Source organism: Pan paniscus, chromosome 6, assembly GCF_029289425.2.
Source record: "Pan paniscus chromosome 6, NHGRI_mPanPan1-v2.0_pri, whole genome shotgun sequence".
Classification (NCBI taxonomy): domain Eukaryota; kingdom Metazoa; phylum Chordata; class Mammalia; order Primates; family Hominidae; genus Pan; species Pan paniscus.
The window spans coordinates 112,296,651-112,585,008 of NC_073255.2; the positions used below are offsets into that span (position 1 = coordinate 112,296,651).

The 288,358-nt window shown below is 36.6% G+C and overlaps 3 protein-coding genes, 1 long non-coding RNA gene, 2 other non-coding genes and 2 pseudogenes across 17 annotated transcripts; 6 read left to right on the forward strand and 2 right to left on the reverse strand.

Moving 5' to 3' along the window:
• Nucleotides 1-36,224: 36,224 nt before the first annotated feature.
• On the forward strand, nt 36,225-36,330 carry LOC112440532 (U6 spliceosomal RNA). The gene has a single exon (XR_003028571.1). It is a non-coding gene; the product is annotated as a U6 spliceosomal RNA (small nuclear RNA).
• A 14,197-nt stretch (nt 36,331-50,527) lies between these two features.
• On the forward strand, nt 50,528-128,847 carry CASD1 (CAS1 domain containing 1). 4 transcript variants are annotated; one of them, XR_008625906.2, is made up of 20 exons: nt 50,528-51,200; nt 58,656-58,752; nt 59,299-59,419; nt 68,237-68,281; nt 69,263-69,325; nt 74,292-74,336; nt 74,766-74,889; nt 76,390-76,604; nt 78,554-78,976; nt 80,056-80,145; nt 85,482-85,601; nt 86,616-86,772; nt 88,172-88,251; nt 90,612-90,713; nt 92,416-92,556; nt 93,425-93,502; nt 95,575-95,667; nt 125,908-126,000; nt 128,452-128,535; nt 128,658-128,847. XR_008625906.2 is itself a non-coding variant. In XM_034964467.3 (18 exons), exons 1-18 carry the CDS (start codon nt 50,660-50,662, stop codon nt 111,634-111,636), a joined length of 2,583 nt encoding a protein of 860 aa, XP_034820358.1. In that variant the 5' UTR covers nt 50,528-50,659; the 3' UTR covers nt 111,637-117,930. The 4 variants fall into 4 exon arrangements, 3 of the variants coding, with proteins under 3 accessions (XP_034820358.1, XP_034820357.1, XP_034820360.1); XM_034964467.3 differs by lacking the exons at nt 125,908-126,000; nt 128,452-128,535; nt 128,658-128,847 and adding an exon at nt 111,589-117,930; XM_034964466.3 differs by lacking the exons at nt 125,908-126,000; nt 128,452-128,535; nt 128,658-128,847 and adding an exon at nt 96,584-98,109 and having other exon boundaries at nt 50,532-51,200.
• On the reverse strand, nt 126,311-197,337 carry SGCE (sarcoglycan epsilon). 8 transcript variants are annotated; one of them, XM_034964470.3, is made up of 13 exons: nt 197,064-197,258; nt 180,383-180,490; nt 170,744-170,866; nt 169,234-169,391; nt 164,363-164,435; nt 159,791-159,989; nt 144,356-144,518; nt 141,726-141,937; nt 140,777-140,803; nt 139,856-140,044; nt 129,767-129,810; nt 128,856-128,890; nt 126,311-126,599 (listed from the first exon to the last, which is right to left on the reverse strand). In XM_034964470.3, exons 1-13 carry the CDS (start codon nt 197,170-197,172, stop codon nt 126,549-126,551), a joined length of 1,491 nt encoding a protein of 496 aa, XP_034820361.1. In that variant the 5' UTR covers nt 197,173-197,258; the 3' UTR covers nt 126,311-126,548. The 8 variants fall into 8 exon arrangements, with proteins under 8 accessions (XP_034820361.1, XP_034820366.1, XP_034820363.1 ...); XM_034964475.3 differs by lacking the exon at nt 180,383-180,490 and having other exon boundaries at nt 197,064-197,276; XM_034964472.3 differs by lacking the exon at nt 140,777-140,803 and having other exon boundaries at nt 197,064-197,244.
• Nucleotides 197,338-197,383: 46 nt separating this feature from the next.
• Nucleotides 197,384-210,752, forward strand: PEG10 (paternally expressed 10). Of its 2 annotated transcripts, none has more exon segments than NM_001302494.1 (2): nt 197,384-197,655; nt 204,385-210,752. In NM_001302494.1, coding segments are annotated over 1 exon segment (2,229 nt in total). In that variant the 5' UTR covers nt 197,384-197,655; nt 204,385-204,505; the 3' UTR covers nt 206,734-210,752.
• On the forward strand, nt 198,884-202,212 carry LOC129398178 (uncharacterized). The gene is made up of 2 exons (XR_008625907.1): nt 198,884-200,065; nt 202,087-202,212. It is a non-coding gene; the product is annotated as an uncharacterized LOC129398178 (long non-coding RNA).
• A 23,363-nt stretch (nt 210,753-234,115) lies between the features above and the next one.
• Nucleotides 234,116-237,775, reverse strand: LOC100973821 (small ribosomal subunit protein eS1-like; annotated as a pseudogene).
• Nucleotides 237,776-253,540: 15,765 nt separating this feature from the next.
• On the forward strand, nt 253,541-253,643 carry LOC112440652 (U6 spliceosomal RNA). The gene has a single exon (XR_003028661.1). It is a non-coding gene; the product is annotated as a U6 spliceosomal RNA (small nuclear RNA).
• Nucleotides 253,644-279,770: 26,127 nt separating this feature from the next.
• Nucleotides 279,771-280,572, forward strand: LOC100993306 (ATP synthase F(0) complex subunit B1, mitochondrial-like; annotated as a pseudogene).
• The last annotated feature ends 7,786 nt before the right edge of the window (nt 280,573-288,358 follow it).

The following is a 288,358-nucleotide window of genomic DNA, read 5'->3' on the forward strand; positions in this document are numbered from 1 at the left end:
TTTACCTTTTATACCATATTTTTACAGTACCTTTCCTATGTTTAGATACATAAACTCTTAGCTTTGTGTTACAATTGCCTACAGTATTCAGTACAGTAACATACTGTACATGTTTGTAGCCTGGGAGCGATAGGCTATACCATCTAGCCTGGGTGTGTAGTAGGCTATACCATCCAGATTTGTGTAAGTACACTCTATGATGTTCACACAACAATGAAATTATCTAATGAAGCATTTCTCAGAATGTATCTTTAGGCCAGGTGCAGTAACTCACACCTGTAATCATAGCACTTCGGGAGGCTGAGGCAGACAGGTCACCTGAGGTCAGGAGTTCGAGACCAGCCTTGAACCTGGGAGGCAGAGGCTGCGATGAGCCAAGATTGCCCCACTATACTCCAGCCTGGGTGACAGATCAAGATTCCATCTCAACGCAAGCAAACAAAAAAATAAATACAAAAAAGAGAGAGGCTAGAAAGGACCCTGAGCTGTCAAATTGAAAGTGGAGGTATCCATGTGAACATGTTTGTTTTTATATGTTTATAAAGCAATGTGTATAGATCCATATATGTGTATATATATATGTTTATATACACTTATTTTGTTATTTTAAATATTTTAACTTTTTACTTTAGGTTCAGGGGTACATGTGCGGGTTTGCTATATAGGTAAACTTGTGACTCAGGGGTTTGGTGTACAGATTATTTTATCACGCAGGTATAAGCATGGTGCCTGACACTTTTTCTTTTTCTGAGCCTCTCCCTCCACCCACCCTCCACCCTCAAGTAGGCCCCAATGTCTGTTGTGCCCCTCTTTCTTTCCAACACATATATGTTTTATTCACTGAAAGAGTCTAGAAGCAATGACACTCTTTAAGAACTAACAATGAATATAAGTGAGTGCCTAGATTTTAGTTTCAAAATTTCATCTTCCACTGAAAGGAATTCAAGATTTTTGGGGAAATAGCTGATTCTAGGACGGGAGCAAGAAAAGCACAAAATGAGTCTGAAACATCTTGTTGTACCGCAAAGTAAGACAGTACTAAAAGAATAACCGGAGCCAGCTCTGAAGGAACTCATGCTGGCTACATCTTGAAAATTTGAGTATTAAAAAAATAATAATAATTGATCACAACCCAATGAATAAAATAGAAATCCTTGAGTTGATATAGACATACATACATACATACATACATACATACAGGATAAAGAAAAGCTCTTTCTTGGTAGAATTCTGTTAATAAAAGCCAAAAGAAAGAGAAATATAAAATTATCATATAGCAAACATCATAATAGTAATTGATGCAGACGGGAGCTGTCAATTGATGCCAAGTTTTCTTGATAGAAGTTTGAAGAAGAACAATATATTGGTATAATCTAGTATCTTTCTCCAAAATCTTCAACACTTACAAAGGGAAAATGGTGACTTTATAATGGAGAAATTTTGCAGAAACCAACATGATTAAGATCAGCATTATCAGTCACGGGACTGGTCAACATTATGTACCTCCAGATGGGTGCACTGAGAAGAACACAGCATCATATCTGTGGTATTTCCACCAAGTCAGCTAGGTCTAAGTCTGGACATAAAGAAACATCAATTGGACACAGAAAAGGGACATTCTACAAAACAGAAGACCTGTCCTTTAAAATTCTCAAGTTTATAACAAACAAAGACTGAGGAATTTCTCCAGACTGAAGGAAATTAAAGTCACAAAACTAAATACATCTGAACCTGGACAAGTAATGAAAAAAACACATGCACATACACACACTTTTGGAACATCTGATAAAATTTGAATGCATCTGTAGATTGGATTGTAATGATGCCTAATACCAGTTTTTGCTTTGGATTACTATATTGTCATTATGTAGAAGCGTGACTTTATTCTGGGGAAATACACATTTAAATATTTAGTTGTGATGGAGCATCATGTCCTTAATTTGCTCTTAAATTATTTAGAAAAGAATAACAATAGTTAAGGACAGAGAGTACAAATGTTAACAATTGGGGAATCTGGATAAAGAGGATATGGCAGTTCTTTTTTTTTTTTTTTTTTTTTTTTTTGGCTGGAGTGCAGTGTTGAGATCATAGCTTACTGCAGCCTCAGACTCCTGGGCTCAAGTGATCCTCCCCAGGAGGTGAGATTACAGGTGCACACCACCATACCAGCCAAATTATTTGTATTTTGTTGCAAAGACAAGGTCTCTCTCTGTTGACCAGGCTGGTCTCAAACTCCTGTCCTCAAGCAATCCACCTCACGCCCCACCGCCTGGCCCCTCTCCGTTCCTCCAAGTCTCAGCCTCCCAAAGTACTGGGATTACACGCGTGAGCCATTGCACCCAGCCTGGCAATTCTTTATACTGTTCTTACAACTCTTTTGTACTTGGAAATTATTACAAAATATTTTTTAAGTAGAAAAAATTCTAAAAGCCACAAGTGAAAGAGAAAAAAATTACTCACAAAGGAAGAAAAATCAGATTGATATTAGGCTTCTCATCAACAATATACGAAGATAATGAATTCACATTATCAGAATGTTAAAAGAATAAAACTTTAAAAATATAAATCTATATGCAGGCAAGTTTGCCCCAAAAAGTGAAATTAAGAGACTTTCATACATAGAACTCAGAAATTTTACCATCCTTTGGTGATCTTCGAAATAATTGCTAATAGCAACATACCAAACCAAAAAAGTGGACTAGAAGGAATTAATGGTATGCAATAATCAATAGACATCTTGTAAATCTTCATTGTCTTATCCATGTAAGTACTAATTGTTTTTTAAATTTGCCTTTAATGGTGACTGGAGCTACAATCCCAGATGATAAAAAAAATAGATTTAATGAGATGGGAGTTGGGGAGTTCAGGTGAGTAACAAAGACAAGAAAGAAGGACAAAACAAGCCTAGTTCTTTTTTCTTTTTGGAGGGGGAAGAAGAAGATAAAGATACTCTTTACTTAAAAAGTGTGCGTGCTAAAAACATGAAGATAACAGAGGAAAAAAGCATCAAAAGATAATTTTCAAAGTTAAAAGCATGACTGTCATGAAAATATAGAAAGAACACGTTAAATATTTATAAAATGGCTTGTTTTATTTTTGGTAAGCATTTTAAAATGTTAGAATAGGGCCAGGCATGGTGTCTCACACCTGTAATCCCAGCACTTTGGGAGGCTGAGGCGAGGGGATCACTTGAGCCCAGCAGTTCGATACCAGCCTCAGCAACAATGTGAGACATGGCCCCCCCACCCACCACATATCTATAAAAATAAATAAATAAATAAATGTTTAAAAACAAAAATGTTAGAATAAAATTGCTAGGTTAGACAATATTAAGAAAAATTATCCAAAATGTGGAATTAAAGCAGCTACCTTTCGATATTATAAAGGGGCACAGACCTAATCAAGGGTTACTTAAGGCAGATTCTGCAAATGTTTTCTGTAGAGAACTAGAGAATATGTAAATATTTTTGGCATTGCAAGCTACAGGTTCTTAGCACAAAATCAGCCAAAGGTAATACATGAACTAATAGGCTGGCTAGGTTTGGCCCATAGCAAGCCAGATTTGCCCTGCAGGCTATAGTTATCAACCCCTGATTTACAGAAATGTACTCTTTCGACTCACTGCTTATCATTGATTAAGGGTCCAGATTTAATGAATTTACATATTAACTTTTATATTTTTTCCAGTGGAGGTGTAAATCATTTCTTTTGGTAGAAAACAGCTTCAAAGGTTGTGGTTTGTTACCCTGTAGACTATTAGACAGTTTTATTTTTAAATTTTCTTTGAACATGTTATTAAATGACAGAAATATGTAGCTTCCCAAATGTTGTTTGAAGTTGTCTTAATATTTTACTAGTTCTCTCATTAATAAATGAGTTGAATAAAATGTTTGTCATATAAACATTTTTTATGAGAGTCATTAATTTTACCTTTTTGAAAATTACACTTTAACAATACAAAATGTACTCTAGGAAAAAACAAAACAAAACAGTTATGAGTAGGATTATCATTCTTAATGGACAAAAATCTACAAATTAATATGTAACTTCGTAGTGTCTAAGCTATTGTCAAATAGCAAACAGCAAATTTAAACATGGGCATATTTCTCTAGATCACTAAGTAATCTGCTTTCCTTAGTCACCCCCAGTATGACATGAAAGGATATGCTTTATTCCCTGTGCCTTATTTCCCAGTTTTGGGATAATTTTTTTTTTTTTTTTTTTGAGACGGAGTCTCTGTCTGTCGCCCAGGCTGGAATGCAGTGGCGTGATCTCAGCTCACTGCAAGCTCCACCTCTGGGATCTCGCCATTCTCCTGCCTCAGCCTCCCGAGTAGCTGGGACTACAGGGGCCCACTACCACGCCTGGCTAATTTTTTGTATTTTTAGTAGAGACGGGGTTTCACCATGTTAGCCAGGATGGTCTCAATCTCCTGACTTCGTGATCCACCTGCCTCGGCCTCCCAAAGTGCTGGGATCACAGGCGTGAGCCACCACACCCAGTCTTGGGAGAAAATTTTAACAAGAGAAAACAATGAGGAAAATCTTTATTTTATGCAACATAAAAAAGGACATGAGAAAAAGAAATAAGAATTATAATAAATTTAAAATTCAGGATGAGAAGGTAGAAATAATTCTAAACGTAGCAGTAATTATGACAAATATGAATGGGTGAAATTCCCAAAATAGATTTAAGCTAATCAGTCTCTGTTAACAAACTATTGAGTGTTGTTAACATGATATACAAATTAAAACAACACAGGCAGGTTTTAAAAGAGTAGGAAAAAAACATACCAGGCAAATTTTTTTTTTTGACGGTACAAGGTGGGTAGCTTAGTTGTTATATGACATGTAGTACTGGTTCCTAAATCTGTCTGTGAATCAGAATTATCTGAATTGCTTGTAAAGACTCCTGGGTCTGACTCCAGACCTACTGAATAGGAATTTCTAAAGAAGTGATGTCCAGGAATCTCTCATTTTAGCTAGCTCCACAAGTGGCTCTTGTTCAGCCCTCTAGGCCTTAGTCTGTGGACCTCAATTTGAAAATCACTAATAAAGACAGGACTGGAAGCTGGGTATCTCCTTCCTGCTTCTGCCACCAATGCTATATGATCTTTTCAACCTATAAAGTTTCTCCATTCTGAAATGTCCAATGACAATAATAATTACAGAAGCTCCTCCTTACCAAACACATGGAGATAATCTAGGAACAAACTAGGTTATACCATAGTGTTGTGTTTTGAGCTTTCTGGGAGAGGCATACTGTAAATATAAGGGCTTATGAATGCAACTACTTCTATCTGGGGATTTTTTTTTTTCAATCTAAGATGAACTTGGTGATACTAATTGGTCACATAACACACATATAAACAATACAATTGCTAAATGCAGTGAGGCCCCAAACTAAGAAGTTAAAGGCAAGGCCAAACACCAGCTAGATAGAACTGGTGGGGTTTTTTCCCCTTGTTTTCCTTTTTTTAAAAATACTTAAAAATACAAACCCTTGTGTCCCAGGCTAACCTCCTTTTATTATTTTCCTTCCAGCTTTTATTTTAGATTCAAGGGGTACATGTGCAAATTTGTTATATAATTTGTAAATTATGTGTCACAGGGCTTTGGTATACAGATTATTTTGTCACCCAAGTAACAAGCATAGTACCTACTAGGTAGTTTTTTGATCCTCACCCTCCTCCCATCCTCCACACTCAAGTAGGCCCTGGTATTTATCTTTCCCTTCTTTATGTCTACATGTACTTAGTGTATAAGTGAGAATGTGCAATATTTAGTTTCTGTAAATTAGTTCAGTCACTATGAAAAGTTGTTTGGAGATTTCTCAGAGAACTCACAACAGAACTACCATTCAACCCAGCAATCTTATTACTGGATATATAGCGAAAGGAATATAAATTATTCTACCATAAAGACATATGCACATGTATGATCATCACAGCACTATTCACAAGAAAAAAGACATGGAATCCACCTAGATGCCATCAACAGTGGACTGGATAAAGAAAATATGGTACATATAGACCACAGAATACTATGCAGCCATAAAAAAGAATTAAGTCATGTCCGGTTCAGCAACATGGATACAGCTGCAGTACATACCAGGCAAACTTTAATAAAAAGAAGGCTCATGTCAGACCAAAAAAAAAAAGAATTCAAGGAAAAAGTAAATAAGAGATGAAAAGAAATATTTCATTCATATAAAAGTCATAAAATATTAAGCACCAATCAATATAACATTTATGAGAAAAAGAATTATAACTCCTAAAAGAAACTAATAACTTCACAGGTATAGTAGGAATCTTTAAGATGCCTGTCTCAGAAAGCAACAGATAAAGCATATTCAAAAATAAGTAAGTAGGCTGGGCGTGGTGGCTCACACCTGTAATCCCAGCACTCTGGGAGGCCGAGGCGGGCAGATCACGAGGTCAGGAGATCGTGACCATCCTGGCTAACACGATGAAACCCTGTCTCTACTAAAAGTACAAAAAATTAGCCGGGCGTGGTGGCAGGCGCCTGTAGTCCCAGCTGCTTAGGAGGCTGAGGCAGGAGAATGGCGTGAACCCGGTAGGCGGAGCTTGCAGTGAGCTGAGATTGCGCCACTGCACTCAGGCCTGGGTGACAGAGCAAGACTCCATCTCAAAAAAAAAAAAAAATTAAGTATAGACAATGTCTGAATAACATAATTTAACCCATTTATTTGCTAACATATATAATATACATATATACATATGCATCAGTGAGTATATTCATGTATGTTTACATATATATGAATACATACACTCTGAGAATAATTTTCTTCTAATATAAATGAGAAACTTACAGTGAATAACCATGTGCTGCTCACAAAGGAAGTTTCAACAAATTAGCAACAGAAAGCCCTGACATTTTGCACACCATGTTCACTGCCCACAATACAATGAAATTACATGTATACCACTAAGAGATAGCCAAAAAGTAAAAACATACGAAATAATAATAAATGAAAGGTTTAATTTTTATTTTCAAAACTATCTTTATATGGTAGTGCATTCTATAATTAATGACTTATTAAAGCTGATGAACTATATGCCCAAATAACTTATCCAAAATTCCAAAATCCAGAAAACTCTTGAAGTTTCAAGAAATTTTTAACTCATTTGACAGCAAAATATAACCTAATCTGAAACTATTTAGTAGCTACAGTTGATCTTAATTCACAAGATGTCATATAAAGCCTTTATTTATTCTATACAGTGTGGATATTCATGTTTGTGACAAAAAAAAATGTGTTTAAGCAAGCAGTGCTGCCCCAGGTGCCTGTGGAAGAAGTTGCATAATAAATCCACATCTGTGATATGAATTTATGTTACTATTCTAAAATACAAAAATTTTTGAACTCTAAAATATACATCAGACTTCAAGTGGTTTGGGTAAGAGATTCTAGGCCAGTTTAGCATTTCTTCTATATTTCAAACCTAAGAAAATCAAGTAATGAGGACAGCTTTTTAGCTCCAATATTTGTTTTCTACCTCCTAAAACTTCCCAATCAAACACTTTTTTCTGTGGCAGGACACCAATTTTGTGGCTATTAAAATATGCAAACTAAAACTATTTCATTTTTACTTCCTTTCCTTCATGCAGAGAATGATGGAATGCAAATATTTTCCCTTGCCTCGAGGCAGGGTTCAGATATTAAGAAAAAGAACTAATATTTTGATTGTTAATGATTCAGCCTCTATGGGTAATGAGCCATCAAGGTTTATTGTGAAAAGAACAGGAGAACTGAATTTGAGGAAAGAGACAGTGCCTGTGTTGGAAATCTGAATAGAGAGGAATGGATTTTCCTCGCCTCTCCCATGCTTAGCTAAAAGGTAGCTAAGAAGAGGTGAATAAAGGAAAGAGGGTACCAGAAGGAGCCCCTGGAGCTCATGAGCCCAAACAAGGTAGAAGAGGGCCTGCTGCCTGGAAAGAAACAAATGGATGGACCTAATTAAGGGCTACTGCCAAGAACACTACACAGTGCCCAGGTATTAAATGGAAGATGAGTAAGCAGGAGTCTTCACTTGTATGAGAATGTCACTATCCCAGTTGAACCTCTCATTAACAACAAGAAGGACTTAATTAGAATGCAGTGCTTCATCTATTGATTTTGGGCAGGGATGATGCCTCCTGGGTTATATGATTTTACCAAGTCCTGTCTGAATACCTTATGGAGAAACCCCCATTCTAATTATGACACTTCAGAAACTCCTTCAAGCCCAAGATAAGAGAGATAAAATCCTGGGTATCTAGTGCAGTAGCAGTGATGGGAAAATCACTCTGCATTTTCTCCACAGGGGAAGGGGTACAGAATTGCACCTAATTTTATTTTGTAAGTGGCCTAGGAAACTGTCCTGCATCTGAAAGATTTGCAAATATATAATTGTTTGTGCTTCTAGCTATTCCACTCCCTCTTTATTGATATTCATTATCAGAAATGTGGACAGTTTTAGTCACTATATCAATCTATAAACTTTGAAATAAAGAGTAAAATAAGGAATAGTGTTAAAAATGATTGCAGTGTATGCAACAGTTTTAATGCAAAAATAGACTTTGTATAAGCACTACTAAAACAAACAACAAGAAAATCCGGAGCAATCTCTGTAATTTTGTGGACCTGTTTCCTGTGTTGACTGAATCTACATTTTAAGCCCAGAGAAGGAAGCAGACTCTTGTCTTTCGCACTTTCACGGATCATCATTTCACCTGTTCTGTCAACCTAAATTCCATCCTCATCTGAATGTATATATGGTATGAATTATAGTCATTTTCAAAAAAGTAAAAACTTGACTCTCATACAAATATATGATGAACACATGTCAAAGATGTTATTTAACTCTTTAATTGATCGAGAGACCTATTGCAATGGGTTCAAAAGAGACCTCATAGAAGACAAATTTATGAATCTGAAATATTGAAATGAATTTGCAAAACTGAGTTTTCCACAGGAGAAAAGGTGTTTCCCCTCATAGAATTTATTTGCATGTCTATAGACAAGAATTATTTGCATTGCTACCTGTTTCAAGTTAACTTTACCGTATACGGAGTAGTAAAATAGCTTAGCTAAAGACAAAATCGCATATCCCTGCATGTTCAATAACCCCCAAAGGCTCTAGCATTGCATTGAATTTATATAGAGTAATCTCATTTGTGCATTCCAAAGTCTTAAATTTTCCCTTACAAACAACATTTTTATATAATCTTTACATTGTCATAGCTACTTCTGCAATTCTATAAGTCAGGCCGAAGCTTCTTTCTTAAAGGAAATGTTCATTTTTCATGCAGATTATAATAAAATGTTAAGCCTCTTGATAATTGTTAAAGTATCAATGATAGTGAATAGGCAAAAATTATTTCCTGTTCTGATATGTAATAGCTATACTTACAGTTTGCAAAACCTTAGACAAGGGTAAGAAAGAGAAAAATAATTAGTCAATTTTTACTTTTGTTGTGACAGGGTCTCACTCTGTCACCCAGGCTTGAGTATAGCGGTGTGATCTCAGCTCACTGCAACCTCTGCCTCCCCGGCTCAAGTGATCCTCCCACCTCATCCTCCTGAATAGCTGGAATCACAGGCACACACTGGCTAATTTTTTGTATTTCTGGTAGACATGAGGTTTCACCTTGTTGTCCAGGCTGGTCTCAAACTCCTGAGCTAGAGCAATCCACCTGTCCCGGCCTCCCAAAATCCTGGGACTACAGATGTGAGCCACTGTGCCCAGCCAATCATTACTTTTAAAATAATGTTTAGCAGAAGCAGCATCTTGATAGTCATCAACAGCAATATCAATAAATATTTTATGTGCTATAATATTTTTGGTTAGAAGTAAGATTAATAAAATAATTCAATTCTCAATAAAGGTCTTATTTAGATAAAATGTAGCAAGTAATTTAACTGTATTAGAGACTTTTTAAAAAGAACTGGGCCACTCAAATTGTCATTCCTTAATTTTTTTTTACATTCTAAGATAAAAATATAATAAACTAAATGCCAATAGTAGCTGATATATTAACAATGGAGCACAATATTAGTACAATAAAATTTTTTCTTTAATACATTACACATCACATATGTTGAGGTCCTTTCTATGCTGCACAAAGAAATCCAGCCTGCATTTACAATTTTAAATTATTATATTCTTGTGTAAATTTTATAGTTGATTTATAACTTGGGATTTATTTGATGTCAAGCCTTTTGGTCACAAATGAAACTCTAAATTGAAGCACCATAGAAGCATCTGATTAAAAAAATTACTCACTGCTTTGACGGAATTATATTGCCAAAGTATATTGCAGCAAAAAGTAGAGATTTTCTTGTATGTTTTTCCAAATAATTGGGAAAACTCTGCTTGCAGCTATTTCAGAAATGCTCATATCAGAGCAGTTCTTGCCCAAGTTAACTATAAAATGCATGAAACAATAGTTTGACAACATTCAAGAGCACTTCCAGCAGACAGGACTTGAGAAGCAGCAGTCCAGGAGAGAAGGAAAACACACTGAAGTGAGCTTCTGCCCTGTATTTCCCTTCAAGACATCTGCAAATTTGCACCTGAGAGAAACAGAGATTAAAAAGAAAGACAAACCTGGCTTACAACACTCTCACTGGGCTGAAGAAACAGAGTTTGGGGGTGAGGGCATGTAATAGAGTTAAAATTTGGGGAAGAAAACACATAAAAGTAAGCGTGAAATTCTGTATGCAATTTCCTTGCAAGGGGTGGCCATCCCCAAAACTGCATATACACAAAGCAAGACTCCTAAACATCTAGCAGAAAGTACCAGTATGCCAAAGAGCTAAGCAAAGATTTTAGCAGTATGGTAGTACCAAGGGCATATAGATTATAATTCAGGGCTCACAAAAGTAGAGGGGACCCAGGAAACACCCCCATGATTTCACATGAGACCATAAAAAGGTTATACCTTAGAAGTAAAAAATAAGGAATAAAGGCAAATTAAAACTAGACCAGTTCCATCACAGTATAGAATTCACTCTTGGAATCCACTCTTGACTAGATAAAAGTGACCTGTTATATCTCTATCTACTTGCCAAAATGAAATTAAATTATCTTTGGGGAAAGATATTGTCATCTAAGGCCTGTATAATTTCTCATACAGAATCTCTAGTATTCCATCAAATATTGTTAGGCAAGATAAGAAATTGGAACATATAACAAAAAACTAGGAAAGATTTGACAATGAAATGGAAGTAAAGATGACCCAAATAGTGGAGCTATCATTAGAGACCTCAAAATAACATTATGGCCAGGTGTTGCAGCTCATGCCTGTAATCCCAGTGCTTTGGGAGACTGAGGCAAAAGGATTGCTTGAGCCCAGGAGTTTGAGACTGGCCTGGGCAACATAGTGAGACTTTGTTTCTACAAACAATAATAAACTAATAATAATGTTTAATATGTTCATGAAAATTGAGAAAAGAATGGAGAATTCATAAGAAAAGAGGAATCTACTAAATAAAATAAAGTGGAAATTGTAGAAGTTGAAAAGATAACTGAAATAAGAATCCAATACTTGGATTTAAAAGCAGATAAGGCAAATAATAAAAACATACATCTACATAAAGACATGTACGCAAATGTTGATAACAGCATTATTCAAAATAGCCCAAAACTGGTAGTAATCCAAATGCCCATCAGCTGATGAATGGATGAACACATGAGGTATAGGCACACAATAAAATACTATTCAGCAACAAAAAAGAGTAGACTGCTCATGTATTCAACAACATAGATGAACCTCAAAAAAATGTTAAGTGAAAGAAGACCAACACAAATGGCTATATAGTGTACCATTCTATTAACAGAAAATTTCTAGAAAAGGTAAACTTATACACACAGAAGTAGATCCACAGTTGCCTAGGGCTATGGGTGGGAGTGGAAATTAACAACAAATGGGCACAAATAAATTTTAGGGGGTGATGGAAATGTTCTAAAACAGAATTGAGGTAATTTTACACAAATACACAAATTTAACCAAAATTTATCGCATTGTACACTTATATTTGGTTAATTTATGCTATGTAAAATTATAAATTATATCTCAATATACGTTTTTTAACTTTAGCTGACTCCTAAATGATGCACTTGCCAGACAAAATCGAGATAAAGATTCTTAACAATTAACTGTGATTTTAGCTGCCACACAAGAGACAGCGTTTGATGCTTGAGTCCACCCGAGTTTAATATCTGAAAAAAAAATCAGAACTTTTGGAAGACTATAACAGAATGCACAATATAACCCTGACAGTGCCCAGGGTATAGAAATTACTGAATATATTTTTAAAACAGGAAGTATTACTTTTCTCGACAGAAAAGATAGAATATTGTTATACTAATGTTGGTAAATATATACACCAACCCTGGATGATACAGAAGTTGGAATTAGTAGGCAAAGATTTTAAAGCAGCTGTTATAACTATGGTCAGTGAAATAAGGAAAAATACGTTAGCAATAAATAAAATAATAGGAAATCTCAGCAAAGAGAAAGAAAATATGAAATATTTTGAAATATTTATTAAAATAAGCTAACGAATTCTAAAACTAAAAAATAAAATGTCTGAAATTGTAAAAAGAATCATTATATAGGTTTAGCAGCAAAATAGAGATGACAGAGCAACTAGTCAGTGAACTTGATAATACAATAGAAATAGTCCAATCTGAAGAATAGACAAAAAAATTAAAAAGATTGGAAGAAAATGAGCAGAGCCTCAGAGAACTCTAAGACAATATCAAAAGACGTAACATATGTATAATTGGAATCACAGAATGACAGGAAAGAATGTGGCAAAAAAATATTTGAAAAATTAGCCAAATTTTTCCAAAATTGGGTAAAAGGCATAAATATAAAGCTTGAAAAAGCTCGGTGACCCTCAAACATGATAAATGAAGAAGCTATGTGTAAATACATTGTAGTCTTAACTGCTGAAAACCAGAGAAAAAGAGAACTCTTGAAAGAAGCCAGAAAAAGAATAACATAATTACATAAGGTTCAAATGATCCCAGATTTTGCATCTGACACTGTGTAGGCCATAATTCCATAAATAAATATCTTCAAAGTTCTGGAAAAAAAGTGTCAACTCAGAATTTCATATGCAGCAAATATATCCTATTGGACTGAAAGTGAAATACTATAATACAATTTTCAAATAAAAGAAAACTAGGAAAATGTGTCTTCTAGCAAATCTGCTGAAATCCTAAATAAAATTCTTCAAACTGAAGAGAAATTATACCAGCTGAAAACTCAGATCATCAGGAAGGAATGAAGATGCTTGGAAATATAATATCTGGGTAAATATAAAAAACTATTTACTACTTAATCTCTTTAAAATATATCTAGGTATTTAGGTCAAAAACTATAAAACTTATTGAGGATTTATAGTGTATGTGGATGTAATCATACATGATAATTGTGCTATATATAATGCACAATACATCATGATATATGATCATATCATTATATCACATAAAGGATAGGTGGGGGGATATTAAGCCTATATGATAGTAAAGTTTCCACATTTTGTGTAGGCTAAATGTACCTATTTACTCTAAATTAGGTACCCTATTAACTCTAAATTAAGAGTAAAAAGTTATACACATTAACCCCCAGAGCAACCACTTTACCTGGGATTATAATCTCCTAAAAAGCAAGACCTTTGCTTTATTCACTTTTCATTCTGAATCACTAACCACAGAGTAGCAAGTCTAGTGAAACTGAATAGAAATAATGAAACAATATTTGTTTAGGTGTTTTGAATCAACTTTTTAAACCTGGAATTGCTCACAATCGAAGCATAATTCTATTCATAGCACAATGTTTAGCATATAGAAAAGACATGATAAATGCAATCATGATAAGTAGTAGTGTTCTTAATGATGTCTTTGGAACACAATAATGTCATGAGTCATACTTTCTGAATCTTCAAAGGATAATCAATTTATATTTAAATATAATCAACTTATGTATAAGAGCATGTGTTTCGAGTGCCCAAACTTGGGCTTGAGTTTCAGTGATTACCTACATGACTTCTCAATTTATTTACATGTAAAGTGAGATGATGATTTTAAAAGCTTACTTTACAGACCTGTTTAGAAAATTAAATGAAATTTCATGTAAGTTGTTTAACATAGCACTTGGTACAAAGGAAGTGTTCAATTAATATTGGTTGCACTTATTGAAGGAAGCTTTAGGATTGATGATACTCAATACAAACTCTTTAAAAATGTGTAATCCATAGCTAATCATATGTAAATCAACTCTGTACTAGTCAGAATATCTGATTAATCAGAATTTTCATTCCCAAACTTTGGGAGATCACTGTGTCATTTAACTCCACCATGTATGAAAGCCTCCACATTTTCAAACCATTACAAATAAAAAACAAGAATGGTGCTACTATCGTATCAGATGAAATAACAGCAACATGGGTCAACAATTTCTTAGAAAACCCCATGGGACCTGATGTCCTTTGGAATTCAGAATGTCTTGGATCTAAGTAAGTTGTGAATTATCTCATGTAACAACCCCAAGGGGTATGGCAGTAGCTCTTAATGAAACACATTAATACTTCTACCATCCTACATATGAATATTCATGCAAAGTGGGATAAGTGAAGTTTATAAGTTGTCACAGATCAGTTCCAGTCAGATCTTGCCACTGAATGAGTTTGCTACAAGATGAACCAATTTTTTTCAGCTTTTCAATTTCAGAATTGCACATAAGGGATTGCAGACTTAAGAAAACAAACACTTATATTGCATTAATCATGAGCCAGGCATGTTCTAAATGCTTTACATATCAACATATTGATCCACAGCAAGCCTATCAGGTAGACATTATGATTATCCCCATGTTACAAATGAGAAAACTGAGGCACAAAAAGGTTAAGTAATTTACCCACAGTTGCATACTGAATAAGGTGTATAAAGAATGAGGATTCTGTTCTGGAGCTTATTCCTTAATCATCTTGCTATGTTGGTTCTTTGAAATCTAATTTATGTCCTAATTATCTGTAAAGTAATGTATTTAAAGGTCATCTTAAATAACAATTTCTAAATTCAGCAGGATATCAGTCAGCATCTGGCCCAAGGGACCCTTGAGACTGTAGAAAAATTTTCCTGCTCTGCAGGCACCCTTGCACTGTGAACAGAAATAGAAAATCTTACTCAAGTACCAATATGTACAATATTCACCAATATGTACCAATACCACATTTGTTTTTCTCTGTCATACTGGCAGTGAAAGAAATAGCAGGGGTGAGAAATTGGTGGGGGAGGCAAGCAGAATGGAAAATAACATGTGAAAAGCAATAGAATCCCAAGTGGGTAGCTTTGCTCATTCCCATGTGTTCATTTTTACTTTTGGAAGAACAGGGTGGCAGGTTGTCTGGGCTTGACTAGAAGTCACATTGCATTGAGTCTCCTGGACCTCCTCTTGAGGAATTACATAAAAGTCACATTAGAATGCTGGTTATTGATTTAGAACATTTCTCACCTCTGATTCACTGAATGATTTGAATACAACTTGAAAAGCTTTACCAGAGTTTTCTGTATCTTAAATTCAACTACAAACATACAATGGCTTCTCTGATGTCTCTGTAGTGACTATAACAAATCATCATCTCTTCTTTGAAAACCAAGTGATCAGCACTTTCCAAATGTAATTTCTGTGTAGGTATATAGTAACCATATTCCATTCCCATATCTACTGTTTAGCTGATTGGCTTTACAATATAGGACATTACAGTTAAAGATACATTTTTTAAAATTAGATGTTTTCACTGCTAATCAGAGACACAAAGTATTTATTGTGTCCTGTATCCCAGATATAGTCAAATCTAGACTATGCCTAAAAAGTTGAACATCATTTTAATTATATATCTATATTCCTGTTGGAAAACAATCTGCCTTATTTTATACTCTTGTTTTAGTATTCTCATTTCATGCCCTGGGCCCCCAGGTAATCACAACCTTAGCTGTTACATTTGAAAGACAAGTTATGTGAGATTAGATTTGATTCTGCTTGGTGAAAATGTTAGTTCACTGTAATATTGTATTTATGGTATCCAGAGATACATACATACAGAAGGTAAAGAAGTCTAAGAATCAGAGGGTACAAGAAACTGCTAATTATAAAACAATGTAAAACTAAGTTAGATGGATCCATCTTAAAAGATCTGGAAAACAAATGAGAATATAACAATAAGTGAACCACCTCCAGATCCCGGCTTGGCATACCATCAAGAAGTATTTTTAAAAATTGCTTAAGATCAAATGGACAAAAGTGGAAAAGGACAAAACTATATAGATGAAACTTTCAAATAACTCAGTAGCCCCTATTATCTCTCTCCCCAAGGGCAGAAGAGCCATTACTGCCACTATGGGAGAGTGAAATATTCTCCTCATTGCAGAATTGAACCAATCTCCCTCTTGTATAGGTGATCACAGCAAGGGTAAGTACACTAAGTGAATCAGGGAAAGAGATTGCCGGCAGGAATGTCTGCAGACAAGGCGTGAAAGAGCTCTTTTCTGGGTTTTATCAGGGCAATCACATTAAGGTAAGAGAAACTTTCAATCAACCAGGAAGAAAAGGTTATTATCCCAGAAGTCCTCTTTTTCACCTGGTACAATTCAACATTATGTGGTAAGAAGGAAACTAGCACTTGAATACCACAGTGGGCTAGGCACCTTGATGGGTATGTTGTTTGTGAACTCATTTGACGTTATAATAAGTTCTGTGATTGGATATCTGCTCTCATTATACTGACGAGACTAAAGCAAAGACTCCAGGTAACTCATCCACCATCACTCTACTAGTAAGCAAGAAGATAGAATTCAAATACAGATCTGTGTAACTTCATATGCTCTTCCCACTGCTCCTGGGAAACTTTTGCCTTCCAGATTCCCTCCTTCTTTTCTTTCTTCTCAAAAATACAGACTCATTCACCTCTCTCTAATAAGAATCAGGAATTCTCCAATCTAGGACATCCTTGCTGCCCCTCAAAAAGAGACTTCTCTTCAATCGAATATTTTCCCTTGAACATCTTCAGGAAATGCCACCTACAAAGACACTTTGGAATGGCAAAGAGCAGAGTCAGGACAAAAAGACAAAACTCTTTAAAGATGTGATTTTCTGAAATGGAGGGAATGGACATTGTTTTTATTTGTAATATAAATGAATCTTGGTAGTTTGGGTTTAGATCCATTCTAGATGACCCCTCAAAGTGGGACCTGTGGACCCAGGGGTCAATCATGGCCAAGAATGCCTAGACTATAGACTCTGCAGAGGATGCTGCTACACAAGGGTCTGTGGATGCATCTGGGGATGGGGGATGTGGAAGTGGACATTGAGCAATCCCCAAACCCTTTCCTTTACTTTCTTCATTGACCTTTGTCACATACCACACTTTACTGGAAATGTAAGGAAAAACAAAATTAGTGTGGGGCAAGAAATTTGAAACTATATATTAAATATGACTTTCCCAACAGTCCAGAGGTCAACCAGCTACAAGCCACAACAGAGCTTAATTTCACGTATGTTCCAATGTAGTTTGCACAATTCAAGGTATCACCTTTGCAGTTACTAAAGCATGCGAGGGTCTGGAATCCAAGGATAAGTGCATGGACAGTGTTTACGCATATTTCATCCAGTTGGTAATGAGGGATGATGAAGTACTCTCATTACCGAATACTTCAGAGACCAGAAATTTTTCAGACCTTCAGATCTAGCATCTCTTCTGCTCCTCACGCAGATGACCCTTTCTGCCTTCTTTAACAGTAAATAACAGTCAATACATTTTTTTCATAAATTCTGTATGACTCAATTTTGTTAAGCTCTCAGCTTTTTGAGAATACGTGTGACTTCTATGTGCTGCCTAAATACACGTTTTTTAAATTGTGCTTGTTATCTTAATTTATACCTCATTTTATAAAGGACACCTGGCAAGAGCAAAAGTCAATAGTAAACTTCTCCTGTACTCAGTACATAAAGGATTACAGTTTTCCCTAAGGCTGGGAGATGATGGAAGATGGACCTTTAACGGTTAAACTTAGCACACAGTACTGATGAAAGGAGATATAAAAGCGAGAGGTGAAGCTCTCAGGCCAATGAAATTGACTGCATCCTGAGATGGCATTAACTGTTAAAGAATGTTTACTGAACCTGTTTATTTTGTTGTGATTTTATGTTCATCAAGTAAGCTTCAGGTCATAATTGACATTTCATGTTCACTTATCTACACAGACAGAATGGACTGTTCATAGACTATAGTTCTCTGGTTAGTGGAACACTTCTATTTCCCATTAAAAATTAATGAATTGGCACTCAATTTTAGACATCAGCCTTGTGAGTTTGGTTTCCATGAATCTGTCACTGAGAAATGCATCCATTCTCATGAGTCGACAAAAACTTTAGGGCTTCAAGCCTAGACAAGCTCAGGGCCATATCTTTTGATAAATTCACCAAAGTAAAGCCCCCATGCATGGTTCTGCGGGGTATTTAGAGAGCCAGCTGCTGCCACCTCTCACTGACAGAGTCTGTCTTTGCATTCCTGCTTCTGAGCAATGGTGTTAACTATAGCAGCCCATTAATTGTTGGCATCCTACTCAGCCTTATGCACAGGAACCTATAACAAAAAGAACATATTCTTTACCTCTAATTGGGGAGGAAAATGCACTTTTGTTGTTTTCCCAGCCCACCTTGTGTCAGTTGTCACTTTTAGTGGGAAAAACTAAATTAAAGATGGGAAAGTCAGTAATCACGACCCTCCCTGAGCTACCAAGCACACCAAGCTAATACATAAAATAAAACACTTTAAAAAATACTCCAGACTTACAGACTTTTTCCAATTTATGATACATGTTGACTTTTGCTAGTTTTGATAAAGAAATACAAGATTATTTTCTTGTGCAATTTCCCTTGGTCTTGAACATCTGAAAGCAGACAGATTTACAAATCCATCATCAAGGTAGGATACTGTAAATACATTTTATTCATGTTTACTCATGTTATCTAGAGAAATGTTTGCTTTTCCTACTGTTTCTAGGAAAAAGTGAGAGCTCTGCTTTACAGGACTACCACAAACAATAGTAATATAATTTCATAACAACCAACATAAAGAAGCACTTCTCTATCATTTTACAGATTATTTTGAATTCAATTAACTGATATTAATATTTCTTAAGTCCCTAATATGCACCTAGATCACCCCTCAAAGTGGTGATTGATGTTATAATAAGTTCTGTGATTGGATATCTTCTTCTCTCATTATACTGATGAGACTAAAGCAAATAATCCAGGTAACTCATCCACCATCACTCTACTAGTAAGCAAGAAGATGAAATTCAAATACAGATCTGCGTAACTTCATATGCTTGGGGGGAGGAATCCCGAAGTTTGTATTCATGAAAATGTTACATTTGAAGTAGGTTTTATGTGTTTATTTGAAATTATGTTGAAACAGAGACAGGTGGGGGTCTTCATTGGTTGTCTTATTGCTATCACAAAAATCCAGCTTATTTTCTAGAAAAATGAAATAAGATTCATAAGCCTCAGTTCTAACTATATGGTGGGCAAAAGAGAATTAAAATTTAACTCAAACATCTCAGCCACAGAAGTCTTTTGTGGTCCTAGTGGTTGTTAATAACCCTTGAAACTTATTAATCGAAGGACGGTATGCTTCCGTTGCTAGAAACTATGCAGCTTCACCATAAAGCCACCCTATTAAATTCATCAATAAAATCTTGGAGGAGGCTGAGGCAGGAAGATCGCATTGGGCCAGGAGTGGAGTTCATCCCACACACTGAATTTAGATGGCTTAGATATATTTTCTTTCTTTCTTTTTTTCTCTTTCTTTCTTTCTTTCTTTCTTTTTCTTTCTTCCTTTTTTCTTTCTTCCTTTTTTCTTTCTTTCTTTCTTTCTTTCTTTTTCTTTCTTCCTTTTTTCTTTCTTTCTTTCTCTCTCTGTCTCTTTCTTTCTTTCCTTTTCTCTTTCTTTCTTTCTTTCCTTTTCTTTCGTTCTTTCTTTCTGTCTTTCTCTCTTTCTTTTGGACAAGATCTCACTCTGTCACCCAAGCTGGAGTGCAGTATAGATCATGGCTCACTGCAGCTTCAGACTCCTGAATTTATGTGATCCTCCCACCTCAGCCTCCCAAAGTGCTGGGATTACAGGCATGAGCCACCATGCCCAGCCTATATTTTTTCATTGGCATCTTTGTTACCTTCTTTCTTTGGTGTAGCATTTTTAATCTCCCTTCTGGATCTCATCTCAACTTCTGTTTATCTAGTGTCTTTCTTTTTTTTTAATTTTATTATTATTATACTTTAAGTTTTAGGGTACATGTGCACAACGTGCAGGTTTGTTACATATGTATACATGTGCCATGTTGGTGTGCTGCACCCATTAACTCGTCATTTAGCATTAGGTATATCTCCTAATGCTATCCCTCCCCCCTCTCCCCACCCCACAACAGACCCCAGCGTGTGATGTTCCCCTTCCTGTGTCCATGTGTTCTCACTGTTCAATTCCCACCTATGAGTGAGAACATGCGGTGTTTGGTTTTTTGACCTTGTGATAGTTTGCTGAGAATGATGGTTTCCAGTTTCATCCATGTCCCTACAAAGGACATGAACTCATCATTTTTTATGGCTGCATAGTATTCCATGGTGTATATGTGCCACATTTTCTTAATCCAGTCTATCATTGTTGGACATTTAGGTTGGTTCCAAGTCTTTGCTATTGTGAATAGTGCCACTATAAACATACATGTGCATGTGTCTTTATAGCAGCATGATTTATAATCCTTTGGGTATATACCCAGTAATGGGATGGCTTATCCAGCGTCTTTCATAAAGTCTCTCAATAACTCCAAACTGAACTGTCTTCTCTAGTCTCTGTACTTTCTTGTCTAGTCTCTGTGACTTAATATACAGTAGACACCTGTCATTAGCCATTCTACTTCTTCATTGCACTCTAACCTCCTTTTAGGAAGTAATATCCCCTCTATGTGTATGATCAGAGTTGGAGATCACATTGGGGGTGTCTGCCTTGCGAAGTTCCCATCTCTAAGTACAGTCAGGAGGTGGCCACATGACCTAACCTTAGCCCATTGAATGCTCCTGTCCCATGCAGTGAATATGAGCAAGTGAGGCAAGAATAAAATGAATGGTTGACAGTCACATACAATGACGTCAACATAACAGCAGAATCAACATAACAGCAGGCTGTTCCCACCATGCTATGGTAGCTCTATTTCAGCTTCTCTGCTCTATCCATTATCCACCCGAGTTCATTTTTATTTTATCTTATTTTTTTCTTGAGGCAGGGTCTCAGTCTGTTGCCCAGGCTGGAGTGCAGTGGCATGATCATGGCTTACTGTGGCCTCGATCTGCCAGGCTCAGGTGATCCTCCCACCTCAGCCTCCTGAGTAATGGGGACCACAGACACGCACCACCACGCCTGGCTAATTTCTGTACTTTTTTTGTAGAGACTGGGTTTTGTCATGTTGCCCAGGCTAGTCTCAGCTCCCTGGTACAGCTCCCTGGTATCCTCCATATTTGCAAGCCTGGCCCCCTACCTAGCCTGCAACATATTTTCAGAGTGCCTGTTATCTTTCAAATAACCTCAACTTTTGCTTAATTTAGTCAATGGACTTCTGTTGCTTGCAACTAATATTCCTTACTAATATGCTATATAAATCAGCACTTGCTTATGTCTTTTCCCTAATTTTTGTATTTAATTTTTATCTCATCAATAGAATTTTAAGTTACATACTTAATATTTAGTAAATACTGACAATCTTAAGGTAATAGAAAACATAAACTGAAGAGGGATTTAAAAATAAGTTATACCGAAATCAATTAATTCAGTTAATGAGAATATTTTCTTATTTGTCTTTATGCAGATAACCATATTTTGTTATTTCAAAGGAAAATGTTAGTAGAGAAATCTGTTACCCTGTTCTTTTTCATGATGATGAGCCTGGGATGCTTCCAAATATAGTTTGTTCTTGTAGCTAACACCTGACAACTAACTTGCTCTAGTCAGTAAAGCTGTGCCTTGAAGAAAAAGGAAAGAAAAAAGAAAAAAAAGGTTATAAATGAAGAAACAGACACTATACCTAAAATAATTTGCCACAGTTCACAGAGTTGGCAGTGGAATCATGACTAGAACAAGGATTACCCGTTCTGCTGTTTATTGCTCTTTCTACCAGAACAAGCTTCCTTCTTGTTCATTAAGTGATTTTTTGAAAACATTAAGACTAAACTATGAATCATATTCTCAGATAATATTCAAAGAGAATATAATATGCATTCAAACAAGGAGTCCTAAGAGCAGTTACAGAGCACTCTAACAAAACAATAGAACTGCATCCGTCATTTTAGGACATCATCTTGCGCAGCTAATGGAACACAGGAAATAATTCCCAAGAATGTGCCAAAGAAAGTAATTTCCCATAAGAACCCAAGGAAATATACTGCTATAGTGATGACTGCAATAACTGACATAAAATTCATAAGCCTTCATTTATCATAAGCTTTATAGAGTTATTTCCATACTGAACAGAAATTTTTTCTGTTTCTTCCATGAGACAGCTGCAATACTTATGTTCCAAGACTAACTAAAAGGTATCATGTTGGATTCAGAGTGACTATTTGCATAAGTGTAGCAGATAGAAGTTTAAGGGTTGTGCTGAGAGGTGGGTAATTCATATTAAAGAAGCCAGAAACTTTGCTGCAAGAAAGCTAAGCACATGTCCCTTACAGGCTGCACATTCTTTAACATGTTTTATGGAAGAATGGTACTCTAATGAGAGACAATGGGCTTACTGCTCCTGGCAGAGACTTTTATCTCTGGAGTTTAAAGACTACTATCTCTTTAAGTCCAAGAGGAAAGGTGTCCTGTTCTGGGTTTTAAATCAGAAATATCAAAGAGCAGAACTTTTAGCCACCATGCCTTCATTATTTTCTATACATTTTCTATGTGCTACCACATTAATTGTTTCTATACATTTTCTATATGCTAGCAAATTAATACCTTTCTCTTGGCATGATTAACATGAACTATTTATAACAACACTTGGGTCTGTTATTTCAATCTTTTAAGCAAATAATATCATCCAGACCCTAGGTATTAATTATAACTACTTAAGTATGTACACATGTTTGATGAACAAGAATTTAATCCTTAAGTATGGAGAGCTAAGTGAGATGAAAATTGGAATAGTATAAATGAATTTTTTGTAACTGTCTAGGTATAATAGTAGCAATGAGGGCATAAGGAAACAAATGTGAGATGTCTTAGTATTTTCTTGCCCCTGAGACCAGAATTATTTGGCATTGTATGAATGTATGATCCATTAAATAAAATTAAGTTAACAAATCCAGAGTCTTCTACAAGAATACTAGGGCCAAGAAAATGCTTAAAATTTTTTTTGAGGAAAGCAAAATAGCAATCAAAATATTCTACCACGGCACATAGGGTCTGGACCTTTGCCCATTTTGCTGGAGGTATCTTCTGTCATCGCCCGCCTCACCTCACAAACACTGGCTGTTTTTCTTAGCCGTAACCTTCGGGTGTTTTACACTTTTTTTTTTCTTTTCTTTCTTTTTTTTTTTTTTTTTTTTTTTGACAGAGTCTCTTTCTGTCGCCCAGGCTGGAGTGCAGTGGCATAATCTCGGCTCACTGCAACTTCCGCTTCCTGGGTTCATGCTATTCTCCTGCCTCAGTCTCCCGAGTAGCTGGGATTACAGGCACGTGCCACCACGCTAAGCTAATTTTTGTGTTTTTAGTAGAGGTGGGGTTTTGCCATGATGGCTAGACTGGTCTTGAACTCCTGACCTCAAGTGATAAGCCCGCCTCAGCCTCCCAAAGCGCTGGGATTACAGGTTTGAGCCACGCGGCCCGGCCTACGTGTTTCACGCTTTTGCTCCAGAGTTTGGAATGAGTGGCTGTTTCTTATCATGGAAGCTCTCAACTCAAACAGGCCCTCCTGACAACCAGAGCAAATGTAGCCTCCTACTACTCCCTTCTTCATAGTTACTTTCTACTCATTATTCTGCTTCATAGCATTACCACCAAACAAAATCATCCCCCTTATTTGTAGTTTATTTATAGTTGGATCTCTATGGAGGAACAAACATGAAACAGTTTTATTTTTTTCCAATCACTGCCTTTAGCCTTGCACTGTGCAATTTTCCTTTCCTGCCTCTTAACAATAACTCAGGCTGCTCTCAAAGCTGTTGGGTCACTTTCTGTTATTAAAAATCCACTCGAGTTCATTTTTATTTTATTTTATTTTTTTCTTGAGACAGGGTCTCAGTCTATTGCCCAGGCTGGAGTGCAGTGGCATGATCATGGCTTACTGTAGCCTCGACCTGCCAGGCTCAGGTGATCCTCCCACCTCAGCCTCCTGAGTAATGGGGACCACAGACACGCACCACCATGCCTGGCTAATTTCTGTACTTTTTTTGTAGAGACTGGGTTTTGTCATGTTGCCCAGGCTAGTCTGAGACTCCTGGGCTCAACTGATCTGCCTGCCTTGGCCTCCCAAAGTGCTGGAATTACAGGCTAGTTCATCTTTAAAGCTGAACTAGTTTTATTCTCTTTCTCAGATGTTTCTTCCTAATATCCCTCATTACATCTCTTCCCCATTCCTTCCAATACTACAGCTTCTGGAAAATAGAGACAATTATGAAAATTAGCTGAGGTCTATGTACGTGGCTGCCTTTTGGTGGTTCTCTCTTGGTTATTGAGGCTTCTCTGGCTAAGACTACCCGGCCTTTGATATTTTCTTGCAGTAAGCCTCCAGCTGCTGGTCCTTCAGAGGACCCCGAGAGATTCCTGACACAGACAATCCCACTCCGGCTTGCTTCTTCTAATCCTTCAACAGTGGTTGCCCTGATGGTACCCACAAAGCACTTGATGTCAAGATCCTCACCAAGTGAGATACCAGGAAAGATCAGACTAACGCTTCTGTAATAAGCTGGTGACCAAACTGAAACTAGAATCAGCATGGTGGTGGTGATGGTGGCTTTTCCTTTCCCTTTCTTTCCTTCTCCTCTCTCCTCTTTAATTCTCATCAGTTCTCTCCTCCTTCTCCCCTTTCTTGTCCTCTCTCTCTCTCCCTCTCTTCCTTCCATCCCATCATCCCTTGTTCCTCTCTCTTTTCCTCTCTCCCCTCCTTTTTTCTTTCTTCCTCCTTCTTTTCTTCCTTTAAACATAGATCCAAAAAAGTGTACCCCATATTCACATATAGGGTAAACAGAGGAGATTATATTAATTTAAGCTGAAATTTTGAAATGTTGTGATGCCAGAACAGCAGATTAACCAGTTTAGAATAGACCTTTGATATAAAACTGAGCTTCAAAAAATACTTTAAGCTGAGCAAACAGTAATATTGCTATAAAGAATCTGGCATTGTTTATATATTTTATATGAAAAGAATGCATGGTCACATAATTGTCTTTTCACCAAAACTTTTTAGAAGAGGATAATATTTCCTCAATCCCTTCTTCTACTTTCTTTTCAAACTCAGAATATTTTCCTACCAAATTCACGCTAGGAAAAGAGACAGATATGGAGCAATGTCTCCCTTGGTTCACTTTAGGATTTTCCTAAATTTCCGTCTGAAATTTTTCTATGGATCCATGAATAATTAATTCCTGATCAAGTGCATCAAAAAAAGATGGTATATTCTGAGTCAATTCTGAAAGGGAAAACAAGGAACTTAATCAAGGGCTCCAAGTCAGATCCAGCACACTATTTTCACTTAGATTGCGTGATTATTTGAGATGGCCTTAAAAGGGGGGCGCTAATAATAATGGATAATAATATTGGATGGCAATCCCTGAAAGAGAAGATTTTTCTTTTTTCTCAGGTATAAACATTTTATTATATACTTTTTGACATTATAATTAAATATGTAATTATTATTATCATTTTTCTGAAGCTCATACATTTAAACATCTTCTCTAAATATAACCAATAATTCAGAAAATCATCTACCTACTTCAAAAGCTCAGGCTAACTTTACCACCTAAAAATGCACTAATAAAAAAAGGCACAAATACTTTCATTGCAGCACTATTCACAATAGCAAAGACATGGAAAAAATGCACTAATAATTTTTACCAGAGACTGATTTAAAATGTCACCTATTTCTTTCTCAGACCTTGTGTTTCTCTTTTCTTTAATAACCAAGCTTTTAAAGTTAGAACTATACTTAGTTTGCTCCTCACATCTTGTCATTCTAATCAATGCAATCTTACTTCCTCTGCCACTTTTTTTTTTTGGTATAAGTTTATATGGTATAAATGCAATTTTTTTACATGCATAGATTGTGAGTGGTGAAGTCAGTGCTTTTGGGGTCTCCATCACTGGAATAACGTATATTGTACCCATTGAATAATTTCTCTTCATCCACACCCTCCGCCGCTATCATTCAATCCACTGCCACGTTTTTCTGATACCACTCTCATGAATGTCATCATTGTCCTCCCGGTTAACAAATCCAATGGTTTGTTCTAGTTCTTATCTAACTTGACCTCTTTCAGGCATAAAATAATGCTGAATCCTCATCCTTTGTACATCTTATCCCCTTTTTCCCCTTACAATTTCACATTCCTGATTTTGCTATAAATTTCTCTGATTTTTTTTTTTTTTTTTTTTTGAGATGGAGTTTTGCTGTCTCACCCAGACTGGAGTGCAGTGGTGCAGTCTAGGCTCACTTCAGCCTCTGCTGCCTGGGTTTAAGCGATTCTCCTGCCTCAGCCTCCCAAGTAGCTGAGACTACAGGCACATGCCACCACACCGAGCTAATTTTTGTATTTTTAGTAGAGATGGGGTTTCACCATTTTAGCCAGTCTGGTCCCTGACCTCAGGTGATCCGCCAACCTCGGCCTCCCAAAGTGCTGGGATTACAGGCATGAGCCACTGCATCTGGTCTAATTTCTCCAGTTTTTAAAATGAGTTATTAACTTCTGATATTCTCAGCCCCCTCCTCTTCTGTATTCCCTTCTCTACTCCTCTCCTATGATTCCTTCTGCTTTTCTCTCATCTTTTTCTTATGTTATCCTCTTTATGGGAAGACTTATCTTTAGCCATACTTTTAACTTATGGCCATGATACCCAAATTTATCATTTTTAGCCCAAACCTAGGCTTCTCACCTGAATAACCAATTCTAGATAGCATCTAGATAGCATCTAGGAGACAACATCCACTTGCTGTTGCCCAAGACGAAAATATCTGAGAAAAATCTGAGTCATCTCTTTCTCTTCTTTGTTCTCCATTTTCAATGATCACCAAGTTCTATCAGTCCATGTCTTAAGTATGTTTCAAAATTTCTTCTTTCCATAGTCATGACCGTTGGCCTAGGTTGAGCAATGGGCTAGCTTTGAAACTCTCTCGGTGATCTTTTTGATGTTTATCTTATATAAACCTTCCTGAAAAACCCATCTATTACCCATGCCGCCTTCTAAGATGCAGATCTTATCAGATTACTTCCCTTCTCAACATTGCTCAGTAGCTTTCCATTAGCTACAGAATAAAATTTAAAATTCTTTTGTATGGCTTAGAAGACCCTTTAATTACCTGTCCATTTTTATCTCTTGTAATCCTTATCTTTACTACTCGTGACATCTTATACTTCAGAAATTTTAATATTTTCTAGTTTCTGAATCTCAAGCATAAGATACAGTTTCACATTTGTTTCTGCCTTTGTTTGTGCATGTTGCATTGCCTCTTTTCTTCTAATTTGCCTGACAAACACCTACAAATCCTCCAAGTGTCCTCTCAAGATCTGTCTCCTCTGTGATGTCATCCTCAACTTCCTTAAGTAGGTTTTCTTTCCCTAAAATGCCATTACACCTACTCTATTATAGCAATTTTTCTCTTTATATTGGTTTTTCTGGCTCCCACTTCTTGAGAATTGCAACAATTTCTTTCATTTTTTATTGTTTTTATTTTTAATTTTTATGGGTACATGGTGCATATATTTATGGGGTACATGAGATATTTTGACGCAAGCATACAATGTGTGATAATTGCATCAAGGTAAATGGGGTATCCATCACCTTAAGCATTTATAATTTCTTTGTATTATGTACATTTTAATTATACTCCTTTAGTTATTTTAAAATGTACAATAAATTATTGTTGACCATAATCACTCTGTTGTGCATACTAGCTCTTATTCATTCTATCTAACTCTACTTTTGTACCCATTAACCATCCCCAGGTCCCCACCATCACCACCACCCAACTACCCTTCCCAGCCTCTGGTAATCATCATTCTACTTTCTATCTCCATGAGTTCAGTTGTTTTAATTTTTAGCTCCCACAGATGGATGAGAACATAAGAAGTTGGTCTTTCTGTTCCTGGTTTATTTCACTTAACATGTCCTCCTGTTCCATTCATGTTATTCCAAATGACAGGATTTAATTATTTTTAATGGCTGAATATTACTCCATTGTGTATATGTACTACCTTTTCTTTATTCAGTCATCTTTTTTTCTTTTTGAGATGGAGTTTCGCTCTTGTTGCCCAGGCTGGAGTGCAATGGCGCAATCTTGGCTTACTGCAACCTCGGCCTCCCGGGTTCAAGTGATTCTCCTGCCTCAGCCTCCCAAGCAGCAGGGATTACAGGTGCCTGCCACCATGCCTGGTTAATTTTTCTTTTTGTATTTTTAGTAGAGACAGAGTTTCACCATGTTGGCCAGGCTGGTCTCAAACTCCTGACCTCAGGTTGCCCGCCTGCCTCAGCCTCCTAAATTGTTGGGGTTACAGGCATGAACCACCACGCCCGGCCTCATTCATCTCTTGATGGACACTTAGGTTGCTTCCAAATCTTGGCTATTGTGAATAGTATTGCAAAAAAACATGGGATATCTCAAAAAACATGGAGATAACTCTTCCATATACTGATTTCCTTTCTTTTGGGGATATGCTAGCAGTGGGATTACTGGATCATATTTTTAGTTTTTTTGAGGAAACTCCATACTGTTCTCCTTAGTGGCTATACTAATTTGCATTCCCACCAACAGTATACAAGGATTCCCTTTTCTCCACATCCTTGCCAGCATTTGTTATTTTCTGTCTTTTTGGATAAAAGCCATTTTAACTGGGGTATGATGATATCTCATTGTAGTTTTGATTTGCATTTATTTGATGATCAGTGACGTTGAGCATCTTTTCATATACCTGTTTGCCATTTGTATATCTTCTTTTTTGTTTGTTTGTTTTTGAGACGGAGTCTCTCTCTGTCACCCAGGCTCGAGTGCAGTGGCGTGATCTCGGCTCACTGGAAGCTCCGCCTCCCAGGTTCGCGCCATTCTCCTGCCTCAGCCTCCCGAGTAGCTGGGACTACAGGCGTCCACCACCACGCCCGGCTAACTTTTTTTTGTATTTTTAGTAGAGTCAGGGTTTCGCCATGTTAGCCAGGATGGCCTCGATCTCCTGACCTGGTGATCCACCCGCCTCCGCCTCCCAAAGTGCTGGGATTACAGGCGTGAGCCACCACACCCGGCCTGCCATTTGTATATCTTCTTTTGAGAAATATCTATTCAGTTTTTTGCCCGTTTTTAACTTAGTTTATTAGATGTTTTTCTATTGAGTTGTTTGAGCTCCTTATATATTCTGGTTACTAATTTCTTGCCAGATGGATAGTGTGCAAACATTCTGTCCCACAAAGTGGGTTGTCTCTTCACTTCATTGATTACTTTGCTGTGCAAGAGCTTTTTAGTGACCTCATTTGTCCATTGTTGCTTGAGTTGCCTGTGCTTTTGGGGAACTCAAGAAATCTTTGCCCAAACCAAATTCCCAGAGAGTTTCTCCAATGTTTTCCTTTAATAGTTTTATAGCATGAGGTCTTAGATTTAAGTGTTTAATCCATTTTGATTTGATGCTTGTATATGGTATAGTTTCATATGATATAGGGGTCGAGTTTCATTCTTCTGCATGTGGATATCCAGTTTTCTCAGCACAATTTATTGAAGAGACTGTCCTTTCCCCAATGTATGCTCTTGGCAACTTTGTCAAGAATGGGTTTGCTGTAGATGTAAGGAATTATTTCTGGGTTTGCTCTTCTGTGCCATTGGTCTGTGGGTCTGTTTTTAGCCAGTACACTGTTGTTTTGGTTACAATAGCTCAGTAGCATAATTTGAAGTCAGGTGATGTGATTCCTCCAATTTTGTTCTTTTTGCTCAAGATGGCTTTGGCTGTTCTGGGTTGTGGTTCCATATAAATTTTAGGATTATTTTTTCTATTTCTTTGAAAAATGCCATTGATATTTTGATAGAGATTGCATTGAATTTGTAGATTGCTTTGGATAGCATGGACATTATAACAATATTGATTCTTCCAATTCATGAATATGGAATATCTTTTCATTTTTTCATGTCCTCTTCAATTTCTTGCACCGATGTTTTATAGTTTTCATTGGAGAGATCTTTCTCTTCTTCAGTTAATTTTATTCGTAGGTATTTTATTTTATTTGTAGGTATTGTAAATGGTGTTAATCTCTTGATTTATTTATCAGATTGTTTGCTTTTGGCATATAAAAATGCTATGTTTTTTGTTGTTGTTGTTTTTTAGATAAAGTCTAGCTCTGTCACCCAGACTGGAGTGCAGTGGTGCAATCTCAGCTCACTGCAACCTCCACCTCCCAGCTTCAAGCGATTCTCCTTCCTCAGCCTCACCAGTAGCTGAGATTACAGGTGCGTGCCACCACACCTGGCTAATTTTTTGTATTTTTAGTAGAGACAGGGTTTCACCATGTTGACCAGGCTGGTCTTGAACTCCTGTCCTCAGGTGATCTGCCCACCTCGGCCTCCCAAAGTGCCAGGATTACAGGCACAAGCCACCGCGCCTGGCCCTTATTTTTGTATTTTTAGTAGAGACGGGGTTTCACCATGTTGGCCAGGCTGGTCTTGAACTTCTGACCTCAGGTGATCCACCCACCTTGGCCTCCCAAAGCACTGGGATTACAGGCATGAGCCACCACACCTGGCCAACTACTGATTTTTGTATGTTGATTTTGTATCCTGCAACTTTACTGAATTTATCAGTTCTAATAGTTTTTTGTAAAGTCTTTTGATTTTTCCAAATATAAGATCATTATCATCTGCAAACAAGGATAATTTGACTTTTTCCATTTTATCTAGGACTTCAATACAATGTTGAATAAAAGGGAACTCTTTTTCAATGTCATAGAACTTGAGTTAACAAAATGATTACTTTTAAAAATGTTTTATTCCGCTTCCAATTATTGTCCCCAACATTATAAGTCATTATCCTAGCTCCCATGAAGCAATCCACCAAACAAGTAGGCAATTGCCACACTTGTAATGAATGACCTTTGAATCCTATTTCCTAATCATTTATTACATCCAAGAAACCATGAATTTGTGTAGTTTTTTCCCCTAAGGTAGTTTTCAAATGTGTCTTACTGCTTTCCCATCATCAAGCCAGTTGAGGTTATTGTAGGGAAAGAATTGTGCTTCAATGTAAAAAAAGTATGTATTATTTAGATCATAAACTTCCAGGCATCTGATTCTTGTCCTTCATTGTGCTTGAGCTATTTACAACTCTGTATATTGTAGATAACTGATAGCAATGTACAATAATTATTGTCTATGAAGTGTAAATTCTCTCTGGTGAAGAGTCAACTGGCTTGCCTCCTTTCCCACCTGTCCCCATGAAGCCAGTCTTACCTTCATTAGCACATTTATTTAAATATTCTTGATTTATAATTTTTAAAAATTCCTCCTTGACATCGTTGTAACACCTCACCTGTTTCCTCTTGAGTTAAACAAATCTTTAACATGTTTATTTTTATATTAATATAAAAGTTGTGATTTTATCTTTCATGAAAAATTTATTTTAACATATTAAAAAATGATTTACTGTCACTTCTAAACATTCAAGATCATCAGTAATATGGCCCCTTTGGCCATCCTACTGCTCATGTAAACTCTTTGATACTAAAACAGCCTATATCAGGCCAAGAAACATGAAAAAATCCTCGACATCACTAATTATCAGAGAAATGCAAATGAAAACCACTGTGTGATACCACCTTACTCCTGCAAGAATGGTCATAATCAAACAATAAAAAATAATAGATGTGGGCATCTATTATTTATTATTATTATTTTTTTGAGATGGAGTCTCGCTCTGTTGCCAGGCTGGAGTGCAGTGGCACTATCTCGGCTCACTGCAACCTCCGCTGAAAAGGGAACACTTTTATACTGTTGATGGGAATGTAAACTAGTACAACCACTATGGAAAACAGTGTGGAGATTCCTTAAAGAACTAAAAGTAAATCTACCATTGGATCCAGCAATCCCACTTTTGGGTATCTACCCGAAGGAAAAGAAGTCACTGTATGAAAAAGATACTTGCACATGCATGTTTATAGCAGCACAATTCATAATTGCAAAAATATGAAGCCAGCCCAAATGCCCATTAATCAATAAGTAGATAAAGAAAATGTGGTATATATATATACCATGGAATACTACTCAGCCATGAAAAGGAACAAAATCATGGCATTTGTAGCAATCTGGATGAAATTCTAAGTGAAAAAAAACAGGAAAGGAAAACCAAACGTTGTATGTTCTCACTCATAAGTGAGAGCTAAGCTGTGAGGATGCAAAGGCATAAAAATGATTTAATGGACTTTGGGGACTCAGGGGAAAGAGTGGGAGGGAGGTGAGGGATAAAAGACTACACATTGCATACAGTGTACATTACGTCGGTGTTGGGTGTACCAAAATCTCAGAAGTCATCACTAAAGGACTTATTCATGTAACTAAACACCACCTGTTCCCCAAAAGCCTATTTAAATAAATAAATAAATAAGCCTAAATCATCATTCTCTAAGTATACCATGGGAGTTTTTGTTTCTTTTTTCTGGCTCTTAGCTAACTCTTGATGTCTTGTCTAACTCTTGTCCCCAGCCAGACCTGGGGACAAGTGGGTACATCAGACGATTGATTTCATAGTCAAAAAAGCATCTCATATATATCTAAGTCTGATTGTACATAGTCAACAAGTTGTTCTTCATTCATAAGAGTCATATTTGTGGGGTGGGCGTGGTGGCTCACACCTGTAATCCCAGCACTTTGGGAGGCTGAGGTGGATGGATCACCTGAGTTCAGGAGTTCAATACCAGCCTGGCCAATATGGTGAAAGCCGTCTCTACTAAAAAAAAAAAAAAATATATATATATATATATACAAAAATTAGTTAGGTGTGCTGGCGGGTGCCTGTAATCCTAGCTACTCAGGAGGCTGAGGCAGGAAAATTGCTTGAACCCAGGAGGCGGAGGTTGCAGCAAGCTGAGATCAAGCCATTGCACTCCAGCCTGGGCAACAAGAGCGAAACTCTGTCTCAAAAAAAAAAAAAAAGTAGTATTTGGGTAGTATTTGGGAATCTGGTTTTATGATGTGATCATGTAGTGACCTCTCTCAGGATATAAAGGGGATCAGTTTCTGTTGGGTGAGAGAGAATAAAAAAACTGGTTTGTTAGCCCTCTTTTTATTTACTTGTCTGTTTGACTATTTGTGAGCTCAACTCAATCAGGAAAACATTATATGCTCACTAAAAGTAAAATGTCCCTTTGAGATCTGCACTAGTGATTTTTATGGTTCTGTGTTTACTGTTGACTCATGATTGAGGCTGTAGAACTGAAACTTCAAGTTCTCAGTCTCAGTAAGTCTATCTGTAATTGTGAAAAACCTTTACCTTTCATTGCGTGAGTTTGACATTTTTCCACCTCATGTATGTAAATAAATTAAATTATAAAGTCTCTCAAATTTAAATAGCTTCTCTCTAATTGGTTCATAGAGAAAAATAAGCACTTATATAACTGGCATTCACAAATTTCTCAGGAAATAAATTGTTCTTTTAAAACTAGGCTTAAAAATTATTATGGAAATCTCAAGATCAGAAGCAGGTTTGTATGAAAACATGAGTTCATATTATAAAGGTGAATCTTTTGAGTCATATATTTTATGTCAAAAAAATAAAATAAAGGTGAATCTTTTACAGATTAGGCTTGTTTGATAACTTTTGGTTTGAAAACAGCTATATGACTCTTCCCTAATTTTACTGAGGGGGTTGAACTGGTTTTCTATTGCCACATAACAATATTGCCACATAACAATATTGCCACAAATTTCTCAACCTTACACCAAAAACATTGATAAACTTACAGTTTCTGTTGATCAATCAAAGCTCAGTCTGCTACAGCAAGGGAGAATACCACCTTGAGAGATCCTAGTAATATCTCAAAATGGGAACGTAAGAGGAGGATATTTATAAGGCTTAGGGATCTAGGCTTCAGTTGTTTAGGTCAGGTTTATCAAGACAAGAAACTAACTGAACTGGAGGACAGTTCATGACTTACAGTTTAGGATTAGGAGACCCAGAAAGGCCAACTTCTTGACATAAGCCTTAATAAGTAATTTTTCTTTTTCTTTTCTTTTTTTTTTTGAGACAAAGTCTTGCTCTGTTGCCCAGGCCGGAGTACAGTAGTATGATCTCGGCTCACTGCACCCTCCACCTCCTGGTTCAAGAAGTAATTTTCCTGCCTCAGCCTCCCAAGTAGCTGAGATTCCAGGCACCTGCCACCACACCTGGCTAATTTTTTTTTTTTTTTGAGTTGGAGCTTTGTTCTTGTGGCCCAGGGTAGAGTGCAATGGTGAGATTTTAGCTCACTGCAACCTCTGCCTCCTGAGTTCAAGTAATTCTCCTGCCTCAGCCTCCTGAGCAGCTGGGATTACAGGCACCTGCCACCACGCCTGGCGACTTTTTTTTTGTTGTTTGCTTTGTTTTGTTGTTTTTTGTTTTTAGTAGAGACAGGGTTTCACCATGTTGGCCAGGCTGGTCTCAAACTCCTGACCTCAGGTGATCCACCCACCTTGGCCTCCTAAAGTGCTGGATCAGGTGTGAGCCAACATGCCCAGCCTTATTTTTGTATTTGTAGTAGAGGCAGGCTTTTGCCACGTTGGCCAGGCTGGTATCGAACTCCTGGCCTCAAGTGATCCGCTCACCTCAGCCTCCCAAAGTGCTGGGATTGCAGGCATTAGCCACCATGCTTGGCCCGTCAGTAATTTTTTTAATAAGCTGCCCATTTGGCCAGATAAGCAATCTATTATCCTGATAGAAGAACTGCTTGGCCAGATGAACAAACTATATAGACAAGTTGCTTTTCAGGAATTTCCTGAAGCAAGTAGTAAAGTTATATACTGGTTTATAGCTTTATATTTCTGGGCAAGAATTTCTTAAACAATAAGTAAGTCAAATTAACGTGGGGGAGTCTCCGTTCTAAGTCCCCACATTAAGCTATGTGAATACAAATGGTCTAAATTCTTAAATTAGAATACGGTAAGTTGTAGTTTGTCAACATAACTAAGATCCTTATTTAACTTTAAAACCTGAGTCTATTCTTAGATCAAGTTATTTAATAGATAACTTGGACACCTAGATAATTTTTAAGGGAAATAGAATACTAAAATTTGGTCACCCTACATATTTTGAATATATACACTTTTTTTCTTATAGTGGATATATCTGTTGTTCATGTTAATGACTGTGTTTACCTTACTAATGATTGGGTTTACTCTGATTTAAAGGAGTGAGAAATGGATGTGGGTGACTCTAGGAGGTGATTTCATTAGTTTTGTTAATTTGCTAAACTGTGTATAATAGATACTTCTACATCCCCTTCTAGTTTTCTCTGTGAAATAGAAATCAGCTACTTTGACTGAAAGTTAGAATTTATACAAATAATCAAAGACTATACTAAAGCAATAGTAGCAGAAAATTGTGACTATGAATGCAAGGTAATGGAAATATTTTCTGTCTTAAACTAAAAGGTTTGGTTCTTCTAGAATGCGAAAACGAATTGTGTAAAACAAATCTTGAATAGATGTAGAAAGTTGTAAGTAGAAAACAATTTATTTGCCTCACTGCAAATAATGAGTTGAAAAAGAAACAATAAAATATACTCAAATGTTGGCAACGTTCCCTCAATTTTGACGAGTTTATTTGTAAGATTGTTTTGTTTTTTAAATAGGACAGGCCAGGAGACGGAGGCTGCAGCCAACCATAAGCATGCCACTGCACTCCAGCCTGGGTGACAAAACAAGACCCTGTCTCAAAAAAATACAACAGAAATAGGGCAGGGTGTTCAGTTAGGCAGCACGTACACTAACATTGGAATGATACAAGAAGGTTAGCATGGCCTCTGCACAAGGATGACACACAAAATCATGATGTGTTCCATTAAAAAAAAACAGAGCAAGGAGCTAATAAATCCTTTCCTGCTAACTACTATATTAATGTAAAACTAGAATTTGGTTTTCTATGTACTAAAATAACAGTGTATCTCAAATTGTTTGGTCTGCTCTTAACAAAGGGTAGTAAAAGTTTATGCCTTTACATTCTATCTGGCCTGACAACATAGCAGAAATTCCATATCCCATCAAAACAGTTTTCTGTGTTTTATGGTCATATTTTCAAGCCCTTGATTTTTAAGCAGCAAAAACTTAAAGTTCTTCATTTGCTGAAAAGCTAAGACTCCTTTCTTTTGTGTCATCATATTCTCGTTATTTAAAATATTGTATTGTCATTTTGATCAACAGATATTGAATTTATTGTTTCTCAGGCACATCTGACCCTATGTTAATAGGTGATCTAAAGTACTCCAATAACTCTTGGTTTTGCTTTCCCACAATCACATCCTAGATTCGGAAAAATAAAAATTAGAGGATTTTCTTCACACATAAAACTATCTTTGAAATTTCCCATAAGACCCCTAGAAAATCATGAAGCTTTTTTCTTTTGTTTTACAAAAGTAGAGATGTACCAAATAATTGTTTTCTTGACTTTTTTTCTTAGTTCAACACTATTGTAAGAATTGATCAAAAGAGTAGTCAAATTAAAGGATACATTTTATTTTTAAAAATTTTTATTATACTTTATGTTCTGAGGTACATGTGCAGAACGTGCAGTTTTGTTACATAGGTATACACGTGCCCTGGTGGTTTGCTGCACCCATCAACACATCACCTACATTAGGTATTTCTCCTAATGTTACCCCTCCCCTAGCCCCCCACCACGCCGATGGGCCCCAGTGTGTGATGTTCCCCTCCCTATGTCCATGTGTTCTCGTTGTTCAACTTCCACTCATGAGTGAGAACATGCAGTGTTTGGTTTTCTGTTCTTGTGATAGTTTGCTGAGAATGATGGTTTCCAGCTTCGTCCATGTGCCTGCAAAGGACATGGACTCATCTAAAGGATAAATTTTATAAACAAAATATTACTCACACATTTATTTCTGAGACTGTACACATTACAGAATAAATTGGAAGGCCCTGGATATTTGTCTGTGCTCTCACTGTTCATAGTATTATTTTACTTATAAGAAAAACACTGATCAAATTCTTATTAAAAAATTATGTATTGCGGCTGGGTGCGGTGGTTCACGACTGTAATCCCAGCACTTTGGAAGGCTGAGGCGGCCGGATCACCAGAGGTCAGGAATTTGAGACCAGCCTGGCCAACATGGTGAAACCCCTTCCCTACTAAAAATACAAAATTAGCCAGGCGTGGTGGTGCATGTCTGTAATCCCAGCTACTCGGGAGGCTGAGGCAGTAGAATCACTTGAACCCAGGAGGTGGAGGTTGCAGTGAGCCAAGATCATGCCATTGCACTCCAGCCTGGGCAAAAAGAGTGAAACTTGGTCTCACAAAAAGAAAAATAATAATAATGTATTGCACCTCAACAGAGAATTTTACTGTCTTCAATTTTGACCTCATCATACAAAGCCCATCCTGGAGTCACATTTGAGAATAAATTGAGATGGGAGAGTTCTTCGGACCCCTTCTCAGGTGACATGGGTGTGGCTCATTTACTTAGCCACCACACAAACCCCACGCAGGAGTGGGAGCATGCAGGCAAGCGGGTGCCGGGGCCTGGGCGAGTGTTTTTGGGCTCCAGCCCCATGATAGCATCTAGGGATGTGTTACAATTAATGATCTTTTAGCAGTTGCCATCCATGGACAGCTAAGTGTTAACCAGCTCAGTGGAGAGTTGTGGCAACAGCTTTTTATAACCTGCTCTCTTGGTACCTGGGGTCCTTGTCCCGGCATCCAGGAAGACAGGTCACACAGACTTGAATGATGGTGAATGCAGAGGTTTTATTGATTGATGGAGGTGGCTCTCAGTGGGATAGGGAGCTGGAAAGGGGATGGAGTGGGAAGACAATCTTCCCTTGAGTTTGGCCACCCCCAGCCAAACTCCTCTCTGACCGTCCAGCTGCCTCTTTGATATTCAGATGCTTCTTTTCTTCTCTCCTTCTCTGCTGTGCTGCTCTGCTCCTCTGCCAGAGGAGTTTGGGGTTTTTATGGGTACACAGGATGGGGGCATGGCAGGCCAGGGTGGTTTGGAAAAAGCAATGTTCGGGCAGGAAAACAGCAATAACTATTCTCATTTAGGGTGGCAGTTTCCAGGTGGAGCCTTTGCCAGGGAACCGCCATCTTCTACTCAGTATTTCCCTGCCTCCTGTCCATATCAAAATGACATTTAATCAAATATGGAAAGCTCATCATTAAGGAGCAAGATGTGAAAACAATGACTACAAATTTCACTTCCCACTCCCACTTGAAAAAAAAAAATCAACCTGGTTTATGGTTAAAGCCTCACAAGTGATGAGCAGTATCACTTACTAGCCAGCCAGGGACCTCAAGAGTATTTGGAGACTTCAAGTCGAAAGAAATTCACCAGAATCTATTAGAAATGACAGTGTAATCTTGGTGGATAGAATTTTGGGGGCTTGGTTTTGTAGTCTTGGGATAGAAGAAAAAAATAACAGGCTTTTAAAGAATTGAATCCTATATTCCCTAGTGAAATTACCTGACAGAATTTAATTATTTGGCCTCTGTAGTTGCTCAATACTGAATGTTCAAGGAAGTATATACAGTTAGTTAATACCTCTTGCTATGTGAACTATGTGAACTATCATGACAAAATATGGAACTAGCTTTATATGTGAGTGATCAAGAATAATCTCCAGAGGTTATTTATGATCACAAAAAGAGGCTGTTAAATAAAAGTATTTAAAACTTGGAAATAAGGCAAAAAGGTAGCTTGGCAAAAAGGAGGAAACTTCAATGTCATAGCGTTTTTTTTTTTTTTTTTTTAAACAGGCTTAACCAAGGATTATTTAATTATCTAAGGGAATGTATCTGAATTTGACTTGGCTATTTTCTGTTAATTAAATATCTGGTCTCTGACACATGTGTTTACTTTTAGATATAGCCAGGAGGAGAACAGATTTAACAGGGACTGCTTGTGCATTTACCAGTGACAATGAAGTTTGAAGGAGGAAAGAATTTTTTATTGAGCATCACCTAGATGTCAAGAACTATACATTACTCATTGAGTCACAAAAACAACTTTGAGTGAAAAGTGTGATTATCTTCATTTTATAGAAGGTTGAAGTTCAACAGGTAAAATGATTTGCCACATTATTTAGCTAGTAAATGGTAGAGCCAAATGTCAAATCCCAAATGTTCTTCTTTCAAAACCTACACTCTTTTAACCATATTATTCTACCCCCGTAGTAAAACCTTTTTTCTAACGATCACAAAGTTATACCTGCCACTTCTCCAAACTGAAAATGATATCTAAATGTCAACAAAAAATATACTAGTTAGAAAATACAAAATTTCATGATGGGAAATGTAAGTATATGTTCTGTGTGCATAGAGTAAAAGATCTATGAGTCATCTGCTACAACCCACTAAGTGTTTAGTTGAAAATTGCTCTTTATCATCTAGCTAGATAGCAATTAGAAGTGTGAGAGACAAAGTATCCCTTAAGAAAAATTGGCTAAAGAATAAATCATTTAAAGTGCTTTACAGACATTACCTAATACATTTTCATACATCCCTGTGAGCTACACAGCCATACACAAAAAGCAATCCTAATTTGTTTACAGGCATTCAAAGGTGATGCAATGTAAAGTGGAAGGCCAAGATGCTGCTAACAGCATTACACTTACCTTAGGCCTACGGCAGTGTTGGTCATTTCAGCTGAACACCACTAAGTTAATTAACCTCTATTTTTTTTCTTAACCTGCTTAGTGAAAATGTCAGTACCATTTGGGCCATGAGGCTTTGCAACCAGGCAGGTCATTTAGTTTTTTTCTCCACTTCCAACTGCCCCTCTTTGACCTGATCAATGATTAACACCCTTTATTTTAGAAACAATAGGAGATATTCATATTTATCATCCCAAAGGGACCCCTTCCATGCCTTTGAAAAACCAGTGAACTGAATTTTAGCTAATTTAAACTAACTATTCTACAGAAAGGAAGATTGGTCTTAGTTTTTTAGAAAGACCCAAGACAAAATTCAATTGTTACACTACCATTCCATCCCCACTCACTCAATTTTTTGAAAACTCATTGGTGAAAACTGTTGATTTCATTTGAAAAAAAATGCAACTTGGGAATGGAGTTGGAGATGTACTTTTTGTATTTCTGTCCCGGGAAAAAAAGTATTAAGAGTGGTGGGGTAGGGCAGAGTTTCATATATGAAAATTTAATATGTATTATATTTTCTGGGTTTTAACTTTTAAACATACTATATAATGTAAATAAGAATTAACTGAAGAAATATTCTGATAATCATTCCTAAGGTTGTTCCTACTGCAGTCTTTCCCTGTTAGTAAGTAGTCTCTGAAGCCATTGTTTAAGCCAGAAAAAGAAATCACCTTTGATTCTCCCTCTCTCTAATCCATCACATGCAATCCATCAGCAAGTTATGTCAATTTTACTTCTAAAATCCAATCTGTCCACTTTTCCCTCATTTCCTCTGCTTCCACCTTTGCCCAAGCTATTAAAACAAATGAAGCCACCAAGGTAAGGAGTGAAGAGTTTTCTCAGAAGTACAAATATTTGGTAAACACTACAATTGGTAGCAGAAGGAAACGAGATAGAAGACAAGCTAAAAAGGTGGGAAAAACAGAACATATTTGTTATAGGAAGAGAATTTAAACAGAAAGAACCAGAGACCTAAGGTTGAATCTCAAGTGCTTCCAATCTGAAGACAAATAGGACATGTGTGAATTTGGGGTGAATTTGGGATGTGTTAATTATATTGAAGACTACTATACCATGTATAAAACTTTTACTTTATACAACTTCCAAATGATTTTGGAGAAGATTTCTGTATCATTTTTTTCACTGTGAAAACTTCCAGAATGAAAAAACTACAAACAAAATAATTGAGTAATACTTTAGGATTTCTTTATGTTTATTCTCTTGTATCAGTTTTTAAGTAACTGAATAAATACAAATTGGATATTTGGGTTTTATTTTTGTTTTATTTTGGTAGGGGATACTCAACTTGATTGAAGGATCTAAAGGCTGATGTTCAAATTCATTGTGCCAAAAATAAGTCTTTTTCAAAAAATCCAAATAGGAAAAGAAGGAGTTATCTCTCTTTTCTGATGATATGATTCTATACCTAGAAAACCCTAATGATTCTACCAAAAAAACTCCTGAACCTGAGAAATGACTTCATTAAAGTTTCAGGATACAAAATCAATGCACAAAAAATCAGTAGCATTTCTATATACCAATAACATTCAAACTGAGAACCAAATTAAGAACACAATTCCATTTGCAGTAGCCACAAAAAGAATAAAATACGTAGGAATACATCTAACCAAGGAGGTGAAAGAACTCTACAATGAGAACTACAAAACATTGCTGAAAGAAATAATAGATAGTACAAACAAATGGAAAAACATTTCATGCTCATGATTGGAAGAATGAATATTGCTAAAATGTCCATACTGCCCAAAGCAATCATTGGATTCAATGCAATTCCTATCAAATTACCAATATCATTCTTCACAGAATTAGAAAAAACTATTCTAAAATTCATATGAAACAAACAAACAAAAAAAAAGCCTGAATAGCCAAAGCAATTCTAAGCAAAAAGAACAAAGCCAGAGGCATCTCATTACCCAACTTCAAGCTATACCACAAGGCCGTAATAAGCAAAACAGCATGATACTGGTACAAAACCAGACACCTAGGCAAATAAAATAGAATAGAGAAGCCAGAAATAAAGCTGCACATGTACAACCTATTGATCTTCGAAAAAGTCAATGAAAATAAACTATAGGGAAGGAACACCGTATTCAATAAATGTTGCTGGGGAAACTTGCTAACCATATGCAGAAGAATTAAACTCAAACCCTACTTCTCACCATATACAAAAATTAGCTCAAGATGGATTGAAGACTTAAATGTAAGTCCTCAGCCTATAGAAATCCTAGAAGAAAACCTAGAAAATACTCTCCTGGACATTGACCTAGGCAGATAATTTATGACTAAGTCCTTAAAAGCAAACGCAACAAAAACCAAAATTAAGTGGTACCTAATTAAAGAGCTTCTGCACAGCAAAAGAAAGTAGCAACAGAGTAAACAAGCAACCTACAGAATGGGAGAAAATATTTGCAAACTATGCATCTGACAAAGGACTAACATCAAGAATCTATAAGGAACTTAAACAAATAAACAAGAAAAAAAAACCCACTAAAGAGTGGGCAAAGAACATAAATAGACATTTCTCAAAAGACATAAAAGCAGCCAACAAACCTATAAAATATGCTCAACATTACTAATTATCAGAGAAATGCAAATCAAAACCACAATGAGATATCATCTCACACCAGTCAAAATGGCTACTACTAAAAAGTAAAAAAATAACAGATACTGGTGAGGTTGCAGAGAAAAGGGAACATGCAAGTACTGTTAGTGGGATTGTAAATTAGTCCAGCCCCCGTGGAAAGCAGTTTTGAGATTTCTCAAAGAACTAAAAATAGGATTATCATTCAACTCACCGATTCCATTACTGGGTATACACCCAAAGGAAAGTAAATCATTCTACCAAAAAGACACCTGCACTCACATATTTATCACAGCACTATTCAAAGACATGGAATCAACATAGATGCCCATCAATGGTGGATGAATAATGAAAATGTGATACATATATACCATGAAATACTACACAGCCATGAGAAAGAACAAAATCATGTCCTTTGCAACAACATGGGTGCAACTAGAGGCCAATATACTAAATGAAACAGAAAACCAAATACTACATGTTCTCACTTATAAGTGGGAGCTAAACAGTGGGTATACATGGACATTATGATGGGAACAACAGACACTGGGGACTCCAAAAGCCAGGTGAAGGATGGAAAAACTACCCATTGGTTACTATGTTTACTATTTGGGTGATGAGTTCAATCAAAGCCCAAACCTCAGCATCATGCAATATGTCTACGTAACAAAACTGAACATATACCTGCTGAATTTAAAACATTTTTAAATAAAATAATAATTTTTTAATTAAAAATGTCTTTTTTAGTCTTCCAGAGGAAATTGTTCTCTCATCTAGGCAAACAAAAATTTAGCTTGGAAAATATTTCTTTACCTCATAATCTTAAAAATTTTTAAATGAAAAGTGTCTAAATTTCCTCCAATATTCTTCATTAAATTATCTTTAAACTGTATTTAAGAAATATCATGCCAGGTGCTGTGGCTCACTCGGGTAATCCCAGCACTTTGGGAGGCTGAGGCAGGAGGGTCGTTTGAGCCCAGGAGTTCAAGACCAGAGTGGGCAATATGATGAAACCCTGTCACTACAAAAAATACAAAAATTAGCTGGGCATGGTGTCTTGTGCCTGTGATCCCAGCTAGTGGGGATGCTGAGGTGGGCGGATCACTTGAGCCCAGGAGTTCGAGGCTGCAGTGAGCTGTGATCACATCACTGCATTCCAGCCTGTGCAACAGAGCAAGATTGTCTCAAAAAAAAAAAAAAGAAATATTAATATTTACTAAATTCAAGGCAGTGATTCCCAACCTTTTTTGGCATCAGAAACCAATTTCGTGGAAGACAATTTTTCCATGGACCGGATGGGCAGGGTGGATGGTTTCTGGATGAAAATATTTCACCTCAGATCACCAGGTATTAGTTAGATTCTCATAAGAAACACGCAACCTAGATCTTTCCCATGCACAGTTCACAATAGGATTCGTGCTCCTATGAGAATCTGATGCCTCCACTGATATGACAGGAGGCGGAGCTCAGGTGGTAATGCTCCTTCAGGAGCTGTTCACCTCCTGCTGTGCAGCCTCGTTCCTAACAGCTCACAGACTGGTACCGGTCCATGGCCCAAGGGGTGGGACACTCGTATTAAAAGATAATTTTTAAAAGAAAATATTATGACTTTCAAACAGATATAAAGTGAACATGTGTCAAAACTTTTATTTATTTAGCTCATTAATTATATTAGGGAACCAGTAAGATGTAACAACTGGTTTAAAGAAAAATTCAAAGAACCACACATATATAGGTCAGCAGAAATTGTGAAATAAATTTGCTTAATAGATGTAAAACTTGAAATCTGTTCAATATCCAGAGGGCAATAGTCAACTGACTGTCAAATGAGAGACAATTTGCATTTCTATGGACAAGAATCATTTGCATTACTACAAGCATTAGATAATATAGTATAATTATGTATGGTAGTTATTTTATAGCAATGTAAAATAAAGGCAAGATACACAAACCCCCATAGAATCAGATAATCTGGACAATGCCTAATTTTCCACTGATGACAACCATATTTTTTTCTCAATTTCTAAGTTTTTCACATGTTTTCCCTACATATAACAAGGACTAAGTCCCTGTGCCCCAGTGTATAAGTCTGGAGGGAGGGGGATGAGGAAAAAGGAAAATAAATGCAATAACTGAATAGTTTATAAGGTTCAGTGGGATATATGCCAAAAGATAGAACTGATAATTTCCCAATTACACACAATATGCACAAGTAATGAAGATATCTGTTCTGATCGGATGGTGCCTGTGTTGAAGGCATACTTAAGCATATATAGAAACAAAATGCTATGAGAAATGAAAAAAGGAAAAGATTTATATTCCCATAAGGAGGTATGGCACAAGTTCATGGAAAAAGCAAAATGTAGCAGGTCTTTAAAAGAGAAAGATTTTAAATAAGTAGAATATAAGATGTGGGTGGGAGGAAAATATTTCAACTTAAGGGAATAGTAAGAGAAAAGCCACATATATAATGTTCCTGGCTTGTAGTTTAGCATGGTTTGATGAAATCAGAGCTAAGAGAGAAAGGGAGATTTAGGCCAAATCACGGACAATCTTAAACATGTTGACAGGTTTGTTATTCATTTTGTTCCAATAAAGAACCACCAAAGATTTTGAGCAGGTGCATGACAAGATCAAATATAAGTCTTAGACAAAAAAATTCTAGCAGCAATTGGAAAAAAAGAGATTGAAAAGTGAGAAACCAGAGGCAAGGAATCCAGTAGAGCCTGTTGCAATGGTCAGGATAGAGCCTAAACCAGAGCATTCTGGAGAGGAAAAGAAAAGCTTTGGGGAAGGCAGAGTGAATAGGATATGTTGATTCATTAGATAAGGCATTCCAATTTTTGTGACTGTGTGTTCACAGTCGTTAAAAATTGGAGCATGCACTCCTCCAACTTTTGCATATTTAGTTATAAATTATATACTGCTCTACTAATGTACTAATACAATACATGTAATTTGAAACATTCATACATGCTCACAAACTTTTTTTTGCTCTCAAAGAGCAAAGATTTAATTCACGTTTTGGGTGCTTAGTTTCTAACTGTTTTGCTAATGTTGATGGCTTTGTATCAGTAGTAATTCTCAAAGTACTGTACATTTACAGCAAGGTCCATAAATTCTTATTTCAAACAGTTTTGGAAATTTTACTTTTTTCTGATATCTTACAGATTTAAGTGGCCATGATATATATCATACATATGATATATATATATACACATACATACATACTTTTTTTTAACCATATAATGTAACTAATAAAGAGTTGAGTTTTTTGGTTTTTGTTTTTTTTTCTGAGACAGGGTCACACTCTGTCACCCAGGCTGAAGTGCAGTGGTGTGATCTTGGCTCACTGCAGCCTTGATCTCCTGTGCTCAGGTGATCCTGCTACCTCAGCCTTCTGAGTAGCTGGGACTACAGGCATGCGCCACTACACCTGGCTAATTTTTATCTTTTTTGTAGAGACAGCGTTTCACTATGTTGCCCAGGCTGTCTCGAACTCTTGAGCTCAAGCACTCTGCCCACCTTGGTCTCCCAAAATGCTGGGATTACAGGCATGAGCCAGCATGCCCAGCGTAAAGGGTTTTTGTGTTTCTTTTTTTTTTTTGAGATGGAGTCTCACTCTGTCACCCAGGCTGGAGTACAGTGGCATGATCTCAGCTCACTGCAACCTCTGCCTCCCAGGTTCAAGCGATTCTCATGACTGAGCCTCCCGAGTAGCCGGGACTACAGGTGCAGGCCACCATGGCTGGCTAATTTTTGTATTTTTAGTAGAGAAGGGGTTTCATCATGTTGGCCAGACTGGTCTTGAACTCCTGACCTCAAGTGATTCACCCATCTTGGCCTCCCAAAGAGCTGGGATTACAGGCTTGCACACCTGGCCAAAACCCTATACTTTAGATGAGTAGAAGGCAGAGTAGAAAGAAGATGAGTCAAAGATTAGCAGAAATGACTTGAAGGATAGTGTGCCAATGAACTAAAGGGAAAATTAAAAGGATAAACAAGGTTTAGAAGGAAAATAAAACTTGTTTTCCAACATATTGAGTCTGAGGTACTATGCGAGTCATTGAAGCTGTCCCTGAGGTATATGAAAATGAGAGGACCATGAGAAGCCAGGTTGCATGTGTGGATCAGGAGTGATAGTTGAGGCCAACTTACAATTTAGGTTTGCTAAGAAGAGAAGTAGGCAAATGAGAAACCTGAAAAGCGCTTTTAAAAAGGGGCTTTGAGAAAGGAAGAGGAATCTTCGGAGATGCATGAGAAAGGTAAGAGGAGAGATTTGAATAAAGCAAATATTTCAAGAAAGCTGCACAGCCAAGAAGGATAAAGCTAAGATAAATATGTTGAATTTGGTAATTTAGGATGTGGCCCTCATTTGAAAGAGTGGTTTAAGTAAGTAAAGTAGTAGGGACATAAGTTAGTTTTCATGTAAAGAACTGAAAAATAGTAAAAACAATTTTTTTTTAATGGGGAAAGTAACCACAAACTGTTCCTTCAGAAGTTTGGTGGTGAAAAAAGAGAGATTGTGTGGTGCATTAAGGAAGATAGGATGAATTTGGCAAACAATGAAGAGAGATAAATTAAAGGTAGAAATAAGGAAGGGGAACTTAGGAGACCAGATTCTCAATGAAATGATATTAGTATAATCATACACACAGGTGAGAGTGACAGTTTTGGGAAAGGCGGGGAGGAATTTTTCTTTGAATCAGAAGGGAAAAGATAAAGTGTAGCAGTTTGTTTTAGAGTAATACATAGGGCCGGCTTTGTGGCTCATGCCTGTAATCCCAGCACTTTGGGAGGCCGAGGCGTGTGGATCACCTGAGGTCAGGAGTTGGAGACCAGCCTGGCCAGCACGGTAAAACCCCGTCTCTACTAAACATACAAAAATTAGCCAGGCGTGGTGGTGCACACCTGTAGTCCCAGCTACTCGGGAGACAGGCAGGAGAATCACTTGAACCTGGGAGGCAGAGGTTGCAGTGAGCCAAGATCACACCACTGCACTCTAGCTTGGGCGACAGAGTGAGACTCCATCTCAAAAAATAAAAATAAAAATAAAAATAAAAATAATGCATAGGTTGAGAGAGTTTCTGTCAGATGGTTTCTGTCTCTCTCTTTTTAAAATATTATTAAGGTGTGAGGTAACATGCTGAGCATTAGTAAACATTCTGGATAGCTCAGGGGTCAGGAAATAAACGTGGAGCCACTAACTGGTTTTTAGCAGGAAATGACATTACGAGATTTAATTTGAGAAAGTTCTGTCTGGTAAGAGGTATGGCAGAATGGCAGTAGGGTTGGATTTTCGAGTGACCTGAGAAAGAAGAGTAAAAGGATAAGAAATGCAGGCAAGAAATCATCCCTTAACCAAGGTAACAGCAAGTGGATAGAGACGGGGCAACACAGTTGAGAGTTATTTAGAAGAAAGCAAGGATGACTCAAACACTTGCTTGGATAGCTGGGTTAATGATGAAAACTTAGGCATAAAGGTTGAAAGTAGATAAAGGAGAAGGAAGGTGATGAGTTTGTTTAGGAAATGATATATATTAGGTACCTGAAGGATATCCTAGTAGGCAGATGGTTCTTACAGCATGAGGATAGATAAATATGGACTGACATAATCAGGTGTGTGTGTGTGTGTGTGTGTGCGCGTGTGTATAAGGAAAGTGATCCCATGGCAGTGGTGGGACCACTAAATAATGACTAAGTGATCCTAAGGTCACTTAAAAACAGCAAGAAGTGGGCTGAAAACAAAGTCTCCGCTCTGTTTTAGATGGATACCAAATAAGGAAGAATGGTCAACAATGTCAGGTGCCACAAAATGGTCCAGGAAGATAAGGAATATAAAGTGTCCCTTGGATTTAACAAGTAGTCATACCACACAGCCTTGGTGAAGAACAAGGAAATGGCTGAAGAGAGAATGCTAATTGAGCCAGTGAAGGCAGAGAGTCAACACTGCTCTTTCTAGATGTTTGCCAGAGGAGGAAAGAGTTGATGAGGTAAACACGCAGGAACAGAGTCCATGGGTGTTTTTCATTAACAAAAAAAATTTTTTTTGGAGGAAGGCAAACAGCAAGGTGATAGGGAGAATTGGAAGACACAGAAAAAGAATGATTTGCATGGGGATAACTGATGGAGGAATCAACACCCTCAAGAAAGGAGGATAAGAAAAGATTCAGAGCAGAGGTAGAGAGATTGGCCTTAAACTTGAGAGAAGAAAAAGGAGGTTCACAAGCTATTTACAGTATTTCAGAAAGCCTTCTGGAAATTGCAATTAATAGAATGTCAAGTTTCTTTACTTTTTGCAGGCATTAACTCAACCCTTTGGGTTAACACTGGTTATTGCATGCTGATCAGAAATTCTAATTTGCTGTTGATGACATCATAGAAATGTCTAGGATGTGATTGGCAGACCATATATTGTTGGCAGAGTTATCTGGTTTTTACAATACCTAATTCTTACAACATGTGATCAACCTCCGATCAGAATGACAGCCAAAATTAAAAGACTATTTGCAGGGAACAGTGCCTAAGTGTTTGTACACTTATTTAACTTTATTGCTTATTAGCATTACATCCATGACAGTGATGTATGTGATTTCATTTAAGTGACAAAATCTTTCAAGATATAAAGTCCATGGATGAAAACATAATAAAGAGTCCTTGGATGAAGAGAATGGGAATGAGTAGACAAGATCTGTACAGTCCCTTCATATCTAATATTCTATAATTTTAAAAGGGGCCTATAAGCACAAGTTCAGGAATGGCTAAATGGGAAAGTTGTAAAGAATACTTGACAACACCCCAACTAAACAATGACTCACTCTAAACAAGGCAAGGCAAGTAGAATGGCAAGCAATGTAAATAACCATTCCCATCTGGAAGGCAACACAAGAAAAACCATTTAAAAAAGGGGTAGGGTGGGAGCGAGAGGAGAGTAGGGATAACAATGCTTTATTAAGGAAATGGAGTGCTGGCTTTATTGAGAATCACAAAACATTAACCAACGTTTGTAGCGGGGATGATTGTCATAAGCACATTAAGAAAAATTTTTTTTGGCTGGGCTTGGTGGCTCACGCCTGTAATCCCAGCACTTTGGGAGGCCGAGATGGGCAGATCATTTGAGGTCAGGAGTTGGAGACCAGCCTGACCAAAATGGTGAAACCCCTGTCTCTATTAAAATACAAAAATTAAACGGGTGTGGTGGCGGGCGCCTGCAATCTCTGCTACTCGGCAGGCTCAGGCAGGACAACCATTTGAACCCAGGAAGGGGAGGCTGCAGTGAGCTAAGATCACGCCACTGCACTAGAGCTTGGGCGACAGGGTGAGACTCCCTCTCAAAAAAAACGAATTTTTTTGGCACATCGACCTAACCAAACTTGTGTAAATACAAGTGAGAGTCAGACTCTTTTCTCATCAACACCTACACTAAGTTAGGCTCCTTCTGTACCTTCCACTCGGAACTTTGGTGTACTTTCGCCCACCAGAACTGGGCAAACTGAGGACATTAAAAAAACGGTTTAAGAGAAACTGGCCAGAGCAGTGAGTTAAGTGTTAAGACTGGTTTCACTCCTGGGTTGGATGCCAGCAATCCATCGGCCAGCACCATCAACTGGATCCATCAATCCAATCTGGCCAGCACCCAGGGGCAGCCAGACTGACCAGCCAGGCCACGGATAGCCAGACAATAATCGACCTTAGGGTGTCCTTCGCATCCCGCTGGGCGGGTTCTGGGAGTAGAAGGCTGAGAAAGGGGAGTGTTGGGGAAGGAAGGAGTGGGACGATGTGTACTTTTCTCCCGGAACTGTAGTTCTATTGCCCCAACCTGGGCTCAGGTAGCGGCCAGTAAACTAGGAGACAGCCCTAAGGCTCGCGTCCGGGCCAGGCGGGTACCCCTAGTACTCTCTCCCCACACCCCCATGGCTCTGCCGCAGCCGCCGCCGCCCGCCGGGGCGCGTGACCCGGTGACCCCGGAGCACTGGGCATCCGGACCCCCCTCGCAGGCGCAGCCGCTATTAAGGCAGGAGGCTAAAGAGGAGGAGGAAGGGGAGGAGACAGGCGTCCAGGGCGCCTGGGGAACCGGCACGGCGGAGCAGCGGCGGCGGGGCTGGGGGGAGGCCGCCGAGTCGGCCGCGGCCGAGGAGGGGCAGGCGGAGGTCGGGGGCGCCGCGGCCGCGGGGTCAGGTTCCCCGGCGGGAGGCGCAGGTGGCGGCCTGGGGAGCTGGCGGCCGCTCCTCGCCTGGCTGCAGCGGCGGCAGCCCCAGTGCTGCCCCTGTGCGGCGCCCCTTTCCCGCTCCGCCGCGCACTGTTGTCATGGAGGAACCAAGATGGCGGCTCTGGCCTACAACCTGGGCAAGCGGGAGATCAACCACTACTTCAGCGTGAGGAGCGCCAAGGTGCTGGCGCTGGTGGCCGTGCTGCTGCTCGCAGCGTGCCACCTCGCCTCCCGCCGCTACCGAGGTGAGCGGGCCCTCCCCACTGCCCGGGCAGGCCGTGGGGGAGGCGGCGACGCGGCGGCTGGAGGCCGCCCCCATCGCCCAACACACGCCCACGCGGCCTCCCGCCGGCCCGGCCCGCGGGGGAGGCGGTTCCCCCACGTGCCCCCAGGTGTCCCCAGCAGCGGCCGGCGCCCGAGGCCAACTGAGTGGACCCCAGTGGGGGCCACCAAAGGACAATGGCTGGTGGTTCTGGGCGCCCCGAGCCGCCCGCGCTGGGGTCGGGGGCGCCAACCCTGGACCTGGCCCAAAGTGCTGCTGAGGTCCGTCTCCTGAGCGGTCTGGGTTCGGGGAGACGCGCCAGATCAGGGGCTCGCGTGCAGGAAGTCGGACAGGCGGTCCTTGGGGGCAGCCCGGGGCGCATGAAGCCCAAGGCCGCCCTGCAAGGGGCACCGCTGCCAGCAGTGGGGTCGCAGGTCCTGCCTCTTAAGGGTCCGGCTCCTTAGCCTTTGTTTAATTTTGCCTCTGCCCTGTAACACCCAGTCTGGGCTGTTGGACAGCGGCAAGGGCCGCCCCCATTTTCCTTTGCCAAAAGGGCGACAGCTGGCAAAAGATGCCTGTGGCCAAATGGAAGAGGTGCCACCCAGCTTTTGTGATACAGAAACGTTTAAAGGCTTCGGAGTGCACTTTTTACAAAGTTAAGGCACCAGAGCAGATTTTTGGAAGGAAGTTGTGGGTTGACAGGCGTAAAGGTGGGCAGTTGAAAGCAAGTTGTAAGCACTTTGAAAGCAGGCCTTGGCCATGGGTTTTGAAATTGGTGTAAAGGGGAAAAGGAAATATGACCTGATTTGAGAATGAATTATCTTTCAGTAATCAAGGGATATTTACTTGTCCTTGATGATTGATTGTTTTTTTTCCTTTGTAAAAATGTCACTGGGAGAGAGGCTGACAGGCAGAGGGAAATTAATAATGATAGGATCTTTTATTTTTGGCTCTTAATACTATCAAAGCCATTATCTGGGCAGCTCTTGGTGACTGTGAGATTAATCAGTCAAGATGTAATGTGTAATGGACAGGTGCAAATTAGCGCTGTGCCCGTTTAAATTTACACCTACTTTGGCAAAATATCCACAAACGGGTTGTTGGAGGCTGCGCTGTATGCTCATCCCAGGAGATCTTTCAATTTTGGTCAGTTTTGCTGCTTTATTTCTTCCAACTCTTGAGAATTAAAAATATTATACTCTAGAGCCATACTGGGTGAACAGCTTTTAGTATACTAAATTGATTTTAAAAAGTAGATTCTTTATAACCTTTTGGCCTCTCTCCAGCTCTCTCCAGATCACAGCCATACGACCTTGCAAGGCCTTGGTTTATCTACAATCATGTAAAACTAGCAATGTTGATGCATTGATTTGTGGTGGTTTTGAGGAAATATGTCTTTTAACTACTATTAATCATTTTATGCCAATTTGGTATAAAAGAACAGTAATTTAATTCAATTTATGTAATGGTAGTAGAGAGAAATTTTATAACTACAGTACTATTGTCCTAAGATAAATAAACATCTAGTCCCCTTCCTTTTATTTTATTTTTTTGTGCTTTTTATCTTTTGATAACCTTGGACTACTATTATTTTTAGATTATAGATTTCATCTTATCAAGATCTGTCATCAGCAGGGAGAATAGAATGTCAGATGGGGACTTATGAGTCAGTGTAGCAATCTGGGATTGTTTATAAAGCCTTCTCCAGAAGTAAGTCATCAGTTTCCATAGGTACTTCAGTGCCTTGAGTGTGAAGCAGTACACCTGGTGTGTGTACTTGCCCAGACTGAATGTCAAGAATTTGAGCTGAAGACTGGGAAAAATAAACATCTTACCAGGAACATCCTCATGCTTTGGCAGTATCAAACTGAGTCAGGTGCAATGCCCTTCACACAAAGATAATCATACATTTGACTCACATTGTAACTCTTTAGGACAGAGGTGGCCAATCTTTTGGCTTCCGTGGGCCCCATTGGAAGAAGAAGAACTGTCTTTGGGCCACACATAATATTAACACTAATGATAGCTGATGAGCTTTAAAAAAATTGCAAAAAATCTCGTATCATTTAAAGAAAGTTTACGAATTTGGGCTGCATTCAAAGCCATCCTGGGCCTCCAGCAGCCCAGGCCATGGCTTGGAAAATCTTGCTTTAGAATAAGAAAGCATCTTACATTAGATGAAGGGGATTAGGCTGTGTATTTGGATTTTGCATGTGTGAGTATGAGTGTGCTGAGGCAAGGTAGAGTGAATGCAGTTTGGATATACATATTCAGTATCTCTTGCTTTACAAACTACCGAAAGTAAAGGAAAGAATTACCCACTACAGAAAGTAAAGCTTGGCGAATACTGTGTGCTAACGTTGAGCACTTATATGTCAGGGACTGTTCTACTAAAGGTTTTACATGTTTTAACTCATTTTGTCTTTATAACCATTCTATGAGGTAGATACAATTACCATATTTCACTCCTCTCCACTATTTTTAACATCTTTGTAATCAGGGTGAGTCTTTAAAACTTTGATTGCATGTCAAAGTTTAATTGGTAACATTTTTTTCTTACTGTGACATAAAATAATCATGTGTCTAATAATCAGTGGTCTTAGATTCAGTGAATTACAGTATTATTTCCATTTTAAATATGAAGCATGACAGATTAAATTGCCTAAGGATACACAGTGACTGAGCTAGGATTTAGATCCCAGTTAGTCTGTCTCATGCCTTATGTTACAGTCTGTCTTTCTCAGAACTTCTTAGATAGTGGGGAGTATAGAAGATAGAGGGAGAAAGCATTTTCCAGGGAAGCATGGGTTAAACAACTTAGAAACAGTAATTCAGGCAGGGCGCAGTGGCTCACGCCTGTAATCCCAGCACTTTGGGAGGCTGAGGCGGGTGGATCACCTGAGGTCAGGAGTTCAAGACCCGCGTGGCCAACATGGTGAAACCTCTTCTCCTTCAATTAGCCGGGCGTGGTGGCGGGCACCTGAATCCCAGCTGCTCAGGAGGCTGAGGCAGGGAGAATCACTTGAACCCAGGAGGCAGAGGTTGCAGTGAGCCAAGATCGCATCCCCCCAAAAAAAAAAAAAAAAAAAAAAATTCAACTTTATTGTACCAGCTAAGAGTTTTTCTATTTTTTTTTTCCAGTCAGGAGGTAATTTTCTAAAAGTTGTTTGTGTAAAGCTTCAAAATCTGACCTGAGCCTACTTTTTGTTACCTATGTTTTTTCCTTATTTTCCCCAAATTCCAGGTTCACAATCTAAACGTGCTTTGCCCGTTTATACGTCTCACAGTTATCTGATTTTCTCTGCCTGCAGTGACTCCTCTCTTGAAAGAAAATATAGGTTTTTCCTTCAAGGCCTGGTTCAAATGTCACACCCACAGAAGTAGGAATTAGCAGTTCAGTTCTGCCAGCAACTTATACATACTTATTGTGTTGTATTGTAATAATTGGTATCTGCCTACCCACACAAACTGTTGAGCTTCCAAGAGTATCTTACTCATCTTTAAACCTTTAAATCATCAGAGCCTAACACACAATAGGAAATCCTTAAATAACTGTGGATAAATAGATTTCAAAGTCTTTATTTCCTTTTATGTTCTTTTGTGGCTTTAATTGAATTTCATGTTCTAATCTCAATTTTAGAAAGTAGGCATTTTAAAATTATTAATATTATTTTCACATAATAGAATGACATTTTGAAAATAATTACCATTTTAACTATATTTTTTCCAAATGTTATCAATTTCTAACATTATGAATCTCAAAATGTCCATTATTAGTTTGATTACAGGTTAAAAATGTCATTTCTGTGACAAGTGGCCAATATCTGTAGCCTTAAGGATAGTTCCAATCTGGATAAATTTTAATTTTTTAAATTGATAAAGTTAATTTCAAATGCCTTAATTTTGTTGAAATCAAATTCTTTTTTTTTTTCACTAAGCATATTAAATGCCAGTGCTAAATGATATTGGATGTTCTGGAGAAAAATAAGTTGAAAGCTTCAGAAATTAGAGCAAGAAAGCAGCAGCTCTGGGTCTCTTAGCCTTTTCTTTCTTTGACTGTTAGAAAGATCCTGATCTTTATGATACCTCTTGTAATGAGACACTCCTTGCTTGTCTAACGATAAATCTTAATGGTGATTTTCAGCACAGGCTAAAGTATAACTTGCTGTATCTTAGGCAAACAAAATATTCTATGGACTATACTGTAAACTTCATGATCTCATATTTTAATGGTTGGTAGTAGGAAACAGTTTTAGCAGGATAATTCGGTCTAAATTTAGGTGCAGTGTGCCAGAGATATTCTCTTCAAAGGAAAACATAAGTTGGGGTTTATATGGGCCATCAGATGTTTCCTTTAGTTGTTACATTTTATTTTTCAGTTTGTTTTTGTTTGTTTGCTTTTAAGTATTTTTCTATCACAGAAAAATCATGCATAAAATTCTGAGATTGTAGATTGACAAACCAGAATGCTTATACTTAAGATAAGAGAATAAAGAGGAAGACAGCCATTCATCCAGATAATCTTGGTGTTGGAGATAGCTGAAGTAGATAGTCCTGTCTTTTTAGTTTCTTTGTGTGTGTGTGTGTGTTTCTTGCTTGATTTATCTGAACGCCTGGCAACATTTATCTCACATTAGTTGTGTTAAAATAGCTATCAAAATTATACTAGGCAATTGAAAATAACAACCGAAGTTTTGTTTTGTTTTGTCTTTGGTAAATTTGGAGATGAAAATATATGTCAACAGATATTTGTATATAGTGTAAATATTAAAAAGGTGGCACATTATCTTAAGATCTAGGTTTATATTTAGTGATTTTATTTTAAAAAATTTCTTTCCTGAGAAAAGAGAATTTGTTTTAGAGTATGAAATTTTATGGAGTTTTTTCTGGATCAGGTTAATTTCTTTTAATCAGGTTATAATAGTAGTAGTAATTTATTATTACTACTATTTTTATTATTTTGCTGACATACAAAAAAGTCATTCTCTTCTTGCTTTTTCAGTTGTCTACTTAGCAATGCTTTATATTAGATTCTGGTAAAATAACTGGTACAGTTCCTGTCTTGACTGGACCCTAGCTGATATGATACAGACACACATGGATTAATTTCAGATACAAGCCTTGTAAAAAACATCTTTGTATTATGAAATATGTTAAGTCATCATCAACTAGCATTCATTAGCAAATTAAGAATTTCTTCCATGGAAAGCTCAGTATTCTCTAAAATACTGTGTTTATAATGCCTTTGGGTTAGTGACAACTTCAAATCTCATTTTGCTATGGTTTTTTTTTTTTTTTTGATACGGGTTCGTCAGATTAGAGCTATTGTTTTCCATCAACTCAACAACTGAGAAACAAGATGTGGGTAATAGTATTGACTGGAGGCAAAAAAAGTTGTTTGCATTTTAGACACGTTTTCTGGGGAGAAACGACTGGTTATTTTGAGATACTGGTATGGTGTTTCCATCTCTATAAAAACATACTGGTAACCCATATAGATGCATAATCCCAGACACTGAAGTTTGATTAAGGTGTGATTCTGTCTGGGCTTTTAATTCAAAGACAAAAGACAAAAGACAAATAACAACACCCCTCTCCCCCTAGAAAAGGGGAGGGGAGAAAGAAAACAGAAAAGAAAAAGAAGAAAACCTTAAAGGATTAACACCTAGTTATTTACAACTTACAACTTTTTAAAAAAAATAAATGTTTTGCTAACTTTTAACTTGGTTTAATAGATTTAAAGAGAAATGCTATAAATATAGAATTTTTACCTTAATTTTAAACATTTGCTAGGTTTTAATAAGATTTTACCATATGGCCATTATAAAAGAATGCTACAGAAATGCTATTTGTAGAAAAATAACTTGTGTGTTTCTACAGTTCTTTTTTTACTCATCCTTAGTTATTTATGTAGCCTAATTTTGTTTTTTAGAACTAGAATTAGTTTTTAATAATTGGGGAAAATGAAGAACTAATTATTTGTAGTTTACTTAGAGACAGGTTATTAAAAAATCTTTGAAATACAAAAAAAAAAAACTGCTCAAGCCGTGTATATAGTTAACACAAATTTAATAATTGATACCCTGCTTTCCTTAACCAGTTTCCCATCAATAAGATAATGCAACATTTTAACTTTTCCTTCCTGTTCTACTTTAGAATTTGTGACATAGGAAACAACACCACTTTCAATATTTATGCATACTTGTCTTATATTTGTATCACCTTTTGTCTGTATTTTGGCTAGATAATGAATAACTAGATTGAGAAAAGAGATGTGTTCTTCTCCTTTAAATATCTTTGTGTCTTTAAATATCTCTACCCTGAAATGCTCAATATCCTTTTTGTTCTGCAGTATTCTTCCTCCCAGACTCCTTAGCCTGACTTTAACTAAATGTCAAGTATAACTTGCTATTGACTATTGATAAAGAACTGGAGATTAAATTAAATAATATTTTATTATATCCACATAGTTAACCTAAACATCTCATTCTGCCCCCCCCCACACACAACCCCATCCCACCCCATTCATTTGACATATTTGAGCTTAAATGCCTCCAAACTCTCTTTTAACCCCTTTGGTCATGTATATTTAGCTAATGTACAGTAAAATGTCCAAAAGTGTAGATTGACTCTTTGTCTCAGTTTACCTGGGACTGAGGAGTTTCCTAGTTACGGAACTTTCTGTTTAAAACTAGGTCTCCAGGTATGCTGATGCACTGTGTATTATAGTAGTTGAATAGGAAGTCATTTCCAAAGTCTTGTCTTTTATCCCTTAAACTTTTTTTTTTTTTTTTTAAATGAGACAGAGTCTAGCTCTGTCACCCAGGCTGGAGTGCAGTGGCATGATCTTGGCTCACTGCAACCTCTGCCTCCTGGGTTAAAGCAATTCTCATGTCTTGGCCTCCTGAGTAGCTGGGACTACAGATGTGTGCCACCACATCCGGCCAATTTTTGTATTTTTAGTAGAGATGGGGTTTCACCATGTTGGCCAGGCTGGTCTCAAACTCTCGACCTCGAGTGATCTGCCCACCTAGGCCTCCCAAAGTGCTGGGATTACAGGCGTGAGCCACCGTGCCTGGCCTCCCTGAAACTTTTCATTCTCAGCTATAAGTAGGAGAGATATTCAGATGTAAAGGCTAATTTAAGGTTGAGATGATGTCCCCGGAAAGAAAACCTGAAGCAGAAGGAACTGCCAGAGCAGGGAATGTATCATTTAGGAGTTAGGTGAAGTATAAGCCATCAGTTGCTCTTGTCCTCTTGAATATTAATGTATTAATATTTACCATGTTTCTCATGAATGGGAACTGTGAACCTGGGCGGTACAGTGAAACAGAGAAAACTCTACTTTTTTATTTCAAGGAACTTATATAGGGTCAAGATAGCCGATGTGTAAAATTTTAACTATTGTTTACAACTCTGTTGTGTTTAACTGTTTTAGGCAATGATTCGTGTGAATACCTTCTCTCAAGTGGCAGATTTCTTGGAGAGAAAGTTTGGCAACCTCACAGTTGTATGATGCATAAATACAAAATCAGGTAACATTTCTTCATTTTGTTGTTTTCTTTTTCAGGATGGGTCTTAATATGTAGTGGAGAGGGGTTGGTGAAAGAGTACTTTTCATCTCTATGTTGGGGTAGAGACTTGCTGACTGAGTGTAGGGCTGATTGCAAATGAAGATTTCCCTGCCCACTAAGGTTTTAGGGAAGGGCTTTGGCCAATCTGCTTTATCTCAGGTGTGTGATAACTAGGCCTAAGGCAATAATCCTTGAGCAAAAGACTCTTGCTCTGGCACCTGGATACCTATCTTATGGAGTTATTCTAAGGATTAAGAGATAATAGATATAAAGCACCTAATACAGTTAGAGTACATCTTAAACATGTAATGTATCGAGCTATTACAGAGAGTTAACTGATTACAGGAACGTGGAGTGGTAAGTTAAACAAACCTGGCCACCTGCTTATAAAGCAATATAATGGTATGTGTAACAATCTGGATCAACTTTCTTCAAAAACAGTGTGCTTTGAAATGCCAGTATGGCTGATTTTACTTATTTTAATTAATTTTTCTTTGTTGCTTTCAGTGAAGCAAAGAACTGCCTTGTAGATAAACATATTGCATTTATTGGAGATTCCAGAATTCGTCAATTGTTTTATTCTTTTGTAAAAATAATTAATCCCCAATTCAAAGAAGAAGGAAATAAGGTAAAACTTGTCTATTCCCTTCTGTAGAGTGTTTTAGAAGTTAACCAACTGAATAGTTACAGGAGGAGTGTGTCTCTCCAGATTGAGTAGGAGCTGAAAAAATTTTACTTTGATTTTCAGAAAGGTTGGGGAAAAAGAGGGATGACTTGCTTTAATGAGGAGGATGACAAAAAGAAGTGGTGGCTAAGACATTGGCAAGCTTTTTATTGTAATAACTTAAACTTTTAGTTTTCAGAAATAATAAATTCTTACCATGGAAAAACTTTTAAATTTCCTTAGAAAGAAGACAAAGAGAAAATATCACCCCTTATTCTCCTGTTAGTATTTTTCCATACTTCTTTTTGCTCATCTCTTTTTTTTAAAAAACATACTAGTAATCTTTTAATATGTGCAATTTTATATCTTGCTTTTTTCTTCACCACTTATTCACCATTATATAATCAACTTAAGTATCTTCTTAATGGCAACATATTATTGAGTGGATATAATGTAATTTTATATAATTTTCCACTTTTTAAAGCTTTTTGTAGTTTTCTAATTTAATTTTGCAGTTAAAAAATACATTTTAAATTACTTCTTTGTGTGAAAACTTTGCTTTTTAAATTATTTCCTTAGGGTGGAATCTCTAAAATTCAAATATTAGGTTAAAGAACATAAACATTTAAAAATTATTAATTATGCTGCAAAATTATTTCAATTTATACTAATTAGCAATATATTTTGGGGCCTAATTTTCTGCAAACTTTCTGGCATTGGGTGATCATGCTGTAAATTAAAACAGCAGTGCAATAAGTTTCTGTTATTGATTTTGTTAGGAAATTTCTCGTTTAAAAATATAACTTTGAAAACTAACAAGGATTAATTTCTTTGTATATATTAATTAATTAGTTCATTATTTTTTGGTGAATTATCTCATCATATCTTCTGTTTATACCTTTTTAAGTGATCCCAGATTGTAATCATCGTCTTCAAATACCATGTGATTGGGAGAGGGGAATAGCAAAGGGGGGAAAGTCGAACACAAGAAAGTTTAGAATTGTGAGGGGAGTAGCTCATGAATTTATGAAAATCTGCCTATGTTAAAGAGTTGAAAACTTAAGAGCCTTCACAGCTAAGTAGTTATTAACATAGTGATGATGATACCAGGTCCTAAATCTTTAGCAGCTATTCCATGTGAGAATGAGAATAATGGAAACAAATGATACAGTCAACTTTTCATTTTATTTGCTATCTGTATTTTCCATTTGCATTTATACATACGAAATTGTAGAGAAGACTCAGAACTATTTAACATGAAATTATTACAATTTAAAGTGAAAAATTTTAATAAACTTTTATTTTTAATAATTAAAAAATTTTTTTTAATAGAGACGAGGTCTCACTATTTTGCCCAAGCTGGTCTTAAACTTCTGAGCTCAAGCAATTCTTCCATCTTGGCCTCCCAAAGTGCTGGAATTACAGGCATGAGCCACTGTGCCCAGCCTTTAGTAAACTTTTAAAAAGTAGAGAGATTTCTGATTACTATGAAGGTTTTAATATTTCTTGGCTTAAAGTTGCATGACTTTCTAAAAATTCGAATAATGGATTTGACAATAGGTAGTTGAAAAAAGCTATAATGGTTTAGTCTGCAGCCAAAAGTAGATACAATATGGTACATTGTTTCTGAGCCCTAGTTACAACACTTAGGTTTCCAGTTTTTATAGTCTAGGATGCTCAGTTATCCCCAGATTATCAAACGAGATATCAGACAAGATTAATTTATATGCATTTAAAAGGAAACAAAGATAGTGTGCCCCCATCTTAAAGAGACAATTTTCAAGAAAATATTTAATTCAAGCTGCTAGTGGAGCATTTGCCAAATTATGTGTTACCTTGTCTCTGCACACCTTGAGGACAGAAATTACATATCATCATTATTATTTTTAAATATATTTCTTGTCCCTAGCATAATCTGGCATATTATAAAAGCTTATTACTTTTATTTAAAGCCTGGTATGGGTATGTCTGGGTAGAATAGGAATATTGAAGATAATTCTTTGTTTGAATTTGATTTCTTTTGTGTATTGAGTCAAATTTTTTAAAAAAGAGACTTTAGAGGTGAATTTTTTCAAATTATGCTTTGTGGGAGACTAGTTCTGTGAGAAGCTTTGGTCAAATAAATTTGGGCAGAGCTAGATATCGTATCTCCCTCTTAGATAGTTTTAATTTAGGCTGGGATATTAAAAACTTACAGTAAAGAAATCCATTTTGTGTTGCTTCCAGCCATAGGGCAGGTTAGATACTCTGGGGGCTCCTTCTATGTCAAACCAACTGGAGCCTAGGTTTAAAAAATACTGTTGATGGACTGGGTGCGGTGACTCACGCCTGTAATCCCAACACTTTGGGAGGCTGAGGCAGGCGGATCACGAGGTCAAGAGACAGAGACCATCCTGGCCAACATGGTGAAACCCCATTGCTACTAAAAATACAAAAATAAGGCCGGGTGTGGTGGCTCGTGCCTGTAATCCGAGCACTTTGGGAGGCCGAGGTGGGCGGATCATCTGAGGTCAGGAGATCGAGACCATCCTGGCCAACACGGTGAAACCCCATCTCTACTAAAATGCAAAAAATTAGCTGAGTGTGGTGGCATGTGCTTGTAGTCCTAGCTACTCGGGAGGCTGAGGCAGGAGAATCACTTGAACCCATGAGGTGGAGGTTGCAGTGAGCTGAGATCATGCCACTGCACTCCAGCCTGGCGACAGAGTGAGACTGTCTCAAAAAGAAAAAAAAAAGAATAGTAGCATTAAAGTTCTGAAAGTAAGTTTCAACCTAGAATTGTATACCTGGGGTTAAAATTTCTGTGTTCTTGAGATGTATTATAGGACATTCTCAGATATTTAAAAATGATGAGGTTTTACTACAAAATAGACTTAACACTAAAGTAATTTCTGAAGGATAACCATCAGGAATGAGGGAAATGTTCAGAAAAAAATTATCTGAAATGTAAGAAGCAATGGTTTAAGAAAATAGTAAAAATGTATATAAATCTAAACAATGTTTGTATAAAATAATAATATCTTTTGCACTTAGTGAAAAGACAGAACTAAAGAACTGGCTAATAATAGCAGATATGTCAAGGGTAAATGATCACAATTAAAGTGTTCTAATGTACTCTATATTCTCTAAATTATTGTGTTTTTTTAAAACTTAAAGACGCACAGTGAAACTTCAAGAATAAGGACCGAAAGAATTGAATTAGAATGTATAAATTTCAACCGGAAGAATAAAAAAATTAAGCAAAAACCAAACTCATCTAATGCCAAATATGTATTTTATACACATGCATGTACCATACATATACATATGATATACATACGCACACACAATTATATGTCTATGTAAAAAGCTGTTTTTGCATATATTATCCATATATGAAAAAGCTACATATATGTGGCAGGGATAGAAATTAAAAAGTGAGATGGTAAAGCCAGGCACGGTGGCTCGTGCCTGTAATCCCAGCACTTTGCGAGGCTGAGGCGGGTGGATCACGAGGTCAGGAGATCAAGACCATCCTGGCTAACACGGTGAAACCCCGTCTCTACTAAAAACACAAAAAATTAGCTGGGCATGATGGTGGGCACCTGTAGTCCCAGCTATCGGGAGGCTGAGGCAGGAGAATGGCGTGAACACGGGAGGCGGAGCTTGCAGTGAGCCGAAATTGCGCCACTGCACTCCAGCCTGGGTGACAGAGTGAGACTCCATTTCAAAAAAGAAAAGAGTAAGATGGTAAAAACATTTATGGTCAAAATAAATGCAAGTAGCCTAAACTTGTGAGCTAAACACAGATTTTCAGATTGCTCTTGAAGAGAACTTTGTGCTGCTTAAAAAGACATATTTAAAATAAGAAGGACATGGAAAGGTTTTAATTAAAAATGAAAAAGGATTCACCAGGTAAATACTAAAGAAAGTTAAGTCATATTAGTATAAGATAAATAGATTTTAAGGCAAAAGCATTTTCAGGGATACAGAAAGTCACTTTCTAATGACAAAGAGTTCAGATAACTAAGATTTTAAACTTGTAGGCATCTAATAAGCCTTAAAATTTATAAAGCAAAAATATAACTACAAGGAGAAATTGGCAAATTCTCACTTATAGTGGGAGAATTGCATACTGCTCTCAGTTAATGATAGGACAAGCAAATAAAACTAGTAAACATATAGTAGAGCATTAACATGCTTGATTCTGTAAGCTTATAGCTCAATAATTTAGAAAATACACTTTACAATCAGGGAAATGTTTGTTTGAAGCACGCGTGGAACTTTTTAATTATTTTTATTTTTATTTTTATTTTTGAGACGGAGTCTCGCTCTGTTGCCCAGGCTGGAGTGCAGTGGTGCGATCTCAGCTCACTGCAAGCTCTACCTCCCGGGTTAACGCCATTCTCCCGCCTCAGCCTCCCCAGTAGCTGGGACTACAGGCGCCCGCCACCACGCCCAGCTAATTTTGTTTTTGTATTTTTAGTAGAGACAGGGTTTCACCGTGTTAGCCAGGATGGTCTCGATCTCCTGACCTCGTGATCCACCCGCCTCGGCCTCCCAAAGTGCTGGGATTACAGGTGTGAGCCACTGCACCCGGCCAACTTTTTATTTTTAACGTGTATTACACCATTAAGCAAGTTCCAACAATATCAGAGAATTGGTGTCATTCTTTCTTTAAGGTAAGTTACTTTATATCAAACTTAACCTGATAAAAATTCTAGAAGCCTACAGAAAATGTTCTTAATGGTGAAATGTCAGACATATTTCCATTAAAATCAGGAAAAAGACAAGGGTGTTCATTACTGCTGCTTCTGTTCAACATTGTATTAGAGATTCTAGCCAAAAAAGGTAATCTAAAGATGTAAGAATTGGGAAGAAATAAACTGAGGAGTTCATATGATACAATTCTCTACATAGAAAATCCCAAAAAATTTATAGAAAATTTACTAGAAGTAATAAAGATTTTAACAAGGTAGCTGATAATAAGATTCACATACAAAAATTGTGATACCTCAACAAAGCTGTTAAAAATTAACACATATCTACATGCCAACAATGTAAAGTTCTAAAGGCTTTTAAAATATACCGTGTGCAATGGTAACGGCAACAGCTATATGTTACATAGGAATAAACAGCAAATGTGGAAGATCTGTATGCAGAAAAGCCATAAAAATTTATTGGAAGACAATTCCAAATGACATAATTAGATGGAATATAATATACTGTTTCCTTGGATGGGAAGACTCAGTATTGTAAAGATGTCAGTTATTCCCAAACCGATCTGTAGGTTCAGTGTAATTCCAACAAAATCCTAACAGAATTTGTTGTGCAACTTTACCGATGGATTCTAAATTTTTTATAGTTGGGCAGCAGACCAAGAATAACCACAACAAATCTGAAGAACAAGGTGGAAAGGATTTGTTATACAATATCAAGATTTAATTTTACCTTGTAGTAATTAAAACAGTGTGGTATTGGTATAAACAAAGAAACCATTAGAATAGACTGTAGAGCTCTAAAATAGAAACATGCATACAAAATGACTTTAAAAGTAACAGAAATGCCATTGATGATCCCTAGGGAAAGGAAGGTCTATTCAGTTAATTGTGCTAAAGCAATTAGCACATGGAAAAAGTTGAAATTGGATTCCTACCTCACACCATCTAGTAAAATCATTTCTAGATGGATGAGTTTAAAGTTAAATGTGAAAGTAAAAAATTTGAAACCTTTAGAAATAGAAATAAAATGTAGGAGAATATCTTCATTATCTCAAGGTAGGGAAACATCTCTTACATAAGGAACAAAAAGTGCTAACCATAAAATAAAAGATAAATTCACATACCTTAAGATAAAGAGTATCTATTCACCAAAAGATACCTTAAGATAAAGAGTATCTATTCACCAAAAGATACCTTAAAGAAAAAAGATAAGTCACAAATTGAGAAAAGATAATTTACAACATATATTCAAGAAATATCAGAAACTGCAAACTAATGAAAAAGATAACCCAGTAGACAAAAGGTGGGGGTCAGGGAGCATGGCCAGGCATTTTACTGAAGTGGAAGTGAGTTTTTTTTATACCTACTATAATGGCAGAAATTAAATCTGACAATGGCAAGAAATATGAAAACAGACCAGATGTATTAGGCTGTGTACCAGTAGATGTCTTATAACTGCTAGTGAGAGTGTAAATTGTTACAAATACTCCAGAAAATAATTTGCGTTATCATTTGATGGTGACCATTTTTATGGCCTATGGATCTATGGAACAATTAGGGAAATTCTTACTCTTTTGTTAAGAGACATATCCAAGAAGATAACCGTTAGTGCTGTTTATAATCTAGATAGTAACGTATTGTATCAGTTGACCTGTACTCTACAAAAATAGTAAGTATGATACTTGATATTAATAAAAATAGTATTGATAAACTGAGCTGTACAAGTTTTTAAAGGCTAGGGAATGTTCTAGGTTATACGAGATTAAGAGATGTGACAACTAAATGTAACACTTGATTTTAATTGGATTGTAGATTAAAATATAAGAGCTATATAAAGGATATCCTTGAGAAATTGGAAAAAATTGGATATGGACTGTGTATTAAATGAGATAATATTTTATCAATGTCAAATTCCTTATGTAAGAGAACGTTCTTATGGGTATGTGCTTAAAGAGATATATGCTTAAGTATTTAAGAGTGAAATGTTATGACTTCTTTAATGAACTTTCACATAGTTCAGCAAAAGAGAAAAACTATAGAATATGTATGTGTAGAGAGGGAGAAAGGTAAAGCTGGTACAGGAAATGTTAACGGTTGGTAAAAGGTTTTGGGCGTTCGTTTAATTCTGTCAGCTTTGCTATAAGATTGAAAATTTTTAAAATTGAAAGTTGGAGAGAAAGCCAACAACATTAAAAAATATATCATTTAAAGATGCATATTTATGTGACAAAAACTAAAGAAAGTTTTTAAAACAAAGTATAAACACACAATTTAGGAGAGTGGTTTACTTTGGGTGAAGCAGGGAGTTAAGATAGGGAAAGGACCACATAGGTGGTTCAGTGTGTTGGCAGTGCTCTGATTTGTATTATGGATTCATGAGTGTTTATTTAGTTCTACTGTGCTTTGTGATTTTCATATATGTGACTTATTTGTATATATCAAACATTATATTAAAAAAGGAAAAAGAAGAAAGAGATCGAGTTGCATTAATTACTGTATGCAAAGTAAGACAAAGAAAGTTCATGACATTATTTTTCTGAGGACAAATTTTTAAAAGGTTGAGGATGTGGTAGAAGGACGAAAACACCTGTGTGATTTTGTTTGACCCAGTATATCCCAGATTTATTTCACCAAAGAAACTTAAAGTTTCATTGAATTAATAGTCTCGAGACTCCTTTTGGAAAGTGATGTTTTAGAAGCACCAACAAGAATCTAAAAAGTTAACCTGTTGATAGAACAAATTTTGTTTCATGGAGATTTCAGTATAAATACTATTTGTCTGTTTGAATTAATGAAAACATTTCAGCTTTGATTTTAGCAACAGAATTAGCTTCTTACTGACCACCTTTACCCCTTTCCCACCTACGATTTCTATTTCTGAAAGGAATGCCATTCTTTATGTAGAATATTTGGTTACAAGAAGTTGTAGTGTTCACATTTCAATTTTTTCTACAAATGGACTATTTATATACTGTTTTCAAAGTGAAACCTATAGCAACCTAGAGTCATGTTCATCCATTCCTGTCACTCAGGGCCTATACTAGTACACTGGTGAGAATGGACTAGATGTTGCTACAGCAACAAACTACTCTAACCTCTTAACAAAACAGAAGTTCTTGCTTAGCGTTGCATGTCCTAGGTGGGCTGGCAACAGGCTTTGCTCCACACAGTCATTCAGCAGTTCCTACTACTGGAATTTTTACTACCTTCTAGAGTACCTTGGAACATTGAGCTTCCTTAGTCTGTGCATCAGTTAAGTTAGAGACTAGAGAATTGCCTTGGGAAATTCAGCCTGGAAGTGGCGTATGTCACATATATCCACGTCGCATTAGCCAAAACTAGCCATGTGGCTCTGCCTAACTGGAAGGGCCTCAGAAAATGAAGGGAAGCAGTCCATTTCTGAGATGAATAGTAATACAAGTGCTGGGCACGGTGGCACATGCCTTGTAATCCCAGCACTTTGGGAGGCTGAGGTGAGTGGATCACTTGAGCCCAGGAGTTCGAGACCAGCTGGGCAACGTGACAAAACCCCGTCGCTACAAAAAATTTTTTTTAAAAATTAGCCAGGCATGGTGGCGTGCACCTGTGGTCCTAGCCACTTGGGAGGCTGAGGTGGGAGGATTGCTTGAGCCTGGGAGGCGGAGGTTGCAATGAACCGAGATTGCGCCTTGTACTACAGCCCAGGCAACAGAGTGAGACTCTGTCTCAGAATAACAAACAAAATCAAATCAAACAAAAAATAGTAATACTGGAACTAAATTGGAATCCTGCCAACCTTGGCAAAAAGGTAATTTATACAGACATGTTTCTGTATCTGCTTGTTTGCTGTTGAAATTTTATTTTTGAACTATATCTTAGATGTTGAAAATCACATGTAGACAATTTAACTAGTGTCACTTACTTTGTTGTGTTCTATGTCGGTTTTTTCCCCTTCGGGTTGAATGTATAGATAATTGAGATTTGGTGCATAAAAATATATCAACAAAAATATGCATAAAGATAAATCAAAGCAGCTAAATGGGGCATTTTTTATATAAATTTAATCTATACATTAATATTTCTCTGTCTCCTTTTATGGCAGCATGAAAACATTCCTTTTGAAGACAAGACTGCATCAGTTAAAGTGGTAAGTTCATGTAATAGTAAGCTAGATGTTACAATGTTGAAACTATATTCATTGGTTAATTGAACATACTAAGTATATTTCAATGTATTCTTGAGAGTAGATAAGAATATTAGGATAGTGGAATAAAAGTTTGTGTGAGTTATTTTATGTAATGGTCTCAAAATTTTATTTGGAAAGAATAATCTTGCACATGAATTTGAAACCAGTATGTGTTCTGGGTTAATGTCCATAAAAGAATATATGTGAATTTTCTGAATTCCCAATCAGTGAGAATTCAGTGAGGATCAAGACAAAAATGGCCTTGACCTAATGAAGATGGCAGGTCTTTATAGTTCTCTGCATGCAAATACAAGTGGGACAAGGATGGCAGAAAAGAAAAAGAGGGGCAATGGGAATGTGCAGAGCAAGGAATTGAAAGTCATTTTCCTCCATGCAGAAGTGATATTTTAACTGAGGCTTCAAAAATAAGTAAGAGTTAGGCAGGCTCAGTGGAAGAGTTTTGTGAGCATTATGGACAGAAGGAATAGTATGTGCAAAGTCCTAGAGAAAAAGGAGAACATAGAGCATTCCAAGAGCTGACTGAGGACCAAAAGGGAGAGCAAGGGTACAAGTGGCAGGAGTAAAGGCAGAAGGGACAGGTGGAGATTCTGCACCTTGTTAGCAACTTACAGGATTTTAGATTTTATTCTGAGGGCAGTAGAAAGTCTCTGAATACTTAAGCAGGGGCGTAGCAAGATCAGATTTAAGTTTTTAAAAGATTGCTCTGGCTAAAATGTGGACAGTAGGTTAGAGGAAGACAAAAGTGGATTCAAGGAGAACTATTGTAAGACTCTTGCCAAATTAAGATAGGAATTGAAGATATCTTGGACAAGGTAATGTTTTACTTTTAAGTACTCTGTAAGAGAATGTTAATGTTTATTTTGAATGGTGGAATTAAGAGTTTCTTCGACTTTTTCTTTACTTCTAACATTTCTCTTTTAGGATTTTCTGTGGCATCCTGAAGTTAATGGTTCTATGAAACAGTGTATCAAAGTGTGGACTGAGGTCTGTATTTAAAAAACATAGGCTTTTTTTTTTTTTTAAGCAACCAAATTTTAAAAGTCCACAAGCATATTTTTATTCCCTTTACTCACTTGTCCCACTCTCCTGTATTTTATACCTGCCTTCTTAATAGCAACTAAACTGTGCTGGACTGATTCTAGCACTTCATTGAGAAGAGAACATGTAGATCCAATATCTCTGCCCCATTATCACCATTCTAACCATAAAGCAGATTATGTTTATCCCAGACTTTTCATATTTAAAGTCTTCTGTTACTGCTGTAGTTCAGCTGATTCAAACCCAGGTGATCTTCCCAGCACAGTGTATATTCTCTTATGCATTTTTCTGTTTTCTCCTTCAAACTCATGTCCAGATACTTCAGGAAACTTTTATTTGTTTTTATAGCCTTTTTTCCCTTTTATTATTATATTTGTGACCCAGCAGGCAAGACTAATATGTTTTAGCTCATCATGTTTGGAGATAAATTAGATGTAAAGGTAAGCATGCTATTAACCTCAGAAAACTCCTAAGTTCTCACAAGTCCATTTTACAATCTCTGTAGTAGTTTCCGTACAGTCTGTCAGTCCTTTAATTAAACCTGTATTCTTTCCCAGAGACATTTGTATTTGAGATGGATAAAACAATATTTAATTTTATTGACCTTGTTTTGTTCAATTAATTTCCCTGCAACAGTTTTTTGGTTTGGGATTTTTTTTTCTTCACAATAAATATTTAGTATTGCAACCACATCATACTATAAATAGGCTTTTGTAGGATCCTGTGGGAACCTAGCTACCATTTCTAACCTTGTTTCTTTGAGCAAATGTTTTCAAAAAACAAACATATAGACAACTTCTAGAATTCAAATTTCTGTTAAATTGAGGTCTACAGTGTGTTTTGGTTTTGTTTATATGTTTTTAAATGTCCGGAAGTGTAGAATAATGTTCCATGTATATTTGAAATTATTTAAGCATATGTTTCACATTTGTGCTGGACTGAAAATATATTTATTAAAGTAGTAGAAATTCACAATTAAACATTAATACACTACAATTTGTAAATCCTGCAAGATCACAGAAAACCTTTATAGGCTATTTACTAACCTGGAGATATATTACATATCCAAAATTTCAATTCTCATATATTTGTTAAAGCTAGTTTTTGGAGCCTTAGATTCTGTTGTAAAACTCATTATGGTTGTTGAGAAAAAGAAATATTTAATTTATTTAGATAGATGACCACATGGTCACTTGAGATTGATTAGTTGATGGTTTTCATTCACTCAGGAGTATATATGGATGTATGTAGTTACTTTTTACTATTTCTGTAGTAAGCTGCTAGATCCTGAGGATTTGGAGACCCACATTTTTGTTGTTAATGTACTATTGCCAGCTTTGTGCTGAGTAATAGGAATATGGCTGGGAATTAGCTCCAGTCTCAGCCCTCAAGGAATTTGCAATCTAGTAGATGGTGACTTACTGATGAATAACGACATAAGAAGGCAAAGGCTAACACAGAATTGAGCTCAAAGGATTATGAAAGTACCATGGATAGACACTTAGGATAGGAGGTGGTGAGAGTGTTGGTAGTTATCTGAGAAAATTTTATAGAGGAAATAATATTTGAGAACTGTGAGTTAGGAAGAAGATACACTTATTAACTAGAATAGCCTTATAGAAGCCTATAGGCATAAAAGCAAATTTGAATTGAGAGGACTCTAAGTAGATTGTTATTCCACAGATATTTCTATATTCTAGGCACTAAGCTAGACACTGTTGATATACTGGTTAACGTTATAGAGATCCTCCCCTCAAAGAGCTAGATGAATAACACATACAGATACTTAAGCAATGTGACAAGTGCTAAAATAGGAAATGTAAAGCGCACAACAAACAGGATTACAGAGGATAAGCCCTAAGTGTATTTTTCTTAAGTTTTCAAAATTAGTTTTCAGATAAAGTGGTCTTGAAGGTGAGTGTGGGGAACGAGAAGTGGGGTTATTTCCTGCAAAGGAAACAGCTTGTGCAGTGATGCTGAAGATGGAGTATAGCCTATTCAGGGACTCTCCAGCAGTTTTAGTGGAGCTGACATACAAAATGCTTCTTTATGTGTGTTGGTTTTGGTTGTTCTTTTCACGTGCTTCGTTTTACAGGGAGTTGACAAGAGATGAGGAAGCAGGTACTACATTATGAATGATATCCTCAGCCATACTGGGGGAGTGGATTTATTTTATCTATTTTTTAACTACTTCTAAATACTTCAGGGTGTATTTTCTGAAAATAAGTACATTGAATTGAATTGAGGGTAGTGGAGAACCATTGAAAGTTTTAAGCAGAATGATGTGATACAGTGGAGGAGTGGAAGGAAATTAGGCTAACTTGTAAAGAAACTGGCAGTTTAGATGTAATTCTGTAAGTGAATGGAAGTCATTAAGTCTGAGCTATTGAATGGATTTGGTTAGTGTTGGTATGGATTGAGGTAATATTTGAAGTTATTTGAATGGAAGAAATTGAATAGGCAGAGAATTTAGAGATTAAAGAGGAGAGAGGGCTTATGAGGAATGAAATTATCAAGGAGATTCTGAGAAGTGGCAGTAAAAGGAGTAGGAAGAAAACCAAGGGAGGAAGGACTGTAAAATCACATACAGGGGAGGTAAGGATTTTAAAAGATGGGTAGTCACCAGTGTCCCTTTCAAAACTTGCTAAGGTGGAATGAAGCTACAGCATTTGGCAATCCAGAGTTCACTAATGGGCTCTCAGGACAGTTTTAATGGATAGTGAAGCCCAAATTCAAAACTTAAGTTGAGGCATAAATGAGAGATAAAGAAATTGGCATAGTGAGGGCAGAATACTCTTTCAAGTAATCTGTTGGTTACAGGTGTAAGACAGGGTTCAAGGAAAACTTTTTGAGGATAAGGATGATTTAACACTTTTAGGTTGAGGGAAGGAAAGAGAGTGGAGGAGGAGGACAAGATTGATACTATGAGAGTTGGAGGACATAATTCATGGATCATATAGCTCCAGAAGTGAAAAGGGAGGAAATGTAGACAGAGGAAGGCATTAGCCATTGAGAAGAATAGGGACATATTTTCTTTACTCTCTTGTCAGAGGAAGATAGCTGGGGGAGTATAGACAAGTTGTAAGAATGAAGGAAGGAAGGCAAGAGCAGACTTGTCGGATGAATTTTATTTTCTCTACGAAGTTTGAGAATTAAACTTTATGCTGAGAAGGAGGGCAAGAGAGACTGTATATGGAATGTAAGGTTTGGGATAACCAATGTAAGTTTTGGGAATGAGAAAGCCACCTAGGGATGAGGAAAAAATATTTAAAATTTTGTATCCACTGAAAATTCTTCAACAGTGTAAAATGAAGCATGCTCAACTAGAAATGGTCATATATCTAAAAGAAAATGGATTTATTTTGTTATTTTTCTCTATATTTGTAGTATTTTACAGTAAGCGTGTATTACCTTTATAGTGAAAAAGTAACTGTCATTTTTTTACATTGGTCAATTTTTTGTTATTACATTTCATGCTTGTTTTTAATTGTTTCTTGTGTGTATGATTGCAATATCAGGTATTTGATGTGGTGATAAGTGTGTGATTCAGAAGTCAGAAGGCTTGAGTTCCGACTTACCTGGCAGGCCTCAGCAATATCCTATTAGCCATTCTGAGTCTGTATCTTTGTTTTATAAGAGATGTATAATATCATCTTGCCTGCCCCACAGGGTGGCAGGCAGGAATCTATATTACAGTGAGATAATTTAAGAGAAAGTGTTTAGTAAGTTACTAAGTACTATATACTTGTTATATATAACATATAGTTAGCTGCAAATATAATTGTACTGTAATATACTATTGCTATATATTATAAATAGTATACAGTAGTCCCCATTTATCCATGGTTAATATGTTCCAAGACCCTAGCATGTGCCTGAAACCATAGATGGTACCAAACCCTATGTGTACAATGTTTTTTCCTATACATACAAAAGTATGATAAAATTTAATATATAAATTAGGCACACTAAGAGATTAACAGCAATAACTAATAATAAAATAGTACAATTATAACAGTATCTCATCATCACTATTTTTGAGCTTTGGGGTCATTATTGAGTAAAATAGGGGTTACTTTAACACAAGGATTGTAATGCTGTGACAGTTGGTCTGATAACTGAGACGGCCACTAAGTGACTAATGGGCAGGTAAGCATATACAGCGTGATACCCTGGACAAAGGGAGGATTCACATCCCAGGAGGGACAGTGCGGGATAGCATGAGACTTTATCATGTTACTCAGAATGGCACATAATTTAAAACTTAGGAATTATTTATTTCTGGAAGTTTCTATTATTTTCAGACCTCAGTTGACTACGGGTAACTGAAACAGTGGAAACTGAAACCATATATAATGGGGGGAAATACTCTAATTTGCATTTGGTGAGGATTTTTAGGGATCTCTACTTATATTTTTCCACATGTGGTCTTTAATAATCATCAGTTTATTTTGTTAAATATGCATTGGATTTCACTTTCCCAGAAGATTGTTTTGGCACTGACCTTGTATTTTATTTAACACTTACACTGTGTACCCTGTAGGCTTCCATGATTACCTTTTAATTGACTGACATAATACACTAAAGCTTTACTCTAAGCATTTTACTCAGAGTTCAGAATATTAGGTTGTGTTAGATTTCAGTGGTGCTTTTTTTTAAGAACACCAAAGAATTAACCATCCAAATTTCTGTCATCCTGTGTGTATATGTAGCGTTACAAGATTTTAGGCATTGGATATCCTAAATCTGTCTTGTTATAACAATAATAAGCAATAATAATAAGGAATTCTAAAAACTTAGAATGAATTTAGAAGGAAGAACTTACATTTTAAGGAAAAAAATTAAATGATGTTACTTGTAGTAATTCCCTGAACTGATTATAATACTATGATAAAGATTTGTCTTCCTTTAGGATTCCATTGCAAAGCCACATGTGATTGTAGCAGGAGCTGCCACAGTAAGTTATCATCTGTATTCTTACTTAATGATTTTGTTTCACGTTTAAGAACATGCTAAGAAAAAGTTAATTTGTGTTCAGAATTCTTGATTGTACCTAAATTTTTAATTCCTACTTCTATTATGATTAGATTGATGAATTTTAATAAAAATACTGGAATTAACTTAGGAAACTTACTGTTAAATATCAGTGTTTTTAATATCTAAAATTGTATTCTTCTTGAATGTTATACATTGAAAGTATAGTTTTATAACAGCTTTTTCTAATTGCCTTCATATACTTCATGAACTAATTTGACTGAATTTTATTCTAATATTAAATAAAATGAGAAATATCTAAAATAATGACACTTGTTACAGTAGGTAAATTATATACTTTAATTGTTTGTGATAAATACTAAATTAATGCATAATTTGTACTTCTTTTTAGTGGTCCATCAAGATTCACAATGGTAGCAGTGAAGCGCTTTCTCAATATAAAATGAACATCACCTCCATAGCACCACTTTTAGAAAAATTGGCAAAGACTAGTGATGTTTATTGGGTCTTACAAGGTAAGGAATGAGTAATGAAAAAACGTCACTTTGTGTATATTTTGAAGCATGGGTTTTTATTATCTCCTGTTTCAAGAAGCAGAATTACTGCTTTATGAGAATTAATTTTGAAACAAGATTTGCAAGATTAGAGTACACTTGAGTTATTTGCTCTCCTTTTTCAAATGTAAGGAACAAATTAATAAATATAGGTGAAAAATAAAAAATATCCTCCAAGAAACCTCATGGCTATAGAATGTATGACAAAAAGATAAGTCCTAAACGCAAATAACATGTGGTATCCCTGATTTTTTTTTCATACAAAACATATTTATTGTGATTGGGAAATATATACAAAAAATATTATCTGTTTCATAATTTTTTTTTTTTTTTTTTTTTGAGACAGGGTCTTGCTCTCTTTCCCAGGTTGGAGTGCAGTAGCACGATCTTGGCTCACTGCAACCTCCGCCTCCCAGGCTCAAGCGATCCTTCCGCTTCAGCCTCCCGAGTAGCTGGGACTACAGGTGTGCACCACCACACCCAGCTAATTTTTTGTATGTTTGATAGAGACAGGGTTTCGCTGTGTTTCATAACATTAAAGTCATTAGAAGTAAATATACTTCACCCTGCTTCATAATATTAATAAAGTCATTAGAAGTAAATATACTTTTTTAGCAAGCAATGGGTTTCTGAAAAAATAAAAATAATTAAATAAAATACACTTTTGAATTGACAGAATATGTTTAAATTGACACCATCTGGTTTATGCTTGGTAATGAAATTCTTAGTAGACATTAGGATAACTCATTTTAGGAATTTATTGAATGTCCATTATTTAATGCCTAGCACAATATGAAATGCCATGGATATTTTAGCAATTCATGTTTTGTGTCAGGAATTCTTATTATTTCCAAGTTGAATGTCAAGATGAAAGGAATAAGAAAAAGGGTAGTAATGATCTGTTCCATAATCTCTGTTTTATTCACAGACTCATTGTTAACCTCTCTTATACCAAAATGAGGAAAAATTAGTTATTTATAGTAAGTGATAAGAGAATAGGCAGACCTTGAGCCTCAATAATATTACCTCCTGATGATATGAAGAAAGTTTACAGAACTAAGCAGCGACAAGAGAAAAAAAGATGGGCAGCTATTTTTAATTAAGCAATCTTCTATAACTCATTTTAGATTTGTTGTTACCTGTTATAACTCAGCATCCAAAAATGTTAAACTCTTAAGACATGCTGGAGCATAAAAATATTTCCCCAAATCTGTGTACATAAAGATGGGACAAAAGTTCTTTAAATTTGAAAGGGATATTGCTTGACTCAAAACTTGAATATAAGATGGGAAATTTATTGCAAACTTTGGGAAGCTTTGCGTAAAAATGAACTATTAGGTACCTGGTATCATCTATACTTTTAAAAATAACATGAAATGTGGAACAGCTAACTTGCATGATCACAATTTTTACCAATAGGGATTTTTAAAGTGTGTTTTTAAAAATGTGTCTCACGTGCAGATCCTGTTTATGAAGATCTATTAAGTGAAAATAGGAAGATGATCACTAATGAGAAGATAGATGCTTACAATGAAGCTGCAGTCAGTATTTTGAATAGTAGCACCAGAAATTCTAAATCAAATGTTAAGATGTTCAGTGTTTCCAAATTAATTGCTCAAGAAACCATCATGGAATCTTTGGATGGCTTACATCTTCCTGAATCGAGCAGAGAAACTGTAAGAAATTTTTACATATGTCAGTAGATGGAGACTATAATATCAATTGCTTTAAGCCATAAGTCATTATAACATGGTTATAAATAATTTGTTTTATTGCAGTCTTAGTAACTTGTAGTTATTGTGTATAAAGATACATCTAGAAATTATTTTGCTTTCTATCATCTAGTTGAATATATACATAAGAGTTTTGGTATACTCTAAGAGAGAAAGAAGTTAGGGAAGAGGGGAAATTAAACTTCATTTACTGAGTGCTAATCACTGTTAATATACATTGTCTCCTCAGAAGCATATATGTTCTCAGCACACTCACATGTAAAAACTACTGCTTCTATGTTCCCCTTACCTTAAACCTTAAGCTTTCAAGATTAAGCTTCAATGAAGAATACACTTTTTAATGCTGAAAATGTTTTTTATTATTTCCCTATAGCTCTTCTGGCCAGGCGCGGTGGCTCATGCCTGTAATCCCAGCACTTTGGGAGGCCGAGGCAGGTAGATCACTTGAGGTCAGGAGTTCGAGACTAGCCTGGCTAACATGGGGAAACCCCATCTCTACTAAAAATACAAAAATTAGCTGGGTGTGGTGGCACACGCTTGTAATCCCAGCTACTCGAGAGGCTGAGGCAGAAGAATTGCTTGAACCCAGGAGGCAGAGGTTGCAGTGAGCCAAGATCCCGCCACTGCACTCCAGCCTGGGTGACAGAGAGAGACTCCATCTCAAGAAAAGAAAAAAAGAATTCTTATAGCTCTTCTATCCTAAGCATTATTCAAGATACAGAGTACATACTGAACAAATCCAAGTTGACCTATGGAAAGGGATTTAGGTTAAGTATGAAGGAGAACTATGTAACTACAAATTTTCACAAACAGTGGAACAAATTATTTGAAGTTTTTTTCTCTTATTAAGCAGTGGTTCTTAACCTTTGTGAGAGTTGCATAAGCCCTTTGAGTATCTGATACAAGACAGTGGTTTTGTTCTTCTCCTGCAGAATAATGTGTATGTTTGCATATACATATGGTTCTCCATATACATAAAAGGGCTTGATGAACCCCCTAAAAACTGGTTAAGAACGTTGCAGTGGAATTTGCAGGCTAGTATCTGCAAGAGTGCCAGGCATAAAACCACCTGCAGTCTCAGGGCTAAAAGGATGAGATTTTCTCAAATCTTGATTATTTTGAATGTTTAGGCTTAAATAACTAATCATCTAGAGTTCCACAGATGCCTAAACTATGAAGTTTTTATAAAACTAGAGTTTGACTGAATCTTCAACTAGACAGACTCAACTTTCCCAGAATAATTTTATTATAATCAAACCATGTTGAAGGTTCTAAATTTTATTTAACATTAGATATCTTAAAACTTGTAGAATCCTAAATGGCTTATAAACTATAATCCAAATGAAAGGCATATTACAAATATTGCTAGCTAAAAATTAATAATTTTTTAGTGGCAGTTATTTTGTGCTTTTTTCCCCCCACATTTAAACAGTAGACTTTATCTTAAATGGCCTGGTATCTTCTGTTTTGAAAGTCTTCTAATTAAAATTCTTTGGTCCTTGATGTCTGTCAGCATTTTTTAACTAAAGGTCACAACCCATTAACAACCATGAAATTGGTGTTGGGAAAAAAAAAAAAAAAGGAATAGAATAGAACAATCTCAGAGTGCATTCCAAGTCGTAAGGATAGGTATTGTTTCCTGTAATTGTCTTGGGTCACATTATAAAATGAATTTTGTATTTTGGTTCATAGCCCCAGAAGTTTGAAACACCCTGAACTAGCTGTTACAGATGGAATGAATACCATTATTTGCATGATTTGGGAAATGGTAGCAAAAGATATGAAAGCATTCTGGTTTCAGTGCTAAAAACTCAGTAGTATTCACAGGAGAAAATTTAATGTGAAATACATCACTGACAAGATAATAACCAAATAACTTGATTTGTTCACAGACTGCAATGATTCTTATGAATGTGTATTGCAATAAGATTTTGAAGCCTGTAGATGGGTCCTGTTGTCAGCCTCGGCCTCCTGTTACTCTCATACAGAAGCTAGCTGCTTGTTTTTTCACTTTATCTATTATCGGATATTTAATTTTTTACATAATTCATCGTAATGCTCATCGGAAGAATAAGCCGTGTACTGATTTGGAAAGTGGAGAGGAAAAGAAAAATATTATCAATACCCCTGTGTCTTCATTAGAAATACTTTTACAATCTTTCTGCAAACTTGGCCTGATTATGGCATATTTCTATATGTGTGACCGTGCAAATCTGTTCATGAAGGAAAACAAATTTTATACACATTCATCTTTCTTTATTCCAATTATCTACATTTTGGTTTTGGGAGTATTTTATAATGAAAATACTAAAGAGGTAAGAGTCATTTTCTTTTTAACTCATGTTACCCTTCTTGTCTCATTACATACTCTGTGTTAAAGAACTAATATCATTTATCATGACAAAATACACAAAACAGGTATAGAGATGAAGATGAAGGAAGATTGTAGTTACACTTCACTTAGTGGACTCTTAACTGTTCCTTTTTCGGAACAGTTTGGAGAAAGGTCAGAGTCACGTGAAAATTGTTGAAAAGTTGGGAAATATGACCTGTGAAAAAGATTTCATGATTTAGTGTTATTTTGCCTGCTTGTTGACGGAGAATGTTGAAGTACTTCTGATTTTATAATGGTCTTCAAGCATGAGATACTATTATCTTTTATAAAGTAAAAGAATATTAATTATATTAACAAATGCCTATGCACACAAACATATTTTATATTTATATATTTATCAGTCAGACATATATACATACCAATCAGAACTTAATGATGTGGCCACCACTACTCACAGTATTCTGATTTTCCTATTTTAGAATTGCTGTCATTGCTCAGAATATTTGTGTAACTTCTTTACAAGGCATGATTTATTTGAATTACTGAATTCTATTGTAAAACATACCTCTCCTGTGAGGATTATTAATTAGTTATTCATCTTCATTGAGAATATACTGGGGAAAGTAAACTGTAATAATAGAGCTTTTTTTCTGTCAGTAAAGTGTAGGGGAAGTGTAAGATCCTTTTAACCCTGAAATTCTAAAGAAAATTATAGAATGCGATTTTTAGATTTATAAATACTCACATCTGTCATAGTTTAATTTTAGTACATTTAATTTTAATACATTGTCATTTAATACAAAACCAAGGGGATCAACTTAAATATTCAAAATCCCTTCAGTTTATATTTTTCAGATTCATATTATATTTAAAACAGTTTTATACTATCTTTTAGCAAGAAATAAAATGACAGTTTTTAACTGTTTCTCACCATCAAGTTTCTTTTGACAGAAGCATTAGCTTTATGTCCTATAAGAAAACTTTTAACATACTTATTATATACCGTTAAATAATTTCTTCATGATAAATTTTAAAACAGATTTTGGTTCCTTTACACAGACTAAAGTATTAAATAGAGAACAAACAGACGAATGGAAAGGCTGGATGCAACTTGTGATTTTGATTTATCACATTTCTGGAGCAAGTACAGTAAGTATTTGGAATTTAAGTTCAGAAAGTATAGGAAGTGATGTCATTTTAATGTTTCTTTAAGGGCACCAGCTTTTTTGTGTTTTATAATCTCTACCAGTTATAGACCCTTCTTATTTCCCACTTAATCTTTCCACCTTTCCATTTTTCTCCTCTTTGAGAAAATGTAATTTTCAAAGCAAAATTTTTTTTTTAAAAAGATAAGGCAATAATTGATTTGTATTTGCTTGGCCTTAATTTTTAACATAATAGAAATAGCTGATATCTAAGGGTATTATTTTATGCCATCTTATTGAACAGCTAATTTGAAGTTATCAGGAAACTTTGAAGAGGCCAGGTGTAGTGGCTCATGCCTGTAATCCTAGCACTTTGGGAGGCCGAGGTGGGTGGATCACCTGAGGTCAGGAGTTCAAGACCAGCCTAGCCAACATGGTGAGACCCTGTCTCTACTAAAAATACAAAAACTAGCCAGGCATGGCGGTGCATGCCTGTAATCCCAGCTACTCGGAAAGCTGAGGCAGGAGAAACACTTGAACCCAGGGGATGGAGGTTGCAATGAGCCGATATTTCACCACTGTACTCCAGCCTGGGTTGCAGAGTGAGACTCCGTCTCAAAAAAAAAAAAAGGAAAAAGGAAACTTTGAAGATGATAATTATAAAGGATTTAGAATAGGCAAGTTACTGTCAGAAGAAATCAAATTTGATTATTATAGTTTATGTTCTATCCTTTGCTGTCTTTTAGGAAGTTTGACTAGCTATTTTTACATTTTTAAAGTTTAAAAAACTTCCAACTCTCTTGCCTCAGTATTCAAAGAATCCAAATACAGGTGGACTATGTAGGGTGTGCCATACTTCCTAAGTGCTAAGTAGTATTATCTCCTCTGTGGTGTGGAAGACCCTTCCTTTGATCACCTAGTGCCTTTTGTACCTGGAAAAAATAAGTTTTTTCCTTCTCCATGGGTGTCTTAAAAGACAGGATTATTATGATCTCTGGCCACTTTGGATGTGGCAGGGCTAGAAAAAAATGTGTGTTCTGAGTTGTAACAACCCAGCTACATTACAGTTACAACAAACTTTTGTGGCTGAGCCTAACAGCCACTTTTCACACAAGTTTTTATAGTGAAGATGCCAACTTTCCATAAAATATGTTTAAAAATTTTAATAAATTCATAATTTGGGAACTACTGAACTGTTTTTTATTGTTCTATTTGCTTACATCTGTAAACAGTACGTGCATCAATGATAAGTTGAAGTTAGAGAGGAGTGTTGCCCAGAAAGGAGTATTTTGAAGATTTACGCAGCATTAAGAAGATAAATAACATGGTTACTAGTGTTTTTCAGATATCTCTAACAATTGAAGGATGTCTTTCTTCATTGCCTCTTTATTATTTTCAAAAATTATTTATGATTTTATGAATTATTTATTTGAAGTGTAGAAGTCAGAGAAATGAAGTATAAATGTTACTAAAATTATTTGGCTATGATATGTATGTTTGTTGCAACAGTGAAATTCCTGTGATGCTGCAGCTGACGGGAAGCTAGTGAATTTGAGTCATTATGAAAGAGCCAAGATAGTGTAAATGATCCAAGGCAAGGAGAGATGGAGATAGTAAGACATAGTTTATAAGCCCAGCTAAGAATTTGTAGGATAAATCCAGAGATTCTCTGAGAAGTATGTAGCGATGAAAATTGAATCCTAAGAATATCTCTGATGTATGAATAAAGACTGAGTAATGGAATTTGTTTTAAGAAAATACCACTTAGAGACATAATTAATTGCTGACATATTAAAGGGTGATACTACTGTTTAAAAAAATCAGGTAGAAAGAATTAATGGCAGATTAAGTTCCTCAATTCAGTGACTCCAGAAAGGATTTATATCATAAAAGGATGAAGGCAATTTGGTATTCTATTATAATCATTTACCAACCTAACATTCTAATATATCTTCTTATACTGCATCCTAATATATTCTGATTTACAATTTTAAAAAATCTGTGTTCTGGAAGGACATACTTTTCACTAACAGATCATTTATAATGATTAACTAACATATCCCTGTTCTTTTATATAGGATGTTGTAGTTAAAAAATTTCCTATATCTACATAGGCAAAACATTATTAGTATAGGTTATAACGTATTTGGGGACTTGATTCTTGGATATTTGAGGGATTACTCGTACTAAAAACTTTTAACTGTCATGATTATTTTAATTACTTAATATTTTTTATTTTGAATAAAATATGTCAAACTAGTTGTGTCATGTTTTTATGCTAAAAGATAACTATCAAAAATTCTAGAGAATTATTAAAATAATCCTTATGGTCTGACATTATCATTGTTAGTGTAAACATTATTTTAAAGTATAATGTATATGAAATATAGATGAAATGTTGTAAATTTAATACAAAGAGAATAGTAAGTTTGGTATATACAGTAGATGATTTTGTGTTCCACTGGTTTTTTTTTTTTTTTTTTTTTTTTTTTGCCCTTGGAGAGTTTGTAAGTAACTTCCATGGAAAGACCTGAATGAAAGGTCATGAGAATATATGGGGGACTGGAGAAAGAGCAGAACTGGAAGTCAAACTAGCTATTAACTCTAATGTAAAGTTGAAATTTCATACATATTTTTAATACTAAATTTTTGTTGTAGGTAATACAGCAAAATAATAGAGAATTTTGAATATGGATCATACAGTAAATACTGTTATATTCATATTAAATTTCTTGGGTATGGTAATGATAATGTGGTCATGTTAGAAACCATCCTTTTTTCCTAAGACATAGGTGGTGAAATAGTTTAGGAGCACTGTCACATGGTCTGCAACATACTTTTAAAAGGTCCAGCATACAGCATATAGGTGTCCATTGTACTAGTACAACTTTTCTGTTCATTTAAAATATCTTAAAACGTTGGAATAAATATTACATGAAATTTGCAATAGGCCAACATTGGCAGGAACTTGGAAAATTGTTGTTACAGTATTTAATTTTGTTTAAATGAATTATACTTACTGTTTAAATGTAATAACCAACCCAACTTTGTAGTCCCAGCCCCAGTCTTTAAGGGAGTATGTTTTATGGAGAGTGCTTAAAGTAATTAGGAATGATTAACCTAGGTTCGACATCTGTTTTCAAATATTTATAGAGCCATCAGATATAAGAGTGAGTTAGCTCTGACAGACTCTAGAGCTAGACTCTCTGCTGTGCTAGCCGCATTCACTGCATGTGGCTATTGAGCACTTCGTAGCTAGTCAGGATTCAGATGTGCTGTAAGTGTGAAATGTATACCACATTAAATATGATTAATTATGATAAATCAGTACTAAATTCAAAAACTTTATATAAAAGAATGAAAATATCTCATGTTGAAATATTTTGAACATATTGAGTTAAATAAAATATATTTATTGAAATTAATTTCACCTGTTTCTTTTAACTTTTAAAATGCTCTGGTAACCTCATTAAAAAATTACTTATGGCTCACATTTATTTCTGTTGGATAGCGCTGCTCTAGAGGGCTGAACTTGCTAGCTTTTACGTATAGTTAGGTTTCAACTTTTCATGAAAAGGATCATTATAGCAGTTAATGACCATCTAAAGGTGGAATGGATTGCCTTGGGAATTTGTTTTCTCCTATTAAAAGATGCTTAGGCAATACACGAAGGGGATATTTTAGAGTACATTCAGGAATGAGGTAAGGGCACAGATTTGGATTAGATAAATTCTGAGGTTTATTTCAGTACATTTCCTGCCTCCATCCTTGTGATTCTAATATGTTACACCCTCATTGAAAATTTCTGATCTAATAAGTCATTTAAAAAGAACTGATGATGAAGGGCAATAAATAAAAACTCTTTGTTTGATATGTAGATTGTAGGTGCTATAGGAAATCAGGAAGGAGAAATGACATTCATCTGATAGTAAAAATTGGAATTTTGAACCAGGCTCTGAAGAAGAGTAGGATTTGAATAAGCAAAATGCTTAGGGGAAGAACATTCCAGGGCAAGAATAAACAGGTAAATAAAAGAGACTTGACAAAGGAGTACAAGAAGTATCAGTTTAAGAGATAGGGAATCTCTAAGTTTGCTTAGCGTGGAGGCTGTGTAGAACTTATGGTCTAAGTTCATGTTTGTTTGTTTTCCCCAGAAAAAATATCCGTCCAAAAAGAAACATGAATTCAAGAAATCTTCAAAAGATGCATACATTTCAGGACTTATAAAATCTATTTAATGTGTCTGCTCAATTACTGTATTGAGCACCCAGCCTTAAAGATCACTTTAAAAAGCAGTGTATGGACAGGCGCAGTGGCTCATGCCTGTAATCTCAGCACTTTGGGAGGCCGAGGCGGGTAGATCACACCCGAGGTCAGGAGTTCGAGACCAGCCTGGCCAACATGGCAAAACCCTGTCTCTACTAAAAATACAAAAAGTTAGCTGGATGTGGTGGCGGGTGCCTTTAGTCCCAGCTACTTGGGAGGCTAAGGCAGGAGAATTATTTGAATCTGAGAGGTGGAGGTTGCAGTGAGCCGAGATCACGCCACTGCATTCCAGCCTGGGCGACAGAGTGAGACTGTCTCCAAAAAAAAAAAGGCAGTGTACAAGTTATGCTGTGGAAATTGTGATTGTACACATAAAGGATCAGCTGGTGTAGAAAGGTGGAATCACAGTGTTCTAAGGTTATGAGAATTAGTCCTAGTAAATGAAATAACATTTTTTGGTGCCTCCTATCATATGTGGATTCAAATGTGTTGTATTTCATTCAACTTAGAAGTAAAGAAGTGATGCTCTGAAATACCATAATAAATGACATTAAGGGACTTGGTCATGATGAAGACAGTGATGTAGGAGCATAAAACAAAATTGTTTTGTAAAGTAAGAGTGGGAGGGAAATAATATTCCTAAATTACGTTTACACTGGGTAAAAGTATGAATCCATCTTGCATTCAGGATGTATGACAGTTAATTATAGCTATCATATTGAATTTTAATTGGGTGCAAGTTAATGTATAAAGTGCTTCACATTTATTATCTCATTCATCCTTCACAAGAACCCTTCAAGGAAGGAAGGAATAGTCTCATTTTGCAAATTAGAAAACTCAAAGTCATGTAGTTAGAAAGTGGCAGAACTAGAATTTGAACCTAGGTCTCTCCAATTCCAGTTCTACATTTTTGTAATCCTTGCTATAATGACTAACTTTTGAGAATCAACTTTGTGATTAAGCTGATGCCAAATGCTAATAATCATTTATTATCTTTGTTAAATGTACTTGTTATGATAATCCAAGGTGTAGTTGATGCCAACATATGTTTTACCTGTTTATCTTTGTCAACAGTTTTTGCCTGTATACATGCACATTCGAGTCCTGGTTGCTGCATATTTATTTCAGACAGGGTATGGGCATTTCTCATACTTTTGGATAAAAGGAGATTTTGGAATCCATAGAGTATGTCAGGTAGGAATGCACTGTTATTTCCTTTTCTTTCAGTTGAACATACTTTCTTGAGAAAGCATTAACTTGAGAAAAAAATATAAATATAGTCATTATAAGACTGAATAATTTGAATTTATGAAATAGCACTGTAAAGTTGTATTCTGTGTTCTGTGTTTAGTATTTCAAGATAAATTATTAGTGAAAGAAGGAAAATGTAATTTAATATATAATAAAAGCACTGGCACACAGGAGACAGCATTGCTGATTCACTTTAGTTTTGTAGAAATAGTTACCTGGAATTAGTATAATGTGCTATGTTTTCTTTCTTTGAGAAGAGGATGAATATTAATTAAGTTTCTACCTAGTGCTAAGCAGTTTCTAAACATTATTTCATTTACCCCCACATTACAGCCTTGAGTTGTTATCTTTATATTTACAGATGAGGAATCTAAGGCTCAGAGAGCTTAAATAATTTGCCCAAGGTCACATAGTAAGTGGTACAGCACTAGTAAAAATCTGCCAAAATTCTGTGTTTTTTGAATGACATCAAGCTGATATCTGAAATGACTCTTATTAAAGTCCCAAAGACATTTTTAAATTTGAGTTTTGAGTAATACTATTTTGTATCTATGACAACTCTTAATTTAATCCCAAATGGGGTAAGTCAACATTAAACGAAGATGAAATGGACACTGCTTTCTTAAGATAATCTAATCTATGCTTCTACACTATAGCTCTCAGAAAGACGACTTTTTTCTCTTTTAGCAAGATGGCAGTTATAGCCAGAGGACAGCTCAGGTTGGTGCTTTGCTGGGATTTAGTTAATATGATGATGCATACATATTTTATATTCAGCTCTTTACAGTGAATGTAAAACAAATGTAATTTAAGGGATTAGTAATATATACTTGTACAGTCATTATTGAGTCTTAGCCATTTATACTCTGTCAGAGAAAATCTGCCTTTGCTGTTTGTGTATACCTAGAATGAAAACAATTACTTAGAATGAAACCATTTTCTTCTCCTTTTCAATAGGTTTTATTTCGTCTCAATTTCCTGGTAGTGGTGTTATGTATAGTAATGGATCGACCTTATCAATTCTATTACTTTGTCCCCTTGGTCACTGTATGGTTCATGGTCATATATGTTACTTTAGCACTATGGCCACAAATAATCCAAAAAAAAGCAAACGGTAAATATACTTTCTTACTAATGTTAGTAAATATATTTTTTCAACGTGTGAAATTTCTTTTTAGTTGCTAAATGATATTATTTTTATTAAGTGATGTAGACAGTTTAAATTTATATGTAGTTTTGACATTTTGAAATTCTGTTCTTAAACGATATTTCTAAAATGTTACAGCTAAGTAGTTAAAGTAATATAACAGTGGAGAATAATAGTTTACATTATATGTGTTTTTTCTTTTTTAAATTTAAATTCTTCAAAACCATTTTACCTATTAACTAATGCTACAGTTTTTAAACTGTCTTCTTATACAGAGGCAGAGTGGAGAGAGCTGGAAGAGAGAAGGGAAAGCCAAATAGGCCTCCATGCCCCTATGTTTTGCTTCAATCTTGGCAGCTCTACTTTGATTTATGTATATATTGAGATTTTGAGTAAATATTTCTTTGCAAAAGTCTTCTTATGTCAAACACAATTTAAAAGCACTAATATAATGTCTTTTCTAGACAAGCTTTGAAGCAGTTATTATCAACCTGTTTTACATATAAGGAACCTAAATACCCAAAAGCTTGTTATTTTCTAATTTCACATGGTTAGTTACTAATAATGTTCAAAGTGAGGCCACAGTCACTTATCTTAATGCTTTTTTCACCCTCAAGATCATATCATTAAAATAAAATCTTCCTTTTTTGGAAAATAATGTTTTATTTTTAAAAATGTATTTAACTTGACTCTTTCAACCAAATATTATGTGTCAAAAATATTTTTCCATTGGCTTCCAATATAACATCAAATAATTTTTCAGGAATGAGTTGAGGTCTAGCCTCTATTAAAGTCCAGTAGTGTCTTTGGACAGCCTCTGTAGTTTAATTTCTCTATACAAACCCAGCATATTAATTGAATAAACTATCAATATGTATAAACTTTGAACACATAATTTTAAATATGCATACGTTAAAATATATTTTATGTTTAAACTCTAATCCATTAGGGGGTTTAAGCTTTCTCCTTGGAACTTTAATGTTTAAGCAATATCACCAAAGTCATATTCAACAGGAGTGTTTGTTAGAATTATATTGAACATCTTGTTCCAGATTTTGCTGTAACTTTGAATAATGAATAAGTATAATTGAATCCAGGAGGCATTTAAAAATACATTTCTAATGGATGAACAGCAGGTGTACAGGGTATCAGTTATACTTTATAGCCTCATGCCTAGCACGAATCTTTTGTTTTTCTTTTTGTCCTACTTGTAATTTATACTAACTGGATATATTTTGTGTATTCTTGTAAGCATTCTTATATTATTTTAAGAACTATTCAGCATGTACATATATCAAATAGAGAGTATTTAATATGTTGTCTAATATAAATTTTTTTTTAGTAAATTAAATATTTTCTCTCTTAGGAAATTGTTTCTGGCATTTTGGCTTACTGTTGAAACTAGGCTTTTTGCTGTTATTCATATGTTTTTTGGCATATTCTCAGGTTTGTACAATCTTTTCAGTTTATATTTTTTAATATTTTATTTTAAAGTTCAAGTCTATTAAAGCATGTGAGAAGAGTCAGAGCTTTTTTTTAGCTTCATTTTTTAATGACTGTAATAAAAGTGTCACTCTGAAGCTGACTACTCAGTGTAGTTATTTTGAGATATATATACTTTGTTACCACTGTTTTTGTTGTAAGAGCAAGTTAAAGCTCTTCCTCTGGCAGTTGTTCAAGATCCGTTTTACTTGACTTTGATCAATCAAACATTTATTGAATGCTTCTTATAAGACACCAGTCTAAGTGGAGATCAAAATTTTCTTGACAGAATTTGCAGCTAGTTTGTGTATTATTCATCGCATCAAAGTATTGATTTTTCCATAACTACATAGAGTAAAATTTTAGCAGTTAGTATAACCAACTTAGGAGCAAAGGGGTTTGTGTATCTATAGTATGTTTAATTAAATAAAACTTTTGGTCATTTTTTTTTTTAGCTGTAACCTTGTATTTTTCTATTCTGATGGTTGAGATTTTCTGTTATTTTAACAGGATGGCAATCTTGCTACCTGCTGGTTAAATCCATCAGGCATACGTATTATTTGGGCAGCATGATATTTATAACAACACATTTTAATTCGAATGCCTGTAGTTGTGTCATATTCTGCAGTGTACTCACATCTTCAACACACTGTTTTGTGCCTGGCTGTATCAGGTGGAAGGAAGTGCCCTATAGGCATTTTGTTTGTATGTATAATCCTATGCTGTTTGGGTTTTTTTTTTTTTTTTTTGTAGACTTTTATATTTGTTTTTATACTTAAAAGTCTTTAAAGCACTATTATTTCTACCTGACACTCAAGCTCCTTTATAGAAGATAAATAAGGAAACAACTAACAAATGTATAAGGAAATAGCCAGGTTAGGGCAACAACTTCTTGACAGTTATTCATTAAAATTCCCAACACTCTGTGGATACTGCTGAGGGAAAGAAAGAAAAGCTGACTAAAAGTTCAATATAAGGTTTAAGAATGTTTCCCTAGCGTTGGGTCAGTGTTGACCCCTGGACAAGAACAAAAAGCCCACTGTCTTTCACAAAATAGTGCTTAATATTTGTTTATTGATCACATAATAAGAAATTTTTAATTAGAGATAAAATTTTAAATTGTGTATACATCATATATAATCATAGATATGTTACATATGTATGATCCATAAAATCATATATTTTATCTGAGAGGTACATACCTAGTGTATATCTATATTCATGCTGATATATATACATATATATACACACATATATATGATCTATAAGTACTTCAGACTTCAGATTGCCACTCTTAGTAAAAATCATCCTTAATTTTCTGACACGTAGATTTTGATATAACCTATTTTTAATATGCTATGTGCATTTTAAATTCTGTGGTTAAATGGAGATGGTTGCGTTTTATTAAAATAATATTATAAAGTTCTTCTGACCTAAAGACTCAACATTATCTAAAATATAATATTATTTTCATCTTTTTTCTTTGTTTTTTAATAGCCTCTTTAAAAATCACGATGTTACACTTTTTATGCCGTAGCATTAGGTCTAGTAATGGAGCTTTCCTTGATAGAGTTCATTGTGATTCTTTATTCTGAAAATTGAGGGTTTTGTTCTCTTCTTTGAAAGACTTCATTAATGTGCAGGAATGTACCCAAGACATCTGCCCCTTCATTCCCAGATTTTCCAACCTGTCAGATTCATAAGAGGGTACTATTCACTAACTTTATCAGAGTAAAACAGTAAACTTTGTTTCAAAGGCTGGTAATGGAATTTGGGTATGGTTGATTGAGTAAGGTGACTAATTCAGAGGACTCTTTTAACTCAAATAGTTAATTGTAGATTATTGAGGACATTTGGAGAATGATAACTATATTTTAACTTTAACAGTTGTTATTTGGGATACTGATACCGTATTGGCTGAAATATTTTGTATTTTTCTGTTTGATGAGTAAATACTAGTTATTTTGTCTGTGAGATTAAAAACCTTAGGTAGAATGATTTTCTAATTACCAGATTTTTTGATTTGGGGGCTTAAGAAAATTTTACACTCTCAGTAGCCTTTCATGTGAAATGAAAATAAGTTTACCAAGTTTTAAGTCATCTTTTTTGGTCATTAGAAGATAAATTTATTTTCAAATTTTTAAAATTTCATTTGAAATACATTTCAAATGAAGTGATATTTTCAAATGAAATAAAACAGAATTTTAACATTGTGAATGACTCTTATATAATCCAAACTTTAGAAAACTATAATCTGTAATAGAATTGCAAAGCAAATATTGACTTGTACCATCTTAATTTATTTTCTGGATTCCTTTTCTCAGGGTGCATTTGAGAAGATCTTTTCTCTTTGGCCATTGTCCAAGTGTTTTGAACTGAAAGGGAATGTATATGAATGGTGGTTCAGATGGAGGTTAGACCGTTATGTATGTATTTACTTTGTGATATTTTGTCATTTCAAATTATACTGTTGGAAAATGATTGGAAATTTTTGATCTATCTATACTTAGTTTCAGAATAAAGAAAGATGTTGATTTAGTAAATCAAAGCAGTCCAGAAGTCCACTACCCCCTGCACTCTTTTCTTTACAGCAGTGAAAGGGTATGCATGTGTATATATATATCTGCTGGGAAATATTATTTTAAAATGTTATCTATAACATGGCCTTTGTCTGACTTATAATTTTGATTTATAGGTGACTTGTTATATATATGCTTCAGCCATTCAAAACAATATTTATTGAGTTTCAATATGTGCCCTAGATGTTGATGCCATGAAGTATACATTAGAGAAAGAAAGAAGACATCTCAGCAGGCTTCGAAGCTTTCAGAGTCTAGTTTAAAACCCAAGATTACTATTATAAGAGGATACTAACTATGCAATATAGATTTAGTGGTAGAAGTGTGCAAAGAAGAAAGAGCAGTGTCTTGTATTAGTCTATGAACTTGATCTTGAAGAAAGGTTAAGGTTCAATTGGCCAGGAAAATGTAAATCTAGCACAGCATTTGGAAAACTGATAATAACTATTAATTATTTCATTCTTTCCTTTTTTCCTTTCCTTTTTGACTCATCTCTTTTTTCCAACAAATGTTTTCTTAGTGCCTATTCTTTGGCTTTCCTAGTTTCCAACACCTATGCATTTTTCCAGTGTACTACATTGCATTTCAAAACCACATCTGAATAAAATCTTTGCTAAAGTCTTCACATCAAATAATTTTTAAATTCTCAACATTCTCATTAGAGCAGTGTATTATGATACGACTGTCCCAGTCTATTTAGGCTGCTGTAATAGAGTACCATAGATTGGGTGGTTTATAAACAACAAAAATTTATTTCTTACAGTTTTGGAAGCTGGGAAGTGTAAAATCACACCAGCAGATTTGGTCTGGTGAGGGCCCACTTGCTATTTCATAGACACTTGACTTCTCACTCTGTCCTCATGTGCTGCAAGGGTCAAGGGTGCTCTCTGGGGTCTTTTTTTTAAAGGGCATGAATCCCATTCATGAAGGCTCTGACCTAATGACCAACCAAAGGCTTTACCTCCAAAACTGTCACACTGGGGATTAACGTGATTCAACTTACGATTTTGAGTGGAAGGAAATGTTCAGTCTATTGCAATGATAGTTCACATTAAGTCTTTGTTTAAAAAGAGAAAGCTCATGTACTTTCCGGTCTACCATATTTTTTTCACTTTTATGAGCGTACACTTCTTTTCAGAATTATGACTTGGTGGTGTTATTCTTTGTTTTATTTGACTGAAAGGACTGATATAAAATATGTTTCATCTTTGTTGGGTGCATTTAAATTTTATCATATGTCTGTAGGAGAGTTCCTTATTATTTTTAAATTGTGTTTATTACTTCACTTGCCACTGAGACTGCTCAGAATCAACCAGCGTTATCTCATATTGTTCCAAGAGATGCTTGCTTGTCTATTGCTGATGGTTTCTAACAATCATCGGCTTTATTTCATTTCTTGAAGTTTCACTCTTGAAGTCCTTCATAGACACTTCAAACTTTAAGCTTTTAACCTACCTACTTTTATTCATATATTCCTCACTAACCAAATATTTTTCCTGTTTTTTGAAAAGTAACTGTTTAAAACAAATTTTCTCTCTTTACTTTTCAGGTAGTTTTCCACGGAATGCTGTTTGCTTTTATTTATCTGGCTTTGCAGAAGCGTCAAATACTTTCTGAAGGAAAGGGTGAACCTCTTTTTTCAAACAAAATTTCAAATTTTCTGTTGTTTATCTCAGTAGTTTCTTTCTTGGTAAGTTTTGAAAACTTTCCAAAATTCTAAATGGTATGGAATATTAACATTAAGATATGGAAATATAATCAATTATTTTTAATAATAAATCTTTTTTCTCATTTTTCTTTTTAATATTTAGAAATTTTAATACTTCTCTCCCAGTAATTGATAGGATAGCTAGACAAATTTAGTAAAGTTGTAGAATATCTTAAGGACACGGTCAGTTTGACCTGATGTTAGAATAGTTAGGTAAGCAATAACAGCAGAATACACATTTATTTCAAATGCATGCAAAATGTTTGCCAAGATAAACTATATTTTTATCTATAAAAATAGTTTCAATAATTTTTAAAAATTGTTTGTTTTTAATTATGAATACATATTAGTTCATATTTATGGGGCACATGTAATATTTTGATACAAGCATACAATGCATAATGATCAAATCAAGGTAATGTTAAATGCTTGAGGCGATGTATATCTCCTTATTTTTCTAACTGGACTTAAATTCTAAAGAGACTATATATAAGTTAAAAATGAAGAATAAATAAGAGCTCAATTAAACGGGAATTTTAAAAGTTACAATAAATTTGGGATAAAATATAATGTAAGGTGTTTCATATGGAGAGCCATCACTGCCTTTTGATCACTGTTTCCAGAAAAGCACAGACTTGTGCACCTCCCTCTGTGCTTTCTTATGTTTGGACAGTTGAACATACCAAAACAGGTGATGAGCAAACTTGCAAGCAGTTTTTACTGATAGTTTTTACATAGCATAATGAAGTATAATGTTATAAATAAAGAACTGTAAAAAAAAAAACACTGTGAGGCTTATGCGTCTTCCAGACTTGCTTTTTTGAACTTTTCCATACATTTTTTGTTTTAGACCTATTCCATCTGGGCTAGCAGTTGTAAAAACAAAGCAGAGTGCAATGAACTCCATCCGTCTGTTTCTGTGGTACAGGTACTTATCTTGATTTAGAGAAATTTTTACATCTTAATTCTTGATAAGAAAATGGTTTTTAGAGGCAGAGAGATTTGAGATTGAACTCCAGAAAATGTAGAGAAGTTGCTTCATCTTTCTAAGCCCTTCCTTTCTCTGTAGTAATAGGGATATTAAAATCTCTTTCAAAGGGTTCTTGTATTTAATATATGGAAATGATGTAGCTCAGTATTTTTCACTTAATCTGCCGTTAGAAAATGGTGGCTCACGCCTGTAATCCCAGCACTTTGGGAGGCTAAGGCCAGTGGATCACCTGAGGTTAGGAGTTTGAGACCAGCCTGGACAACATGGTGAAACCCTATCTCTACTAAAAATACAAAAATTAGCTGGGCGTGGTGGCGGGCACCTGTAATCCCAGCTACTTGGAAGGCTGAGGCAGGAGAATCACTTGAACCCAGAAGGCGGAGGTTGCAGTGACCTGAGATTGCATCATTGCACTCCAGCCTGGGCAATGAGCAAGACTCCGTCTCAAACAAACAAACAAACAAACAAAACCAAAAAGTTAATACTACATGCTAGATATTATGCCAAGGGCTGCAGTGGTTACCAAATCAGACATAGTTCCTACTCTTATGGAGCCTACATTCTTTTTAGCGTTGTACAGCTTATGCAATACTTTAATTATAATAACTCATTAAATGGTTTTATGTTTAAAGCCTTTGTTTAGGTCTCACATTCATGATTTTCACCGCTCTGTATATCACTTATACTATTAATTATTTACAATGTTTCTTTAAATGACTCACAACCTGTGCTATAGTAAGTACCTTATGTATGTTTTCTCATTTAATGTTCACATCAACCTTTCAAAGTAAAGCTTATCTCTATTTGTGTAAATTAAAAAAAAGACCCACAAGATTAAGTGCCTTGCCACAAGTCCCAGGACTAACACAAGCAAAAGACTAGATTTAAACTTGAGTTTTTTTGATGCTATTGCCCATGAGAATCACTCAATTTAATTATACCTGAGTGGTTCACTTTGGTTCCTTTTTCCCACATTATCTCCTCCTCCTTCATCTTTTATGCATCCTAGAGACTTCTTAGATCCTTTGACAAAATGCCCAGGTTGATCAACATTGAATATGAGTTTTTCCCTGAAGTGTGAACAGATTTGTCAATCCTTTTGTAAGAGAAAGTTTCTGGAAAGTAGTTGTGAAAGTGGAGATACTTTTTTTCTTTACAGTTTCTTGCTTTTTATAAGGAGGGTACATTCTAAGGCAAGGATTCTTTGCTTGGTAAGCTGGTTATTGGATGTGAGACAATGATTAACACAGCACATGTATACATATGTAACAAACCTGCACGTTGTGCACATGTATCCTAGAACTTAAATAAATAAATAAATAAATAAATAAATAAATAAATAAATAAAAAGAAAATGCAAGATTGTTCCACCGAAAATGAAAGATTGTTCCACCTGGTACAAAAGAATAGGGGAGAGGAGTAAAGGCCAGGATCCCAAAAGCTGGATTCTTTTGGGAGAGAAAAGATCCAGAGAGGAAAATATATTACATGTGAATATAGTTCAAGACATCATTCGCCAGGCCATGCAGAGCAAACATGAAGACATGTTAAAAGCCATGCCATTTCCCATACTATCATGGCTGTCAGCGGAAGGAGGATTTTGAAGGGAGTCAAGAGAGGGAATGACTGTCAACCAAGCAGATACTTTATGAGAGCAGCAAAATTATATGATTTTGTGAAGTGTTGCTACATAAATATGATAGCAACTTTTTCTACACAAAGGGCCTTAGGCAAATCTGTAATTTTTCCAGTATACATAAAATTGTTCAGCCATGTACTACTTAAAATGTTCATTGGTATGCAGCATACCGACCATGTGTTGAGAAATCCAGTTTGGGTAGACTCTAGAACAAAAATAACTTTCTAATACTTTTAGAATATAAAAAGACTGTTGTATATGTGTCAAGTTCACAAACATAAAGAATAAGGTTATCATTTAAAAGAAAGCTTTATACAAAATACTTTCAATAAAGAGATTATTAATATTTGCTTTTGTGCTTTTTCTTTAGATTTTAGCCTTCATCCTAATAAGAAACATCCCTGGATATGCCCGTTCAGTTTACAGTTCATTTTTTGCTTGGTTTGGAAAAATTTCATTAGAGGTTGGTACATTAATATTTTGCTTATCTTACACAGCCAGGTGTTACATGTTTGTGTATGTACATGTGTGTGTGTGTAAATATCACACATATATGTGAGTATGAAAATCGGACGTACTTTTTTCTAAACTGAAGCTATTATGGAATTACAGGGAAAAGACTTAGAACTTTCAACAATACTAAAGTATTTTGGAATGTTTTTAAGCCTTATTTTTAAATGACTAGATATAGATTACTTGCAAAATATTATTTACGTTGTCTTGAGCTTTCAAGCACAACCAAGATGCTGAGACCAAGAGAGAAAAATATTAGACCAGGTATATAAATGAAATCAAACTGAGGGGATTTTGATTTTTTGTTCATCTCCATAATTAAATATATTACTGGAATTCAGTTTATTGATGCATACCATAATAAAATTTACCCTTATTATGATTGGAAATTGTGGGAGAAAGTATAAACTCATTACATTTTGTGTAAGATACATAATATGAAATTATCTACAAAATCAGTTTGAACAGTAGGTTTTAAAATGTATTCTGAGTAGTCTAAGCTTTATTATTTGAAATAGAATGTTTTAAAACAATTTATGTTGTAATAATAACATATTTTAGAGTTTTTAGAGTATAGGATTTATTAAATTGTCTCTTAAAATAGGGAAAATAAATTCCTCTTTGAGTTCTTGAATAATTGTTCTATTATTTTCTTTGGTCTCATTTATAAGAGAGATTGTATTAGCAGTTGGAGTTCTAAGGAGTAGATTGCAGTGGACTTTTCAGGGCCAGTAGTGAGACAGAATAAAATGGTTTTAGGAAAGCCTTCTAATGTTATTATGCAACCAAATTGTTTAAATTAGGAAAAACTGTAATTTATTCATGGACCCTCTATAAATATCTGACTTAAATATTTTTTCTCCTAGCTATTTATTTGCCAGTATCACATATGGCTGGCAGCGGATACAAGGGGTATCTTGGTACTGATACCTGGAAACCCTATGCTCAACATCATTGTCAGCACTTTCATATTTGTTTGTGTGGCACATGAAATTTCTCAGATCACTAATGATCTTGCACAGATTATTATTCCTAAAGATAACTCATCTCTCTTGAAAAGGTTGGCATGTATAGCTGCATTTTTTTGTGGACTCCTCATCTTATCATCCATTCAAGATAAATCAAAACATTAGGTTCCAAAAATTCTAAAAAACCTAAACTCTTCAGGCTACCTTTGTGTGTCTCTAGAAGAGAAAAGCATCTATCTGGAGATATAAATGTGTATGTAAATATAAACGTTTTGGCAAGAGGACAGTTCTGTGACATCTGTTAAACATATGTGGTTGTATATATTGGAAATGTACATATCCAATGTGAAATACTAAAACAAACAAACAAACAAAAAACCAGAATGCATTGTATAGGATTGCATGTGAAGTCTTTTCTACTGAATCTATATTTCCATTTGTAAGTGATTTTAAGTTAACATATGAAGGCAGGGAAATGATTACCTTTCCAGTAAAAAGTATAGATAATTTAATTAACTTAGTGACACCACCAAGTGTTTTGATATAACTAAATTTGTGGTAAGACTGTCTGCACCTGTATTCATTGTGGAACTTCCTCTTTCATTGGAAATTTTCTTACTCAAGAATGACGGCAGTATTGTTTTCTTATATGTGCAATGAAGTGGAATGATAAACAGTATGCCTTTAATTTATATGTGTTCTTGTTCTGATGTTATGTTTCCTGAAATGATTTTTCTTCCTAACTGTGGTTTTCAGGTATGCAAGCCTAAATCTTTGTACACTTTGTCTCACAGAATAGTTCTGAGGCTCCATGACAGGGTTTTGTCATTGTTGATGTTATTGTTGCTTCTTTTTATAAAAAAGCCAAAATTTTTTTTCCAATCCAAACGTTCACCTGTTTCCTTTCCTCAAGCTATACCAGTGTAATACCAGTTACCCTGTGGATCCATTTAATATGTTATCCCCACTAATTAATTTTCGTATATTATTTCCAATATTTGGAAAGCTCTTTATAGCCATTTGGTATTTCCTATTACCCACCTCCTATTTTAAATATTTATCAGTCTAAACTTGTGCAGTGTAGTAAACATGCAAGTTGTTATGATTGAGCTGTATTACCATAAGTAGAATTTTAAGTAAACTGGTGAATTTGGGCAATAAATGTTTTTGCTTTTTGTTTGATTTTTTTTTACAAGCTAACTGTTAGAGGTATACATTTATTTATCTGTTGTACAGATTTGATTATGATTTTAATGTTTGAAAGATTGCACTTGTTTGCTTTTACTATGTGTGGGGTAAAATATATTTTCTGTTCACAGTATATGAAAATATGGAGTAATTTAAACAGTAAATAAACATTCTGTGGATGCTTATTTTTGTATTGGCAAAGTATCAATTAAACTATATGTGTTCTTTTTCAAAAATGCTGGATCCATTCATGATTGGTTCAAATATCTAATTATTTCCTCAACTTAAATTTGCTTTTTAAATTGCTTAATATGTAGGGGTAGGTTACCAAATGATAGTTGGATAAGGAATCATTTAGTTATCAGAGCTTCAGAGGGTCATCTGCTTTCCACCAAGGAAGTTTAAGCATTATGGTTCATTAGTGATTTTGCTTGAAGATTTTTAAAATGTACTTATTATTTATTTAGCACTGGATTTATGTGCTACTGATATACCTCCATTAATAGAGGAATATTTCTTGGACAGAAATGTGTGTTCTTTCCTTTTCTCTCTTCTTTTGCCCTTACTTAATCTTTTGACATTTCCCAGATAGACAATTGTAATGATTCATTGCTCTGCCTCCTAGACTGCAGCCTTATAAGTAGAGAATAGTATAGTTATAAATCAAAAACTTCCAAGTACTGTGATCACATTATTCTTGTTCATGTAGCTTGCCAATGAGTAGAGTGCATTTTAATTTAGCTTGTAAGTTTTATCACCTGAAAAAGATTCTTCTTGATGAAACAATTGAAAAAGAAAGATGACCAGTCTCCCTGTGTATTTTGGAAGCACTTATGTCTTCAGTAGGGATGCCGCAGTGAATATATGCTTTTCTCTCCTATTTGAACTGAAGCCTAAAACTTACCTGGTGAGCCCTGTTTCTTCATCACATGTTCTTATTTAATATAAAGCACTATTTTTTACATATAATTATATAATAATTTGTATAATTTAAAAATAATTTATTTGTAGTTAAAAATACTTTTTATATTTGATTTTCTTAATTAGTCTTAAAAGGTTATTGTGGAAGTTGCCACAATGATAGCACCTATATATACGGTAAATGTCTTAATATTTTATTTTCTGCATCGACTCAGATACTGACCATTTGCATTACTCAATCATACCATTCTTTAGAATAAGATTTTTAACAGGATGTTTAGATATGCTAAAGTTGAGATAAAACCACAGAGGTTCTCTAAATTCAGATTTTCTGTAATAGAAATCACAGTCAGAAATCTACCATCTGGCTTTAAAAGGTACTTGCTTGACTGAATTCTACCTCAATCGTTCCTCCCTTCCTTTGCCAAAACTTCCCATTTTTGTGGGTAGCCAATAGAAGCATTAAAAATTCAGCCCATCTAAATTAATAATGTTTTACAAGGATGTGGAACCCAAGTTCATTTATTATTCTATTCTCGAATGACTTTATACTAAAACCTTAAAACGGGAATGCATCCTGGATATAGTCATTGATATCATAAACTGGATGTGTTCCATGGCTTGCATTGCAGACAATTCAGTGTTTTGTGTAATGAATTGGATGTACCACATGGGAGTCTGCTGTATAACAGGAGATTAGGTAGTATTGTACTTACAGATTTTTGGAACAGTTGAAAGAAATTCAATTCTTCACATCATTCAAGAGAAAAATTACCTTTTTAGCTTAATAGTGAAGACTGAAATAAAGATTGACAATTTTGGTTGGCAGTTCAATCCATCTTACCACTTTGAATATTTGTCTGCAAAGACATTCAAAAATGATTGCATACATTTATGACTTAATTTGTTCATTCTTGTGTTCATTCCCCAAATCATAATTGTGATTTGGGGAAACTTATTTGGCAAGGTGTATTCTGGCTCATTTTCTTATTCTAAAAATGGTTTCCAGAAAAGGAAGTGGTGGTCCAAACTATATTCCCAAAATTGTGGTGTTTGATGACTGATTTCCAGAATAGATTTCTGATATTAATTAATTAATTAATTAATTTTTTGAGGCAGGGTCTTACTCTGTCACCCAGGCTGGAGTGCAGTGGCGTGATCTTGGCTTACTGCAACCTCCGCCTCCTGGGTTCAAGCAATTCTCCTGCCTTAGCCTCCTGAGTAGCTGGAATTACAGGTGCCTGCCACCATACCTGGCTAATTTTTGTATTTTTAGTAGAGTTGGGGTTTCACCCTGTTGGCCAAGCTGGTCTCCAATTCCTGGCCTCAAGCGATCCACCTGCCTCAGCCTCCCAAAGTGCTGGGATTACAGGCGTGAGCCACTGTGCCTGGCCTGATTTTCTGATTTTAAATCTTACAAAAATTTAATGGCACTATTTGTTCTGCCTTTCCATATTAATAGTCATAGTAGAAACAAGGAGACACAAATGGAAGCTATTTAACTGGCATTCAATGTGGTACCAGAACCTAAATATAACAATATTGGAATACCCCAATTCTGTATATATGTCTGTGTGTGTGTGTGTGTGTATATGTGTGTGTGTGTGTGTATATATATATGTATATATATGGAATAATTTCTTTTACAATTATGCAGATATTTATGTTCAAAAGTAACCATTATGAACAATTTGGGGGAAATATGAAATTGAATAAAATACCCTTTGTCTTTCAGGGATTCAGCAGTAAAATTGTCCTGAACACCTGACATTTTACATCTTAGTAAAAAAGATACTAAAATTGTTTTGCTTTTGTTTTGTTTTGTTTTGTTTTGAGAGGCAGTCTCGCTCTCTTGCCCAGGCTGGAGTGCAATGGCGCAATCTCGGCTCACTGCATCCTCTGCCTCCCAGGTTCAAGCAATTCTCCTGCCTCAGCTTCCCAGGTAGCTGGGATTACAGGTGTGCACCACCATGCCTGGCTAATTTTTATATTTTTAGTAGAGACGGGGTTTCACCGTGTTGGCCAGGCTGTTGTCGAATTCCTGACCTCAGGTGATCCACCTTCCTCGGTCTCCCAAAGTGCTAGGATATAGGCGTGAGCCACCGTGCCCAGCCAAAAATGTATTAAAATTCTTATTTGGAATTCAAAGTAAAACTAAGAAAAATGGAATAATTAAATGTATTTTCCCTTTATTTTCAAATTAAAATACCTTCAATATTATACATGCCTATGTTATATTAAAAGCTTATACTATCATTCAGTAAAAATAAAGCTTGATTCTATATCTGGCAGTTTTGTTGGTTTGTTTTGTTGTTTTAATTCTTAGGCTTTGTCTTTCTCTTTTCTATCCATCCTTAGTACTTGATTTTTGACTGTAGCTCTTTCATAAGTAGGTTAGTATTTGTTTTGTTTTTAACAAGTCACAGGGTCAAAGTCCTGCTGATAGACGGAATGAATATGCCTTCCTTCATAAGACTAGACTAGACAGGTTTTTGAAGATAACTAATATTGGGAGTGGCATGATGTGTTTTTCTTAGGTTAGTCAGGAGAAAATAGTGGCAGTTATTTCTGGTGTTGAGAGAAAACTAGAACTAAGAATTCAGCACTTTCTTTCCTTGACCCCTTCCATTTTATCCCCACCTCTAGACCCTGTCACTGGGAGAGACAAAGTGATGGAAAAACATTTAGTTGAAGTCTGAGGAATCCAGTACTTTCAAAGTACGTAATGCATAAGGCACATGTAACTGGAGCCCTTTCTCAGAGACTGCAAAATTTAAAATGGAAACTATAAAGAAGTAATACCTGGGCCAGAATATCCAGGAAAAGTTTTAGAGTAACGGGAGAAGTGGGATTTGTAAAGTTGTATATTTGGATATATTATTTACACTAATATCAGTGTGGAATGGATGCAAGAATATATAGATTAATGGATAGAATCAGAAGCATAAAAACAGATTTTATCAAAAGATATTAGAATAAGGTAATGGTTTGATTTCACATTACTGGGGAAAGGTAGAAATATCCTTTAAATAGCCCTGGGACTATTGCTTAATTGAGGGGTGAGTGCGATAAATTCCCATTCTTACTCTCTATACCAAAAGAAATATAAAATGATTAATAGGTTTAAAGACATGTAAAATAAACAGTAGAAAATGTAGGTGAACATCTCATTCTTAGATGAGAAATGACCCGTTAAGGCTAAAAGGTAAATCCAGAATTGCTACATCTATTACATGAAAATTTAAAATTTCAGTATGCCCAAAAACATAATAGAAAAAATACAAGTGGGAACATTTTAGAACATTAATATTTGATAAAAATTTAATGTCCTGGTTCGTGACCAGCCTGGCCAATATGGCAAAACCCCATCTCTACTAAAAATACAAAAAATTAGCCAGGTGTGGTGGGGGGGGCCTGTAATTCCACCTACTTGGGAGGCTGAGGCAGGAGAATCGTTTGAACCCAGGAGGCAGAGGTTGCAATGAGCCGAGATCACGCTATTGCACTCCAGCCTGGGCAACAAGAGCGAAACTCTGCCTCAAAAAAAATTAATATCCTGGGTATATAGAGAGCTCTTATAGTTTAGAAACACCAAGCTGTTTTCCAAATTTCACTTGGTTCCTAATTCTACACAGAAGGTCACTTCATTCAGATACCTCAATGTTCATTACATAAATAATTTAACTTGGAAGAACATCAGGAAACCACAGTACTCAAAGTTAGGCTTTCTATGGATGCTTTTTGGGAATTGCGGGGAGGGGAAAGATTTTTTAATGGCCACTGTTATGCCTTCCTTAAACATTTTCCAAACTAAAATTAATTAAGACTAGGTTATATTGAGCAGAACTTTGGAACCTAAATGGCCCATCTGTCTGTGTGAGAGCACAGATTGAATTTTTTTTTTTTCGTAAAGAGAACCTCGGTCAAACTCTAGAGTTTTCTCTCAGAAACTACTGATTATTAAACTCAAGTTTGCCTAAAAGATGTCACTCCTACACCAGCTTAATGTCTCATTAAGACAGTTTTTCCTAGAACCCTAGGGTGGCTGAACTCCAGTCATGAACCCTCAGCTAGCTAATATCTATCTTCTGTGAGTTTGACTGTGGTTAACAGTATTTATAAAGGAATGTTAGGGATTTGCTTTTTATCACTTCCTCAGATACTTTAGAATATACCTGAGAATTAAGTCTGGCAAGCACCTAGCAAAGACCGCCTGGACAGTAACTTCCTGACTTACCCCTAGAATTTCTCTTGAGTTTGAAGCCATTGGTTAGCATTGCAGGACATTCTATAAACAATTCTATGAAACTCATCATTGTGTCAACTGTAGGAATGTTGATTACATCACACAATGGGCTCTTTTTGTGGAGTCTGAAGCTATTCTGACCTTACTGTAATATTTGCACCTCTTCTAAACAGTTAATTTGCTACTATCTTAGGTACATTGTGAGTTGGCTTTTTATGTTTGCCGATAAGAAGCAAGAGCTAAATTTGTGCTCCATCTAGAAAACAGGGCACTTTGGTATTATTTATATTAGTCTCATTCTTGATCCCTTTTATACTTCAGATGATGTTATTTGGCTATATTTTGCCTAGCCTTATAAGCCATCTTACATTCTTTTTTGAAATGAGGCAGTCTAGTAGTCCTAAGTGTTTCTTCAGACCACACCAGTCAGGATGATCAAGAGTCATAGTATATACAAATAGTAGTAGTAATATTTTTGCCTCACTGGTTATGTTTGAAAATCCTAGTCTTCCAAGTCATTTATCTCCTCATTAGGGTCCCTGAGTTGCTCACGAAATGTCCCTATAACAAATGTTCACAGTTCTCTGCAATTTATGAAAATAAGGCCGAAAGTTCTCCTTATCCTGTTCACTTCATGTGTTTCTTTTCAGCCGATACCGTTTCCTTTTTTTTTTCTTTGAGATTACCAAAAATTCCAATGGTAGCTATGCCATTTCCTTCTCTACCTGCCAATTGTTTCCTCTTTTGAAATTGCTGCTCTGTGGACCAGATGTCAGGCTGCAAACTCAAGGTGTTGGTACACACTTGCCCTTATGATGTAGCAATAACCTCTTCTATGGATGCTTCTTACTGCCATGTCAACATGTTCCAGTCTGGGAGTGGTTTCATTTTAGACCAGATGGTCTCCTACTGGGATGTAGTCTCAGCTGACCCCTTTTTCTTTTATGCCAGAGAATGCTGGAGGATTCAGGAAAATTCCTGTATTTTACAGCTTAGTTTTCCTGGCCCTTCAGAAAAATAAGAGACACCGAAACAACCTGATATGATGGTACCTAGGAGTAAGATCTTCCTTATGCTCAACCCTATCTTACATACAAAGGTCTTTGTAGAAACAGCAGTATCACCTTTAGGGGGGCTCTGCTCTATGAATCTCCAGTGATGTATGACAAAGTGAGTAGTGACTAAATTGCTGGAGAAATGAGTAGCAAGAAGGAACATGGAACCTGAAGACGTTGAGTGGACCACACAAGAAAAGTGGTTATGCTACCTCCCTCCTTACCCGCTTTTCCAAATATCCTAAACGGAGGCAACATTAAAGAGGCGTCTTCCATGCAAGGGTCAGAAAAGGCCTCTGTGGAGATAATAGTTAAGCTCTGGAAAACTCTTATACATAGCTAAGGAATTTGAGGAAAAACAATTTTTTGGTGGTTTGGTTGATTAGAGAATGAAGCCATAACTAATTACTTACCATTTTCAATTTTTTTCTTAAAATGCCTGCTTATTTTTTTTTATCCTTGTGCAACTTAAGGGCTTGTCTTTTTCTTGGTAATTTAGAAGTATTCCTTGTATAATAAGGATGAAAACTCTAATTTTGCAAACACTTTTCCCAGTTGCCAGTTGTCTTCTGTTTTGACTGTTATTTCTTACATTTTTTGTTTTATCAAATCCATACATTTTTCATTAATAGCACAGCCCTCATTTAGCCCCCCTCCCCCACGCCCCCGCTGAAAGCTGGCTACCATTTTTATCACTTGGTATATGTCCAGAGCAGTATCCCTAAGTGTGGAATGTGTTGCCCCCAGAACCCAAAGAGCCTACTAGGCACTAGGAGCTTCTTTCTTTGCAGTAGGGAATACAAGATGCAGCAATGTGTTTTTTATTTTGATGGACATGTCTTGTCATAGCCCTGACTGCTGGACTCTTAAAAAGTGTACTTAAGTGGCAAGACTACTAGTCTTTTAATGGCTTATTTCCCATACTCTAGAGTACGCATGTCTCACCAAGACCTCCAGTGTGATAACCAGTTTATGAGCATGATGTCCTCAACATAATCAACATAATATCCTATGGGATGTTTAGATAGTTTAGATCTCTTCAGACTATTTTATGACACACAGCAAAAGAGTTACCATAGCGAAGAAGCAAATGAGTATTTTTGTCTCTTTCATGTGAATGCACACAATTTCTGATTAGAACGGAAAGAACACATTCACTAAGCCAGTAGACATGTACCTGAGGCCTTACTACTCTGCTCTAGCAATGAAACTGTGTCTGGCACAACAGTTGTGGTCCAGGCTACTGCTTGGTTGAGCTTGTTGTAGTGTACTGATATTCCTCAAGATCCATCTGGTTTCTGCAGGGCCAGACTAATGAATTAAAGTGATATGATAGGGACCACTATCCCTGCATTCTTTGGATCTTTAATGGTTGCACTAATACCTTCCATCACCCCTGGGATAAGAAATTGTAATTTACCATCTTTGGCAGTTAGGGAGGCAGTTTCAAAGTCTTCCACTTGGCCTTCATCCTCTATGATAGCTCTTGCCCCACAGGCAAAGGACCCAATTGAGGCTAACTTCAATTTTCAAGTATATAAATTCCAATTATACATTCAGGAAATGACCGCAGGGTCCTGGCTAAAGTAGTAGTAAATGGGGTGCATGGTCCAACAGGGTGGATCCATGGACATAGTGAACCTACTTTGGCCAGAACCCCATTTACTACTTAGTCTTTGTGTGCGCCCACTCTGAAGGCCATGAAAATACTTTGGGTCTTCATGTATCAATGTCAAATAGTTATCAAAAAGGCTGGTTACTCTCCTTTTAACAGCAACAATCACATTAGTAAATGTCTGTAAATCTCTATGAGGGAAGAACTGAAGAAAGCTTTGCAGTACTCTATATCTTTGTCATTGCAATGCAGGGTTCTTTCTCTTGGGAAATTGGCTAACTCTTTAGGTAATGGGTTCCAGATCTGAACATAGTCTCAGATCTGGGAAATCAGCAAGGAATTGCAGTGTTTTATTGGGCTACAGCTCTCAGCCTCCTGCTCCTCTATTCTTGCCTTCTGGTTGTATATGTTAAGTAGCACAGTAATTCGCTGCCCATCTATTTTTCCCCTAGAGACACCATATTCTATTATCTATGTATACTACTCCTTGCCATTAAGACCCTTTGGCTACCCCCAAGACTCTAATGGTAAAGCAACTCTGACAATTATGTGCCACTACCTGGCCTCTATTATTTTGGGGCCTATCAACCCATTGTGAATAACAAGACTAGTTCTGTGTATATTCCCAACCCATGTTTCAGAGTCCCAGGCTTCACATAAGGGTCCTAAATTTAGCGTAATAGACCTGCCTTGGCTGAGCATTTAAACACCTCTGGTGCTCTGTAACCCTAGTTATTAAATCCTGAACTTACCGCCCACCGAAGGTATAGTTCCTCTTTGTAAACGTCCTAAAAGGTCCTGTGGCTGTAAAACTTAGCTTATGTCTGTTAACTGCTTTCAGCTTCTCATCCTCCATCTACAGGACAGTCATACAAGTGAGCAATAACCCAATGACTTAACTGTCCCTGTAGGTGCTCTTCCTCCCAAAACCTTCAAATGCCTCAATTGTCACATTAGTAAGGGTGCTTCCCTCCACCAGGACATTTTCCCAGGTCACCACTAATGGAAATTTCAGCAATTAAGCTATCACCTATCCCAAGGACTTCATGATTCACATTCTGCTTAGTAAGGGCTTCTCGTTGCCTGCCGAGCATGAGTGAGCCAGTCTCCTAACCTCATCTTACCATATACATTCTCAGACCATTCCAGGTGCCAACTATGTCACTTTGGGTTCCCTAGAAGCAGACAGAATCATATGTGCAATACATTTGCTAAGGAAAATACTTGTGAAGGATAAAGGGGAAAGGTACCAGGGGTAGTCAGAGAATTGGGTAAGAAGAGCTTCAGAATGCAATGCAGCTTCAAGAAAGTCTTGGCTAGGATGATGGGGAGCTCCAAAACTAAGATTACCATTGGAAGTGTCAATCATTGAGCAGGAGTGAGCTGGCTCTAGTACCGCTTCCATGCCCAGTCATTGGCTGGGATCAGCAGCCCAGGGAGAGCCAGGACTTCCTCACAATAGGTTTTTTGAAGGGAGAGCTGAGCAGCATATTTTCATGTCAACCACAAAGAATGAGGTGAGCATTTATAGTTAATAACAAATGAATGCAGAAATTTACAATTAAATTCATGGGCTTCATCAAAACACCAGAAATAAAACTGGGAATAGAATCATATATATGTGAAAATTCTTAGTACAGTGTACATAGAATTTTATAAGCAAGGAAAGGAGGGAAACAAAATATAATTTAATTTTTATCTAATTTCTGATAAAGAATAGCTCAAGCATATAAACAAAAGAAAGCAAAATGAATGTGATTATAATACTTATAAAAAAGAAATATTTCTTAGTCAAAAGAAATGCTGCAAACAAAATTAAGAGTCAAATTGAAAAATAAAACTTGACAAATAGACCACTTTTAACATCCTTACATAAAGAACTCTTACAATTTTTTTTTAAACACAGGTTTTCTCCAACTTATGGCTGTTTCATAGTTGATGATTCCATATAGTACTTTAATTCCATTACTTTGGTCTCCATTACATAAATAGTTTAGCTTGGAGGGTGCATCAGGAAGCAACACTGCTTAAAGCTAGGCATTCTAATGGAAGCTTTATTGACTTTTCTCTCCCTTTTTTTCAAATGTGCCATAGTGGGCTTTTGGTTACACCTTCCTTAAACATTTAACAGAGTAAAATTATTGAGTCTGTGCTATATGGAGCAGAAATCTGGGCCGTCAATTGACCATTTGTCTGTGATTAAGAGCAAATTCAGTTTCTTCCTGAGGAGAACCTTAGCCAGGTCTTAACTACCCCTCGGCTCATCATGGTGTGGCAGTATGATGGCTCTTCTGGTTAGGCTTTTTAGCATGCAGAAATATTTCTCCTAACCCTGGTGGATCCTCTAGAAGTTTATACTTGAATTTGTACTCTCAATCATCCAAACAGAATGGCTATACTCCAGATATTTACCAGGGGTGTTACACACTTTCACATTTATTCTGCTAACTGTGATGTTTAGTCTTACTGCTTCCATCCTTTTTTTTTTTAATCTTTCTGTTACAGATTTATTTCCTATTGGAACCAAGTCTGTGAGTTCACACCCACATACCAGATTTTGCTTCGTGATTGTCAGAGGCTAGTACTCATCCGTCTTGTTTAATATGTATTTTTTGTTGACTGCTCTTTATTGTAGTGATTTATTTTTCTCTTTTCTAACATGTTGAAATGGCCTAGTTTTTATTTATTCTCTATTGATTTGAGCCTCCTATGCCCTGCTTCTGTCATACCAGTGGTTACCTTATCTTTCTTCAGAATTCTAATATTATCTGAGTAGGGCCATGTAAAAGAAAGACATATTATTGAAACAAAAATGAAAATTGCCACGAGCCCATTTTTTACCTCATGAAGCATGTGTATACTTCATTTTTAGCAAGGTACTAGCCTTGAAAATACCAGTGCAGTAAGGGGATTTCAGAAAGAAGACACCAGAGAGTTTGTAAGCCCCTGTCTCTCAACATTGTGGTCATCTTTAAAATACCAGGGAAGCTATGTGGAGAGAACTGAAATAGGAATGTCTACTGTTGCCAGCCTATGCCTGCTAGCTTCTTTTTTCAAAGGCAAGGTCCTTTATTATTTCCTTGTTATGTATGTATTTTTGAATAGGGAATATATTTAGATGGTTCAAAAATAAAATATTAAGGGCAGATAGTGAAAAGTTTTATTTTTCCTCTACAATTCCTCATCTACCTAGTTCCCATGACTACTACTCCCCAACTACACATAGCCAGTCTTACTAGCTTTTTATGTATTCTTACAGAGTTCCTTTATACATTATAAGGAAATGGAAATATATATTCCTTTAACATTTATCCTAAATTAACGTATAAAGTTCATATGATTCCAACATGAATATCAATAGGTTTTTTAAGAAATAAGCTGATTCTGAATTGTATTTGGAAAAATAAGAATTGCAAGAAAACCTCTGATTTAAAAGAAGAGCAGTATGGGAGGGTACTTTCACCAGAAATAAAAATGAATTATTTTATAACATTGTATGAAATAATATATTAGAAAGCCTCTCTAATTAAAACTGTGTGGAGCTAATGCATGAATAGCTAGTGATACAGAGTAAAAAGTACATAAATCATCCCATACATGTCTGTGAATTTAGTATATGCTATAGGTAGCAACTCAAGTCAGTTACAAAAAAGATGGATTGTTTAATAAATAATACTGGCAAGAAGGTTGTCATTTTAAACAAAATTAAGTTGGATCCCTACCATACATCATAAAAGTATAGAAAAAATACAAATGATATCCTGTATTACTTTGGAATGATAAATTATTCTTTATTCAAAAACTATTCAAAATCCAGAAGTCATAAAAGATTGACAAAATCTGCTATATTAGAAAAAATTTTTTGCAAAGCAAAAACAAGTAAATCCAAAGATAGACTGAGAAAAGGCATTTGTATCTTATATTATAGACAAAAGGCTAATCTCCCCAAAATGTAAAGACTTCCTAGGCATTGATGATAAAAGAACAAACGACAGATAAGTGAAGTGGGTGCTATGGTCTGAATGTGTATGAATTAATATGTTGAAACCTAATCACCAATGTGATGGTATTTGGAGATTGGGCCTTTGGGAGATGATTAGGTCCTGAGGGCAAACCCTCATGAATGGGATTATTGCCCTTTTAAAAGAAGCCCCAGGGAGTTTCCTTGCCCCTTCCACCATGTGTGGACACAGAAAATGGCTATCTAGGAATCAGGAAATGGACCCTTTCCAGACATCAACTCTACCAGCACTTTGATCTTGTACTTCCTAGCCTTCCATACTGTAAGAAATAAATTTCTGTTGTTCATAAACTACCCAGTCTCTGGTATATATTATAGCAGCCCAAATGGACTAAGAGGGGAAGCAGTATAAGCAAACTATTCACAGAAAGGGAAATATTAATGCCTTTGAAATATATGATAAGATACAAGTTGATAAGACACTGTTGAGTGAAGGTTATGGCAGGACAGCACAGATGCATTGCTGTGGGAATATAAATTCCTAGGGTCCCCATGGAGGGCAGTCTAGATATACATATTAAAAAATGCATATACCACATCTGGTAACTTATACTCATATTGGTGGAAAAGGGTATATAAATAAGGTCATTCACTGCAGTATTACTTGTAATTGTAATTGATTGTACAATTGATAATTGTAATTGGAACTAACATCATCAATAAAGGAATAATGGATTGATGATGTGGTAACCATACTATATAACACCATGTAGTGCTAACAAAGAATGGGGAGATTATGTATTTATAGGGAAAAGTCCCAAGGAATATTGCTAAGTGAAAAAAAAATTTCAGAAATCTGAGTATATTTTGTTTTTAAAAAGACAGGGTCTCACTCTGTCACCCAGGCTGGAGAGCAGTGGTGCAGTTTTGGCTCACTGCAGCCTCAACCTCCTGGGCTCAAGTAATCCTCCTGTCTCAGCCTCCCAAGTAGTTTGGCACCTCTGTGCTTGGCCAGTTTTTAAATTTTTTGTATAGATAGGAGTCTATCTATGTTGTCCAGACTGGTCTAAAAATCCGGGCCTCAAGTGGTCCTCCCACCTCAGCCTCCCAAAGTACTAGGATTACAGGTGTGAGCCACCACACCAGGCATGAAGTGTGTCTCTTGTAGACAGCATATAGTTGGATCATTAAAAAAACTCCATTCTACCAATCTCTGACTTTTTTTTTTTTCTTTTTTGAGACAGAGTCTTACTCTGTCACCCAGGCTGGAGTGCAGTGGTGTGATCTCGGCTCACTGCAAACTCCGCCTCCCGGGTTCATGCTATTCTCTTGCCTCAGCCTCCCGAGTAGCTGGGACTACAGGTGCCTGCCACCATGCCCAGCTAATTTTTTGTATTTTTAGTAGAGACAGGGTTTCACCATGTTAGACAGGATGGTCTTGATCTCCTGACCTTGTGATCCGCCTGCCTCAGCCTCCCAAAGTGCTGGGATTACAGGCGTGAGCCACCGCACCTGGCCCAATCTCTGACTTTTCATTGCAAAGTTTAATCCATTTAAAATACAAGGATTTACTTCTGCCATTTTATTAATTATTTTCTGCCTGTCTTATTATTTTTTTGTCCCCTATTTCCTCCACTACTGCCTCTTTTCATGTTTAGTTGATTTTTCTGTAGTGAAAGGTTTTGATTCCCTTCTCACTTCTTTTTGTGTACCTTCTATAATTATTTCCTTTGTTATTACTATGGGATTCATATTTAACATCCTAAATTTGAATTGATAACTGCAATAGCATACAAAATCTCTGCTTCTATACAACTGTATCCCCTTTTATGTTATTGATGTCACAAATTACATTTTTATGCATTGTGTGCCCAATAATATAGATTTATGTTTTACAAATTTGTCTTTTTTTGGCAGGGGGATGGAGTCTCCCTCTGTCACCCAGGCTGGAGTGCAGTGGCGTGATCTCGGCTCACTGCAACATCCACCTCCCAGGTTCAAGTGATTCTCCTGCCCCAGCCTCCTGAGTAGCTGGGACTATAGACGTGCACCACCATGCCCAGTTAATTTTTCTATTTTTAGTGGAGACCGGGTTTCACCATGTTGGCCAGGCTGATCTCCAACTCCGGACCTCAGGCGATCCAACCACCTTGGCCTCCCAAAGTGCTGGGATTACAGGAATGAGTCACATGTCCAGCCCATGTTTGTCTTTTAAATCATGTAGAAAATTAAAAGTGGAGATATAAAGCAAAATTACAATAGTATCAGCTTTTTTATTTGCTGATGTATTTAACTTTACTGGAGATCTTTATTTCTTTATATGGCTTTGAGTTACTGTTGAGAGTCCTTTACCCTGAAGTACTACCTTGAGCATTTCTTGTAAGACAGGTCTATTGGTAAGAGAATGCTTCAGCTTTTCTTTATCTGGAAATGTCTTAAATTCTCCTTTTTTTTTTTTTTTTTTGAGACAGAGTCTCACTGTGTCACCAAGGCTGGAAAGCAATAGTGCAATCACAGCTCACTGCAGTCTTGACCTCCCAGGCTTAAGTGATCCTCCCACTGCAGCCTCCCAAGTAGCTGGTACCACAGGCCCATGCCACCATGCCTGGCTAATTGTTTAATTTTTGTAGAGACAAGGTCTCCCTATGTAGCCCAGGCTGATCTTGAACTCCTGGGCTCAAGCAATCCTCCTGCTTCAGCCTCGCAAAGTACTGGGATTACAGGCATGAGCCACCATGTCCAGTCACACACTTCCCACCCCCATTTTTGAAGGACAGTTTTGCCAGACATAGAATTCTTAGTTGACAGGTTCTGCACTGCCCCCACCCCTGCAGGATGTAATAATTATCAGGAGCTTGATCCAGAAAACCTAAACTGCCTTGAACTTATTTTTAGTAGAAATTTGGATTTTAAGGGTGCTGCCAGTGAGGGCTCAAAAGAAAATAAGAAACAGTATTTGAACCTGCATGAAGGGAGGTTCTTGTCATGTAGTGGTAGAAAGCTTAGGGAAATTGTTTCCTGGAAACAGAACTCACAAATGGTAAACTTAGATACGTAGTTAAAGATATTTCCAAGCAAGGTATTGAAGATATGCCTGGTTTGCTTACAGTAAAAAGTGAGAGAAAGGAGACAAAAAGTAACCAAGACTGGATGACTTTTAAAATTCCAGCTTCTCTGTGTGGCAAAATAAGCCTAGAATCAGAAATGGCTGCCAAAAGTGTGGCACAAAAAGATGGTCGAGTGTATGACTGTACAACCTTTTACTAAAACCTCAAAAAAAAAAATGGTCAGAAGATGAAGTTGTATAAATGACATTTGCAAGAGATTAAGGTTGTGCCTTACAGATCTTCCCAAACTAGGGGGCTTCTAGGAAACATAGAAGTGGTGTCCCTCAGCAGGAGGCCAAAATAGAGAAGGAATTCTCTCAGAAACATCTGGGATTGTGGCTTTTGTCTAATGAAGTTAATATCCATGAAATCCATGGGATGCCCTTAACATTTTTTCTTTCATTTTGACCTTGGAGAATCTGATGATTATGTGTCTCAGGGTTGATCTTCTCCTGGAGTATTCTACTGGGACTCTCTAGATTTCCTAAATGTGAATGAGATTACAGACATGAGCCACCATGCCTGGCTAATAATTTTTACCTTAAAGTTTATTTTTCTGATATCATATTCCAGCTTTCTTTTGGTCAACATTTTCCTGGAATATCTTTTCTTCTGTAATTTCACTTTCAACTTATTTGAGTCTCTGAATCTCAGTTGTGTCTCTTGAAGACAACATATAGTTGGATTATGTTTTTTTGTTGGCTTGGCTTGGTTGTTGGTGGTATATAGGAATGCTAGTGATTTTTGTACATTCATCATTTCTCTAATGATCATTGATATTGAACTTTTCTTCATATGCTTGGCCACATGTATGTGTTCTTTTGAAAAGTGTCAATTTATATCCTTTGCCCACTTTTTAATGGGGATGTTTGTTTTTCTCTTGTAAATTTGTTTAAGTTCCTTATTGATGCTGGATATTAGACCTTTATTAGATGCATAGTTTGCAAGTATTTGCTCCCATTCTGTAGGTTGTCTGTTCACTTTGTTGATAGTTTCTTTTGCTGTGCAGAAGCTCTTTAAGTTTAATTAGATCCCATTTGTCATTTTTTTGCTTTTGTTTTTATTGCTTTTGGTGTCTTTGTCATGAAATCTTTGCCCATTCCTATGTCCGGGATGGTATTGTCTAGGTTGTCTTTCAGGGTTTTTATAATTTGGGGTTTTATATTTAAGCCTTTAGTCCATCTTGAGTTGATTTTTTATATGGTGTAAGGAAGGAGACAAATTGCAATCTTCTGCATATGGCTAGGCATTTATCCTAGCACCATTTATTGAATAGGGAGTCTTTTCCCCATTGCATGTTTTGTCAGCTTTGTTGAAGATCAGATGGTCATAGGGGTGCAGTCTTATATCCTCTATTCTGTTCCATTGGTCTGTGTTCCTGTTTTTGTACCAGCACCATGCTGTTTTGGTTACTGTAGCACTGTAGTATAGTTTGAGGCATCAGGTAACACAGTGCCTCCAGCACTGTTCTTGGTGCTTAGGACTGCTTTGGCTATTCAGGCTCTTTTTTGGTTCCATATGAATTTTAAAATAGTTTTTTTTCTAGTTCTGTGAAGAGTGTCATTGGTAGTTTGATGGGAATAGCATTGAATCTGTAAATTGCGTTGGGCAGTATGCCCATTTTAATAATATCGGTCCTTCCCGTCCATGAGCGTGGGAAGTTTTTCCATTTGTTTGTGTCTTCTCTGATTTCTTTGAGCAGTGTTTTGTAATTCTCATTGTAGAGATCTTTCACCTCCCTGATTAGCTGTATCTTAGGTATTTTATCCTTTTTCTGGCAATTGTGAATGGAATTGCCTTTCTGATTTGACTCCTGGCTTGGCTGTTGTTGGTGTATAGAAATGCTAGTGATTTTTGTACATTGACTTTGTATCCTGAAACTTTGCTGTAGTTGCTTATTAGTGAAAGGAGCTTTTGGGCTGAGACTATTGGGTTTTTCAGGATGTAGAATCATGTTTGTCTGCAAACAGAATAGTTTGATATCCACTTTTCCTGTTTGGATGCCCTTTATTTCTTTCTCTTGCTTGATTGTTCTGGCTAGGACTTCCAGTACTATCTTGAATAGGAGTGATGAGAGAGGGAATTCTTGTCTTGTACTGATTTTTAAGGAGAATGCTTTCAGCTTTTGCCCATTCAGTATAATGTTGGCTGTGGGTTTGTCATAGATGGCTCTCATTATTTTGAAGTATGTTCCTTCAATACCTAGTTTATTGGGAGTTTTTAATATGAAGTGGTGTTGAATTTTATTGAAAGCCTTTTCTGCATCTATTGAGATAACCATATGGTTTTTGTCTGTACTTTTGTTTATGTGATTAATCACATTTATTGATTTGTGTATGTTGAACCAACTTTGAATCCCAGGATGAAACCTACTTGATTGTGGTGGATTAGCTTTTTGATGTGCGCTGGATTCAGTTTGCAAGTGTTTTGTTGGGGATTTTTGCATCAATATTCATCAAGGATATTGGCCTGCAGTTTTCTTTTTTGTTTTACGTCTCTGACAGGTTTTGGTATCAGGATTATGCTGGCCTCATAGAATGAGTTGAGGAGGAGTCCCACCTCCTTAATTTTTTGGAATAATTTCTATAGGAATGATACCAGCTCTTCTTTGTACATCTGGTAGAATTTGGCTGTGAATCCATCAGGTCCAGGGCTTTTTTTGGTTGGTAGGCTACTTATTACTGATTCAGTTTTGGAGCTTGTTATTAGTCTGTTCAGGGAATCAATTTCTTCCTGATTCAGTCTTGGGAGGATATATGTGTCCAAGAATTTATCCATCTCTTCTACATTTTCTAGTTTGTGTGCATAGAGGTATTCATAGTAGTTTCTGATGGTTAGTTTTATTTCTTTGTGGTCAGTGGTAACATTCCCATCATCATTTCTGATTGTTTTATTTGGATCTTTTCTCTTTTCTCCTTTATTAGTCCAGCTAGCAGCCATCTATCTTAATGATTTTTTTCAAAAAAAAAAAAAAAATTCCTGGGCCGGGTGTGGTGGCTCATGCGTGTAATCCCAGGACTTTGGAAGGCTGAGACGGACGGATCATGAGATCAGGAGATCAAGACCATCCTGGCTAACATGGTGAAACCCCGCCTCTACTAAAAATACAAAAAATTAGCCGGGTGTGGCAGCGGGCACCTGTAGTCCCAGCTACTTGGGAGGCTGAGGCAGGAGAATGGCATGAACCCGGGAGGCAGAGCTTGCAGTGAGCCAAAATCATGCCACTGCACTCCAGCCTGGGTGACAGAGGGAGACTCCATCTCAAAACAAACAAACAAACAAACACCCCAATTCCTGGATTTGTTGATCTTTTGAATGGTTTTTCATGTCTCAGTCTCCTTCAGTTCAGCTCTAATTTTGGTTATTTCTTGTCTTCTGCTAGCTTTGGGGTTGATTTGTTCTTGTGTCTTGAATTCTTTCAGTTGTCATGTTAAGTTGTTAATTTAAGATCTTCCCAACTTTTTGATCTGGGTATTTAGTGCTATGAATTTCCCTCTTAACACTGCCTTAGCTGTGTCTCAGAGATTCTGGTATGTTTTATCTTTGTTTTAATTATTTTCAAAGAATTTCTTGATTTCTGCCTTAATTTCATTATTTACCCAAAAGTCATTAAGGAGCATGTTGTTTAATTTCCATGTAATTGCATGGTTTTGAGTGATTCTCTTAGTCTTAGCATCTGTTTCTTTGTGCTCTGGTCCCAGAGAGTGTTTGGTATGATTTCCATTCTTTTGCATTTGCTGAGGATTGTTGTATGTTCAATTATATGGTCAATTTTAGAGTATGTGCCATGTGGTGATGAGAATGCATACTCTGTTTTTTTGGGTGGAGAGTTCTGTAGAGGTCCATCAGATCCATTTGGTCCAGTGTTGAGTTCATGTCCTGAATATCCTTGTTAATTTTCTGCGTCAGTGATCTGTCTAATACTGTCAGTAGGACTCCCTTTAATATTTCTGGTAGGGCAGGCTTTCTAGCATTTCTTTAGTTTGTGTTTATCTGGGAATGTCTTAAATTCTTCTTCAGTTTTTCAAAATAAGTTTGCTGGATATAAAATCTTTGGTTGATGATTTTTTCTCCCAAGGACTTTGAAAATGTCATCCCACTGCCTTCTTGCCTACATGGTTTCTGATGAGAAATCCACTGTTAATCTTGTTGAGGAGCCCTTGCACATATTGAATTACATTTTTCTTGCTGCTTTCAAGAGGCTTTCTTTGTCTTTGTCTTTCAATAGTTTGATCATGATGTGTCTAAGTGTGGATCTCTGAGTTTGTCCTACTTGGAGGTCATTGAGCTCTTGAATGCGTAATGTTTTTCATAAAAGTTTTGGAAGTTTTGGCCATTGTTTCTTGATGTATTCTTCCTGTCTGTCTCTTGCTCTCTCTCTCTTCTCCTTCTGAGATTCCCATTATGCATATGATGATATGCTTATGGAATAAGACAGGTCTCTCAAGCTCTATTTATTTACTTTCATTCTTTTTTCATTTTATTCCTCAGACTGGATAACCTCAGTTGTCCCATATTCAAGTTTGCTGATTCTTTCTGCTGCCTGCTCAAATCTGCTGTTAAATCTTTGGGCAGGAGGATTGGGTTGCTCAAATCTTACACATTTCAAAGAAATGTTTATCTTCAGGCCTGGCCATTGGCTGGCCCCTGGAAGGTAGCCTCTGAGCCTTTGGAATATTCTTCCTGATATGAGTTTCTGTATGCCCGAAGCCCTGAACCATGCTGTATTTATGGTATTTATTGTAAACACCTGTTTTTGTATGATTAAGCCCTTGGGCTACACTGTACCAGTTTGACTGGATAAGTTTATCCTAGAAAAGTGATTTATGATGAATGCCTGGTTTTGCTCTGTGGTGAAGACTGGATGGAGTCTGAGTAGCTGAGGTCATTCATATGGGCACTGCATGCCTACGTGACTGACCCCCAACAAAAACTCTCGATACCAAGGCTTCGGTGAGCTTTCCTAGCAACACTTCACATGTGTAGTCACACATTCCTCCTGGAACAATTAAGGACATCCCTATGTGACTCCACTGGGAAGGGTTACTTGGAAGTTTGAACTTGATTTCTCCTGGACTTAATCCATGTAACTCCTCCCTCTGTCAACTGTGATATATCCTTTTGCTGTAATAAACTGTAACCATGAATATGGCAGTGTCTGAGTTCTGTGAGTCTTTCTACTGAATCATTGAACCTGAGTATGGTATTGAAAATTCCCAATACAGCCCATGTAGTGAAGTTTTCATCTCAGTTATTTTCCTGTTTATTTCAGAATTTCTGTTTCTTATAATTTATATCATTTTATTGATATTCTCTATTTGTTGGGATATTAGTCTCATACTTGCATTTAGTTCTTTAGACACAGTTTCTTTTAGTTCTCTAGATATATTTGAAATAACTGATTTAAAGTACTTGCCTAGTAGGTCCAACTTCTATGTTTCCTGGGCAGTTTCTATTCATTGATTTATTTCCTATGTATGGACCATGCTTTCTTGATTCTTTGCACCTTTATATGTGGTTTTGTGTGTTTTTGAAAACTGGATCTTTTAAATAATATGGTGGTCCTGGAAATCAGATTATCCTCCCCACTTCTGCTCCCCAAAGCGTTGTTTTGTGACTTTTGTAAACTAATCCCTTAAAGTCCATATTCTTTGTCATGTGTAGCCACTGAAGTCTCTGCTTAGTTATCTTAGTGGTCAGCTAATAATTAAACAGATATTTTCTTACATGCCTTTGCGAAGGAGCTCTGTGTGAATGTTGGGGAATGCTTTAAAAACTGAGACAGGCAGTTGATAGCTCTGTGTTAGCATTCACTGTCTGATTGCACAGAGACTCAGGGTTATCCCAAGGTGAGAGCATAGGGCCTTCTTAGGTCTTTCCTGAGCAGTCACACAGCCCTACACAATCATGTGTAGATTCCAAAAAGATAATGAAACTTTTCAAAGCCTCTGTGGAAATCTCATTCCCTAAGCTTTTCCTGGTAAGCTCTTTGGTTAATCAATTGTTTGTCCCAGTTGTTATCCACAATTTTAGGCAGCTGGAAAGTTTATAAATTGCCTGTGTTTTCAAAAATACCCCAGGGAAAATGTTTTTATACTGGGAGAGCTGAGTCAGGTCAAATAAAGACAACTTTGCAAGTGGGTCATCAAGGGAACTACCAGACAGGTAAAATGACAGTTCTCTTCATTAGAGGCTTAGAAGGAACCCTACCTTTGTTCTGTCTCCTTTGGGAGCTACCAAACAGCTGGTTTTCACCATGATTGCAGAATGTTTTCAAAGCTACTGTGGTGCTAGAGAGGGAAAGATGAGAATAGGGTCAGGTAAAGTGCCATGAAGCTTGCCGTTCTTACCAAGATTCTACTGTTTTTCCTGAATAAACCCACCCTGGATTGCTAAAAGTGTAGCAAAGTTTGGTTAACTTCTAGAGTTTTACATTTTTTAATGCTGACAATTTTTACCAGTTTTCTTATTTGTCGAGAAGAGAGTTTTCTGTCTTTACCATCTTTACAAACCCAGAGTAATTAAAAAATGTAAATTGCATGTTATTTTTCTACTTCAAATGCTTTATTTCCAATGTTTTTAGAATAAAATCCAAACTCCACAATCAAAGTGTATAAGACTAATAGGACTCTGTTTACATCTCCAGAATCATCTTTAATCCCACTTCCGCCTCATCAATATGTTCCAACAACACAGAGATCCTTCATGTTCTTGAGAGTCAAGTGTTACCTAGCCCAACTGCCTGTAGTATATAAATAATTGGTTTCTGACCATTCTGTTGGTCCTCCACTTTTTTTCTGTTGGCCTTCTTTTCACCCCAAATTCAAGTGTATTGGATAAGAGCCCCCCACCCATTTGCCAGTCTCAGTAAAATTAAATTATATCTCACAGGTCCTACTGAGTCAGAGGTCTAAACCCTGACCCGAGAGATGCAGTGTTCTGATTAGCCAGACCTGAGATCTGGTGCAAGGTGTGGAGTCACCTTAAATGGAAGTACCTGGCTGGAAATTAGAGCAGAAATGTTTGTGTAGAGAAAAAATGTAAAGTTGCTAGAAGAAGGGTAAGTTGATACTGGGCAGAAACCACAACCACCTGTTTTCATTACATTGCCTTTGGGTCTGTGCCCATGCTGTTTCCTCTGACCAGAATGCTAAGCATGAGTGGCACATGATTAGTCTTCAAATTATGTCTTAAATATTTCCTCTTTAGATAGACCTATTCTGATCATTTAATCCAGGTAGCTTCCTTTCCTCATTCTTTATTACAACACTTTTTTTTAACCTTCATAACTTTTATATTAGACATTAGGTTAATTCTGTCAGCAAATATTTACTTAGCACCAACTAGTACCAGATAGTATACTAGACTTCGTTCATCTTCCATAATACACTATGTTTTATTCACCAGTGCATAGTTCAATGCCTAGAACACAAAAGGTCCTAAGTCAGTATTCACTCAATGAATGAATGAAAGGGCCCTGATACTCAATCCAATAACATTTTTAAATGTTAAAAAAAAAAAAAGGAAAGGGGGTATGTTATTCTACTAGGCCAGTTTATCTCAATCTTTCTTCATTGTCCTAACATTTAATTTGCTTTAGGCACATGCATGGACTCCCAAATTAAGGTAATAAGAATCTTAATCACATAAAAATTAAACATAATATGAAAACTACATGATAAACTGCCTAAAATGTACTGCACCCTATTAATTGACTGCAAAGTGAGATCATCTGATCACAGAAATCCTTGGAGCAAATGAACAACCTTTAAAAATGTAAGATTTATTAAAGTAATAAAATTTGTACAAAAATAATAAGTAATGTTGTATTTTAATTTTGTGAAATGTCAATAAAATACCATCTCAGACTTTCCCTGATCGTTAGATTCTGGCAAATATCCAACTTCATGTACCTTATCTTTTTTGCTATTGGAGAAATACTTGCAACACACTTTAGCTGCTGCGTGAATGTTCAGATGACAAAATGAGCACCAGTTTTCTCATCAGATCCTGTGGTTTCAGTGAAAACCCATATCCAGATGACTTACCAATCATAGCACCAGTCCGAACTTCTACTCTGAGTTTCAAATTCATATATTCAACTGCCTACTAATTTTGGTTTTCTCAGAGGTACCTCAAGTTCACTTTGCATAAAACTAAGCTCATATTATTTCCTCAATCCTGATTCTCATCCACTATTGTCTATCACAATGGATATTGCCACCATTTGACCAAGAAGAACCCACACGTCAGAATTGGCTCCTCTCTGTTCCTCAACACTATTTCCAAAGTATCAATGTAACAACAACTGCTGCCTTTTCACCTCCTAAATAGCTCTTGAATCTCCCACCACTATCCGAGTCAAAGCTACCATTTCTCCAATTATATCTACAACAGATTTCATTCAGACTGGTATAACCACACCCATTCTGCCCAACTGCTGTATCTGCTCTCTATATTATTGTTGGATTATTTGTATGTATAAAAAGGTCAAATATGACCACATCCTATTTTTCATTCTTAACATCCTTCAGACTTTATTTTTCTCCTTTAAGTTCATGCATGGTTTTGGCCTACCTTGGGTCTCACCTTCCCCTATACTTCACCATCTCATGCTTAGTCTTCGTTACTGCGGCTACACTGGACTTTCTAATGGAACTCTAGACTCACTAGGATCTCTTCTTCCAAAAGGGCTTAAATAATGCTCTTCTATCTGCCTCAAATATTTTTTCTTATTCTTCATCATCTTAGCATTTTCTTTCTTTGACATTTCCCTAAATTTTTATTGAAGATTTTCTAATTACTCAAGTAAGATATGAATACTTTCTTCCTTACAAAAAATTATAACATTGCAAATAAAGTCAGGATATAACTTTCCTAATCTTAGCACCATCACAAGTTCAGTTAGATTTGTTTTTCCAAAATCACCTTTGTTCCAACAGATGGCCTTAGAACTCTTGAGTCACTTGTCACCTGAGGCTACTCATCTTAGGCTGCAAAGCCACCAATTATTTCACAATGCACATAGTGTTTACTCCTGCCCTACCCTTTTGCTCATACTGGGAATACTTCTTCGCATACCAGCACTGAAACATATCATTCTCTTAGTTTCTTTTCAAATAAACTATATTTTCTGTTGCAGTTTGAATTAACAGGGAGTAGTCAGCCAAGGTGTTGCAAAGGATATCAATTGCATCATTGTCAAGAGCCCTCTCCAGGGAACACTTACTCCTTCAATTAACCATAGTCCATGGGCTGGCTTTTGGTATTACAGGATCAGGAGCCTGATTTTGCCAGAATCCCATAAGGAAAGCTACCATTTAGGGGTAGACTCACATTAGACACATAGACTCAAAGGCCGATTTTTAAATGTATAGTGAAAAATATCACTCTCCTAGTGCCATGACCAGTGCTGTGTCTCCACAAAAGATAAACATGAGAATCCAAACTTAAATTAGAAATTGCTTGGTGCATATGAAATCAAGCTTAAAGGCTCTTAGAACATATTGTCAAGTCTCTTCCCAGGAAAGTGGTACCAACTAAAAATCTCACTGGCTGTATATCAATGCCAGTTTTAATACACTGTCCAACACTAGTTGTCAGGCAAACTTCCATTCTCATTCTTTCAGTTGACATCAAATGACATTTTTTTCATTTCATTTCCAACTTTTGTTTTAAGCTCAGGGGTACATGTGCAGGATGTGCAGGTTTCTTCATAGGTAAACGTGTGCCATATGGTTTGCTGCACAGACCATCCCATCACCCAGGTATTAAGCCCAGCACCTACTAGATATTCTTCCTGATCCTCTCTGTCCTCCCATCTCCTGCCCTCCAACAGGTCCCAGTGTGTGTTGTTACTCCCCATGTGTCCGTGTGTTCTCATTATTTAGCTCTCACTTATGAGAACATGGTATTTTGTTTTCTGTTTCTACATTAGTTTGCTAAGGATAATGGCCTCCAGCCCCATCCATGTCCCTGCAAAGGATATGATCTCATTCCTTTTTATGGCTGCATAGTAGTCCATGGTGTATATGTACCACATTTTCTTTATGCAGTCTGTCATTGATGGGCATTTAGGTTGATTCTACCTCTCTGCTGTTGTGAATAGTGCTGCAGTGAACATACATGTGCATGTATCTTTATAATAGAATAATTTATACTCCTTTGCGTATATACCCAGCAATGGGATTGCTGGGTTGAATGGTATTTCTGTCTCCAGGTCTTTGAGGAACCACCACAGTGTCTTCCACAATGGTTGAACTAATTTACACTCCCACCCACAGTGTAAAAGCATTCCTATTTCTCCACAACCTTGCCAGCATCTGTTATTTTTTGACTTTTTTTTTTAATAATAGCCATTCTGACTGGTGTGAGATGGTATCTCATTGTGGTTTTGATTTGCATTTCTCTAATGATCAGCGATGTTGAGCTTTTCTCACTCTGTCGCCCAGACTGAAGTGCAGTGGCACGATCTCAGCTCACTGCAACTTCCATCTCCAGAGTTTAAGTGATTCTCTTGCCTCAGCCTTCCAAGTAGCTTGGATTACAGGTGCCCGCCACCATGGCCGGCTAATTTTTGTATTTTTAGTAGAGATGGGGTTTTACCATGTTGGCCAGGCTGGTCTTGAACTCCTTACTACCCCTCAAGTGATCTGCCTGCCTCGGCCTCCCAAAGTGCTGCGATTACAGGCGTGAGCCACTGCACCTGGCCAGCTTTTTTTCATATGTTTGTTGGCAACATGTATGTCATCTTTTGACAATTGTCTATTCATGTCCTTCGCCCACTTTTTAATGTTTTTTTCCCTAGGAAATTTAAGTTCCTTATAGATGCTGGATATTAGACCTTTGTCAGATGTATAGATTGCAAAAATTTTCTCCCATTCTGTAGGTTGTCTGTTTACTCTGTTGATGATAGTTTCTTTTCATCTTAGCATTTACTACTCATTCTTTTGGTATCAACCAAACTTTAGGGAAGCTTCTCTGACCTTGCTGACTAGGTGAAGTCCTGCTGTGATAAACTTTTATAGCATCAATTACTTTCCCTCATAGCATTTATCACTATTACAGGTTGACATTTATTTGTATGACGGCTTAATATCTGTCTTTTCCAGTAGAATGTAAACTCCTTGAGAACAAGCCTATGTCTAATTTGGCTCACCATTGCATCCTTAGAACACTCTCTGACTTATAGTAACATATTAGGCATTCAGTAAGTAAGCAAATGGTAGAGGTGTTTCATAGGAAATTCTGAAATGCAAATTTTTGAGGCTGCCCTATTTTTGGATGGCTTGCTTAAAGGCTTTTATTCATCCTTAATTGGTATGGTCAAGATATGAGAACAGCTCAGATCTTGGACCATTGATCCCAAGTGTCACTCACCTCACTTATTTGCTATGTATGTACTTGGAGGCACTGACCTTGATGTTATTTTCTATTTAATTTTCTTCTAAGTATTCTCTTAGCCTCAAATTTAGCCTTAATAGCTTTACTTAGTGCTCTTTTCTGTCATCAGTGTAGACTTACAGATGTGAATTTTTAATGCATACTTTGACCTAAATAAATGTTTAGGGGCTTTCAATTTCATTACTGCCATTGGCACTTCTGTCTAAAGATCAACAATTCCTTGTTGCTCACTGCCCAGTACCATTACTGATGTAGCCTCCAAGTAAGTACTGAAGGGGGATAGAAATAAACACACAAGCTTGGTGGGAGAAGGCCTTACTAAGGTCAATGTTTAAAAGAATCATGGTCCCTTAGTCAATTCTAAAGAACCAATTTATAGACATGGAACCTGTGGAACCTGGAACCTGGGAAATCTTGTAACCTTAGGTACACACCATGTGGAAATTGAACCTAGACCTTCCTCAAAGAGAGGCTGTCATGTGTATGGGTAAATATACCCTGGAGGATGGAAAAGCCACAAATTTTAGGGGATATTTGGAATCTAAATCTGAGTTTACTGGAATTGCTGAAAATGTACAGAACCACTACAGTCAGTATTTTAGAACAAGGGATTATGCTGGCTAACTGAAAAGGTGTTTTAAGTTTACCATCAGGACCCAAAACTTACCATATAGTCATTTGCCCACTAGGAGAGTACAGTTGGGATAGCAGTCCTCAGCATGTGGCAGAATCCTCACTTTGTTAAAACAAAACAAAACAAAAAAACCCTTAATAGTCCTTAAGGACTATTAGGGTAGCATCAACCAAGGGGAAATTATCTGGACTCTTTTCCCCATCAAAATGTTAAGTCAGAAACAAGATCACTTTTTCACGGGGAACTGCAGTGATTAAAGCTATTATTAAAGATTTGTAAGATGCTGGCCAATGATTTCTCTCCCCATTCAATACCTCAATATGGTCAGTGCAAAAACCAATGCTAATTCCAACTGCACTTTGCAATCTCCAAATGGCTTCTTTACTAGAATAGATGAATAAAGTTCCTGATTTCTGATCTGTTGTCCATGATATGTCGATTGTGCATTACTTTATTCCTGCTCACTTGGACTATTAGGAGCAGTTTGATTTCACCTGGTAAGAGCAACAGTTTGTTTACTCTGTGTCTGTGCCAAAATCTGGTCCTCTGGAGCCTTGACAACATTGCATTCCTCCTAGGCCATGACACTGATGCAATCAGCATACTCAAGCTGATTACTCCTGGAGAACAGCAAGTGGCAATACCCTAGTTAACTTGGGAAGAAATTAGAGTAAGAGATACATCTTTAAGAAATAAGAGAACCTACATCCTCTGTCCTAGAAAGAAGAGGGAGGTTCTAATGTCAATGATATGACAGAGTATTCTCCCTAAGTGGAAAACAAGTTACGGTACCTAACATTAACAGGGAATCTTTCTGGATTTTGGAATTTTTGTGACCTCTGGGCACCTAATAGGTGACACAAAAATTTGCCCAAAGTAGATTAAGAGAAGGTTTTCCAGCTAGTCCAGTCTGCAAGGAAAGCTGTCCTGCCAGGTGACATGATAGCCACACTGATCCAATAGTATCCAAGATGCATGAAGCCGACCAAAGCTACAGAGCCTTGAACATAAAAGAGTTACTGCAAGGTACTCTGGGGTTTTGGAGCTAACTGATGTCACATTAGCAGTAACTATTCTCTTTTTGTGTAACAGCTCCTGTCTTGCTTCTAGATCCAAATGTCCTCCCATTCCAGTAGGTGTAGCTGTAGAAAAAAAAAACTACCAAATATCTGATTATGAAGTCAGGTAAGTACGCAACGTGGGCTGCCCTCTATGAATTGGGTGTCATCAGTTTCACAATCCATAAAACTAGGTTTATTCGAAAACACTCCCAAGTGGTATATAAAACAACAGGATTTACAGGCCACAAGAGTTAAAGTATTATTTAAATGGGTTGCTCAACTGGAACACGGAGGCACAGGCATTTTATATATTTATGGGAAGCACTAAAGTCTTATGGAATGAGAATGAACACATAAACCTGTTTCTAGCGATTAAAAGATTTCTACTAAATAGGAAGCAAATAGTTTATTGAAGTAAATTTCACCAGTCATTAGGCTTCATTAATAATATTTATTTTAAAGATCAACTTTTATTGTAACAAATATAAAGTCATCAATGTTTTACAAATTGTCAAAAATGCTTTAAGTACAAAAAAATACATTAGTAAAATGAAAGTTATGTTGTATTATTTGGTATACACTTAATACTGCCAACATGCATAACATATGCCAGAAAAGCTCATGCATTATTGGAAGAGAAAAGAAATGTGATATAACTGCTATATTGTCTGATTATAAATTCATTGCTTCAGTCAGTTTTCTTTCTTCAGGGATACCATTTACCTGCAATGTGTAAGAGTGAATATGGGCAGGAGTTAGTCAGGGCATGGATACTTTTAGATTTTGAGCAAAGCAAATTATGGCAAGGAGAAAGTTTCCATCTTCTTAATACAATGTAAAATAATTACATTGCATTATTTCTCTGTATTTGGTTTTTTTAAAAAACAGAAAACAAAAGAAAAAATTCTAAATTAGTCTTCTCCTTCTTGGACCAAAGCTATAATATTTTGTATTTCCCAAGAGGTACAGTCTGAAAATTCCTCCCACAATAAACAAAAAGAATGGAGGTTAACTGCAGGATGTATAACTGTACCTTTTAATCGTGGCTTTTAAAAAAATATCATGTGGGCTGGTAGGGCAGAGAAAATGAGAAAACCTGAAGGGGCATCAAACCTAATGGTTTGGGCCTAGTCCAAAAGTTAGTGTGATTGTCAGCTTTTAACTGCTCTATTATCCCAGCTAGTGCTCAAGTCCAGGAACACAACACCAGCAGCTAGTTCATTTCTTAAAGCTTTGATAGGAATTTAAAAGAAAACAAGGAACTAAATGAAAAAACAACAACAACAACAACAACAACTTCAAGATATACTTTCCCCTGATAAATTCCATATAGGTAGCTACAAATAAAATTACTTGGTATCCAAGACGCAAACTCTTGTGCCTAAATTACCTTCATAAAGAAAACTGACATGTGCATAATGTTCTGTGGTACTTGGAAAACTCCAGTTACTGTTTGATGATAATCATGCATAAATGTAGCTGCCTCTATGCAGTATTAGGATAATCAGGGTAAAAGAAAAGAAAAGCTGCCGTACTCACAAAAATATATAAACAGCACTAAATCCATGCATTTTCAGATAGAAGAATTTAGAAATTGAGAAATAAACTTTTTCATTTAAATGAACAGAATGGAAATAAGGAATGTAAACTGCCCGTCAGCCCTTCTCTCCAGGAGGCATGCCTCCATTTAGGTTTTCTTTTTTCTTTTTTTTCTTTTTTTGATTCAGAGTCTCACTCTGTTGCCCAGGCTGGAGTACAATGGCGTGATCTTGGCTCACTGCAACCTCCACCTCCCAGGTTCAAGTGATTTTTCTGCCTCAGCCTCCCAAGTAGCTGGGATTACAGGTGTATGCCACCATGCCCAGCTAATTTTTGTATTTTTTTAGTAGAGACAGGGCTTCGCCATGTCGGGCAGGCTGGTCTTGAACTCCTGACCTCAGGTGATCCGCCTGCCTTGGCCTCCCAAAGTGCTGGGATTACAGGTGTGAGCCACCGCACCCGGCCTCCATTTAGTTTTAAATGTACCAGAGGCACAAACACGCCAATCTTGCATAATTATAAAAAAAATGCTAGGGTGGTCTCTCTCCCTTTGGCACTTAAGATATTTTGAGGACTCACTAAATAAAACAATAACAACAAAACAACCAAGAGGAGATACTGTACTTTAGTCAATAATATGATCCAAATTGCAGAAAAATGTAAGAAAACAAGAAGGTAATAGGCTCTAGTGTTAGCTAAAAAGGAGAGCAAAGCTTTCTTGACTCAAGCAAAGTACCTGCTCCCTAAAATCTGTTTCAGAAAAATAATTTTATAAATTAGGTTAAACAACCTTAAAATCCCCTAGGAAAACTCTTTGGCTCTTATATTTGTTTAGGCATAAATTGTCCTTGTATTTGGAAGTGCTCTGTATTACTAAAATGTAGCAAGTTAACAAGAGTACTTGCTAAAAAATCTATGTGACTACTAAACAAATTGCCCTAATATCATCTACTCAAGTTTCCTAATTCCCCTAGTGGGTAAGTAAGTAAAATCTGGATTTTTAAATACTCAAAATAAATATTTACTGTTTTTCTAGAAATTGCCTGCTTCCTACTCACTCCATGCCTGAAATAATTAAGAATCAGAAGATAGAAATCTTAGGAGAGATGGAAGCTACAAGGTTAATAACGAAGAAGTTCTATCATTTCTATCGTAGAAGTATTCTTTTAGAAATTTTCCTTTAAAAAAATAGCTGTGAAATTAGTGGTAGTAGGGATTCATTTATCTTTTTTCTCTCTTTAGGTGACTCATTTTTATAACAAAGTTTGTTCCTTCATCAATCTCCTGAATGCTTACAAAGTAGCACCAACACATCAATATATTGAACAGTCTTGTTGAAACATGTTAGCATTTAATTAAAGCAAGTAATCAAAATTGTAGGGAAAAATTCTGATAAACATCTTGTAATTAAAATCTGATGAACAATTTCATTATACTTGCCTCAAATCTTTGAAAAGTTGTCAAACGAAAATCTCCTTAAATTCACGAAAGCAGTAATAGAGAAGATAATTTCTGAATGAAAACATCCAATACATTTCTGTATGTGCCTGAAGTTTTTAAGAGACTTACTTAATAGTTTCCCTACCACAGTGCCACTATTCATACTCAGAATTCCACACCCAACTTACATTTTTAAAACTTCTCTTGCTTTTCCAAAAGAGCTACAAAGGCATTAATGGTTGCCTGGCAATTAGAACTAGGAATCAACCACTAATTAGAAGACAATCATGAATAAGTTATCTACTCAGTATAGAGATGAATGAAATAATTGGCTGTGGAAAATTTTTAGGGACACTTGAAAGAAATAAAGAAAGCAAGTCTTAGGGAAACAGAATAATCCAAGGAGAATTGTCCGCCATCTTGTTGTCATTGGTCATGTTATAACAGCTTTTTAAAGCAGCTTTAAAACCAGGCCAGCCATTTCTCATTTATGCCCCTGAAGCCTCAGTGATTAGTCACAATGGTTTCCTTTTGTAAGAGAGCTTGAAACTTCAAGCTGCTCACTTACTGAGACAAATCCTGGATGCATCCAAGCTAAGAATCTTTCATACCAAGGGGAAGAATAGGGAACTTCACTGAAGGAAAGGGGTTTCATTCAGTCTTCCTTAATTAGACAGGACCTCCATGGATGCTTTTGCTCTAAGATCATTTACCCTGTGTTTATCATTCTGATGCCAATCTATGTAATAATCTAAGCTATTATTCTGAGGTTTTAAGTCTGATTAAGGAATGACACAAGTGTTTTGCCTTATTTGGTGAAGATAAAGCTTCATAAATTATATAGTGCCATAATTATCTTTTAGTCTATTAGATTCATTCATAAACATCAATTTATTATTATTAGCACTCACCTGTAGTCTGCTGTTGGGGAATCTGAGTCTGATGTGGCAAGTTCCTAGAAATGATGAACATTTTTGAGTAAAACTGTTTGTTTACACACTTGTAAACAGAGAGCAGACATACTAGAATGAAAAACTTTACAGGTAAACTATGACCCCAGTCATGTAATCCAGCACAATTCCCCTCCCCTTTCATGAGCTTACAGATGAGGAAACTGAGGTCTGAGGAGAATAAAAATTAACAATATTTGATAACATGCATGAAATTTTCACTGCGGGCTATACTCTAAAGTACCTCACAACAACCCTAAGAGGTAGGTGTTAATATTTTTCCCATTTTATGGGTGAAGAAATAGCCTTGGAGATCCAGGGCCACATAGCTAGGACATGGTAGGTAAAGATGTGAACACAGTGGCTTGTGCTCTTAACCTATACACTTTCAGATCCAGATCACACATTTTCATGGAACAACATATATAACCACCTTCATTCACTATCCCAAACATCTGTGCTCTTTTATCTTCATGTCAGGAATGACACTGGCCATGCATCCAGATGCATTGGCGGAATGCAGAAGTCATCCTTGTTCCTTCCCTCTCCTTCAGTCCCCACATTCAACCACTTAGGGACTTTTGACATTTCTTTTTGTCTCATTTGGATCTGTCCCATTCCTCCCCATCTCCATTGCTAACTTGGTTGAAGCCATCATCATTTCTCACTTGGATCCTTGTAAGGGGATTGACTTGTTTCCTCATTTACATTCTTGTCCCCTTATAATCCGCTCTACACATTGCTGTCAGAATAATCTTCTAAGATAGGGGTCCCCAACCCCTGGGCCACGGAACTGGGCTGCCCAGCAGGAGGTGAGTGGCAGGTAAGCCATCGAAGCCTCATCTGTATTTACAGGTGCTCCCCATCACTTGCATTACCACCTGGGTTCTGCCTCCTGTCAGACCAGCGGCAGCAGTAGACAGTCATAGGAGCATGAACCCTACTGTGAACTGCGTATGCGAGGGATCTAGGTTGTGCACTCCTTATGAGAATCTAATGCCTGATGATCTGTCACTGTCCCCCATCACCCCCTGATGGTACTGTCTAGTTGCAGGAAAACAAGCTGAGGGCTCCCACTGATTCTACATTATGGTGAGTTATATAATATTTCATTATATATTACAATGTAGTAATAGAAATAAAGTGCATAATAAATGCAATGCACTTGGACCACCCCAAACCATCCCCTACTCCTGGTCTGACATGAAACCAGTTCCTGGTGCCAAAAAGGTTGGGGACCACTGTTCTAAGACACAAATCTGATTATGTCATTTAAATAACACACATTTCAATATTTCCTTGTATCTATCTGCAGATTAAATTTCAGATTTCTTAATGTGGCCTGGAAAGCCACAATATATCTCACTCCTACATGGAGTGCCCCATGTCTGCTTGAAGCCAACAACCAACTACCATGTCCTGTACACAATCAGCTCCCATTTGTTCTTGCTAACTCAACTCAGAACTTGTTACAGCATACAGGTATTACTCTTATAGTTTAAAAATTCCCATAAGAAATGTTATTAAAATTTTTAACATATTATTTTTAATTTAAAAAATCTCAAGAACCACCTTCCTATGCATCCTCACTCTCTACGCAACCCACAATTAGGTTACCATTTAGCATGCTTTCATTCATATGCTGATTGTCATTGTATTCTCTGTATATAATATTTAATTGCCCTAAAGTATATTAAGAATAAGAACCATCATATTTTGTTTAGTATCCTCAGCAGTAAGCATTATAAAGTATATACATTTATTAACTTACAGATTTAGTTTCACATATTGATACTAAAATTAGTTTATGAAAATGTACAATTTAGGTTCTGTATGGAAGAAACTCTAGGAGTCAGTCCTTTGTAATAAAGTTTGATCCAAGCTGGGGATTTTCAGTTTTTTGTTTTCTCTTTAGCACTGGGATTCCTCTTAATTGAAACCCTAAGCAGAACTGTGATGTACAAAAGAGATAAATGTGAGGTTGCCTGGGTTGAAACAAGGGAGTTAGGAATCCTGTCAGCTTTGTTTTCTTTGTCCCTCATGCTGGCCCCTACAGCAATTCTAAGAAATCTGTAAAAAACAGTTTGAAAACCATTGATATGAATTATTTCAGCCAGGCAAATATTATGTTCCAAATACAACAATCTAAAGTGGAAAACAGTGCGTGCTAGTTAAATGCTGTTTAAACTCTTAATTTAATCTATAGGTAACACCTTTGAGAGATTTTTTTAATGTTTCAGTTCCACTTTAAAGATATTACTAGGGAAATAATAAACTCAACTCTAACACAATTTGAGGAAGTTACTTAATAATTCATCCCAACGATTATATTCTTTTTTATTGTTACTTATCAGCCTTATCCTTATGTAGGCTAGAGGAGTATTTCTTTTTTAGCTTGTTTGTTCTTTCAGAATTTCACACAATGTATTTATATTGGTTTTGGTCACAAAAGTAAAAAGATCAATTTATAAACTACAAAGAGGGAATAAGTTCTACATTTAAAGATGGCAAGGCAAATATCTTTACTACAGAAGTCAAAATGCAATTAGATGGGCATCTCACACAGGGTGGGAGGATGTGTTTTATTTTACCTACTCAGGTATAACTGATCTGGGTCTATTCTACACTCAAAACGAACACAGTGCACCTTCTACACATAGGCGCACACCACACACAAGCACTTCCTCATTCCTTACCATCTCTAGCTCTACCTAGCCTGTCAGCAGATTGAATCAACACATTCTGACAAAATACAAAAATCAAACAGGGTAAAGAAAATATAGAATGTAGGTGTTCTAACATAGGTAGTGGTTAGTAAACAAAGACACATGTTTTCCAAAAGCACTAGATTAAGGATCCTCCAAATTCAAAATCAGCATTTGGATGAGGTAGTTGGATGCCCCCCACTTCTCTCATTGGCCCTCCCAACTGACCTTTCTGTGGAATTTAGCTTGGAAACCACTGATCAAAGTCAACCTATGCCCTGTCGTTTCTTTTCTAGCCTCCGTGTTTTCCTCTTTTGCTACATTGCTAAACTTTCTAAATCACAATGGGCTGGGCTAGGTGAAAAGAGATGGCTGGTTGAGAAAAATGCCACACACAAACTAGCAAGAAATTCGGAGAAGATGCATAAGAAAGCAACTGTGTGTCTTATATTGATTTAGGGACTGAAAAGTATCCATAGTGGGTGTTCTAAGTGGTTGTGTTTGAACAATGCTCATGCACTCCTTGCAGTTTCAAAGGAAACTTAGATGAGTTATATTAAAAATGCTTGTGTGCGCAAAAAGGTGCTCAACCAAAAAAATACTGAGATTCAACATCCCCTGATTGGGTACAACCTATCTCCTGTTTTGAAGGAGACCCTTGAGTCTCCAAGATGTGTGCACATAGCTCTGTTTTTGTGGCTTCCCAAACTTGTAACTAAATGCGAACCTGTAAGTATTAAAGTGTGAATGTATCTATGATGGGCATATTTAAAACTGTGTATTTCATTTAAGAGTTGAAGGGACATACTTTATAACAGCACTGCTTCAGGCATACTGGAAAAAATGCCTTCAACCCCAACTCTGCTAGTTAAGATGCAGAGAATGCAGGAAGAAAGTGGCGAATTCTCATCTTTGGTGAGAGCAGGCTGCTAAAGGCAATTATACAGGAGTGGGGGGTCGACTTCAAATAGAGGCCCTATAATCCTTCCAAGGAAGGACCTTAATAAAGTCATAAAACAATTTAATGATTATTAGACTAAGTGAAAAGTTATTATGTGTAAACTGCATTATGTAGAAATTTAAGAAAACTGTAACTAAATTATTAGCATTAATTATTTTCTCGTTTTATGTTCATTAATTTCATGCATTTAAATAGAAAATTGTGTAAATTAGTCATTGCACAAACTTCATTCTTTAAGAATGCAAGAGTAATAACTTGCAAATTAATAAATGAGTTGGGGGGAGTACACAATTATTTCTTATTTGTACAACCATTTTAAAGTAATTTGACATTCTTGGATACCCTATACCGTAATTCTGTGAGTAAGGTTGATGATTATCAACTGATTACATTGCTACTTGTTTCAAACTAAAAAGCAAAATGATGATTTGCATAAAGCCACAGAATCCATGCCAGAGTTCAAAGAAAATGACATTAGTTGTGTGAAATACAAAACATTTCACTTTTCAGTTAGTATGGTGACATCATTTAACAATAAGAAATAGTTATATATTTTTGGAAAACAATGGCTCTGAAATATTCTTGGCTGCCTGATACTTCTCAACAGGACACCATAATCTTAGTCCCCTGAAACACTGTCTTCAACTGATATTAACTTTTATTAAAACTTAATTTTTATTTATGGAATTTTACCATAAAGTTAGTTGTCATTGTGACCAAAAGCAGGACAAATGGAAAAATATTTAAATAAAAGCCAAAATGATTAGATACTGTCTTCAATTAGAAGACTTAATTCTACTTTTATACTTGTTAATTTTCAAAAGATTAAGTACAACCTATCTCCTGTTTTGAGAGAGACCCAATTATCCTGGATTAGGAATTATGTTTAGAATAATGAATAAGGAAAATTTTTGTGTAGCAAATTAATATCTTCCTGAAAAATGTGTAGAGTACTATTCCCCAATTATTCATTACCTAAGGGGCCTCATGAAGATGCCTACCACTCCAAAAAAATCAATTGGTATTGATGTTGGCATAAGAAAAGAATAGTGAAGAGGCAGATCTTTCCCCAAAAGACAGCATACCTCACTACAAATTTAATATAATAATAAATTATTTTTTAGAAAATCAAATATTTGGGATCCTCCAGTCAATGTCCCTTTCCCCAAGCATAAGACTACAAAATAACATTTTTTCAATGGCTTTTAGCTGTTCCAGGCACTGTTTTCTGATTAGCTCTCATCTCTCAACCTCTCCACACCATTTTCCTCAGGCAGTTTAAGGAGGTATGGAAGAGTCTAGAGGCTGAGAAGTATAAACTCCCAAACAGCTCCAACCTCCTAGACAATGTGCATGGACTGCTATTCTTTCAGTTTCACATGGGGGAATTTAGGAAAAACTGTTCCTCTTTTAAAACTCCATGTAGAGGAATGTGAATAACAACCCTTCTTACTCAGAGCTCTGGATTTTCCAATCCTGAAACTTAAGTCTTTTGATTATTAAGCCAGGAATTCTCAATCTTTGTTGAGAAGCTCTCTGCAGGAGTTCTACCATAACATACACTCCCACCAGACTCCAAATTCCCATACTCAGAGCCCCAGAATGTGTGCTGTAAAATCTCTATGGTGATTCTGACACAACGTGGTTTGGGAACAAGGCTAGACTCTCTCTTGACATTCCTTTGATGACCTAAAATGTTATTACTTGGAATTAAATTTTTTTCATTTAAATAATTAGAAAGGGCAATCATTGAGGTACACCGGTCAAATACGTAATAGATTTTTGATGTGAAGTCTTTGGTCACAAACATAACACCAGTCACAACAATGATTCTTTGGGCAAAGTCAATTTACTTTTAAGAATTACTTTACAATGTGATTTCCAGGAATGAATTTTAATAAATAAGAGAAATATCTATAGGGGAAAAAATTATTACTGCTATTAATGGCAACACTTATTCACTAGGCTACAAAGATAACTAAGTACAGATGCAGAAAAACTTACTATATGAGGGCATGAGGGACATACTACACAATACCTGGCTATAGCTCCTCATGACTGTCGAGGTCATGGGACGCAAGAAAGGTCTAAGAAAATGCCCAGACCTGAGGACACTAAGGAGACATAGTGATTATTGTGTCCTAGATGGAATCCTAGAACAGAAAAAGGACATTAGTGGAAAAACGAATGACATCTGAAAAAAGTCTGAAGTCTAGGTAACAGTAAAGTACCGAAACTGGGTTCCTCATTGTGACAAATGTACCATGGTACTGTAAGATGTTAACAATGGGAGAAACTGGCTGAGGCGTATCTGGGAACTCTCTATTATCTTTGTAACTTTCCTGTACCTCTACAATCATTCCAAAATAAAAAGTTTATTAAAGAATAAACACATTAGCCAAGATCAAATTAAGTTGGCCTTACATTTCTAGACTATGTGATAGTTTTAACAGCCTATTTATGTTGTCTCTGTAATTTGAAAAGCAAAATAAACACAGTACAAAATGAAACACCTCATTTCTAGGCATGTGCTACATCTCCAGGTTCTGCTCCAGCTTCCCTTTCCACTGCCTCTTTATTCATTTTGCTTATAACCTGAATCAGAGATCCTTTTGAGGTCAATGACCGACACTATCTAGCCCTGCCTAGATATCAGGATAGGTAAATAATCTAATCTCAGTTCTGACCTAATTTAACTTTGTCTCTTATCAGTGTCTCAAATTTATCATCTGCAAATGATTAAACATTTTTTCTTACTGACTAATTTATGGTGCCAGTCTGGAGCTCTGTGAAACATTCTACCAAAAAGAAAATATTACTATGTAATTGATAATGGTGGCAGCCATTCATTACATAACATTGTGAGTTCTCTATAACTTTGATGTAAATTGACTTGTTTAAAGGAACAAACTAGTTCTATGCAGTTTTGAAAGAAAGCTTTGAATATTCTTGAGTCTTGCTTAGAAGCCAATATAAACCTTTAGCCATATCCATGTCTGAATATTTCCGGTATCAATCTGAAGAATAAACATGAAATCCTTTGGCTAGCTAAAAATTGTTTGTGAATGATAAATTCAGTACACTTAGTATGAATGTGAAGATGAAATGCATGCCCTTATAGGAAGGGTAAATTAATAAGTACAAGGCAGCATTATCCAAGCATATACCTGGTTATTGAGTACTGTAATGCCTCCCAAAATATAATATCACATTTTAATCTTGAGAATTCAATTCAATCCAAATGACCAAAATATTTGTGTGTGTCTACTCAGTGCTGAAGTAAAACTTTTAAAACATGGCTGTTTTTCTGGTAAAAAGTAAAAGTTGAATTTGCATAAAGGACAGCTATGATGAACCCCATACAATAAATTCCCTATTATCTGGCATGGTTGGAAAATGAGGTTAATCACATATTCTGGCTTATAGGGAGTTACCATAGAGACTGTGCACATATTATCCATTTCTAAGAATAAAAGAAAGATAATATACACTCAACACTGAAACGACACCGAATGTAATTTAATTTTCCTCTGATGAGTCAGACGCACTTGATGATCCTGCAGTGCCTCAGAATAATCATTGTGAACATCATCAATTATCTATGTACCCTATTTATATAGAAGTGCTAGTTAATGGAGCTTTTCCATTAGCAGAAATCTGAATAATGTGAAGGTTTTCTGGACTTAAAAATACGTATGTGTTTAAATTGTTGCAAGTTCAATATAATAGCCTATTGCATTTGCAAATAGAGAGATCTGATCAACCTAATGACGGTCTTGATGGGGTTATGGAAGGACCAGAAAGATCCATTTGGTGTAAACTAGATAGAAAATTTTATTTTGCTTGTATATTAGTAGCAACATTGAAAAATTCTAACCACAGGGAATCAAAATACTTTTTAAGGGGCTATTCTTATTTTCAATATATGTGGTTAGAAAGGGTTATCTTAAAATGACAGCAACCTTTTTCCGCTCTTAAATTTCACTAGCAATAGAGTTTTATTGATTTACAAACATATTCAAGTTCCCCTACTCATTATAACTAGTTTTCTACTCTAAAATTCTACAGCACTGTTTGTTACATTATCAACAGAAGCATTTCTCAAACTGTGTTCTTTGAAGAGTTACCTATTCTGACCTTTTCCTATGGATTCACAAAGTGTATCAACACACTAAGGGACTGAAGACTGTTGTAGCTTAAAAAACAGAAATAAAACCCTTACGTTACAGTACTCGATAACCAGGTATATGCTTGGATAATGCTGCCTTGTACTTATTAATTAACCCTTCTTAAAAGGGCATGCATTTCATCTTCACATTCATACTAAGTATACTGAATTCATCATTCATAAACAATTTGGTTAGCTACAGGATTTGTTTCAAGTTAGAATTCTGCAGTGTTGCTACTACTTTTTTCCAAGTGTATTTGACCATTCCATTTTTGAAGGATATCTGTCAACATTTCACTGGCACGCTAGGGTAAGTAAACAATATCAGAAATAATAACCTTAAAGAATAAGTACAAATTCTTTTCATTTTGAAAATGAATGATAAAGCCATTTCATAATTTTCATCTAAAAAGGGATAAGAGGTTGTTAAATTCTGAATTATTACAATATTCTTGAAATTTTACCAATTTTTCTCATCAGTATCTAATCCCGGTAAACTGGGTTTTATATGACCCATAATAGGTGGGCTACTGACCACCAGAGAGCATAGAAACCCATCCGTTGCATTCAGTACAACTAAATTTTGTAGACTTTAATATTTATATCCCTGATATATTAATGTTTCAAAAATTCAAAATTGTAAACATATGCAATTTCACCCATTTCTTAAATTACCCACTACCCATTACTTACACTCTCATACACACATGCACATAAACAGGCACCTTAGTCTGTATGACCCTAAGTGATGTTAGAGAACTTTAGAAAAATATTCATAATACTTTTGGGTTTCTAAAGTATTCTGGATAAACTTATCTAGTCTATCTATACTACTTATATTAATTATTATTTAATCTTCGAATTACCACATGCATTCTACCTGGTTACAGAATAAGCACTCAATGGGAAAAATGTACCCAGCAGAGTTCCCAGGTAAATGTGTTCACTTTAATATTATATCCTAAGGGGTGTGTATGTGTCTGTGTGTGTGTGTATGAGAGAGAGAGAAAGAGAGACTGAGAGAGTGAGAAAGAGAGATTTTTCTGCATAGCCATTCCATCTATAAAAGTAAAGTGAAAAAGAGGAGGACCTCAAAAGCCAACTTCGTGACTTCTAGTGCTTAGGGCAATTGAATTCAACTCATTTTAACATTTGGTTAAAAAGAAAAAAGGCCGGGCATGGTGGCTCACACCTGTAATCCCAGTACTTTGGAGGCTGAGGCAGGCAGATCACCTAGGCCAGGATTTCAAGACCAGCCTGGCCAACATGGTGAAACCCCGTCTCTACTAAAAATACAAAAATTAGCTGGGCATGGGGGCAGGTGCCTATAATCCGAGCTACTTGGGAGGCTGAGGCAGGAGAATCACTTGAACCTGGGAGGCGGAGGTTGCAGTGAGCCGAGATCGTGTCATTGCACTCCAGCCTGGGCAACAGGAGTGAAACTCCGTCTTAAAAAAAAAAAAAGAAAAAAAGAGACATATTCTTATAAATAACAGTTTTACCCACCATTCCCTTATATAAAAATGTGGCCACTAGGCTACATTATATCAGCAATATATGATGTAGCATAATGCTGCATTACAGCATTATATAGCATGGTCTCCCAAATGCAACTGTACGGTTTCCTCACCCCTCACCCTTATCTACTCCTTACAAAGTCGTTCCAGCCTTTCTAACCCTGATCCCTATAGCACTAGACAAGGTTTGCACTAATAAAATAGGTGTTTATAGCCCAAATTGGAGCTGCTTGCTCTGACATACAAGCAGATCATAAAAAACAACCCAAACACCCTTAATTCTGAGGCAAAAATTTAGATTAGAAAGATCTATGGTAATAACATTTTAATAGGTTTAAACCAAATAATTTTAATATCTCTAAAAATAATCAATTTGAAATGCTTAGGATATGGTTCTTTTTTTTTATAATTAACTCATCTTTGAGCAAACATGTAATGTTGAGTTTAGTATCAGTGTCAATTTCTTAAATATTAAGGTATATGTAGTCTTGTTTGGATCAGTGGGGGAAAAAAAGCGCATTTCCTAAAAGTAATTGTATTGTATATGTCAGGAGAGTAGGGGTGAGATTTACACAATGTCCTTTTGTTATTTTCTCTTCCAGTTATAAACAAACACAACAACAGAAAGCTCTGTTCTTTACAGATATTAGTAAAAATATACATGCATATTAATAATTATGGCTCTAAGTGGACACTTACTGCTGCGTTTGCATCAATGGCATGTTTGTGCTATCATAGTTGTCTGTGTGTAAAGGAGGTATGATTTCCCCAGTCACAGGGTGGAACACAGGAAGCGTTGACAGGGGCCATGCTATCTCTCTATTCTTGGACATGTCTCGAAGCTCCTTGGTAGATTTCTGAATAGCACTGTGATGGACCAGTTGGATGCTAGGTCAAAAAGAAATAAAACAACATATATTTAAAATCATATATTAGCCTGATGGGTCATCAATTTGAAAAAGTTATGAAGTATTTTTATCTTTTAAAATAACAAGACATTATGGCACTTTGGGCATTCAATAAACTATTTCAGAAAGGCATACATCTCACATACTTTTAATATAACAAAACTGAAAATTATAAACTGATTTAAAAATACATAGGTGTTTTATTAAACTAAGCTATGAAGCATTGTATTAATATTACTGTCCTAAGTAACAAACTAGTTTTCTATTTATTTTCTATGATTTAAGATAAAACTACCATAGCTTTTATATTTTTGCTTCTGGTGGGGCATTTATAATACTCACAGAAGTTTCATTTTATGGTAGGTTATTACTGTAGATTCTGGAAAACTTGTATGAAAGGTCTTTTCATCTGTTCTCTGGTTTATAGAAATGCAGATTGGAAATCACATAATATAAATGGTAAGTTAATATTCTGAATCTGAAATATTTTAGGTTTAATTTTTATCTGTGTAATCTTAGTTTTCAAACGCTTTTTAGTTTTAGTTTCTACCCCTCCTAAATATCTCTATTTAGAAAGCAGCTTTCACATTTATGAAATAAACTATGAAAGATGACAAATGAAAAAAAGCTTGACACACATGTATGGAGCATGATGGGCAACTGAGAGGTGGGAAAAAATGATGAAGAAAATAACAGGAAAGAAGACACTTACTCTGGTGTTTGCATGTTTCTCTTTTCCCTAGAAACAAAACAAAATTTATGAATTAAATAATAGCATTGATATTTGGAACATTAAGACTATATGCTCATGGGATCTTGCATGATGTGGAAATGCTGACATTGTCACTATTAAATGCAACCAGGCAGCATTTGCCACCAGGTTTATGACATTACTTGGATGAGTACACATACAGCGATGGAATACTGATGAGAAACACATAGAAAAATGAAAAAAATGGAGATTAAGAATCAAGGCCTTGATTGAAATAAATTCTATGACATAATGAAATCAAGCTACATGTAAAAATGAAAGAATTTGTTACTTGCTGCTTTATTAATTTTTTATCCTTTGCTTTGTTGCCCTGACTTCCAGATAATCTTGGGAGATTACCTTAATTGACATAGATGTCCTGAAGGTACTAACTATTCATGAAGTGAAGACTTGTTACTCAAATTATACCTTATTTTCATTAATTTACTCCTAAGTTGGGTTTTAAAAATATATTTTAAACATTAAATTGTGTTACCCTGTTTGACAGCAGAATGATTTCAAGAGTTTTGACCATCACTTCTGATCAAACTAACACAATTTTTTTAAGTGCAATTACCATGTCAGTAGATTCTGCAGTCTCTGCTCATGCAAGATGGCTTGTATAACCAAAATATCTAGCCTCAATTATTCTTGGGACTGTTTTGCCAGTGTGAATTTACATCTAGCCTTAATAATTTTTGAATAAAGTAATTATATCCCCTAATTTGATTTACTAGACTCAAAACTATTTTAATTCATTTTAAAGGAATAAAGTATTGCAGTTTGGACACAATTTCAATTCATTTACAAAGTGTTTTATGAACCAAATGAAACTTTGCTTTTAATGGAATCTTCTATGTTGTTATCTTAGCAGGATCTCTAATTTTCTTATTAGTTTTAAAGTACTCACACGCCTTCCCGTCGGCAGCACATGATATAAGCAAGTATTAGAAAAAGGACCAGTGCCACTGCCGAGGGCACAGCCAGTGTAATTAGGAAATCCGTGTAATAGTCTCTGCTTTTCAAAGAATCAGAAGGGGGTTTGTATTCTCCACCATCAGGTAAAATCCCCTCTCCACGAATCACTTCCTGATAGGTGGACACTTGCTTTGTTTTATCAACCTGATATAAAAGACAATTACACAACAAATTAATCGTTGCAAACATTAAGAGATTTTAAGATCTGGATACACTAAAACATTCTTTGACAAATTATCTAAAAAGCTATCTTTTCCAATTACTTTATCACCTCTTGAATTTGCAAGTATTTATTGGAGGTAGGGAATGTAACGAATGAAAGTAATAAAGGCTTTACTTTGGTCTACTTTCTATGTTCTTCCTAAAACATATATACATATACATTTACATGTGTACATATTTAACATGTGTGTGCCTATACGTGTAGTTGTTCTTTTTCAGTTTCCTTCCTCTAAAGCAGTAGTCCTTTACACTACCATGTAAATGTCTTATTTCCTAGTGGCAAAGCTCAAGTGCAGATTTTACCAAACCTAAAACTGGCTGAAAACCAGGTATGCACGTATGGTTTCTAAGTTTAGCGAAAGAGAAAAGGAAAAAAAAAAGAGGGACAATTTCCAAACGTGTCGTCCTTGATCTTTCTGCCTTCCAGCTGACAGAAGTAACTTTTATGGAAGATAGTCTAGGGAATATGGAACCTATCCCAGTCTTACTTAATTCTATCCCAGTATCAAAAAAAAAAAAAAAAAAAAACTACAACAGTTGCACTATGTTAATTTACCTCCACATTAATTGAGCTGCTTTCACTGAGTTGCATTTAATTATGCTAAGGTTTTTATTGAAGGACACTAAAAATGTAGCCATGTGAAATTTGCTACTACATTTGCTACTAAAATAAAATGCTGGGGAGAATTAGTTGCAGCATTATTCAGTATCTTCTCCCAAAAAACTCCACTTGAAAAATTTTGTTAATAATACAGTGTTAGTAAAAACTTTTGTTTTCTGCCAAGGAATTGATGTGCCTCCTTTTTAAGAATGAGAACTAAATATGAATTTCATTTATTTTTGTCCTGCACATTGGCGGCTTGTTGTCCAACACAGCCTTATGCTTATTTTTGGGGGGTGAAATTTAGGTCCTGATTTTCCATTTCTTTTATATTTTATTTATTATGTTTACTGTATGACTCTTATTTAACCTTCTGAAATCTTTTGTGGCAAGATGTGGCATAAAAATAAATACATGTAAAATAAAAAATAAAAATTCCCAACTTTTCCACTTATAAAGCCTTAACAGATAAACAAAAATCTTCAAGGAATATATCATTTTTTAACTTTTAGAGACTGGGTAATAGTCCTAAACATAAACTCATTTTCCAGAACAACCACAAGTAAAATGGCATTGTTAGGGTCTGCTGGCCACTGATGATGCTGGGAGAGGAATCTAAGTTATGGTTGCAGCTGCTCATTCTCCTGCACCCTTGTATCGTTAGCACCATGATTGAACAAATTTTCCTATAATAATTCAGCAAATTTGCCTATAATAATAATTTTACTTGATTTAGGAAGACAAAGAAGGCCATTTTTCTAAAGGCCATGAGACAAGAGGCATGAGAAGAAGAGTTCAAGGCAAAAGGCCACAAGGAGTGCTAAGTGTTGCAATGTGAGTAATGTGTTCTCCAGGATGCAGCTGGCTCTCTAAGACATGAAGTGATAATTGTGTTTATGTGTCAATAACTTTGTTCAAATGTCAACTTTAAACTTAGATCTAATTCACTCACCACCAATCATAAAGAATTGACAGAAGTTATATCTAAAAGATCACTAAATAATTAAAACATCAGTTTGATACATTAATATGAAAAGAAAAAAAAACAAAGAATTGAAACAACTCTCCTGCTTTTCAGATAACAGGATCAAAATATTATATACAGACATATAATATAAAATATGCAAACATATGTAAAATATTACACATATCTTACATATATTTGAAACCTTACATTTTCCTAAATCTGTTAACATGCAAATTAAAATGTGATTTGGAAAGAAATATTATGTTTATGAATTATGGGTAAGATTCTAACTTTCTTCACTTGGAATTGTCTCTTGTTTCTTGGACTTTCCCTATAATTTGAGTTGTCAGAACATTAAATCATAGCACAATACTGCTTTATTTTCAGATTTATTATTGTACTCCATCCTTTCCTTCCAAAGTGGGTTAGTGGCAGAATATTTAAGAAGAATCTTTCTGCACATATCACACTAACTCCACTATCTGTGCTCATTAGCAGCTATATGGATGTCCAAGGGGTTCATTTGGACCACCTGCCAAGCTAATCCAGCCCCAGCAACTAATCAAGGATAGAATAAGTACAAAAGTGGATATATTCTTTCCTAAATGGATGCACTGTCAACGAGCTTACCAGATCCTTAATCTCAAGGGAAGTCAACTGCAGTTAAAGTAAACCCAGGATTTATTCCTAAAAGCAGTTCAGGTTTTAGTCAAATGTTAACTCCAGCCACATTATTTTTAACTAAACTTGCAAAAACAAAATAAAAACTTACCAATGAAATTTTGCACCAGTCAATGTAAAATTGAGTACGAAATTTTTTATCACATGTTATTACAGGCTCCATTTCTTGACTACATCTCAATTGATTCTGTGGATTTTCAACTTCTCGTAAACAAGAAGAAAACGGGACATCTGCACCAACCATGACATAAACGCTGTAAAAATGTGAAACCCTCAGGTTATCCTTTAAGAAAATTGAAAACACTAAAAAACAATCCACCTTAAAAGCAGGATTTAGCCTTCTGAATCGAGAGATTAACTAGACTCATCCCTGAGGTAGGGGTCTCGGCTCTAAAAACAATGATTCATGTAGGGGCTTCCTTTCATTCATTCCTTTATTCAACCAATATTTACTGAGTGCTTTGGTATACCAGATACTCTCTCCATTCTATGTTAATTTCTAAAACTTTATTTCATCCCATTTATTTTCATTCAATATAAACATGCATCATATTCTGATTACTATATTTAGTAATTACTATATTTAGTAGACTATTTACATTAAAAACATTATCCTTAAGGTAAATTAGGAAATAACCCCACTACTACAATAATAAATAACTAAGTAATACATTTAACTTAATTTTCTTGTAATAAAACTCTTAAATTACATCCCTGGAGGTATGGAGCTTTGGGTAGACATTACTATTTTACCTATCAGTTCTGTTAGTTTTTCTGCTACACAAACCCCTATATGCTTGGTTTCTCATTAGAAGGCCTTGCAATCTTTTATCTAAGACATTAATATAAGGGTAAAACTATTGTTTGGTAAACACAAAGAGGCAAACAAAATATTTTGTTGGTTTGGGGGAATTATGGGGAAAGATCTCTACTTAACTGGCTAAAAAGATTTCACAACAGGAAATAGTGACAACAGTATTTAAATAATCTTGGAGCAGCTTGAGAAGATAGGAATCTCATTGGCCTTTCAAAAGAAAAGAGAAAACCAGGAAAATACTACAAGTAAATACTGTTCCTTTTCATAATGACAATGCTAGGGAAAAAATGGCAATGTAAAATGAAATAAAACCATCAAAATTCTAGCTGCCTTCTTTGCAGAAGTTGACTAACTGATCCTAAAATTCCTAAGGAAGTTCATAGCACCCAGAATAGCCATACACACACACACACACACACACACACACACACACACACACAAATTTGGATAAGGAAAAACAAATTTGGAAAACTCAAAATTCCCAATTTGAAAACTTACTCAGAGCTACAGTAAGCAAGTCATCTGGTACGGGCATAGGAACAGACAAACAGATCAACGGAATAGAACTGAGAATCCAGAAATAAACTCTCACATTTAATAAACTGATTATCATCACAGGTACCAAGACAATTCAAAAAGGAAAGAATAGTTGTTATAACTAATGGTGCTGGAAAAACTGGATATCCACATATCCCGTCCTACCTAAGAAGGCAAATGAGAAGCATATGTGAAATTTATGGTCTTGAGGCATAGGCTCACTAAAAGATTGAAAACTAATCATAGAATTAGTTTTTATAACTAATGGTGCTGGAATATATATATATATATAATAGTTGTTATAACTAATGGTGCTGGAAAAACTGGATATCCACATATCCCGTCCTACCTAAGAAGGCAAATAAGAAGCATATGTGAAATTCATGGTCCTGAGGCATAGGTTCACTAAAAGATTGAAAACTAATCATAGAATTACAGAATTCTTCCCCTCCCACAACACCTGACCACCATATTACTAAAGGTCTACTTATATTCATTCTTTTTACTCCATACATTAGTCCAGCTATCAAGAAAAAAAATTATAAAACATACTATACAGCAAAAAGCACAGTTTGAAAAGACTGAACAAGCATCACACCGGAATCAGATATGGCAGAGATGTTGAAATTATCAGACCAGAAATTTAAAACAACTATGACTAATATGCAGAGGGCTCTAATGAATAAAGTGAAACTACTTTGCAAGAAATGTTAAAATAACTTCTTTTGAGAGATGGAAAATGATATAAGTCAGAAACTCAGATCTACATAAAGAAAAGTAGAGCATCAGAGAAGGAATAAGTGAAGATAAAACCTTTTATTTTTCTTAATTGATCTAACAGATAACTTGCTTAAAATAATAATAGCAACAATCTATTCACCATATATCCATAAATGTATATATCTACATATATGTTTATATACACTTATAGATAAGCAAAATAAATGACAGCAATGATACAAGAGAGATGAGGGAAAGACAGGGATTATTTTATCATAAGATACCTGCAATACCTAGGAAGTAGTGTAGTGTTATTTGAAAGTGAACTTGGATTGGTTATATATGTATATTACAAACTCTAAGACAATCAGTAAAAGACACTTTAAAAAATACAACTGATGTGTTAAAAGAGGAGAGAAAACAATCATAAAAAATGCTCAATGAAAACTATAAAAAGTGGGAAAAGAGTGGAAGACAAAAATAGAAACAAAAAACAAAGGCAACAAACAGAAAACAGTAACAAATGTGGTAGATTTATATTTTATTTTATTTTATTTTAATTTTATTTTATTTTTGAGACACAGTCTCGCCCTGTCACCCGGGCTGGAATGCAGATCTCAGCTCACTGCATCCTCCGCCTCCTGGGTTCAAGCAATTCTCCTGCCTCAGCCTCCCAAGTAGCTGAGACTACAGGTGCCCACCACCACACCCAGCTAATTTTTGTATTTTCGGTAGAAATGGGTTTTCACCATGTTGGCTAGGCTGGTCTCGAACTCCTGACCTCAGGTGATCTGCCTGCCTCTGCCTCCCAAAGTGCTGGGATTACAGGCGTGAGCTACCATGGCTGGCCTCAATAATCACTTTAAACATCAATGGTCTAAATACCCCATTGAAAAGACAGAGACTGTCAGAGTGGATTGAAAAACAAGATCCAACTATACTCTTTATAAAAAATATCTACTTTAAATAGGAAGACACATATACATTAAAAGTAAATGGGTGGAGAAACATATACTATGCTAACAATAACTAAAAAGCAGGAGGAGCTATATTAATTTCAGACAGAGCCAACCTCACAGCAAGGAAACTTATCAGAGACAAAGAAAGGCATTACATAATGATAAAGAGGTCAATTCTTTAAGAACATAAATCACTCCTTAATGTGTATATGCCTCATAACAGTGCATCAAATTACATGAGGCAAGAGCTGATAGAAGTGCAAAGAGAAACAGATGAATCCACTATTATAGCTGGACATTTCAACATCTCTCTATCAGAAATGGACACAACCAGCAGGCAGAAAATTGGTAAAGACATAGTGAAACTCAGTATCATCATCAGTCGACAGGTTTTAATAGACACTTAGAGACTACTTCATCCAAAAATAGAATACACATTCTTCTTAAGTACACATGAAACATTTAGCAACATTCCAGACCATAAAAAATTAACAAATTTAAAGGAATAGAAATCATACACTGTCTGCTCTCAGACCCCGGTAGAATTAAACTGGAACTCAGTATCAAGAGATAACTGAAAAATCCCAAACTACTAGGAGACTAAGCAACATACTTCAAAAATTGCACATGGATTAAAGGAGAAATCTTGGATGAAACTTGAAAATATTCTGAATTAAATAAAAATGAAACCATAACTTATCAAAATGTTTACAATTTGGCAAAAGCAATACTTAGAAGGAAATTCATAGCATTGAATGCATACATTAGAAAAGAAGAGAGATCTAAAATCAATAATTGAAACCTCCCCCTCAGGAAACTAGAAAAAGAAGAACAAATGAAATCCAAAGTAAGCAGAAGAAAAAAAAAATCAGATAATCTGCACAGGCCTATATGTAGTAAGGAAATTGAATCAATAATTAATAATCTTCTAAAGCAGAAAGCATCAGGTCCAGATGGGTTCACTGTTGAATTCTACCAGACGTTTAAAGGAGAAATTATGCCAACTCTCTACAATATTTCTCAGAAGACAAAAGCCAAAAGAATACTTCCTATCTCATTCTATGAAACCCAAATTACCTTAATACCAAAACCAGAAAACAACATTACATGAAAAGAAACTACACACCACACCAGCATCTCTCATAAACACAGGTGCAAAAATCCTCAACAAAATATTAGCAAATCAGATTCAACAATGTATAAAAGGAATTATACACAATGATCAACTGGGACTTTCCCCAGTTATGCAAGGCTAGTTCAACATCCAAAAATCAGTTAATATCACATCAACAGGCTAAAGAAGAAAAATCACATGACAGCATCAGCAGATGCAGGAAATGCATTTGACAAAATCCAATGGCAATTTGTGAAAAAAAAATTCTTAGTAAACTAGGAATAGAGGGGAATTTCCTCAATTTGATACCTACAGCTAACATTACTCTAAATGATGAGAAACTTGAAGTTTTCCTACTAGTATCAGGAAAAAGTTAAGAATGTTGCCTCTCATCACTGTTTTTTAACATCATACTGGAAGTCCTAACTAATGTAATAAAAGACAAAAAGAAAATAAAAAGTATACAGATTTGAAAGGATTAAATACTGTCTTTCTTTGCAGATGATATGATTCAAAAGAATTGATTAAAAACTCCTAAAACTAGTGAGTGATTACAGCAACGTTGCAGGAATCAGTAATAACCTTCCAAAACAGAAAGCATCAAAATACATGAGGCAAGAGCTGATAGAGCTGATACTAAGATTAATATAATAAAGTCCATCACTTTCCTATATACCAGCATGAACAGGTAGAACTTGAAATTAAAAACACAGGCCGGGTGTGGTGGCTCACACCTGTAATCCCAGCAGTTTTGCAGGCCGAGGCAGGTGGGTCACCTGAGGTCAGAAGTTTGAGACCAGCCTGGCCAACATGACAAAACCATCTCTACTAAAAATACAAAAATTAGCTGGGCATGGTGGCACACGCCTGTAGTCCCAGCTTCTCAGGAGGCTGAGCCAGGGGTTGAACCCAGGAGGCAGAGGTTGCAGTGAGCCGAGATTGTGCCACTGCACTCCAGCCTGGGCGACAGAGTACCCTCCAAAATAAAATACTTAAATATAAATATAAGTCTAATAAAATAGGTACAAGATCTGTATGAGGAAAACTACAAAACTGATTAAAGAAATCAAAGAAGACCTAAATAAATGGAGAGAAATTCCATGTTTAATGGATAGGAAGACTAAATATTGTCCATATGCCAGTTCTTCCCAAATTAATTATAGATTCAATGTAATCTCAATCATATTCTCAGCAAGTTAATTTGCGGATATTAACAAACTTATTCTAAAGTTTATATGGAGAAACAGAAGACCCAGAATAGCCAAAACAATATTGAAGGAGAAGAACAAATTTTGAGGACTGACACTACCCAACATCAAGATTTACTATAAAGCTACAGCAATCAAGACAGTGTAGTATTGGGAAATAATTGACAAAATAGATCAATGAAACAGAATACATATTTAGAAATAGACCCACATAAATCTATTCAACTAATCTGTGGCAAAGGAGCAAAGGCAATACAATGGAGGAAAGACAGTCTTTTGAACAAATGGTGTTGAAAAAACTAGACTTATACATGTAAAAAATGAATCTAGATACATATGCCCTTCACAAAAATTAACTCAAAATGCATCACAGGTCTACATGCAAAATGCAAAACTATGAAACTTCTAGAAGATAATAGAGGAGAAAATCGAGATGACCTTGGATTTGACGATGATTTTTTAGTTACAACACCAAAGGCACAATCCATGAAAGAAAGAATTGACAAGATGGACTTAATTAAAATTAAAAATTTCTCTTCTGCAAAAGACACTGCCAGTAGTACAAAAAGCCACAGACTACAAGGAAATATTTGCAAAATGCATGTCTGATAAAGGACTGTTATCCAAAATATACAAAAAACACTTAAAACATAAAACAACAAACAATCCAATTAAAAATGGGCCAGAGGCCAGATGCAGTGGCTCAAGCCTGTAATCTCAGCACTTTTGGAGGCCAAGGTGGGCAGATCACTTGAGGCCAGGAGTTTGAGACCAGCCTCGCCAACATGGCGAAACCCCATCTCTACTGAAAATACAAAAATTATCTGTGTAAGATGGCATGCTTCTATAGTCCCAGCTACTTGACTTGGGAGGCTGAGGCATGAGAATCACTTGAACCCAGGAGGCAGAGGCTGCAGTGAGCCAAGATCGCACCACTGCACTCCAGCCTGGGTGACACAGTAAGACTCTGTCTAAAAAACAACAACAACAAAAAGCCAGAGACCTTAACAGACACCTCACCATAGAAGTTATACTCGTGGTAAATATGCACATGAAAAGATGCTCCACTTTACATATCATCATGGAAAGACAAATGAAAACAGTGAGATACGCAACACACAGATTGGCCAAAATCCAGAACAGTGGCAATATCAAATGCTGGCAAGGATGTGAAGCAACAGCAACTTTTATTCATTGCTGGTGGGAATGCAAGATGGTGTAGCCAATTTGGAAGACAGCTTGGCAGTTTCTTACAAAATAACATACTTTTACCATATGATCCAGCTATCACTCTCCCTATATTTACCCAAAGGAGTTAAAAACTTATTTCCACACAAAAGCCTGCACATGGATATCTATAGCAGCCTTGTTCATGACTGCCAAAATATGGGGGCAACCAAGATGTCCTCCAGTAGGTGAATGATAATTAAACCGTGGTACATCCAGAAAATGGAATATTATTCAGTGCTAAAATGGAATAAGCTATCGAGCCATGAAACGATATGGAAGAAACTTCAAAGCATATTACTAAGTGAAATAAGCAAATATGGAAAGGCTACAGACTACTTGATTCCAATTATATGACATTCTGGAAGAAAAACCACTATGGAGACAGTAAAAACATCAATGATTGCCAGAAGTTGGGGGGAAGGCGGGATGAACAGGTGGAACATAGATGACTTTTAAAGCAGTGAAACTACTCTGTATGATACTATAATGATGGAAACATGTCATTATACATTTGTCCAAACCCACAGAATATAAACCACCAAGAGTAACACCTAATGTAAGGTAGGGACTTTGGGTGATAGTGAGTTGTCAGTGTAGGTTCATCATTTGTAACAAATGTACCACTCTGGTGGGGGATGTTGATAATGGGGGAGGCGATGCAAAAGTAATCTCTGCACCTTATGCTTAATTTTTCTATAAACCTAAAAATTCTCTTAAAAATAGTATACGCACAAAAAAGTCAAAGACTTTAAGAGCTAAAACTATTAAACTCTGAGAAGAAAACAGGTGTAAATATGACCTTGGATTAGGCAATGATTTTTAAAATATGACACTAAAAGCACCAGCAGTAACAGAAAAAAAATAAATTGAACTCTATCAAAATAAAAAAGTTCTGTGCTTCAAAGAACACCATTAAGAAAAGTGAAGACAATCCATGGAATAGGAGAAAATATCTGCAAATCATATATTTAATAAAGGACTTGTATATAGAACATATAAAAACTCTTACAACTTAATCAAAAAATGAATAATTCAATTAAAAATGGCAAAGGATATGAATAGACCTATTTCCAAATATGATATACAGATATCTAATATGCATATGAAGAGATGCTCAACATCACCGGCCATCAGCAAAATAGAAATCAAAACCACAATGAGATACCACTTCACTTTCACTAGGATGGCTATAATCAAAAAGACAGATAATAGCTAGTGCTGGTGAAGATATGGAAAAGTTGGAACTCTCCTATTTTGCTGGTGGAAATGTAAAATGCATCTGCTTTGGAAAACAGTCTGGCAATTCCTCAAAATGTTAAATACAGAGTTACCATATGACCCAGCAACTCGATTCCTAGGGATATACTTAAGAAAAATGAAAATATATGTCTACACAAAGACTTGTACATGAATGTTCACAATGACATCATTCATGGTCAACAAGTGAAAACAATCCAAATGCTCATCAACTTATAAATGGATAAACAAAAGATGGCATATCCATAAAATAGAATATTATTCCATGATTAAAAATGAAATACTAATTTATTCTACAACATAGATGAAACTTGAAAATGTTATACAAAGTGAAAGAAGCCAGTCACAGAAGACCACATATTATATAATTCCATTTATACAAAATGTCCAGAATAGGCACATTTATAGAGACAGCAAGTTCCTTAGTGGCTGCCTAGGGGTAGGGGTGGGGGTGGGGGTGACTTCTAATGGGTACAAGGGTGGGTGTGTGGTGTTGGGATAATAACAACTTTCTAAAATTGGTTATAATAATGATTGCATGACTGTGAATTTACTAAAAGTCACGATTTAAAATTGTACATTTTAGATAGGTGCATTGTATGATATGTGAATTATATCTCAATAAAGCTGTTATTTTTTTAAAATGAAATGAAATAAAAGTACAGCACAAAAGTTCAAAGCTATGTAAATGTAAATATGAAGTCATGACCAAGCCTGAGATGACAACTGTGTTCGAGAATATGTTCACACAAATTCATTTGCTCTACACATCAAATTTATATTAGGATTTAAGACTCATTTGAAAGATTATCTTTTAAAAAACCTATTGTACCTTTGGGAAACAAATAGTAAATAATGGGCAAAATTAAAGATCAAATTAAAAATTCAGAACAAAAGTAGAGATGAGAAACCATTGGTATTTAGATGATCAGAGGATATAAACATATTCGATTTAAAACAAGTTATTACTTTTAAGCCTCACATACATTCAGTTTCTATCCTTTTAGTAACTACCAAGGCAACACCATATTTTTCCTTGGTAATTGTGAAATATATTTGTAAGGACCGAGATTAAATGAATGTTTCTTACAACTGTTAATGGCCCTCTTGCTTAGACAAGACATTGATTTGTATTTGCAATTAGTAAGATTTTTAATTAATTCCTCTCAAGGTAACATAAATGGGCATAAGAGATTTTCATGCTTTGAAATGTTTTTTTTCTTAAATTATAAAACCAGTATAAAAACATTACAGAAAACCTGAGGTATAAAAACAAAACTCATTTATATTGCCAAAAGAACTATTTTCATTTTCCAATGTACCTTGCAGAATATTTTTCAAATGCATATATTTTAATCTAATTGCAATAATCTCTAAAATATAATTTTGTATCCTGCTTTTTCACTTATTGCATCATAAGCATATCCCACATTGTAATCTTTGTAATTATAGTTTTATGGCAATATAATTTCTTTTTAAGTACACATGATTTATTCCGCAATTATTTCAGAGTTGGACAACTAAGTTGCTTCCAATTTTTTGAAGTTATAAATAATATTACAAAGACTATCTCTGCATATTCTTTAATGTGACTATCCTAAAAGAGAGGTCTAGAAGTGGAAACATTTTTATGACAGTTGACACATACTGCCAAATTACTTTCATCTCTACTTGGATGATCCATAAGCTTTTCAACTTAATATGTTCCAAACTGAGCTCATCATTACCCCACCCCACCTCCACCTGTTCCTCCTTCTATCTTCTTCTCTCTTGGTGATTGACATCCCCAAATGCTCAAGTCATGAACTCAAGCACCATCTCTTTGACTCCTCTCCTTCTCTCCACATATTCAATCCATCATCAGTCTCTGACATTTACCCTGAAATAACTCTCACACACACCTGTCCACTTTGTTTTGTCCCACTGCTACAACTGTAGTTCTAGTCACCATCACCTTCCACAGGGAGTGAAGGAACAGCCCCTTAATGGTGCTCCTTGAACCCAGTCTTTGCCACTGTCCTCAGGTAGCCTACTGGCTAAATGAATGCATGAATGAAAAGCATTATACCAGTTTAAAAACAAACGGAACACAGATGTCATGCTCAGAAGCAGGAGATATTGGATTTGTCTCATTAAGTTTTTTTAAAAAGTATATTTATGGCTTCTTTTGTAGAATCACTAAGTTTGAACATGCTGGCTTTTAAAAATATGTAATTTTGTCTAGTCCATGTGTAATAATAATAACTATGCTACACATGCTAAAATTATGTTTTTCATAATCTGTTGTTTTCCTTTCAGCTAGTTGTTGTCAAAATTTTAAATTTGTATGAAGTGAAAATGAGAATGATCTTTACCTTTATGACCCTAGCACATGTTTTCAAATTTCAAATGTGTATAAACAGATGAGACAGGAGGCTATTATCAAGTATAAGGCTCTCAATGAATGCTAACAAAACCTGGTACTTCAAAAGACTAGAGACTGGAGTGCACTAGATAGAGTTGTTTCTTGTGAAGAATTTTTTTTCTCCCAACAATTCAATTTCTCTTCTTTGAGGTAAAATGCATTTATTGAGGCCTTTAGATTTATAATGTGAAGAAACAAGTAATGGTAAACAATTTAAGTAGAAACTCCACTGTTTCCAGCAATAGCCAAATAAATAGATCCAATGATTGTATTTTTTCCTAATTGCCCAATTAATGAATATACTTTGTTATTTTATGTATATAGAAGATAAAAGACAGTTTAGAGAAGAATATGTCCATATATGTTACATGTTGCCTGGGAAATGTTGAGCACTCAAAAGCAGCAGCACGAAACTTCCTGCCTTTTCCTCCGCCCCACTTCTTTCTAATGTACATACCTGCAATTAATCAATCAAAAAGTAAGATACAAAATAAAGAATGAAAGATGTATGGGATTATAGCAAAACACATATAATAAAATAAACAAGTGAAAAAGTCACCAGAAATTAGGAAAACATTGAAAACTTGACAGGACTAATAATTCTCTTGCAAGCCAGAGCACTGCATTTGGCACTTAATTTTCTTGTACCCAAATTGAAATAAAAAAAAAAAAACAGTAAATGTCACAGTTCTCATCATTAGAGAGGGGAAAGCATGACTATTCCTTAGAGACCTAAATGTTTTATTGGCACTAAATTCTAAAAGAATTTTTTCATGTGTTCATGTTCCTCTTGTTCATGTATCCTCTGGCAGGGGAAAATGGATGCTATTGGGTCCCCTAAAATCCCAGCACCTATATCCACACAGCATTTCCTCCATTCAGTCTTCCCTATTCTACAAGTGTGATCTCTCTAAAACAAAATTTTAGTATCAACCATTTCCTGCACAGGTCCCTAATGCTTCAGGATGAAATCCAAATAACTTTTCCCAGAAGACAACGTCTTACATGGTCTGGTCTTTGCCCCTTCTGGATCTCTTTCTCCATTTCCACACTAAGTAGATTTCTGAATCCACTATGCTCTCTCCTACCTTCGGTACTCGCCCAAGCCCTTTCCCCTGCATAGCGTTCCCATTTCTCATTTTCTCAGCAGGCTAATTTGTACTTATATTTTCAACTCAGTCAGCCTTCAGCTCCTCTATAAACCTTTTTCAGGTGTAGAAATGTAGTGAGAGAGGAGCCCTCTCTGTGATGCCTCAATTGTGGTACTTAAAACACCGATTTTAGTTATCTGATTATTTGCCTGCTCCCTAGTAGACTGCAAGCCTAGACTGTGTTTTTAAAATCACTGTACTCCAAAGACTAATAAAATATTCTCCCATTAAAAAAATACTGAATAAACATTAAACTATGAAAGAAAAAATGATAGAACTCAGAAGAGTAGATATTAAACATATAGTTGCATTGACTTCATTTGTTTTTTTGTTATAAAAATTGATACAGGTTTCCAATTTTATTAAAGGCATTTGCAAATATTTCTATATCACCACTATTCCATAAAAGAAAGGATATTTGTACCAAAATTATAGGAGGGACATCATTTAAGAATAAAGGGCAATTCAGCCAGGCACAGGGGCTCACGCCTGTAAGCCCAGCACTCTGGGAGGCCAAGGCGGGTGGATCATGTGGTCAGGAGTTCCAGACCAGCCTGGCCAACATGGTGAAACCCCATCTCTACTGAAAATACAAAAATTAGCCAGGCACAGTGGCAGGCGCCTGTAATCTCAGCTAATCAGGAGGTTGAGGCAGGAGAATCGCTTGAACCCAGGAGGCAGAGGTTGCAGTGAGTCGAGATCCCACCACTGCACTCTAGCCTGGGTGACAGAGCAAGACTCTGTCTCAAAATAAATAGATAGATAGATAGATAGATAGATAGATAGATAGATAGATAGATAGATAGATAAAGGGCAATTCTGTAAGTTACCATAGATAGAGACAATTTCAGAACTCTACTGAAATTGGCCCAGGATCATGACTTTCCATCAGACCAATATTGGGCAGCCATTGACTTCCATTCTTTTCCTCAAGTACAACTTCTCACTGAGGCCTTTGACATACAGCAAAAAGCAGACAATCAGTGGGAGTACTTTGTGAGATGGTCTAGAGAATAAACTAGGATTCTCTGTTGTTGATTGAAACTGGATCCACATGCTTTGGTAACCAGAGGAAATAGTGGTAAGTTTGACAATCTCTTAGGAAAAGTGAGTATATTCTTTAATCCTCACACCCCATCATTCCCTTCATAGCCACCATTTACACTACATCACTCGCCTGTGGTTGGCAGCCATGACATGCCTGGAATGAAATATGAACCTGCTCTTCTTCCCACCAGCTTTATCCCAGGCTAAATACATCCACAAGGACTTAGCCTCTGGCTCAGCATCAGGAGGAAAAGTAGCACCAAGATCATGCCCAGAAACAGCACAGTTGCCTTGGGGTTATCAGTCTGGCAAGTGAAAATGAATCTTTTCAGAGGGCTCAGCCTTCCTTTGCAGGAGCTTATTCACTTTGAAGTAAATCTTCATAATCACTTTCTGTTTGATTTAGGAGAAGTTTGAAAGCTGTCAGTGAGTTCTGCAGAGATTAAAAAAAATGCTCATCAAGAAGGATGAGGAGCTCAGATGCTGCAGGTTGGGCTCATGGGGACTGACACTTAATGACACTTCAGGCAGTAGAAGGGTAGTAGATTTACTCTGAGGTTCTACTACTGAGGGCTACTCTTGGTCATCTGCTGTTTAACTGACTATACATATGAAATATGAAAAATTTTGCACTTATTACTTGTGGCTGACATGTGTAATAAATAGGAAATAATTTCATGGAGATCTTTTTCTTAAATCTGGGACTAAGACTTATGCTAAGTATTACACAAAGCACATTTATTAGGTGCCTAGTTAATACTTCTGAAGTGTATGAATATATTTTTAAACAAAAATTTTTACAAGGGATATAATTCCTTTGCTAGCTCTGAACCTATTTCTTGATCTTTTTAATATTTCATTTTTAAAGGATTTATAGCCCCTGATATTTTCAAAAGAATATACAAAGGCAGAAAGCATATTAAATGAATTAAAAATCATAATATACACAGGTAAAAAGGAAATAAAGTATTAGTTAAGCATTGGATTTTTTTTCTAAATTTAAGGCAACAGGGCTAAAAAATTGTTTCTATTACCATGATTTTATATAACTAAAGAAAACATGCAAAATCATTTGCAGCGACAAACTTTTTTTTCGAATTATAACTCAAGTAAGATTTTATTTTATGAGTGTTTGTATACAGACACACTGGAGTAATAGAGCTGGCATTGTGTACAATTTATAGAAATGCTATTTTAAAAGACTCCATATGAATATTTTGTAAAGGTTAAGGCTTAACATTAAATTAAAACTCATGGAAAGCGTTTCAAGTTGGGAAGGGATCTGAGACAAGAGTCCAAATAAATGCCACAGGACTGATTCTCTCAAATATCTGACGGCATGTGCCACCCTCTAGCAGGTGTTGGGGGTCAGTCAGTTAGTGATTGAATTCTCAAACAAGTACTTGTAGGACAAAAATTCTGTTCTTAATATAGAGTCACATGCTCAGGCCCAGCCCTAGGCTCAAAGAATCAGTCTCTAGGGGGAACAAAGGCCAGGAACCTATCTGTATTTTTAGTAATGTTCTATTAGCAATTTTCAGGCTAGACATAGTTGGAAAGCAGTGCTTTAGGTCACAGTTTGGTTTATGGAGTTGCTTGGTTCAATTTAGTTTAGTTCAGGTTCTAAAAGTACCTCGATGGGTGGGACCTGCACTACTAACGAGAAAAAGTGAGACCAGAATAAAGCACAACAATGAAAAACTCTACCAATGCCTTGTTTTTGTGCTGTTTCCTCCAACATTATTTGGTCATTGTTTTAACAATTGTGGAACACATTACCTTAAGAAAACTGTTTTAAAAACCCCATATTTGGAGAATGCCTTCAGGGAAGATACCCCCATTCATCTCATTCCACGGTTCTGCTTTAATTACTTTATAGGAAAGAGAACCATGTTGTAACTATGAAGTAAAAATTTAAGCTCTAGAATTATGTTTTCATATAGAAAGCCAACTAGGTACATAGACAAGAGATAAAGCAACCATTTTCCTCAAAGGACTTCTATGTATGCTTGACTGATTTCAAAATTCATTGCTATAAAACAGAAGATAAAATTTAATTCTGAAATTTTTAAGTTGGACTTTACAGCTCACTGTTTTTCCCCATCTGCCTTTTACCTACTCCCACAGACTGCATCCATGTGTACATAGTTCTCCTTTAAAGCTATCCTTAAATTTAATTCTTACTAATCCAGGTATTCTAGCTAATTCTAGATATCACCTGTATAAAAGTGTTTCCAGGATTATGGGCGAAGAAGTTGAAAGGGGAATATGCTATGCAAAATGTGATTTATTCCACAGACTATACTTTTATAGGATTGAGGGAGGAAAAGCAAATCTGCCTCAACCTACAGATTAAAAATTAAAGATCAAAGTTTGTCTTGATAATAACTTTACCCAGGCAGGATTCTTTCTTGACCTCCACAAGGTCAGAAGTCATGCTTTCTATCTGCACAGCTTGAGAACTGACAAATACCTTTCAAATGCATTATCTCACTTAATCATTATAACAACTCTGAGGGAGAACATAATCCCCACAGGAACAGATGAGGAAGTTGAGGCACTGAGGAGTTCAGGGTTTGCCCAGTGTCACCCAGCTTGTGAGTGACAAGGTCAGGCTTTAGGCCTTTGTGTCACAGGAATGGGTTTCAAATCCACCCCAGCCATCAGTCACTGACACATGGTGGAAAGAATGTTAAAGATGAAGAAATAGTTTCCTAGAATAAAGTTACAGCAGTCTGTGCATCCTTCTGCAGCTAATAACTGGGGCATCAATTTCCTTTGAAATTCATGGCCCTAAATAATCAGCTTCTTAATGGAAGGTACAAAAGACTTAGTGCTGTAATTTATGATGCTGATCCTCATCTACAATTAGATTTCACAGACCAGGAACTTGAGATATAAAAAACCACTAACACAACATCTTTGTCAATATAGAAAATTACTAGTATGTTCATATCTTTACAATATCTATTTCTTATTAAAAAGAAAAATGCAATAGGCCATCTTCCATCTATACTAAGTTTGATAAGATCACCATATTTAAAAATCTATATATAAGGCAATGAGATAAAGGTCTGCTTACCCCTCCTTCAGGTCATTAATGGGAAGTGGCACCCTGCCACCCCTGTCTAGGGCCGATGTGATGTTTATGGCGTTCAGGCGCTCTGGCTGCCACACATTTTTCACTGCCCCAAGAAAGTCTCCAAGAACCTCACTGGCCAACATTTCTTCTACATTCATATTCTTAATGAAGAATTCTGCTTGATATGGCAACGGGAAGTCTAATTTTGGTGAAAAAGGGCATGCATATCTTTAATGAAGTAGTCTTTTAAAAAGGAAACAAAAGAACAATTTGCGATTTGTTGAGTTATGTCATAATCCTGGCAGCAGGAAGCAATATTAATACTGACTTTAAAGGCTTTCTGTTTAACAGAGGATGTATCTAAAAACATAACTGACATTAGAAACAGAACTTTATCTACAATATAATAAAATCCAAGGCTCATCAGAGGCTCATCAGGGCAATTTATAGTTATAGAATTTGGCAAAACAACTAAGAAAAGCTAAATCTACATTTTAAATTTATAATATTACTGATCTTTTGGGGAGCATGCTAAAATATTACTTTTTCTGAAATAAAAATCAATTATATGTCCAAAAGGAATTCTAAAAACCAGAACAATTCCACAGTTTTTAATCACACTATAATTAAATATTCTAGAAAAATTATAAAGTTCTCATGGAATTTCACTTCACATTGTTGGAGATTTAGTGTTTTTTCCTCCTCAATGTGTCATCAAAATTTCCCTCTAAATATTTCATGATTAACATCTTAAAACAACCCCATGTCAAATTCAGCCTTTCAATATGAGAAACTGTAAGTAAATATAATTTGTTACTCAAATGCTACTCTTCAATTACAAATCATCACTCTCTATATTCTAATTGTTCTCTTACGATAAATAATAGCTTTCTGTTTATTTAATAATATTTCTGTAAGAATAAAGGTTAATTTTTTAAATGTATGTACTGTGAGGCAGGCCAAGCTAGGGGACTTAGGTGAATTAGAACATTTAATTCTCACAACAAGAGGGTGAGTAGCTGCTTGTGTTTTTCATTGTACTTTCATATGTGAAAGCTTATCTTTAGAGAGGTCCAGAAACTTATCTCATAATGCGAACTTACCTTGTACGATTTTTATCTATGCTAAAAGAGACTGCATATATAAGGTGCTCAGCAGAGCTCCCAAAACATAGTAGGAGCCTATAAAATATTAAATGTTAGCTCTAATTATAATAATATGGAAAGGTTGATTATCTGAATTTTTACTTTAAAAAGACAAGAAAATGTTTCTAGGTGCTACACAGATTTAAAGTCCCCAGTAGTAATTACACTATGTATATCCTCTCATTTATTTCAATAAAATTCATGTATCTGTAAGATATTCCACTTTTATTTAATGAACAAAAAATAAAAATTACATTAAGTACCTAAAATCTTGGTTAACTTATTTCTTATGAAGCATCCTATTAAAGGACATTTGATGCCTGAGATGAAGTCAAAGAAGAAACTACGGCTTCAGAATTTTCAAGAGTTTTCTAGAGTGTGGTCATCACTTTTTAAAGATTTAGTTTTTCAAAGCCCTAATCATAGAAAGTTCTTTGCTTATCTCCTATATTGTTACTTGTTCTGCTTACAATTTTGTTAGATTTCCTTAATGTATAGCCCATCTGCAATTTAAAATATATTTATTCTCATATATGCAAATAAATTTCCTGTTTTATAGACATATTTCCTGTTTTATACAGATAAATAGCTTAATCATGCTACATTTATCTGCATACCTAGAAATAGTCATGCAGAAATGTGTTATGAGAAAGTTTCTTGGCAATAAATAATAAAATATTTATAAATAATACAAATACAGCTTTTGAATATGCCAGAAGTCTAAAATCTATTCATTTCATTCAATGTTTTTACATCCAGTTTTCTTAAAAAGTATCTAAAACTTTTTTCTTATGATCAGTGCTACTTTCTGGAGAATTATTATCTGGCTTTTCCTGTTCCACGTGACCCAGCTTCATGGCTCCTTTTCTGAGACCTGCTGCAAAGCCTGTGGTTGCCACCACACCCCTCAGAGGCTTTGAGCTGGGCAGCTGCCTGCTATCTACCCATCCAAGAGCTGCTGCCAGGCCTCCCAGAGATGAGTCACAGCAGCTTTCTAACTCTGGGGAAATCCCATGCCTGCTATATTTGGAAATCACAGAGGCCAAGAGAACAGTAGGCCAACAGATTGGTGGCAGGCCTCTGAGGCACTAAACCCAATTTAGAGAATCACTTTATGTACTCTCCTTGAGCTTCATGCGGTGTGAGTCTACATGACTAATTTCCCATTAGGTCTCTCAGAACAGGAGATAGCTGGGCAGGGAGTTGGACAGAGCATGATTACCCTGATATATAACTTTTGTTATTTCTTTTCCTAAATCTAATCTGGGATAAATAACATGAGTGTAGGCCATGCTCAAACATGTACATCCTACTGCACATATACATTTCTGTCTAGACCAGCAAGGACAAATGCATGGACTTTAGTGCAGTGGTTCAAATAGATTTGGGCCACTAACCCTACACAAAAAGCAGAGGAACAAGCACTGCCTGGAGTAAAAGTGGAGGCTTCTAAAACCTGTCTACTACTCCTTCTCACTAGCACACCTTCCAAACCCGTTATTTAGACAAAGAGCCCTGCTGCCAATTTTCAATCCTACAGTTGTCTAGCAGTCTTCCATTAGTATCTACTTGACCACAGGTCCTCATACGTCAACAACAACATCTATTGAGATGCCTTGAGTAATCTGTATCTATAGCACTGAGACTAGATTTGAGAAGGAAGAAGTTCAAACTATAGAACAAGCTTTCAATTTGTAGGGACTCTCACACCTGACAGAGTTTCGAGTCCCTTTGAGAGCATAATGGTGAGGTGAGATGGTCCAAGGCCACTGTAGTATAACTTTATAACTGTAATGATGAATTCCTAAGGAGGAAGGAAACTTTTCAATTATTCTGCTCATTAAGTGTATTCCAATTCTACAGGGCCAGCTTAGACAGCATGTAAGCATCCAATCACCACTGTAGTCAAGAACAAAAATCTCCCTGATCCAAACATAAATACCTACCAAAAGCCTTTGGGGAGTGGCAGAGTGGACAGGGAGTCTTCTGTCCAGGCCCACAGAACTGGCACTTGGACTTGCTTTTCATATATGAAGGTCATTTTAAATTTTAAACTTGCACATTTGTTGTCTACAATTGATACCGGTAAACACCTGGGGGAAAACATTCACTTAAGGGGGTTTAAGTGTTCAAGCAATCTCTCCATACACATGTTTAATTTTACAGAAATTCCTTCTTTCATATCGTGTAAAAGTAATTTTTAACCCAGCCTTGACTGCATTATCCTTAATGCTAAATTAGTAGGTTCTGATAAAATGTTTGGTGTTTGCTCATTTGTTTTTAGTTGCACTAGTAAATAGAAGCAAAAATTCCCCTATCAAGAATGCACAATTGTTTTCTTGTTTTTAGAGGGAAAAAATTCTGGATCAGTTTCCCTCCTGTCATTCTCATAAATGATATCTAACATAGGGAGGATCATTCCATGATTTATACAATTCAACTACAGGCCAGGTGTGGTGGTTCGTGCCTGTAATCCCAGCACTTTGGAAGGCCAAGGCAGGTGGATCACATGAGGTCCGGAGTTTGAGACCAGCCTGGCCAACATGGTGAAACCCCATCTCTACTAAAAATACAAAAAATTAGCCGGGTGTGGTGGCAGGTGCCTATAATCCCACCTACTCGGGAGGCTGAGGCAGGAGAATCACCTGAACCCAGGAGGCGGAGGTTGCAGTTAGCCGAGATGGTGCCATTGCACTCCAGCCTGGGTGACGAGAGCAAGACTCCATCTCAAAAAAAAAAAAAAAAAAGAAAATTAACTACAAAGTATTTGGTGATATTTTCCCAATTGATTAAAATATTTGAGAGTGTAATTCTGAGAATACTTCCTTATCCCTAACCTTCAAAATTCTTAGGAAATCACTTACAATTTGAGCATATGAAACTTTAAATTGCTGAAAGACTCTACAAATTACTAATACACTATAAACTATTTAGGAAGGAAATTGTACCCTAAGTTATGGTTTATTTGTTTTCCAGAAACCCTATATTATCACATATACTTAGACTATTACCTACAGTAAATTTTTAAATAAAATAATAAAACTAGTTAGTAATTATTTTTTTTGAGACAGGCTCTCACCCTATCAGCTAGGCTGGAGTGCAGTGCTCCAGCCTTAACTTGTGAATCCTTACCCCATACTTATAAGAGAAATGCTACTGTTAGTCCCATTTTAAGGTAATGAAAAAGGCTTAGAGAAATCAGAGGACTATCTGTTTGGCTTCCTATCTGAGTTTTCACCATCATAACACACCATAATATTTCATAATAAATTACATATTGCTTAGTTTTCTTTTCTATATCTTATTATTTCATCAGTTATATTAGGTATGTGGCATTTTAAAATTCTTAACTATATTTTATGTAGTTATAAAACATAATGAAATACTTCTTGTAAATAAGAAATGATCAACATATTTTCATACCTACCTTCTGCAGACATTATATTAATTATCAAATTATGCCTTGCAGTCTCAAAGGTGCGCCTGTTGTAGGCAGTTATCTATTATAAAAGGAAAACCATATTAAAGAAGTGAAATGTTCTTTGTAAAATGAAATTCATTAAGGATTAAAATGAAAACAAATTGTCATTCTTTCCATTTTCATTATTTGTTGATATACTTACAAAATATTCCTTCTCTGGGCAATGAGAACTCAGAGCTTTTAGCAATATTATGGGAAAATAAATAATTAGTCAGGTCTATTTAATATACTGAAACAAAAAGTTAAAATCAGAAAGACTGTTTCATAGAAGGCCATTAAGCACTGGTAGCAATGCAGATGCATCATTAGTAAATGGATTAACCATTATGAATTACTTACCGGTGATGTTCTAAGATTTCAAAAAAAAACAATAATTTTTGTACTTTTAAATGGAGTTTAAGAATTATAATGAAAAGTACACTTTAAAACAAGCATATCTTTGTGTTTTTTTGCATTTAGTACTAAACTGCACCCCAATCAGTCAAAAAATGTCATAAATAACCCTTTGGAAATCATATCTCACTTACGATGGGAGTAAAGTAGTAAGGATCATAGTCCATGAAGCTTATGGAACATGCTCAAAAACACAAATCAATCCCTTCATACGGGCAAATATTAGTAAACATTTGCAGAGCCAATAGACTTACATCAAAGTCAATTCAGAAACAGCCAGTGCAAACAACACACAAAGCAAAGGCCAACAACAGGATATGGCTTCAAAACTTAAGGCCTATTTAACTTTATAACAGATATTAAATCATTCAGACACATCTGCAGTACCTCAAAAAAAAAAAAAAAACAAATGATTGTGTCAAAATCTTAGAATCCCAGCACTAACCTTCTGGCAATGATTGCAGCTGGAGGTGACACTGAGACAAAAGAGTAGGATAAAACTGACTTCAACTAAAAATAAATATCTTGTGCATTTTAAAACAAATATCAAAGATTTTTATACATTACATGTGTCAAAAAATAAGTTGCAGTCATTGAAAATACTGAGTTAGAACAGTAAGAATTTTGAAATAAATAATTTCAAACTTTTAACAATGTTTAAAAGGTATATATTTTGAAAGGCATATTACTCCATAAAGTTAAAAGAACCTCTCTCTCCAGGATTTGTCAAATTTCCATCATATTTAATTATTTCCTTGCTGTTATCTGTTGGGACACATAATCAATTAATTTCACACCAGACATTAAAATTAAGACTAGCCATTAAACAAACTAGGAACTTTTGCTCAAATGAAACATACAAAAAATGCAAAATGGATTTTGTTTGAGAAACTTAATCATTTGAAAAGTTTGCCCTGCAAAAAATTTAATCACATTTTCGATAAAAAGTATGATCCTCTACTATTTGTTACAATATCATGAAGCTTCAGCTCAGAAAAAAAAATAGATTTTTTCAAATTAATAGCAATATTTTTATGGGTAGCCTTCCCTTAATCATCACAAATTTCATTATTATAAATTTCATAAATTCCAATAAATGTCTTTATTTTTAAATAATGCAGACTATTGAAGGGAGTGAAGAATATTTCATATGAGGAGGAAGAATTTTATTACCTGATTTTATAGTTGATGCTTAATTTTAACAGCTATAACAGAATGTAGTCCTTCTATCACTTCCAATGAGACATTTAACTGCTGTAATATCCTCAGATTTTACTTATTATGATGATGTGAAGACCGTCAAAGCAGAAGAAAATGTGTCTACGTGTGCATACTTTATTTTTGATTCCCCAATTTCTAAAACAGAGCTGATCTATTTTAGATACTTAAAATCTAAATATTTCAGATAAAAATCTACTGAATGAATTAGTAGACTTATATGATTAAATATTATATATTTAAGATACAAAAATTCTTGACTAAATAGAATATTTTAAAATACTATACCTGTTACTATAAATGAATGTAAAAATGAGCTATTTACAGATAAGTCACTATATTATATGAAAGATATGGTAAACTTTCATTTTTATCTTTTTACTATATTTTTATACATATTCATAACACTGTATGTTAGTCATAAAGTATATAATGAATGCACTCACAATGAACTCTTATGAAACCATCCCAGTACATGTGTTTCTCTCCTAGCCTAAGCCCTTACCTCTCCCCAACCAGAAGTAGTCATTCTGGATTTGGTGTTTAACGATCCATTCATTTAAAATACAGTTTTATTATAATTGCATGAATGCTTAAAGCATATGGTTTAGTTTGCCTGTTTTTGAGCTCTACCAAAATGGCAAACTATTACATGTGGTCTTCTAGTACTTTTTTTTAATTGAACATTGTGTTTAAAACACTTATCCATATTGCTGGGCAAGCTTAAGTTCACTATTGCTCTGAACATTCACTGTGTGAATACACCAAGATTAATATATTCTCTTGCTGATAGACTTTTGGGTCTCTATTGTTTTGTGGCTTTCCAGTGTTGTGCTATAGAAATGTTGCTTGATGAGCATGATTGTACATGCCTCCAGGAGGGCATTTGCAAGTACTTCTTTGGGGCATATTGCTAGAAGTAGGACTGCCAGATTATAAGGTACAGGGATACTCAACTGTATGAGATATTCAGTACTGCTTTCCAAAGTAGTGATGCCAACTCCCACATCCACCTGCAATGCATTTTACTGATGGCAAAATTTTCATTGTGATCTCCATCTCAATATTCCTCATTACCCATAAGAGCAAGCTACTTAAGTTTATTGGTGTTTGTGTCTCCTCTTTAGTGAAATATCTGTTTCTTATTAAATTGCAGGATTTCGTTTTTATTTTAGATACTCTTAGTCAGCTATATGTGTTGAAAATATCTTCTCCCAGTTTGTGGGTTGTCTCTTTAAATCATGCTCTGGTTTAATGGTTGATAAACAGACATTCACAAATTTCATATAGTGAAATTGATAAATTTTTTCTCTTAAAAATATTTAGGTCTTACTTAACAAATCCTTCCCTATCCATAGGTCAAAGGGATTTTTCTACATTTTAATATAATTGTTTAAAAATTTGCATTTTACATGTAATCCCTAATCTACCTAGACTTGAGACCTGGCATATATTCTGTTAGATTTATTCCTAGTACCTCAACATTTTTGTTGCTATTAACAATGGTATTTTTAAAAACGTGTATTTTCTCAATACATGCTATTCATGTGTAGAAATGTAACAGTAATTTATAATGATCTCACAGTTCACTGCTAGCCTTTCTTAAGATTCTTAATAGTCTACAGACCATTTATATCATTGATGGTTTCCATTTCTTCTTTTTAAATCCTTAGGGATTTAATTTCTTTTTCTTACTTTACTGTACTGGCTGGGACCTCCAATACATTCTGTAATAGATTTATCAGACAGAGTCATTCTTGTTTTGTTCCTGAATTTAAATGAAATTTCTCTAACATTTTACTATGAAGAATGATGTTTGCTATTACTTTTGGTAAAAACTGGCAAATTAAGGAACTTCACTTCTATTCCTAGTTTGCCAAGAGCTATTTTTTCTTATCAAGAATAGGTAGTAAATTTTAATAAACACTTTTTCCATAACTATCATGACAATTATGCTGTTTTTCCTTCTTTAATCTAATAATGTGGTGAATTACATTTATATATTTCTTTTATAACTTTTACTGAATATTTAAAAAAATTAATTTGACAATAGCTCAAACTAACATGCTTCTTCTAAGTACCTGTCTATCTTATAGCTACACTGCCTTAAGGAATATGATTTATAGATAGAAATCACTGAACAGTTAATACAAACTTCAATTCCAACTGAATTGGCCAATGTGGAAGCTCACATCCACAGTACACAGCTGACTAAAACTTTGGAGAAAAATTCATAGTATGTAATCCTCTGAAAGGCTGTATTCTTTTAGTTTATACATCCATTCATTTTTTTTAAAGTATTGTATTAATTCCTACTAAAGATTCAATGTAACAATTGTTTTGTTGTTGTTAATTTCTAGTATCTCCCAGCTACAATGCTAGGTGCTGGTGAGGACCTGATGAATGGTAACATCACCATCACTTCTAGAATAAAGGCTAAACGTACCAGGATGGCTTACAGAGCCCTCAAAGATCTGCCCCTACCAGCATCAACGCCTCCCATTCCCATCATTTACCTACTGGGGTACATCCTATTCCAGCCACACTTATAGTTCTCTGAGACCATGTGACTTTTCTTATACCTCTAAGATTTTGATGTGTTGTTTCCTCCGCCCAAGATGGCCTTCCTTCTACTTTCTCAAGTAAATTCTTTACCTTCTTACAACTCTGCATCAAACAGCACCTTCTTACTATAGCAGTTATTACAGTGTTGGCTAAGTATTTGTTTACATCCCAGTCCTCCAACCCCTGAATTGTAAGAAGACATGGCAAGATTCACCTATTATTTATCATTCTATCCCTAAGCACCTATCACAATGCTTGGCACGTAGCAGGGGTATATGTCTGTTGATGGCTATATTTCAATGAACATAAAACTTGAATTCAAAATACAGAGCAAATAAGTCTATCAAGTCTACAATTATTTTCTCAAATAGAATTCATATTATAATAATCTATTTCTTTTAAAGTCATATTTTTTTCACAAATTTAGACTGTCATTTTTAATATAAAAGCTGAAACAAAAACTTTATAAACAGAAAAGAATGGCACATTTCCAAATGTTATCTACTGTGTTTCCATGCACAAAATATTAAAAACCACCATCAGGTAACTTTAGTTTCAACACTTAAAACTCAAATTACAATACACACACACACACACACACACACACACGTATAGTTTTGCTCTTTCTAGGTGTAAATTACCTCAATGATTGTTGGCTTCCCCACATTTTCAGCTGTTGGGGACCCATATAGGACTCCATCACTATATGGTGTCCTTTGGATATATCGAAGCCATCCAGGTCGGTCTGGGTAACCCATTAAATTTGTATTAAATGTTATGGGATCATTACTAATCTCGCCTATATAAGAAACAGAGAATTAAGACATAAGACAGTTATTTTCACACATGTTGCTTTGGTAGTTTCAATCAAAACATTCTGTCTAAAATTTTTTTCTTACATTTGTAGCCAACTAAATACACACATACAAAACCCATCTGGGAATTTAAATTAGGGCACCACGTTAAAAAAATCCTTTTGGTTGTTTAATTTGTTTCAAAATCTGATGCAACAAAGAAAGCAGATTCATACAATTTTCTTGGAAATATATTTTTGGTCACCTAACAGTGATATAGTTCTGCCAGTGAGACAACTATCTTTCAGGAGAATTCCCTAATCATGCTGATGTACTCATTCTTTTGCGAAATATTCCGTTCATGAAACTCTGGACACTATCATATGAAAGATATTCCAAAATTATAAAAGTCTCATCAAAACAAAAATAATGTAATTTTAAAACACTGGAGGATAGGATGAAAAAGACGTTACAAATCCATAACAACTGTACTAACGACAGCATTTATTAATCACAAGCAATAATAACAGCATCATTTATTAGCACATCCTGGCCCTGTGTTAAATGCTTTACAAGCCGTATTTCATCTTCTTGAATACTATTAGGAACATGGCTAACTATATTGTGGAAGAGTTTTCAGGTACAGTATTCATCATATAATCTTCAAAAAGAATAGTTATATCAATTCTAATGCTAAAAACATTCTTATACAATATAATTTTCAGAAAATTCACTTTTATTTGCTGCTTAAGGAAGAGCTGTAATGATATGTTTTCTCTTGCTATTCTTTGTATATCTTCATTAACTTGATGGCATTTATGATCACTCAAAATAACATATTTAAACCAATAGTGAATTAAATAAGACTTCATAATTGGTATCACTTAAAAGGAAAAATTAATCTCCATAATATTATTATGGAGTTATATAAAATTATCTCCTATTGTAAAAGCTTTTTAAAAGCTCTTACCTAATGCCATTTTTCATTCTCCTCTACAACATATGTATAGTTTTCCAAAAATCAATGTACTATGTGAGAATCTAAGTCTTAATATAGAAAATCATAAGTTTACAGCTATAATTATTTCCATGTGAATATAGGTAGATCACTTGTCAGAGACATAAAACTCAAGACTGAGAATCCAGAAATATGCTTTCTTTAACATTCAAAAATAAATTATTTTTGTCTGTAATTAAATTTCTAATCTGTAAATGAGAAATATCCTACAACAATTTGTCACATATTTAGACCATTTGAAATAATGTTAATGATATTTTATCATATATGTCTAGATTATGCAAATTAAACAAAAAATTTAGTACGTTAACTGCTTTTTTTTCCTCACAAAGAACATACCAGGTTTTGGGTAAGGTGGAAATTCCCCCTTAAAATATTCTCTTTCCAAAACATGAACGAAGAGGACACCTGCTGATGGGTATACATTCCGATCGGAGTGTACCTTGGAGAAAATACTGTACACTGAAAACAAAGAGGAAAGATAAGTGACAGAAAGACAAATAATGAGATACGCCCTTGATAATTCAGCTTACGCTGTTTATAAAGAGGGGTCTCACTATGTAGACATTTCTGGAAAAACTGAAGCAACATGCAAGGAAACTGTTAATAACAATTTGTTTTAAATGGAAGTGATTTCAGGACAAAACGGGAAAAAATTCTTTTGATTTGTGTTTACAGCCTTTTCAAACACTACATAGACAAAATTATGCACATTTAATATTTTAGACTGTTATCAAATAATGAAGCTATCCATAATATCTTTTTGGTAATTTCTTTTTACTTGAAGTTATTACCAACAAAATACATCATGAGAACTGACCAGCTACATAATTGCTACAGATTTTTTTCTTCTTTCCTTTTTTTTAAAGCAAAGTACAGAGTAATTTTTAAGTGGTAAGAATCCATACTATACTAATTGTTTTCTAGACAAAGCATGTCAGACTATATAACACTATCAATACATGTAATGCGGTTTTTACGTATACTTATAAAAATGCATTGGATACTTTTTCTGGGTATTCATTCCTCGCATCTCTTGTAGAAATGATTTATTCAATTTTCCCTGATCTTGATATTTAATAATTCAAACAATATAATCTATTATATTATGCTGCATCCTAAATAAGCAATAACAATTACATAATAAAATTCAGGCAAAATAATTTAAGTGAAATAAGCAAATTTCATGATTTACCAGTTACTTAAGACATATGATATGAGTACATTAAAATGACCAATTGTTTTGATTAGTTTCCACTTATTGTTTTTGCTCTGATAGCATCTTCTCCACTAACACATTATTGCCGTTACTCTTGTCACTTCTACAATCTCTTTTGGGTTTCTATTTTCCTGATTGGCTAGTGGCTGCAATTTTTAGATAGATAAACCCTATCAGGCCAGTTCTTTCTTTTAAGTCATTAATGGATTTGTAAATATGGTAATTAACCTTATGAACCACAAGGCTGCTCACTCCAAGCTCACAACTTACTAAAAGCCTTGGATAGCAAGATCACTGAACTACATTTTTCAGCACAAAAATAAAAACTCCCACAAAATGTTTCTTTATCTGTGAAAACTTGTCCCTGCAGTTCGGTGGATGGCTGCCAGAAAAGGGGGAACTGAGCTAAAATATTTGACTTGTAGCTTCACGTATCTACAGATTTACTACTAAAAACATAACTTCAAAGGCTGTGTAACAGAGGGAAGGAAGCTACAAGTTATGTTTAACCTAGGTATGCAGAGAGATCTATTCTTTCCTGATTTGTTTTGTACTAGTATTCATAAGTGATCTTCCCCTGTGGCATTTACAGTACCCAACTTCTACTCAAGAACAATGTACTTACCAGCAGGAATAATCCCATTCCCCGAAACAAGAATGAATGAATCACAGAAAAATAGTAAAGATGAGAATTTTATAGTTTTTTGTTTTTTTTTTTTACCAGTTTGATACCACAATGTACCCTGAATGTGAGGTGCTATGGGGAATATGAAGATGAAAGAGACCCTGCCACTGCTTTCCAGGAGTTCACCATCTGGTTTGGGAGACCAACATCCACCTAACTATGTATTATCGCAGAGGTAAAACTGCTTTGGCAACACCTGGAAATATGGGAGGAGCAATTAAGGTTAGACAGATTCAGAAAAGATTTATGGAAGAAGTGGAATTCAATATGGCTCTTAAAGTACTACAGTAGTAGGATTCTGAAACTCAGAGATGTGGAATTTCAGCATTTCACAGTGAACATATGTGCAAGATACAATACTGGATACTGTGGGGGCCTTTCAGGGAAGGGAATTAAGTCAGTAATGCTGGATCCTGGGGTAAATTTAAGGTAGGGGGAGGCAAAACTGGGAAGAAAAGAAGAGTCAAAATAGGGAGTTTTGAACTCCTGCTAAAAAGTCATTTCACTCTGTATATCAAAGTATTTAAATTCAGGATCACAACCCTACATCCAAAGCAGAGAACATTACAAATAATCTAAAGGAATCTCTTTGTAGTTTATCTAATTATCTAATTTATTCTTTCTAGAGATTAAAAATACCTTGAAGTACAGCACTAAGTTTTATTTACCTTGCTATTTTCTCGGCAGCTAGAAGAGAGTCTGGTATATTTGAATAATTGTATCAATGCCTATGGAATGGATGAGTACATTCTAATACAAAGTACGGCAGAGGTAAACACAAGTTTCCTATTAGTGAACTAAATATATATAATACTTAGAGGGATAGCATTCTGTAGATTATCATCCTTCATTGACATTATAAACTAATAGTCTCCCTTAGTATTTGCTGCTATAAGGTGGTAAAAGCTAGCTAACAAAGCAAAATGAAAGGTTGTTCATATTAAATAATACTGAAATGATTCCATTTTCTACATTGCCCTCCACAGGTCCGGAAGTGGAACCATTAAAGAAAGGGTACCTGCCACTCCATATCATCTCACTTCAAGAACTTGCATAGAACATCTCAGTTTCTGCTTTTATAAAAAACATTTCTGCGTTCTACAGAGCCAAGACACAATCTACCATGGCCCTCCTGGGTTTGAAGATGACAAGCACATTTCTTTATTCATGTGTACTCAATTGCCTTTCAGCAATCTGCTGAACTGCATACTTGCTGGTCAGTTACCTTGGCAACTCCACAGTAAAAGCTGCTGCACTTTAAGTATAGTATGCCATTCACTTTGAGAAAAACATGATACAGATGTATGACACATTCATCATCTAGAAATGGAAAATGACTAAGCCACTATGTTTTGTTTGTAAAAATAATACTTCCTTTCTGTAGCATCAGTTTAAATTACAGGCACCCACACAACATTTTAGAGGAGTGCCCTTTGCCTTTCCCTTTCGCATTTGTTACTTGCAAAACAAATAGCTCTTCAACAGAGGCAATTTAGGCAGTATTTACACCTATGCTTCCTTTCAAAAACAACAAATGACACAGAGAATTCGAAGCTATAGGTTCTTGTTCTAAACGTGAGCTATATAAATAAAGCTGATGGGGTCCACTCCAACACCTACAGAGGCTATTACTAACAGTTAACACATGTTGCAGTCACATATGCCCAGGCAGCACTCACAAACCATAAGCTTAAAGCATGTTGTTTTCCTTAAGAGCAAGTCTTGAAAATCAAATTTAAACACTCTAAGAATCCACAACACTAAGATCTAATAATCTCTGAAATATACATGTGTACAGTGCCATGCTAATCAAGCCAAGGTAACAGGGTCTGGCCTCTCTGTGTATCGCATGGTTTTGCAATCTTCTACGGCTGCAAATCCATTACCTCTGCAAACATATGCCACTAGATATAAATGAAACTGGAAACCTATGGGTGGTTAAATACATGCAATTGTATCACTATTAATGGGAAAAACAATGAGACCAAAAGTCCAACCCGCAAGAGGTCAAAAATATCATCTCCAAATAGCAAGCATAGCTAGATTTACAAAGATTAAAAACTTCTGAAGACAGGTAGTCATAAGGAACAGAATTTTTTAAGTAATAATTACATATCTGAGTAGAGAGAGCCAAAGGGGTATGTAAGCAAGTAGCTGGGATCATTATCTCGCTCTCCCTAAACATAGATCCAATGTATCTCATCACCATGTTACCAAAACCTTGTTCACAAAACCGTTATCTGTATGTTTCATTCACAGGGTATAGAATCTGCAGCCATTTCAACAACTCTATATTATGTGACAGCATAGAGCCCAGAATCAAATAACAGACCATGAAAGCAGTAGCAAAAAAAAAGGGAGCTCATGCTAGCTAAACAATGTCTTGTTTTCCTTTACTAATAGTCCAGTAGAAACTCTCTCTCCATAATGAAAATATATGGGTGTGCACGTGTGCTTATTACAATTACCTTCAAAGCAAGTTTGAATGTATTTAGTAAACATTAAATTTTGAAAGTACTACGGTGGTACGCTGCCAATGAATCCACAGCATATAACTTCACAATTCTCACAATGATTATTCTTAATGGCATATGCATAAGCACAGGCACACACACAGCCCCTTCGCTACAAAAATGTCCAGAGAACACTTGCTGTTTCTTTTTCTGCATCACCAAGAACAATTACATGGCTATAAAGATAAAATAACAACTGAGTATAAGACCCTGCAAGTTTGAGCTAGTTTTAAATCTTAAAGCCATCTCTCTTCTGAAATCTTTGAGAAGAAAGTCATAAAGTATTGTCAATATTTATGTCCGGGTGACTTTTATTAGGTACCCAGTATGTTTAGGTCTCTCTTATAGATGCTTTATTAATAAACTAATCACTTTAAAATGTCCATTTATATCATCATTTTCTAATTTTTAAGGTTTACAAGGATCTAATAAAATCTCAGTTTACCAGAACCACATGAAATGAATTGTTCCACAGAGCTGATGTTTCTGAAGTACTCTGCAGTTGATTCTTTTTCATGATGGTATAAGATCATCATTTTGTACATCAATTGTTGCACTCTGCTCTATTATACGGTGATACCCGTATGGACTGTTTGGTTGCCTTGTCATTTACCGATCACACTGTGGGTCCCAGTCTGCTAATGCTTTTTAAGGTTGTGTGTTTTACAGATTTTGTTTTCTCTTTTGTAGACAAGTTGTCAGCTGTCATTTCTCATTGCTATCAGTATGTTTCCCATAGCAGCTTCTCTATCCCCTCTAATTTGCTGTTATTAATCGGCTGCAGGTTTAGAAACCAGACTACCAAATGAGGCAGGGTTGCACATTGAAGTAAAAACAAATGCGTGCTGTTTAACGCACATAGGGCTCTGCTAGATGTAAAAGACAGGAGCCTGCATTCGCAGCATCTATTTTGGCTGCCGAAAGACTCTTTTGTGGCGTATTTCCTGGTTCTTAGTTGACGCAGTACACTTCTGAATAGATGATCTTACTATACTTGAGAGAGAGCCATTACTTAAGGTGATGGCAGCAGAAACTCTGTTATAAAATACATTCACAAATAAATAGGTGTACAATTGAAAGTCTTAATTCAACCCATATATTACATAACTATGAACTGTCAAATAAAAAATGGATTGAATGCATTGTATAAAACAATTACTTACATATTCGATATGTGGGAAATACACTGCACAATTTAAACAAAGAGATCTATGGATTAAATGATATGTTGCCCTTAGTTATAGCTAAATCAGCCTAAGATACTATAACACAATATAATTAATAAGTAACATTAATAAGCAATTAAAGTCTATTTCTAAAAGCATTTCAATTTTATCAATTTGTTTCTCACATGAAGAGTTTGAAGATGGAAGCTGTTCATTGGGAAGCATCGCAAAGGTGTTTTAACTAAGTTCAAATTATTTAAATACGATAGTATATATTTCACAGCTAGGAAATTAGTTGTTCAAGTAATTAGAACTTAGTTTAAGTATTGCCTTAACAGTAAGTATTATCTAAAAAAATGTTTTGGATAAGAATGATTAAGAAGGTTTTAAGGTATGTTGAGGATACAAAGAGAGTACTAAACAGCCACCTATCTGCTGTATCTTTTAAAATAAATTGTTGCCTAAGCAACTAGGTATCATCATCCCTGATAATTAAAAATGTTAAGTACTGACAAAAAATAATACTTCTCGTCTCATATTTTATAGTTTTAACATCTAAAAACTCTTTATGAGATTCAGAGTCCCTGTATACACAGGAATTGAACAAGAGGCAAATCTCACTTGCTGTCTCTGCATCAAAAGAACTCATTTCAAAGTTTGCATAGCCTGATACATTTATGGATTCCTTTCTAATTTATTTTTTTAACATGTTGTTACTACAGTCAAATTGAAATTTAATTATTAAGCCAGGTAATTGCTGTAGAGAAATATTTTAAGAGAGATCAATATCCAGCCAGTTAGACAACCTGTTTTTGTTTTTGTTTTTCTCACTAATTTTTACCTTGTGTTTTATCAATACAACTTTACGAATCTTGGCTTTGAATCAAAAGCTTTTCTCAGCAGTCTGCACTTCACCTTTAATTCACTCAACATCAAAGTACTGCAGGCCATTCATCTGGCATTGGCCAGCTATTGTTTTTTTTTTCAGTCACAGATAGTCCATGCCTTGGCTGTGGAATCCATCACTAAGAAGGCATTACAGTGTCTTTGTAAACTTCATTTCTCTAAGAGATATGGCCACTTTTCTTTACATGAAGTAGGAGAGGAAACCATTACTTGAATCTTCTACAAAAAAGCAGAAGAGTTTCTTCATGATATTTTCCCCAACTAAAACCACTTACTTTCAGTTTTTCCAAAGTGGAACTAAACATCTTGATTATTGTGTGATTTCATGTGTGTGTGTTTTTTAAATGTCAATCGGAAAAAGGTTGCAAACCATTGCTAATTGGTGATCAATAAGCTTAGTGTCATAGCATGCTACATTGAAAAGAGCTTTATATGTCATCCTGTCTGGGCATGCCAAATATATTTCTTTATTAAGAGACAGATCATAACATTATTTCCTACCTGCATATGGCCTCTGCCTCCTACTTAACCCAGGATTCCTGACAGTTACTAACAATCAGAGTTTGCATGCATTTGCTCTCCTGGAGAGTTCAGTCCATTTTATAGATAACAAAATTGAACGTAGAGGGACTAAGTGACTGCTTCAAGCCTATAGGACCCATAACTAGAAAATAGAAAAAAGGAAGAGTGGGTGTGTCAAAGAAGCTGATGGCCCTCAGCTTGCTCAAGTAGGTCCCCTACTCGCATTCCAGGGAAAAAAAGAAGAGATTCCATAGTCCATATCTGGAGTATTCCTTATTACTTTTGTAACCACTTACTGGGTGCTGAGGTAGAATGTCAAAAGTTAAGGCATTCAAATTCCTTGGAATCCTATTTACAGAAGAAGTACCATCCTACCGCTTTAGCTAAGAATTGGAATATTCTTTGCTGGGACTGGCAGCTCATGCCTATAATCCCAGCACATTGGGAGGGCAAGGCGGGCAGATCACCTGAGGTCAGGAGTTCAAGACCAGCCTGGCCAACATGGTGAAACCCCATCTCTACTAAAAATACAAAAAATTAGCAGGGCGTGGTGGTGGGTGCCTATAATCCCAGCTACTCAGGAGGCAGGAGAATCACTTGAACCCGGGAGGAGGAAGTTGCAGTGAGCTGAGATCACACCATTGCACTCCAGCCTAGGCAACAAGAGCGAAACTCCATCTCAAAAAAAAAAAAAAAAAAAAAAAAGCTACACAAAACATACATTTGTCAAATTTATTTTATATATAAATGATCCTATCATCTTTTGTGCTCTCTTGAAATTTTCTAAAAGAGATGACTGGGATTCATGGTCAAGAACATCTCAAAGAACATTCTATATCTGAGACAGCATTTAAAATGGCCTTGCCATACAAGTTACTAGTATTTGTTATTATAATTTTAAAAGTGATGAAACAATTCTCCTCATACAGTTGACAAAACTTACTCCCTGTATAAGGTATCTTGATAATTCAGAACTATAATGATAGGATATAAATAGGATGAGAAGGAAGAAAAATAATCTAAAGGATGAGATCAAGCTAAACTGAAGAAATAAGAAAATGTGATAATCGAAACTCTGTACCTCAGTAGATTCAAGATGGAGGGATCATTTCTATTCTGAAAACTCTAGTTATCTCTTGGGTCCCAAGGAGAAAATCAGTGTGAGGTTCAATGATAGTATGAAGTTTGAAACAGGAAGAGACTGGCGTCTCTTAGAGATTCTAGATGACACTATATGTCAAAGTCTTGAAATGCATTTCCCTGAGAACAGCACCATAATAGATGACTCTGCTGAGTGCAGCAGCTGTTGAGAGAGTATTTTTTTTTTTTTGGAAATCAAACAGCAAGAGGAGAGACAGGCATGCTCAGAGAGGATAGAGGTTCCAGGGATCAAAGCTAAAGAGAAAAGACTGAAGAAAAGGGATGACTGCAATCTAGTGAAAAATGATGTGAAGTCCAGAGGAAGAGTCTTCAGAGATCCTCGGTGAGGCACAAGGAACCAGGGCATGTCCCAAGTCCTTTGGAGATGACAGAGCAGAAGTGCAGTGCAGATTGCAACAGTGAAGGACACCAGGGACCCATAACCAGAAAATAGATTAGAAAAAAGGAAGAGTGACTGTGTCAAAGAAGCCGATGGCCCTCAGCTTGCTCAAGAAACCAGCCAGATAAGGGTGTAATCAGGGGTGATTCCCTTGAAGGAACTTGGGAGAATCTGGTGGCAATATCTAAAGAGAATGTGGGGAAAAGAACTATGAGATCATGGGCCTGTGTCCTGGAACAAGTGCATCTAGTGCTTTTTAAAACAAATTTTTGTGATATTTTCATGAGAAGTTATTTGTATGAAACTCTATGTTTTCTTACAGATCTTAGCAAGGAAAATTCCTTAAAAATACACAGGTATTTGTAGGTTTGTTTCAAAGTCACTTGAGAAAATAGATGTTGGGAAACTTTGTCCCATTGTGAAAGAGATCTGGGGGTAGAAGTGTCCAGCTGAAGAATAATTCGGTTCCAGCTATAAAAATGTTAGTGATGCCCAACTTCAGAGATGTATGAAGAAAATGAAGTAAGCCAGGAATCAATCCTACAAGTACCCAGCAGGTTTCATCTGGCATTATCATCTTATCACATAAAATTACTGTTCTTTTCAAAACATTTTAATATTACTATTATTTTTATAGACACTTTGGTTGCTCCAAAGTTAGAGAAACTACTATTCTGCTGAGGTTCATGAACACATGTAGTTAATATTCTGTGTGAAGGATCATAAAGCCAAAAAAAAAAAAAGAAATCTTAAGTGCAAGTTCATAATGGTAACTGGTATTTTGAAAACAACTAATATTTTGACTGTTAAGTAATGCCTTTTCTCCATAATGAAATGCGTTATTTCAAAGGTCCTGGAATATTGCTGGTCACATTTATAGATACTGAAGAAAAATTTAGAAGGATCAATCAATCATTTACAGGTCAAGTCATCTTTCCAATAGAAAACAAGTGCCACTAAGTAATAGCAAAACATATCAATTTGGTTTTGCAACAAGAATCATCCAAAATTAACCAAAATATGATTTTTTTCCAAGGTTACATACATGCTATTTAAAATGATACATGTTAAATGCACGTTTTTCAGTATTATAAATAACTTGTTATAGTAACCACAGTAGGACAATTTTTATAAGTGGCAAGCTAGTGACTGGATAAAAGGTAAGTTAAAAACATAGGAATGGTTTTTAGTTTTTCTTTAAAAAGGGCAAAGCTACAGCCAAGGAAAAGGACTTGAAAAATAATGGAATAAGAACACACGGGATCTAAAACAGAAGTTTTAGAAGATTAGGAAAACAAAATTTTAGTTTTTCAGACTTACTAACAACAACAACAAAAAGCCACACGACTAAAAAAGGGAAGAGACTATTGGAAGCAGACATTTAATTGGCTCCCCCAAAGGGATTTAGATTTACAACCTAAACTCACCATCTTTCATCCCAGCAGCCATTTTTCTGCTGATAATAAAATTGTTGGCCTGTCTGGTCTTCCAGTTAACTGTTCCATTTATGCCATCAGCACAGCTTAATAAAAAAGCTTTTCAGAATAAAACAAATGTACAAAAAAATGAAATTAATGTCATGATTTTTTAAAATGACTGTCACAGATCACCTACAATTAACTGGGATCAGATTCCTTCCAGCCCAGCTAACTGTTTAATTCTAGTCAGCAAATATTTGTTGTATGTCAATTCAAGGAGTATGTGGGGATACAAGACAACCAAGGCATAGTTCCTGCCCCTGAAGGAGCTTACAATCTATGGGGATTGGCAATTCATGTACATATACATATACATATACATACATACACATATATACACACACACATATATAATAAATCATACTAATTATACACACAAATGGTAGAAAGCATACGTGCTATAAGAACACTAATGGGGAAGCAATTATCTCTGGCTAGGAATGTTGTTAAGTTTAAAGTACCTTTTAAATTCACAGTTGAATTTTCCTCACACTGGCAGCAATGACTAGCATAGGGGTTAAGGAATACTAAGTAGGGGCTACTGCAAGAGTGTCAGATAGCAGTCAGGGTGAAGCACAAGGAAACAAAAAGTGGTGCCAATTACAAGACACCTTGTAATGGAGATAATACTGACATGGAGATAATGGAGATAATACTGACAATACTTTTTCAAACTGCTAGGTGTAGGGATAAAAGGAGAATCAAAGACGCCTTTGAATTTTTTATCTAGAATGACATAGAATAGCAATACTTTAGGAACCTCAGAAAAGTCAGTTTCAAGAGAAAGATGATTAATTTGATTCAGGATATGTTAAACTTAGGGTACTAGTTGGACATCTAGGTGAAACTATCTGAGAAGAAGAAGATAATGTAATGGGGCTTCACATACAGATTTAAAGTTCTTCTCCAGAGAAATGATTATTGAAGCCAAAGCCCTAGTGTGATTCCTTAAAGATACCATGTCCCTGGTAACACATACATCAGGCTCTTACATAGAAAGTGATCTGGAGCAAATATATGTTCCTGTTCTTATTGATCCTGTTTTTCACCATCCAAACTGCCAATCTGCTGTCTGCTCTCTGATTTTTCACCCTTACATTTTAGACATGATAGATTTGGGCACCAGTTTTTTCTGATTACAATATTGGCTCTCCATCCTATTCTCCCTTGGGCTACTTTAGGTAAGTTCCTTGTGGATTCAGCTCAGCCCAAGAATTGCCCATGGGATTTGTCCTAGCTTCTGTGTGTTTGTTTTGTTTGTTTTTTGTTTTTGTTTTTGTTTTTTTGAGATGGAGTCTCACTCTGTTGCCCAGGCTGGTGTGCAGTGGCGTGATCTCGGCTCACTGCAACCTCCGCCTCCTGGGTTCAAGAGATTCTCCAGCCTCAACCTCTGGAGTAGCTGGGACTACAGGCGTGCACCACCATGCCTGGCTAATTTTTGTATTTTTGGTAGAGATGGGGTTTCACCATGTTGGGCAGGCTGGTCTCGAACTCCAGGCCTCAGGTGATCTGCCTACCTCGGCCTGCCAAAGTGCTGGGATTACAGGTGTGGGCCACCGCACCCGGCCTGTCCTAACTTCTGGACCTGAAATGCAGTAAGAAAGAATGCTCAAAAGGTAAGAGGGACAGCAAAAGCAAAACAACATGTTAATAAATACATTAACATATCAAAAGCAGAGGATGATTCAGCAAAGAAAGAAGAGAGAAGCAGTCACAGAGGTTGAAAAATGAAGTCTGAAGAGTAACATAAGCCAACAGAAGAGAGATGTCAAGAAGGAGAGTGTGATCAACATCCTCACTTACTGCAAAAAGGTCAAAGAGGATGAGAGCTTAGAAAAGACTGCTAGATTTGAAAAGTGAGAAGTTACTGGTGACTCCTTGAAAGTGGAGTTCTGATAAAGTGGTGAGAGTAGAAGCCAAACTGCAAAAGGTCAAGATGTAGATGCAGAAATTACAGTTAATCTTTCAAGAACACTGGTCAGAATAGGGAAGCAAAAAGATCAAATGATAGACTGAAGAGTAGCAAGGTGGACAGAAGGTTGGTTATTTTAGTAGGGATGACATATTTTGTATCTAAATAGAGGAAAAGATGTAAGGGGGGAAGAGATTAAGGATAAAGAACAGGAGCATAACTGATAAGATGCAATCCAAGAAAAGGTAGAATGGGTAGGACCAAGCATGTGGAAGTAAGGAAAATACTTTGGGCATGAGAAAAGGAAAGGAAAGTGAAGACAGCAACAGTTAGTGGGGTATAGCAAACTTAACTTTAAAAGAGCTCCCCACCTTAATAAATCAGAAGTAAAAGGCATATTTCCTTTTCAAACTGAATTTTCAGTAAAAATCTGAACTTAAACTAAATTATGAAAAATCCAACCCTTCAAAATGAGAAAAGAATACAATTCAAAACCCAGATTATTATTATTATTATTAGTAGTAGTAGTGTTTTTAGAGATGGGGTCCACTATGTTGCCCAGGCTGGACTAGAACTCCTGGGCTCAAGTAATCAATCATCCTACCTCAGCTTCCCAAGTAGCTAGGACTACAACCACTACTGGGACCACTGCAACCGGCTAAAACCGAGGTTACTGATTTAATCATTACACATTGTATGCTTGTATCAAAATGTCACAGGCACCCTTTATATATGTACAACTATTACATATCCATAATTAAAATTTTAAAAAGTTGTTAAACCCAGGTTATTAAAAACAAACAAAACCTCAGGTGATCATGTCAGTGACACCTAGGAGTACAAATCAAAATCCACAGCACCCCCCAAAATAAGCTACTGAATTTGTATTCAATTTAAAATATATGTCAAATTAAGAATATTAATTTTATCTACTAAATGACCAATCTTATGAATTTCTCTAATAAATGGCTTATTTAATAATGGAAGTTATGTATTTTTAAATCCAGATGAATAATACAGGAGGCATTTCCCAATAATTTAAGCTAAAACAGGATCAGAAATGCTAATAGTCTCTTGTGGCAAAATACTCCACCCCCAGGGTTTTCCTGATGGCTATGTTCCAAAAGCAACATGCTGGTTACATAGGAAGCACGTAGGCAGCTCCCCCAAAATACATATTCACATGTACCCCCAAAATATACATAGTAAAAAATTCTAAAATACATATTCATGACTCCACCATGGAGAGTCTAGGTAGATGGGTTACACAATTCCGTCAGGTAATTCACATACAAAACTGTGAACTCTAGAAGACAGAGGAGCCATTACAGAACCCAAAGAAATATAAACTATTACCTGAAAACCCTACCCATTCCAACCTCCAACTGATTTACAGATACAACCAATTTGTAAAAACATGCAAGACCTTGCTGGATAGTGGAATATCCCAACTAGAAGGACAAGAAGCAGGTGGCCAAATTCTTCTCTACAATGTTCCAAAGAACAATGTATTTGTGGATATGACAAGCAACGTTTAGATTTAACTGCTTCCCATCACCAGCTCCTGAGCAAGGTACTTTCACATATACTGTCTAATTCAATCCTTACAAAACCAAATCATCTATTAATGTGTCTGAAGATTATAGGGGCTTAATCTTAAAGCATAATGAAGTAAATCCTGCAGGCAAGCAGACACTCTATAGAACTCTCCATTTCTCCATGAACTGGGTAGTTACCATGAAGAAAGAATGGGGTGAGTGCCCAGGCAGCTTCTCTTTTGTTCCTTCCTTTATTCTAGCTCAGTGGTTCTCAGACTATGTTGTGCATAAGAATTATTGTTCAGAGTTTTATATACAAAATTACACATATTATACCTTATGGGCTATTTAAAGGATTTACTAGGATAATTTTAGGTCTATGGAATTTTTTCTTACACTCTTGCTTTTAGAATCCTACTAACCCAGCATAAGATTTAACACCACTACATGTCCTTGGCTAGTGAATCAATGCATCACTGCTCATACTTTCCAGGTCCTGCATAAGGGCAGTCTAGTTGGCTTTTACAGGATTCAAAAAGCAAATTGAATTGGTGTCTCAATTGTTTAAACAGAGAGGCAGGGTAGAATAGTTTAAACACAACACACAGATATTGCTGTATTTCAAGGCCAGCACTGCTTTTGAACACATTCATTTTTTAAAAGTTTGTATTGATCCAGATGAAGTCCTACTTTGACCACAGAAGACTGAAGTCCAATAAATCCCAATAAAAGGACAATGTTTTATGGCTCTACTCCCCAGGCAATATCACTAAAGGCAAGACACGATGCCACGAATGATGTGCTTAAACCAAGTCCCACATATTGAGGGAGAAACTTTAATAATAGGGAAATAACTATTTATTTTTAATTGTGTGTCCAATATCATGGATCCACTTGACTAACTTCTTGTATAGAAAAGTATTGTATTCTGTACATTGACAAGTACAGAATACTCATTGAAAAAGGCTAGTATTTTAAAGTTTAATTTTCATTAGAAAAGGACCAATGCATTTTTTTATGTGAGAATGGATTTCTCTAGGACGGAAAAATATGACTCAATATTTAAAATATTTATCCTACCTACAACTTTTCAAGATTAAATCTAATGTGTAAAGATATGTCAACCTTGTAGAGACTGGTTCTTGGACTTCCTCCAAAGACACTGGACTATCCTCAGGAATCTTAAAAGGAAGAGAACGCCACTGTGCTCACCAGGTTCATGGTAATCTACATTACAATTATATCTGGGTGTGAGTTTTACTCTAGTTCATAAACACAAAAACAAAACATCATATGCATCTTGCATTTACAAAGCCCAAGCTAAGAAGGCATTCACACAATCAGCCAGGATATCACTGTACATAATTTAATCATCTTTTCAATGTTCCCCCTTCAAAATCATCAAAGCCTAAATTAATCCAAAGGTGGCTGGCATGCCTTCACCTTCCCTAGAAACCATATGACAGTTAAAGTTTGTCTTAAGATTCCATGATTCATTTTGAGTCTTGTAGCGGCATGACTACATTTCATCTGGCCTGGGGCAAGCACTCTCTGAAGAGATATTACTGTTTCCCAAACCTGAATAATTTGCTGACTGGGGGAGGAGAGGATTGCTATTTAATAAAAGTAATTGAAGAGCTGTGAATAGTGACTGATTGCTGATGAGCTAATCAGAATATCAAGGAATGGAAATAATAAATAATAACTTATTCAGACATCACTGTCCAAGTAAACAGCCGGATATGCCAAATGAAATTTAATCTGATTATCATACTCACCTTAAAAGCAAACTGTCAAGTCTTTCTCTGTCCACTACTTCATTTGTCTCTTTCATATTCCACTGTAAGGGGGATGGAAGACTTTGTTTTCAGAAGTTGGTTGTATAGCTCACGTGTCTGGCATCCCTTCCCTTCTCTTACCATCCCCATCCAAGTTGTTACGCTGCTCCCTGACCCTCTACATTTTTCTCTTCCCTTCTTTTATGCAATTCTCCTCATTTCTTTTAAAATTGTTTCCTACATCAAAACATTATTTTTACATTTTTCTCTCTAAAAAATGTAAGTTGGCCATTACTTTTCTTTAGCTACAATGTCTTAAATACTAAGTGCTGGATACTACACCAAGGGTTGTACACATATTAACTAATGTAATCCTTACAATGACTATGTGAAGTAGGCAGTATTCACTCTATTTTACAATGAGACTACCAAGTTTAAGAAAATTATGTTAACTCACCCCAGGTCTTATGTTTACTAAGTGGCAGAGTTGAATTTTTAACCCATTTTGTGGCTGACTGCAAAGTCTATGTCATGAACACATCAATACTACCCCCAAATACAGTCATGCATTGCTTAATAATGGAGATACTTTTTGAGAAATGCATTGTTAGGTGATTTTGTTGTGCAGTCAAAGAATGTACTTACACAAAATTATATACACATTTTTATTTATATATATTTTTTCATATAGAAAGCCAAAGTTCCCATCACCATTACTATGCTACTGCTGTGCAGTGGAAATTAATCTCATGCACTATGGGCACCAAAACAAGAACAAAAACAATTTGTTGAAAGAAGAAAGCTTTAAGTTTTGGAACCTATGGGGAAAAAAATGGCTTTACTGAGGAGGACTGTTTACCCCAACCTCTAAAAGGAGTTGGGAAAAGATAATCCTAAAAGAAATGTTACAGCAAGGCTTTAAATGAAGAATGCCAGAAGAAGCTAAAAAAATTAGATATAAGAGACTTTAGAGTGAAATAAAACTGTAGTACAGAAAGGTAGTGTTTAACATCAGTCTTTACAGACAGTGTCTGGGTTCAAATCCTAATTTTTGTCCATTGGGCAAGCTACTCAATGTTTCTGTGCCTCATCTGGAATAGAATAGTACCCATATCAGTGACATACTGTTGAGTATTAAATGACATAATGTATTTAAGAACTTTAGAAGAATGCCTAGCATATAATGATGTCCCCCAAAAATGAAAACTATTATTACATTTACTCTTCAACTAATTTGAAGAAAATTTTGGATTTCTTTAAATACAATCATTTTTAAAAATATATCTTCAAATGAAAAAAAACTATCATCACTACAGGTGGCATTATATAATAATACTACACTCTCATTTTTTTCCACAATCATGACACATATGAAAAATGATATTCTATAGAAATATATAGTAGAGTCAACTGTAGAGGCTACTCAGAAGAGGCGACAGCCATACCAAACTCCACTACATTGGTTGTCCAAGGACTAAAAAGATGGCTTCTCAGCCAGTCCTCATTCTCTGCACTTAGCCAAGTTGAGGGCTGCAGTTTAACCCTTTTGAGGGAAGCCTGATGTAGTAAGAAATGAATTACATCGATATTTATATTCTGACTCTCATAAGCTTTTAGATATTTATTCAGAGGAAGCAATGCAGCAAAAGCAAAAAGTTATGTGTGAGCAAGACTCAACTGCATTAAACACAATATCAAAATTGAGTGGAAAGTTAAACGTTCAATATAAGAAGTTTTGGTTTGACAGAATAGTTAATGGAGAAGAGAAGGTTACTCACTTCTCTTGGTATTTTCTGCTCCTTTGCTCAAATAGCCTGAGAAGATAAGTTTGGGTTTCCACTCATGGGAACAGAACTATATATCTCAGATGAAACAGGAACACCAGTGGAAACTTTAACAAAAACAATGCATATAAGCAACAGTTATATGCACCATTACAATTTAATGTCCTCACTTGCACAATGTTGGACTATTGTGAAAATAATAAAATTAGTGAAAAGCAGAATACAAAACAGTATACAGGCACTATAAAATCTAGTGTAATAGTGCAATCTAGTGGAAAAGGATTAAAAAGCCAAGTGTATGAGCTATTGGGTTAGGGACGTAAAGCTGCAGGAAAAATTTCTGTTCACAATAAAAAATATAACAATGCTCACATGCTCTTTCCAACTAAGTAACCTCTAAAAAAGAAATATTCTTATATTGTATGTTTGCTTTAAATTGTTATTAATTTCCTTAATTATAAAAATCCATACATTCTCATTGTACTATACTTTCCAATAGTATAACCAGGAGGGTACAAAATATAAATGTTCCCTCTCATATCCCTGTTGCCATCCCACCAATGTCACTGCCTAGCATATCTACCCTTAATCGTCCTCGTGTCTTTCCATATTCTATGTGTGTACACACAAAAACACATACCGTGCTCTTTTTTGCATAATATGATCACATTTTTTCACTTAGAATATATCTTGAACATGTTTACATGATAGCACATTTTAAGGCTACATCATTTTCTGCTATGTGTCTCAATCATAATTTATTTATCATCACCTCAAACTAAGCTTGTCCAAACTAGGACCCATACTCTTTCCCTTAAAAACTGATCCTCTTCCAGCCTTCTTCATCCTGTGTGTGGCACCACCATCTGTCGTCATGTAGATGACAGAAATCTGGAAATCATCCTTGAAATCTCCTCCCGACAAACTTAGCACCAAATTCAATGCAACACTCACTTCTGTTGGTTTTTACCCCCTAAAATATCCCTCCTATCTTCATCTCCCCATCACCACGCTAGCCCACAAGGTCATCAACTCTATCCTCAATTACTAAAGGAGCTAACTAGTCTGCTGCAAGCTATTCTGACCCCTCCAACCTTTTCCTCACAAACAGCTAAAGTGCTCTTTTTGAAATGCAGATCTGATCATGTCCTGGTTAAATCCCTGCAAAGATTTTCCCATTGCTCTTAGTATAAAGATTAAATCCTTTAAGGTTGTCTACCAGGTCCTGCAAAATTTGTTCCCTGACCTCCTGTCTAGCCTCATTTAACATTGTGCTCACCCTTTTCCTGCTCCAACTCCACTGGACTTCTTTTAGCACTTTCTGTTTACCATATTCAACCTGCCCCAGGGCCTCTACAGAGGTCTTCCTTTTACCTCATATATACCGTCCCTCCTTACTAATATTTACTCATCCTTAAGATCTGAGTACTTCCTTGGAAAAGCCTTCCTTAAACCCCCTATCTGGCCAAATCCTCTACTTACAAGTTCTAGTCAGGTTCATAGCAATTACCATAGTTTTAAGGGCACATTTATATGTGTAATTGTTTGATTAATCAAATAATCTTGGAAAAAACCCTGTTCTTTGTCAACCCCACTAGTGTAAAAAGTTCCACGATAGCCGAGCTGTGTATTCCCTAGCATCCAGCATGGGGTCTCAAAACTAGTCAACACTCAAAAAAATGAATGAATAAAGGAATTACTGGCCAGGTGTGGTGGCTCACACCTGTAATCCCAACACTCTGGGAGGCTGAGGTGGGAGGACCACCGGAGGTCAGGAGTTCAAGACCAGCCTGGTCAACGTGGTGAAACTCCGTCTTTACTAAAAATACAAAAAAATTAGCTGGGCCTGGTGGCGGGTGCCTGTAATCCCAGCTATTTGGGAGGCTGAGGCAGGAGAATCACTTGAACCTGGGAGGCGGAGGTTGCAGTGAGCCAAGACCTCATCATTGTACTCCAGCCTGGGCAACAAGAACAAAAAAAACTCTGTCTCCAAAAAAAAAAAAAAAAAAAAAAAGAATTACTAATTGGTAAAGATGACCAGGATTTTTTTCTAGTTTTCTTATTATGATTATCAACACTAAAATAAAAATCCTTATCTGTATCTTTGAAGCACCTTCACCATTATATCTCTAAGCTAGACTTCTAGCAGTAAAACGGTTAGATGAAAAATAATACTGTACATTTCAAATTCTGATAAGCACGTGTAGTCATCTGTTCTGTTTCTACTTCAGCAGTACTGGTCTTTCATGAGAATGAACCCAGTAACTACAGAAAATGAAAGATGTTAAAAGTGCTACACTGATTAACTATTTCATAGAAGAGAAAAGCCAATGTCATTTTACTACACAGCAAGAAACATGAATTTGCTAAGAAGGAGAAACAAAAAACCTCAGGGCTATTTTTTCTCTTATTTTGCTTTCCAAGGTAAAAGAGTAACTATACTTCCATGCATACTGCTGAAGAAATAGGTAACAAATATTCCACTTTAACTGCTGTAAGAAAATTACTGTGATCCCTTCTTTCAAATTTGCAGCGAACCCCAAATCTCCATAATAATCAAAGTGGTGATCAGATAAGGAAGTGAAAAGCTAAAGAATGGGAAAGAATTCATACCAGAGCTGCCTAACTCCTATACATTTTTTAAATGAGCGGCTTCATTTATCAGAAAAGAGTCTGCGTACATGTCACAACAGATACCATGGCGATTCCCGTGGTACAGGATGCCAAAGATCTATTCCAAAAAATTGATTAGTCTAAGACAATTAGATACAAAGTGAAATGTGCTAAACATGAGTGGTTTTTAAATAATAAAATGCACTTAAACTGCTATTGCATAAACATTGCATAAAAATTCTTACATGAAGATACAAAAAATAAAATAAAATTCTACCAAAGAGTGACCGAAGAAGAAAACAGCACTGTAGCTTTTACTAACATATTGTTTCCAAGAATATAACAATAATCATGCCAGCAACTAATGTTTTGAGGCTACCTATTTATTTCCCAAGGTAACATCTTTAAGTTTTAAAATGTAGACACTGGGGATTATTACTTCCAAAGCAGGGGAGCCAGAGCCAGAGCAAGCAAGCACTGCATTCAAGGAATTACAAGTAGCCGCCTGTAGATCAGCTGAGCGTTGACAAGCCAGAAACTCATCTTTGAGCTTTTCTGTCTTGGAAATATGAACTCAGCCCAAGAACGCCCGTGGCATCTTCAACAACAGGGATGCAAGCCATCTCAAATTGCTGTTTGCATTATTACAATCCCACAAAAGTGCATGGGGCCCTTCTATGAAAGAGAGAATAAGGAAAAGAGAAAGTTGTTCAACATTAGAAATATACTTCATACAGTCAGAGTGAAAGTGACTGCATTTCTGACCTAACAACTGGAGTGGAGGAGAAAGTACTAAGTGTGAGGCAGAAGTGAAAGCTGCAGGGAAAAGTTAGAAAATATGACAGAAGAATTTTTCTATCATTTCTTCACCTCTCTCATTGGACTTCTTAGTTTGCAAGAACTAATAACTCCAGGGTATAAAAATAGCTTTTGTAGAATCCGAAACTACTCACAAAAGGGGTCCTGTAAGGAAGCCCTATATAATCCACAAATTCATTTTAAGAAATCATATTTTCAAAGTTTGATATACTAACCAAAATAAACAATCAATAGGCAGATCACCATACAGGAAAGAAAAATCTGCCTCAAGACATGTTTGAGACACTAAGAATGTGCCCTTCAGCCAGGCAGAAACCAGGCTAACCTGAAACAGACAGAAGTTAAAAACATTTGATTAAAATATTTTATTTTGCTATGTAAAAGCTAAAAATTGTAACTGTTAACTTTTGTAGGGAGATACATCACAAGGGAGGGGAGGTTGCAGAAGGGACCCTATTTCCCTCTGGAGAAGAAGCAGCTGAGCTCCAGCAGCCAGCCTGCCCCCTCTAGCCCTAGGTACCCTCGGCATCCACGGCCACTCAACCCCAGTAGCCTGCTTGGACAGAGCAAGAAATTCCAGGAAAGAGTAATTCTAGGAAGCAAATTAAGCAAATTAAGACACTTTGCAGGGGGAAAAGGAATCTTTCATCTCCTTCTCAGGTTTTCATGTTTGAAACAGAATGGGAGAGATAGGAGGGTGTGTGTTAAATTACCCTGTTGCAGCTATTTTCAAGTTGTAAGAAATGAACTTGCAACACATAGGGCTATTTAGACAGTTTATCAAAAAAAATAAAATGTTCTCCTCACAATTATCTTTCAGGTCTACACTAAAATGTTATCAAGGTCTTCAAGTTAAATATTCATTGCAAGAGAGGTGAATATTTCTGATATTTAAAGAACAGAATAAATAAAGTTGATTGTTTTGTTGAGCTGCAATGTTAGGAAGGCCTCATGTTGAAATCTATCTGTACCTTTAACCCACCGATGCTAGTTCTACTTTCCGAAGCAAACATCAGAGAGTTCATGTTGACTGTTTAGTCTTCTCAAGTTAAACACTTCCAGACCCTGTGAGGATACCTCCTATGACAGGATTGCCAGACCCTTCAACATCCCCATGGACTGCTCTGGAAGTTGTCTAATTTGTCAAAATCTCTCTTTAAATGTGACAGCCAGAAATGGACACAATACTACAGATGTGGTTGATTAGAGCAGGGTACTATTAATTTTTGTGACATATGGACACTATACTACTACCAGAACCTAACTAATTTTTTTTTCTTTTGCAACCATATCATGCCACTGGTTCATATTAACCTTCATTTTCCTAAAGAACTGCCACCATACAAAGTCATCTCCATACTTCCATACCAATGAATTATGATGCATTTACTACTATAAAATATTTTTTGCTTTCAGCACAGCATTGCAGCCCACTTAAAAACCATGTTAACTCTAAATTGTTACCTATTTCTAACAGCTATCCCTTTTCAATTCATCCATGGATTTTAAAGCAAGCCTCTTAGATCTTCATCAAAGTCATTCATACAAATGCTGAGGAAGACAAAACTCAGGGCAAAGGCTTATGATCCTTAACCAGGGACGATACCCTGACGCAAACCCAAGAACGTATACACCTCGCCGGTGCTGGTTCAGTCTGCCTCCCGCTCACACAGCAATACTGCTAATTAATCTGCACACCACCTCATACACAAGAGCATCCTGCATTCTTGACAAATGCTTTGCAGAAAGCAGGATTAACTTATCTTTCAAAACAAAGTGTAAGAAATCTATACATATTAAAATTATAATTATATACAAATATTTATGTACACAGAACAAAGACTAGAAGGGATACAACATCAATGGAAATGGTTGTTCCAGAGTCAGTCTGTGGAAACTGGAGATTTGTTTTTTACTTAATACTGTCTTTAATACAGTTACAGAATTTAAAACACTGGGAATTATGAAGAGAGAATTTGGCTTGGAAGCAATCCATGTGAAATAGCATTTAAGAGCATTGAGACTCTATCTGATCCTATCAACCTGAAAACTTGAATCAGAAACATATTCACTTGAAAAGACTTGTTGATACCTAGAAACATTGGCTTTTTCTTCTTTATTTTATTTTATTTTTTTTGTTTCTCGTACTGCTACTTTAGGCTTAATATTTCTGGAAATCAGGGAGTTAACAGACTGGAGAACTGGATTCCGAAGTTTAGAAAAAGCCTGAATGGAGTGTGCGTTAGTCTATGTATGCTCCTCACATCTGTCTGTCTGTCTGTCTCTGCTGGGGAGGTTGAGAGGGATAGAAAGAAAACAGCCATCATATTGATATTTCTGTGAAGCTATGGACTAAGCGATCTCCCCTCCAGCCCAAGAATTTCTAACGAACACAGACCCATATCATCAATTCCCCTAGAGTCATTTTTTTACACTGGAGGTAGGAAATAAGTGTTAGAATATGCATTTAGGTGTTTACAGAATATGGAAGGGTAAGTTTTAAGGAAAGGATTTGGGTAGATTATGGATAATTAGCAAAAAAGAAAAAGGAAGAAGGTGGCTGGGTATTTTGGAGAAAATGTGATCTATAAATACTGCACTTATTAGAATCAGAAACAATCTGAATATTTGACTTGGGAATTTTTTTTAACAAGTCAGGATTTTTTCACTACTTCAATATTTTGTGTACTGCATGATTTTCACCAGTGGAAAACTAGTGTTAGAAACTGGATACATGTTATCTTTATTTCTTTGAGGTTGTCGCTAACCAGTTTTTTCTGGTGTTGTCCCTTATTTTCAATGTCTGTGAGACAAGTGAAAATGCCACTTTGCTTAGAAATGCAATTTATCCACCATACTATAGGATAAGTAAAATACATGAAGCAAATCAACAGCTTTTAGATTTATGGCAAACTGTTGTAAAAATGGATAAAATGTTCAATACAAAGTCCACTTACTCTTTGACAACTGGAAATTGTACTTTGCTTAGAAATAAATTTTCCCTACCATACCAGAACTTAAGCCAAATACAGGTGGTAAGTCAGCAGGTTCGTAAATCCATAGCAATTGTCATTAAAAATGAATAAGGTGTCCAAATAGAAAGTCCAGTTATTATTTGACAACTGAAAATTTTACTTTGCTTAGAAATATATTTTCTCTATATTAGAAATTAAGCCAAATATATGTGGTAAGTCAGCGGATGCATAGATCTATAGCAAATTGTCATTAAAAAGGGATAAAATGTCCAAATAGAAAGTACAATTACTATTTTACAAGTGAAAATTCCAGTTTGTTTTGAAATCGTTTTCTAAAACCCTAGAACTTAAGCTAAATACATAAGGTAAATTCAACAGCTTTATAAATACATGGCAAATTTTCATTAAATGGGTAAAATGTCCAAAGAGAAAGTCTAGTTATTATCTAACAAGTGAAAATCCCACTTTGTTTTGAAATACAATTTTCTTACCATACTAGAAGTTAAATATAGGTGTTAAATCAACAGCTTCATAGATCTACAGCAAATTCTCATAAAAATAGATAAAATGTCTAAATATGAAGCCCAGTTATTATTTGATAAAATAAATAATACTCATTAACTCCTCTTTGCTGTATATGCAACCCTGTGCAAAATGGGCAGAAATAGTCAACACCAGAAATAAATATCTGAGAAAATCCAAAATTCACATAGATATTAAATATCCAAAATATGTTTAAAGTTCTTATCTGTTAATTTGGTTTTGGTTTTGGTTTTGAAAATGTTTGTTGTTCTAGACAACACAAAAATGTTACCTAAAGTATTGCTCTATTAATGTTATCTTTCTGTTTTATTTTTAGTATTGTTTTGTTTTTTGGATAACAAAAAGGTTTTATCTAAATTACTTATATATTGATGCTGTTTTTTCCCTTAGAAAATTCTATTTCTAAGCAAAGTGAAAATATTTTCATATGTAGAGGAATAAAAAACTACAATATGTTAGAATAGTGAGATGAGAGAAAATTCTTCTCAGTTTTCTGGTTTTAAATATTTATATACTAAGGTTGTTCATTTAAAATTTTAATTAAAAAATTAATTAATATTATTTCCTTTAAAGAAAGCTCTCCAAACTTAATGTTATTTAACATTTAAAGGCTCTTTGGAAAGAAAATAATCGAGGAGAATTAATTTGATCTTGTTTTTAACTTTTAGAAAGTATTTAACTGCAATCCTATGAAAAATATTTATTGTATAGCTACCTATATATGCATAGAGAACGTCTGAAAAAGCAGACTCTATAATGTTTACTGGTGTTATTGCAGGGTGAATAGGTTACAGGTGACCTTTTCTTTAGAGTTTTCTAGGGTTTTCTCTCCTGAATTTTGTACAATGACCTGAAATTACTTTTATTATGGTAAAATACTAATTACGTTTTTTTAAAAAAGTCCTGCTTAGCATTTTGAAATGAAAAAATCAAATTGGTTCAAACTTGTTCAAACTTTTAAAGTCTTAAGATGGATTTTTGAACTTTAATTTTTCCTGCTTTTCATCTATACTGGTTTTAAATCTCAATTGTTAGAAGAATAATGTCTCAGTTAACTAGGTGAAGTAACTTTCGAATTTAAACAAACAAACAAAACTGGTAAGAATTTGACAGCGGTCACCAGAACAGTACTCTACCAAGCATAAGAAATCCTGGAATTATTCTATCTTGCAGAAGAGGGTGAACATCCTAAAGATTAAATTAAAAGGCACTTCTAAAAAGTATAATTGTGTTTACCCAACTTCCTAGGGAAATGTCTTTGTTAAAAAGCTGCATTTCATTCATTCATATTCCGGATAGTGGGCATTTTCTAATAAAAAGTAAAATCTCAGTAAATGGGCTACAGTTTTGTTTATTCCTAGAAAGGCTCGCTTTTAAAGTGCGGTGTCTGCAACGTTGTTATGACAATAAGTCAAATTCTTATTGATATTCCAAGTATAAAATAATCCGTAGCAATGTTACTAAAATGTGCTCAATTTTGCTCTTCAAATATGAAAGCGTTTCATCTGTGTTTCAGAAACCTAACTCAGCTGTAGACAATTTGGTTTTCCCTTTTAACTTAAACTTGTTTTACTAAGATCATCAACAGATTGTCAGTTTCCCAAGCGCCTAACACTGAGGCGCTTAGATGGGAATCCGCGTTAAGGTTTTATTTAGCATCCTTCCTCATCAGAATTTTAGCGTCTTATCAGCCACTGCAATTTTCCCTGACATAAAATATATATGTTCATAGTACAAATGCACGCAAATATTTGTGGCCGAATCTCGGCAACCCGCTGGAAAGGATTAAACGTGCGGTTGCCGTGACTAAACGCATTCATTCACCCTACAAGATTTAGGAAAATGTAACGTTGCAAGGGAAGCAAGGTCTCTGTGTAAACCTCGTAATCGCCACCAAAAGTCCGTAGCTGGGAGCCTTCAAAGCCCGCCAAACACACTGGAAGCATCCACAGCTGTTTTAAATTGGTTTTGGTTTCTGGAAATAGCGCACTCGGTACGGCAGCATCTCTGGCCTCCAGCCGGGGTTAACCCTGACCTGAACGCCCTGTTTAGCTCCCAGCATTTCATGATTCCGCGTCCCTGCTCCGTAAAACCGAAGAAAACCGAGATTTCCGCCACCGAGAAATGCACTTAGCAAGAGGGGGAAATTCGGTGTTTTAAATGTCATATTTTTGTGTTCTCTACCACGATCAAGAAAAGGAAAAAAGATGTGTTTGTGTAGCGGGGACGCAGCTTGACACCCATTTCCTTTGGCTCGCATCGAGGTCGCAGAGCCCAATCGCGGGGAAACGGGCCCCCCAGAAAAACAGGCAACGACCCCCAGCTCTTTGCTACAGGGATCGGGAGAGGACTACCCTGGGGCTGGGCGGGGAGGGGGATGTTGGGAACAGGAATTGGAGATGGAATTTCTGCGCCCGCAGAGCAGGGAGGGGCCCGCGGGGGCGCGGAGAGGAAAAAAAAAAAAGGCCAGGGGTCAAGCCTGGGGAGAGAGAAGCTGGGCCGGGGAAATGGGGTACAAGGTGTACTGAAGGAGGGGTACGGTGGGGTCCGGGACAGAAAGAGAGGCTGGTGCCCAAAGGGCGCGCTCAGGCCCCGGAACCCGAGCGGGGGAGGGGGAGGCGGCGGCCTGTTGGCCCCGGGACCTCCACGTCGCGCGCAGGCCACTAACCTGTCAGCAAGAATGTGCCAGTGGTCGCGGGGCTCATCCTGCGTGTCCCCCGACCCTGTCCCGTCCAAGCACAGGGGTCTCCCAGCTCCCACCACCGGGGCAATTGCATTCTTGGCCTGGCTAGGCCGTCCGTCCTCGATTCTCCCCTCCCCTCCCTTTCTTCTTCCCTCCCAGCTTGGCCAGTTCAGCATCAGCATCCCGCACCCCCTCGGTAATCCCGTACTCCCTCTAGCGGCGGGCCACTGCAGCGTGGCCACCGCCCCCACCCCCATCCCCCATCCCCCGCACCCCCCTCCACCCCCTAGCCCGCGGAGCACGCTGGGATTTGGCGCCCCCCTCCTCGGTGCAACCTATATAAGGCTCACAGTCTGAGCTCCTGGTACACGCGCTTCAACTTCGGTTGGTGTGTGTCGAAGAAACCTGACTGCGCCCTGAGGAGAACAGCGGAGAAGGTCCACCGAGCCTGGCGAAAGGTCCGCTGAGCGGGCTGTCGTCCGGAGCCACTCCGGGCTGCGGAGCACCCAGTGGAGACCGCGCCTGGCTCAGGTGTGGGACCCCATCCTTCCTGTCTTCGCAGAGGAGTCCTCGCGTGGTGAGTATGCGGTGAGGACGTTTTTTTTTTTTAAAGATCACGTTCATTCCCCGTGCTTATCGGGAGCTGCGGGAGATGGAGTAGCACCCCAGAATGTCTCCACGCAAAACTTGTCACGCCTTCACTGGCTGTACCCCAAAACAAATGGGGAAACCAAGCCTTAAAGGCTTGGGTTTCCAGGACCAAGTCCAGATACGGGCTGTAGACAGAGATGAGCTGCGGACAGTGATGAGCTGCAGACGGTCAGGAGCTACAGATCGATTTGCAATTTGCTCTTCAAATGCGCTACCAAGTGCCATGCTTTACAAACAGATAAGCGCTTCAAATGCGCTACAAACTGGCGCTTCAGATGCGCTACAAGCACGCTTCACGCGGGCGACAAACTGATGGGTGCTACAACTGGCGCTTAATTGCGCTATAAACTGATGGGCGCTTTATGTGCCACAAACTGACGGATGGGCGCTTCAGTGGCGCTACAATCCAGAACGAGGAGCAGCGATATAGGAGCTGCAGACAGAAAACTGAATTGCGCTTTACACGCGCTGCAAAATCTGAGCTGCAGAAGAGTAGCACTACAAAAAACGCTACAAAAACGATGCGATTAGCCAGCCCGACAACAGCGCTTCATTGCGCTGCGAGGCACATGAACTGCAGAGGTACATGAGCTGCGGAACAATTCACACCTAAGATGCACTACAAAGTGGTAAGAGCTGCAGAGGTACAGGAGCTGCAGACTGTTTGCGCTACAAATAAAGCAGCCGTAGTGGGACATGAGCTGCGGAGTACAATTCCTCTGTTTTCTTGGAGCAGGACCCCACCCTTTCACCTTTTGGAATGGCTCCCACTCTATTTTTCTGCAGGACGGTTCTCTGCATGATGGTGCTGGTAGACAAAATGGAGCCCCGGGCAAAAATTAGTGTTTAACATTCTGCCCACACCATTCCCGCTATAGCAGTGGAGTGGAGGGGCACTGATTGGAGTGGAAATGGGAATCTTTTGGTGATGGCAGAGCAGGCTGCCTGCCTACTTGTGCTTGATTGAAGTGGCGGTGTAGTTGTGGTGGCGCGAATCAGCGTCCAGCAACAGTTTGTGGAAACTGTGGGTTTGCTGAGTATGGCGGGGGAATTGGATCTGTGGATTGCTCTTGCTGCATGAAATGAATCTGGCTTTGGTGGCTGGTGGGAGGGGTTTGGGAGGGGGGATTCTGGCGGCGGGGGGTGTGTGCAGATACTCTGCAGCCCTGTAGCAGCCAGTCTCAGGCCTGCCCCGCCCATCCTAGCATGCCTTCTTTGCGGTGCTTAGCGCCTCCTACAGCGCCTCCTCAGAGCGCGCCTCCCCTGCAGCGCGCCTTCCCAGAGCGCGCCTTCTAGATGCGGCCTCCTCAGGCCCCTCCTCCCAGCTCCTTAGCGCCTGCCTGCCCAGGCCCCACCTCTCTCTGGCCACCTCATTCTGAGGTGAGCTGCTCAGGCCCCGCCTCTTCCAGGCCCGCCTTTTCTGTGGTGAGCTGCCCAGGCCCTGCCTCTCCCGGGCCCACCTACTCTGAGGTGAACTGTCCAGGCCCCGCCTCTCCCGGGGCCGCCCCCTCTGAGGTGAACTGCCCAGGCCCCACCTCTCCTGGGCCCGCCTCCTCTGAGGTGAACTGCCCAGGCCCCGCCTCTCCTGGGCCCGCCTCCTCTGAGGTGAACTGCCCAGGCCCCGCCTCTCCTGGGCCCGCCTCCTCTGATGTGAGCTCACCCAGATCCCACCTCCCCAGGCCCGCCTCCTCTTAGGTAGCCTGCTCAGGCCCCGCCTCTCCAAGGCTTGGCCCCTCCCTAAGCCTGCCCCTGCCCGGCTGGCCTATAGTCCCACCTCCCTCAGAGCCTGCTAGCACACATGCGCAGTGTGAACCCTCAGCCCCTCCCTTCAGGCGCCGGTCCTCTGCACCTGCGCATCTTCCTTGCCTGAGCCCTGGCTGTACAGCCCCGCCCCCCTGCGGTTTCTCTGCTGTGTTGGTTTTGCTTTTTGGCTACTAGAGTCTAATAGAATAATAAATAAAACAATTAATAATAATTATAACTGGAATTTATGAGCACTTTTAATATGTTCTTTGCATATATTCAATAACATAATCCCACAATTTAAACTCCTGATAGTGGCTTATGAAGGGACCTTGTAAACTGACATGGCTGGTGCCTCTAAAGGCAATTTAGCCAAATGTTTTTACTGCAAATGAAAACCAAAACTTAACAATTTATTTTTAAAAACTTTAAAAATATTTTCACATTTAAGGTTTTTTTAGAGGCACTAGTGGACCTTTGGGAATCCGATGTTTTGGTGAATACAAAATTGGTGCTGTTGGTTTGGCCTCTGAGTGAGGATAAGGCTTTTATTTGCGTGCCTATGAAGCTGGGTGTTTTCCTTGGATCTCTAGGTGATTAACCCTAGCCTATTTGCCTATGTATAATAAATTGTGCCTGCACATGGTAGGCATTCATTAAATATGTGTTAAATGACCAGAGTAAATTGGTTTATTCAGTGTCTTGCTTGGTGTCTGTAGGTCTCTTCTGATTTACTCCTTTCCTATGGTGTTTTGCTGTCCTGGGTTGCCTTGTTTGCGTTATCTCTCACATTTAACAGAATTTAAAAAAAGTGTATGTGTTTTTAAACTCCAATGATATAAGCTGTAATTATAATACAAAGCAACTAAATTAATTTTAATTATTCCAAATAATTAGCTTTTTTCATAAAAAGCTAGTTATTCCAAATATTAGCTTTTTTCATGAAAAGCTTATTCCAAATAATTAGCTTTTTTCATAAAAAGCTAGTTATTCCAAATAATTAGCTTTTTTCATAAAAAGCTAGTTATTCCAAATAATTAGCTTTTTTCATAAAAAGCTAGTTATTCCAAATAACTAGCTTTTTTCATAAAAAGCTAGTTATTCCAAATAACTAGCTTTTTTCATAAAAAGCTAGTTATTCCAAATAATTAGCTTTTTTCATAAAAAGCTAGTTATTCCAAATAATTAGCTTTTTTCATAAAAAGCTAGTTATTCCAAATAATTAGCTTTTTTCATAAAAAGCTAATTTAAATTTGGGGCAAGTGGATTATTAATGGTACATATTGTATTAAAGTTTGTGTAATGTAATATAAAGTGGTCACATTACAAAACATAGGTTGTTTCAGCTTGCAAAATTAAACATCTGTATAAAACAAATTTATAACTGATTGCCAGTAAGAGGTACCATGTAAGAATTGTGTTTCTAGCTGAATGAAGAAATTTTAAAACCTGGTTCCATATATTACAAATCATGAGCCAGGACTTTGGTAGGGGAGGAATTGGGGGCTTTGGCTCCCAAAAATCTCTGTCACATACCCCCTCCCCACCACAAGTACACAATCTATGGAAAATTTGTGCTTATCATAATTACAGCTTTAAGTAATTTTCCCTTCTCTTTGGATATTGTATATTTGCATATTAAAGAGGTTCAAAACAACAGTAATAACATGCATATTAAGAGAATTTGCATTTCATAAGTAGTACAAGATAGTACTAAAAAATTGGACATTTGAAAATATGAAGGAACTAAGAGTTGCTTAATGAGATGTCATTTCCTAATGGGATGTTTATTTATGGTTTTTGGCTACTATTGCTCTTTGGTGTGTTTGTGGAATAGAAATTATTCCAAGCTATTGTGAAGAGTCAATAATTAACCAAATGTATTTATTTCCTAAAAAGACTAAAACTGAAATTATTATCATGTAAAGATGGCATCTGTCCTAGGCAACTTGGCTTTATGCAGTTTGTCCTTTCAGTTTTCAGGAATGAGACCTCTTGACCCCTCCCCTCCAATGCAGCCCCTACTAAGGGGGAGTTTAAGGAGCCATACATAGTTCTATAATTCAAATCAAGTAAACATGCTTCTTGTCCCAGGTTAACTTGTGCTGCCTCAGTCGCTGTTTAAACATTTTTATACGCACTGTTAACCTGCCTGCCCATTACCCTATTACTTTTAATGGATAAACTACTGTTCCCTGGGCAGTTGTCTCTTTTAACGTCCCACCCTAAACTTGCCAACCCTCATATGAAGGCCTCAGGCTTGTTATTGGCAAAGGTCAGAAGTCTTAAGCTAGTGACCTTGCAGGCTAAAGTAGGCCTTGAATTTGTTTGACCAGGAACTAAATTAAAAAATAAAAAAGAATGAAATGTCTGGTGGCAGGGGGGCAGGGGTGGGGAGGGTGGTAAGGGGGAGGGCATGCACCCCCAAGTTCCATTGTTGCAGCCCCTCCCATCTTAACTCTGGTCTCTTTTCACTTTTAAACTACCTTCCTTATATACCAAAGGTATTTGAATTTTTAACTCTTATTGATCTTGTATTTCCCTAAACCGTGTAGTAATTATTTGCTGATTTCCTAATGTATTGTTATTTCTGTCCCATCACTGTTTTTTGCAGATAATAAAACCATCAGACCTGGGCTTCAATAAAGCCCCACTTAGTGGCCGTGATTGACAAGTGGTCAGGCTGCACCAGGCCATGCTGTGAATGCTCTTTAGGAAGTCTTGTCTCAAGGTTTTGAAGGTATTAATGTCTAGATGACAAAAGTGGTACCTTAGTCACCTTACTTATGGTTATTAGTTGTTCATTAATGGGACATGAAAACTCCTAATTTAATAAGGAAAAATTGCATTATGTTGTGATGTTATATTGTCAGGGTCAACAATACAATTGTCTTTAAGGAGTTGGAAATGATACTGAATGTCACGGGTTATGATGTGTTTATTGTGTTTTCTAATTTTTTCTAAACTTGAATATTTTATCTTGAATGTCAATTATTTGTTGTTTTTATAGCCTAAGTTACTAAAGTAATTAAGTAGTGGGGTTAAAACTGTTAAAATGTCACACTACTCCCTGTCTCTTAAAGACCCTGCTTGCTGTATAGCCACTCCTTGGAGAGGCTACACCAACTGCAAAGGACACAGGGATAGTATCTGTGGGTGGTGACACTGGGGCATGGGAGGTACCTAAAGAGTTTAGGAGTTGGAGAGGAAGGAGCATTTCTTTACAGCCAGGGGCTGGGCATCACGTTTAATTACCACTTTTTTTTTTTTTCTTGTACTCTATTGGTTGAAAATAGTAACTATTTTTCACCTAACTTCTCTAATTACCAACTGTGTATCTTTTTGGCCTTATTCTATGTAATTTATTTGGCGTCCATTTTTGCAGGTAAATCACATAGTGAGTATCCAGAGAGGACCAAGTTATGTATTTAAACTTTTGTTTATTTAAAAGTTTTATAAACTTTCTTTAAAAGTTTTAAACTTTTTAAATCAAAGTTTTTTAAACTTTTTTAAACTTTTACATATTATGTTTTAAACTTTTTATATATTTAAATTTTCCAAATATGGGACTTGAGATTATTAATAAAATTTAAAATAATTAAATCATTCTAAATGCATTTAACTGTATTTTCAGGAAGTACACAGGCAGACACTGTGTCAGGATTTTTTATGTGTGTGATTGTCATTACACTCATAATTAGAATGCTTAAACACACACCCTACCCCCACCTCCCCACACACATCCACTCACCCCCTAGGAGTGCAGCCCTGTCCCACCTTAACATTACAAACCTTCATTTGGGGCTATGCTGACAAATCTTCATTAAAAACTATGGATTACAAACTGGTAACCTGCAAGACAAATAAGGCCTTGAATTTGTTTGACCAACACAGTATTTTTAAAAAAGTAAATGTCTTTAGGTGGGAAATGCATGCCCATGTTGCTATAGTTGCAGCCCCTCCCTCTTTTAATCCCACTCTTTTTACACAGATAGTCACCTTTCTATTTTCTAATTAATAACTTTGTTCATATCAGCTAACCATTGTTGAATACTCACTACATAATTTACCTGCACTATTTAATTAAGTCCTCATAATTAGTTTGAGGTATACTATTATTGGGCTTCTTTGAATGTTGCATTTTATAGCTTTTCCTAGGAGGCATCAATTATTATTTCTTGAATGACTGCATAATGACAAGGGAAACTGACATACACATATTGCTGCTTAGTGCCGTTTCTGTCCCATAGAGAATTTTCTTTGGGGATTTAAATTATGGTCAGAAAAGTAATTTAGGCAGTCCTGTGGTTTTTGTGGTGGTGGTTGTTTGATTTGATAACCAGTTACCTTCTCGGTGGCAGTGGAATAGGGTTGTGACAGTTGGCCAGAGTACCCTCCTGCCCACAGGGCTGATGAATACATGCGTTGTGATTTTAATACTCCCCTCTTGCTTTAATGAGATTCTATTAGTTGCAGTATTAACTATTTTTGGCCTGGCTTCTTTAATAACAAAAGTTATTATTTTGGCTTTAATTTGCATAATTGATTTTGTATCCATGTTTGCCTTGAAGTTTCTTGCTGTGTTTGAATACAAAACTACTTGTTTAGAGGGTTTCAACATTCTTTTATAGTTTATAAAGGTAAGCATGCTGTTGATAATGTATTGTTGAATCATAATGAACAGGTGGCCTTTGAGGAAGACAAGGTCATTTGAACATCAAAAAGTAGTTTGCTTTTTGTTATATATGGTGCTGATTAATAACTTTCTCTTGAGAGTTTATTTTCTTTGTTCACTAATTATTAATGTAAGCACGTAGAGCAAGGGATAATTTAAATACCAAATCCTTTGTGTCGCTTTTGCTGCTTTGAATGTATAAGTTGGATTTATACATACATTTATCTTTATTTACAGAAATAAGCGGGTTTTGAAAACAAAAAAAAGAAGGAGTGGAAGAGGGGGCCAGGATCCAGGCCTCCATCCCCACAGAAGTGAAGCTACAGCTGGGAGGTCTCCTCCCACCCCAACCGTCACCCTGGGTCCCGACTGCCCACCTCCTCCTCCTCCCCCTCCCCCCAACAACAACAACAACAACAACTCCAAGCACACCGGCCATAAGAGTGCGTGTGTCCCCAACATGACCGAACGAAGAAGGGACGAGCTCTCTGAAGAGATCAACAACTTAAGAGAGAAGGTCATGAAGCAGTCGGAGGAGAACAACAACCTGCAGAGCCAGGTGCAGAAGCTCACAGAGGAGAACACCACCCTTCGAGAGCAAGTGGAACCCACCCCTGAGGATGAGGATGATGACATCGAGCTCCGCGGTGCTGCAGCAGCTGCTGCCCCACCCCCTCCAATAGAGGAAGAGTGCCCAGAAGACCTCCCAGAGAAGTTCGATGGCAACCCAGACATGCTGGCTCCTTTCATGGCCCAGTGCCAGATCTTCATGGAAAAGAGCACCAGGGATTTCTCAGTTGATCGTGTCCGTGTCTGCTTCGTGACAAGCATGATGACCGGCCGTGCTGCCCGTTGGGCCTCAGCAAAGCTGGAGCGCTCCCACTACCTGATGCACAACTACCCAGCTTTCATGATGGAAATGAAGCATGTCTTTGAAGACCCTCAGAGGCGAGAGGTTGCCAAACGCAAGATCAGACGCCTGCGCCAAGGCATGGGGTCTGTCATCGACTACTCCAATGCTTTCCAGATGATTGCCCAGGACCTGGATTGGAACGAGCCTGCGCTGATTGACCAGTACCACGAGGGCCTCAGCGACCACATTCAGGAGGAGCTCTCCCACCTCGAGGTCGCCAAGTCACTGTCTGCTCTGATTGGGCAGTGCATTCACATTGAGAGAAGGCTGGCCAGGGCTGCTGCAGCTCGCAAGCCACGCTCGCCACCCCGGGCGCTGGTGTTGCCTCACATTGCAAGCCACCACCAGGTAGATCCAACCGAGCCGGTGGGAGGTGCCCGCATGCGCCTGACCCAGGAAGAAAAAGAAAGACGCAGAAAGCTGAACCTGTGCCTCTACTGTGGAACAGGAGGTCACTACGCTGACAATTGTCCTGCCAAGGCCTCAAAGTCTTCGCCGGCGGGAAACTCCCCGGCCCCGCTGTAGAGGGACCTTCAGCGACCGGGCCAGAAATAATAAGGTCCCCACAAGATGATGCCTCATCTCCACACTTGCAAGTGATGCTCCAGATTCATCTTCCGGGCAGACACACCCTGTTCGTCCGAGCCATGATCGATTCTGGTGCTTCTGGCAACTTCATTGATCACGAATATGTTGCTCAAAATGGAATTCCTCTAAGAATCAAGGACTGGCCAATACTTGTGGAAGCAATTGATGGGCGCCCCATAGCATCGGGCCCAGTTGTCCACGAAACTCACGACCTGATAGTTGACCTGGGAGATCACCGAGAGGTGCTGTCATTTGATGTGACTCAGTCTCCATTCTTCCCTGTCGTCCTAGGGGTTCGCTGGCTGAGCACACATGATCCCAATATCACATGGAGCACTCGATCTATCGTCTTTGATTCTGAATACTGCCGCTACCACTGCCGGATGTATTCTCCAATACCACCATCGCTCCCACCACCAGCACCACAACCGCCACTCTATTATCCAGTAGATGGATACAGAGTTTACCAACCAGTGAGGTATTACTATGTCCAGAATGTGTACACTCCAGTAGATGAGCACGTCTACCCAGATCACCGCCTGGTTGACCCTCACATAGAAATGATACCTGGAGCACACAGTATTCCCAGTGGACATGTGTATTCACTGTCCGAACCTGAAATGGCAGCTCTTCGAGATTTTGTGGCAAGAAATGTAAAAGATGGGCTAATTACTCCAACGATTGCACCTAATGGAGCCCAAGTTCTCCAGGTGAAGAGGGGGTGGAAACTGCAAGTTTCTTATGATTGCCGAGCTCCAAACAATTTTACTATCCAGAATCAGTATCCTCGCCTATCTATTCCAAATTTAGAAGACCAAGCACACCTGGCAACGTACACTGAATTCGTACCTCAAATACCTGGATACCAAACATACCCCACATATGCCGCGTACCCGACCTACCCAGTAGGATTCGCCTGGTACCCAGTGGGACGAGACGGACAAGGAAGATCACTATATGTACCTGTGATGATCACTTGGAATCCACACTGGTACCGCCAGCCTCCGGTACCACAGTACCCGCCGCCACAGCCGCCACCTCCACCACCACCACCGCCGCCGCCTCCATCTTACAGTACCCTGTAAATACCTGTCATGTCCTTCAGGATCTCTGCCCTCAAAATTTATTCCTGTTCAGCTTCTCAATCAGTGACTGTGTGCTAAATTTTAGGCTACTGTATCTTCAGGCCACCTGAGGCACATCCTCTCTGAAACGGCTATGGAAGGTTAGGGCCACCCTGGACTGGCACACATCCTAAAGCACCAAAAGACCTTCAACATTTTCTGAGAGCAACAGAGTATTTGCCAATAAATGATCTCTCATTTTTCCACCTTGACTGCCAATCTAACTAAAATAATTAATAAGTTTACTTTCCAGCCAGTCCTGGAAGTCTGGGTTTTACCTGCCAAACCTCCATCACCATCTAAATTATAGGCTGCCAAATTTGCTGTTTAACATTTACAGAGAAGCTGATACAAATGCAGGAAATGCTGATTTCTTTATGGAGGGGGAGACAAGGAGGAGGAGGAGGAGGACATGACTTTTCTTGCGGTTTCGGTACCCTCTTTTTAAATCACTGGAGGACTGAGGCCTTATTAAGGAAGCCAAAATTATCGGTGCAGTGTGGAAAGGCTTCCGTGATCCTCTCGCTGCACCCTTAGAAACTTCACCGTCTTCAAACTCCATTTCCATGGTTCTGTTAATTCTCAAGGAGCAGCAACTCGACTGGTTCTCCCAGGAGCAGGCAAAACCCTTGTGACATGAAACATCTCAGGCCTGAAAAGAAAGTGCTCTCTCAGATGGACTCTTGCATGTTAAGACTATGTCTTCACATCATGGTGCAAATCACATGTACCCAATGACTCCGGCTTTGACACAACACCTTACCATCATGATGCCATCATGGCTTCCACAAAGCATTAAACCTGGTAACCAGAGATTACTGGTGGCTCCAGCATTGTTAGATGTTCATGAAATGTGACCACCTCTCAATCACCTTCGAGGGCTAAAGAGTAGCACATCAAAAGGACTCCAAAATCCCATACCCAACTCTTAAGAGATTTGTCCTGGTACTTCAGAAAGAATTTTCATGAGTGTTCTTAATTGGCTGGAAAAGCACCAGCTGACGTTTTGGAAGAATCTATCCATGTGTCTGCCTCCATATGCATCTGGGCATTTCATCTTCAGTCCCCTCATTAGACTGTAGCGTTAGGATGTGTGGAGAGAGGAGAAATGATTTAGCACCCAGATTCACACTCCTATGCCTGGAAGGGACATCTTTGAAGAAGAGGAATTAGGGCTGTGGACACTGTCTTGAGGATGTGGACTTCCTTAGTGAGCTCCACATTACTGGGAGGTAACCACTTCAAAAGGATCAGAATCCACATAATGAAAAAGGTCCCTCTAGAGGATGGAGCTGATGTGAAGCTGCCAATGGATGAAAAGCCTCAGAAAGCAACTCAAAGGACTCAAAGCAACGGACAACACAAGAGTTGTCTTCAGCCCAGTGACACCTCTGATGTCCCCTGGAAGCTTTGTGCTAACCTGGGACTGCCTGACTTCCTTTAGCCTGGTCCCTTGCTACTACCTTGAACTGTTTTATCTAACCTCTCTTTTTCTGTTTAATTCTTTACTACTGCCATTGACCCTGCTGCAGGATTTGTGTCATTTTCCTGCCTGGTTGCTGAGACTCCATTTTGCTGCCACACACAGAGATGTAAGAGGCAGGCTTTAATTGCCAAAGCAGAGTTTGAGCAGTAGAAAACAACATGGTGTACATCTCAAATTGCCTGACATGAAGAGGAGTCTAACGGTGAAGTTTCACTTTTCATCAGCATCATCTTTCACATGTTCATTATCATCCGCTCTTATTCTTGCATGTTAAAATACTTAAAATTTGTAGTATAATTTTTAGTGTGTTTTGAAGTGGTGACTAGGCTTTCAAAAATTTCCATTGAATTACAAAGTACTATCCAGTTCTTATTGTTAGAGTTAAACTAAGTAAAAATGTTAAGTAACATAGTGTAAAATATTCCTTTACTGTGAACTTCTTACAACGCTGTGAATGAGAGGCTCCTCAGAACTGGAGCATTTGTATAATAATTCATCCTGTTCATCTTCAATTTTAACATCATATATAATTTCAATTCTATCAATTGGGCCTTTAAAAATCATATAAAAGGATATAAAATTTCAAAAGAGAAACCTAATTGGCTATTTAATCCAAAACAACTTTTTTTTCCTTCAATGGAATCAGAAAGCTTGTCAATCACTCATGTGTTTTAGAGTAATTACTTTTAAAATGGTGCATTTGTGCTTCTGAACTATTTTGAAGAGTCACTTCTGTTTACCTCAAGTATCAATTCATCCTCCATACATTTGAATTCAAGTTGTTTTGTGTCAAATTTACAGTTGTCAATTGATCTTCAAGCTGCAGGGTGCCTAGAAATGGGCCGTTGTCTGTAGCCCTGGCATGTGCACACGGACATTTGCCACCACTGCAAGCAAAAGTCTGGAGAAGTTCACCAACGACAAGAACGATCAGGGAAAATATGCTGCTATGGGTTAACAACTCAGAAAGTCCCTGATCCACATTTGGCTGTTTACTAAAGCTTGTGATTAACTTTTTGGCAGTGTGTACTATGCTCTATTGCTATATATGCTATCTATAAATGTAGATGTTAAGGATAAGTAATTCTAAATTTATTATTCTATAGTTTTGAAGTTTGGTTAAGTTTCCTTTCACTCAATTGATTTATTTTGTTGTTAATCAAATTTATGTTAATTGGATCCTTTAAATTTTTTTGGCATTTTCCAACAAAAATGGCTTTATTCATAAGAAAGGAAAAAAATAAATGGAATTTGATATCTAAAGAAGTTAGAAAGGGAGCAAAATAAAAAACATAAAGGAGATAGATGAATTAGTAAGCAAAATCAGTAGTCAAGTTTTTCAAACTGGCAAAATTAATTAATTGACTTTTAGCCCAAATTTACATTGTTAATTAAATCAAGAAGGAAGAAGATCTAAGAGCTCCCATTGATAGGCAAGCCTAGAGAGAACTAGCTAAATTTATCATTCTAGGATATTGAAACAGAGAAAGTTTACATACATTTATGAAGGGTCAATTTAGTTTGGACAGTGAGGTATTTGTCTTAGTGGAAAAAAGGAGAATTAGTCTGATCAAATCGTGAAGTAATACAGTGAACTTGCAGGTGCACAAAATAAGAGGGCCACATCTATATGGTGCAGTCTGGAATTCTGTTTAAGTTTGCAGGTACCTCTTGGACTTCTGAATTGATCCAGTTGTCATCCACCACAGACATCTCACATCAGATACAGACAGTCCCAAGATTGACAACAGAGAACAACCTGCTGGAAAGACCTGGGCAGAAATGGAGAGCCCTGCGGGAACCATGCTACATTTTCACCTAAAGAGAGAATGCACATCTGATGAGACTGAAAGTTCTTTGTGTTTTAGATTGTAGAATGGTATTGAATTGGTCTGTGGAAAATTGCATTGCTTTTATTTCTTTGTGTAATCAAGTTTAAGTAATAGGGGATATATAATCATAAGCATTTTAGGGTGGGAGGGACTATTAAGTAATTTTAAGTGGGTGGGGTTATTTAGAATGTTAGAATAATATTATGTATTAGATATCGCTATAAGTGGACATGCGTACTTACTTGTAACCCTTTACCCTATAATTGCTATCCTTAAAGATTTCAAATAAACTCGGAGGGAACTGCAGGGAGACCAACTTATTTAGAGCGAATTGGACATGGATAAAAACCCTAGTGGGAGAAAGTTCAAAGGTGATTAGATTAATAATTTAATAGAGGATGAGTGCCCTCTGATAAATTACTGCTAGAATGAACTTGTCAATGATGGATGGTAAATTTTCATGGAAGTTATAAAAGTGATAAATAAAAACCCTTGCTTTTACCCCTGTCAGTAGCCCTCCTCCTACCACTGAACCCCATTGCCCCTACCCCTCCTTCTAACTTTATTGCTGTATTCTCTTCACTCTATATTGCTCTCTATTTGCTAATATTGCATTGCTGTTACAATAAAAATTCAATAAAGATTTAGTGGTTAAGTGCAAACTGTGTCCTGATCATTTCAGCATCTACCAGCATCGAGGGAATGGGGTGGGGTAGGGTGGGGAAGGCTGAGAGAGTAAGGAGAGTGGGAGAGGCTAAGAGTGCGGACAGTAGAGTAGGGTGGGGCTGTGGGGAGGGCAGGATTGTTGGAAGGGTAGGGAGGTAGGGAAGTGGGAGGTAGGAGGGTGGGTAGGGTAGGGGTGGAATTGAGTTTGGGATAGTGGGGTGGTGGTATAAAGAACATTATTGATTACAACCTAGTATGAATTATATAGCCAGAATACTCCAGGAAATCAGTTATTCCAGCTGCAAAAGTTTAACATATAAAATAAAGATACACAATTAATAGCAACTCTGGTTGCTATTATCACAAACTTTAACATCAGTTTTACTTTAAATACTTGAGATTCATTAATATAAAATTATGAAGTATTAGGACATAGAAGAAGAGTTTCAAAGGGCTGCTAGGTTCATATGACATGATAGTCACATAAATATGACTGTTTATTGGGAAGATAGTGACTAAAAGGAAAAATCTAGAACTAATGAAAACACACAACTAAAAACTGTCTACCCTCAGAAGCAGGCTACCAGAGTAGCTATCCATCAAGCAGAGCTCACAAACTCCAATCGTGTGCAGGGTGGTGGGTGGGTTTGAAGAATTGGGAGTAAGGGTCCTCAGCCAAGAACTACTGAGTTATTAAGTACCTGCCCTGGGGGTTTCTTACAATTTAACCTGATACAAAAGTGATTAGCCAAATCAAGTTGAAAGAAAATGGAAACATTTTATTCCAATTTGTTACACCTAGACTCCTCCTCATCTGGGCCCCACTTCTTTCCATAATCCATGTGATTAAACAAAAACAAAAGGTGCTCAGCCTCAAGATTATATTGTTATGCAGCTGTATGACAAAGCTAGTCCAGAACAATAAACTTATTTTACATAACAATTGCAATATTTTTGAAACTTTTTATGAAATGAATAAAGACACCCTCTTATCTAGTGTAGTGGATGCTAGCAATTAATCAAAACAACTAATTACAATCAAAACAATTACAATCAAAACAATTGTTTAGAATGATGATCACACTATGTTAAAACACAAATGTACATTCATTTGGTCAATCTTAAAAGAGGTCCATATTCTACTGATTGGAGCTCTGAGTTGCCCTTTTGAATAAATCATCAGTACAAAATGTTATACAACAATGGGAAAATAAACAACTTTTAAAAACATAAAGGCAATTAAATATTCATGAGGATAAGAATCACTCTTGATCCATACCTCAAAAAATACACTAACGAATTGCATAAGGACTACGAGAAGGAAGAAGAACTTATTGGTATGAGGAGGGTAAACTAATACATCTAAGATGAATTAAATTAATAAAGATAACATGCACAACAGAATGGAAACGTATTTGGTACATACCTATAAATGATTTGATAATGAATTCATTACCCAAACCACCTCATATTTTCCTGGAAAAATTAAGTAAACACCCAATTCCCACCCTTTACTCCTTATCCTCGGGTTCCACATCTACAGATTCAACCAACCTCAGATGGAAAATACTCAGAAAAAGTAAAAAAAAAATACAACAATAAAAATAAAAGTAAACAATATAATACAACTATTTACATAGAATTTACATTGCATTAGGTATTACAAGTAATCTGGAGATAATTTAAAGTATACAGGAGGGTGTGCATAAGTTATATGCAAATACTATGGATTTTATATAAGGGACTTGAGCATCTTCAGATTTTACTATTGGCAGGGAGGGAGGTCCTAGAAGCTATTACCTTCATACACCAAGGGACAACTGTACATGAAGAAGAATCTGGAAGGATGGATAAATAAAATAAGAGAGAGCGTATGTGTGTGTGGTATGTTCAATAACAATTTATTAATTTCTTTCAATGTTCAAGGCAGTAGGCTTGGTCTAGGGGAATGCAACTCAGGGCACAGACCTTGGACTGCGACACCTAGTGCAGTTGAAGGGTGAGCACCCAAGGGTTCTCTAGCTAGGTGTCTTAGTCCATTTTCGTTGTTATAAAAGAATACCTGAGACTGAGTAATCAATAAAGAAAAATAGTTTATTAAGCTCACAGTTCTGCAGGCTGAGAAGTTCAAGGGCATGGTCCTGGCTTCTGGCAAGGACTTTCAAGCTTTGTCACAACATGGCTGAGAAGGTCAAAGGGGAAGCAGACATATGCAAATGAAAAAACCTGAGGGGCTTCCTGGCTTTATAACAACCCACTCTTGAGGAAACGAATCCAGTTACTACCTCTAGAACAGCAACAAGCCATTCATGAGGCATCTGCCTCCATATCCCAAACACCTCCTACTAGCTCCATGCCCATCAACACTGCCACATTGGGGATCAAATTTCAACATGAGGTTCGGTAAGAACAAACAAACCATATCCAAATAATAGCACCCGAGTACCCCAACTGCTCTTAGGCACCATAGTTGCCCAAGTCATTTGTGAGTAGGCACTGTTTAATTATCATTTAGTGCAGACAAAGGATATTTGACATTTAAGGTTTTTTTCTAGAATACATTAAATTTCTTAAATATTTATTTTTACTAATGTTTTTCAATTGAAGATTAGAAAGAATGAACAACAGAAATGGTTCCTCCCTCCCAAATTGACTTCCCAAGCAACTCTTTTAGCATATAATAAAATTCCCTTATTCTATTCCCAGATAATCCCTAGAGGTAGTTGACAGCTGTATATCTAGAATCTCAGTTCCTGGTAACTCAGGATAATTTACAGAATAACATTTTGATCCAAGACAGTCGAAAAAGAGAGCAGGTGAATCTTTGGAATATCATTAAATCATTAATTACTATTTTCTATTTAGCCTTATAGTCCTTACATAAGAAAATCCCTGAATTAAAATTAATTATAACTTATATAACTTTGAATCATTGGCTAGTTATTCTCAATCAGTCCATGTTACAAAAAAAAGAAACAGGTGGAAGTTAGACTCAGAGATAGCACCTTATAAAAATTTATTATAGATAAAATTCTTTTTAAAAAACAAATATTTTTTCCTATTTTATTTCCAAGAGGTTTCAACATTACTTAAATCTCATATATATCAGCCTGATGTTAGAATAAATCTAATAAAATAATACAACATCCTACTTTCTAGGCATAAGTTGATGTGAAGACTACACATGGTCATTTCTACTTTGAGTCTCTTGAGTAATACCCTAAGTTTCATCACTGACTGCAGTTCTTAAGATTAATTAAAGTAGGGTGAATGATATTTTGCTAGCTTTTGGACCACAACATTGGCCCATCAAATTACCCTATCAGTCCAAGTCTGCAATAATACCCAACTGTGACAACTGGGCTTAAGTCTTCTTACTAAGGGCTAAACCTCACCAAAATCCAATGTTGAGGTTGGAAGAGTATTCACTAATGACCTCTCTCTTCTTTTGTACCTACTTGAGAATGAACACAGGTAGTTAGATGTGGATTAAAATGCATCTTTATTATGGTCAAGCTAAGTTGTAGAATGCAATTTGGGCCTTAGGTTAAAAGGTTAAAATTATCCATCCTACTCCTTTCCTCCTCCCCAATTCTGGATCTGAGGATGAGATGTGCTCAGAGTAGATACCCTACATAGCCCCCTCAAGGAGGAACATGAGCTGCCTCACACCCATCAATAACTTGGGAGAGGAACAAAAGCAAGGCCAATATGCCTAGAAGCCTACCTTTTTAAGACAAGGTCTATGTAGATTGCATGTAAGTACAGAGTATAGAACTAAAGCCCCAGTTTGTTCTCAGGACATTGTCAACACCGATATATAAGTTTTCTCCAGTCCAGTGACAGCTCTTATCAGGAGATACATATCAGATTGGACTTATTTGCACATATGTAAAATTTACAACCAGATGGCTAGGGGTTGTACATATGTCTAGTGCAACATATTAGGGTTCACTAAGTATAAAAATCCTAAGAGCTTGATGACACTTGTTCCTGCTTCAGAGGACCTGCTGTCCTTTGTTCCCCTAACATTGAAAGATCAAGTCTCTGACCTAATACCCTGGACTTCATGGTGATGAAAGTCCTCACAGTGATTCCAATCCACAGTGATAGCCTAAAGGATCACTTTGAAGAAGACGCATTCCTACCTACGAGATGATAAATGAACCATCACAGACACCCACCTAGAGGTTAAAAGGTGGTGTTCTGTACCTACTCCAAAGGAATGTGTGAGTTATTTTTATTATAAATAGGAAAGTGTAGTTTAGACGGTTTAGTTTTATGTAGGATTTTTTTTTTTTTTTTAAGATGAAGTCTCACTCTACCACCCAGGCTGGAGTGTGGTGGTGTGATCTTGGCTCACTGCAAGCTCCATTTCCCAGGTTCAAGTGATTCTCCTGCCTCAGCCTCCCAAGTAGCTGGGATTATAGGCACCCGCCACAATGCTCAGCTAATTTTTGTATTTTTAGTGGAGATGGAGTTTCACCACATTGGCCAGGCTGGTCGCAAACTCCTGAACTCAAGTGATCTGCCCGCCTCGGCCTCCCAAAGTGCTGGGATTATAGGCATGAGTCACCGCACCCAGTCTATGTAGAATTTCTAAATGTTGATTAATTCCATACTTATATATATAGTTAATTCTTATAATACATATTTGTTACGGACTAAATTGTCTGCCTTCCCTCCTGCAAATCTATATATTGAAGCCCTGACCCCCAGTGTGACCTATTTGGAGAAAGGGCCTTTAAGGAAGTAATTAAGATTAAATGAGTTCATAAGGGTGGGGTCCTAATCAAATAGAACTAGTGTTTTAAGAAAAGGAAGAACCACCAGGAACACCCGCACAGAGGAAAGGTCATGTGAGGACACAGCAAAAAGGTAGCTATCTGCAAGCCAAACACAAGGGTCTCACCAGACAACAACTCTGCCAGCATGTTGATCTTAGAATTCTGACATCCAGAACAGGGAGAAAATGAATTTTTGTTATTTTATCCAACCAGCCTATGGTATTTTGATATGGCACCCCCTAGCAGACTAATACAATATTGTATTTTGTATTCTATAAATTTTCTATTTATTATGATATAATATAGAGGAGTATAACATATAATATAGTATAAGAATACTAAATATTAGTATATATTATATCATATATAGTTATTTAATAAGTTTTATAATAATAGTATAATATAGTATAATAGATGTAGGTAAAATAAGTATAAATACATTACTATATGTTATATAGTATTGCCTAAAGACAGGGATACATTCTGAAAAATGTGTCAGGCAAATTTGTCATTGTGTGAACATCATAGAGTGTACTTACATAAACCTAGATGGTATAGCCTACTACACACCTAGGCTGTATGGCTATTGCTTTTAGGCTACAGGCCTGTATAGCATGTTACTATACTAAACATTATAGATAATTGTAACACAATGGTCAATATTTCTGTAGAAAAGTTACAGTAAAAATACAGTATAAAAGATAAAAAATAGGCAAGGCGCAGTGGCTCATGCTTGTAATCCCAGCACTTTGGGAGGCCAAGGCGGGCAGTGATCACAAGGTCAGGAATTTAAGACCAGCCTGGCCAACATAGTAAAATGCCATCTCTACCAAAAATATAAAAAATTAGCCGGGCATGGTGGCGGGCACCTGTAATCCCAGCTACTCAGGAGGCTGAGGCAGGAGAATTGCTTGAACCTGGGAGGAGGAGGTTGCGGTGAGCCGAGATCATGCCATTGCACTCTAGCCCAGGCGACAGTGCGAGACTCTGTCTCGAAAAAAAAAAAAAGATAAAAAAAGAGTACACCTATGGGGGGACACACGATAAGTGGAGTTTATAGGACTGGAAGTTGCTCTGGGTGAGTCAATGAATGAGTCGTGAGTGAATATGAGGGCCTAGGACATTATTATATATGACTGTAGACTCTATAAACATAGTATATTAGGCTACACTAAATTTATTTAAAAATTTTTCTCTTTTCAATAATAAATTAAGTTTAACTTACTGTAATTTTTAGCTTCCTAAACTTTTTAATTTTTTTAGCTTTTTTACTATTGTAACACAGCTTAAAACAGAGATATTGTACAGTTGTATAAAAATATTTTCTCTTTTTATATCCTTATTCTATAAGCTTTTTTCTATTTTTTTATTTTTATAGATTTAGGGAGTACAAGTATATATTTTTTCACATGGATATATTTTATGGTGGTGAAGTCTGGGCTTTCCGTGTAACCATTACCCAAATAGTGTACGTTGTACCCAACAGGTAATTTCACATCCCTTATTCCTTTCTCTCCCTCCTACCTTTTGGACTCTCCAGTGTCTGTTATTCCACTCTCTATGTCCATGTGTACACATTTATTAGCTCCCACTTATAAGGGAGAACATGTGGGATTTGCCTTTGTTTCTGAGTTATTTCCACTGAAGAAATACACACATACTGAGGCATACACACACTGAAGGTATATACACATATACACCATAAAATACTACTCACATTTTCTTTATCCAATCATCCATTGATGGACACTTAGATTGATTCCATGACTGTGCTACTGTGAATAGTGTGGTGATGAACATACAAGTGCAGATTTCTTGTTCATACAATGATTTATTTTCCTATGGGTAGATACCCAGTAGTGGGATTTCTGGATCAAACAGTAGTTTCTGTTTAGTTCTTCGAGATATTTCCATACTGTTTTCCATCCATAAATGTTGTACTAATTTACATTCATACCAACAGTGTATAAGCATTATCGTTTCTCCACATCCTCACAAACATCTGTTGTTTTGTTCTTGTCAATCTTTTTAAGCTCCCTCGAAACATGGGAATCTGTTGTTTTTTGACTTTTTAATAATATCCATTCTGACTGTTGTGAGATGGTATGTCACTGTGGTTTCATTGGCATGTCCCTGATGATTAGTGATATTGAGCACTTTTTCACGTTTGTTGGCCACTGGACAATTCTCATTCTGGTCAGTTATTCATTTGATCTTGTGAATGTCATGGTGAAAGGAACACCATAGTTACCAGATGAAATGAAAACACTCACGTGCATCATAGTCACAGAAATTTGTCACAAGATGGAAAAGACATTGATTCCACTTTGAACCAAACTTTATAGAACACTATTAATGGAAATTAGTGGAAATGGCTGCTAAAGTAAAAGTTAAGGTGAATGATCTAATCTGACTTGATTTATTGAATCCAGAACTTTTATGCTAAATCCCCCTGGTAATCAACTAAATAAAAATCCCTTTATACCACTACTTAGTAAGTTAGTAAAGGTTTGCTACTCATTAGATGCTAATCTCACTTACTGAGGAATGCAGAATTGCATACTGTTTCCACAGTTCAGCAAGTACACCCTAATCTCAGTCTATAACTCCCTATTGTTCTTCCCTACTAATCAACTCACTGTCTTCCAAAAGAGCCCATGGCAATAAAAAAGAAGCCAAATTCCCATGCCCTTAAAGAAAATTAAGCCCAGGAATCACCTCCCCCATTCCTATCTGGAGTATAAGATTAGAAAAAAAACCCACAGTATTACCAGTGTATTATTTGGCCACTTTTTAATGGGGTTGTTTGTTTTCTTGTTGAATTGTTTTACTTTCTTATAGATTTTGGATATTAGTCCTTCATCAGATGAATAGTTTGCAAATATTTCTCCCATTCTGTAGGTTGTGTGTTTACTCTGTTGATTGTTTCTTTTGATGTGCAGAAGCTTTTCAGTTTAAGTCCCATGTGTCTATTTTTGTTTTTGGTGCCTTTGCTTTTGAGTCATAAATTCTTTGTCTAGGTCAATGTCCAGAAGTTTTTCTTTGTGCTTAGGATTGCTTTGTCTGGTCAGGCTTTGTTTTTGTTTCCATATGAATTTTAGGATTGTTTTTTCTAATTATGTGGAAAATGATATTGGTAATTTGATAGGAATTGCATTGAATCTGTAGATTTCTTTGGGCAGTATGGTCATTTTAACAATAGTGATTCTTCCAATCTATAAGCACGGAATGTTTTTCCATTTGTATGTGGAAAGAATACTGATAGAAGAATCTACAATTTATTCCATCAGTATTTTCTAGTTCTCCTCATAGAGATCTTTCACCACCTTGGTTAAATGTATTCCTAGGTATTTTGTGTGTGTGTGTGTGTTTTTTTTTTTTCTTTTTGGTAGCTATTCTAAATGGTATTGAGTTTGTGACTTGGTTTTCGGCTTGATCTTTATTAGTGTATAGAAATGCTACTGGTTTTTGTATGGTGATTTTGTATCCTGAAATTTTACTGAGTCATTTATTAAATCTAGGAGTCTTTGGAAGGGTCTTTTGGATTTTTTAGGTATAAGATTATATCATCAGCAAACAGATAATTTGACTTCCTCTTTTCCAATTTGGATTTCTTTTATTTCTTTCTCTTGCCTGATTGCTCTATTTAGGACTGCCAGTACTATGTTGAATAGGAGTGATTAAAGTAGGCATCCTTGACTCGTTCCAGTTCTTATGGGGAATGCTTTCAACTTTTCCCTATTCAGTATGATGTTGTCTGTGGGTTTGTCATATATGGCTTTTATTATTTTGAGGTATGCTCCTTTGATGCTTGGTTTTCGGAGGGTTTTTAACATGAAGCGGTGCTAAATTTTATCAAATGCTTTGTCTGCATCTATTGAGATGATTGTATAGTTTTTGTTTTAAATTGTATTTATGTGGTGAATCACATTTACTGGTTTGCAAATGTTGAGCCATGCTTACATCCCTGGAATAAAACCCACTTGATTGTGGTGAATTATCTTTTTGATGTGCTGTTGGATTTGGTTTGCTAGTAATTTGTTGTGGATTTTTTAATCTATGTTCATTAGGGATATTGGCCTGTAGTTTCTGTTGTTGCTGTTGTTTGCTTGCCTGGCTTTGGTATCAGGGTGATACTGGCTTTGCAGAACAAGTTAGGGAGGAGTCCCTTCTCGATTTTTTAGAACCAGTTCTTCTTTGTACATCTATCAGAATTCAGCTGTGAATCTGAATGGTCCTTTATTATTATTACTATTACTGATTCAATCTCAGTACTCATTATTGCTCTGATCAAGATTTCTATTTCTTCCTGGTTTCATCTTGGGAGGTAGTATGTTTCCAGGAATTTATCCATTTCCTCTTGGTTTTCTAGTTCGTGTGCATAGAGATGGTCATAGTAGTCTCTGATGATCTTTTGCATTTCTATGTAATCAGTTGTAATGTGTCCTTTTTCATTCAATTGTACTTATTTGAGTCTTGCTTTTTCTGAGTTAATTTAGCTAGTGATCTATCAACTTTGTTTATCTTTCAAAAGAACCAATTTTCACTTTGTTGAGCCTTTGCATTGTTTCTTGGGGTCTAAATTTCCTTTATTTATCCTCTGATCTTTGTTACTTTTTCTCTTCTGACAGCTTAGCTTCTTTCTTTTTAAAATTTTTTATTTTCTTTTTACTGTTAAACTTTTGGTTAACAACTAAGACACAAACACACACATTAGCCTAGGCCTACACAGGGTCAGGAGCATTAATAGCATTGTCTTCTGCCTCCACATCATGTCCCACTGGAAGGTTATTAGGAGCAATAACACGCATGAAGCCGTCATCTCCTATGATTACTGTGCCTTCTTCTGAATATAAAGGATCTGCCTGAGGCTGCTTTACAGTTAACTTTTTTTTCTATAAGTAGAAGTACCTTGTAAAATAACGATAAAAAGTATCTTATAGTAAATACATAAACCAGTAATACAGTCATTTGTTATCATTAGAAATATCTACTCTACATAATTGTATGTGCTATACTTTTATACAACTGACAGTGAAGTAGGTTGGTTTATACCAGCTAACCACAAACACATGAATAATGCATTGCACTACAATGCTATGATAGATATGACATCACTAGGCAGTAAGAATTTTTCAGCTCCACTATAATCTTATATGCAGTCAGTTATTGACCAAAATGTAATTATGAGATGTATGACTGTATGTGCATATGTATTTGGTATTTATTATAGTAAAATAAATAAAAGTAATCTCAACAGGTTATTATATCAAAACCAGTGGAATGTCTGTAGTATATTCACTACACTTAGAATCCCCTGTAATTCTACAGCCTTGCTTTTGACCCTGACACAGGAGGTCTTCGAATTCAAGAGCTCTAGAGTGATGTAATGGAAAGCATTATATTGGCAGCAAGCCTCAGTAAGAAAGTGCAAATGCAATGTGATGGACCTTGAAGGAGCATTGATCATCACCTACATCTCCTTGATGCTCCAGGGAAGAGAAGAGGAAATTTTCCTTACTGAAATTCCTCTGAGAAGCTGAGTTCTTGTTACATGGGCCATAGTATGAAAGCAGGATGAGACAGAGAATGGTTTCCCTCTATTTACTCCAGCTCCTCATTCTATTAACTGGTTGGGTTTCACAGCCAAGGCTGTAGGGTGTGGTGGGGGTGGCTGTCACTCTTGGAGAAGAGGCACCAGTACCTTGTCAAGGCAGGCCCATACCTACCCTTGAGGCATCTCCCCCAAAAAAGCACTGCTCCTGTTATTTAAGACCAATGGTGGGCAGTTCAGCTTTTATTCCCAGAAACTTCTGAAATGGGTCATAATAGAGTATTCGTTAATTTCAAAAGTACTTCATAGTCTAGGCCAAAATTTTATCCCATTTACTATTTCAGTCTCAAATTATGCCCAGGAAGGCACAAATGAAATTCCTAGACAAATTTAGAAATCTATATGATATGGAGGCCATATTAGAATGTATGAAACTCCTACTACTATAAAAGTCTCTGAAGTTAAAGCTAAAAGTCAAAGTTCAAATTTTTGCGTTAAGTCAAAGTTCAAAATTTTGCCCACACTAGTTTCTTATTCCACTGTTTAGCTCAGAAGGGTGTCACAGCTGTTCAGCTGGAGTATTGTTTCCTTAAGCTTGGGCTATTTGGTGCTGAAGGGATGATGGTACTTTCTTCATCATTTCCAAACTGAATTAAACTAATCCAAGTCTCTCATCCGTCCCACTTTTTTAGAAAAACTGATCATGGAACACATAAGAATATTACAGTTGCACACACACACACACACACTGTCCCCTTACCCCTTAAAGATTTTAACCAAGCAAAATGATGTTTCTAAGCCCTAGTATATGGTTTGAATCAGTTAGTTTTAACTGCATATAAAAGAAAACCTCAAAGTGACAGTGGTTAAAGTAAGACAGAAGTCATTCCTCTCTCAAATAATAGAAGACCAAGAAGAAATAGTCCACGGTTAGTGAAGTGGTTCTCCAGAATCACCTAGATTCTGATCTTTCCATCCTACCAACTTCTAGTCTAAGATTGTTGCTGGTTAAAAGCAGTAAAGGCAAAAAAGCAAACTGGGTCCTGCTATGCTGAGTCAGGTCTCTTTAAGCTAAAACCCAACATTCTTTGCTTAGATTTCATTACTGAGAACTCACTTATGAGTGGGAGTATAGCGGGATGGGAAATGTAACATTTCATTTTAAATGTTTCTCTTCCCAGCTAAAATCTATGATCCATCCCTAAGGAAAAAGCAAAGAACAATGATGTTAGAATAGACAACTCAATTTCTACAACATAGTACAATCCAGATCCACATTGTTTTTGACCTACTTATGTATTAGTCTGTTCTCATGCTGTTAATGAAGACATACCAGAGACTGGGTAATTTATAAAGGAAAGAAGTTTAATGGACTCACAGTTCCACATGGCTGGGGAGGCCTCATAATCATGGTGGAAGACAAAGAGCAAAGGGACATCTTACATGTTGGCAGGCAAGAGGGCACGTGCAGGTGGACTCCCCTTTATAAAACCATCAGATCTCATGAGACTGATTCACTATCATGACAACAGCATGGGAAAAACCACCCCCATGATTCAATTACCTCCCACGTGGCCCCTCCTACAACACTTGGGGATGATTACAATTCAAAGTGAGATTTGGGTGAGGATACAGAGCCAAACCATATCAACTTGTATTGAGGGAAGGAAGGTGAATGAAGGGAATCATGAGCAAAAAGAGGAAATGGTGTTGATTTAGATCTTGACTGTATGGCAGTAGTGAATTTAGAACATGCTATTCTGAGTCCCAAACCTATTAAATTCACCTCAGTTATAAGTATAAAATTGAGGAGTATATCTTGCAGATATCAACAATATAAATATATTGTTAAGATTATTAAGATAAATGTTATTACAGCCAGATAGGCAAGGAGTCATAAACCAATAGAGAAATGAAATGCAGAAGTATGGATATATGGAAATTTAAAATGTGTGAAAAAGATGGCATTGAAGATGAGTGGAGAAAGAATGGACTTTTTAATGGGTGTTGTGGAAGATTTTATTTTCAAAGATGACTGCATCAAATATATATCACAGCCCACATGCTCTTCTCATACTGTGACACGAACACACCTCCCCCTGAGAAGTGGAGTCTGTGTTCCCTTCCCTTGAAACTAAGCAGACCTTTGTAACTGCCTTAACCAATAAATAACAGTGGTAGTGACAGTTCATGACTTCTGAGGCTAGGTCATAAAAGGCATTTTATCTTCTGTCTTTCTCTCTGAAATGTTTCCTTTGGGAGAATCCAGCCTTCATGCTATGAAGACAATCAAGCAACCCTTTTGAGAGGCTCATGCAAAGAGAAACTAAGGCCCCTGGTAACAGCAAACATCATTTTGCCAGCCATGTGAATGAGATACCTTTGAAGTCGATGTCCTAGCCCTAGGTAAGACAGGTTTCCAGATTAATGCAGTCCCAAAAGACATACGACTGAAACTGCATGAAAGGCCTCAAGTGAGAAATGTTCAGTGGAGCTTTTCTCAACACTTTTCACCCACAGCAACCATGAGAGATAAATAAGTATTGTTGTTCTAAACCATTAATTTTTAGGGTGATTTGTTATATAGATAATTAACATAGGTGTTGATAAATTTGTTTATTCATAAGGAAAAAAAGCAAAAATCAAAACTGAGTTTCTGCCTCCTGCTATACACAGAAGTCAAATTCAAGTGAATAAATGCCTTTAATTTGAAAAGCAAACTTCAGAATTCTAAAAGTTTTAGAAGAAAATATGAAAAAATATCTGTATGATTATCAGGATAGGGAAAAAATTCTTAAAACATAAAAATGCTAACAATAGAGAAAACATTGATCCATGACTATATTAAAATCTTCAATCAAAACATACCCTAAAGAAAGTAAAATGATGAGCCACAGTTGGGGCTGCATCATAGTTAGACTTCTGCCTCTTCCCAGTCCTCTACTTCCTTCTCCTCCTTTCCACAGGGGCTGATGCCAAGCACACTAAATTCAATCTCAGATTTTATGTTTCATAGAGCCAACGATTTTAAATGTCATGTTTATCATTTCCATGAATGTTTCTATAGAATAACTATATATGTACAGATTCAACATTAAGATAGAGTATATTATACCTGTTCCAAGTATTGTTTGAATAATATCACAGCTTGCATTATCGTGGCAAAATGTACATGTAGTTCCACTCCACCTATTTTAACAGGTACATGGTATTCCATCTCAGTGATTCATACATTTCTACTTTGGTGTCCTGTTCCAGCAAAACATCTCAACACTTGCTGTTCTCGCCCTACCACTGTATCCCTTTCTTGCCTGCAAGGAGCAGGCTCATCTTTGCTTCCCCTTCTCATTTTCCCTACATCCTCCTCTTTTCCAAATCTAATTCAGAGCTTTACCTAAATGGCAGATGGTAGATAAGGAGGAAATATTTTATTGGTAAGAGGACACAAACTGGTAAATATTTTAAAAATAATACTCTGCTACACTGTTGGCAAAAGAAATTCATATTTACTGAGAAAATTTGTAAAGGCAGGGGCCATAGTTTATTTTACTAACCTTCTTTTAAGTTTCCTCGAGGCAGGAAGGCCTGCTGGAATGAATCCTGAAAGAGTTGCTTGCCAAAATGTATGTGAATAAATGAATCTGAGAAATGCAAGAGATGGACTGTGATGGACATGGAGTGGTCCTATACTCAAACTCTCCATTACCTAACTGGCACTTTTCTCCCCACACTTCTGTACAAAACTTCATGACAGCCAACTGAATCTCATCAGTTTCCTCAGCATATCCTATCATCATTCCTCGTGGTCTTCATTTAAGCCTTTAAGTCCTATTTGAAAAGATTTTGTCTTTAATTATTTGAATATGTGTTTTGTAGGGGTTTTTTTTGTTATTTTTTCTTGTTTGTTTTTGCTTTTTTGAGATGGAGTCTCTCTCTGTCGCCAGGCTGGAGTGCAGTGGCACGATCTCAGCTCACTGCAACCTCCACCACCCAGGTTCAAGTGATTCCCCTGCCTCAGCCTCTGGAGTAGCTGGGACTACAGGTGCATGCCACCATGCCGAGATAATTTTTTTTTTTTTTTGTATATTAGTAGAGACGGGGTTTCACCATGTTGGCCAGGATGTTCTCCATCTCCTGACCTCATGATCTGCCTCCCTCGGCCTCCCAAAGTGCTGGGACTACAGGCATGAGCCACCACACCCAGCCGTGTTTTGTAGCTGAAGAAAATTTAGACTCATGGTTAATAACAGAGCATAGATATGAATCACATAGTATTTGAATACTATTTCTTTTTCCCTTCTTCCCCCCTTCCTCTCTCCCTTCTTACTTCTTTCCTTCTTTTCTTTCTTTTAAAATTTCAGTGGATTTTTCTCTAAGTAATACAAAAGTAATACATTCTTCCTTTTGTTCTTCTGCAAGGCTTGCCCCTAGGAATAACAATAGTTGCTTTCTGAATTTTCTAAGCATACATATATACTCACAAACACATATCACATGCATATACACATACTTTTTAAATTTAGTAAGATCTTATAATTTGTCTTTCTTTTCATTTTTCTTTTTATTTTATTATTATTTTTTTTTGAGGCAGAGTCTCACTCTGTTGTCCAGGCTGGAGTGCAGTTACACGTTCTTGGCTCCCTGCAGCCTTCGCCTCCTGGGTTCAAGTGACTCTCCTGCCTCAGCCTCCCAAGTAGCTGGGACTACAGGTGTGCGCCACCACAACTGGCTAATTTTTGTATTTTTAGTAGAGATGGAATAGGTCAGGACCACTTTCTATTAGAGTTCCATCTGATTTAAGAGCTGAATGACTTTGAACAATAGGTGTCTAATTTATTTTACTATTGTATTTAAATTGGTGCCTTTTTTTTTCTTGAGACAGGGTCTTGCTCTGTCGCCCAGGCTAGAGTGCAGTGGTGCTATCTCAGCTTATTGCAAACTCCGCCTCCTGGGCTCAGGTGATCCTCCTGCCTCAACCACCCGAGTAGCTAGAACTACAGGCACACAACACTACACCCAGCTAATTTTTGTATTTTTAGTAGAGACAGGGTTTCACCATATTGGCCATGCTGGTCTCGAACTCCTGACTTCAAGTCATCCAACCACCTTGGCCTCCCAAAGTGCTGGGATTACAGGCATGAGCCACTGTGCCCGGCCACATGCCTATTTTATTATTATAAATAATGCTGCATTGAACTAGTAATTCTGTAGGATTAAATCTTAAAGTAGCAATCAAGGGGTGGGTTGAGTGAGTGACAATGAGCAGTCAGCCCTAACTGGGAGAAGTGTTTTATTACTGAAATTGCTTAGAATTGCTGGTGCATAGTGGTAATACAAAGAAGAATAACTTTTGGTTGGTTTTAATCTTATTTTTTTTAACTCTCTACCAACTCCTTGATTACCTATATCCTGGGCAGATCTTCCCACTGACCTGCCCCTGGTGGGCCACTGGGTTCTTAAAATGGGTATTAATTGTTTCAAAAAGTACACACATTTGAAATTGATGATACCCTTTCCTTAGTCCTCTCACCCTCAAGAGGTCATAAAAATTTGCAACCCCAACAATAGTATGAGAAAGTGGAAGATTTATTTTATCTTCAAAAATGCTGGATATTATTGCAGCCATCAAAAGGAAAGAGATCATGTCCTTTGCAGACACATGGATGGAACGGAAGCCATTATCCTCAGCAGACTAACACAGGAACAGAAAACCAAACACTGCATGTTCTCACTTATAAGTGGGAGCTGAATAATGAGAACAAACGGACACATGAACACACACTGGGGCCTGTCGAGGGGGCGGATGGAGGGAGAGTATCTGGATAAATAGCTAATGCATGTGGGGCTTAATACCTACTTGATATGTTGATAGGTGCCACAAACCACCATGGCACATATTTACCTATGTAAAAAAACCTGCATGTCCTGCACATGTATCAGGAACTTAAAATAAAATAAAGTTTTTTTTTAAAGACAGAAACTTTTGCTTAAAAGTGCTGGATATTATCAGTGTGATTTATTTTTACCAATTCAGTAGACAAAAATATAATATAATTGCTGTTTTAATTTTTTTTTAATTATTGGAGAGTTTGAGCTGCTCGTATTATTGGCTTTTTGTATTTCTTCTTTGAATAGCTTATTTTATGGTCACACATTTTTCCAGTTATTGATGGTCTCTATGCTATATAACAAGCTCAGATAAGTTCTGTCCCATTCCAAAATTAAAATATATTTCAATATGTTTCTCTATTTATTTTGCAATTTTTAAAAATATTGATACTTTTGACCATTCTAGAACCTTTTAAAATTATGATGTTACTTAAGAATCATTTATTTTATGCTGTTAATCATTTTTCTATCATAATTTACTGAGCAGACCAGTAACATCCATGGGTTCCCCAAGAGATCCACAGATTCAGGGCAAATCTGTGAATCTGAATGGAAAAATATTATCTTTTATTTTCACTAACATCTAATTGATATTTATACTTTCCTTCAATGATGAATACAGGAAACAAATTACAGTAGCAATAGCAGTATCCCTGACTTGGCTACCAATAGAAATTAGAGATTTTTATATCAAATTACAATTACAGATATCTAAAAATATTGTTTTTAGTCATTATTACTTAGAAATTATTGCAATTAATAAACTTAGCACATCATATTTTGGCCAAAGTAATTACATCAGGAAGTAAGGTTTATATTCTTTGCTCAGATGGAGCTCCCATAATGTTTGATAATGTCTCTAGTTTTTACTACTTTTAGGGAAAAGAAAGTGCTTTGGCATCATCATTTAACACATTCCTGTACTCACAACAAAACGCTTCCTACAGTCTTAAAATAAGTTTTGTCAACAGCCATAAAACTCATTAACTTTATCAGAAAAAGGTATGTGAATCATTACATTTAAAAACTTTTGTCAAGGAATGGGCAAAGGATATGATCACCACCAAAGAGAAGTTTGCTGGCTTTTAAGAGAATAAATCTTGCTATGCTTGTTGAGGCGTAAGCTGTACATTTTATGAAACAATAACAACAAAAAATACTTTTTGAACATTGTCTTTGTCCAGTTTGAGCTGCTATAACAAAATACCTTAGACTGGGTAATTTATAAACAACATAAATTTGTTGGTTACAATTCTGGATGCTGTAGTTCGAGATAAAACCAGAAGATTTCAAGTTTAAGATAAATTCAAGATAAAATAAGCAGATTTGGTGTCTGGTAAGTATCCAGTCTCTGCTTCAAAGATGGCCCTTTCTAGCTGTGTACTCATATGGCAGAAGGGCAAACAGGCTCCCTCAAGCCTTTATGAAAGCACTAATCTAATTTATGAGGTCTCCACTTCCCAAAGAGCCCCAGTTTGCCTCCTAAAGGCCTCATCTCTCAATACCTGTTGCACTGGAGGTTAGATTTCAACATATGAATTTTGGTGGTAAAACCATATTCAGATCATAGCATTTCACCCTGATCCCCCCAAATTCATGTTCTTGTCACATGCAAAATGCATTGATTCCATTCTAATAGTCCCCAAAGTCTTACCTTGTTCCAGCACCAACTCAAAAGCCTGAAGTCCAGAGTCTCATCTAAATGTCATCAAGATCAGAAATTGTTGACACTCAAACGTGTGATTCATCCTGAGGCAAATTTCTCTCCAGCTGTGAGCCTATGAAATCAAACAAGTCATGTCCTTCCAAAATACAACGTTGGGGTAGGCATAAGATTGACATTCTCATTCCAAAAGAGAGAACTAGAAAGGAATGAAAGAGTAATTGATTCAAAGTCCAAAACCCAACAAGGCTAATAACATTACATCTTAAGGCTTGAGAATAATATCCTTTGACTTGATGACCTGCCTTCTATACACACTGGGGCACAACTAAGCCTTGGGAGTGGGGCCTTTGAGGATTAGGCAGCCCCATCCCCAAGGCTTGGCTGGGTGCATGCCACACAGCACCTCTCATACATTGGAATCACATGCCTGCAGCTCTCCCAGGCTGGAGTTGCATCATTCTGGAGTCTCAGAGCCTACTCCCACAACAACACTAAACGTTGTGATGGTCTCTGTGATGACCCCAATCTATGCCTCTGCTGGGCATTGCCCTCATGGGGGCTCTCTGCAGTGGCCCCACCTCTGTGGCAGTTCTCTGTCTGGATACAGAGGCTTTCCAGAGCATCTTTTGAAATCTAGCTGGAGATAGCCATAGCCACACAGTTCATGAACTCTGTGGACCTGTGGAGGTGGCATTGTGCAGATACTGCCACATGGTTTACCACCTGTGCCTTCTGGAGGGCCGGCCAAAGTTATACCTGGGCGTGGTTAAGCCACAGCTAGGATGACCAAGGACCACTGCACATGAATGAGTGAGTGGAGCCTTAAAATTGTTCTCTCCTCAAGCTTCTGAATTCTGGGCCTATGATAGGTGGGGCAACCCTGAAGATCTCCACAATGACTTTGGTGTCATTCCTCCATTGTCTTAATGAACAGCACCTGGCTTCTAGCCATACTAATCTTCTTATTTAACAGTCACTTGGCCACAACATTGGTGTTCTCTCCAAAACTTGCTTTTTGATTCTTTACTGCCATGCTTAGAATTTTCCTAATCTTGAAAAATGGAAGTTCTGCTTCCATTTTTATTATAAATTCTATCTTGAACTCATTTCTCTCTTCCTACACTTTACTATAAGCAGTTAAGAAAAGATATGCCACACCTTCAACACTTGGCTTAGATATTTCTTTCACCAAATATCTTATTTCATTACTCACAAGTTGTACCTTCCACAAAACACTAGGACCCTAGGACATGAACACAGTTCAGCCAAATTACCACTTTATAACAAGGATTGCCTTTCCTCCAGTTTTGAATGACATGTTCCTCATTTGTGTCTGAGACCTCATTAGAATGGCCTTTACTGTTCGTATTTCTACCAACATTCTAACGGCTACCACTTAGGCAATCACTAGAAGGCTGAGGCTTCCCTACAGCTCTTCTCTTTTTCCTGGTTCTCACAAGTATCAAGTTTTATGGTCCATTCATGGGAATGTACTTCAAAGCCCTTCTAGCTGCTACCTATCACCCAATTCCAAACTGCTTCTAAGGTTTTCAGATATTTGTTAAAGCAGCCCCCACTCTCATTACCAATTTTTATCTTAGGTTTTTTGAGCTACTATAACAAAATACCTTAGACTGGGTAATTTATAAGCAGCATAAATTTATTGCTCACAGTTCTGGAGGCTAGGAAGTCCAAGATCCAGGTACCAGCAGATTCAGTGTCTGGTGAGGGCTCATTCCTTTCTTCAAATTTAGCATCTTCTAGCTGTGTCCTCATATAGCAGAAAGGCAAACAGACTCCCTCAATCTTCCTTCTTAAGAATATTAATCCTATTCATGAAAGCAGAGCCCTCATGACCTAATCACCTCCTAAAGGTCCCACCTGTCAATGCCATTGCTTTTGGGGTATATTTTTCAATGTATGAATCTGGGGGAGACACTGACATTTAGACTATAGCAAAGACTATGAAAGAAATTATTTTATGACAGTGTGAGTTCTGCTTGCACATATTTTAAAACATATGAAATAATTAAGTCTTTCAATGAAAAATCCTAAATAATTAACATGATTGCTACAGAAAAAGTTACACATTTTCTTGGATAAGCTGCTGATATGGAAGAAGAGATTTGAGGTACATCCTGGCAAATTTTTTAATTCTGGAAGAGGAACTCTCCCAAGATACAATATTATTGGTGAAATGTTCTCAAAAAAATCTGAATATACCTGGAAACACTTTAAAAGTCCTCCAAAGTTAGTCTATCTTGATGACAATAAGGCTTATTAATTATATTTTCATAAATTATGCTTTTGATGATGTAACTACAAGCTCATTGCCATCAGAAGGTTGCCTATACTTTTTTCTAGTTTTATAGTTTTGTATTTTATTTTGAGATCTGTGATCTATTCTGAATTTTTGAAAACAGAAACATTTTGTAAAAGATCAATGTCTAGATTCATTTTTTTGCATGTGAATGTCCAGTTGCTCAATCAACATTTATTGAAAAAACTACTCTTTCTACATTGTATTGCCTTTGCTCCCTTGCAACTTTGTCGAACCAATTGACAATATTTTCTGGATCTATTTCTGAATTCCCTATTCTGTTTCACTGAACTATATGTCTATTATTTTACCAACATCACACTATTCTGATCACTGAAATTTATACCAAGTCCTAAAATCAAACAGTGTTAGACCTCTAACTCTGTTCTTTTTCTTCAGAATTGTGTTTTCTGTTCAAGGTCTGTTGCCTTTTGCCAAAAACTTCAGGATCATTTTGTCAATACCTACAAAGTGACTTGCTACCATTAGGTGGGGATTGTGTTAAGTCATAGATCAAGGTGGGAAGAATAGAAATCTTAACAAAATTAAATCTTTTAATTCATGAACTTGGAATATCTCTTCATTCATTTAGATATTCTTCGATCTCATTCATCAGAATTTTTCTGCATATAGATCTTGTACAAAATTTGTTAGATTTATACCCAAGTATTTCATTTGGGAGGTGCTATTTTAAGTTGTATCACTTTATATTTCAATTGTAATTATTTGTTGCTGGTATTGATAAAAACAATCAAATTTATAAGATTATTGTGTATTAATCTTGTATCCTATAGTCTTGCTATATATGCTTATTAGTTTCAGGTGTTTTACATTGATTCTTTGGATATTCTATATAGCCAATCAAGTTATCTGCAAACAGAGAGGTTCTTTTCTTCCCTCGCAATCTGTATACTGCTTATTTCCTTTTTTATTTTCTTATTGACACATAATATCTGTACATTTTCATGGGATATATGTGATATTTTATTACATACATAGACTGTGCAATGATCAGGTCATGGTATTTGGGGTGTCCATTACTTCAAGTATTTATTTCTATGTGTTGGGAATGTTTCAAGGCCTCTCTTATAGCTATTTTGAAATATACAACACATTGCTGTCAACTATAATCATCCTACTCTGCTATCAAACATTAGAACTTACTCTATCTGTATAATTGTATGTTTGTACTCGTTAAGCAAGTTCTCTTTATTCCAACCTCCAACCCAGGAAAATTTCCCATCCTTTGGTATCTATCATTCTACTGTCTACCTCCATGAGATCAACATTTTTAGCTCCCACATATGATAAAGAATATGCAATATTTATCCATTTGTGCCTGACTTATTTCACTTAATGTAATAAACTTCAGTTTCATCCATGTTGCTGCAAATGACAGGATTTTATTCTTTATAGCCAAATAACATTCTATTGTGTATATATACCATATTTTCCTCATCCATTCATCTGTTGATGGGCACTTAGGTTGATTCCGTATTTTCACTATTGTGAATAATGGTGTAATAAACATGAGAGTGCAGATATCCCTTTGATATACTGATAGTCTTTCCTTTGGATAAATACCTAGTAGTGGGATTGCTGGATTATATGATACTTGTATTTTTTATTTTTTTTGAGAAATCTCAATACTGTTTTCCATAGTGGCTGTACTAATTTACATTCCTATCAACAGTGTATAAGAGATCCCTTTTCTCTGCCTCCTCTCCAGCATCTGTACTTTCTTTGTCCTTTTACTAATCGCCATTTTAACTGGGGTAAGATGAGGTCTTATTGTGGTTATGATTTGCATTTCCCTGATGATTAGTGATGTTGAGCTTTTTTCATATACCTATTGGCCATTTCTATGCCTTCTTTTGATAAATGTCTATTTGTGTTCTTTGCCCACTTTTTAATGGAGTTGTTTCTTTTCCTGTTGAGTTGTCTGAGTTCTGTGTATTTTCTGGGCATTAGTCCCTTGTCAGATGAATAGTTTGAAAATATGTTCTCCCATTCAACAGGTTGTCTCTTCACTCTGTTAATTGTTTCCTTTGCTGTGCAGAAACTTTTAAGTTTAATATAATCCCATTTGCCTATTTTTGTTTCTGTTGCCTTTGTTTTTGAGGTTTTAGCTATAAAATCTTTGCCCAGATTAATGCCCTGAAGTGTTTCCCCTATGTTTTCTTCTAGTAGTTTTATAGTTTCTTGTCTTACATTTACATATTTAATCCATCTTGAGTTAATTTTTGAATATGGTGAGTGACAGGTGTCCAGTTTCATTTTTCTGCATATGGCTATCTAATTTTCTCAGCACCATTTATTGAATAAGGTCCTTTCCCCAGTGTATATTTTTGTTGGCTGTGTCAAACATCAGTTGGTTGTAGGTATGTGACTTTAATTCTGGGTTCCCTATTCTGTTCCATTGATCTACATGTCCATATTTATACCAGTACCATGCTGTTTGGTTACTATAGCCTTGCAGTGTAATTTGAAGTCAGATAATGTAATGTCTCTAGCTTTGTTCTTTTTGTTTAGAATTGTTTTGGCTGGTCAGGATCCTTTTGTTTCCATATGCACTTTAGGATTTTTTTTCTAATTATGTGAAAAATGATGTTGATAATATGATCCTTAATGGTCCACATTTCCATCACAGACTCCTACAATCCTAATAGGGCCCTTTAAGGAGAACCCCTAGACCCTCAAGGGCCCCAAGGCTAACAAGGAACTGCCCGGAGACTGTGCAAAGGTATTTCTCCAGAGTGGGAGTTCATGCTGGGTCTCACAAGATGCCATTAAGGATCTCTCACTTACCCTTTCTGTGTGTTAGGGAGCCTCTCCGGGCTCCCAGATGATCCTGGCCAAACAGACTGCCTCACCTCCCTCTCTTCTTGTGTTAGATGTTTCCTGTCACTTCTCTGCAGATGATCTACTCAAAGCATGATTATCTACTCACTATTTTTGTTCTTCTTTGTGGAGGAAGCAAGTACCAGATGCCTCCAGTAATTCACTTTGAAGCCCTCCTTTTCTTGTCTTATTTCACTAAGACTTACAGTATGACATTGAATAGGACTGGTGAGAGGAAACATTCTTTCTTGTTCTGGATCTTTGTGGGAAAGTATCCAGTGTCTCACCATTAAGTATGATGTTAGCTGTAGGTTTTTGTAGACATTCTTTATTAAATCTAGGAAGTTCCCCCTCTATTCCTACTTTGTTGACAGATTTTATCATGAATAGGTAATAAATTTTGTCAAGCGATTTTTCTGCCTCAATTGACATGATCAAGAAATTTTTCTTCTTTAGCTACTGATGGCTGATTATATTAATCAGTTTTTGAATGTTGAATCAGTGTGCAGAACTGGAATAAATCCTACTTGGCTGTGTTTTACAATTATTCTCATAGATTTTTTTTCAATTTGCTGATTTAGTTTTGAGAATTTGTCATCTCTGTAGTGAGAGATTGTGATTTGTAGTTTTTTACTGAAAGCTATCTTTTATAATATTTTTATTTGGTTTAGGTATTAGGATAATGCTGGCCTCATACAATGAGTTAGAATGTGTTCCTCTGGTTCTATTTTCTGGAAGAGATTGTAGAAAACTCATATAATTTCTTCTTTAATTGTTCCATAAGATTCACTGGTGAAATCATCTGGAACTGATGTGTTCTTTTTTGGAAGGTTATTAATGATTAATTAATTTTCTTAATAGACGTACACTCATTTAGATTATTTATTTCTCCTTGTGTGAGTTTTGGGAGTTTGTGTCTTTCAGGGAATTGGCCCAGTACTGATAATAATCAGTAGTGATGGCCCTGTTTTTATGTCGGATATTGGTAACTTGTGTCTTTTTTCTTGGTTATCTTGGTTAGAAGTTTATCAAATTTACCAATTTTTTTTTAAAGAGCTTTTGGCTTTACTGATTTTTTCTATTACTTTATTCTTTTCAATGTCATTACTTTCTGCTTTCAGTTTTAGTATTTATTTTCTTCTGATTTCTTTAGGTATAAATTGCTCTCCTTTGTCTAGTTTCCTGAGCTTGGATTATTGATTTTAGGTTTTCTTCTTTTCTAATAAAGGCATTTAATTTTAAATTTCCTTCTAAACACTGCTTTTTCTGCATTCCACAAATTTGAAAAATTTTCATTTTCATTTCATTTCATTTAGTTATAAATAATTTTATAATTTTTATTGAAGTTTCTTTGTTATTCATTTGTTATTTATTTATTTATTTATTTATTTATTTATTTATTTATTTAGAGATGGAGTCTCGCTCTGTCGCCCAGGCTGGAATGCAGTGGTACGATCTCAGCTCACTGCAACCTCCGCCTCCTGGGTTTAAGGGATTCTCCTGCCTCAGCCTCCTGAGTAGCTGGGACTACAAGTGCGTGCCACCACGACTGGCTAAGTTTTTGTATTTTTAGTAGAGTCAGGGTTTCGCCATGTTAGCCAGGATGGTCTCAATCTCCCGACCTCGATCTGCCCGCCTTGGCCAATCATGTGTTATTTAGATGGGTGTTGTTTAATCTCCAAACATTTGGGAATTCTCCAGTTATTTTTCTTTTACTGATCTAGTTGAATTTCTGCCATGGTCTGAGAACATATTTTGTATGATTTCTATTCTTCACAAGTTTTTAAGGTGGTGTTTTATGACCCAGATTGTGGTCCACCTTGGCAAATGTTCTATGTGAACTTGAGAAGAATGTATATTTAGCTGTTATTGGATAGAGTATCGTGTAATTGTCAGTTAGATCACATTGATTGATAGTGCTACTCTGGTCAATTATAGTCTTACTAATTTTCAACCTGCTTGATCTATGCATTATTAACCTTCTGCTAACAGATGAATTCTCCACATCTAATAGTGGATCTATCTATTTCTTTTTACAGTTCTATCAGTTTTTGCCTAATGTACTTTGATGGTCTGTCCTTAGCTGCACACACACTGATTGTTATGTCTTTTTAGAGAATTGATGGCTTTACCATTGCATAATGCATGCCTTTATTCCTAACAATTTTTTCTGAAGGTTACTTTTTTCCTGAAATCAAAATAACTATAGCTTTTTCCTTTTTTCTTTCTTTCTTCTTTTTTTTTTTTTCACAAATAGCACTTTTTATTTGCCATCATTTGAAGTCTGAACTTTAAACAGATTCTTGGACTGGTGGTTCATATCCCTCAGCTTGTTCAACTTTAGCACCTGTCTCATCCCCAATGGCTTTTCCAGAACTACTGCTGTCACCATGAAGTTCCATGAGCTTTCCCAATTCAAACTTGGGCTTCTTCAGCATTTTTACTTTTCTAATGAAGACATCATGGAGAGGATAAATAGATTGGCAAGCCTTTTCTATGTCTTTTCCAACGCTGTCTGGAATCAATTTATTGACGACTTCTTTCAAGTCATTTGTCTGCACCTCTCAGGTCATGATTTCCATCATCTTCCTCTGGATTTGGCGGACCTGTTGGTGCTGAGCATAAGAGGTCTTCTGTATCTGATTGTTGCGATTTTTAGTAAAACCAACACAGAACAGACGAAGCAAGTAACCATCGGTAGTCTTGACATCAATGTGAGCTTCAATCTTGTCTGCCATTTTTTGACCATGGAACACATTTTGTCATGGGTAAGATCCATGCCATGAAAGTTAGTCAGGCAGTTTTTGCCCCGAACATCTTCAGTAATCAGCTTGAATTTTCTAAATGCAACTTCATCATTCTGCAAATCAGCAAGACTCACTTCAAACACACGACCCTTGAGACCATCAGATGCAATTTTGGTTCCTTGGGTCCTGGTGATGGCGTCTTTCCAATATTTCTTATATTGGACATAGCAAGTGCTTTCACATCATACCAATCTTTCTTAGAAAATTGATCAATCACTTTCTTCTTGGCTCCCTTTTTGCTGCCTTTCATAAAGCACTTGTTCTTGCCAACTGCCATGGTGCTGGTCAGAGCCAAAAGGCTTTTTTATTTTTATTTTTAGACAGAGTCTTGTTGTCTGCAGGGCAGTGGCACAATCATGGCTCACGGTAGCCTCAACTTTCTGAGCTTAAGTGATCTTCCCACTTCAGCCTCCCAAGTAGCTGGGACCACAGGCACACACCAATATGCCTGGCTGATTTTTAAATATTTTACAGAGACATGGTCTCCCTATGTTCCCCAAGCTGGTCTTACACTTCTGGGCTCAAGGAATCCTCCCACCTTGGCCCTCCTAAAGTGCCGCTTTCTTTTCTTTTTATTAGTGTTAGCATAGTCCATCTTTCTTATTATTTTAGTTTTACTCTGTGTCTTCATATTTAAGGTGGCTTTCTGGTAAGCAGTGTTTAGTTGGGTTTTGATACTTTATCTGCTCTGACATATCTGTCTTTTAATTGGTGCATTTAGACCATTCACATTTAAAATGGTTACTGATATAGTTTGGCTAACATCTACCTTGTTTATAATTGTTTTCTATTTATTCCACTTATTTTTTGTTCCTTTCTCTTCCCTCTTTTTCTGTCTTGCCTGGTTTTAATTGAGCATTTTATAATTCTCCATTATCTCATCCTTTAGCATATTAATTATACTTCTTTGTGAAAATAATTTAGTAGGGACTGCCCTAGAGTTTTCATTATTAATTTTTAACTAATCAAATTTACCTTTAAATAACAAGAGAGATGGGGAAGACAACTTTCTGGCCTCTATCTTGGTGAGACTCATAAGATGAGAAATTGTTCAAACATAGTAAGGATGTTCAAAATTGCCGAGCAGCCACAAAGAACACAAAATCTACTACGTATTTTTCTTAACTGCTTTTTCTCCTATTTTTCACCTCCTTGCTTAGTTCCTAAAACAGTTAATTTCTTTCTACTTTGTCTTCCAGTCATTAAGTCATTCTACAAACACGTCATTTATCTTCAGTCCAACCATTGAGTTCTTTTTCAAAAATATCCTTGTGTCATGTTTTTGATTTCTAAGAATGCCCTCTTTTTCTGATAGTTCCATTTTTTGTATGCAATAACCTTTCAAATCTATTTGAAAGTATTAATTACAAATTATTTAAGGAATATGTTTCTTTTTTCTCTGTATTTTTGTATTCATTTTAGTGTCCCTCACTAAAATTTGCTCTTGGTTTTCCTCAAAATGCCTGGCAAATTTTGTATTCGCATTTATAAATGAAAGACTTGCCTCACCATTGTGGGTGTCATGGGGCTCCCTGGCCATTTTCAAGCCTTCTTTATTATAGAGAACTACCCCTTGAAAGAGAGTTGTAACTTTAGAGCTCCATAAGTGTGACAGGGAAAAACTTACAGGAATGCTTCTTGCCAGGAAAAAAAAAGGCAGCTGTTTTTGAAAGGCCCATAGATAAAAAGCAAAGAGATAATCTACTGACTTTCCTCAAATGGTGAAATAAGAAAAGTAGGAGTGTGGCCCAACTCTTAGCATGGAGCTGCAATGTCCTTGTCATTTTCTTGATGTCCATTCTAACAGTCAAATTTTACCTTTTTGCCTTACTCCAGTTCAGGAGTTCATGCTAAGGCTTCATTATCTGAGTCAAAAATTCTACTTTATTTAATTCTTCTAACATGATTTAGCCTGCAGGCTAAAGAATAGTCAAGTTGGGACTGGCCCAACTGTTGCACAATTCTTCAGTGAATTGACTCACTATTTGACCCATGACCCGCTCCCATTACTAACCCTACTGACTCAATGCTTTGCATTTCACTATGGTTTCTAGCACTAATCCTGCTAACTACTGTATGTTTTTAAGAAATTTCTCCAATTTTAAGTAAAATAATGACACTGCTTTGTCTCCAGTGCTGCTATAGATTTTTTTATTCATGAATCACTTCTGTTTTTCAAGGTGATTTTATGAATAAAAGGAAATACTGTATCATCTTGTTTGGTGACAACATTTGTCTTTTTCTACCACACAATGGGTGAATAATCCACTGGGTAAAATGGTAATTTTCAGGCTAGCTGAGACTAAATAAAATAAACAATGATGCATTGCTGTGATCAAAAACTCAGCTTTTTCATTGGTATATTTGGAATCTGTGTTTGTGCAAATGAATCCTTAGGCATAGGCATTTTTACCATGATACTTTAAAAATGCAAATTATTATGTGATGTTTGTAAAATTCATTTCAGTACTTCTGCTTAGAAATTATTTTCTTAGCCCTTTTCTGAATGAGATATATGTTCATTAACATTAAAACATACATTAACATAAATATATATTTTCATATGAAGATAAAAATATTAATGTGGTTATTCCAGAAGGTAGAATTTAGAGCGATGTTGATATTTTTGCTTTTAGATTGTGTTTTCTAAATTTTCTACAATAAACATGTATGTAACTTGAAGGAGGACTTTTAAAAATAAATGTATTTGCTTTTTTTTTTCGGTTTGCTAGACAAATATTATACCATGCCCACGGCTACCAAGAGAAGTAGTCACAAAGAGCAGCAAATTTAAGAAGCAAAAATTTAAAAAGCATAAACAGCCTTATGTATACTGATTGCATAAAGATTTCTGTGTGTATACCATAGTATAGAATGCAAGTTTAAAACTGCATGTATTATTTCTTCTGTGCTGTTTCCTGCCAGCTGTTGATCTTGAAAACAACATATTATTGAGATGACTCATGAGAACCAGTGTGAAATAGGACATTTTACTGCTAGAAGTACTCCTTCTCCTCAGACTGTAGTTTGGCAGTACTGTATAAAGGCAGAACAAAGTTGTAAAAGCTGAGATTAGAAATTAGTCGTGTTAGCACACCTTAACCATAATTTTGTTAGGATGTGCAACAAAAGAATCAATGTTAACTATTTACTCAACAGTAACATTTATTATGCAGAAGAAATATGTGTTCACGCCTTATGAAATCTCTTCTAAGTCTTCCAAAGCCTAACATGGCAAATATAGAGTTTAGTGGACTCCATTATAATTTGGCTTACAACCCACATCTCTCGAATTTCCCCATAAATTGTATGAAAATAATATGCATAAAATTATTTTATGAAAATATAACATTAGCATTTTCCTTTTAAAATATCTGGGACTCATCCAATAAAGGTTCCTGTGATGTCAGGGACAGATGAACCTAAATGTATAGAAGTGACATTATGAGGCATTTGCAAAACCTGGGTAAAATCAAGAGTACAAAATATTAACATTTTTACTTGCTATGAAAAAAATAGGCAAAATTTGAAAGTGTGGCAAAAAGTTGGGTACCATATCCCTTCAATGTCATACTAGGGTGACAGCAACCTAATTATTATCTAGGGAAGTGGGTCTGAAACTTCAGTGTGCATTCAAAATCATCTAAATAACTTACTAAATCATAGGTTGTTGGGTCCCACTCAGAGCTCCTGATTCTGTAAATCTGGCAAAAGGGCCTGAGAATATTAATTTCTAACAAATTTCCAGGTGAGACAGATCCAGGAATTTCTAATCCAGGAATTATAATTTCAGAATCACTGATACAGAAGAAGATACCTACTTAGATTACTGTACATTATTCATTTGCATTTCTAGGTATCAGTTTATAGACTTCTGTTCAGTAGAAATGGAAATAATTTCTGTCCAGAGTAACAGATAATTCTAAATATTATTGCTCTGTAAGACATTACCAGTTTTGTATCTTACCCAGCTATCTTAACTGAATATGTCTGTGTGTGTGTGTGCACACAAGTGCATACATGCATGCATAATAGTTTCTCAATTGCTTCTTGAACTGGTTTTAATACCTCACTGGTTCCCTCACACATGTGAGTTCAATAACATTTTTTACACTTGTTTATATTTGTATGAGAGAAATAATTTTACTTTTGTGAAAATTATACTTTAACACATTTGAATGAATGGTTTTTGACTGAATTTTGGTACTTTTGGATTTTATTATATAATTGTAATCAAGTATTGTACACAGAGCATTAAGGTAACTCTTTTAAATAGAAAGGTACATCTTTTGTGAAATTCATGAAATTACTTTGAAATTTCTTACATTATTTCAATAGATTTCCTTTTCTTGCCTCAGACTTACGTGCTTCAATGTTTTCTTGAAACTCTCAAGACGTTGTGTCATAAGATGGTTACTATTAATCAGAAATAATTTTCTCTTCATTTTTATTTTCATTAAAGTACCTCTCAGAGTCCTTTTTATGTTAACATGCAGAAATATACCACATGACTATCTTCTTCATCAAAATTGGGTAGCATCCATATTGGGTAGTATAAAAAACATATTTTAGCATAGAGAAATAATAACAGAACATGGAAGTCAGAAGTATATCTGTGTTTCCAGGGATTACATAAATGGCATGGGCCTTCATAGCTACAAGTTTAACTCCCAATTTATTACTAATTTCCCATGAGTCTTGGAGAATCACTAAGCTTTTTCATTCTTTTGCATCATTGTTTGCCAAGTATTATAATATTTGCAGGGATATAATTTAGTTAGATTGTAAGCTATTTTTATAAATTAGATGGTCTAGTAAAAAATGTAGTATTAATTAATATAAATATTCAAAACCACAATGAAATATTATTTCACATACATTAGGATGGCTACCACCAAAACAAAAACAAAAACGAGTGTTAGAAGGGATGTGGAGAAATTGGAATCCTTGCACACAGTTGATGGGAATGCAAAATCATGCAGCCACTACGGAAAAGAGTATGGCAGTTTCTCAAAAAATAAAAACATAGAATTACCATGTGATCCAGCAATCCCTGTCTGTGTACATATACAAAAGAATTGGAAGCAAGATCTCAAAGAGGTATTTGAACACTCATGTTTATAGCAGCTTCCACCAAGAGGTGGAAGCAACTCAAATGTCCATCAGTGAATGAAGGGATAAACAAAATGTGGTATATCCATATGATGGAATATTATTCAGTCTTAAAAAGGAAAGAAATCATGTCACACACTACAACATGGATGAACTTTGAGGACATTACACTAAGTGAAATAAACTAGTCACAAAAAGACCGTACCACATGGTTTTACTTGTATGAGATATCTAAAGCAGTCAAGCTGATAGAGACAGGCTGGGTGGAGTGACTCACACCTGTAATCCCAGCACTTTGGGAGGCCAAGGTGAAAGAATCACTTGAGCCCAGGGGTTCAAGATCATTCTGGGCAATAGAGAGACCCTGTCTCTATTGAAAAAAAAAATTCATAGAGACAAACAATGGATCATGGTTACCAGGGACTGGGAGAACCAGGTAATGGGGGGGTTGTTGTTTAATGGACATAGAGTTTCAGTTTTGCAAGATGAAAACATTCTGGAGATCCATTGCACAACAATGTGAACATAATGAACACTATTGAACGCTATACCTAAAAATAGTTAAGACTGTAAATGTTATGTTGGATTTTTTATCACAATTAAAAATAGGAAAAAAAAGTATTTCTGGATAGGATTAACTTTATGGCTTTAAAAGAAGGCAGCTTTAGGAGCCTAATTCCAGGCTCACCACAGGATTCCCTTTACCCTGCTATCTCCCTTACTAACCTGTTTTATGCCTTAAGTGTTACCTGTGGAGCATCCTTGCTTGTGGTTATGAGCATATTCCCCATTGTGAATAAATACCTAAAGTAACAACCTGTAATCAAGCATTTATATTTCTAAGGACATTTATGACAGATTGTTACAAGTAAGCTTTGACTGAATACACAAAGGAAAGAGCAGGAGGGCAGAGTGTCCTTGGTGAAGGGAGATTAAGAGTCTGGTGAAGCCTGGTTATTTACCAAAAACTTCATCTACTTAACTCCATGTCAGGCCTGCAAAAATATTTTCCCTTCTTATTTCCTGTTGCCCTGGGGAAAGTTGCTGTTACCATAGAAAAGGGAGTCTATGTGTGTAACCTATGCATTCCTTTCTAGGGGCAGACAAAAGACACATTGTGAGTGAATGACTTTCACAGCTCTTCAGCTCTAGACCATTAGTATGCTCAGTTTTAAGCTCTATGTTTCCCTTTTTGAAGTAGTTAAATCCTTTATTGACTGTTTCTTCTCATTTCCACATCATCTTTTAGTTCAGTGGAGGAACATTATATTACGATTCTTACTAAGGGGCCAGAAGTGTCAATCCATTTTAAGGTCAATTCAAACACAGACCGCTTACCTCTCAGCCCTATGCTGTGGAACTTCTGGAAGAAACCCCATTCTTAATTTTATGATGTTTTTACACATATACCCCCACAAAAAGTGGTTACCATAGAAACTGGGGAGCAAGTAACTTGGTAACTTTAACAGAAGTGCATACTTGCTATTGCCAAAGCTGGAATAACAATTGTGCATTTACCAGGAGAATACAAGACTTTCTATTGTAAAGTTGACTACTTCTTTTTTACCAGGTACTCCATAATTCTTCAAGTGTATTCCCAATATGAGAACAATGTTTTCTGTATTAGTGACTTAGAAAAATATTTGGGTTTTTTTTTTGACATAGCAGTATGTCAGTGAAAAAAATTAAATTGACATGATTTATATTACCTTATGTGTCTACATCATTCCTTTTGCTTCTAAGGCTTTACAAGGACATCCTTGAAGATTTTGTGAGGGGTTGGCTCCCTTTATTTTTAATTAAACATTGATATAATTCATTGTACAAAATTTGGGGAGCACAGTGAACTGTAAAGAAGATTTTAAAAACCCAGAAAGCCTTTGTCTCTCGCTCCAGCCAGAGCTTGGGGTTAGTGCTTCACTGCCCTGTGTCCTCCGCTCCAGGAGGTCTCTGTGATTGTGCCACAGCCTAAGCCTCCATCGCTCTGTGACCTGCTGGTATTGGAACATTCATAGCAAAGACCCCAGGACACTCCTGAAGCCAAGAAGGAGGAAAAGAAATAGCCCTGCAATGTGAAGAGACATGAGACAGTAGCCAAACTCCCGGAAGACAGGAGAAGACAGAATACCTCCTAAATCTTTATATGAGGCCAGCATTAACCTACATCAAACCAGACAAAGACATTACAATAAAATAAAACCACAGACCAATATCTCCTATAAATGTACATGCAAAAACCTCAACAAAATACTAGCAATTCAAATTCAATGAGGTACAAAAACAATTACACACTATGACCAACTTGGATTTATTTCAGATAATGCAAATCTGGTTTAACATTTAAAAACCAATTAATGCAATCCATTCCATGAAGACTAAAGAAGAAAAATAACATGAGCATATAAATGGAGAAAAAAACATTTGAAAACATCCAGTACCTTCTCGTGGTTAAAAGACTGGGCAAAGAAGGAAAAGAAGGGAACTTCCTCAACTTTATACAAAATATTTTTAAAAAACTCCAACAGCTGGCCAGGCGCGGTGGCTCATGACTGTAATCCCAGCACTTTGGGAGGCTGACGCGGGCAGATCACCTGAGGTCAGGAGTTCAAGACCAGCCTGACCAACATGGTGAAATCCCATCTCTACAAAAAATAAAAAATTAGCCGGGTGTGGTGGCAGGCACCTGTAGTCCCAGCTACTTGGGAGGCTGAAGCAGGAGAATCGTTTGAACCTGGGAGGCAGAGGTTGCAGTGAGCCAAGATCACGCCACTGCACTCCAGCATGGACAACAGAGTTAGATTCCATCTCAAACAACAACAACAACAAGAAAAAAAAAAAGCCAACAGCTACCATCATAATCTAGACTGTGAGAAACTAGAAGTTATCCTGCCAAGATCAGGATCCAGTCAGTGATGGCCTCTATCAGCATTCCATCTCAACATTTTACTGAAAATCTGAATAGTATAATATGGGGCAAAGTGTATACTGTTTGGGAAGGATAAAATAAAACTGCCATTTTTTGCAGATGACTAAATTGTCTATGTAGTAAATCCAAAATGAGCAACCTAAAAAAATCTGGAACTAATAAAAAATTATAATAAGGGTACAGAACACAAGATTAATATACAGAAGTAAATTGTTTCCTATATAGCAGGTATGAACAAGTCAAATTTGAAATTTTAAATGCCTTAACATTTAAATTAGTGCTTTTCAAAATGAAACACATAAATCTAAAAAAATATATTCAATATCATTTTGATAAAAACTATATAATTCTGATGAAAAAATCAATAACCATATACAATATTATAGGTATTCTCAAAGTATTTTTCTTCCAGTCTGAGCCTTGTCTTCTTATTCAAATGAGAAGCAGTGTATTTCAGAGTATAGTTTGTATTTCACAGAAGAAATATTTCCTTCTCATATACAAGCAAACTCAGTATTGTCAAGATGTCATTTCTCGGCTTCATCTATAGATCAACACAATCCCTATCTAAACCCAAAGAAATTATGTTGTGGATTTTGAGAATACTTTCTAACATTTATATGAAGAGAAAAAAATCAAAACAACACAATATTGAAAAAGAACAAGAAAGAGGACTGTTATTACTCAACTTCAATACTTATTATAAATCTGTAGTAATCATGAAACATTGTATTGGCAAAATAATCCACAAATTGATTAAAGGAACAAACACAAATCTCAAATATCTACAAAAATACAGTTAACTGATTGTTCACAAAGAATAAAAAGCAATACAATGGAGAAAAGATAATCTTTTAACAAATGGTGCTGTAATAACTGGACATCCACATGCAAAAAAAAATTTAAAAAGAATCTAGACATAGTTATTACACTCCTCAAAAATTATCTCAAGGCCAGGCATGGTGGCTCACACCTGTATTCCCAGCACTCTGCGAAGCTGAGGTAGGCGGATCACCTGAGGTCAGAAGTTCGAAACCAGCCTGACCAACATGGTGAAACCCTGTCTCTACTAAAAATACAAAATTAGCCTGGTGTGGTGGTGCGTGCCTGTACCCCGGCCACTAGGGAGGCTGAGGCAGGAAAATCACTTGAACCCGGGAGGCAGAGGTTGTGGTGAGCCAAGATCATGCCACTGCACTACGGCCTGTGCAACGAGAGCGAAACTCCGTCTCAAAAAAAAGAAAAATTATCTCAAAATGTATCAGACTTAAATGTAAACACAAAACAATGAAACTAAAAGAAAACAGGAAAAAAATCTAGATGTTCTCAAATAGAGCAATAATATGCTGTTCTTCATTGAAATTTAAAAACAAAGAAAAACTCTGTAAAAGATATTGGTTCTCATTCTAATAAGAGGAGAAGGCACAGACCAGAAGAAAAATATTTTCAAAACACCCACCTGGAAAGAAATATTATCTAAGATATGTAACAAATACTTAAAATTCAACAAAAAGAAATGAACAACTCCCATAGATTACATACATTTTACATATCATATATTACTTTTTAGAATCCCTAACAGAATGAAGTCCTAACACACCCAAATTATAATTTCTGAGCACTCTTTCAGTAAGATATGTAAAGGCACAGGAAAAGCTGAAAGACTTTTTTGTATTCCTGGTCTACCTCATTAAAATGTAATCCTCGGCCAGGCCCGGTGGCTCACGCCTGTAATCCCAGTAAGAGGTGACAGTGTGCCGGCAGTCCTCACAGCCCTCGCTCACTCTCGGGGCCTCCTCTGCCTGGGCTCCCACTTTGGTGGCGCTTGAGGAGCCCTTCAGCCCACTGCTGCACTGTGGGAGCCCCTTTCTGGGCTGGCCAAGGCCGGAGCCGGCTCCCTCAGCTTGCAGGGAGGTGTGGAGGGAGAGGCGCCAGTGGGAACCCGGGCTGCGCGCGGCGCTTGCGGGCCAGCTGGAGTTCCGGGTGGGCGTGGGCTTGGCGGCCTCGCACTCGGAGCAGCCGGCTGGCCCTGCCGCCCCGGGCAATGAGGGGCTTAGCACCCGGGCCAGCGGCTGCGGAGGGTGTACTGGGTCGCCCAGCAGTGCCAGCCCACCAGCGCTGCGCTCAATTTCTCACCGGGCCTTAGCTGCCTTCCTGCCGGTCAGGGATCGGGACCTGCAGCCCGCCATGCCTGAGCCTCCCACCCCCTCCATGGGCTCCTGTGCGGCCCAAGCCTCCCTGATGAGCGCCACCCCCTGCTCCACGGCGCCCAGTCCCATCAACCACCCAAGGGCTGAGGTGTGCGGGTGCACGGCACGGGACTGGCAGGCAGCTCCACCTGCAGCCCCGGTGCGGGATCCACTGGGTGAAGCCAGCTGGGCTCCTGAGTCTGGTGGGGACGTGGAGAACCTTCATGTCTAGCCCAGGGATTGTAAATACACCAATCGGCACTCTGTATCTAGCTCAAGGTTTGTAAACACACCAATCAGCACCCTGTGTCTAGCTCAGGGTTTGTGAATGCACCAATCGACACTCTGTATCTAGCTACTCTGGTGGGGCCTTGGAGAACCTTTGTGTCCACATTCTGTATCTAGCTAATCTGGTGGGGACGTGCAGAACCTTTGTGTCTAGCTCAGGGATTGTAAACGCACCAATCAGCACCCTGTCAAAACAGACCACTGGGCTCTACCAATCAGCAGGATGTGTGTGGGGCCAGATAAGAGAATAAACGCAGGCTGCCCGAGCAAGCAGTGGCAACGCTCTCGGGTCTCCTTCCACACTGTGGAAGCTTTGTTCTTTCGCTGTTTGCAATAAATCTTGTTACTGCTCACTCTTTGGTTCCACACTGCTTTTATGAGCTGTAACACTCACCGCCAAGGTCTGCAGCTTCACTCCTGAAGCCAGCCAGACCACGAGCCCACCGGGAGGAATGAACAACTCCAGACGCGCCGCCTTAAGAGCTGTAACACTCACCGTGAAGGTCTGCAGCTTCACTCCTGAGCCAGCGAGACCACGAGCCCACCAGAAGGAAGAAACTCCAAACACATCCGAACGTCAGAAGGAACAAACTCCAGACGCGCCACCTTAAGAGCTGTAACACTCACCGCGAGGGTCCGCAGCTTCATTCTTGAAGTCAGTGAGACCAAGAACCCATCAATTCCGGACACACCAGCACTTTGGGAGGCCGAGTAAGGCAGATCATCTGAGGTCAGGAGTTCAAGACCAGCCTGGCTAACATGGTAAAACCCCATCTCTACTAAAAATACAAAAAAATTAGCTGGCATGGTGTAGCTGTAGTCCCAGCTACTCGGGAGGATGAGGCAGGAGAATCATTTGAACCTGAGAGGCGGAGGTTGCAGTGAACTGAGATCGCGCCACTGCACTCCAGCCTGGGTGACAGAGCGAGACTCTGTCTCATTAATTAATTAATTAATTAATTAAATGTAATCTTCGAAGGTGTTATAGCCAGCTCTCCAGGCTCCTAAGATTGTGAGGAATGCATGTCTTCCTTCCAGGGCAAAGAGCAGCATTGAATAATAACATAATAGCTGTAACATGGATTTTTCAAGCATGGCTTCAATTTGACACGTCAGAACATTTGAGATTCTAAATCACTGCTCCAGACTGTTTTACATCGCTCCACTGACTATAGGAAATTTTTACTGAAATCAAGGTTTAACAAAATAACTTACTTATAAAGTCTAACAAGCAGAAAGAAAATTAGCCAGAGATAATCAGTTCTTCCTGAAAAACACTCTTTTCTCATTAAATTTTTTCTGACGTTAGTTTACTGATTTCAGGTAGAATTTTAAATTCTCCTTAAAAACAGAAGCAAACAAAAGAACTAACTGATAAAAACTAATAAAAGCTTGCTCAAATTAAAAAAAAACCATAAACCCACTATCCGGAGTTAATTTTAGTTAATAATTTGACCTAAGTTCTCCAAGTATTTTTTCAAACATAGTTGAGATTGTTGAGGGCTTTCATTGCAATTGTAAAAGGAATTGCAGATGCCTGCTTAAATGAAATATTAAATGAAATACTAGCTAGAGGGAAGAAATCAAGAAATACCTTTGGTACCACAGTGTCGGAGGATGGATCTATCTGGATAACACTCCCTGCTGACAAGGTGAAGGTTGTGGGACTTAAGATGCCAAGAGGGTGTATGGTGATGATGAAAGATGAAACTGTCATGGCTAAAATTGAGCAACGGCTGCTCCTTTTGTAGGGGAGAAAGTTTTCTTTTCTTTTCTCTACCCCTCTTAGAATCATTGGCTGGGGCCCTGTAAATTAAACTGACAAAAGACACATTAATAAGAGAAGAACAAACAGAAGTTTGTTAACATGTACAGTATGCGTACACAGAAGAGCACTCAAAGGGATGGTTAGCATTCGGGCTTACATAGCATCTTAATAAATTTTAAACAATAAATTTTAGAGATGTGACAAGATGAAGGAAAAGGACTTTGAGTTTCTAGGGCAGCAAATTATGGGAAGGCAAATATATGGGGGGATGAATGAAAGATAAGGGCTAATTAATAAGATTTGTTACATGGATTCCTCTAGTGCAGTCTCCAGGCTGATAAGGGTCTAGAGCTGTCTCCAGTAATTACCTCTGTCCTTCCTGGTGGAGAGGAGAGAGAGGCACATTTACAAATTTACATTCTGCTTTTAATCAAATGAGGGAGGGAAGAGAGTTTTTCTTATGTCTGTTTCTTCTTAATTGTCTTCAGCTCAAAATAATCAATATGCCAAAATGACATATTTTGGGGTGCATCTTCTGCATCTCTTCACTGCCATTTCTCTTGGTAATGAACCTTGTTGCTGCTTGTAAGATTGCTTTGAAAGTGATGGGACTGAGGATGTTTGCGACTGAAAATTACAGACAGCTGGGCAATGCTGTAATCAGAAAAAGGATCATTGACTTAAAGCTTCCATCAAAATATATTCTTTATAAGAAGATTTGCAATATTAATAGCCTTTCTCTCAAGGTATACTAGAAAGCATTCAGTGAGTCTTACTGTATGTCAGGTACATGGCATTTATTATCTCATGAAATCCTCTCAACAGTTTTGTAAATTAAATGCTGTTGTTTTTCTCATTTTAGCAATGTAGAAACTGAGTTACAAAGAAAGTAAATTAACTTGCCAAAGTCAATTACTAGTTAGTAAGGAAGTCAGAATTGCAATTTCTGCAGTCTGACTTGAGAGTCCATGTTGTTACCCATGTTTTACTGTGTCCTATCTAGTAGAATTAGATCCATAAACACTCTTAAGACTCTATGAGCCTTGTTCTCAGTCTTTTCTGGAAAAAAAAAAAGAATTATCAGACATCAAATATAAAGAACATTTATCAGTATTTATTCTAAAAATCTCTGAGAACACTTAAATTTTTTTTTTAATTAAGCTCATGTCTTCTCTTCTTTGTAATGAACCAGAAGGATTACTGGGTGTCTTCAGTGGAAAACTAGGCAGTTGTCTAAGCACATTATTACTGTCATCTGATCTATAGGTTCTCTGTATTTTTCCTCATCTTTGAGTTATTTTATAATTCTTGTAAGTTGTAAGTAACTGATAGCAATGCAAGTAATTACTCTACAGAATCACACAAATTAATTTTGTCTTAGGGAAATTAAACTGATTTCTCTCTACTTCCCATGGAATAAGACCATTTTACACCAATTTGTAAATAAATTCCAACATACTTATTGCTTATATATGCGCATATTCTTTAACACTCATTTGGATCAATTGTAACATTTATGGGTCCCTCATTAGTTAATGAGTTAAATAAAATCATTGACAGGTATTCATTTTGTATTTGTATGTCAGTCACAATTATACCCTATTTTAAGCTTCCAAATCTACTTTTCTTTTTTTATTCCAAGCAGTACCCATATTGTATACATCCTACCTTAAATATATTTTAAACTTATCTTTTCTGTTCCTTTTGCCTTATCTTGGCCCTCATTATCTCATCAGGAGTACAGCAACAATCTAACTTGTATGTAAGTGATGAATAAATTCATGAACTCCCAGGTTTAGGATCAGGATTATAACAGTTATTGTCAATAATGGGAACAGCTGAATTGAAAATAGAAGATACCAGGGCTCTAGGAAGGTTACTCTTCTAAAAATGTTTCTGAAATACAGTTTCATTGTATTTCTTTCTCTGATAAAACACGTTAGTGCAATATGCACATTCCTTACTTCCACAATAATATCATTGCTTTAGCACCCAAAATTCAACTGGCTTTGCAGTGGCTTGAAGCCTAGTAACATCTCCTCCATTTTTTAGGCATTGCTGGATGATACCATTTGTTCATCACTTAAAGTAAAAACTATTGGAATATTTAAATTAACAGTAATCAACTTAGGGTTTTTTAAAAAATCTGTAAACTTAATAACAGGATTAGATTTGATTGGTTGTAGCAGGGGGTGGGGAAGGTGGCATCAGCGACATTAACTTCAAGAATGATCGTTGCCCAAAGTTGTTTTGTTGTTGTTCTGCAAACATTTCTTCTGGTAATTACTAAACTTAATGTCCATGTATATTCTTGTGGTATCATAAAAATAGCATAAACTCTAGCTCAAAATTCTTAAACATGATCTGAATATACTAATTTAAGATAGAGAATATACCAAATTAAAATATGCCTTGTGTAAACTCTTGGACCGCAGAATGACACCTCAATCCACTCTTTGGAATCTAGAGGTCACATGCAGGGGCAGGTGGATAAACACGAGGTTTCCACAGTACATTCTGAAGCTGGAGGGATGCTCAGCAATTACCCAAGAAATACAGAAAATATCCTCAAACAACCTTGTTTCCTGAAGTTTCTTTGATTGTACATACAAATTATTAAAAACAATACACTTGGAAAGGCTCAGAAGCCATGCAGTACTGCCTAAGTATAAAAATAGGAAGACTAACATTCTTGAAAGCCTCAGGCATACTGAATTTGTCATTAACAAAACATTTGAATTCATGAGGACCAAAGGCTGGAGAAAAAGAGAGGCTATCCTGCCCCTACTTAAGTTGAAACTACAAAGGCTATATATGTTTCCATTTTCTGCTGCCGAATGACAATAAGGTAAACAGTGTTAAGAATATCAGTTTGATATGCATTGTAAAATGAATAAGATATAAAAATACTCTTCTGAAACAAAAATTTTAAAATTCAGGTTTTTCTGAAGCAGCTTCGTTCAATACTTTTAAAATGATATTTTGCCACAGATATGAACTTTTATGAATGCCTGGACACAATTAGAATTCATCTATATATGTTTACAAAATGTCCTCTTTTTATTGATAGTTATTTTATTACAAAAATTGTTGGAGTTTCTCTTTAAATAACATAAACCTATTATTAGCTTTCATTAAGAAAATTATCCAGCACATGGTGAAACGGGCAATAAAATGAAAAGAAAATTATCCATAAACATTACATAATTACACCACCTAAGACTTTCCAATCTATTTGGCTTATCAAGTCTCCTTCAAGTTTTTAAAAACCATTTTGCCTGTTTTCTATGGTAGATAATAAAAAATTGAATTTAAGCAAAATATTTTATTTTATATTAGCATATCAATAAAGAATACAAATAACATTTACCTAAAATAGTTTTAAATATTAATATGGGGTCACTGATCACTTTTAAATATATAACATTTACATATATTTATATGTACTATATAAATACTATAATATAAATACACATTTATATTTATATAAATGTCCTATATATTTATATTATAAATATAAATATGTAAATTTATATAAATAGAAATATGTGTATATTTATCATTTATGTAACAATATAATTCATATAAAATATATTACATAAATTTTTATATTCATATTATAAATATATGTATTTATATATGTATATTTTTAGACATAAAATATATGTCTGTGTAAAGATATGAATAATATAAAATATTATGTTATTTTATAACAAAATAAATTTAGGTGTCTTTCTATTCAGAAAAAATGCCACTTGATTTACTTTAAATTGTGTAAGACAAAAACTGCTTTGTCAAAAATAATATTTAAAATGAAATATGTTTTCTTTGGGGACTGGATGCATGTTAAAAATACTTATTAATACATAACTAAATGTTATGCATCAAAAAGACCAAAACGCCTTTCATAACCTTGCAATTTTAGCATATGCTTTAAAAACTTAACTGGTTTGTATTTTTAGGCTATTTTGAAGATCTTTCCATAAATAAAATATTTCTTAGGAGTACAGTGCTTGTTTTCCAGTACTTGGATGATGTATTATTGTTTTTCTCATTGTGTGTTTTTATGTTTTTATGTATGTATTATGTTTTTCTCAAGTTTTTTCCTTGAAGAACTATTTAATAGTGTAGCTTCTGGATCTGGTGAATACCAGTTTTTGTATTACAATCATGAACAAAGCAGAACTGCCTGCATAATACTATGACTAAATGAATGAGATTGATTTATTCCAGTAACTAACAATATCAAAAGGCAAGTAAACTTTTCCATGGGGGTACAATACATAACCAATTCATAAGAATTTCTTCAATGCTTTTCCTTGGATTAAAATCACATTATGGACAAATGAAGTCATTAACAAATCTCTTGAACCTGTCAACCTATTTTGCAAAATGTACAATTTCAGAAATTTTTATATGAATAACATTTTATCTGTCCAAAATTATGCTTTTATTTTGACAATTCTTCAGAAATATTTCAGAATTCAGAAACAGAGGTATATCAAAGCAATCTAAAATACTTCTAGCATCTCTCTTTTTATGTAGTAAATATAGAAATTGTTGTGATTTCTGCATTTTCCAGGGGGGTCCCTGGGCAATCTAAAAGATAATTGTAATTTTAGAAAACATCTTCGAGTTTGCTTCAGCAGCAAGTGTACTAAAATTAAAACAATATAGAGAAGATTAGCATGATCCCTGCACAAGTATGACACACAAATTTGCGAAGCATTCTATTTTTTTTTTCGACAAATGGTTATCTATTTCAACTGGATATCCACATGCGGAAGAATAAAGTTGGACTCTTACATTATACCATATATAAACATTAACTTAAAGTGAATCAAAGCTCCAAGCAGCAAAATCTAAAACTATAAAACTCTTAGAGGAAAACATAGGAGGAAAGATTTATGACATCAGATTTGGCAATGACTCCTTGGATATGACATCAAAAGCACAGACAACAAAAAAAGTAGATAGATTAGACTACATTCAACATGGAAAGCTTTTGTGTAGTATGCTAAGTAAGACTCATCACAAAAAGACAAATACTGTATGATTGCACTTATATAAGCTATCTAGAATAATAAAATGTATAAAACAGCAAGTAGAATGGTGGATGCCAGGGCTGTTGGGAGAGATGAATGGGAGCTATTGTTTAATAAGTATGGAGTTTCAGTTCTGGAAGATGAAAAAGTTCTGGAGATGGATGGTAGTGACAGGTGCACAAACATGTGAATGTACTTAATGCCACAGAACTGCACATTTAAAAATGGTTAAAGTGGCAAATTTTATGTTTTGTATATTTTACCACAATGAAAAAACAAAAAGACAATCTATTCTTTTTTTTTTTCTGTGTTTAGAATCTGATCTTGAAGAAACAGAATTATCAGAAAAGATCTGGTCATTTGATTGATACAGTATCACAGTTGCCTGTGAGCAATGACTGATTATAGCTTAATTATACATAAAGTAACAATATTTTATAAAAGATGAAAGTAACACAATTATAAGAAACTTTAGTTCTCCTGAAATGATGAACTTTAAAAAAATTGATAACAAAATAAAATCAGCACAAATTTCAGGAAATTATTCTGGTGATATACAGAATTCCTGCTAACTCTGTAGATTACACAGATGGTAAAAAATAATCTTATTCCCTTTGTTAAAAGCAGATTAAATATTTCAAGATCAATTTATGTTTTAACAGGGAGAAAATAAAATTCCAGGATTGCATTAATGTAGTCTTTTGCAGTAAAGGATATTAAAATATCTTTATAAATAAACCCATTAAAATTAAGCAAACTTCCTCCAAATTTTAATATATTTCATCTTTTTTCCTAGACTAAGATATTATAAAGTATGGTAAATAAAATTCATTTTTCTCAAACCTTATACAACTTGCTATGTACACTCAAGTTTTATCCCTCACTATAATCTTTAATATTCTGGAACAAATTGACACACTATTCTGTTTTTACTTGAAAACCATATCTGGCGGCCCTCTGGTTGTCAAGGGTTGCTTCTTTCTCTATTTGTATGATTTTATTTTTCCTTAATTTATTGAATTTTTCTTTTTCTTTTTTTTTACTTTATGTTCCAGGATACATGTGCAGAACGTGCAGGTTTGTTACATAGGTATACTAGGTATACGTGTGCCAAGATGGTTTGCTGCACCTATCAACCTGTTACCTGGCTTTTAAGCCCCATGTGCATTAGCTATTTGTCCTGATGCTCTCCGTCCTCTTTCCCCCCACCGACAGGCCCCGCCCAGCAGTATGTGTTATTCCCTCCCGGTGTCCACGTGTTCTCATTGTTCAAATCCCACTTATGAGTGAGAACATGTGGTGTTTGGTTTTCAGTTCCTGTGTTAGTTTGCTGAGGATGATGGCTTCCAGGTTTATCCATGTCCCTGCAAAGGACATGATCTCATTCGTTTTTATGGCTGCATAGCATTCCATGGTGTATACGTACCACATTTTCTTTATCAAGTCTATCATTGATTCATTGATGGGCATTTGGTTCAATGTCTTTGCTATTGTGAATAGTGCTGCAATAATCTTATGTGTGCTAACCTTCTCTCCCTGGAACCTTCTGGAAAGTGAGGAGCACCTCTGCCAGGCTGTAGCACCATCTGAGAAGTGAGGAGCGCCTTTGTCCCACCCCAGTGCAACTCTACAGGTGTGAAGTGGCAGTCTAGTGTGTGATCTTTCTGCCCTCCTCAAGTTTGCATTTTCAACATTAAAGTTTACTTCTAAATTAAAAGACTTAAATTGGGGAAGATTAAAAAAAAATGTGTGCATGTGTCTTTATAATAGAATGGTTTATATTCCTTTGGGTATATACCCAGTAATGGGATTGCTGGGTCAAATGGTACTTCTGGTTCTAGATCCTTGAGGGATCGCCACACCGTCTTCCACAATGGTTGATTAATTTTTATTACATTAATTTACATTCCCACCAACAACGTAAAAAGTTGTTCTTATTTCTCCACAGCCTCGCCAGCTCTGTTTCTTGACTATTTAATAATTGTCATTCTGACTGGCATGAGATGGTATTTTATTGTCGTTTTGATTTGCATTTCTCTAATGATCAGTAATGTTGACCTTTTTTTAAAATACGTTTGTTGGCTGGATAAATGCCTTCTTTTGAAAAATGTCTGTTCATACCCTTTGCCCACTTTTTGATGAGGTTGTTTTTTTCTTGTAAATATGTTTAAATTCCTTGTAAATTCTGGATATTATATCGTAGTCCTTTGTCGGATGGGTAGATTGCAAACTTTTTTCCCATTCTGTATGTTGCCTGTACTCTCTGATGATAGTTTCTTTTGCTGTGCAGAAACTCTTTAGTTTAATTAGATCCCATGTGTCAATTTTAGCTTTTGTTGCAATTACTTTTGAGGATTTCATCATAAAATCTTTGCCCATGCCTATGTCCTGAATGGTATTGCCTAGGGTTTCTTCTAGGGTTTTTATGGTTTTAGGTCTTACGTTTAAGTCTTTAATCCATCTTGAGTTAATTTTTGTTTAAGATGTAAGGAAGGGGTTCAGTGTCAGTTTTCTGCATATGGATACCCAGTTTTCCCAACACCATTTATTAAACAGGGAATCCTTTCCCCATTGCTTGTTTTTGTGAGGTTTGTCAAAGATCAGATGGTTGTAGATGTGTGGTGTTATTTCTGAGGTCTCTATTCCATTCCATTGATCTATATGTCTGTTTTGGTACCAGTACCATGCTGTTTTGGTTACTGTAGTCTTGTATAGTTTGAAGTAAGGTAGCTGATGCTGCCAGCTTTGTTCATTTTGCTTAGGACTGTCTTGGCTATGCAGGCTCTTTTTTGGTTCCATATGAAATCTAAAGTAGTTTTTCTAATTCTGTGAAGAATGTCAATGGTAGCTTGATGGGAATAGCATTGAATCTATAAATTTCATTGGGCAGTATGACCATGTTCATGATATTGATTCTTCCTATCCATGAGGATGGGGTGTTTTTCCATTTGTTTGTGTCCTCTCTTATTTCTTTGAGCAGTGGTTTGTAGTTCTCCTTGAAGAGGTCCTTCACATCCCTTGTTAGCTGTATTCCTAGTTATTTTATTCTCTTTGTAGCAATTGTGAATGGGAGTTTGCTCATGATTTGGCTCTCTGTTTGTCTATTATTGGTGTATAGGAATGCTTGTGATTTTTGCGCATTGATTTTTTTATCCTGAGACTTTGCTGAAGTTGCTTATCAGCTTAAGGAGATTTTGGGCTGAGACGATGGGGTTTTCTAAATATACAATCATGTCATCTGCAAACAGAGACAATTTGAATTCCTCTCTTCTTATTTGAATACCCTTTATTTCTTTCTCTTACCTAATTGCCCTGGCCACAACTTCTAAGACTATGTTGAATAGGAGTGGTAAGAGAGGGCATCCTTGTCTTGTGCCTGTTTCCAAAGGGAATGCTTTCATTTTGCACATTCAATATGATATTGGCTGTGGGTTTGTCATAAATAGCTCTTATTATTTTGAGACATGTTTCATCAATACCTAGTTTATTGAGAGTTTTTAACATGAAAAATTGTTGAATTTTATCAAAGGCTTTTTCTGCATCTATTGACATAATGATGTGGGTTGTCATTGGTTTTGTTTATGTGATGGATTACGTTTATTGATTTCCATGTGTTGAACCAGCCTTGCATCCCAGGGATGAAGCCAACTTGATTGTGGTGGATAAGCTTTTTAATATGCTGCTGGATTCGGTTTGCTGGTATTTTATTGAGGATTTTTACATCTATGTTCATTGGGGTATTGGCCTGCAGTTTTCCTTTTTTGTAGTGTCTCTGCTAGGCTTTGGTATCAGGATGATGCTGGCCTGGTAAAATGAGTTAGGGAGGAGTTCCTCGTCTTCAATTGTTTGGAATAGTTTCTGAAGGAATGGTACCAACTCCTCTTTGTACCTCTGGTAGAATCTGGCTGTGAATCCATCTGGTCCTGGGCTTTTTTCTTGGTAGGCTATTTATCACTGCCTACATTTCAGAACTTGTTATTGGTCTATTCAGGGAATTGACTTCTTTCTGGTTTAGTATTGGGAGGGTGTATGTGTCCAGGAATGTATCCATTTCATGTAGATTTTCTAGTATATTTGCACAGAATTGTTTATGCTATTCTCTGATAGTAGTTTGTATTTCCATGGGGCCAGTGGTGATGTCCTCTTTAGCATTTTTTATTGTATCTATTTGATTCTCTTTTTTTCTTTATTAGTCTAGCTAATGATCTATTTTATTATTTGATTCAAAAAACTGGTTCCTGGATTCATTGATTTTTTTGTAGGGTTTTTGTGTGTGTGTGTGTCTCTATCTCCTTCAATTATGCTCTGGTCTTAGTTATTTCTTGTCTTCTGCTAGCTTTTGGATTTGTTTGCTCTTGCTTCTCTAGTTCTTTTAATTGTGATGTTAGGGTGTCAATTTGAGATCTTTCTAGCTTTCTGATGTGGGCATTTTAGTGCTATAAATTTCCATCTTAACACTGCTTTAGCTGCATCCCAGAGATTCTGGTACGTTGTCTTTTGTTCTCATTGGTTTCAAAGAACTTCTTGATTTCTGCCTTAATTTCATTATTTACCTAAGAGTCATTCAGGGGCAGCTTGTTTAATTTCCATGCAGTTGTGTGATTCTGAGTGAGTTTTTTAATCCTGTGTTCCAAATTGATTGCACTGTGGTCTGACAGACTATTTCATATTATTTCAGTTCTTTTGTATTTGCTGAGGGGTGTTTTACTTCCAATTATGCAGTCGATTTTAGAGTAAGTGCCATGTGGCACTGAGAAGAATGTATATTCTGTTGTTTTGGGGTGGAGAGTTCTGTAGATATCTATTAGGTCCACTTGATGCAGAGCTGAGTTCAAGTCCTGAATATCCTTTTTAATTTTCTGTCTTGTTAATCTGTCTAATATTGACAGTGGAGTGTTAAAGTCTCCCACGATTATTGTATGGGAGTCTAAGTCTCTTTGTAGATCTCTAAGAACTTATTTTATGAATCAGGGTGCTATTGTATTGGGTGAATATATATGTAGAATAGTTAGCTCTTCCTGAAGAATTGAACCCTTTACCATTATGTAATGCCCTTCTTTGTCTTTTTTGATCTTTGTTGGTTTAAAGTCTGTTTTGTCAGAGACTAGGACTGCAACCCTGCTTTTTTCCGTTTTCCATTTGCTTGGTAAATTTTCCTTCATCTCTTTATTTTGAGCCTATGTGTGTCTTTGCACATGAGATGAGTCTCTTCAATACAGCACACCAATGAGTCTTGACTCTTTATCCAATTTGCCAGTCCATGTCTTTTAATAGCCCATTTACATTTAAGGTTAATACTGTTATGTGTGAATTTGATCCTGTCATGATGATGCTAGCTGGGTATTTTGCACACTAGGTAATGCCATTTCTTCATAGTGTCATTGGTCTTTATATTTCGAGTGTTTTGCAGTGGCTGGTACCAATTTTTCCTTTACATATTTAGTGCTTCCTTCAGGAACTCTTACAAGGCAGGCCTGGTGGTGACAAATTCCCTCAGCATTTGCTTGTCTGAAAAGGATTTTATTTCTCCTTCACTTATGAAGTTTAGTTTGGCTGGATATGAAATTCTGGTTTGAAAATTCTTTAAGAATGTTGAACATTGACCTCCACTCTCTTCTGGATTGTAGGGTTTCTGCCGAGAGATCTGCTTCTAGCCTGATGGACTTCCCTTTGTAGGTGACCTGGCCTTTCTCTCTGGCTGCCCTTAACAGTTTTTCCTCCATTTCAGCCTTGGAGAATCTGAAGATTATGTGTCTTGGGGTTGATCTTCTCATGGAGTATCTTAGTGGGGTTCTCTGTATTTCCTGAATTTGAATGTTGGCCTGTGTTGCTACGCTGGGGAAGTTCTTTTGGATAATATTCTGAAGTGTGTTTTCCAACTTGGTTCCATTTCCCTGTCTCTTTCAGGTACTCCAATCAGTCGTAGGTTCAGTTTTTTACATAGTTCCATATTTCTCGGAGGTTTTGTTCATTCCTTTTCATTCTTTTTCTCTAATCTTGTCTGCCTGCCTTATTTCAGCAAGGTAGTCTTCTATCTCTGATATTCTTTCTTCCACTCAATCAATTTGGTTATTGATACTTGTGTATGCTTTACAAAGTTCTTGTGCTGCATTTATGTTCCTCTCCAAACTGGTTATTCTAGTTAGCAGCTCCTCTAACCTTTTATCAAGGTTCTTAGCTTCTTTGTGTTGGGTTAGAATATGCTCCTTTACTTCAGTGAAGTTTGTTATTAACTACCTTCTGAAGCCTACTTCTGTCAATTTGTCATCTTATCTTCCATCCAGTTCTGTGCCCTTGCTGGAGAGGTGTTGTGATCATTTGGAGGAGAAGAGGCACTCTGGCCTTTTGGTTTTTCAGTGTTTTTTTGTTGATTTTTTTTTCATCTTCATGAGTTTGTCTAGTTTCAATCTTTGAGGCTGCTGATCCTTGGTTGAGGTTTTCGTTGGGACTTTTCTTGTTGATGCTGTTGTTGTTGCTTTCTCTTTGTTTTTCTTTCAATAGTCAGGTCCCTCTTCTGTAGGACTGCTGTGGTGTGCTAGAGGTTTGCTTCAGTCCCTATTAATTTAGTTCACTCTTGCGCCTAGAGATGTCACTCGAGGAGGCTGGAGAACAGCAAAGATGGATGCCTGCTCCTTCCTCTGGGATCTCTGACCTCAAGGGGCACCAATCTGATGCCAGTAAGAATGCTCCCATATGGGATGTCTGACAACTCCTTTTGGGGGGTCTCACCCAGTTGGGTGGCATGGGGAACAGGACCCATTTAATGGGAGGACATTTAAAGGACAGCATTTTGACCGTCCTTTGGTGGAGGGGGTGTGCTGCACTGGGGGAAAACCCACTTGTCTGGGCTGCCTGGATTCCTCAGAGCTGGCAGGAGGAAAGATTAAGTCTGCTGGTCCATGGAGACAATGGCCACCCCTCTCCCTAGGGGTTCAGACCCAGGGAGAGCAGAGTTCTGTCTTTGACCCCCTGGATGGAGTTGGAGTTCCTGCAGGGAGGCCCTGCAGCTGCAGTGTTGGCTGCCGCCCCTCCCCCAAGGAGCTCAGACAGCTTAGACAGCAGGTAGCTACAGCAGTGGTGATGGCTACCCCTCTCCCTGTGAACTCCACAGGCTTAGGCTGATTCCAACTGAGTAGCTCTTGAGAATCTGCACAGCTCCATGGTTGGAACCCAAGGCACCGGTGGCATAGGCTCACAAGTGAGATCTTCCGACCCATGCATTGCACAGTTCCATGGAAAAAGCATGGTTTCCCAGGCTGGGTAGCATGCTCACTCACCACTTCCCTTAGCTGGGGGCGGGGGCTCCCTGCCCTGTGCGGCTCTCAAGTGAGCTGCAGCACCACACTACTACTCTTCCTTCCTCTCTGTGAGTCACACCCACCAGCCATCTATTCAGTCCTAATGACAGAACCAGGATACCTTGGTTGCTGGTGCAGGATTCGCACACTGTTTTGGATCTTTTCAATGGGAGCCTCTGATCGCTGCCGCTTCTAGTTGGCCACCTTGTCCCTGTCCCCTGAAATTTTTTATATGACCCATGATATGGTCTACTATTTGGACAATGTTCCATGTTCATTGTCATCTTCCTATATCTCTCCTTATCTCAGATATTATTTTTTGAGGTCTACATTATATATTATAGCCACTACAAATTTCTTTTGACTATTGTTTACATAGTATATTTTTAAAATTATTTTAAACTGTCTATGGTGGAGAGCATGATGAACTGCAAAGGACCATGAGGAAATTTGGGAGATGATGATATTCAGTATCTTGACTGGCAGTTCTGTTACAAGAGTTGTGTATCTGTTTAAAGTTGTATATACAAATTGAGCACAGTTTTTTTGGTACAAAGATTATACCTCTAAATGGTTGATTACATGTGAAAAAATGGTTGATTAAAGATGGAAAATAATAAAATCTAGAAAATCCTCAAGTATTTGGATATTAATACTCTTCTAAATAAACCATTGCAATCATTGTAGGGTTAAAGAAAAACTATAAAATAGAAACAGAAAACAGAAAAGATCATGAAATCTGAAATATTTTGAACTGAAAAATAATGAAAATTCTTTATATCAAAATATGCAGCATGGAACCATAGCAATGGTTAGAGAAGAATCTATAGTTTTAAATGTTCATATTATACACAAAACATTTAACAACATGGATCTAACTTTCTACCTTAGAAACCTAAAAGCAAAACTTAAATATATAGGAAATCAAAAGAAATAAACTATAAAGATAAGAACAGAAATCAATAAAATTGAAAATGACAAATAGAGAAAAGTAACAAAGCAAAAAGTTTGTTTCTATAAAGTATTAATACAGTTAGTAAATCTCTGGATAGGAGACATGTTATTTGTTTTCATCTGGGACATGAACAAACATACGAAAGAAAATTGGATATCTCAATGTTCTTGATTATGTTATTTTTGTACCTTGAGTATTGCCAAGATCACTATGGATATTTATCTTTGTTAACAGCTGTAGGTAAAATTTGAAGGATGCATAGAAGTTTACTGTATAAACAGTGAAAGTAAGGCAAGGACACTATCAGCATCTATGCAATGATATCAAATTAAGAACAAGCATGTTGTGGTCACAGTTTGTGAAAAAACATTTAAAACTTGGATGATTTTATTTATTTACTACAGAGAATGTAGTCTGTCCTTTCAATGTCATACTCTATCATTATTTAATACATATCTATGATATTTCTTTTAGAAAATTAAACTAGCATATTTACTTGTGTTTTACCTTGCTCTTTACTATTCGATTAGATCCTAGACACTACAAAATTCATGTTATCTTGTAGATTTCTGTACAGAAAAGATAACTAAATTTTAATGTTATATATGATAGTCTATTAAAAATTACTTTCTTGTGAAATTTAGTTCAAAAGAACTTTTATATAAGAATTCAAATCCACATAATTAAGGTGAAAACTTGGACAAGTCAAATTGGATTCGTAATTTAGGTTTAAATAATCATTTCTCCACTTTGGCACTTTTGACATGTTGGTCTAGATAATAAGAATTCAAAATATTAAGGTATTTCAAAAGATATCTCTCATTACATTTTTAGTTAAACAATTTTTATCTAAAAAAAATCTGTGGAAACAAAAATGAATTACTGGACTCATGAAACAAAGGTAAGAAAACTTAAACATTTAAATCATGAAAAATTAAACTTTTACTAACAAAAATATTTTGCTAAAAATTTTCACATATTGATAAAATTAGTAAGAAGACAGTGTTCATTGTAAAATTAAATCACTCTTAAACTGAAGAATGCATCAGAGACTTGCAATGGCAGAATTGATCAAGCAGAAGAAATAGTGAGCTTGAAGATAGGCTATTTGAAAATACACAGAGGAGATAAAAGAAAAAAGAATTTAAAAGAATGCCACAAGATTTAGAAAATAGTCTCAAAAGGGCAAATCTAAGAGTTATTGGCCTTAATGAAGATGCCAAGAACAGCTCAGTCAGGGAGACCCTAACCCAGCGGCGCTAGAGGAATTGAAGACATACACACAAATATAGTGGGTGGAGTGGGAAATCAGGGGACTCACAGTCTTCAGAGCTGAGAACCCCGAACAGAGATTTACCCACATATTTATTGACAGCAAGCCAGTGATAAACATTGTTTCTATAGGTTATAGATTAACTAAAAGTATTCCTTACGGGAAACAAAGGGATGGGCCGAAACAAAGGGATGGGCTCTGGCTAGCTATCTGCAGCAGGAATTATGTCCTTAAGGCACAGATTGCTCATGCTACTGTTTGTGGTTCAGGAATGCCTTTAAGCGGTTTTCCGCCCTGGGTGGGCCAGGTGTTCCTTGCCCTCATTCCGGTAAACCCACAACTTTCAGCATGGGTGTCATGGCCATCACAAACATGTCACAGCACTGCAGAAATTTTGTTTATGGCCAGTTTTGGGGCCAGTTTATGGCCAGATTTGGGGGTCTATCCCCAGCATGTTCCCCTTCTTGTTTTTGCAGGGCAGTAAAAGCAAAGGCAGCTTTATCACAGTGAGCTACTAACAGGAGTTGGGATCCACATCTGCAGACTACACAAAGACAACACAGATTAATAACACAATCATCACTGAAATCACAGAGCCTCCAAGTGTTTTTATCTGTTTTAATGGGTTACTAGCTGCTAATCTGTCTGCATCTCCTTCAAGCACTCCAGTTCCTGGCATTAAGGTCAGGTGTGCCTGGGATGCTTTTAATATTTGTTCTTTAAATTTGGAATATCCAAAGACAAGTTTGTAGAGTGTCCTTCTAGATGCTTTTTGATTCTTTCCCAAATTTTGATCTTATTAAGAGTCATTAATAATTTCCACAAAGCCTTATGTTTAGCTCCTACAGCGGGCCATATCATTTGAGGTTGAGGTGCCACTATACCGTCATGTTTCCAGATAATAGGAACTCTTACCATATTTCTTACTATTTCTACCATCTGACCATTTTGTTCAGACCAGCTGAACATAGTGTGGCCATGGTATGCAGACTGAGAGTGGAATTTAAGCTAAACATCCCCTTAGGGGACCAATCAATAATGATTCCATAGGAATCATTGTGCAACACCTCTGCCTGTTCTGCAATGCAATCTTCCAAAAAAAATACATTCATCATTTCTGGCCAGGTCCAATTCTGTTTACAAATAGGCTTTGAGGGCAGTATGCCTCAATTATAGGAGCAGATTTATTATGGTAAAATGAGATCAGAAAGCATGTGTAACTGTGTCATAGAGTGATTACATCCGGGCATTATTGCCAGCCAAGATTGATAAATATGCCCAATAAGTATAATTACACTCTGTGTCAGCCCTTGTTGAAGGAATACTCATGGCAATGGTGATCACCGCTATCACAGCTATCATTAAATTACTTATTGTGACTGGTTGTCCCGCTTTCCTCAGGTTTTCTTCTGCCATCTGCAACAGCTTCTTGATCTGTCCCCAGGTAGGTGGCTGTGTTCAATGGGTGTTTCTTGTGACAGCTGCAGTCCTCCTCAGCATCAGTCTCAACATGGCTGCAACCAGGGGGTCCTTGGGATCCTCCTGGAATCTCTTCTTTGGCATCTGGCTCATGATAAGGTTTCAGGTGTCTTGACGGTATCCAAATTGGCTGCCGGTTTTGGCCTGGTGAAACACAAGCAAAACCTCTACCCCAAGTTATTATTTTACCTATTTCCCAACTTTTTGTTATTGGATCTCTCCACCAAACCAGTTGTTCTGCTTCTGTCTTTGCAGCTGGTTTCTGTAGATGCTGTTCAGCTGCTGATAGCATCTGGCCTTTAGGCAGCCTCAAAAAATTTAAGGTCAATAATGCTAGATTCAATTACATATAGGGTGTTCCATAGTCCCTGTTTCCCCCTTTCTGCTTTTGCAATTGCTGTTTTAAGGAGAGATTCATTTGTTCTACAGTGGCTTGTCCTTGAGAATTATATGGGATACCAGTAATGTGTTTAATGTTCCATATAGAGAAAAATGAATCTAGAGCTTGGCTAGTATAGCCTGGGGCATTATCTCATTTAATAGAAGCTGAAATGCCCGTCACCACAAAACACTGCAAAAGGTGACATTTAACACAGGCAGAAGACTCTCCTGATTGGCATGTAGCCCAGACAAAGTGAGAAAAGGTGTCCTCACATGCATGTACATAAGCTAGTCTCCCAAATGAGGGAACATGTGTGACATCCATTTGGCAAAGAGAATTAGGTACCAGTCCTCGAGGATTAACTCCTCCTGTAAAAGATGAGTAATGTACCATTTGGCAAGTTGGGCATCACTGGATAGTAGCTTTAGCTTTTTTCCAGGTAATGCTGTAACTGCATTTGAGACCAGAGGAATTAACATGGGTTAAATTGTGAAAGTGTCTAGCATTATATATTGCAGTAGCAACTAGGCAATCAGCCATTTGATTCCCTGCAGTCAAAGGTCCTGGAAGAGGTGTATGAGCCCTAATGTGAGTGATGTAAAAAGGGTGCATTCTACTCCTGACTGCTGCTTGCAATTAGGTAAATAAAGTCATCAGTTGTTCATCTGCATGAAATCGTAACTGAGCATTTTCAATTAATTGTGTGGAATGAACCACGTATGAAGAATCAGAAATCACATTAATAGGCATATTAAAAACAGTGAATACCTTAATTACAGCTACAAGCTCTCCTTTTTCACTGAAGTATAGGGTGTCTGAAGAACTTTACCTTTTGAGCCAGAATAAGAAGCTTTACCATTGCTAGACCCATCTGTAAAAACATTCGCAGTGCCTTCAATTGGTTTAAATTTAGTGATTTTAGGGAGAATCCAATTGTCAATTTCAAAAATTGAAACAGTTTTGTTTTAGGAAAATGATTATCAAGAATACTCACAAAGTCAGCTAAATGGGTTTGCCAAGTAAGACTATTTATAAAAGCTTGCTGTATTTGTGCCTTTGTGAGAGGGACAATAATTTTTCCAGGATCATATCCATGTAATTTAACAATCCAAGTTCTCCCATTTCCTATCATAGTAGCGATTTGATCCAAATACGGAGTTAGAGTCTGTGAATTAGTATGTGGAAGAAAAAGCCACTCTACAAGATCTTGCTCTTGAACAATAACACCAGTAGGTAAATGCTGAGTTGAAAAAATTAGCAAATCTACAGTCTTCTCTGGATCTATTCTGTTTATTTGAGCTTTGTGGACTTGCTTTTCAGTCAGCTGTAACTCTGCCTCAGCTTCTTTTGTTAATTGCCAAGGGCTAGTGAGACTAGGATCTCCTCTAAGAAGAGAAAATAGATTACTCATGGCATAGGTAGGAATGCCTAGAGCAGGTCATATCCAATTAATGTCCCCTAGTAATTTTTGAAAGTCATTTAATGTTTTCAATTGATCCCTACATATGGTTACTTTCTGTGGCACAATGGTAGTGTCATTTACTAAGGTCCCCAAGTAGGATTAAGGAGTAGTAGTCTGAATTTTGTCAGGAGCTATAATTAAACCAGTGCAAGAAATCAAATTTTGCAAGTGATCATAACATTGGAGTAATATGTCTCGAGTGGGGACAGCACAAAATATATCATCCATATAATGAATAATGTAACACCGTGAAAATTTTTTACAAGGAGGTTCAATTGCTTGCCCTACATACATCTGGCAAATTGTTGGGCTGTTTAACATGCCTTGTGGCAACACTTCCCAGTGAAAACGCTTAGCAGGTTGCAGGTTGTTTACCACAGGAATTGTAAATGCAAACCATTCACAGTCTTGCTCAGCTAAGGGGATAGTAAAGAAACACTCTTTTAAATTTATGACTATTAAAGGCCAATTTTTTGGAATCATAGCAGGAGAAGGCAGTGCTGGCTGCAATGTCCCCATAGGTTGTATAACTGAATTAATGGTTCTTAAGTCAGTTAACATTCTCCATTTACCTGATTTTTTCTTAATTATGAAAACTGGAGAATTCCAAAGGGAAAATGTTGGAGTTATGTGTTCTTTTTCTAATTGTTCAGTAACTAAGTCCTCTAAAGCCTCCAGTTTCTCTTTACTCAGTGGCCATTGTTCTATCCAAATTGGCTTATCTGTTAACCATTTTAAAGGTATAGGTTCTGGAGGCTTAACAATGGCCACCATCAAAAACAATATCCTAAATCTCAGTGGGAACTTTTGTCTTTCCACTTGAAGCAGTTCCTTCAAACCTTGCAAATTTTTTCCTAGTCCCATACCATGGACATACCCCATTTCATGCATCATATGTTGACTATGAGGGCTATATAATTGTTCTGGAATTAGAACTTGTGCTCCCCATTGTTGTAATAAATCTCTCCCCCATAAATTTATAGGTACAGAAGTTACAATTGGTTGAATAGTCCCAGGTTGTCCATCGGATCCTTCACGATGCAAAACATAACTACTTTGATATACTTTAGGGGCTTTACCAACTCCAACTATGTTAAATTGAGCAGGTTGAATTGGCCACATGGATGGCCAGTGCTGTAGAGAAATGATTGAAATGTCTGCTTCTGTATCTACCAAACTTTTAAATTTCTTTCCCTGAATAGTTATTTCACAGGTAGGACGTTTATCAGTAATCTGATTCACCCAATAAGCTGCTTTGCCTTATTTATGCTTCCAAATCCTCCTGTTCATTTAATTTCCCTTTTCTCCATTTCCACATACGGCACAATCAGGAGTTGTGCTATGCGCTCTCCTGGCTCTGCTTTCCAGGGAACAGGAGTAGATATAACAATTTGAATTTCCCCATTGTAATCTGAATCAATGACTCCTGTATGTACTTGCACTCCTTTTAAATTTAAACTAGATCTACCTAGGAGTAATCCTATCATCCCCCCAGCAAGGGTCCAGAGACCACTGTTGGAACTTTTTGCAGGGGTTACCCAGGCAGAAGGCTCACAGCTTTTGTGCAGCATAAATCTACTGTGGCACTACCAGCTGTGACAGGGGACAGACATTGTACAGGGGTGAGGGAATGGCCTGAGCCAGAAATGATCCAGTTTGGAATGGGGCCTGGGACAGCCCCCTCATGGCGTTTCCTGAAATTGGGTTCCCATCTTTATCAAATTTAGAGTGACACTGATTGGCCCAATGTTTTCCTTTTTTATATTTTGGACATATTTCAGGCTCAGCAGTTTTCCTTTTTCCTCTTCTGGTGGCCTGACTTGCTGATTTTTTCTACATTCTTTTTTAGTATGACCATGCTTCCGACAGTTAAAATAAGCTCCAGGAAATGGAGTATTTCCTTTACCCACTCTCAGTCCTGCCATTGCCTGGGCTAGCAGAGTAGCCTTATGCAGATTACCTCCAATACCAACACAGGCCTTGATATAATCAACTAAATGTGCTTTCCCTCTAATAGGTCACAGAGCAGCCTGGCACTTGGGATTAGCATTGTTGAAAGCTAATAACCGCAACACTATATCCTAAGCAGCTGAATCTGCAATCACCTTTTTAAGAGACTCCTGTAACCGAGCTATAAAACCTGTGTATGGTTCTTTTGGTCCCTGTTTTACAGCACTAAAGGAAGGGTATTGTTCTCCACCTGAAGTGATTTTTTCCCCAAGCTCTAATGCACACCCCTCTAAGCTGTTCTATGGCATCATCCTGCATAACCACTTGTGCATCTAAGCCAGCCCAGCTGCCGACCCCCAAAAGTTGGTCTGTAGTTATATTAAATTGAGGTTGGGCCTGGGCATTGTGAGCAGCCTGAATGGAAGCTTCATCTGCCCACCAAGTTTTAAATTATCAGAACTGAGCAGGAGTCAGACAAGCTCATGTAAGAGTGTCCCAGTCAGTAGGAATCATCTGACTGGAAACAGCAACATTCTTTAACAGTCCCATTACAAAAGGAGAAAATGGTCCATATTGATTAATAGCTTTTTAAATTCTTTGAGTAATTTAAAAGGAAAAGGCCCAAATGTAGCTATAATATTTCCCTGTTGATCTTGGGGGGTGTATCCTAAACAGGACTGCCAAGCCTCTATATCACCTTCACGTCTAGCTTGCTGGATTCCTGCCTGAATAGAACTGAGAGTGGTCACTCGAGGCACTGCTCAAACAGTCACTGGGGCAACTACTTTTTGCCCAGTGTCCTCTGGAAAAGAAAGATCTGGAGGGTCAGGCTACTCTTTTTCTTCAAAATAATGAGGGGGTGCAGAAGAGTAGGGACAAACCTCTCCCTCCTTTGCTGCTTTAGCTTTAGCTGGCAAACAAACCTGCTCTGTCACCTCTTCTGTTACTTCATTATACTTTCCTTCCTCCTCATCATTAGTATGTAAAGGTTCCAAGGTGGAATGAACCAGAGCCCACACTTGTTCCATTGTTACCCTGATGCTTCCAAGCTCCCCTTCTTACTCACCATGGGGATTCCTTAAGAGAACTCGGGTGTCCTCCAGCTTCATTCCACATTTTCCAACCATTGCTCTGGTGACCCTTCAACCTGGGTTCGAGCCTCTGTATAGGCACCACTTGCTGAGACCAGCTCGGCTGGGGAGACCCTAACTCAGCGGCACTAGAGGAATTAAAGACACACACACAAATACAGTATGTGGAGTGGGAAATCAGGGGACTCATAGCCTTCAGAGCTGAGAGCCCCAAACAGAGATTTATCCACAAATTTATTGACAACAAGCCAGTGATAAACATTGTTTCTATAGATTATAGATTAACTAAAAGTATTCCTTACGGGAAACAAAGGGATGGGGTGAAACAAAGAGATGGGCTCTGGCTAGTTATCTGCAGCAGGAACATGTCCTTAAGGCACAGATTGCTCATGCTATTGTTTGTGGTTCAGGAATGCCTTTAAGTGGTTTTCTACCCTGGGTGGGCCAGGTGTTCCTTGTCCTCATTCTGGTAAACCCACAACCTTCAGCATGGGCATCATGGCCCATCAAAACATGTCACAGCACTGCAGAGATTTTGTTTATGGCCAGTTTTGGGGCCAGTTTATGGCCAGATTTGGGGGCCTATCCCCAGCATGAAAAGGTAGAGAGAGAGACTGGGGTAGAAATTGTATTCAAAGAGATAACACAGAGCTTTCCAAACCTACAGAAAGATATCAATATTTAAGTACAAGAAGATTGTAGAACACCAAACAGGGTTAACTCAAATAAGACTACCTCAGGACATGTAACAATCAAACTTCCAAATATCAAGGATAAAGAAATGATCCTAGAAGCAGCAAGATAAAAACAAAAACAAAAACAAGTAACATATAATGGAATTGCTCCACTATGTCTGGCTGTAGACTTTTCAGTGGAAACCTTACAGGCCAGGAGAGAGTGGCATGTTATATTTAAAGTGCTGAAGGAATAAATCTTTTATCCTAAAATAATATGTCTGGCAAAAATATCTTTCAAACATGAAGGAGAGGCTGGGTGCAGTGGCTCACACCTGTAATCCCAGCACATTGGGAGGCCAAGGCAGGTGGATCAATTTAGGCCAGGAGTTTGAGAACAGCCCGCCCAACATTGTGAAACACTGTTTCTACTAAAAATACAAAAATTAGCTGAGTGTGGTGGCACACACCTGTAATTCCAACTACTTGGGAGGATGAGGCATGAGAATCACTTGAACCCATGAGGCAGAGATTGCATTGAGCCAGGAGCATGCCATTGCATAAAAAAAGAAAACAGTAACAAGAAAAACAAAACCATGAAGGAGAAAGACTTTCCCAAACAAAAGCTAAAACCTGAGGGATTTCACCAATACCAGAAATGCTAAAGGAAGAAATGATAAAGGAAGTTCCTCCATCAGAAGGGAAAGGATATAACTGAGCAACAGGAAATCATCTGAAGGTACAAAATTCACTAGTAATAGTAAGTACACAAAAAATACAGAATATTATAACACTGTAATTGTAGTGTGTCAACTATTCATATCATGAGTAGGAAGACAAAAAGAGAAACCTACGAGAAATAATAATTAGAACAAATTTTAAATAAATAGTACAATAAGATGTAAATAGAAACAACAAAAAGTTAAAAAGTGGGGGAGACAAAGTTAAAGTATAATTTTTATTAGTTTTCTCTTTACTCGTTTGTTTGTTTTTGCGATCATAGTTAAGTTGTCATCAGTTTAAAATCATGGGTTATAACATGCTATTTGCAAGCCTCATGGTAACCTCAAATCAACAAACCTGCAACAGACACACAAAAAATAAAAAGCAAGAAATCAAAACCAGAGAAAATCACTTTCACAAAAAGGAAGAGGGGAAGGAAGGATGAGAGATCACAAAACAACCAGAAAACAAATTTTAAAATTGCAGGAGTAAGTCCTTACTTATCAACAATAACACTGAATGAAAATGGACTAAACTCTCCAATCAAAAGACATAGGCTGAATGGATTAAAAACAAAACAAAACAAGATTCAACTATCTGCTGCCTACAAGAAACATACTTCACCTGTAAAGACACATAGACTGAAAACAAAGGGATAGAAAAAGATATTTCATGTCAATGGAAACCAAAAAAGAGCAGGAATAGCTATACACCAATAAAATAGATTTTAAGACAAAGACCATAAAAAGAGACAAAGAAGGTCATTACATAATGATAAAGGGGTCCATTCAGCAAGAGGATATAATTATAAATATATATGCACCAGACACTGGAGTGCCCACATATATAACATCAATTATTATGGGAGCATGGGAGCTAGAGAGAGAGATGATTACCAGAGGCTAGGAAGCATAGTGAGGAGTGGGGTGGGGAGTGGGGATAGTTAATGGTACAAAAGTATGGTTAGATAGAATGAATAAAATCTAGTACTTGATAGCACAACAGGGTGACTATAGTCAACAATAATTTATTGCATGTTTAAAAATAAATAAAAGGGTATAGCTGGAATATTTGTATCACAAATAAATGAAAATGCTTGAGCTGATCAATACCCCATTTATTCTTATGTGATTATTACACATTGTAGCCTGTATAAAAATATCTCATGTACCCCATAAATATCTATACCTATTATGTATCCATAAAAAATAAAAATAATTTTTAAAGTAAATAAATAAGTAAATAAAATTACATTACTCTAATTTGTCCAAAGAATTGCCTATTTAAGTATACCTTTTCCTTTTTCAATTATAGACAATCTTGAATAAAATATCAAAAATTTAAAAGATTAAAATTTTGCCAAAAGCTCTTCAGTGCAGGAACCAAACTATTAGTTGAACTCCCAGTTAACTTTTCTTGAATCACACTTTTGACAAGAAAAAACATACCAAAAAACCCACACAAACAATTTAATATTTTGTCTTTTTTTTTTTTTAGTTAATTTTGGGAGTTCTCGACCTTATATCTGCACTAGCCATTTCCAGAGTTTACACATAATGACAGAGCAGTGTTCATGAACAAATGAATATCCAAATTTTCAGAGAGATCAGAAGAAGAAAGGGAGAAGAAAGGGAAAGAAGGAAGCAAGAAGAAGCCAGCTTAGGACAGATATGAAATTATTACTGTAACAGGCCAATTACCTAAATTCTACAAAGAGAAGACAAGGGTTAAATGACAGAAAACCTATTTTTACAATATACAATCGAGGAAAAGCATTACAGCTGATTTAAACAATAACTAGAGGTTTCAACCATTCCATGAAATCTTAATGATTAAAAACTTGGCACTTAACAGACCAGTGACACTACAAAGCAACCAAATAAGAAGTCTGCAAAATAACCAACTAACATCATGATACCAGGATCAAATACACACATGTCAATACTAACCTTAAATGCAAATGGGCTAAATGCCCCAATTAAAAGAAACAGCATGGCAAGCTGGATAAAGAGCCAAGACCCATTGGTAGGTTATCTTCAAGAGACTCATCTCACATGCAATGATACACATAGGCTCAAAATAAAGAGATGAAGAAAAATCTACCAAGTAAATAGAAAACAGAAAAAAGCAGGGGTTGCAATCCTAGTTTCAAACAAAACAGACATTAAACCAACAAAGATATAAAAAGACAAAAAGGCATTACATAATGGTAAAGGGTTCAATTAAGCAGGATCTAACTATCCTAAATATATATGCACCCAACACAGGAGCACCCAGATTCATAAAGCAAGTTCATGGAGACCTTCAAAGAGACTTAGACTCCCACACAATAGTAGTGGGAGACTTTAACAACTTACTGACAATATTAGACAGATCATTGCAACAGAAAATTAACAAAGATATTCAGGATCTGAAATCAACACTGAATCAAATGGATCTGAAAGACATCTACAGGACTCTTCATGCTCTAAAATCAATCACATAATCAGAAGTAAAACAATCTCCAGCAAATACAAAAGAAATGTAATCATAACAATCTCTTGGACCACAGCACAATCAAATTAGAAATCAAGACAAAGAAATTCACTGAAAACCATATGAGTACATGGAAATTTAATAACTTTCTCCTGAATGACTTTTAGGTAAATAATGAAATTAAGGAAGAAATCAAGAAGTTCTTTACAACTAATGAGAACAAAGATACAACATACTAAAATCTCTGGGACGTAGCTGACGCACTATTAAGAGGGAAATTCACAGCACTTAATGCCCACATCAAAAAGTTAGAAAGATAGCAAGTTAACAACATAACATCACAACTAAAAGAACTAGAGAACTCAGAGCAAACAAATCCCAAAGCTAGCAGAACACAAGAAATAATCAAAATCAGAGCTGAACTGAAGGAGATTGGGAAATGAAAAACAATTCAAAGATCAACTAATCTAGGAGCTGTTTTTTTGAAAAAATTAATAAGATAGACCACTGGCTAGACAAAGAAGAAAAGAGAGAAGATCCAAATAAACACAATCAGAAATGACAAGAGGAATATTACCACTGACCCCACAGAAGTACAAACAAACATTAGAGAATATCATCAACACCTCTAGGCATATAAACTGAAAAATCTAGAATAAATTGATAAATTCCTGGACCATACATCCAGGAAGGATACATCCAAGACTGGACCAGGAAGAAACTGAATCCCTAAAAAGGCCAAAAATGAGCTCTGAAATTGAACCACTAATAAGTAGCCTACAAACCAAAATAAGTCCTGGACCAGAAAAATTCACAGTTGAATTCTACCAGTTGTACAAAAAAGAGCTGGTACCATTCCTGCAGAAACTATTCCAAAAAAATTGAGGAGGAGGGACTCCTCCCCAATTCATTCTATAAGTCCAGCATCATCCTGATATCAAAACCTGGCAGAGACACAACAAATAAAGAAAAATTCAGGCCAATATAATTGATGAACATCAATGCAAAAATCCTCAACAAAATACTGGCAAACCAAATCTAGCAGCCCATCAGAAAGCTTATTTACCATGATCAAGTAGGCTTTATCCTTGAGATGGAGGGGTGATTCAGCTTACGCAAATCAATAAATGTGATTCATCATATAAACAGAACTAAAGACAAAAAACACTTGATTATGTCAATACATACACAAAAGGATTTTGATAAAATTCAAAACCCATTTATGTTGAAAACTCTCAATAAGCTAGGTATTAAAGGAACATACCTCAAAATAATAAGAGCCATCTCTAACAAACCCACAGCCAACATCATTCTGAATGGCCAAAAGCTGGAAGCATTCCCCTTGAAAACCAGCACAAGACAAGAATTCCCTCTCTCACCACCACTCCTGTTCAACATAGTATTGGAAGTCCTAGCCAGGGCAATAAGGTGAGAGAAAGAAATAAAAGGCATCCAAATAGAAAGACAGGAAACCAAACTATCCCTATTTGCAGATGACATGATCCTATATCTAGAAAATCTGAACCCAAAAGCTCCTTAAGCTAATAAACAACTTCAGTAAAGTCTTAGCATACAAAATCAATGTGCAAAAATAACTGGCATTCCTATACACCAACAGTCAAGCACAGAGCCAAATCAGGAAAGCAATCCCATTCACAATTGCCACACGAAAATTTAAAATACCTAGGAATACAGCTAACCAGGGAGGTGAAAGATCTCTAGAAGGAGAACTATAAAACACCACTCAAAGAAATCAGAGATGACACAAACAAATAGAAAAACATTCTATGCTCATGAATAGAAATAATCAATAGCATTAAAATGGCCATACCATCCAAAGCAACTTATAGATTCAATGCTATTTCTATTAAACTAGCATCAACATTGCTCACAGAAACAGAAAAGCTATTTTAAAATTCATATGGAACCAAAGGAGAGCCCATATAACAAAGGCAATCCTAAGCAAAAAGAAAAAAAGCTGGAGGCATCACACTACCCAACTTCAAACTATACTACAGGGCTACAGTAACCAAAACAGCATGATACTGGTACAAAAACAGACAAATAAACCAATGGAACAGAATAGAGAACCCAGAAATAAAGCCACACACCTACAACTATCTGTTCTTCAACAAACCTGACAAAAACAAGCAATGGGGAAAGGATTCCCTATGAAATAAATGGTGCTAGAAGAACTGGCTAGCCGTATGCAAAAGATTGAAACTGGACCCCCCTTTCTTACACCATATACAAAAATTAACTCAAGATGGATTAAAGACTTAATGTAAAACCAAAACTATAAAAACCCTAGAAAACAACCTAGGCAATACCATTCTGGACATAGGAACAGGCAAATATTTCATAATGAAGACACAAAAAGCAATTGTAACAAAGGCAAAAATCAGAAACGACAAGGGGGTTACTACCACTGACCCAACAGAAATACAAGCAACCATCAGAAAATATTATGAACACCTCTGTGCACATAAACTAGAAAATCTAGAAGAAGTTGATAAAATCCTGGACCCATACATCCTCTCAAGACTGAACCAGGAAGAAATTGAATCCCTGAACAGGCCAAAAACAAGCTCTGAAATTGAGTCAGAGGTAAAAGAACAAACAAACAACAACAACAACAACAAAAACATGACAAGTGGGACCTAATCAAAATAAAGAGCTTCTGCAGAGCAAAAACAAAAATGAAAACAAAAACAAAAACAAAACTACTTACAGAGTGAACAGACAACCTACAGAATGGGAGAAAAATTTTGCAAACTATGCATCTGATAAAGGTCTAATATCCAACATCTATTATTAATTTGTTTACAGAACTTAAATTTATAAGAAAAAAACACCATTAAAGAGTGAGCAAAGAATATGAAAAGACACTTTTCAAAAGTAGACATGCATGCAGCCAACAAGCATATGAAAAAAAGCTCAACATCACTGATCGTTAAAGAAATGCAAATCAATACCACAATGAGATACCATCTCACACCAGTCAGAATGGCTACTATAAAAAAGTCAAAAAATAACAGATGCTGGCAAGGTTGCAGAGAAAAAGGAACATTTATACACTGTTGGGAGTGTAAATTACTTCAACCATTGTGGAAGACAGTGTGGCGATTCCTCAAAGACCTGAAAATGGAACTACCATTTGACCCAGCAATCCCATTATGGGTATACACCCAAAGGAATATAAATCATTCTATTATAATGGCACGCACACACATATGTTCACTGCAGTACTAGTCACAATAGCAAAGACATGGAATCAACCTAAAAGCCTGTCAATAGTAGACTGGATAAAGAAAATGCGGTACATACACACCATGGAATACTATGCAGCCATAAAAAGTATAAGATCATGTCCTTTGCAGGAACATGGATGGAGTGGAGGCCACTATCCTTAGTAAACTAATGCAGGCACAGAAAAACAAATACTACATCTTCTCACTAATAAGTGGGAGCTAAATGATGAGAACACATGGATACATAGAGGGTAACAACACACACTGGGGCCTGCTGGAGGGTGGAGGGTGGGAGGAAGGAGAGGATTAGGAAAAATAACTAATGGGTACTAGGCTTAATCCCTAGGTGACTAAATAATCTGTGCAACAAACCCCCATGACAGAAGCTTACCCATATAACAAACCTGCACGTACACCCCTGAACTTAAAAGTAAAAAAAAAAAAAAAAAAAGGTACCTAATCATCATCTAAGTGGGAAACCTTAGAGGGAAGGTAGGGGGTGGTAGAAACCTCTTATGTTAAAAAAGTGATCTCTCGTTTGGACAGACAAACCAGAGAATCTCCTCCCAAAGTGTTTTTCCCCATTTATTCTAGTTTATCACTCAAATAATTCATATTGTTCGTGCCAAAAATTCCCCAATGTGACCACAGTAATTTGTGAAATTAGGCCATGAGTAAAGGCACGTTTGGCCCAGAGTGTCGAAAAACAAATGAACAAAAAAAAAAAGCAAAAACAAAAACAAATCATGGCAACTGCAATGCTAGGTAAGAATCTGGTCAATCAGCAAGTCTGGCAGTCTAGAAAAAATTAACACCTCCAAGTAAAAGACACTAAATTAAGTAGTTATCAAAGAAACAAAGGCAAGCCTGAGGAATGTTCTTATTAGGTTGAAGTTTGGTCCAAGGCAAAATTTTTTTCTGTAAGGACACTGGTCTGATGAGATCTTCTGGACTTGTCAGCCTTGGGGTGCACTGAGAGACACACTTATTCAACCTATGCTAATCCTTTCTCATCTTATAATTTTCTCCTGGGGACTCACAACAAAAAGAAACAAGAACAGAACAAGGGCCAAAACATTGTGGAATAAGGAAGTTTCCCCACCAAATAAGAGTTTTCAAATCTGATCAGATAATAAAAGGATTCCGAGAGAGGAATTCTCTTTCCCAGCACACAAAATAAACTCAGTATTACAGGGCTTCAAATAAATATATTGGACCTGAGCCCCAATGGAAGACCTACCTCACCATTGCAGCGGGAGAGACCCCTGAACATGAGATTCAGGAAGCTTCAAGGTTATGTACAATTTCCAAGCTATAAGCCTTAAGCCATGGCAGGGACGGTGTTTAAATTATAGCTTGGGACCTCTAGGATCATCAACAGTCAATTCCCTAAAAGACCATTTGAAAAATCCATTGATCAAACAAAGCTAAGTTTATTAGACTTACTGTAATAAGGTAGAGCACCACATTTAAAGTCTTATTTGTGGCTCAAAAAGGAGAGTTTAAGGAATATTATTTGTAGGGTTTAGGGGGCTTGAGCTTATGAGGTTTAGGGCAAATCTTTCATGGCAGGTAACAGATTGTGACAAGTACAATTTTGACATAATAATTTGAAATTGGTGGCACATTAAGGTGTTTTGATGAGTAAAGTTGACAGATAAGCAAGCAGTTTGCCTAAGAGATAAACTTATCATAATAGGAGCTGTTTATGCAAATGAGCAAAGTATTTGACAGGACAAACTTGGTTTGCAGAAATTCCCCTACCAAACAGTAAAATTTACTGGTTTATAGTCTTATTTTCCTGAACTAGAATTCTCTTGAGCAGTTTTGTTATGATGGCACAGCTGGTCTGAGTTCTCAGAACCTTTCCATTTTGTGACCTCTGCCACAGCTTGCTCAATGGTATACCTGAAAGGTATCATTGACCTAAGATTATTTCCTATAAAAACATCAATTAATATTTCAGATAATTTTTTTATCTGTGGCATTAGAATGTACACTTTCTTTACAATGGTATTATCCTTTAACCTATCTGATAGTATTTCTGTTTCTATTTCCTTGCAAAGGGGGTATTTGTTGTTAACAGATTAGACTTAGAAGTTTTGCCAGGATTCCTTTGCATATGGCCCATAAAGGAAGGCACTTTCTGGTGTATCTTTCCTTAACCTGTTCCCCTTCATGTCTAGCAAAAATTCCTCAAACTTCTAGGGCCAGTAACAATTTTTTTCTGATTTTTAATGTTTTACAGATTTTTCCCTCAAGAATCTATGCTGAAAAAAATTAAACAGCTTGCCTTTAAGATTCTTTTGAAAAGCAAACAAGTTGAAGATTTTTCTTCTAACATGATTGATTGGTAAAATCAAAAAAAGATTACAGATGATGGACTCACTCTGGTCACTTTCTAATATAAGCTACTTCATTATTTTGGACCACAGCAAGAATTCCTTTGCCAACAGTGATGCAGTGAAGCAATTTGAACAGAAGCATGAAACACATATTTCATTGCCTACATTTATTAAAACAGAGAAATTAAAACCTAATTTGATTCACTAAATATTAGAAACATTTTTGTCACTCATCTCAAAGGCCTTTTAATTTGACAAGGCAGGTGCAGAGGCAAACATAAACAGACAATGCAAATATACAGAGAATAATCATACTATACATAAAAGCGTCAGTAGAAAGATCTCAGAAGTCGAGTGCAAAAACTAAACAAAGCCATGAAGATGCCTGTAATTTAATTTAATGTCTTCTAATAGTTATAAAAATTATAAATTCTAGAAGACCACTGCCTGGACCTTCACTGACCATGCTGTCCCAGGGGGTACTTTTTGCTGCCACCACACCAGTGCCCTCTCTGAAGAATGCAGCCCTCCTAGGTCCAGGGATATTGCAGGCAACAAGGACCTTTCTTACAGGGCAGCCAAGTCCTACCCTCTACCACCTCTTCCTGAATATGGAGGAAAAGTTTGTCTTGGGCTGATCCTTGAGGAATTCTTCGTTTCTTTATCCCAAAACTTGTGTAACAGTACCCTATGTGCTTGGAGCCTGGGCTTGTGTTGTATGTGGTACCCAAACAAATATATGTGATTACTCCTACTCTACAGTATCAGTAGTAGGTTACTGGTCTATGTAATTTAAAAATATGGTGCATCTATTGGAGATTAGCTGATAAACTCAATGAGCAAAAAATTGCCCAACTAGAAGAGGTGAAGCAGGCTTCCATCAAACAAATCCAGGACACGATTCATTTGGAGAAGTTATTCCAGTTATTGGTTCAGAAGTGCCATTACTATTTTGATGTCCAGAGGAATAACATTGCTATGGCTTTGGAGGTTATTTACTGGAAATGGCTGCATAGAGTATATAAGGTAAAGAATCACCTGGACTATCATATGTGTATGTAGAATATGATGCATCAAAAGGAACAAGAGCACATGATCAACTGGGTGGAGAAGCACATGCTCCAGAGGATCTCTGCACAGCAGGAAAAGGAGACAGTTGCCAAGTGCATTGCAAATCTAAAGCTGCTCTCAAAGAAGGCTCAAGCACAGCCAGTTCTGTCAGTGTATCCATCCCAACTGAGACAACTGAAACAACTGACCGACTAAATGAAAGGTAGTCTTTGTGCCAAAATCTTTCTGTATTGCTGTCTACTGAAGTTACAGTTTACTTTTCCTAAAAGTGAAAAGTTTGAGTGTCATTGTAGTGAAAGAATTAAACCTATTGGCCAATCAGATGGGTCTCATCTTTCCTCCTCTGCATGTTGAGTTGTTCCATGATCACTTTTGAATAAACAGTTTGTTTTTATTAAAACTTGCTGCCTGGCTAAAGATTACCAAGATACAGTTTAAACTTGTAATTAATTCTACCATCTTGCAATAAAGTGACAACTGAAACAAGAAAAAAAAATTACAAATTATAAACTATAAAACTCTATCTTCTAGAATTGAATATAAAAAGAATGCAAGCTATAGAATAGAAAATAATATGAAAAGGATACAAGCTATGATCAAGTCCAAAGGGTTTTGAAGCTAGACAGAAAGATATCTAAATATTTTGGGGACAAAGAAGTGAAAATCCAAATAAGATGATGAAGCAAAGTAACAACAATCATGGTGGCGGCTGCACACTTTTTTTAAGAGACACGTTCAGGCATTTCCTGCTTAATGTCAGTAAACTGTTTCTGACAATCTGCACTTGTACACAAAATTGTTAACAGGAGCCTATTTCCAATCATTTTATTTATTTATTTATTTATTTATTTATTTATTTATTGAGACGGAGTCTCACTCTGTTGCTCAGGCTGCAGTGCAAGTAGCAGGATCTCGGCTCACTGAAACATCTGCTTCCCGGGTTCAAACGATTCTTGTGCCTCATCCTCCCAAGTAGCTGGGATTACAGGCTCCCGCCACCATACCTGGCTAATTTTTGTATTTTTAGTAGAGATTGGGTTTCACTATGTTGGCCAGGCTGGTCTCAATCTCCTGACCTCATGATCCGTCTGCTGTGGCCTCCCAGAATGTTGTGATTACAGGTGTTAGCCACCATGCCCAGCCTATTTATTTTTAAAATTTGATAATTTTGCTAATCTTCTCTGTATCGTTCCAATTTTAGTATATGTGCTGCCGAAGCAAGAACTCCAATTATTTTAAACAGCAAAATGTATAATATGCTCAACAGTAACTCAAAGCCTCCAATTTCTTCAAATACAAAAAGCAGTTGCATATGAGTAACAGACTCTAATGTCAGGATGTGAAATTATTATGACCAAATGTTGCATTGTGTGCAATAATGCTGCAGTGCCTCTCTTTATACCATGGACATAATGAGAGTTGCATCCCTCCTACTGACACTTTGATATGTTTGTCAAGGATTCTATGCTGATTCTGTCATTCTGTCAATTGTATTTGAATCACATCTCATGGCTTTTTCCTCTCATCATTTTGATTAAAAATATTGCATTGAGCTTTGGGGACACAAATATAATTTCCCCCCATATAAACAAAAACCTCAAATAATGTATTGTGAGATAAATATGTTTTATGAAGTTAGAGGTATTAAAAGCCAAGAGGCATCCTACTGGGAAAATCTTAACTGAGGAGAGAACCAGCAGCATATTGCTGATATTATGAAATATGTGATTTAAATGCATGGACTTGAACTATGCGAAACCCTCTCTACAGGCCTTTTTTAAAGTTATAGTGATTACAATTAAGACTTAATTTGAGCCACTTACTGCTGTCACTAAAAGTCATTCTAAAAGTCAGCCTTAAAAAGGAAGGAAATTCCGATACACACTAAAACATAGATGAATCTTGAAGACACCAGGCTAAGCGAAATAAGCCAGTGACCAAAAGACAAACACTGTGTGATCCCATTTATATGAGGTATCTGGAGCAATCGAATTCACAGAAACAAAGTAGAATGGTGATTGCCAGGAATTGGGAGGGAAATGGGCTGTTGTTGTTTAATGGGTATAGAGTTTCAGTTTCACAACGTGAACAAGTTGGTTGCACAACAACCTGAATATATGGAACACTATTCAACTCTACACTTAGAAATGGTGAACATGGTAAGGTTTATGTTTTGTATTTTGTACCACAATAATAATAAAAAAAAGTATGTGGGGGGAGAGTCATTCTAGAACCTCACTTTACTCAGAAGATGTCTCCAAACATGTCTTGATATGACATAAGTGTCTCTAGTGATTAAGGATGTTTTCACTCAGGAAGAATTAGCAGTATGTGTAAAAAAATTAAGAAAATAAAATCTGTAGTGTTATTATTTTGCATTAAGGAATCTTGTATATCTGCTAGTTTTTTTAATGTTTTATTAGCCTTGTAATTCAATTTTCTAAAATGTACTTGTGTAATTGATTTAGGCTTATGATATTAAATTGAATTCTTGCTAAATATATATGATATATAGACATATATATAGACATCTATACAGACATATATATATGGTCTAGAAAAAAATCTAAGATAACCTGCGGTATTTATGAGTTTAATTTGTGAGATTAATAAGAGTAGTCAGGAAGACTGTGTTAGACAATCATATTGCTGAAAAGAAAACTGAACATTTTAACATAAAATGTGTAATGTAAAAGGAAATTTAATAAACTTAGATGTTTAAGGGAATTTAATAAGGTCCTAAAATCCTCCTTAAAAGGAGTTACAAAAATTTTCTAGATTTTTAAAAAGAATTTAAAGACTAGAAGGTGAATAAAAGCTTAAGAAAGAATCAAGTAAATAAAACATTCATTTAAAAAGAAACCTAAGTAAACCTCTAAATGGCTTCTTCTACACATAAAAGCTGTCCTTGAGGGCATCAAAAAACTCATTTTAACACTGACAATAATATCAAGAGTGACAAAAATCCTTTCCCTGACCAAACTCTAGCCAGGCTCCTCTGAGCAGTCTTCTCAACTAGGCCTCAACCTTGGCCTATAAATGCTTTAATGAACACTTACATAGTTGCTAACAGCTCAAGGCTGAATCCCCAGAATGACCCCAGCCCTTCTTCAAGTGCCTGCCTTAGAAAACTCAAGGCTGTCAAAAGAATTTACTGTTTTCTCTAGCCAACATTTGAAGATAGAAACCCCGTCTCCCAGTCTCTGTGGGAGGGTAGGAGCTTAAGTTTAATAAACACCAGTTAATAAGCCCAGATTGATTTCACATGGACCAACCCCCTTTTCACTTTTTCTAATTTTTCACTTCTCCAGCTCCATTGAGAGCTGGCCTACTCCTGTCACTATTCCCTTACTGCTCCTTTAAAACACCCACTCACTTCTGCACAAATCAAAGCTCAGGTCATTTCACATTGGACCCTTTTCCCTATTGCAATAGAATATTACTGAATAAAACCTGTCCTTACCACTTCAACTCATGTCCATCTTTCTTTATCTTTGACAAAGGTAAAGAAGGAGTGAGACTTGGGTTGCAGCAAGCTAATAGGTAGTTGTTAACTGACATAGTGTGAGCAAGTCAGGTACCCTATAGAACAAACAGAACTAAATTCAAAGACTCCAGAGAGCCATGGCTAAAAATGTAAATGTTGGAGTACTTGTCTTCCTATTTAAGTTATATTGAACCCTTCTCAGTAATTTTTAACCTTAGAGCTTTTACTTGGTTTTTATTCATTAACTGTTATGCCAGCAGGCAACTCGTGAGTTCTGGGGAAGGCCTGAAACTGTGGAGCGGAGACTATAAGGAACCTTGATAATGAGCAGCCTAATTCTCTCTTCATCTCTGGGACAGAGTAACTTATAATTCTGCTCAGGTGCAAAAGCAGTTTGAAACTGACTGTGGCTCCAGCTCTTAAAGATTTTCCTACAGTCAAAAATAGATTTTATTTTATTTTTAAGTAATCTGCAAAGCACCCTGCTCAGCAACATGTGCATTTAATAATTTGGGGGGAAGATAATAAGGATGACCTGGTATGATACCATTTTAATGAGCCAGTTTGTTGCTAAGTAAGCTCTGGTCCTTGGTGCATATAAGGTACATTTTTAAATGAGTCAGAATCACTTATTGATCACCCTCTGTGTGTAGATTCCTGTGTTAGTCTTATTGACAATTTAAAAGAACAACAGAAGAAAAAAGACTCAGACTTCAAAGCGTTTCTACCAGCCTTTTTGGAATAATGAACACTTTTGGGCAGGCAAAGGCCAAGGCAACCTGCTGCAGCCCTGCATCAGTTTCAGGGTACAGGGTCATTCACTAGGATAAGAAGAAAGGAGTTAAGAACTAGAAGTAGACTATAAAAATGAAATTACCTCCAAAGCAATCCTCAGACCAATGATCAAATGAAACCTATCAAGCAGGGGGACCAGAGAAGCCCACCCAAAATTATATTTGTTACTTACCACAACACTTGGTCCAACTATCAGTTCAATGAAGAATTTTCAGACTACAAAAAAATCACCTCCCTCCTTGAAAAACTGAAAATACAAACAATGGCCAGACCAAATATGCAATCCACCTCTGACCCACAATTGCTGCAGCAATCAGCCCAAAATGATTAAAACTTGGTCAGTGACTGCCAGCTTCCCCTGATTCTAGCCCCAGCTTCCAACTCGGGACCAACCGGAGAAAGCCAAATGTGCTTTCCAATTCAGTTGCATAGGATGACCGGCTTCTAGCTAGCCCACCTGCAGCTTCCCCACACCATTAACTTCCTATCAAAGCAGACCTGAAGCCTTCCCCCATTTTTTTTTTCTTCACTGTAAGGCTTCCCTGGCTGCCTTGGAGTCTCTGCCAAAAGCAAGTGATCGTGGCTGACTCCCTGTCTATAGCAAGGTCTGAAAAAACAGTCTTTTAAATTCTCATCTCAGTGGTCTTCATTTATTTCCACAATTTTACTGGACGCCCCACCTGAATACGTTCTGCACTGTCTGTTGCCATCAACCAGGTGAAGATGCTACAGTAGGAGGCCCCTTGTGCCTCGCTACTCGTGTCTTACAGAGTGCACGCTGATGTGGTAAGTTTGCAGCAGGTCTAAACTTGGCTTTCTTTACGCTGAGTTTCTTACCCATTTATTCAGTTCAATAAGCAGAGTTTGTAACTGGTTCCCCTTTGTTTAGCTTCCTTGGTGGAATCAGGTCATTCTGTTTTGCTGTCTTTTGTGCTTCTGTTCTGTGTTGTGCTGTTTGAAAGTATTGTTCGTTTTAAGGAGAATCACAGGGTAGACACAGGCATAGCCTTAATAAACCTATTGTTCCAGCTGGCCTCAGAGGCTCATTAATTTGTGGTTCTTACTGGACAGGTGTCCATTTGACAAATTCTGCTGTGGTCACCAAAAACAAAATGAGTTTCTTCTTTTGTCTTGACCTTTTGTCTTAAAAGCTTGGCTTAATGAAGAGAGAGTGTTCTCTGGTCTTCAATCTGCAGGGTCTGGGAGTTAGGAAGGTGCAGATTATCGGTTCTGTGCATGGAGGCAGCCACTTTTCAGGTTAGTGACCCGAACATGAGATGTCCAAGGATCACATTTCTACTGACCATGGCCAGCTCTCATGGAGTCATGTGTGTCTAAAATCTCTCCTCCCTAGAAAGAACTCCTTCTTAAATGTACTCATAGTATAATCCTATTTTTTGCACCTGTCTCTCTAAAAGGCATAAGTTTACCAAGAATGATTGGGGCCTTCAATGGCCACTCTGGGGAACATTTGACTTGAACAAAATTGTTCATTTGAGAAGTGCTTTAAGAAAGGGAACAATATTTCTCTGGCCAAATAGGCAACATTTCTTAATGGTATGCAAAGTCCTCTAAATGAAAACCTGAATTAAAAATTGCTTCACTAAAAGATCTTTTGGCCAAAGATAATGAGCAATAAAGCAAGCTTAAGCAAATGTAAGCTAAAATAAACTAGACTAATCCCCCTTAAGTGCCCCCCTCCTTATCTCCAGTTGCTTCCCTATATTCAGCTTTTCCTCTTCTCTGTTATCCTCTGATCCTCTCCTTCTGCACCTCCATGGACTCATCCTTCCCTGGTTCAGACCCTCTTTCTTTTGCCAACACTTCTTCAAAGAGCCTGACATACAACTTGCCTCGAATGATCCATTTCTCCCTTGATCCAGGCATGCAGGCACCTGTAGAATTTAAACCTCCTCCCAGCCCTTAACTATAACCATTAGGCCCTTAACTGAAAAATGTTCCTTTCTACTCTGTGATACCCTCCCTGCAAATTTAAAATAGAAAGGCTTACTTAGTCATAGAATTGTAATATTAAATGCACAATAGGAGGATTTTGTCTTGAGGTTCCAGAGGACACCTCTATTTATTACCAAGTTGTTTCTAGTCTAGAGATACATTTACTTCTCCATTATATTTGAGGCATATCTCAAATAAGGATTATAACACTGTACCTAACACTTCATGGGCTAAAAATGCCACTGACATAGGAAAAATGATTGGAGCAGAACCTATTTAAATAGATCCTACCAAACCATTATACAAAGTTCACCAAGATCCCTTGAAACCAGAAGCAAAGGAAGGGCTCAGACCTATAGTTTAAGGATTTATAGCAAAAGATCTGCAATAGCTCTTGTAACACTCCCATCCTAAGAGTAAATAAATCAAACACAAAAGTATATTTTTTTCACAGCCTGAGAATCAGCAGCAAAACTGTAATCCCTCACTTGCTAGTAGTACCTAACCCAAATATCAACCTGTCATTAATTCCACCTGAAACCACTTGCTTCAGTGTAGTGGATCTTTATTCTAACTTATTCAGTGTGCCTCTAGACCAGGACAGTGAATACCTTTCCTTTCACCTGGAGAAGACAACAATATATCAGGACAATCATGCCTAGGAGTTATTGAAGCTCCCTCCTGTATTTCCTGGGTACTCAATCGGGAGTTAAAAGATTTAAATTTCCCTTGTGATTCAGTACTAGTACAATATGTAGACAGTGTCATAATTTGTTGAGAGAACAAAGAATTTCATTTACTTGCTCTTAGCTGTACAAAAAGAGGGACATAAAATTTCAAAAGTTGTTACAATTTTGCCAAAACACTGCCCATTATTTAGGGCATGACCTATCTGAGAAAAACACTTTCTCCTAAGTCCTAACGACTATCCAAACATATCCTATGCCCCTTATAAAATGGCAATTGAGATGATTTCTAAGTTTAACAGGATATTGCAGACATTGGGTATCAAATCCTTTTGAACTTGTGATACTTCTTTATGAATTGAAGAACATCTTGCAATGCAATTGACTATGGAGATGACTAAACAGTCCCCCATCAGTGAAGATCTGGATCCCTAGCCTTTCTGGAATTGGTCAACCTCTTGAAAGTAAGAGAATGACCAAAGGCGGGGGACTAAGAGACTGAATATACAAATGGACAATGGCCAGACCAAATATGCAATCCAACTCTGACCTCTCAAAACCTCACAACCTCTGCTGCAATCAGCCTACAACAATCAGAACATGGTCAATGACTGCCAGCTTCCCTAATTTTTGCCCTGGCTTCCAACTCAGGATGAACTGCTAAATGATCTCCCCCAAACCAATCACATAGGATGCCACATTTCTAGTTAGCCCACCTCCAACTTCCCCATGCCAATAACCTGCAATCAGAGCACACATAGAGCCTCCTTTTTTTCACTATAGAGCTTTTGCACTCACCTGTCTGCCTTCAAGTGTCTGCCAGATGCAAGTGATGGAGGCTGACGGCCTTGCTATAACAAGCCCTGCATAAACAGTCTCTTTTGAGTTTTCTCTTACTTGCATTGTATTTATTTCCATATTCTCCACTCAGAATTTTTTTATTTGAACAATTTTGGTTCCTAGCTATGGTAAGTTCCTGAGCACTACCAATCCCACCTACCGTCAGAATAAGTCTTATGCTACTTAATCTCAAACTGCAGAGTCAAAACATCTATGC

Bases quoted from the DNA above. Each gene is read 5' to 3' on its own strand.
- CASD1 (XM_034964466.3), top strand. From the start codon at position 50,660: ATGGCTCTGCCGCAGCCGCCGCCGCCCGCCGGGGCGCGTGACCCGGTG. The intron at 78,977-80,055 runs GTAAGAGTCATT...TCCTTTACACAG, and splicing joins ATAATGAAAATACTAAAGAG to ACTAAAGTATTAAATAGAGA. The intron at 90,714-92,415 runs GTATGTATTTAC...TTTACTTTTCAG, and splicing joins GATGGAGGTTAGACCGTTAT to GTAGTTTTCCACGGAATGCT.
- SGCE (XM_034964470.3), bottom strand. From the start codon at position 197,172: ATGCAATTGCCCCGGTGGTGGGAGCTGGGAGACCCCTGTGCTTGGACG. The intron at 164,436-169,233 runs GTAATTTACACC...CTTTTATAATAG, and splicing joins GGAAGCCAACAATCATTGAG to ATAACTGCCTACAACAGGCG. The intron at 128,891-129,766 runs GTGAGTGCTAAT...CGTGAATTTAAG, and splicing joins TCCCCAACAGCAGACTACAG to GAGATTTTCGTTTGACAACT.